The sequence below is a fragment of the Nomascus leucogenys genome, chromosome 15, assembly GCF_006542625.1.
Source record: "Nomascus leucogenys isolate Asia chromosome 15, Asia_NLE_v1, whole genome shotgun sequence".
In the NCBI taxonomy this organism is placed as follows: domain Eukaryota; kingdom Metazoa; phylum Chordata; class Mammalia; order Primates; family Hylobatidae; genus Nomascus; species Nomascus leucogenys.
In genome coordinates, this window is record NC_044395.1 from 22,749,894 (window position 1) to 22,993,309 (window position 243,416).

At 42.5% G+C, this 243,416-nt stretch overlaps 9 protein-coding genes, 1 non-coding gene and 2 pseudogenes across 22 annotated transcripts; 6 read left to right on the forward strand and 6 right to left on the reverse strand.

Annotated features, from left to right (window-relative positions):
- Positions 1-35,439: 35,439 nt before the first annotated feature.
- On the reverse strand, positions 35,440-44,635 carry SDHD (succinate dehydrogenase complex subunit D). Of its 2 annotated transcripts, XM_012495860.1 has the most exons (4): positions 44,500-44,635; positions 43,476-43,592; positions 42,451-42,595; positions 35,440-36,408 (listed from the first exon to the last, which is right to left on the reverse strand). In XM_012495860.1, the coding sequence occupies exons 1-4, from the start codon at positions 44,549-44,551 to the stop codon at positions 36,243-36,245; spliced, it is 480 nt and encodes a 159-aa protein (XP_012351314.1). In that variant the 5' UTR covers positions 44,552-44,635; the 3' UTR covers positions 35,440-36,242. The 2 variants fall into 2 exon arrangements, with proteins under 2 accessions (XP_012351314.1, XP_012351317.1); XM_012495863.2 differs by lacking the exon at positions 42,451-42,595 and having other exon boundaries at positions 36,320-36,408; positions 44,500-44,586.
- Positions 44,636-44,671: 36 nt separating this feature from the next.
- TIMM8B (translocase of inner mitochondrial membrane 8 homolog B) lies at positions 44,672-48,756 on the forward strand. The gene is made up of 2 exons (XM_003253147.4): positions 44,672-44,820; positions 46,036-48,756. Exons 1-2 carry the CDS (start codon positions 44,692-44,694, stop codon positions 46,201-46,203), a joined length of 297 nt encoding a protein of 98 aa, XP_003253195.1. The 5' UTR covers positions 44,672-44,691; the 3' UTR covers positions 46,204-48,756.
- On the reverse strand, positions 46,348-57,195 carry NKAPD1 (NKAP domain containing 1). 4 transcript variants are annotated; one of them, XM_012495854.2, is made up of 6 exons: positions 56,554-57,171; positions 55,833-55,909; positions 53,177-53,277; positions 50,934-51,083; positions 49,457-49,510; positions 46,348-49,023 (listed from the first exon to the last, which is right to left on the reverse strand). In XM_012495854.2, exons 2-6 carry the CDS (start codon positions 55,899-55,901, stop codon positions 48,516-48,518), a joined length of 882 nt encoding a protein of 293 aa, XP_012351308.1. In that variant the 5' UTR covers positions 55,902-55,909; positions 56,554-57,171; the 3' UTR covers positions 46,348-48,515. The 4 variants fall into 4 exon arrangements, with proteins under 4 accessions (XP_012351308.1, XP_012351309.1, XP_003253189.1 ...); XM_012495855.2 differs by having other exon boundaries at positions 46,625-49,020; positions 57,112-57,195; XM_003253141.3 differs by having other exon boundaries at positions 46,625-49,023; positions 57,112-57,195.
- Positions 57,196-57,298: 103 nt separating this feature from the next.
- PIH1D2 (PIH1 domain containing 2) lies at positions 57,299-63,649 on the forward strand. Its single transcript, XM_003253143.4, has 6 exons — positions 57,299-57,490; positions 58,328-58,535; positions 59,731-59,854; positions 60,210-60,455; positions 60,793-61,058; positions 63,446-63,649. Exons 2-6 carry the CDS (start codon positions 58,359-58,361, stop codon positions 63,578-63,580), a joined length of 948 nt encoding a protein of 315 aa, XP_003253191.1. The 5' UTR covers positions 57,299-57,490; positions 58,328-58,358; the 3' UTR covers positions 63,581-63,649.
- A 3,608-nt stretch (positions 63,650-67,257) lies between these two features.
- DLAT (dihydrolipoamide S-acetyltransferase) lies at positions 67,258-104,977 on the reverse strand. 3 transcript variants are annotated; one of them, XM_003253139.3, is made up of 14 exons: positions 104,038-104,977; positions 103,489-103,590; positions 102,799-102,923; positions 102,493-102,646; positions 97,910-98,036; positions 94,705-94,892; positions 92,779-92,932; positions 88,613-88,680; positions 86,889-86,981; positions 86,154-86,261; positions 80,456-80,571; positions 71,478-71,640; positions 70,332-70,468; positions 67,258-69,101 (listed from the first exon to the last, which is right to left on the reverse strand). In XM_003253139.3, the coding sequence occupies exons 1-14, from the start codon at positions 104,314-104,316 to the stop codon at positions 68,972-68,974; spliced, it is 1,944 nt and encodes a 647-aa protein (XP_003253187.1). In that variant the 5' UTR covers positions 104,317-104,977; the 3' UTR covers positions 67,258-68,971. The 3 variants fall into 3 exon arrangements, with proteins under 3 accessions (XP_003253187.1, XP_003253188.1, XP_030684636.1); XM_003253140.4 differs by having other exon boundaries at positions 104,165-104,275; XM_030828776.1 differs by having other exon boundaries at positions 103,489-103,505; positions 104,038-104,275.
- On the forward strand, positions 98,855-98,957 carry LOC115830504. Its single transcript, XR_004026058.1, has one exon. It is a non-coding gene; the product is annotated as a U6 spliceosomal RNA (small nuclear RNA).
- On the forward strand, positions 101,072-101,604 carry LOC100584409 (annotated as a pseudogene).
- A 2,240-nt stretch (positions 104,978-107,217) lies between the features above and the next one.
- Positions 107,218-203,696, reverse strand: DIXDC1 (DIX domain containing 1). 3 transcript variants are annotated; one of them, XM_003253137.4, is made up of 20 exons: positions 192,967-193,358; positions 165,507-165,636; positions 161,755-161,880; positions 156,157-156,388; positions 155,428-155,535; positions 149,550-149,662; positions 147,917-148,065; positions 145,076-145,165; positions 143,465-143,518; positions 141,308-141,358; positions 137,829-137,933; positions 137,342-137,395; positions 136,438-136,530; positions 136,286-136,357; positions 135,131-135,220; positions 134,676-134,837; positions 134,090-134,156; positions 113,300-113,405; positions 111,922-112,030; positions 107,218-110,849 (listed from the first exon to the last, which is right to left on the reverse strand). In XM_003253137.4, the coding sequence occupies exons 1-20, from the start codon at positions 193,024-193,026 to the stop codon at positions 110,769-110,771; spliced, it is 2,052 nt and encodes a 683-aa protein (XP_003253185.1). In that variant the 5' UTR covers positions 193,027-193,358; the 3' UTR covers positions 107,218-110,768. The 3 variants fall into 3 exon arrangements, with proteins under 3 accessions (XP_003253185.1, XP_003253186.1, XP_030650574.1); XM_003253138.4 differs by lacking the exons at positions 155,428-155,535; positions 156,157-156,388; positions 161,755-161,880; positions 165,507-165,636; positions 192,967-193,358 and adding an exon at positions 152,626-153,163; XM_030794714.1 differs by lacking the exons at positions 107,218-110,849; positions 111,922-112,030; positions 113,300-113,405; ... (11 more) ...; positions 149,550-149,662; positions 192,967-193,358 and adding exons at positions 200,926-201,018; positions 203,457-203,696 and having other exon boundaries at positions 154,415-155,535.
- A 271-nt stretch (positions 203,697-203,967) lies between these two features.
- Positions 203,968-212,164, reverse strand: C15H11orf52 (chromosome 15 C11orf52 homolog). The gene is made up of 4 exons (XM_012495865.2): positions 211,838-212,164; positions 206,483-206,520; positions 205,132-205,193; positions 203,968-204,886 (listed from the first exon to the last, which is right to left on the reverse strand). Exons 1-4 carry the CDS (start codon positions 211,867-211,869, stop codon positions 204,647-204,649), a joined length of 372 nt encoding a protein of 123 aa, XP_012351319.1. The 5' UTR covers positions 211,870-212,164; the 3' UTR covers positions 203,968-204,646.
- Positions 207,111-222,238, forward strand: CRYAB (crystallin alpha B). 5 transcript variants are annotated; one of them, XM_030794716.1, is made up of 4 exons: positions 207,111-207,143; positions 218,926-219,325; positions 220,400-220,522; positions 221,894-222,238. In XM_030794716.1, exons 2-4 carry the CDS (start codon positions 219,125-219,127, stop codon positions 222,095-222,097), a joined length of 528 nt encoding a protein of 175 aa, XP_030650576.1. In that variant the 5' UTR covers positions 207,111-207,143; positions 218,926-219,124; the 3' UTR covers positions 222,098-222,238. The 5 variants fall into 5 exon arrangements, with proteins under 5 accessions (XP_030650576.1, XP_003253181.1, XP_004090609.1 ...); XM_003253133.3 differs by lacking the exon at positions 207,111-207,143 and adding an exon at positions 217,403-217,739; XM_004090561.3 differs by lacking the exon at positions 207,111-207,143 and adding an exon at positions 217,403-217,705.
- HSPB2 (heat shock protein family B (small) member 2) lies at positions 216,754-218,953 on the reverse strand. The gene is made up of 2 exons (XM_003253134.4): positions 217,920-218,953; positions 216,754-217,406 (listed from the first exon to the last, which is right to left on the reverse strand). The coding sequence occupies exons 1-2, from the start codon at positions 218,011-218,013 to the stop codon at positions 216,952-216,954; spliced, it is 549 nt and encodes a 182-aa protein (XP_003253182.1). The 5' UTR covers positions 218,014-218,953; the 3' UTR covers positions 216,754-216,951.
- Positions 222,239-238,727: 16,489 nt separating the features above from the next.
- On the forward strand, positions 238,728-239,056 carry LOC115838549 (annotated as a pseudogene).
- The last annotated feature ends 4,360 nt before the right edge of the window (positions 239,057-243,416 follow it).

The window sequence follows — 243,416 nt, forward strand, 5'->3', positions numbered from 1 at the left end:
TAGTTTTCCCTTTTCCAGAATGTTTTACAAATGGAATCAAACACTATGAAACATTTTTGGACTGCCTTTTTCCATTCAACAAAATGCCTTTGTGATTCATTCAAATCGTTGTAGGTATTTATAGTTTAGTCCTTCTTATTGTTGAGTTCCCCCAAAAAACCCTGCTCCACTCATAGCTATTCCCATCTTAGTTGATGGAAACTCTATCCTTCTAGTTGTTCAAGACAAAAACTTCTTAAGTATTTTTTGAGTCCTCTTTTTCTCTCCACCCCACATCTAATCCATCAGGAAATCAGGTCAGCTCTACCTTTAAAATATACTGATTGTTCAATTGCGTCTCAGCGTCCTTGCCACTATCAGCCTCACCTGAGCCATGTCATCAGTTACTGCAGGAACCTCACCCCCATATGCTCCTCCCAGGTCCTTGGGCCCTGCCTTGGCTTCCCTACAATCTGTTCTCAATAGAGCAGCTGCAGTGGTCCTTTTAAAAACAGAAGTCAAATCATGAGACATCTCCGCTCAAAGTTCTGCAAAAGTTCCTCTTTCCATTGGAGTAAGTGCCAACGTCCTCATAATGGCTTACAAGGCCCAGCAACCTCTGGTCCCCATTGACTGCCTGGTCCCCAGTTCCCAGTTCCCGCTCTGATTTTGTCTCCTACTTCTCTAGTCTTCATTCAGCCTGCTTCAGCCACACCGGTCTTGCTGTTGCTCTGACACTCTAAGCCTACTTCCAGCTTGGGGCCTAGTTGTTTTCTTTGCCTGTAATTCTCTTCCCTCGGATGTCCATTTGACAAATTCCTCATCTCCTTCAGGATGCTGATGAAATCTCACTTATTCAGTGAAGCTTACCCTGGCTATTTAATACCATAACCTGCCCCGTCCCACCTCCACACATTCTAGTTCCCTTTACACCACATTATTTTTCATCTATAGGCCCATCACCTTATAATATATAATGTTTACATATAATTAATGTATACAGTATGCTCATCATTTATTGTCCCTCTCCCTTGGTAGAACGTTGGCTCCCAGAGGCAGAGACCTTTGTCTGTTTTATTCACTGATGTATCCCAATCACCTAAGCGCAGAACCTGGACCAGAGCAGGTGCTCAACGTATGAATATACACAAATGAATGAAGAAGGGAAGGTATAAATTCTGAGGCTTAATGCTTTCTGGCAGACAAAGCAAGTCAGTTGATGAAATGCACAAACTTCCAAGCTCTCTGAAGTTCTGAGGACTCCAGTCAACAGCCTCAGCTCTCTGAGCTGAGAGCCAGAGGGCAACATCTGTGGCTTAGGATTTTGCCTGTCACTTAGCAGTGGCTGGTAGCCTGGGCATCTTACATGGTTAAATATGTACTGTGAAGAAAGAACTCCAACAGCTGCTGCACCCAGGCCCTGAGGAGGGCTGTGTGGATGGAGCACAATGTTCAGAACCACACAGTGGCCCTCCCTCTCAGCATGCCTTTCCCACCTGGATAAAACCTCACACCCTTGCTTCCCAGCATCCAAAAAGGCTCCACCCTTCTCTCCTGGCACCCTGACAGAGATGGTTACACCCAAGCAAGGAGTCATGAAGCCCCTCCATATGAAATGCCTTTTATACGACATTATTTCCTTTAACTATACAGATATCCATAAATCAAGTTCCTAATGCAAAGGCCCTAAAGGCTAGAGAGTCTATGGGAGTGCCCATAAATTGCTTAAGGAAGGAATAACAATTTGAAGTGTCAGGGACAAAGCAGAATCTCCTCATTCATCTAAGTAGTGATTCACCCTGGGCTGCCTGCCAAAGTCACAGGCTTCAGCAGCCGGTGGTTCCATGAAAATATGAGCCTGGTTTCCTGATGTCTTCCCATCTCTACCATCTGACAATCCACCTTGGGTCTGCCACCTTATCTTCTCACTCCACCACTCTCCAGCTAGCCCATTGGAGTTGGAAGCCATGCATTGAATCTTGAAGCTCACGTGTTATTTTCACCCTTAGGTAGAAGAAGACAAACCAATTTTTTTTTTTTTTTTTTTTTAGACCGAGTGTCTCATGGTGTGGCCCAGGCTGGAGTGCAGTGGTACAATCTGAGCTCACTGCAACCTCCACCTCTGGGGTTCAAGCGATTCTCCTGCCTCAGCCTCCGGGGTAGCTGGGACTACAGGCACATGCCACCAAACCCCTCTAATTTTTTGTATTTTTAGTAGAGATGGGGTTTTGCCATGTTTGCCAGGCTGGTCTCAAACTCCTGAGCTCAAAGTGATCCACCCACCTCGGCCTCCCAAAGCACTGGGATTATAGGTATGAGCCATCACACCTGACCCCAATTTAACAAGAAGTATTAAAATGCCTTTCATGCATCTGACAAATATTTATTGAGCACCTACTATGAGCTAAGCTCTTTTCAAGGCACTAAGTATTGAGCAAATAACAGAGAAAGATCCCGGTTCCCCAGGAACTTACATTCTAGTAGGGAGAAAATGACATCTAGACAGATTTTTTTAAAGATCCAAAAATCAGATAACACAAAATGCTATCTGAAAAATTAAGAACCTCAATGAAGGCTGGGCGTGGTGGCTCATGCCTGTAATCCCAGCACTTTGGGAGGCTGAGGCGGGCAGATCACGTGGTCAGGAATTCAGACCCGCCTGGCCAACATAGTGAAACTTGTCTCTACTAAAAATACAAAAATTAGCCAGGCATAGTGGCAGGCACCTGTAATCCCAACTACTCAGGAGGCTGAGGCAGAAGAATTGCTTGAACCCAGGAGGCAGACATTGCAGTGAGCCGAGATCGCACCACTGCACTCCAGCCTGGTGACAGAGTGAGACTCCATCACAAAAACAAAAACAAAAAAGAACCTCTTTGAAGAGGTGATGGTTAAACTAAGATGTGAAAGCCAAGACAAGATCTCCCATGCCAAGACTATGAGGACGAGCATTCTCGGCACAGAGAATAGCTGGTGCAAACATCCTGAGGCTGGAACAAGCTTGGAGTGTAGAAGGCAGAGAAAATGGCTCCTGTGGCCAGGGGAGAGGTGGCAGAAGGGAGAGTGGCCATAAATGAGGTGGGAGAGGTAGTTGTGGTTTGGTCAGAGTCTTTGTGGACTCAAGAACGGGGTATGGATTTTATCTAAATGCCAATACAGGGCTTTAAGTTGGGGGAATGATGCAATCTGATTTATGTTTCTGAAAGATTATTCTGGCCACTGGGAAGAGAACGGATTTGAGTTGGGCAAAGGTGGAAGCAGAGAGACCAGTTAGGAGGCAGTGTGCTAGCCTAGATGAGGGATAACAACACCGGACCGGATGTAGCAGTGCAGGAGGAGAGAGCTCTCTGATTCCAATACTTTTTGGAGAGTCAGCGGGAATTGCCAATAGACTGGATGTGAGGGTAAGCGCAGGGAGGAACGCAGGATGACTCCTGGTTTAGGTCTGACATCACCTGGCCTATCCGACCTTACTTGCCAAGCGAGCTGAATTCCTGAAGGGCAGAGTCCATTTACCATCTGCTTTCTCCACAAAACCATGACCCTCATTGGCAATGGAGTTTTCCATATTCAGACTCGCAGAGGGACAGGCATCTTTAAGAAGGTCTCCGCTGGGCACAGTGGCTCACACCTCTAATCCCAGCTCCTTAGGAGGCTGAGGCAGGCAGATCACTTGAGGTCAGGAGTTCGAGACAAGCCTGGCCAACATGGTGAAACCCCATCTCTACTAAAAATACAAAAATTAGCTGGGCGTGGTGGTGCATGCCTGTAGTCCCAGCTACTTGGGAGGTTGAGGCATGAGAATCACTTGAACCCGGGAGGTGGAGGTTACAGTGAGCTGAGATCGCACCACTGCACTCCAGCCTGGGAGGCAGAATAAAACTGTGTCTCAAAAAAAAAAAAAAGTGTCCAGACAGGCCTGGTATTATCGAATCTCATATTTAAGACAATGAGTACAAAGGAAATGCACCTTCAGTCTCTAAAGCAACTAAAAGATAAATCTACTGGATGCATATTCGTAACATACACAACCCACACACACGCTTGCTGCCTTAAAAATTAGTTGAGATCAAAAATTAAATTGCAGCTCATATTTTCCTAAGTCCTTTCATGGCTTCCATAGAATTCAACATACAGAACAGGTCTTATTTACAATCACAATGCTTCAATTAAAAAAAAAAGATAGAGGCTATTATCCTTGTTATACAGAAGGGTACACTGAGGTGCAGGGGTAAAAATAAACAGAGGTTCAGGAAGTGAAATGTTTTGCCCAAAGGTCACCCAGCTAGTCCCTGGTAGTGCCAGATCTCCTAGCCCCTTAGTCTTTCCACCACGACATATAATTTTCCAATAAACCACTATACTCTTGGGTATCTGTGGGCCCCAAGGAGAGAAGAAAGATAATTTCAAAATAAGGAGACTAATTGAGACCTTAGCAGAAGCATGAAGCCAGTATCCATTGGCGTGCCAAGGAGACAGCAAGCAGGATCCCTGCCCTCAAGACATTTAGAATCAGAGACCAGGTGCAGCGACTCAGCATTGTGGAAGGCCAAGGGAGGATCCCTTGAGTTTAGGAGTTGGAGATCACCTGGGCAACATAGCAGGCTCTCATTTCCACTAAAAATTTAAATTAAAAAAATTAACTGGGTGTGGTGGCGCGTGCCTTTAGCTACTCAGGAGAATTACTTGAACCTGGGATATCAAGGCTGCAGTCAGCTATGATTGTGCCACTGCACTCCAGCCTGGGAAACAGCGTGAAACTCTGTCTCAAAAAAAGAAATTTAAAGTCAGAGAGCTGGTCATTTGGAAGGTATTATTAAGCACCTACTGTGCGCCAGGCACTGGCATTGTGCCAGGTGCTGGGCATACAAAAATGACCAAGACATAATACCTGCTTTTAAGGAACTTGAGTATCTATAAGACAGAGAAAAATATCTGTATTTTTTAAATGTTAAAAACAAACAAAAAAGACACTATAGACCACGTCTATAATATGCCAAAATCATCCATCAAGTTAGTAAATTAACCTGTTGTATCTTGCAACTTTACTGAACTCATTTCTCAGTTCTGTTTTTTGGTGGAATCTTTAAGGTTTTCTATATGCGTTCTGGGGATCTAATGTACACATACTAACTACAGTTAATAATATTGTCCTGTTTACTTGAAATTTGATAAGAGAACAGATTTTGAGTGTCCTTACCGCCCTCTACCCCGACACACACACAAATGGTAACTATGGTGTGGTGACGGATGTGTTAATTAATTTGATTATAGTAATCATCAAACAATGTATATCAAATTATCACATTGTATACCTTGAAAATATAATTATTTGTCAATTAATTTTTAATGGATTTTTTTTTTTAACTTGTCACACTGGTTTTCTGACATCCTGCAATTGAAGAAAAGCAATTGCTTGCAGGGTAGACTTCAGATGGAGGAAATAAAAAATTTAAAAAAGAAAATAATTTTAAAAAGAAAGGAAATTTCTTAATTATTTTTACCTATACCAGTAATCCTAATAATTATTGCAATTACTCATGGCTTTACAGACATAATTATTTATGCAAACAATACCTGTCAGACACAGCAACAGCACATTAAAGACAAAAAATGTTTATTAATAATGATAGTAAACAGAGGAGCTAAGCCAGCTTGAGTTAATCAGTGAATTCTTCCTAGAATAGATAATTTTAAGTCACACTTAAGGTAAGAAACTTGTTTAGGTAGAGAAAAAGAAAATAATTACTACCTATTGTCGACTTCTCAAAAGTGTCTTCACACGCCTCCCGGGTTCAAGCGATTCTCCTGCCTCAGCCTCCTGAGTAGCTGGGACTACAGGCGCCCGCTACCACGCCCAGCTAATTTTTGTATTTTTAGTAGAGACGGGATTTTTCACCATGTTGGCCAGGCTGGTCTGGATCTCTTGACCTCGTGATCCACCCGCCTCAGCCTCCCAAAGTGCTGGGATTACAGGCTTGAGCCACCACGCCCAGCCCACACATGTTACTAATTTTTTTTTACAGTAACAATAATACTTAGCTGGGCATGGTGGTGTACACCTGTCATCCCAGCTACTCAAGAGACTAAGGCAGGAGGATCACCTGAGCCCAGCAGTTTGAGGCTGCAATGAGCTATGATCAGGCTGCGCGCGGTGGCTCACGCTTGTAATCCCAGCACTTTGGGAGGCCGAGGCGGGTGGATCACGAGGTCAGGAGATCGAGACCACGGTGAAACCCCGTCTCTACTAAAAATACAAAAAATTAGCCGGGCATGGTGACGGGCGCCTGTAGTCCCAGCTACTTGGAGAGGCTGAGGCAGGAGAATGGCGTGAACCCGGGAGGCGGAGCTTGCAGTGAGCCGAGATTGCGCCACTGCACTCCAGCCTGGGCGACAGAGCCAGACTCCGTCTCAAAAAAAAAAAAAAAAAAATGAGCTATGATCATGCCCCCACACTCCAGCCCAGGCAACAGAGTAAGACTCTGTCTCTAAAAAGAAAGAAAGAAGATTGTAGGAGAAATTTTATGCTTTAGTGGAAAATTATATTATGCATGGTCTTGAGGAGGCCCCTCTAGTTATCTGATTCCAATTCTGCTGAAGCTATTTTACTATTCTTTAAGTTGTATAGAATTGATAGCAGTCCAAAATAATTCTTGTCTATAGACATGCAATTCTCTCCTGTGTAGTGGAAGAGCCACTGACTTCCCTCCTTCCTTCTGAAAACCGGTTTTGCCTCCATCCCATTTATTTCAATATTTCTTCTCTATAAATGTGTCTGTTGTTCAGATTCTCTTCTGAACTGGTTGCAACAGCTTCCTGATTCCCTCATAGATTAAGTGAATAGAATAAAATCATTAACGTGTTCATTTTTATGTCTGTTTGAGAGTCGTGACTTTATCTTATTTTAAAAGTCGTCTTTTAATAGGATAAAAGAGAGACAGGCAATATAGGAAAATTGGATAAAATGAGGGGGAGAGGAAGAGATAAAAGGGAAAAAAGGCCGTTTTCTCGTAAAGTCTGAGAAAATAAATTAGAAAGTCAGGTCTTCTGAAGGATTCAAGTCAATATAAATTTTCGTTTTTTCACATATTATTGAGTTGTGGCATTAGCGTAATCGGGGAAATATACTTAAAAATAAAGTTTTCTCTCAACCCAGAAAATCTCTCCACAAAGGAAGAGAAAGAAAACACACTTATTATTGAACAAGCATTAAACCAGAAAGTGATGCACATCCCAAGCAATTCGCTAAAAGATTGCAAAGACAGAAAGAAATCTCACCCTTTCATACAGCCAGGCAGACACAATCCATTACACACGTGTTCTCAAGATAAACAATCATCAGTCCAAGGAAGAGGACTTGACAGCGCCATTCATAACACGTCGTTCATCCTAAATTCACCTGGTAACAGGGGTGACCACCTGTGTTAGTCACTTGATTTTATACAAAGGAAAAAGAAACTTCTGCTATCTTCTCGGCAGCAGGGAGTTTTGCCACTGGGTGCCAGGCACCTGCTGTAGCTAGGCTCCTACACTCTCACAGAAACTGCGACACAGGGAAATGGTTTTCCCTGGATGTTTACATTCAGAAGAGATGGCTCCTGGGTCCTTGAGAAACACATTCCTAGGTTGTAAAGCTGGCAAAATTCGTATTTAAATTTTACAAGGATTTTATGTATTCTGAAGAGAACTTACACCTTTTCTAAAGTAAATGCTCTAAGAAAAGGGACCAGGGCAGGTCTCATCCCTTATTTTATTTTATTTTATTTATTTATTTATTTATTTATTTTTTATTTTATTTTTTTTTTGAGATGGGGTCTCACTCTGTCGCCCATGTTGGAGGGCAGTGGCGCCATCTTGGCTCACTACAACCTCTGCCGCCCAGGTTTAAGCAATTCTCTGCCTCAGCCTCCCGAGTAGCTGGGATTACAGGCACCCACCACCACGTCCAGCTAATTTTTTTTTTTTTTTTTGTATTTTTAGTACAGACAGGGTTTCACCATCTTGGCCAGGCTGGTCTTGAACTCCTTGACTTCGTGATCCATCCCCCTCGGCTTCCCAAAGTGCTGGGATTACAGGCGTGAGCCACCGTGCCCAGCATCCTTTATTTTTAACAGGAAGAATTGAGCTTCTTATTTTTGCCTTACATGTGTAAATCATTACTGAGGTTATCATAATATCCCACTGCACACACCCTCACCTCCCAAACTTTAATGCTCAGCGCCCACACCCAAGTCCAGTTTCATCTCTGAAGGCATGCAGTTTCAGCCCCCTTAGGCTTGCAGGCTCCTATGTGAGTCTAAGTGTCAGAAGACGGGGAAAGAGAGGCTCAAGCTTATTTGGCATTTGAGGCCAAAAGAGGCCCCCATCACCACCAGACTGGTTGTTCCTGGAAGGGTCACTGTAGGAGCTAGGGTCACAGATGTCCTGAGAAGGTCTAAGGGGCTTTCCACTTGCTGCAACAGTCTAGACTAAAGAGTTCCTTGGAAAAAAAACAAGCTGATGTCTCACTGTTAGTTCAGTCAAGGGTTCTCAAGACAACAGCTCTGTGGACGTAGTTACTTTCTCAGGAGGTAAGTCTGCCCCAAGACAGCTGGGTAAGGCCAGTTTCCAGCACCAGCCATTTCACAGGCCAAAAGCTGTGCCCTTCTCCTGCTGCCTTCGCCAGTGCAGGGGCCATCGAGCTGGTTCCATCTCCAGCCATTGTGCTAATTTTATAGCAGGAAACTGGAACTCCTGTCGTTATGTGCCCCCAAGTCTAGAACTGGACCGTGCAGTTTCCTTCCAATGAAGGTGCCCTAACCTTGATGCTGAGAGTGGTAAGAGATTGGACTCTTTGAGCTTGTCCTTTCGAGAGGTTCTTGAGTCCTTTATATAAAATTTTGACCTCTTCTTTAAAGCTATGGATGTTGAAGAAATTGGAAGGAAGGGAGGTACAGTTATATTCTTTCCCTAGGGCAATATAGGAAAAAAGCCACAATTCCATAGCCTAAAAAGGCCAGTTGAGTAATTTCCTTGAGTAATTTTTACTGTAAGTGATTCGCTGCCTCTGCTTAAAAGTCAAGAAGTAGCATCTTCTTCAAGTTCTGCCTCACCAGGCTTCCAGCTACACTTACAATTAATTAGCTAAGAATGTAAGAAATCATCTTCCTGTGTTCTCAATGCCCAAAGTCAGCCTTGAAAGTAAAGTGTACTTCTCCTTTGCAATGACGAAAAGGAGGTATGTTTTAGAAATAGACTTTGACTAACTAGTCCTACTGACATTCAAAAGAAATCAAAATCACACTGCCCTTTGTTTGTTTGTTTGCTTTTTGAGAGGACTGCTTCATTCCAAAACACCCACAAATTAAAATTAATTTCAAAACATCTCCAAAATAGAATAGTTTTTGCTATAGTTCTGAGTCATTTTTTAACATCTTTCTTCTTAATTGGATATTTTAATATCCCTAATAATTCATATCTTTTTCTTTTCTTTTTTTTTTTTTTTGAGACAGACTCTCGCTCTGTCACCCAGGCTGGAGGGCAGTGGCACGATCTCGGTTCACTGCAAGCTCCGCCTCCCGGGTTCACGCCATTCTCCTGCCTCAGCCTCCCGAGTAGCTGGGACTACCGGCGCCCGCCACAACGCCTGGCTAATTTTTTTTTTTTGTATTTTTAGTAGAGACCGGGTTTCACCATGGTCTCGATCTCCTGACCTCGTGATCCGCCTGCCTCGGCCTCCCAAAGTGCTGGGATTAGAAGCACGAGCTACGGCGCCCGGCCAATTCATACCTTTTAAAGCATATAGAAGAGTTTGAAACAAGTGGATTAACTACCGTGATTTTTTAAGCTACAGCTATTACTACAGTACTGCCAGAGTACAATTGATTTAGCTCATCATTGCAACTGCCCAATTGAGCAATAGGAGTGGGTTTTTCCACCCAATTTTGTGGGAAATGACCTGAAGAGAAAGTTATATTGATGTTAAGCAGCTCCATTATCGCGTGACTAATCTTGGTTCATAAGTTTCATTGGGCTTATGACTCACTTCTCTATTTGAGATATTTATTGCCCAGGAAATAACATTGATACCATTAGAACCCGTTTCCACTTTGAATGATGCCGAAATTACAAGTCAGCACAGGAAAAACTCAGCTCCTATGTGTTAATTGCAACATCAGTGCAAGCAAAAAAGAGAAAAGTTTGAGCTTTTGCAATCCTTCATTTATCCAGCATTTGTGACAGATGGGATGTTCTATATGTTGAGAAGAAGGAGGACAGTAGACGGACCAGACCAGACTCCCCTGCTTGTCTGAGCCTTGGTGGGATCGCCAGGCGGGAATGCATATGGGGTTCGAGTTTAAGGGTCACAACCTTACATTTGTCCAGTTACCTGTATTAGAGATTAAGTACTAGCCACGCTCTTAAGACATAGGACATAAGCCAAAATATAAATATATTCATTTTTATGCACACACACACACACACACAATAAAACTGTCAAATGAACAAAATTCCAGGGTCCATTAGTCAATATACTTACTTCCCAGTTTTAAAAAAAAGTCTCTTTAGAAACCAAGCCATTATCAGAAGTTTGCTTTGAACACATTTTATTGGCTTGTGTGCCTCTGCATCAAGTCTGTGAGCTTCTGGTGTCTTTTTTTTTTTTTTTTGAGACGGAGTCTTGCTCTGTCGCCCAAGCACGATTTTGGCTCACTGCAACCTCCGCTCCCTGGGTTCAAGCGATTCTCCTGCCTCAGCCTCCCGAGTAGCTGGAACTACAGGCATGCATCACCACGCCCTGCTAGTTTTTGTATTTTTAGTAGAGACAGAGTTTCACCGTCAGCCTGTTGGCCAGGCTGGTCGCGAACTCCCGACCTCAAGTGATCCACTCACCTTGGCCTCCCAAAGTACTGGGCTTACAGCCGTGAGCCACCACGCCCAGCCTCCTGGTATCTTTTTCATCTCTGTATCCCCAGGACCCAGCACAGCGCCTGGTACATAGTAGATACTTAAATATTTTTTAATATATGAGTGAGTTAATAATAAGATGTATATGAATCCATTTGCAAATTTTAAGGTGGTGTCATTAAGCTATGACAGATGAATGTACCCATCTTCACAGCAGGAGCAGTGGACATACGAAAGCAAACACAGGAAACAGGGGAAGATGCACATGTATTAAGGCACAATTAACAGCTGGGGGCAGTGGCTCAGGCTTGTAATCCCAGCACTTTGGGAGGCTGAGGCAGATGGATCACTTAAGCCCAGGAGCTGGATAATGGCCTACACAGCATGGTGAAAGCCCATCTCTACAAAAAAAAAAAAAAAAATTAGACGGGCATGGTGGTGTACACCTGTAGTCTCAGTACTTGGGAAGCTGAGGTGGGAGGATGGCTTGAGCCCCAGAGGTCGAGGCTGCAGTGAGCTGTGATTGTGCCACTGCATTCCAGCCTGGGCAACAGAGCAAGACCCTGTCTCAAAAGAAAAAAAAATAAATTTTTTAAAATTACGTAAAAGCAAGATTAATGTTGTAATGCCAATTAATGTTTTTAGATGACATTGTGAGAGACATAAAGTACAAAAAATAAGGCTTTCAATGCATTTCAGACAATCGAAGTATACTGATGTGAAGAGGGAGAAGAAAGGAAACCTCAAAACTAAAACTTCCTACTTCTGCCACTGTGTCCACCAACTTAGAAACTTGCGCTTCTGTACCTCATGGAAAACGGCAATGTCTCCTCTCCATAGGAAGTTCTTTTAAGTTTTATTTGCATTCATATTACCTTTGAGGGTGGGAATGAGGAAAAACAAAAATATGGGTTAGTCTATGAGTGAAATTTTTCCAGAGAATATTGTCAGGATCATATTACCTTGGAAAAAGATACAATAGAGGCCTATACTGATCGTGTTTAGGTGAGATGCTGCTGAGTATGTTTCGGTTAAAATGTACACTGAGTTGAAGATACCCTATAGTGGTTAGACCCTGACCTGGCCAGAAAAATATTTTGATCTACTAAACTTATTAGATAAAACAAAGAAGCTAAATTAAAAAGTATTGAATTCTCCAAGCTTCTAAGTCACAGGAAGGAATAAACCCATGCCAAATAAGCCCCTAATTCTGCAGTAGTAGCTTTGAGGGAGAGAAACCAGCTTGGAAGGAGATGAAACCAGTTTGGGGGAAAGGGAGGAGGTGCCCTGGCCACAAATTTAGCAGGGCCACTGATATAGCTGAATCATGGCTCAGGAGGCACCTTTAATACTATGTCAACCATCAGTCACATCCATCTTTTTTTCTTCTTTTATTTTTTTTGAGATGGAGTCTCTCTCTGTTGCCCAGGCTGGAGTGCAGTGGTGTGATCTCAGCTCACTGCAATCTCTGCCTCCCAGGTTCAAGCAATTCTCCTGCCTCAGCTTCCCAAGTAACTGGGATTACAGGTGCCCACCACCACGCCCAGCTAAATTTTTTTTTGTACTTTTAGTAGAGACGAGGTTTCACCATGTTGGCCAGGCTGATTTCAAACTCCTGACCTCAAGTGATCCGCCCACTTTGGCCTCCCAAAGTGCTAAGATTACAGGCATGAGCCACTGCACCCGGCTCACATCCATCTTTTTAGGAAAGAATATTCAGATTAGAAACAGGAAAACTGGTGGACAACAGAAAGTGCCACTCCTTTATTCATGACACCTAAGATATGAATTGAACTTCCTTTTAAGTGTATGGTATTTAAAAATATTTGTGTTGGTAAAACATATTATATTTATATATATGTATATAAATATATATAAATAAAATAAAAGTAAAGGCCGGGTGTGGTGGCTCACACCTGTAATCCCAGCCCTTTGGGAGGCCAACGCAGGTGGATCACCTGAGGTCAAGAGATGGAGACCATCCTGGCCAACATGGTGAAACCCCTGTCTCTACTAAAAATACAAAAATTAGCTGGGCGTGGTGGCTCATGCCTGTAGTCCCAGCTACTTGGGAGGCTGAGGCAGGAGAATCACTTGAACCCAAGAGGCAGAGGTTGCAGTGAGCCGATATCGTGCCACTGCACTCCAGCCTGGCAACAGAGCAAGACTCCATCTCAAACAAACAAACAAACAAAAAACGGATGGTGAGATGGTTTGGTTCCGTGTCCCCACCCAAATCTCATCTTGTAGCTCCCATAATTCCTACGCATTGTGGGAAGGGCCCGGTGGCAGATGATTGAATTATGGGGGCGGGTCTTTCCCCTGCTGTTCTCATGATAGTGAATGGGTCTCGTGAGATCTGATGCTTTTAAAAACGGGAGTTGCCCTGCACAAGCTCTTTTTGCCTGCTGCCATCCATGTGAGATGTGACTTGCTCCTCCTTGCCTTCCACTGTGATTATGAGGCTTCCCCAGCTATGTGGAGCTGTAAGTCCAATAAGCCTCTTTCTTTTGTAAATTGTCCATTCTCAGGTATGTCTTTATCAGCAGCGTGAAAACGGACTAACACAGATGGCAATTCTGACATACACTACAATATGATGAACCTTGGGATATTATGCTAAGTGAAAAAAGCCAGTCCAAAAAAGACAAATACTGTATGATCCCACTTACATAAGGTACTTGGAATAGTCAAATTGATAAAAACATAAAGTAGAATGGTGGTTACCAGAGGCCGGAAGGAGGAGGAAATGGGGAGTTTAATGGGTACAGCATTTCAGTTTTGCAAGGTGAAAGAGTCCTGGAGCTGGATGGTGGTAATGGTCGTATGGCATTATGAATGCATTTAATACCATTGCACTGTATGCTTGAAAATGGCTAAGATGGTAAATTTTATGTTATTTATATTTTAACACAATAAGATTGGAAACACAACTTTTATTATAAAAAGTTTAAAACTTACACAAAATATTCATCATCCAGCTTCAACAATTATCGACATTTTGCTTATCTCATTTCTTCTATTTCTCCACTCCCCCCTTATTTCCCTTATAGATTTTTAGGTTTTCTTTTTTTTACTTGCATTGTCTAATTATGATCATGTCATCCAAAAATCCTGCTATATTATTTTTTCCCAATATTTGTTCCTCATTTCTTTAAAAATCCAATATTTCTATGGTTAGTATCTCTGTTAAACAGAAATGAGGGAGGACGGGAAACATTCTTGCTTTATCTTAGGTTTTTTTTTCCTTTTTTTGTTTTGAAACAGAGTCTCACTCTGTTGGTTAGGCTGGATTGCAGTGGCACAAATCTCGGCTCACTGCAACCTCCACCTCCTGGGTTCAAGCGATTCTCCTGCCTCAGCCTTATGAGTAGCTGGGACTACAGGTGTGCACCATCACGCCTTGATAGTTTTTGTATTTTTAGTAGAGACAGGGTTTCACTGTGTTGGCCAGGCTGGTCTCGAACTCCTGGCCTCAAGTGATCCACCTACCTCGGCCTCCCAAAGTGCTGAGATTACAGGTGTGAGCCACCATGCCTGGCCTATTTTATCTTAGTTTCGATGAGCTTATCTTTGCTATTTAACAAATGCTGGCTCTTTGTTCTATGCATGTGCTCCTTTTAAGTTCAGACAAACAGGAACCCTCTGCAAAGTTTTTCACTCAGTACTGGTGCGGGCATCAGGAGATACACATGTTGACACATATCTAATTCTATTGGCTTTCTAGAAATCAACTGCATGAAATAACCAGGGCTTTTTAAAGGCTCATGATGATTTACCTAGAAATTCCTATTCAAGACTCTATCTTAAGGAAATAATCAGAGATGCAGTCAAAGATTGATGTATATCATTTTTAATAGCAATGGAGTACTCATGTTATATTGTTGACCACCCAGAGGCCATCCCCAGCCCCTTTCTCCCTTGTTAATGCAGAGACTGAGAACGGCAGACACTCTTTTCCCTAAGCCTTTACAGCAAGAGGTGGCCAAATGTGCCAGCTCTGATCAATGAACTCTAAAAAGAAGTCTGCAGGGAATGATGAAAAAGATGTTCTGACGACCAAGGCTTTTACTGCCCTACCTGCAACCCTGCTTCCTGCCTTTGAATCAATCAAAGGAGAATGTGGTACTTGAAGCCATTCCAGCTGTACTGTGACCACAAATTGACAAGCCTAGAAGTGACAGGCCAACATGCTGAGGATGAGAACAGAGAGGCAGAAAGAACATTAGTCTGAGATGCATCCTTAACCACTGCATCAAAACTGGACCTGCCTACCCAGACATCTTTTTCTATGAGTGATTCTGTGGTAGTACTCTTTTAATGGGAGATAGTGGGTGTGTATTCTTCTGCTTGCAACCAAAAGGAAACCTACCTTGTATGTATGAATATTCCACAATTTATTTAATTGGTCCTCTAGTTACACATTTAGCTTGATTCAATTTTCTTTCCTGTCAGAAGTAACAATGTTGATGAATGTTTTTGAATATACATCTTTGTCTTTTGGTGAGCATTTTTTTTTGGTCTTTGTCTTTATTCTCTGCATCTGAGAAATTTATTTATTTATTATTTTTATTTATTTATTTATTTTGAGACAGAGTTTTGCTCTGTTGCCCAGGGTGGAGTGCAATGGTGCGATCTCCACTCACTGCAACCTCCACCTCCCAGGTTCAAGCGATTCTCCTGCCCCAGCCTCCCAAGTAGCTGGGATTACAGGTGCCCACTACCACGCCTAGCTAATTTTTTGTATTTTTATTAGAGACGGGGGTTTCACAATGTTGGCCAGGCTGGTCTTGAAATCCTGACCTCAGGTGATCTGCCTGCCTCGGCCTTCCAAAGTGCTAGAATTACAGGCATAAGCCACCATGCCTGGCCTGAGAAATTTATTTACATTTGTCTTCCTTTGCTAATTTTATTTTGACAGAATTAATTTTGCTTTTTTACTCCTTATCCTGTGTTTTTCATTTCCTTTCAACCCTTCCTTTTCTTTCTCCTCTTTCATCACACCTAGTTTATCTTCCATCTTAGCCTACCTTCATCTTCTTCTGTTACAGAGCTCATGACTCACTCACTTCCACTTAAGATACCCAACAATTTCCTAGAACTTTTTTCTGGCTCCCACAAAAAATCATTTGGACTTATGCAAAACTTCTGAACCTCTATTATACTTTTTTCTTTCACTTGTTTTATAGTTTTGTTTTGTTTTTTAATAGGTCCCATGTTGATTTTTTTTTCTCCGTGCTCAATTTTGAACAGAGTGATAGCTATTCAGATTCAGTGTTTGTTACCAAGCAGAGTGAGTGAGGATTTCCTTTGGTTCTGCTTTCTGTCTGATAGCCAGATGGTTGAATCCTCCTTTAAAATCTGTATCTGCAGCCTTGGCAACATAGTAAGATCTACTCTCTACAAAAAACACAGAAATTAGCCCAGCGTGGTGGTGTACATCTGTAGCCCTAGCTACTCGGGAGGCTGAGCCAGGAGGATCACGGGAGCCCAGGAGTTAAGGTTACAGTGAGCCATGATTGTGCCACTGCACTCCAGCCTGGGTGACAGGGCAAGACCCTGTGTCAATCAATCAGTCAAAACAAATAAAGTCTCTATCTGGAGGGCAGGGTCATGTGCACGTGTCGCAGCCTCATTCCCAGTTTGTAGCCATTTTTCACTTGGTGTACTTCGGCTCTGCTGAAGCTGCATCTCCCTTTTACTTCTATTTCCTGGTTTTCTGTTAGTCTCAGCTAATCTACTACATGAGGAATTGTGATTTTTTAAAAATGGAGCCCTAGTAAGGTTTTCCGTGTGTTCTCCCCTAACTCTAAATCACACCAGGGTTACATTTGAATTCTGGTAAGTTTCCCCAAACTTTCTGTCCAACAGTTTTTTGATTTTTAATTTTTTTTTTCTTTTCCTTTTTTTTTTACACACACAAGTGAGAATTAGATAGTTCTTCCAATAGTTTTTTGAAATTCATGTGATTGAAAGAAAGAAAGAAAAGAAAAGAAAAGAAAAGAAAAGAAAAGAAAAGAAAAGAAAAGAAAAGAAAAGAAAAAAAATCTCAGCTATGGAAGTGTGATTTTTCTTTTTTTGGAGTTGGGGGAAAGGGGTGCAACCTCCGGTGAAGGAGAGCATGGATGAGAAGCAGGAAATCTGCTCCCCCTAGTGGAAAGAAAGAGATACTTCAGGACTAGTTTATCAAAACCTTCCGTTGTGGTCTAGGTGTCTCTCTCTCTCTCTCTCTCTCTCTCTCTCTCTCTCTCTCTCTCTATATATATATATATATATATATATATATATACACTAAAGATTTATCAGCAAATAAGTAAATTCTGCAAAATTGCAAAATATTACATATATACATATATATAGAGAGAGTTTGGAGTTTGAGGTTATAGCGAGCTATGATCACACCACTAATATATAATATGTATTATATATGTAAACACATATATCATATATTTAATTATTTATTTTAAATATTTATTTATTTATTTTAATTTTTTTAGACAGAGTCTTGCCCAGGCTAGAGTGCAATGGCGCGATCTCGGCTCACTGCAACCTCCGCCTTCCAGGTTCAAGCGATTCTCCTGCCTCAGATTCCCAAGTAGCTGGATTACAGGCACCTGCCACCATGCCCAGCTAATTTTTGTATTTTTAGTAGAGATGGGGTTTCACCATGTTGGTCAGGATGGTCTTGATCTCTTGACCTCGTGATCTGCCTGCCTCAGCCTCCCAAAGTGCGGGGATTACAACCATCCTTTTTAAGGCAGAATAATGTCCCACTGTATGTATAGACCACATTTTGCTTATCCGTTTGTCTATCAATGGATGCTTGGGTTGCTTCTATGTTTTAGCTATTGTAAATAATGCTGCTATGAACATGGGTGTACAAATATCTCTTTGAGATTCTGTTATCTGTTATTTGGGGCATATACCCAGAAGTTAAATTACTGCATCATATGGTGATTTTATTGTTAACTTTTTGAGGAATCATCATACTATTTTCCACAGAGCTCGCACTATTTCACATTCCCACCAGCATTGCACAAGGGTTCCAGTTGCTTCATATCCTTACCAACACGTGTTGTTTTCTGTTTTTTATTTTTTTAATATATCCATCCTAATGGGTGTGAAGTGCTATTTTGTTTGTAGTCTTGATTTGTATTTACCTAATGATTAGTGATTCTGAATATCATTTCATGTGCTTATTGGCCATTTGTATATAACAAAAGTTTTGTTTTGTTTGACAAGTTCTCACTCTGTTGCCCAGGCTGAAGTGCAGTGGTGTGATCATAGCTCACTATAACCTCAAACTCCAGGCCTCAAGTAATCCTCCTGCTTTAGCCTATTGACTAGCTAGGACCACATGCCCAGCTAATTAAAAAAAAAAAAAAATTTGTAGAGATGGGGTCTCACTATCTTGTCCAGGCTGGTCTCAAGCTCCTAGGCTCAAGTAATCCTTGTGTTTCAGCCTTTTAAAGTGCTAGGATTACAAGCATGAGCTACCATACCTGGCTTGTATATAATAAAAGTTTTTGAAACTGAAGATTTATCAGCAAATAAGTAAATTCTGCAAAATTGCAAAATATTACATACATCCATAAAAAATAATTTCACTTCAATATATAAGTGATACAAGTTAGAAAGCATAATCTTTTAAATCCCATTTATAATAGATCATATTGGGAATAACCTAATTTAGTAATAAAAGAGTCACTCAGAAAAATGATAAAACTATTTAGAAAAAAAAAAAGAACCCTAAAACAGATAGAGAAATACTCTTGATCAAGAAGACTAAATGTAGGTCCGGCATGGTGGCTCAAACCTGTAATCCCAGCACTTTGGGAGGCTGAGGCGGGTGGATCACCTGAGGTCAGGAGTTTGAGACCAGCCTGGTCAACATGGTGAAACCCCGTCTCTACTAAAGGTACAAAAATTAAACAGGCATGATGGCACGCACCTGTAATCCCAGCTACTCAGGAGGCTGAGGCAGGAAAATCGCTTGAAACTGGGAGGTGGAGGTTGCAGTGAGCAGAGATCATGCCACTGCACTCCAGCCCAGGTGACAGAGCAAAACTGCGTCTCAAAAAAAAAAAAACAAACTAAATGTAGTAAAGATGGCAATACTTTCCAAAATTATATACAGATTTAGCCAGAGCAATTAGGCAAGAGAAAGTAATAAAGGAAGTTCAACTTGGAAAGGAGGAAGCCAAATTGTCTGTTTGCAGATGACATGATCTTATATATAGAAAAACCCAAGGACTCCACCAAAAAACTCATAGAACTGATAAATTCAGTTAATTTGTAGGATACATAATCAACACACAAAAATCAGTAGCATTTCTATACACAAGCAATGAGCTAGCTGAAAAAGAAATCAAGAAGGCAATCCCATCTACAATAGCTACCAAAAAAAGTAAAATAAAATACCTAGGAATAAATTTAACCAAAGAGGTGAAAAACTTCTACAAGGAAAACTACAAGACATTGATGAATAAAAAGGACACAAACAAATGGAAAGACCTCCCATGCTCATGGATCAGAAGAATTAATATTTTTAAGATGACCATACATCCCAAAGTAGTCTACAGATTCAATGAAATCCCTATCAAAATACCAATGCTATTCTTCACAGCAATAAAAAAAAATCGTAAAATTTGTATGGAACCACAAAAGAGCACAAATAGCTAAAGCAACTCTAAGCAAAAGGAACAAAGCTAAAGGCATCACACTACCAGACTTCAAAATACAGTACAAAGCTGTAGTAACCAAAAGAGTATGGTAGCGGCATAAAAACTGACACATAGACCAATAGAACAGAATAGAAAATCCAGAAATTAATCCACATCTCTATAACCAACTGATTTTTTACAAAGTCACCAAGAATACTCATTGGGGAAAGCACAGTCACTTCAATAAATGGTGCTGGGAAAACTGGACATCCATATGCAGAAAAATGAAACTAGACACTCCACCCCGCCTCTCACCCTATACAAAAGTCAACCCAAAATTGATCAAAGACCTAAATGTCGGACGCAAAACAACAAAACTACTAGAAGAAAACATAGGGAAAATACTTTAGAACATTGGTCTTGGAAAAGATATTAAGAATAAGACCTCAAAAGCATAGGCAACAAAAGCAAAAATAAACAAATGGGATTATTACAAACTAAAAAGCTTCTGCATAGCAAAAGAAACAATCAACAAAGTAAAAAGACAACCTACAGAATGAAAGAAAATATTTGCAAACTACCCGTATGACAAGAAGTTTATAACCAGAATATATAAAGGAGTTCAAACAACTCTAAAGAAAAAAAATCTAATAATCGATTTTAAAATGGGCAAAAAATTTGAATACACATTTCTCAAAAGAAGACATACAAACAGCAAACAGGCATATGAAAACGTGTTCAACAATACTGAGCATCAGAAAAAATGCAAATCAAGGCCGGGCGCGGTAGCTCACACCTGTAATTCCAGCACTTTGGGAGGCCGAGGTGGGTGGATCACTTGAGCTCAAGAGTTCGAGACCAGGCCAACATGGTGAAACACTGTCTCTACTCGAAATACAAAAATTAGCCAGATGTGGTGACAAGTGCCTGTAATCCCAGCTACTTGGGAGGCTGAGGCAGGAGCACTGCGCAACTTGTATCAGTCACAGTTTTGGAAAACCCACAGGCTAGCTCTAGCCAAAATGAGTGAAAAACAAATGTCAATGGAGAGCTTCTTTGAAAAGGGGAAAGACCCAATGAGGAGACAGCAGAAGACTCTAACACTGCCAACAAAAAGAAAACTGCATTTAAAAGAAAATACCAAGAGTCCTACTTAAATTATGGGTTCATTGCAACAGGTGATTAATATTCTCCAAGCCTGCTTTGTATAATATGTGTTGACCAACTATCCAAAAAAGCCATGAAACCTTCAAAACTGATTTGCCACACGGAGACCAAGCACCCTGCATTAAAAGACAAGCTTTGGAGTTTTTCAAAAGAAAACAAAACGTGAACACAAAGAACAGAAGCCACCACTACTGAAGGCCATTATTGAAGGCCACCACTTTGTCAAATGTGTCTGCAGTGAGAGCATCATTCTTAATGGCTAACCGCATTGTTAAAGCTAAGAAGCCCTTTACTGTTGGGGAAGAGTTGATCCTGCCTGCTGCCAAGGACATTTGTTAGGAACTTTTAGGAGAGGCTGCAGTTCAAAAGGCGCCACATGTTACTCTTCCAGTTAGTATCATAACTAGACCAACTGATGAAATAGCAGAGGATATCGAGGCACAATTGTTAGAGAGGATTAATGAGTCACGGTGGTACACAATCCAGATTGACAAGCCTACCATTGTTGACAACAAGGCAACAATGCTTGTTTTCGTGCAATATATTTTTCAGGAGGATGTGCACGAGGATGTTTTGTGTGCTTTTCTTGCCAGCGAACACCCCAGCTGCAGAACTATCCAAGTATTTGAATGATTACATATCAGGAAATCTGAATTGGTCATTTTGTGTCAGTATATCCACAGAGGGGGTGGCTGCCATGACTGGACAGCTTTCTGATTTCACTACTTGGGTCAAAGAGGTCGCTTCTAAATGTGAGTCTACACTCTGTGTCATCCATAGAGAAATTCTGGCTGGCCAAAAATTTCACCTGAATGTAATAACATTTTGCAGGATGTGATTAAAATTATCAACATCAAAGCACATGCCCTTAACTCACATCTGTTCACACAGCTCTGTGAGGAGACGGAAGCAGAACACACACCTCTTCTCTCATACACAGAAGTGAGATGGCTTTCTTTCTTTCTGTCTTTCTTTCTTTCTTTCTTTTGAGACGCATTCTTGCTCTCTCGCCAGGCTGGAGTGCAGTGGCACGATCTCGACTCACTGCAACCTCCACCTCCCAGGTTCAAGCAATTGTCCTGCCTCAGCCTCCCAAGTAGCTGGGACTACAGGTGCACACCAACATGCCCAGCTAATTTTTGTATTTTTAGTAGAGACGGGATTTCACCATGTTGGCCAGGATGGTCTCAATCTCTTGACCTTGTGACCCACCCACCTCGGCCTCCCAAAGTGCTGGGATTACAGGTGTGAGCCACCGTGCCCAGCCAGAAGTGAGATGGCTTTCTAAAGGTAGATCACTAGCCAGAGTTTTTTAGTTACGACAGCCGCTCCAGAGATTTCTTTTAGAAAAGGAAATCTGACAGCACATTTCAGTGACACAGAGTGGGTCAAAAACTTGCTTACTTGTGTGACATATTCAACCTGCTCAACAAACTCAATCTATCACTTCATTAGAGAACAACTGTGTTCAAGTTGGCAGATAAAGCGGCTGCATTCAAAGCCAAACTAAAATTATGGGGGTGATAAGTGAACACTGGGATTTTTTACATGTTTCAAACATTAGCGGAGATTTTGAGAGACTCAGTCAGGGCCTTCTTTCCCCCAACTGGTGCCTGATCACCTATCTCAGCTTTCAAGAGTTTGAGAGTTACTTCCCAACCGCTAAAGACCCCCCAAACTGAGAAGGAATGGGTCCATGACCCATTTGTGGATAAGCCAGGTGAATCGACTTTGTCTATGCTAGAAGAAGATCAACTGCTTGAGATTGCAAATGACGGTGGCCTTCAAAGTATGTTTGAGAAAACTCCAAATCTTCATATAGTCTGGATTAAAGTCAAGGCAGAATATCCCGAGATTGCACAAAAGCACTGAGAAGCCTGCTTGCATTTCCATGGGTAGCAGCTGTGGATAGGGAATGTCAATGAGGCTCCAGGGATGTGGAGATGCAGGGGCTGTTGGGCCCTAAGGCAGGATTCAGTCTGCTGGGCGTTGGCAGCTGCCACTGCTTAAGGACTTTGGAGTTTGTAGGACTCAGCATGAGCTCCCTCTGTGGAGCAATGCTGTTATGTGCTCTCCAGGCAGCTCCCTAAATTAGTCTCAGGGACCACAAAGGTCAAGGGACTCTCCTATAGCTAGGATTGCAGGGGACCATGGTGGGAATGTGGACGTTTGGGGGACTTTTACTTACCCTTTCTCCGCATTAGGGAGCCTCTATAGGTTCCCAGATGACCCCAGCTGAGCAGACTTCCTCGCTTCCTTCTCCTTCCTTGCTACTGGTGTTTTCTGTTAGTTCTCTGTTGGATTCCAGTGTTCTCTCTTAGATGACCCATTACTCGTTATTTTTGGTCTTCTTGGTAGAAGAAGAAAGTACTAGATACATCTTGCATCCTGAGCCCCTCCTCGAGTCATTCTGTGTGATACTCATCAGTATTTGTGGAGGCTTTTTTTTTTTGTAGTCTATATACGTGGTCAGGTATGTTTTTCAAAAGAACATATATTCTCTTATGGGTAGGTACAAAGTTCTACATATGTCCGCTAAATCAAGCTTGTTACTTTTATTGTTAAATATTTTATTGTTTAAATATGTCGTTAATTTTTTTAACTAATCTGTCCATCTTTGAAATACACCTGAAATTTTCCATGCTTTCTTCTGGAATTCTGTCATTTTATTTTAGAAATTTTGAGGCTATTATCAGGCACATAAAGGGCAAGACTGTTATAACATATTGGTGAATTTTTATTGTAATGTAATGACTTTTATTTTTTTGAGACAGGGTCTCACTCTGTCATCCAGACTGGAGTGCCATAGCTGATCATAACTCACTGCAACTTCAAACTCCTGGGCTCCTGCAATCCTCCTGCCTCAGCCTCCCAAGTAGCTGAGACTACAGGCATGTGCCACTGAACCAGGCAAAGTTTTTATTGTTTTCATTTTTTTTATAGAACTGGAGTCTCGTTTTGTTGCCCAGGCTGGTCTCAAACTTCTGGCCTCAAGAGATCCAACAATTTTGGCTTCCCAAATTGCCAGGATTACAGTCATGACTCGCCATGCCCAGCCTGACTCTATATTTAATAATGCTTTTTGCCCTAAAGTCTACTTTGAATGATATAAATACACATATACCAGCTTTCTTTTGGTTTGCATTGAAAGAAGATCCATTTTTATCCCTTTCGCCCTTTTTACATCCTTATATTTTAATCATATATCTTATATAGTATATAGCTGTATTTTATCTCACCTGATATCTATAATTTGACCAGTAGATTTAACCCATTTATTCTCTCAGAGATGAGTGCCGTATCTGGTTTTCATTTTTACCATCTTATTTGGGGCCATTTATCCTGTATTTCTTGTCTTTCCCCTCCTATTATTTAAGTTAATTAGTAAATCATCCTTAGACACCTGGACAATTTCTAGGTAAGCTAGAGAATACAAAGCATAGGTCACCAATCTAGTTTTATTATGCCTTTAACTGTATTTTTATATATATTGAGCATCAATTAACATGCTTAAGAGAAGGTCCCTATGTCTTTGGGTGATATTACTGTTTACTAAGGTACTCTGTGGGTCAGCTCTTAGTCACCTGCCTGATGGTTTTCTCTTGTCTGTGAGGAAACAAATTTATTGCTGTGGTTAATGATTTTAACTAATGTGTGTGATTAAGACTACACTAGATAGGCTGGGTGCGGTGGCTCACGCATGTAATCCCAGCACTTTGAGAGGCCGAGGTGGGCGGATCACCTGAGGTCAGGAGTTCAAAACCAGCCTGATCAACATGAAGAAACCCCGTCTCTACTAAACATACAAAATTAGCCAGGTGTGGTGGCACATGCCTGTAATCCCAGCTACTCGGGAGCCTGAGGCAGGAGAATTGCTTGAACCTGGGAGGTGGAGGTTGCGGTGAGCCAAGATTGCGCCATTGCACTCCAGTCTGGGCAACAAGAGCAAAACTCCATCTCAAAAAAAAAAAAAAAAAAAAAAAGATTACACTAGATATAGTTGTTGCTATATATATACATATATATACTTGAAAATGGATATGTTTTGTCTATCAAGAGAATTTTTAGTTTACTAAGGCAAAAAATTCAACAAGATACATGTGCTTGCTTACATACTATGCTGACAAGATTAACCGTATTTTAAAGCTAGTCAAGACTGGATGCACTGGCTCATGCCTGTAATCATGGCACTTAGGGAGGCCAAGGCAGGCAGATCACTTGAGGACAGGAGTTCAAGACCAGCCTGGCCAACATGGTGAAACTCCGTCTCTACTAAAAATACAAAAATTAGCCAGGCATGGTGGCTCTCACCTGTAGTCCCAGCTACTTGGGAGGCTGAGGTAGGAGAATTGCTTGAACCCAAGAGGTGGAGACTTCAGTGAGCAGAGACTGTGTCACTGCACTCCAGCCTGGGCGACAAAGCGAGACTCTGTCTCAAAAAAAAAAAACTAGTCAAAAGCTTTAAAATACCATCTATTTGTATATATATAACCATACACATATAATGAAATATTAAGATTACTAGCCAAAAAAAAGCTCATAAACCATTTTTAAAGAGAAAATCCGTAATACGGAATAAGTTCAATCTTTAAATAAAGTTTTTGTACCTTTGTCATCACACTCTTGAATCAATCTAACCAAAAGCTCCTCAGTTCTTAAAAAAAAAGCCTCCTATTGTGCATATTGTCACTTTAAAGCAAGATGTTTTCTTGTATTTTGGTATCTATGACTTATGCATCTCTCTCTCCATATATATATGTTTTTTTTTTTTTTTTTTTTTTGAGACGGACTCTCGCTATGTCGCTCAGGCTGGAGTGTAGTGGCATGATCTCAGCTCGCTGCAACCTCCACCTCCCTGGTTCAAGAGATTCATCTGTCTCAGCCTCCCAAGTAGCCGGGACTACAGGCACGCACCACCATGCCCAGCTAATTTTTGTATTTTTAATAGAGACGGGGTTTCATCATATTGGCCAGGCTGGTCTCAAACACCTGACCTCATGACCCGCCCGCTTCGGCCTTCCAAAGTGCTGGGATTACAGGGATGAGCCACCGTGCCCACCCTGACTTATGCATATATTTAAGCCAATTTTCTTTGACAATTTTCTTAATTTCCTAACTTAAGACCTAAATGAAGAATGACTGAATTATTAAGAGGCCTTTTACATCTAAACTTTCTTTGGAGTGACCCAGATGGCCATAATGTTTTATTATCTCATGAAAGGAGAGATACTAAATATAATTAGACATGTTTGGTGGTTTACATATTGAGATTAACTAAAACACTGTATGAGTTCACTTAATAACTCACAGCTCTGCCCATAGGATACAAATGTTCAACAGGCATTTTCTTTCTTAAATAATAACCTGTCAAAATCATCACGAACTTGGGCATTTCCTAACTGCTAAAGCCTTCTCATTGTTTGTACATGAAAGACTGGTTGTCAGCTGGGCGCAGTGGCTCATGCCTGTAATCCTAGCGTTTTGGGAGGCCAAGGTGGGTGAATCACCTGAGGTCAGGAGTTGGAGACCCGTCTGACCAACATGGTGAAACCCCGTCTCTACTAAAAATACAAAAATTAGCCAGGTGTGGTGGCGCACACCTGTAATCCCAGCTACTCGGGAGGCTGAGGCAGGAGAATTGCTTAAACCCAAAAGGCGGAGGTTGCAGTGAGCCAAAATCGCGCTATTGCACTCCAGCGTGGACAACAAGAGCAAAACTCCATCTCAAAAAAAAGAAAACGAAAAAAAAAAAGACAGACTGGTTGTTTTAGTGATGCTTATTCCAAACTAGGGACTCATTACAAGCTCATTACCTTCTATATTATTTGTCTGCTTCCTTTTTAGCTGTTAAATACTGCTCCAATCTAAATCTAGCTGCCCTATTTCCCCTTCCTGATGAAGAGGAATCTCAGTATTGTCCAATATTTAAAATCTAAGCATGCCCAGTCTTGATTTGACTGATGTTCTCCTGTACAACCCTGATATATTGCCTTTTGATTATGACTCATAACTAAAAATGAATCAAGGTATACTTTGCACCAAATATGCTATAACTTTGAAATATTCCATTTTGGAATACTTTATAAGCAACAGCTTAGACAGCTACACTGATAGCTCTATTAAGAACATGCCATCTTGCTAAAGGATTAAGAGTTAACATCCATATTGTCTACAGATGAGCTTTCAGGATTGCTTGTGATTCCGGCACATTGTGCAAACAAAGGGGTTTCCTAACTTCCTCAGACAACTGAATCAAAAATGGAAAAGAAACTAATGACTTATTAAAGATACTCCAACACCCAAAGCAAATTTCAGTCATTAAGAATAGAGTGCATGCTAAAGGTCATGCTTTAAAGCCTGCCACCTTGGCCGGGCGCGGTGGCTCACACCTATAATCCCAGCACTTTGGGAAGCTGAGGTGGGTGGATCACGAGGTCAGAAAATCGAAACCACCCTGGCCAACATAGTGAAACCCCGTCTCTACTAAAACACAAAAAATTAGCCGGGCATGGTGGTGGGTGCCTGTAATCTCAGCTACTCAAAAGGCTGAGGCAGGGGAATTGCTTGAACCCAGGAGGCAGAGATTGCAGTGAGCCGAGATCGTGCCACTGCACTCCAGCTTGGCGGCAAAGCAAGACTCCATCTCAAAAAAAAAAAAAGGCTGCCACCTTATACAAACAGCCGTTTCTAGCTTTACCAGCATTGGTATTATAACAATAGTTGTTCAATCTGATTTCTGTATATAAAAGGGATTAAAATACAACACTCTGCCCTCATTGGGGGTAGGAGGGTGGATAAGAGGAAAGACATTGGTTTTGTCAAGACTTTCATACTGCTTGGTTTCTCCCAAACTACCTCCAGATCAATAATTTTCGTGCTGCAAAAATAATAATAATAGCTCAATTGACAGGGACAAACTGGCTCAAACTTTATAAAGTACTAGTCAAAAAAGTCTTACCTAATAGGCTTACTCATTTTATTTATCATATCAATGCATTAATTTATTAATCATATCAATGTATTGCTCATTTTAATTATAATAATCCAGAACGAATATACAAAGAAACACCAACATTAAAGACCATTTGAGGCTGGGTGCAGTGGCTCACGCCTGTAATCGTTTGGGAGGCCAAGGCAGGCGGATCACTTGAGGCCAGGAGTTCAAGACCAGCCTGGCCAACATGGTGAAACACTGTCTCTAATAAAAATACAAAAATTAGCCAGGCGTGGTGGCTGGTGCCTGTAATCCCAGCTACTCGGGAGGCTGAGGCAGGAGAATCTCTTGAACCCAGAAACAGAGGTTCCAGTGAGCTGAGATTGTGCCACTGCACTCCAGCCTGGGTGACAGAGCAAGACTCCATCTCAAAAAAACAAAAAACAAACAAAAAAAAAAACTTTTTAATAGTAGTTTATAACATTTCTGGTAGACTAGAGCTTTCCCTTAGTTGTTTTTTTTTTTTGGTTTTGTTTTGTTTTGTTGTTGTTGTTTTTTGAGACCGAGTCTTGCTCTGTAGCCCAGGCTGGAGTGCAGTGGCACATCTTAGCTCACTGCAACCTCCACCTCCCATGTTCAAGCAATTCTCCTGTCTCAGTCTCTCAAGTAGCTGGGACTACAGGTGCATGCCACCATGCCTGGCTAATTTTTGTATTTTTAGTAGAGACAGGATTTCACCATATTGGCCAGGCTGGTCTCGAACTCCTGACCTCATAATACGCCCGCCTCAGCCTCCCAAAGTGCTGGGATTACAGGCATGAGCCACCGCGCCCGGCCTCCCTTAGTTTTACGTTTTTAAGTTTTATACCTAGGCCTGATGATACTGCAATTTACTTCTTAAAATCTTCATAAGCTTTCATATTAAACTATTATAGAAACACTATGAGGCTGGGCTTGACACATCCCGTAACAGATTTCATCCTTGGTATGTAGTAATCTTGTATTTTTTCAAAAATGAATCTCATATACATAGTCTTATGCCCAATTTACAAACTCTGTTTATCAAAGGAATATCAATGGATACATTGTGTCTCCCATCATCACCAGCATAATCTACAACTGAAAGACTAGTTTATTTATTTATATTTATATTATATTATTATTTATTGAGACTGAGTCTCACTCTGTTGCCCAGGCTGGAGTGCAGTGACATGATTTTGGCTCACTGCAACCTCCGCCTCCCGGGTTCAAGCAATTCTCCTGCTTCAGCCTCTTGAGTAGCTGGGACTACAGGCATGAGCCAGCATGGCTGGCTAATATTTGTTTTTTTTGTTTTTTTTTGAGACGGAGTCTCGCTCTGTCGCCCAGGCTGGAGTGCAGTGGCGCAATCTTGGCTCACTGCAAGCTCCGCCTCCCGAGTTCACGCCATTCTCCTGCCTCAGCCTCTCCGAGTAGCTGGGACTACAGGTGCCCGCCACCACGCCCGGCTAATTTTTTGTATTTTTAGTAGAGGCGGGGTTTCACCGTGGTCTCGATCTCCTGACCTCGTGATCCGCCCACCTCAGCCTCCCAAAGTGCTGGGATTACAAGCGTGAGCCACCGTGCCCGGCCATATTTGTATTTTTAGTAGAGATGGGGTTTCACCATGTTGGCCAGGCTGGTCTCAAACTCCTGACCTCAGGTGATCCACCTGCCTCGGCCTCCCAAAGTGCTGGGATTACAGGGGTGAGTCACTGCACCAGGCCCTATATTTATATGTTTGAGAGAGGGTCTCACTCCGTCACCCAAGCTGGAGTGCAGTGACGCGATCTCAGCTCACTGCAACCTCCGCTTCCTGGGTTCAAGCAATTCTCCAGGGTCAATCTCCCAAGTAGCTAGGACTATACAGGTGCATGCCACCACACCCGGCTAATTTTTTTTTTTTTTTTGAGACGGAGTCTCGCTGTCGCCCAGGCTGGAGTGCAGTGGCGCGATCTCGGCTCACTGCAGGCTCCGCCCCCCGGGGTTCACGTCATTCTCCTGCCTCAGCCTCCCGAGTAGCTGGGAATACAGGCGCCCGCCACCACGCCCGGCTTATTTTTTTGTATTTTTAGTAGAGACGGGGTTTCACTGTGTTAGCCAGGATGGTCTTGATCTCCTGACCTCGTGATCCGCCCGCCTCAGCCTCCCAAAGTGCTGGGATTACAGGCGTGAGCCACCGCGCCCGGCCTCCCGGCTAATTTTTGTATATTTTGGTAGAGACAGGGTTTCACTATGTTGGCCAGGCTGGTCTCGAATTCCTGACCTCAGGTGATCCGCCTGCCTTGGCCTCCCAAAGTTCTGGGATTACAGGCATAAGCCACTGCACCTGGCCTGGAAGACTAGTTTAGAAAGAGTCACTGATGAAAGTTAGACTTAGAACCACATTGGAAATGACCATTTGCAGTATTTTAATCTCATAGACACAGTTCTGAAGCTCTAGGCTCATAGCCATGGATACATGCTTCACAGTGATGCTTAGGTCTCAGAAACTGAACATTCAGCCCCACTGGGAATTGACCCTGACACTCATTATCAGGTGTCCAGAGGAGAAAACTCTCTACTTTTTAAGATTCTATGGATTGAGACGATAACATCAAGTGTATACCACTCTCTCCAAAAACTTTCTCATCCCTGAGCAGAAAACTGACTTATATTTAGACTTATATCTCATCTTATGTTTATAATGTGTATCTGAAAATTCCAAGGTCTGAATTCTTTGTGGGTATGGTTCTGTTTATTTGTGCTGACTCTTGTTCAGGACGTTCCAGTACTGTGATTTTTGCTGACAGTTCACGTTCACTGGAACTTTATGGGGATTTTTGAAGCTTGTGTTGGGGTAACCCTTCTCTCTCTGGTGAGGATTTGTGCTGACTGCCATGCCCTACAAACCTAGGTCAAAGTTAAATTTGCAGCATGTAACCTTTTTAGATATGCAGGTAACTTGAACTCAGACTCCAAACTGGCATGAGGACTGGCTCTTAGCCACGTATTCTCAGAACAGACTCTTTCCTCCAACCTGAGCCAAGGCAAGATACACACATTGCTCTGCTCTCTGCTTTTTCAGGTAAATATCATTTTTTCTTTTTTGGGGGGATGGAGTTTCACTCTTGTTGCCCAGGGTGGAGTGTAATGGTGTGATCTCAGCTCACCGCAACCTCTGCCTCCCGGGTTCAAGCAATTCTCCTGCCTCAGCCTCCCGAATAGCTGGGATTACAGGCACCCACCACCACGCCCGGACTTTTTTTTTTTTTTTTGTATTTTTAGTAGAGACAGGGTTTCTCTTTGTTGGTCAGGATGATCTCGAACTCCCGGACCTCAGGTGATCTGCCCGCCTCGGCCTCCCAAAGTGCTGGGATTACAGGTGTGAGCCACCGCGCCCGGCCAAATATCATTTTTTCTAATTCACCCTTTCTCTGAGGGCAAAACTCTTTATGGTTCCTGGTTTAGGGGAATCTTCATTCTAACTCCCTAGTTTGAGCCCAAAGCTTCGCTCCTGGCCTATGTGCCACCTTCTTACAACTAGAATCCGGCCAGGCACGGTGGCGCAAGCATATAATGCAAGCACTTTGGGAGGCAAAGGCAGGTGGATTACTTGAGCTCAGGAGTTTGAGACCAGCCTGGGCAACACAGTGAGACCTCATCTCTACTAAAAATCAAAAAAAATTAGCCAGGCATGGTGGCACAAGTCTGTAATCCCAGCTACCTTCGGGAGGCTGAGGTGGGCGGATCACTTGAGCACAGGAGATCAAGGCTGCAGTGAGTTTGATCACGCCACTGCACTCCAACCTGGACAACAAAGCGTGATTCTGACTCAAAAAAAAAAAATAATAATGGCTAGGCGCGGTGGCTCATGCCTGTAATCCCAGCACTTTGGGAGGCCGAGGCAGGCGGATCACGAGGTCAGGAGATCAAGACCATCCTGGCTGACATGGTGAAACCCCGTCTCTACTAAAAATATGAAAACAAAATTAGCCGGGCATGGTGGCAGGCGCCTGTAGTCCCAGCTACTCCAGAGGCTGAGGTGAGAGAATGGCGCGAACCTGGCAGGCGGAGCTTGCAGTGAGCCAAGATCACGCCACTGCACTCCAGCCCGGGCGACAGAGCAAGACTCTGTCTCAAAAAATATATATATAATAATAATAAGAAGAAGACTAGAATTCTGGGCCACCTGGGCTTAGTAGATGCTCTTAGGGGCAACTGATACCCTAAGCACTTGCTTACCTCCCTAGCTGCAGACTTACTTTGGTCTGGCTCCAGAGGATTTCTTTTTGCAAACTAAATAATATGTTTTGGCCAGGTGCGGTGGTCTGTAATCCCGGCACTTTGGGAGGCCGAGGCGGGCAGATCACCTGAGGTCAGGAGTTTGAGACCAGCCTGGCCAACATAGCTGAAACCCCATCGCTACTAAAAATACAAAAATTAGCCAGGTGTGGTTGTGGGCACCTGTAATCCCAGCTACTCAGGAGGTTGAGGCAGGAGAACCGCTTGAACCCAGGAGGCGGAGGTTGCAGTGAGCCGAGATCATGCCATTGCATTCCAGCCTGGGCAACAAGAGTGAAATTCCGTCCCAAATAAATAAATGAAATATTTTTAAAGGTGTTCTTGTTTAACATTCTAACAGGCTTCATATCAAAGTAAATACTTTCTAAAATTGAGTCTGCCATATTGCCAAAAAATAGAAGTCTACAAATTCTATCTCTTCCTAGCTATCTCACAAATCCAAAACTTCAGTAGTTACTGATTCCAGTACTGTATCTAATTTTCCTTCAATATTTTTCTTTAATGACATTACTTCCCATCCACCTATTTAGAACAAAAAATTGAGCAAAGACTCCTTCCTCCCTCAAGCTTTCACATCTTAGTATAACTCTCATTGATTCTAAGTTCTAAATATTTCTTAAATTTGTTCTCTCCTTCATTCTAGCTACAATTGCCTTCACAATTCATTATTTCTTTTCTGGCTCACTAAAATAATCTGTTTCCATGCTTACCTCCCGCAAATCCATTCTTTACATAGCTGTCAGCAAAACCCATTTAAAATAAAAATCGGATCATGACGTTTGCATAATTAAGTCTTCAGTAACTCCTTATTGCTGTCAAGATAAAGTCTCAGGCCAGGCTCACGCCTGAAATCCCAGCCCTTTGGGAGGCGGAGGTGGGTGAATCACTTGAGGCCAGGAGTTTGAGACCAGCCTGGGCAACAGAGCAAGACCCCATCTCTACAAAAAATACAAAAATTAGCCAGGGATGGTGCCATGTGCCTGTAGTCCCAGCTACTCAAGAGGCTGAGGTGGGAGGATGTCTTGAGCATGGGAGGCAGAGGTTGCAGTGAGCCAAGATCGCGCCAGTACATTCCAGCCTGGGCCACAGAGTCAGACCCTGTCTCAAAAAAAAAAAAAAAAGATAAAGTTTCAATTACTTAACACAGCATATAAGGTCCTCTACAATCAGCCCCTCCCTCTGCGGGGTCATACCAAACTACCTATCATCTTTTGCTTGATCTGCCATCCTCCAGTCAACCCTACAACTCACCCCAGCTTCCCCGGCCACTGTCAGCTCCTTATCTTTCAAAACCCAGGTTACAAATCTTCTCTTCCAGGAAACTTGCAGGCAAATCCTTACTGCACCCTTTGTTACATCACAGTGCATGATGTGCTTCACCATTACTACACTTACTACATCGTATTGCAGTCATTCTTCTGTTGCCCCAATTAGACTATGAATTCCCTTCAAAGGCAGGTAAAATTTTATCTTTATCCACAGTACCTGGCACAGTGCTGATTACATGAGGTACTTAGTATCTATCAAATGAATGAATTAATGTTTTTGACTTCTACAATACCTTTTGAGTTGGACTCCTACTTCCACTGCTACTCTCAAAGTTCAGGCCCTTTATTCTGTCTCTATCCCCTCACATGTCCTTCTGCCTCTAGCTTATTAACCCACCTAATAGTACCCAAATTATTTCTAAAGCACAGTTTCGATCATGTCCTGCTTACCATCAGAAACTGCTATTGCTGTTAGCCCTTGGATTTTTTTTTTTTTTAAAGAGACAAGGTCTCACTCTGTCACCTAAGCTGGAGTGCGGTGGTATGATCATAGCTCATTGTAACCTCAAACTCCTGGGCTCAAACAATTCTCCCACCTCGGCCTCCCAAGTAGCTAGAACTACAGGCACATGCCACTACTAGTGATGCCTGGCTAATCTTTTTGTTTTATTGTATTTTTGTAGAGACAGGGTCTTGCTATGTTGCCCAAGCTGGTTTTAAACTCCTGGCCTCAAGCAATCCTACTGCCTCAGCCTCCCAAAGTGCTGGGATTACAGACATGAGCCACAGCACCCTTCCGGAATCTTGCTTCATTTTTCCAGCAGCTCACAGCAACCTACTGATTTCCCAAAGACAGCTCAGCTCCATCCTAATGACCAAACCAGCTGGGACATGGGGCAGGCAGTGCCCAAGCAGCCTCCACTCCAACTTCATTCACCATCTAATGAAGCTTATTAGCACTAGACAGCCTTGTATATCTAGGATCTGATGGTATTAGATCTGATGGTATTGGAGATAGCTACAGATTCCCATATTATCCAGAGTCACTGCCATCCCCATTTTGACTTTATGGAAGACTCCATTTCATCACTCCACTCTACAGCAGCAGTATACTGAGAGCTAGGGGAGGGAAGGAATGACACTACAAGGTAGGGAGGGGATCCATTGTTTATAGAGAATTTTAAAACAATAAAATTGACTTTTAGTCCATTTGTTTTTTATCATCATCAAGCATCAGCAATTCTAAACAATGTCAGAATGCTGTTTATATATTCTCTCCCACCAGGGTGGACTGGTCCCACCACCACTATCTGTTGGTGTGCCACTGCTATTCAGGCATCACCCCCTTTTGAAACCTTTTACCCACCCCGAAACAGAATTAATCACCTCTTCCTAAACCCTAATGCACACTTGAGTCTCCTACAAGACCACAGGCACATTAAGGAGAGCACATCTTTAACCCCTAGTACACATTCATGAACACATACTCTTCCTTTGCCTCAGCTTCCCAGTAAGGTCCTTGGTGAGTAAAATATGCTTAGTCCCAGTTACTCTATATTGCTAGAAGACAGCATCATGCCTTACACTCAACTCTTAGACCAGACTAAATACACATAGAATATAATCTGAATTCCAAAGGCTGGTATTCACAGAACACCATAATCTGGACATAGTTCTTATTCCTACTTACATACTAAATCTTATACTCTATTTATACCAAATTACTTATACACTTGGCATATTTCTGCCTATTACATGTAAGTCCTTTTTGTTTTCCAGTACTTTATGTCTGATTTACCTAACTGCTAAGCCCCAGAAGGAAATTTAAACACTCAATTTTGGCTGGGCGCAGTGGCTTATGCCTGTAATCCCAGCACTCTGGGAGGCCGAGGTGGGCAGATCACGAGGTCAGGAAATCGAGACCATCCTGGCTAACACGGTGAAACCCCATCTCCACTGAAAATACAAAAAATTAGCTGGGCATGGTGGCAGGTGCCTGTAATCCCAGTTACTCGGGAGGCTGAGGCAGGAGAATGACATGAACCTGGGAGGCGGAGCTTGCAGTGCTCCAAGATCATGCCACTGCACTCCAACCTGGGTGACAGAGCGTGACTCCGTCTCAAACAAACAAACAAAAAAAACACTCAATTTTGTTTTCATGCTGTGGATGGATGCAACGGACACCTAATTCTAATGAATAAAACTACTGATAGCTAATATATAAAAGCGTAGAAGACACTTTTATTATATAACATTTTATTTTAAAAAATTACTTTCATAGAATACATTTTCACATTAGAGATTCCCATTGTGCGAAAATAACAATTTATTACTTATAGTTTTATATTTGTGGACAGATTGTTTTAGAACAAGTAGAACACATTTGAGAATTAAATCTCAGTTTACAATTGGTAATATTTTGATACGTCTACAAGGGGAAACTTGCCCTTAAATGGAACTTCTCTATATTCAGAAGCACTCTAAGCGTTTCTTCCTAGGATTTAGAAATTTATGAGATATCAGCATTTCCTAATTTTAAAATTTCCCTAGTATATGTAACCATCAGTAGGTGGTATCTACTGACTAGAGAGGGAAGTTTTCGAAAATTAAACACTGTCTAATTTTCTGCAAAGTTTTTATTCATGAATTAAGAGTATTTCCCTTTGTCCATTATTCCCAAGGCAAATATGGAAGTTTGATCATATACTAATCATAATAAAGCTGGATTCTCTTTAAGAGATTGATAAATTAAAAGGCAAAAGCTCATATATCATGTTTAGTTATACTGTGAGTCTTATAAGAAGCTGGGAGGCAACCCCATTAACTCACCAGAATACAGAACTCAGTCTCACAACTTAGATATAATTCCTCTCAAACCTTTTCCTCAAAGATTAAATTCTGAAAATAATCTTGTGATTAAGAGAAGAAGGCTGTCCACCAATGGACTTATCTGTTATTTCTTCCTTATTGTGAGCTTAATGGCATGACAAAGCAGAGGTAAAGAGGCATACATCAATTCTTCAAAGTATGAAGTCAAAAAGCTCAGAGCTTCCACAGCATGGCAACAGCTTTGCAGATGCCTACATCATGATAGTTGAAATAGCAAAGCCCAGCAAAGGTTAAAGCTGAAAGTGCCAAAAGCCCTGCCTTGGCAGCTTTCTGCGAGGCATCCCCATGAACATAGTCAGTAACAACTTGTCCAAGGCCCCTAAAGAAAAAGAAAAAATCATAACATCAATGAAAAACCACAGTGAAATTAGAAGACTATACAGATAACTTGGCTGCAAAAAAACAATCTGTCAGGTTCAAATGCAATGTCTCCATTTGCCACTCCACCGTTACTGTTTGCTTCTTTAGGGGATTCTGTATAGCCTTTTGTGTGTGTATGTCAGTAAGTCTATTTCTAGTGACTTTTTTTTAGAGACAAAGTCTTATTCTGTTGCCCATGCTGGAGTGCAGTGGCCTGATCATAGCTCACTACAGCCTCGAACTCCTGAGCTCAAGTGATCCTCCTGCCTCAGCCTCCCAAGTAGCTGGGACTACAGGAGCATGCCTCCATGCCCGGCTAATTGTTTTTTATTTCCTTTTATTTATTTATTTTGAGACAGAGTCTCGCTCTTTCGCCCAGGCTGGAGTGCAGTGGCACGATCTTGGCTCACTACAACCTCTGCCTCCCGGGTTCAAGCGATTCTCCTGCCTCAGCCTCCCAAGTAGCTGGGACTACAGGCACCCGCCACCACACCCAGCTAATTTTTGTATTTTTAGTAGAGACAGGGTTTCACCATATTGGCCAGGCTGGTCTCAAACTCCTGAACTTGTGATCTGCCTGCCTCAGCCTCCCAAAGTGTTGGGATTACAGGCATGAGCCACCGCGCCTGGCCTGTTTTTTATTTCTTTAAAGATGCGGTCTCACTATGATGCCCAGGCTGCTCTTGAACTCTTGGCTGCAAGTGATCCTTTCGCCTCAATAACTAAAAATAACTAAAACCCTACAGTATTTTTAATTAATTAAAAAAGAATTTATTAAGTAGATACCATGTGCCAGAATCTGTCATAAATGTTGGGAATATAGTAAGTGAGACAGCATCCCTGCCCTTATGGAATATACTAGTGAACGAGAAGGAAAAGTAAATATATATGTACTGAGAAGAAACACTTTAGAAAGGAAGACATGAATGAGAACATCCAAACCAAAGTGGCATCTCTAATGAATAGTAAGATTTGTGTGGCTGGAGCACATGGGTGAAGCAGAGATCACAGGAAGGCAGGGGTTGGTTGTATAGGGTCTTGAAGGTCATGATAAGGAATCTGAATTTTTTATGAAATATAACAGGAAACCACTGATACGTTTTAAGCAGGGAGTGCCTGAGGTTAGGAGCGACCTAATTTTACTATTTTTATAACAGTTTTATTGAAATGTAAGTCAAATGCCATAAAAAATTCACCCTTTTTAGTATATAATCCAGTGGTTTTTAATATATTGAGTTGTGCAATCATCATTATTTAATTCCAGAACATTCTCATTACCCCAAAAAGAAACCCTCTACCTATTAGCCCACTACCCAACTACAAATTTACTTTCTGTCTCTATGGATTTGCCTGTTTTGGACATTTCATATAAAAGAACCCACACACCACTGGGCGTGGTGGCTCACACCTGTAATCCCAGCACTTTGGGAGGGTGAGGTGGGCGGATCACCTGAGGTTGGGAGTTCGAGACCAGCCTGACCAACAAGGAGAAACTCTGTCTCTACAAAAAATACACAATTAGCCGGGTGTGGTGGCACATGCCTGTAATGCCAGCTACTCGGGAGGCTGAGGCAGGAGAATCGCTTGAACCCGAGAGGCGGAGGTTGCGGTAAGCCGAGATCGTGCCGAGCCAAGATCGCACCATTGCACTCCAGCCTGAGCGACAAGAGCAAAACTCTGTCTCAAAAAAAAAAAAAAAGCCATACAATATACGGTCTTTGTGTCAACTTAGCATAATATTTTCAATGTTCATCCATGTCATAGCATTTATCAATACATCATTCCTTTGTATGGCTGAATAATATTCTATTGTATGAATACACCATATTTTGTTTAGCTATTCATCTGCTGACAGACATTTGGATTGTTTCCACTCTTTGGCTATTATAAATAATGATGCTATGATCATTCCTGTACAAGTTTTTTGTGTGGACACGTTTTCAATTCTCTTGGGTATACACCTAAAAGTAGATCGCTGAGTCATATGGTAACTCTAAGGTTAACTTTTTGTTGTAACTGCCAGAATGTTTTCCAAAGTGATTGAAACGTTTTATATTCCCAGCAGAACCACGAGGGTTCCAATTTCTCCAAGTCCTCAGCAACACTTATAACTGTCCATCTTTTATTACAGCCATCCTAATGGGGTGTGAGGTGGTATCTCATTGTGGTGTTGATTTGCACTTCTCTAATGACAAATGATGCTGAGCAATTTCTCATGTGCTTATTGGCCATTTCTATATCTACTTTGGAGGAATATAATTTTATGTTTTAAAAAGGTCACTGTGGCTGTAGTGTGATGAATGAACAGAGTGGGTGGGGGACCAGAGCAACAACTGAATAGGAAACTAGTTAGAAGGCAACCGAAGTAGCCTAGGTGAGACTGTTGGCTTAACCTAGGCTGGTGACAGGGTGTAAAGTGACAATTCAGACTATTTTTTTTTTCTAATAATGTCCATTTTCCTTTTTTAAGTTCTGGGATACATGTGCTGAACATGCAGGTTTGTTACACAGGTATACATGTGCCATGGTGGTTTGCTGCACCTATCAACCCCTCATCTAGGTTTTAAGCTCCGCATGCATTAGGTATTTATCCTAATGCTCTCCCTCTCCTTCCCCCCCAACCCTGATTCAGAGTTTTGTTTTTTTGAGACAGAGTCTCACTCTGTCACCCAGGCTGGAGTGCAGTGGCACGATCTCAGCTCACTACGACCTCTGCCTCCTGGGTTCCAGCGATTCTTCTGCCTCAGTGTCTCCCAAGTAGCTGGTACTACAGGCGCGTGCCACCATGCCCAGCTTAATTTTTGTATTATTAGTAGAGACAAGGTTTCACCATATTGGCCAGGCTGGTCTCAAACTCCTGACCTCATGATCCGCCCACCTTGGCCTCCCAAAGTGCTAGGATTACAGGCGTGAGACCACGCCTGGCCAATTCAGACTATTTTTTAAAGAAAGAACAGAACTGATGGAATAAGTGGGGTCAGAACAAAAAGAAATATCTAGAATGACTCCTAAGAATTTTAGTTTGAGCATAGCTTTAACTGAGAAGGGGGTTTTAAAGGAGAAATCAAGGGAGATTCGGGGGGAAAAAAAGAGTGATTTGGCCAATGTTAGTTCTGGGATAACTATCAGACATCCAAGTGGATGTCAGTTAGACAATTAGATGAACAAGTCTGCAGCTCAGAAAAACAGGTCAGATCTGAGCTCACCTAAAAAAGGGTGCAGATGGAGAAATTAAGAAGGCCATGACTCAGCCCTGGAGATTTTGTCATCTCGAGGTCAGACAAGAGGAGAAGGATCTGGCAGAGGAGACTTCTATGCATCTGGAAAGCCAAAGAAAAGTGACTTACGGGGAGAATTGTTAATTGAGTTGAAGGCTGCTGAGACTTGAAGCAAGCGGAGGGCAGAGAATAGACAACCAGATTTGGAAAGATGAAGGCCTTCAGTGCCCTTGGTAAGAATAACCTACGTTATATAGTTGGGATAAGACCCCAATTAATACAGGCTAAAAGAGACTCAGTGTTGAGGAAGTGGAGCACATTATAGACAGCTCTTTCAAGAGGGATGACATGTTAAAGAAATATTACTTACTGTACTTGTGATCTAATATTTCATATGCAACTGGAATCTTTTATTTGGAAAGGTCTATGTAGTTAAAAAACAACATCAACAACAACAACTCATTCTCCTAACCAGTCCTACAAAACCAGATAATTAAAACCCCTTTAGGCTGGGCACGGTGGTTCACACCTATAATCCCAGCACTTTGGGAGGCCAAGGTGGGAGGATCACTTGAGGTCAGGAGTCCAAGACCAGCCTGGCCAACATGGTGAAACCCCGTCTCGATTTAAAATACAAAACTGAGCCAGGCGTGCTGGCGTGTGCCTGTAATCCCAGCTACTTGGGAGGCTGAGGCATAAGAATTGCTTGAACCCAGGAGGCAGAGGTTGCAGTGAACCAAGATTGCGCCACTGCACTCCAGCCTGAGCGAGAGTGAGACTCCGTCCCAAAAAAAAAAAGAAAAAAAAGCCGGGCACGGTGGCTCACGCTTGTAATCCCAGCACTTTGGGAGGCCGAGGCAGGTGGATCACGAGTTCAGGAGATCGAGACCACGGTGAAACCCCGTCTTTACTAAAAATACAAAAAAATTAGCTGGGCGTGGTGGCGGGCGCTTGTAGTCCCAGCTACTCAGAGAGGCTGAGGCGGGAGAATGGCGTGAACCCGGGAGGCGGAGCTTGCAGTGAGCCGAGATTGCACCACTGCACTCCAGCCTGGGCGACAGAGCGAGACTCCGTCTCAAAAAAAAAAAAAAAAAAAAAAAATCTTTAACACTAGCTAGAAAATGATTCTGACAAGTCACTTAACCTCCCTGGGTCTTAGTTTTCAAATATGTAAAATAAAAGAGTTGGTTAAGATACTCTCCAAAGTACTTTCAGTTTCAACAATCCGAAAGCGCCTCCCTACTCCCCACAATGACAACATATTGTCCCTGCAAAACTTAAAAAGAACAACTCAAGGAACCCAACCTGTCATTTACCCTCATTTTAGAAGGTTCATTAACATAGAAAATCATACCAACTATAACAGATAAAATAAACAAAAGCTGGGCCGGACATGGTGGCTCACGCCTGTAATCCCAGCACTTTAGGAGGCTGAAGCGGGCGGATCACCTGAGGTCAGGAGTTCCAGACCAGCCTGGCCAACATGGCAAAACCCCGTCTCTACTAAAAATACAAAAAAATTAGCCGGATGTGGTGGTGCGCACCTGTAATCCCAGCTACTTGGGAGGCTGAGGCAGGGAGAATCGCTTGAACCTGGGAGGCGGAGGTTGTGGTGAGCCGAGATCACACCATTGCACTCCAGCCTGGGCGACAGAGTGTGACTCTGTCTCAAAACATAAATAAATAAATAAATAAACAAACAAACAGACGCTGGATACTCATTCATTCAGCAAGTATTTACTGAGTGCTATATATCAGGTACTAGAGAGTAGCTCTAGGCTCTGGAGGCACAACAGCAAACAAATACAGTAAAAATAACAAAATAATCCACCCACATACATCTCTTTTTTTTTAAGAGGCAAGAATAAACTATACTATTTAGGGATATACATTTGGGTGATAAAATGCAAGGAAGCAATTACTATATAAAATAATAAACAAATGATGTAGTATATTAGAAGGCAGTAAGTGCTATTGAGAAAAATAAAACAAGCAAGAGAGATAAGGAATGGCAGGACAGAAACTGCAATTTTGAATAAGTGGTTAGGGAAGGCTTTGTTGAGAGAATGGCATTCAAGACCTGAAGGAGATGAAGGAACAAGCCAAGTGTATAGCTAGAAAAAGAGTTTCAGGCAGAAGCAGTAAGAGAAGCCCTGAGACCTGGAATGTCTCTGGCATGCTCAAGGAATCTCAAGGAAGCCAGTGTGAATGGGAGAGAGAGCAGCTAAAAATGAGGGAAGAAACAGGGCGGTTCAATCATGTAGAGTCTACAGACACTAAGAATTCTGACTTTGAGTAACATGAAGAGACAAAACAGGGTTTTGAGAAGGGGAATGTCTTATTCTAATCAACATTTTAACAGGATCGTCACTGGGTCTGCTGTGTTGGGAATGGACACAAATGGGGACCAGTTAGGAGACTACTGCTAGAGTCAAGGATAATGACCAAGTTTGGAGCTTACCAGGTTTAGATTTGAACAGAGAAAACTGGAAATGCCATTAATTCAGATGGGGCAAGAGTGCAGGAGGAACAGATTAGGGGAGATCAGAAACTCAGTTTGACAGGCTACATTCAAAATGCTATTGGATATGGAAATCGAATTGAAAGACACTGAAAAGGCAGGCGGATATATAAATCTAGGCATATACTTATTTTATACATATTTTAAAGTTTTCAACAAATTTAGGGCATTTTGACCAACTTCTCCCTCATATATAATACATAAGACAAGCTCACAGCAAACAAACTGAGCAGACAACTATATTTGGAATTGCTATACTTGCCAGTGACCATGAAGAGTGAGGGTTGCAGCCAGGGAATAGTCCATCGCAGAGCAAGGATTCAAATAAGCAGCCGGAAGCAGACCCAGGAGCAAAACACTGACAACCCTCTCGCTAGTCCAGTGGAGAGATGCAGCCTTGGTGCCAGCTACAAAAAGGACCAGATTCATAAAAGTCGATGTGAGAAACACACATCTTTCATGTTCAACATATGCCACACAGTAACCCAAACTGACAGGCAGTGTACATATAAGATATAACTCTGAGTACAAAGGAAGTAAAATATCAAAATAGTAGTTGAGAGTGAAGCTATCTGTTTTTTGAAGTCTTTATCTCTGTTTTTTGAAGTCTTTTAGCACAAGGGTACCTCAATGCCTACATATTGATTAGAAGACATATCCAAGAAGATGGATAAAATACAGAATTGCTGTATTGCTACAGAATTAAGCCAGTCTTGGTTCAGTGAAGTGAACAGATACCTTATGAATGTAAGTTAGGGGGCCGGGCGTGGTGGTTCACGCCTGCAATCCCAGCACTTTGGGAGGCTGAGGTGGGCAGATCACCTGAGGTCAGGAGTTTGAGGAGGTCAGGAGTTTGAGACCAGCCTGGCCAACACAGTGAAACCCGTCTCTACTAAAAGTACAAAACTTAGCTGGGCATGGTGGTGGGCACCTGTAATCCCAGCTACTCGGGAGGCGGCGGCAGGAGAATTGCTTGAACTCAGAAGGTGGAGGTTGCAGTGAGCCGAGATCGTGCCACTGCACTCCAGCCTGCACAACAGAGCGAGACTCTGTCTCAAAAAAAAAAAAAAAAGAAAACAAAAGAAAAAAATTTTTAAAGACTTAGGCTACAAGGTCTTCTATGATTATAAATGGCATTATTCAACCATAATGGCACTGTCTGCCCAAAGATGTAAACTTGGACACAAGAGTCTCTCCTACGGGTAGGAAGTCCTGCTAAAAGCATGACCATTAGTGAAGGTAAAGATGGCTAGAGCCCAGAAAGCAGCAGCGATGGAGAGAACATACATTGGTGGCTCGGTGACAAGTGTATGTGCTGCACTCCACACCATTCTGGGATAGGTTGGTCCTGAAGAAATGCTGAGACATGTGCAGGTCTGACCACTGGGGTTCGCAGCAACAGAGCTGAGGAAAGAGTCATTAGGATGATCATAAGAACCTCTCCTTTAACAGGACTGACAAACTTTCTAAATGACCACAGGTAAGCTACTTAACAATAAATAGGTGATAACATCTTATTTGTAAAATGAAGATAGCATCTATTTCACTGGGGTTACTGTGAAGTTAAGACTACTGTGAAGTTAAGACTACGCAGATGTTCCCTACTTCATTTAATGACACCTCAGGCATTTTTTAACCTAACTCAGTAATCTGGAAATCATGAGAGACTTTTCCCCTAAATTCAATCGCCAAATCCTATTGGCATATATCTCTTTAACAGTTCTTGAGACAATCTTCTTTTCTTTGTGCTACTTTCCTAGTTCAGGACCTCATCTTGCCCGGACTACTATGACTGTTTTCCTCATCAGAATGAAAGCTCTTTGAGGGCGGGAACTACGTTTTCTTCACATTTGTATCCTAGCATTACTACAGTGCCTGAGGTAACACAAATGTCCAGGTTAAATGATTTTCGAACTGATCCCCCCTCCACTCCCACACCCAAACACACCAACTCCAGAAGAAATGTGCAAGTTCCTAACCCTCTTTCCCGACTCAGGGTGGGAGCGAGTGTGGAGCATTCTAGGGACAGTGAACGGGGAAAAAACAGAACTGCTAAGTGAATTAGCCTCATCAGGACTGCAACTTCCAGAGGGAGCTCTCTTTCTGATTATTCCGGCAACTCGTCAGCTCACAACAAGTGAAATATACGTTTGGGTAAACATCTGGACCCCTAGACTACAGTGGTTATTGCTGTGATTTCGGTATTTTCTTCTCCTCAAGAGATCTCCCACCCCGCAGATGAGTCCTCACTTCCATCCCCTTCCCTGGCTGGAGGCTGCGCTAAGCACCTCAGGGTGCGAAGACCCCTCACCTCGGCCTCCTTGGGCACCGCAAACGGCACTCAGCCTCCAGAGAACCGCCATCTCGTTCCTGAGGGCTCAAGGTCATCCACCAACCCGGAAGCACTTAGGCGACAATTCCCACCCACGACGACGAAAGAAAACAGGGAGGAGGAAAATGCTGGGTGAACCGGAAGTCAAGAGGCGGTGGACACCCGTCGCGCATGCGCAAACACGGTTGTCGGAAGGTGGCGAGCCTGAGGCGAACAATGGCGGAGTTGGGTGAAGCCGATGAAGCGGAGTTGAAGCGTCTGGTGGCCGCCGAGCAGCAGAAGGCGCAGTTTACTGCACAGGTGCGGGGACGGGGAGGGTGAAGGGAAAGGAAGTTTCACCTTCCTTGGTGGTCCTGGGCACGCTCGGAGGTCTGTACACTGGCGGCTCACTGGTGCTCAATCCTGGCTGCATCCCATTCCCCTCACGAAAGACAAGTCATGACTCTCCTGTCCCTGGTGTGCGATAGTGCTCAGGTGCCGGCTATGTAAGCGTAGCGTGGAGAAAAGAAAAGGTGTAAAGCAGGGAAGATTTGGGCGACGCAAGGGTACGGGAGCCTAGTTAGCCAGCGACATGACTGGGCTGGCATTCGAAAGATCTGGGTTCTCATCCTCCCTCTGCTCCTTGCAGGCCACGTGCCCGTAGAAAAGATACTCATCCACTGTGGGTTTTGGTTTCGCCGTCACCCCACTGCCTCACTGGATTGTGAGGATCATATGCGACAATGTATTTGAAAACGACTAGAACATTAATGCGACAATGTATTTGAAAACGACTAGAACATTATCGGAGGAAGGTGGCCTCTGAAGTAGTCGCTGTAGACTATGGATTTAGAACAAGGGTTTGGAGCCCTTCGGACATGGTTCTAACGCGGCCTGACTTCTTGCTGGCTACATGACCTTGGACTACGTAATCACGCCTCTTAAATGGGAGGTGATGACAGCTATCCCTGAGGACCTTAGAGAGAACTGATTTCTTAGTACCCAGCCTCACAAATAGTAAGCTCTTGGTAAAATAGTTATTTTTTTCCTTTTGGGTGGGAGGAAGAGGGTGCTCGGATGACCAGCAAGAACCCTGGCTAGAAATCTTTGGGCCCTGAACGTTCTAATGAAAGTGCACATAATTTCTGTGCCTGTATGTGCATTTTTCTGGGGAGTGGATCCATAACCCCCAAAAGGTTAATGGAAGAATTACCTTGTCTAGGGAATAGGTTTGGAATAAAATGAGTGCAATAGTTTGGGGAAATTAATTGGTTCCCTAGTTTGTTCACACTGGTGCTAGCTACTTTGGGGAATATAAAAGGTTATTAGTCCTACCTGAGAATGTACAATCTGTAGGGACGAGGATCTGGATCAATATTGGTGAGTAATTAGGAAATGAAGAAAGAGAAGAGCCCAAAGTGACTCCGTGGTTGATTTAAAGAATGGTTTTGTCAGGTGTCAAAAAGTGAGAAGTTAATAAACAAGAGTTAGGCCTATCTGCAGACCCCAATGGTTACTATTTTTCTTTCCTTTTAGGTGCATCACTTCATGGAGTTATGTTGGGATAAATGTGTGGAGAAGCCAGGGAATCGCCTAGACTCTCGCACTGAAAATTGTCTCTCCAGCTGTGTAGACCGCTTCATTGACACCACTCTTGCCATCACCAGTCGGTTTGCCCAGATTGTACAGAAAGGAGGGCAGTAGGCCATCCCCCAGGAGAATGACAGAAGCAAAGGACTTGTTATTAAGCAGACTTAAGGGCCAGTGGGGGAAGGCTGTCAACCCATTGTCAGATCAGCATCAGGCTGTTATCAAGTCTGTTGGTGCTAAAAAGTAAAAGATGAAATGTTCAAAGAGTGAAATTTATTTATTTGGAATTCAGAAATTCCAGGTTGTATGATATCAGTTACTCAATAAGTGTGAATTCTCTAACTCTTCTTTTAGTCCCATTTTAGAATTTAATATAGAGATCTCTGATTGGCAGGAACACTAGAAATAAATGTTCCATGGCCAGTAGTGCAAATGGGGGATTGTAGGTTTTGAAAAACCACCCTAAGCCATATTAAGGGGGTTGGAAGAACCATCAAAGCCTAAGGCATAGAAGAAAATTTGGGGTTAAGAAAGATGAAGAACAAAAAACAGCTTTATTGCTTATACATGACCAAGAAAAGGTAAACATGGCAAAAAAAAAAAAAAAAAAAAAAGACAAGATGTGTATTCCTTGCAAAAGAACAAGCCTGTAACTTGGGAGGAAGGGAAGGTCAGGACCCAAACAGAGCCAATTTCCTGGAGATGGCCTGTTCTACTGGCACCTTTTCCTGAGTCTATGCTTAAAACCTTTCAGGTACTTTCAGGGCACAGAAACAATGCATGCTAAAAAATACATGGCCAAACTCCTTCCAACAAAGATTTAACTTGCTCCAGGAACAAAATAATTGCTTTAGGTTAAGAGGTAGTAATTAGAGACTATTCCTCTCCCTTTAGGCCCCCACTAATCCCAAAAATAAAAATACACACCATGGAACATTGACAATTGAGTACCAAAGTATTAAAATTTCAAATAAATATCCCAAAAGGTAGCACCTGCTCATAGTTAAGGGATAGGGCACCTCTGTCCAACTATGTATTTTAAGACCAAGCACTTTATTAGAAATCTGTCCCGTAAAGAGAACAAATTTAGCAGTTAGAACTAAAATTACCAACTCATGGAATGTCATCATAGTTGTATCTACTGCTGGTGTCTTATACTGTCATGCTACTGTGAAGTAATTCCATATTACACATCAGGAAAGTAAGGCCAGGAAGGTGAACTTACCTGCTCTGGGCCTCCTCATAACCAATGAGTGGCAGAACCAAGACCAAAAGTCTGAGTTTTCAAGCTTTTTACTCAGCCCATTAAGTGACAACCAGGAAAAAATATGTCACTTGATCTTTCTTCCCATAGTGAAAAAATGCACTTGTGTTCTGCCAGCCTTCTTTCAGTGATATTTTGGTTTCTTAAGAATTAACATACTAAGGATCACAGTATAGCAAAGGGAAATAATGTGGTCTCTGCTTGGTGCTTTAATCCAAAGGCAGACTGGGAAGTAGTGGATATGTCCCTGAGAAGCCTGTTTCATTTTGGAAATAATTCAACTTAGTTTCAGGGAAAACCTAAACTTCATTAACAGATTTAGAAATGAACAAGACGACATTTAAATGGCAGTTACTGCCCTGAATCCAGAGTACCATTAGACAACATGATTATTTCCTAATTCTTCCCCATTTGGTGCAGGATTATCTATGACAACTGAAGAAATAATTTGAACACAAGCCCATTTAGGCAAACATACAGCAATGGAACTAGAAAACCATTTACTATCCAATTACCATGTTTAGGCGTTACACTAAGTATAGCTATAGGCCCCGTCCAGCAGGGAAATTTGCAAAAACTCTAGTCCCTTCTAATAAGTTGTCTATGGATGTTATCATGAAGGGAAAAGTTTGTTCTTAGGCCCATGTCCTGATTAAGTAAACCGGACCACACCTGTGGGGTCAAAATATAGAAGGATCAAAGCACCAAGGCTAAAGACTTGTCAGTTGTGACACCTGCTATATAAACAGAGAGCAATATAGTGTTGCCTTGTCATACCATCCTACATGGCATTAGTTCCAATCCACCTCTTGATCCCAGCCCTTGATTTCTCCAAATTCAATATTCCGACTGGTGTACCCAGGTCACTATTGGATCCAGCTTTCTGGGTCCTTTAATTTGCCGTATATGCACTCTACACTAAACATAATTAATTGCAAAAAAATAATCTCTTCAAGAAACCTTCATACCAAATTCCCTTTTAACAAGAAAAGGGGATCAAGCTTAACGCCAAAAGAGAAGACAAGAAGTCTGTCAGAACATACAGATGGCACAAGACAGCTCTGACCTCAGACCCCGTGCTGAACAAGAGTCACTGGCAAAACCACAAGGAGTAAGAACTGTAAATATCCACAGTCATGTGGAAAACAAAAGTGTTTCCCATTTAGTCATCCTCGGAGCTCTCAGCAGACCTTTCATCTGTAGCTACTTTCCAATTGGTGCGTTTGTTTGTCCTCTCCTGTATTTCATTGTTGGCTACAGAGGTATGGACTTTTTTCTCTCTCTTTTTCCTTTTGGTTTTCTTAGTGTCTCTTTCCTCACTTTCCTCAGAACTGCTGGATGCTGAATCATCTGAATGTGAAGTGTTACTTTCTGCCTCTAAGAATAAAGCAGGTTTTTTGAGAGACTTTTTCCTGGATTTTTTCTTGCGTTTATGTGGTTGTTTCCTTTTCCTTGTACCAGAAGCCCCAGTTTCTTCTGAGAACTCACTCGAGGAATCTGCTGTTATATCTGTGGCTTCCTTTTTGCTTTTCTTCTGTTTTTTGTGTGACCTTTTTTTCTGCTTTTTTTTGTGGGATTTCTTTGACTTCTTGTGTTTGCGGGACTCATGGGTAGATGACTTTACCTGGGGAGATGTTTTCTTCCCGTTGGTAATATCTTGCTGATCACTACTAATAAAAAAGTAAAAAATAGAAGCTTTTATGTAAAAAAAAAAAAAAAGCATATTATTTTAATATTTTGAATTCTAGATAAAAAAATTGAGGTTAACATCTGAATTTTAAATAAGCACTTTAACGTATACTTTAACACTTTACTATTCTCATTGAGTTTTTGTTTCCTTGTCTTCAAAATGAAGATAAAAATTCTAAGCTGCCATACTGAGTTACTGTATGGAATACTATATATAAAAACCAAAATGCTTACAGACATGCCAAACATCAACCAGAGAATGGGAAAAAAGGGATCACCTCCTAACTAAATCACCTATTGTTTCTCTAGCTACATTTTTGATGGCAAGTATATTCTTTGTAAAAGTTAGGAAATCAATTTATAATACAGATTTTATACCATCTTAGTTTCTTTCAGTAAGCCTATTTTCCTTACCTGTCTGTTTCAAATTCTTCAGGGTATAGCTCTTTATAACCACTGTGACCCCATCTGTAATATGACACATCACATGTATTGTTAAAGCAATGCATACATTTTTGGAAATTAAAGCAACATTAGAAAGACTTTGGAGTACATGCATACACAAACATAAACACAAAATAGAGATATGGTAGAACCAAGCCCACATTATAGCTCAGTAACAGCTACATTTCCTGTACTGTACACTATCACTTCAGACATACAAGATTCTTTTGTCCATTTGTAAGAGAATTTGCCACTGCTTTCCTTAAGAAACACTAACAAACTCTTACACTCTGCTCTTTAGCTGTGAAGCACTTTTCCCAAAACACTTAATAATATCATGCTGTCTACATGGGGACAATTTTTTTTTTCTTTTTTTTTTTTTTGAGATGGAGTCTCACTCCGTTGCCCAGGCTGGAGTGCAGTGGCGTGATCTCAGCTCACTGCAACCTCCGCCTCCCGATTTCAAGTGATTCTCCTGCCTCAGCCTCCCGAGTAGCTGTGACTACAGGCACATGCCACCATGCCTGGCTAATTTTTGTATTTTTAGTAGAGATGGGGTTTCATTATGTTGGCCAGGCTGGCCTCAAACTCCTGACCTCACAATCTGCCCACTTCGGCCTCCTAAAGTGCTGGGATTACAAGCATGAGCCACCGCGTCCAGCCTTATTATTATTTTCTTTTTTTCTTGAGACAGAGTCTCACTCCGTTGCCAGGCTGGAGTGCAGTGGTGCAATCTCAGCTCAACTGCAACCTCCACCTCCTGGTTTCAAGCGATTCTCCTGCCTCAGCCTCCCGAGTAGCTGGGACTACAGGAATATGCCAATTTTTTGTATTTTTAGTAGAGATGGGGTTTTACCATGTTGGCTAGGATGGTCTCAATCCCTTGACCTCATGATCCTCCCGCCTCGGCCTCCCAATATACTGGGATTACAGGCATAAGCCACTGCATCTGGCCTATTTTTTTTAAATAACAACTTTATTGAAGTATAATTCACATATCATGGAATTCAAAGTGTAGTGCCTCCAGCCCAGGGCAATCACTAATCTACCTTCTGTCTCTATGGAATTGCCTACCACATAAATGGAATCATACAGTTATGTATGGACATAGTACATAAATAGAATCATAACAATATGTGGTCTTTTGTGACTTGGCTTCTTTCTTCTCACTTAGCATAATGTTTTCAAGGTTTATCCACATTGTAACATGTATCTGTACTTCATTTCTTTTACTGCCAAATAATATTCCATTGTATGGATATATCACATTTTGTTTACCCATTCATCAGTTGACAGACATTTGGATTACTTGGCCATTATTTTTTAGGGCCATTATTAATAATGCTGGTATGAACTTTTGTACACAAGTTTTTTGTGGGGACAATTAATTTTGATAAGTACACATTCTCAGGCCAAATATTAATGCTCACAGGAATTAATCACAAACCTGTCTGGCATGTTTGCTTCATAATCATAGAACTTTTTGTTCCAGGATTTAGCCTTAAGAAAATCATCTTCCAGTGTCCCAGAAATTTCATTCTTTGGCCTCCAATAGTCTCTTTGACTTTCTTCATCAAAACCATCACTGCGCATCCGGCTAAAAGAGAAAGCAGAAGAACTTTTAGATGTAAAAGCAATCTGTGAGTTTACTTTATGGAACATCATGCACAAAACTCATGGAACAAGCTGAGGGGGAAGGAAACAACATGATACTGTTTAAAAAAAAAAAAGAAAAGAAAAGGTAAAGACATTATCCGCTCCTCTCTATACATTTCTAAAGTCCAATGGAAGAAATCTGACCAGGCCTAGTGTAATGGCTCATGCCTGTAATCCCAGCACTTTGATTATCTGTTCCTCTCTGTACATTTGTAAAGTCCAGTGGAAAAAAATCTGACCAGGCCAGGTGCAGTGGCTCATGCCTGTAATCCTAGCACTTTGGGAGGCCAGGGCGAGTGGATCACTTGAGGTCAGAAGTACAAGACCAGCCTGGGGGACATGGTGAAACCCTGTCTCTGCTAAAAATACAAAAAAAGTAGTCAGGTGTGGTGGCGCACGCCTATAGTCCCAGCTACTTGGGAGGCTGAGGCAGGAAAACTGCCTGAACTCGGGGAGGCAGAGGTTGCAGTGAGCCCAGATCATGCCATTGTACTCTAGCCTGGGCAACAGAGTGAGACTCCATCTCAGGAAAAAAAAAAAAAAGAAAATCTGACCATTAGTACCCATCCTATTGCAGAGCATAGAGAGATGAAATCAACTCTGGACTGTGTCATGTGATAGTTCACTTACTGATTCTCAACTAGGAGGGCATGCAAAGAGGGAAGCAGGACATAATCATAGCTAGGGACACTTCAAACTACCCTAGAGATTCTGAAATATACTTCCCTCTGTGCAAACCAGCAACTGACTATAGAGAGGTCCCAATAACAGTGGGAACAAGGTCTAACCCATAGGAATAATGGAGTAGGAAAAAAGTTGAGAACCACTGATCCAGCTTCTGTTTACCATTTCTACTAACTAGCCAGTAAAATGTTAATCAGTTATCAAAAATCTTTAAGGGGCCAAGCCCAGTGGCTCACGCCTGTAATCCCAGCACTTTGGGAGGCCAAGGTGGGTGGACCACTTTGATCTCAGGAGTTCAAGACCAGCCTGGCCAACATGGTGAAACCCTGTCTCTACTAAAAATACAAAAATTAGCGGGTGTGGTGGCAGGTGCCTGTAATCCCAGCTGATTGGGAGGCTGAGGCAGAAGAATTGCCTGAATCCAGGAGGCAGAGGTTGCAGTGAGCCAAGACCACACCATTGCACTCCAGCCTGGGTAACAAAAGCAAAACTCCGTATCAAAAAAAAAAAAAAAAATTGTAAGGGCCTCCTATGTACCAGGCACTGGTCTAGCTGGCAGGAATATAGCAGCAAATGAGAAAATCACAAGCCCTGCTCCTAAAGAGTTTAAGCATTTCTTATATATGTAGCTCTTACACTTACAAGCATATAAGGATGTTCCCAATTATTCAAGCATTCCTAGGCCTCTCCACAAGGAAAAGACAACTAAGCCTGCATAATCCTTCATATTTACACTCAAGCTATTAAGGTAATGTGAAAAGGCTGTTGATCTGGTGAAGCGGGTGAATAGACAGGGTGAAGAAAAGTCTGGGGCCAGGCAAGTGGCTCATGCTTATAATCCCAACACTGGGAGGTTGAGGTGGGAGGACTGCATGAGCCCAGGATTCTATACCAGCCCGGGCAACACAGCAAGACACCACCTCTACAAAAAAAAAAAATAACTAGGCATAGTGGCATGCACCTGCACTTCCAGCTACAAAAAGAACGGCCTGAAAGAATGAAAGATTAATAGAGAAAGGAATGACTGATCAGCTTAGTGACCACAAGATTCCAGTAGAAAATCTTCAGTTAAAAGCTATCAGGTAAGGTTAGAATCCACAGAACCCTTCACATTCATAATTGTTCAGGTAGAATTTTTTAACTCTCCATTGTAAATAAGTACAAAGAGCGGGGCCATATGCATCACAGCCATTATCTTTATGTCTAGGTCTAGATTTACGAAAGAGGGAAGGCTTAAGGACTCACAGAACTGAATTAATCTATCCTTAATATACCAAAGTATTTTTAAACAAAAGTTGATGATTCTGAAAAAGATGAGAATTATTTTAGTTCTCAGAGCTGCAACTTCACCTTGAACTGCTGGGTAGCATTTTCCTTTTGGTCCCCCGGTAAGCATCTTCCATCTGTTTTTCCAGTTCTCTTATTTTCCACATATCTGATTCCTCCTGAATCTAGAATTTTTAAAAAGGAAATAAAAATAAGTTACTAAAAATAACTTTACATTACAGAAAAGTAACTAACTGGCCAGGTGCGGTGGCTCACACCTGCAATCCCAGCACTTTGGGAGGCCAAAGCAGGCAGATCATGAGGTCAAGAGTTTGACACCAGCCTGACCAACATGGTGAAACCCCGTCTCTAATAAAAATACAAAAACTAGCCGGGCGTGGTAGCATGCACCTGTAATCCCAGCTACTCAGGAGGCTGAGGCAGAAGAATCGCTTGAACCCCGGAGGCGGATGTTGCAGTGAGCCGAGATTGTGCCACTGCACTCCAGCCTGGGCAATGGGGTGAGACTCCGTATTAAAAAAAAAAAAAAAGTAACTAACTGAAAATACAATCTGACTAATTATTGGGCTACAGACTGGGCTATGATCAGGAACCTGGAAAACAAATTGGTTTCTCTAGGAAGTGGCTGAACAGGCCAATCCAGTAAATCTCAAATATGTGGAATTCTTCCCCAATAGAATTTTTAAACCCCTGCATAGACAAACATCACCTTTATCAATTTTACAATTATGCTGCGATTAGCAAATGATGATGCCACATTTCCAAAATGCAATGTGATTTTAATTATATCATCTCAATTGAACCTTAAGCAATCTCATGAGGAAAATAAAGCAGCCACCATTATTACATTTTACTGTAAAGAAACAAAAGCTCAGAGATTTTAACAAAGTCAAAAAACTAGTAAGGACAGGTCTTTCAACTTCCTACTAAGCTAAATCTCTTCTGGTAACATTATAATTTTTGTCAAAAATAAAATAAAATAATCAGTATGGCTGTTAGAGAATTTCTTGAAAAGCAGAATGTGATTACCCAAAGAACAAGAACACATTTTATTTCTAAGTCTTCCTGCATAATTTCATTAGATCTGTGCTAGATTTATCTTTTTCTAGCTACCATTTTAAATCTAAGCTTACTATATAACTAGGGGCAGGTTAACATAATTGCATAGGCAGCTTGGGTAACAGTTTTACCCTTGCCCATAATTTTAAAAATCAGGTGATATGATCATAATAATATGATCAAACCAAAAGTAGTACAGTTTACTGAAGAAAACTAAACCAGGGGCCTTGGCCCTCTTTTCATTATATGTGCTCTCCTAGGTGACCTCATCTACTCTCATGACCTCTTATCATCAAACTATACATCAATAATCCTGAAACCTTTATGTCCAGCCCCAACTTTTCTCCTCTACTCCAAGTCTGAATTTTCAACTGTTTGGACATCCTATAAGCACCTCACCATCAACATGGTGAAAACCAAACTAATTACCTTTCCTATCATAACTGTCCCCTTTTTTGTTCTTTACCTCAGTTAACAGAATCGTCATCATTTACCCAGTCTCATAGGTGGTTACACAGTCGACCTTGAACAACAGGAATCTCAACTGTGCAGATCCACTTATGCTCAGATTTTCTTCCACCTCTGCCACCCGTAAGATAGCAAAACAAGCCCCTCTTCTTCCTCCTCAGCCTACTCAATGTGATTTTCTTAATAAAATGTTCTTTTCTCTAGCTACTTTACTATAAGAATACAGTATATAATACATGTAACATAAAAAATATGTGTTAATCCACTGTTTATGTTATCACCATGGCTTTCAGTCAGTAGTAGGCTATTGGCACTTAAATTTTGAGGGAGTAAAAAGTTATATATGGATTTTCAACTATGCAGGGGGTTGATGCCCCTAGCCCCTGCATTGTTCAAGGGTCAACTGAATTAGATTCCATTCTTATCATTATAATCTAATTAGCCACCAACTTCTTTGGATTCTATCTCCTAAATTCCTCTTCTTCATCCCTGCTGCCACTAATTTCATGCCAACTCTCATCATCTCTCACCTGTAATACTGCAATTGCCTCCTAATTACTCTCCCTACTGTTTCTCCCCATCTGATTCATTCCCTACCCAGCCGACAAACCATCTTTCTAAAATATAACTATGATCATGCCACACCCTGTTTAGAAACATCTGATGGCTTCTTTATTGCCTAGAGGAAAGTCTCAGCTCCAAACATCACAATCTAACTCTAATTACCACTGAGGCCTCATCTTCTGCCACTATCCCCTACTTTCTGGATAAATTTCTTGCCATGCCCCAAGTTATTAATGCTCTTTCTCGTTGCCATATTAATGCATGATGCTCTCTATCCAGACTGATCTTTCATACCTGGTAAACGTATACCTATTCAAGAACCAGTTCAAAGATCAGCAGCTCAAATACCACTAATTCTGTAAAATCTTTTCTAATTCCCCAGGGTAGATTTTATTATTTCCTCCTTAGTGCTCCAAAGCACTTTGCAAATATCTCTGTTATACAGTACTTATCAAACTGTATTATAATTATCTATTTTACTCATCATTTTATTTCCTACTTTGTATGGAAGCTTCCAAAAACTAGATGACAAGAATATTCTTTCTATCTCCCAGTTGTGCCAAAATAATGCTTGGCACACTGCTTGCCTTCAGTAAGCGTTGAGGAGTAACTAGGTTGTACCTCCCACCTTATTGTGAGCATCTGTGTGCCGGATGACATTCCTCAGGAGGACTTTCCCCAGTGGAATCCGGGACATTCTTCAATCTGAAATGAATCAACAAATATCGTTTAGTAATAATTTCTGCTATTACTTTATCTTTTCTTAAATTTTATAAAGAAGCATGAGGTACAGGAAAGATCACTGAACTAGAAGTCAGAGATCCTAAAGAATAGTTTTCCCTTTACCATTAAAAGAGGGAAATGCCTAAACACACTAATGTGAGATGAAAGGAGATAATGTACATTAAATTTCTCTGAAAATGCACAAGACTACATAAAATTAAGTGCTTTCGTGAGCACCATTTTAATCCTAATAACTATTTTTTATATGAGGCAAGTATCTCCATCCCTATTTTGTAGATGAAGTTCCCTTAAAGCTGTAACGCCCCAAGCCACATAGTCCCAGGCAAGTGATGTATGTCACTGTCTAGATTAAAAATCAAACCTCCAGTCCCAATAGTAGTTTGCACTGAAGCAAATACGTAGATTTGAGAGTGTCAGGAACCACAGGTGTCAACAGTAACAGAAACTGATGACTCAAAACATCAAATGCGAAGATGTCCTAAATTTCTCCATTTGGGGGCATTTTATTTCCTACTTGGTACGGAAGCTTCCAAAAACTAGATGACAAGAATATTTTCGTGTGTAGCTAGCAGGAGCTTTGTGCAACCACCCCAACGCTCACTCACCCCTTGATCCTGAGGAAATCAGGCATCTTGTTAGTGAGACGAAGAACCACTCCATTACAAGATCTCCTCCGACCCAGGAAGCCAAGGAGTCAGGGCTCAAAGGCAGCTCTGCAGCTTCACCCGAGTCCTTCGTGAAAACGCAGCCTTCCCACTGGTTATTCTGCCCTCACCTGTGGCCCAGGCCACTGCCGCCTTTCCCCCAGCCCAGATCGACAGGCAGATCTCTCTCCCGGACTGAGGCCGGAGGCTGAGCAGGCGCGGAATTCGGACAGCCCGGTTGACCCGGGCATTCCCCGCTCACGCTCCTCTGGGACGAACCCCGGGGGTAAGTTTCACTCCCCAGAAAGGACGGGAACGCTTTGGATGGCTACGGCCTTCGGTTGGGCCCCAGAAAGTATCTAGGGGGCCTGAAGCGGGGGTTGAGGTTTCCAAGTGGAAGACAGAGGAAATATCCCCATCTTTGTCACCGGGATCCCTGTTCCCCAGCGGCCTCGGAGCTCCCAGTAACCTTCCCTCCAAACGCCCTCCCCACACAAATACACACAAACACACCCATACCGTGCGCCGCAGCCTCGCGTGGCAGGGGGTAGGGGGGAAGAAGCGGTTTGGGAGAAAAAGGAGGAGACTTCCTTTTCAGGCCGGAAGTCGTGCTCCTGAGAAATCGTCCCACCAACAGGCAGCCCAGAGAGTCCCACAAGGGAGGGTTTTCAGGACACTCCAGAGGTTGACGGGTGCAGAAGGGAGGCGGGCGCTTTCCTGGAAGAGAAGTGGGTCAGGCCCAACTGAAAAGCAAGCCTGGCACCAGAAGGGGGACATTCCGGAACTAGATATGAAGAGACTTTTCTGCCTGAAGCTCCCCGGACCCAATTAGATGTTGTACCCAGGCTGGTTACCCTGGTAACAGGCGTCGCGATTTGTCAAGGAACTGAGAGAAGAGGTGGGTTTGCCAACCTATAGAATGATTACTTGTTAGAAATGAGAGAAGAAGTGGGTTTGCAGACCTATGGAATGATTACCCGTTAGTTAAGTTTCCCATTTAGCGTAACCCTTAACAGTAGTTGAAGAATCTAAACCTCCTCTTTTCCTCATTCTAAAGATGCTGTGGGACACGTCTCCAATGGGAGAAGAGGCTAAGGAGAGTTATCTGAAGACGTAGAGAAGTGTCCCAGCCTCTCTATTAGCTTACTTAATCTCGCAAGAACCCTATGATAGAGGTATTATCGTCTTCATTTTGAACAGAACAAATAAGAGGAATATACACACACACACACACACACACACACACACACACACACACATATACATTAATTGCTCAAGGTCATACTGCTAGTGAGAGACAGAACTAAGACCGGAATCTAGGCATTCTGGTTCGCAAGTCCATGCTTTGAATTACTAAACTATACTGAGGATTAAAGAAGTCTCATGTGGCCCTCACCCCACACACACCTCTGGCAATTTCAGAACTGGGGAGCCACCAGTCAGGTGTTGGAACAAGAAGATCAGGAAACCCAGACTTAAAATGATTACTCTGACTTGTCAGGGTCCAAGTAGAAGTAAGGCCTTATCTTATAGGACAATGTGAGAATTTAGGAAGAGGTACTAGATAATTAAAGAATAAGGAAAACATAAAATGGTGCTGATCCACAACCTTTTAGACACAAATGCTAAGTCCTAACTTCACCAAAACAATTCCTGGCCCATTCCACCTCCCCAAAACAGAAATGAATCAATAATTACACAGACAGTTTTCTTCTGAAGTTATGTCTTTCCACAGGCTTAAGAAAATTATTTACCACTCATCAGTCATGGAGACATCCTCAAAGGGTCTGCTTACCCAAGTTACTCAATTTTGGAACCTCCTAGATGATCTAGCTGAAAGTGACCCTGAGGGCTATGAGAAGTTTATTCAGCAGCAGCTGAAAGAAGGGAAACAGCTGTGTGCTGCCCCAGAACCACAGCTTTGTCTACAGACCAGGATTTTGGTATGTCGAGTTGGTGCCAGGGATGGGGAGGTCTTGAATGAAATGATCCCAGAATAACCAGAGAATACTTTACACTTAGGTATTGCTATTTTTTTTTTTTTTTTGAGACAGTCTTGCTCTGTTACCCAGGCTGAAGTGCAATGGCGTGGTCTTGGCTTACTGCAACCTCTGCCTCCCAGATTTAAGCGATTCTCCTGCCTCAGCCTCCCAAGTAGCTGGGATTACAGGTGTGTACTATCATGCCCAGCTAATTTTTGTATTATTAGTAGAGACGGGGTTTCACCATGTTGGCCAGGCTGGTCTTGAACTCCTTACCTCAGGTGATCCACCCAACTCAGCCTCCCAAAGTGCTGGGATTACAGGCATGAGCCACCGCACCTGGCAAACTTTTTTTTTTTTTTTTTTTGAGATAGGGTCTTGCTGGCTCTGTCGCTCAAGCTGCAGTGCAGTGGCACAATCGCAGCTCACAATCACAGCTCATTGCAGCCCCAGCGATCCTCCCACCTCAGCCTCCCAAGTAGCTGGGATCACAGGTGGGCACCACCACACCCGGCTAATTTTTAAATTATTTTTGTAGAGACAGGGTCTCCCTGTGTTTCCCAGGCTAATCTCGAACTCCTAGGCCTCAAGCGACCCTCCTACCTTGGCCTCTCAAAGTACTAGGGTAACATACGTGAGCCATCACCCCAGTCTGGATTCCTGATTAAAAGCCAGCAGCCTTGGGGAAATCAAGTAACAACAGTATAATCAAAGGCAGTTTTAATACATGAAATGACTTACTTGGAGCCTAAAATTCTTTCATTCCTGTGGTGAGTGGCTTTTAGGATATTATTTTTAAAATGTTTTTGTTTTTGTTTTTTTGAGATGGAGTTTCACTCTCGTCACTCAGGCTGGAGTGCAATGGCACAATCTTGGCTCACTGCAACCTCCGCCTCCTGGGTTCAAGCGATTCTCCTGCCTCAGCCTCCCGAGTAGCTGGGATTACAGGTATCCACCACCACACCTGGCTAATTTTTGTATTTTTCGTAGAAACAGGGTTTCACCATGTTGGCCAGGCTGGTCTCAAATTCCTGACCTCAGGTGATCCGGCCGCCTCGGCCCCCCAAAGTGCTGGGATTACAGGCGTGAGCCACCATGCCCAGCCTAAATGGTTTTAAACTAGGTTTTGAGATATGCAAAATTATTTGCTTTCCAGAAACCAAAAGAAAAAATACTTTTTATCAACCTGTGTCGGTGGACAAGGATCCCAGCTCCCCAGTCAACCACTCATCCAGTACCTCTAACTGTTGGCAAACCAGAAGATACAACTGAGACATCAGGTACAAATAATTAAGGGAGAGAAAGCACATTGTAAAAATTTTATTAGGAATGGACAAGATTTTACTTGGTTGAGAACATTTCAAGTAAAATTCTTTATTTGGTGATAATATAATTACAATTAGTGTACCTTTATGCAAATTTAATACTGTTTGACTTTTGTAATAAGATGAGCTGTTTTAACCCATGTAAAAGTGCCAAGAAATGTCATAATTGCTGTAGCACTACTGTGATTACCTCTGAAAAATACAGGAATATTCTCTAGCTTTATCAGGAATATGGTTTAATATATTGCCTGACAGTATCATTAGTGCAACAATTTGTCTTCATTTCATACCCTTTCAATTACACACACAGATGCTTACACAGTCATTGATGTTGCCTACAATCCTGATGTTCTTCAGGCAGCAGAAAAGGACCAAGTGAAAAAAAATCAGTTAATTCAGATGGCCATGAAATGCATTGAGGAGAAATTCCAGTTCACCCTCTCACAATCTTACCATATTACCAAATTTAGAATAAAAGGAAGCATTCAAAGAATGAAACAAAATCTGATGGGAATCCAAACTGATTCCATAGATTTAAGAGAAAAAATGAGAAGGGGTAAGTTGATGATTGTAAATGGAAAATTAAACTGCTTTAGGATGTTTTTGGATCCTGTATACATTTTGCAAACTAGAAATCTCTATTTTAAAAGGTGAGAAATTTAAGATAGAAAAATGCAAATATTAAATATTAGAAATATCATATCCTTGATTTTTAAATCCTGAAAATTTTTCAATCAAATTCTTTGTTTAAGATTCTTTTGGCTTAAGATTCCCAAACTAATTTAACTGCAGCCTTATCTGCCATCTCTACTAACACCACATATATTACAGCTCATAGTATTTTATGTTGTAGATTTATTGTTTATCTCCCCTCCACCCTTTTTTTCATAAAGAACTAACTCTTGGACAGATACGAAGCAGTACTATGAGCAATCCAGATCACTTTCCTCGACTGTTACTGCCAAAAGACCAAGTTTCAGGCAAAGCAGTGTGTCTGATAGAAGAGATTTCCAGTACTGAAATCCAGGTGGAGATGAAGATGCCAGCCTATGAACTAAAAATTGTGCATGATCACAATGAGAAACCTCTGAAAATTGAGTTGAAAGTTGAATTACCTGGTATTAATTCTGTCTCTCTCTGTGACCTTAGTGTTTCTGAGGTAAGTTGAATAGATAACACTGTAAATTTCTATTGGCCAGCATTCACTATATTATGCCATAGTAACAAACTACATAATTTCAGGGGCTTACAATGATTTGCTCAGGTTACCCGGTGAAGGAGCAATTCCCTTCTGAGATGTGCCATTCACATCTCAGCAAAGGGAAAATAGAAATGATCAAACCATGCAATGGATCGTAATACTTCTACTCAGACATGACACTTCATGATATCACTTCTACTCACACTCCATTGGCCAAAGTAAGTCACAAGGCCAATTCTACGTCAGTAGGACTGAGAAGTGTATTCTCACAAGTCACAGGAAGTCATATGGCAGGGATGTACTATCCTCTTACAGAAGAGCAAATAGTTAGAGTCAATCCTACAGTCTACCAGTCTACACTCTTGGTTGCAAATGTTTGCTTCTCTCTAGAAGGAAAACACCTCCAATCCCAGTATCAGAGTCCAAAGGACAGAATTTTGCTTTCTCTTCCTCTTGAACCATGGACTAAGATGTGTAAAAAAAGTTATGTACTCCCTCAGTCCCATCCGTCATGCAGTGTGGAATGGGGAGAAGATAACCATAATTAACCATCTCAATTCAGAAATGGGAAAAATAAGAGGCACACCACAGCTACTGGTGCACAGCAATTCTGAAATCCTAGTAAGCAGACATTGTGAGGGCTCCTTTTCTGGAAGTAGAGGATGTTCTTACTTAGGTTCCTTGAGAAAGTTCTGTAATTACCTAGCTCCCCAGTTCCATTGTTTTCCACGACCTTTAGCTTCAGTCTTCAGGAGGATGTTTTCTTTTTTTTCCCTTTCCCACTATCCACCTTGGCCACATCTGAAGAGTATTGGAGAATGTGCCATTTTTATATGCTAGGTAGCCTTTTTGGCCTGGTTCCTGCTCATGGAATCTTGGGGCTCAAAGGATTGTTTTAAATTTTGAAGTTTCTTTTAGTCCAGGCTGGTAGCATTTTGATTCCAGTCAGTGATACCCATAATTCCTTTTTAGACATTGCCCATATTTCATGACTTACCTGTCTCTTTAGACTTAATTGCTGTCATTTTAGCCAAATGTAAGGATTTACTGAAGTCCACCTTAATACATTCAGAGGTTTTGGCCAGGTACGGTGACTCACGCCTGTAATTCTAGGACTTTGGGAGGCCGAGGTGGGGTGGATTGCCTGAGCTCAGGGGTTCGAGACCAGCCTGGGCAACATGGTGAAACCCTATCTCTACTAAAATACAAAAAAAAAAACATTAGCCGGGCGTGGTGGTGGGCGCCTGTAGTCCCAGCTATTCAGGAGGCTGAGGCAGGAGAACCGGGAGGTGGAAGTTGCAGTGAGCTGAGATCCCGCCACTGCACTCCAGCCCGGGCAACAGAGTGAGACTCCGTCTCCAAAAAAAAAAATTCAGAGGTTTTAACAAAGAGCATAAAGATTTAATCTTTGCCTCTATATTGCCTTAATCAGCTTGGTTGATAAAAGTAATTTCTCAATTTTATCCCTTACTTGCTGAAAATAAAAATTAGTTCCACTTTTCAGTCATTGAGTCTTGGAATCTTGGGGGTCTATAAAGTTCCTTTTAGGTTTTGTTTTGTTTTGTTTTTGAGACAGAGTCTCACTCTATTGCCCAGGCTGGAGTGCAGTGGCACCATCTCGCTTACTGCAACCTCTGCCTCCCATGTTAAAGCGATTCTCCTGCCTCAGCCTCCTGAGTAGCTGGGATTACAGGCATGTGCCACCAAGCCTGGCTAATTTTTGTATTTTTAGTAGAGACGGGGTTTTGCCTTGTTGCCCAGGTTGGTCTCGAACTCCTGGCCTCAAGTGATCCACCCGCCCTCGGCCTCCCAAAGTGCTGGGATTGCAGGTGTGAGCCACCACACTCAGCCAATTCCCTTTTGACTTGCAAAATGGTCCATTCTAAGCTCATCTTTCTTGTAATACCCTGTTAAATGTAGTGAACAGAACCAATACATTACCAACCATCTATTTTCCTACTTCTTCACCTAAAGCCACAAATCAACTAGGCACAGAGTATTTGTCATCCAAATTACTGTGATAGTTTCACTAAAGGCTTCATCATTATGAAACATGGATCACTACCTTTCCAGGCTCCAATAAGTTTCCTTGCTGTTTGCTGGTCAGCCACATAATTTAGGATGGCAACACTCTACTGTGGTACTGTATCAGTTAACATGTGATGTAGTGAGCAGCAGTAACCACCTTAAAATCTAAGGGATTTACAACAGTAATTTTTGGCTCATTCCAAGTCACATGGCAACAAATGGGATCTTTTTATGGGAAATGAGTGAATAACTGGGAACAATAAGTTAGTATCGCAAATTTTAAGCAGGAAATAAATCTCTTGGTTTATTATTCTTAGGATGATTTATTGATTGAAGTATCTGAGAAGTACAGATTACATCTGAATCTTCCAAAACTTATTGATACTGAAATGACCACAGCAAAATTTATCAAAGAAAAATCCACGCTAATCATCACAATGCCTTTGGTGTAAAAGAAGAGCATCATATGTTTTGGGTTTTCAGTGCTAAAGTCATGTGAATTAAAGGACCTTCATTTTGGCTAAAGAGGTAGTAGTTTATCTTAAACACCAATTCCATTATTTTCTAAGTTCATTTTGACTGAGATTTTCTCTTCACCTGTTATGTGTGTATATATGTGTGTGTATATATATATATATATATATATATATATATTTTTTTTTTTTTTTTTTTTTTTTTTGAGACTGAGTTTCGCTCTTGTTGCCCAGGCTGGAGTGCAATGGCACGATCTCAGCTCACTGCAACCTCCGCCTCACAGGCTCAAGTGATTCTCCTGCCTCAGCCTCCCGAGTAGCTGGGATTACAGGCATGCACCACCACGCCTGGCTATTTTTTTATATTTTAGTAGAGACGGGGTTTTGCCATGTTGACTAGGCTGGTCTCAAACTCCTGACCTCAGGTGATCCACCTGCCTCGGCCTCCCAAAGTGCTGGGATTACAGGCATGAGACACCACGCCTGGTCACGTCTTATATTTTTTAACTCACTTCTTCTCAAATAAACATCAACCAGAATTAAAAACTATTGCTATGACACACTTGTTTTAAACATATCTTAAGTAACTTATAATTTGGGAAAATTTTAATTGTTTCCAAGTAACAAGTGAGAACTCTTGGTTTACTGCTTGAAAAAGTCTCTAGTAAATTTTTCTATCCGGAAGAAATTCCAGACTATGCAAGAGGTTTTTTATTACCAGGGTAGGCTATATCAGTGAGTCTCCTCCAACAATAAAAATACAGGGCCAAATATAATATTCAAGCCTATTTAACCTCTGTACTTCATTGAGACTGAGTCTCGCTGCATTGCCCAGGCTGGAGTGCAGTGACACAATCTCAGCTCACTGCAACCTTCGCCTCCCAGGTTCAAGCCATCCTCCTGTCTCAGCCTCCTTAGTAGCTGGGACCACAGGCATGTGCCACCACGCCTGGCTAGTTTTGCATTTTTAGTCGAGAAAGGGTTTCACCATGTTGGCCAGGCTGGTCTCGAACTCCTGACCTCAAGTGATCCATCTGCCTCAGCCTCGCAAAGTGCTGGGATTACAGACGTGAGCCACGGCGCTCAGCCCCTAACCTCTGTACTTCAGTTAAACAACTCTGCCAGGGCACCCAGCTGCCCGGCCAGACATTTTAGTATCAGATATAGACTTGCCGATAGATTGGATACAATGACATAGTAACAGCAAACAAAATATATCTTTTTTTTTTTTTTTTTTTTTGAGACAGAATCTTGCTCTGTTGCCCAAGCTGGAATGCAGTGGTGCAATCTTAGCTCACTGAAACCTCCACCTCCTGGGTTCAAGCGTTTCTCCCGCCTCAGCCTCCCAAGTAGCTGGGATTACAGGCACCCGCAACCGCCCCTAGCTAATTTTTGTATACTTAGTAGAGAGGGTTTGTCCATGTTGGCCAGGCTGGTTTCGAACTGACCTCAGGTGATCCGCCTGCCTTGGCCTCCCAAAGTGCTGAGATTACAGGCATAAGCCACCACGCCCGGCCTACAAGATATATCTCATATTTGAACAAAAAAAGTAGTTGACATTGGGACAAGTGCTTTTCCCCTAAAGAAATGATCAGAAGTACAAAAGTGATATACTTTCAACTATCATCCATCCCTTCTAAGCTCTGAAATACAAAGTTACCAACTATCCAATTTATACATCAAGTAAGCTATATGCAGACTTTAAACATCTGTTAATTATCTTTTCTAGATACAAGTTTCCTTTAATTATCCTTGTAATAAAGTTTCTAGTTCAACATACAGGCCAAAGTTCTTACTAATTTTAAAACTTTTTAACTATAGAAACTAATGTTGTATAACAGAAATAACTGATACATGACATTTAAAAGCAAATATAATTTTTTTTTTTTTGACGGAGTCTCGCTCTGTCACCCAGGCTGGAGTGCAGTGGCGCAATCTTGGCTCAATGCAACCTCTGCCCCCTACCCCTGCCCCATCTCAGGTTCAAGTGATTCTCCTGCCTCAGCCTCCCCAGTAGCTGGGATTACAGGCGCCTGCCACCACACCTGGCTAAATTTTGCATTTTTAGTAGATACTGGGTCTCATCATGTTGGCCAGGCTGGTCTTAAACTCCTGAACTCAAGTGATCTGCCCGCCTTGGCCTCCCAAAAGTGTTGGGATTACAGGCGTGAGCCACTGGGCCTGGCCTAAAAGCAAATATAATTTTCTTAAGCCTGGTCCGGATTTTTGTTTTTTTTCCTTGCCTCAAATCTCCTTTTTGAAGGCCTGGCCTGGATTTAAATTCTACTAGCAACAGGATAATTTATCTCTTGAAAAATTTCTGGAACTGCATCATGTCCTAAAATTAACAAACCTATTCTCACCCCTCAAAAAAACTGAGTGCCTTCACCTTAACTTTACTCCTACAAAATCACTACCAAAATGTATTTCCTAAAAACTCCTAACCACATAGGATTAAATCTCTACCCTTGCACTCAGCACCTAGATGCTATTTACATCAGTATCTGTTTGTATACTCATTAAAATGCACATCAAGACCTAATAAAGTGGTAAAATTTACATTCTAGTTATTTTCCAAAATATTCTCACTCATTTTACATTAATAAAAACGGCTCTACCTTCTCCTCCCTACAAAAAACAAAATGGGGCCCAGTAAGGGCATTAACTGATAATGAACTATGGACTGGTTTAAACTGGAATCTTACTAAGATTCCTTTTTCTCAAAATTAGAAATTTGGAGGCTAGGCACGGTGGCTGAGCTGTAATCCCAGCCCTTTGGGAGGCCGAAGTGGGCAGATCACAAGGTCAGGAGATAGAGACCATCCTGGCTAACACGGTGAAACCCTGTCTCTAATAAAAATACAAAAAATTAGCTGGGCGTGGTAGCGGGCACCTGTAATCTCAGCTACTCGGGAGACTGAAGCAGGAGAATCACTTGTACCCAGGGGACAGATGTTGCAGTGGGCTGATATTGCGCCACTGGACTCCAGCCTGGGCGACACAGTGAGACTCCGTCTCAAAAAATAAATAAATAAATAAATAAATAAATAAATAAATAAATAAATTTGGAGACCAGATTTTTCTACAGACTTCATTTTAGATCACTTACCAGTAGTGATGATGATTTCCCCATGTATTCCAGGACTTGTGCATTACACATGATGAACATTCCTCCTATCTCTCTAACGTGCTGGTTTACTCCTTTCTAGACTATGCCTTGGGATACCCTAACTTCACAATCACAAGCTTCAGAATTGGGAATAAATCACCTAACAGAACCAGACCACACTTTCCATCTTGGTAATAAGTGCCACACCCCAACACGGGGTGCTTCAGGAACTCTTTGAGCTTAAATATGTTAGATTATATTCTCCTAAATGCAGTCCATATTTTACCAATTATATAAACTCAAAATTTATCTGTATTGAGAGCTTATACATACATGGCTGTCCCTAGATCTAAATAATTTAAATGTGAAAATAATTAGCAACAGATCAAAAATTAAACCAGACATATTGAAGATTTATACTTTAATTTTTAAATAATCACATATGAACCAAAAGCACTACTTCTAACTTTTTTCTTTCAGTTCTGGTAAGAGACTGAATCCAGATTTAGATTATAGCTCAGATTAATTTTTAACTCAACAATGTTTATTAGAAGGCAACTGTTTTTATTTTTTTTTCAAGGGGAACAACAGAACCACAAGCATTAGTGAAAGATGAATTATCTTTGAAGTTTTGAATGTTTGAACCAGATTTGGATCATATTGATGATGGTCCCTTGTGATAAGCTTGTTTCTTTTGGATAATCTTCAACCTAAAATTACTAATTACTGAAAAATCAGATTAATGTATGATTTTCTTAATAATACAGAAAGGTGAAAGTCTGTGTGGAATATATGGAGTGTCACTTGTGCACCACGTAATAATGAATATTTAGAAACAGATTCAACACTGAAACACTTAAAGCAAATTTCAGGGGCTAACTCCAATATTACATATACAAGGAAGCACTGGTCAGATTCATTTTAAGTAGTCATAAATAATTTCAAACGTTTATTAAAACACATAAATAGAAAGTCTGGAATTGTGACAATGTTCCCAATTCATTTTTATAATCCAGAATATCGCCTCCTTCCTTCCTTCCAAAAGAAAGGCAAAATCTAACAAAATGGAAAAAAGTATTTAGGCTAATAAGGTAGCAACCTAGTTAATTTTTTCTCTCCAACAGTATTTTAGGGCTTTCTTATTTTACATGAGACGATGCTGGAGTAGAAGGACACAGAACACTTTTTTACACACATTTAACTTTTTTACTTTATCAAAGTAGAAATTACCATTTTGTTTTTGGCATTTTTAAGCACTCCAAAATGTTTACCAACGTACCCCTCCTTTTCAGACAGGACTTGGGATAAATGGACTTTGGCACATATTTAACTCTAGTAACAATATTTTACATATGTACACTTATTCCATGTATATTCCTTAGTTATTTGATAGCATTTTCCACAGTGGAGTAATAAATTCTGTTCATTAGGTTCATTTACAATGAACTACCAGTTAATCTTGGAAAATTTTAGTTTCAGAACTTCTGTTAAATTATATTAAGAATGTTTCTTTTTTGGAGGTAACTGTTGAATTCTGTACTCAAAATTACACATTTGTTTAAATAAATATCCACACAAATTCTCATTTACATCAAGTAGCTGGCTTATATTTAGATTATCTCAAGGGGGGGAACAACCATGTGTAGGGATTCATAGAAAAATAAACAATCAGCTGAAGAAGTCTAAGAAAATGCTGACTTTTAAAATTTCACTTATTTTCCTTGAAGTTTTCTACCCTTCCCGTCAACGATAAACCAAGATCATGTAATGGAAAATTTCAAACCAGGGTTAAATTCTAAAGTAAAGCTTCAATTCAAGCCCTTCCCCCAAGATAATTAATTTTCCTGATTTATCTTTCTCTCACATCTAAGGAGAACATTTTAGGCAGTTAAATTTCAGAACTTCAAGGTTTCATCCAGGTTACCTTTATGTACTTGTCTTTAGGGAACCACAATTCTACCTATTGTACATTTCCTAGAGGAAGTACTTATCACCAAAGGGCTAGGCAAGGCCACATACATGTCCCTTAATTAGAGTACAGGGCTAAAAATCTGCTGTCTGATTATTAAATGTGCACGATATTTGGGTGTAATCGGCATTTTAAAAATTCAGTAATGCCCATTATAAATAACTTATCTGGACAGACTCAATAATAAAAATAACTGGTTAAAATAAAAAGAACCACCTGTTTAATAACATATAAATATCTTGATAAGAATGAATCGGTGTGACCTGGGAGAGTTTAGAAATTCTTGAGTTAGTTACAACAACATAGTGATAGGTTTTTCAAGGTACTTTCTAAACTCAGCAAGCCACTGGGCTCCAACTGCTCCATCCACCACCCGGTGATCACAACTGAGTGTAACAGACATCATGCTAGCCACATCAAACCTAGAAAAAGATAAAGACATTTTAGATATTCTGAAAGAAAAGACTGCATTTCAGCCAGTAACCACCCAAATGCTCACTCCTACCCTATAATCCCAACCAGGTAATATTTCCTATCTACTCTTCCAGTCTCCTATACTTTTAGCTCAAATTAATAGCTTGAAGAAACAGACCAGATACCTGAACTATGGGTGGGCAATGGGCCAAATCCTGCCCTCTGCCTGTTTTTATTAAGTAAAGATTTGCTGCAATTCATTTGTCTTGTTTATGCCTCCCTTCATATTACAATGGCAGAGTATTTACAACAGCAGCCATATGTCCCAGAAAGCCTAAAATACTTACTATATGACTAAAAAAAAGCATGCTGACTCCTCACCTAGAATAAATAAGGCTTTCCACCTCAAATAGGATGAACTGCATTTAGTAAAGAAAAGTTCTGCCTTGAAGAATTTCATATTTTTTATATATATATAATTTTATTTGAAGATACAATATAGCATGCCAATAACTATATATAAAACTGAGACTCTGGCCAGGCACAGTGGCTCATTCCTGTAATCCCAGCACTTTGGAAGACTGAGGTGAGCATATCATTTGAGGTCAGGATCAAGACCAGCCTGGCCTACATGGTGAAACAACATGTCTACTAAAAATACAAAAATTAGCCAAGTGTAGTAGTACACGCCTGTAATCCCAGCTACAGCTACTCGGGAGGCTGAGGCAGGAGAATCGTTTGAACCTGGGAGGCAGAGATTGCAGTGAGCCGAGATGGCACCACTGCACTTCCGCCTGGGTGACAGAGACTCCATCTCAAACAAACAAAAAAAAAACACTGATACTCAAAGACAGGTATGTATGGTTGACCCTCCATATATCCATGGGTTCCGAATCCATAGATTCAACCAACCATGGATCAAAATATCCAGAAAGTAAACAATTCCATAAATTTCCAGTAAGCACAACTTGAATTTGCTGCACACTGGGCACTACACTGGATCCATGTGAATGAAGTGCTGTTTAGGTTTTGTATTATTATAAGGTCAAGAATAAAGTATACAGAAGAATGTGTGTAGACTATATGCAAATACCACATCATATCATATCAGGGACTTGAGCACTGTGGATTATGATATTTGAGGGGGTTCCGGGAGCCAATCCCCTGAGGATACCACAGGACAAGTGTATAATGTAATAAAAATTAGCTTACGACTTCCCCTCCATTTTGGCACTTACCCTTTTTCATTATCTGCAGGGACCAGTTTATCCTCTGAAGCACCAATTGCCAAAATACATGCTTGAGGTGGGTTAATAATAGCAGAGAAATTCTTAATTCCAAACATTCCTAAATTGGAGATTGTAAAAGTGCCACCCTAGAGGAAAAAAATATTAAAAATAAATTTATTGTTTGTCAACATAAATCAGAAAACCTGAAGAATGTTCTGTGAAAAGACCTTAAGCTAAAAAGGTGCAAGGTCTTAAGAAAGGCCTGAACGGAATACACATTACTGAAGATATACAACCATTACAATATGAACAAAAATGTCAGCTGGAAAATGTCTTATTTTCAGACAATGTCTTCTTTTGGATATATGATTGAATTTTACTTTATTTTCAGAACCGTATGTCAATAAGAGTTACGTGGCAGGCCAGGCACAGTGGCTCACACCTGTAATCCCAGCACTTTGAGAGGGTGAGGCGGGTGGATCATTTGAGGTCAGGAGTTTGAAACCAGCATGGCCAACATGGTGAAACCCCGACTCTACTAAACACACACACACACACACACACACACACACACACACACACACACACACAAATTAGCCAGGTGCATGCCTGTAATACCAGCTACTCAGGAGGCAGAGGCAGGAGAATTGCTTGAACCTGGGAGGCAGAGGTTGCAGTGAGCCAAGATTGCGCCATTGCACTCCAGCCTGGGTGACAAGAGTGAGACTGTTTCAAAAAAAAAAGAATTACGCTGGGCGCGGTGGCTCACGCCTGTAATCCTAGCACTTTGGGAGGCCGAGGCAGGCGGATCACGAGGTCAGGAGATCGAGACCATGCTGGCCAACATGGTGAAAACCTGTCTCTACTAAAAATACAAAAAATTAGCCGGGCGTGGTGGCGGGCGCCTGTAGTCCCAGCTACTCGGGAGGCTGAGGCAAGAGAATGGCGTGAACCCGGGAGGCAGAGCTTGCAGTGAGCCGAGATCATGCCACTGCACTCCAGCCTGGGTGACAGAGCAAGACGCCGTCTCAAAAAAAAAAAAAAAAAAAAAAAAAAAAAAAATTACGTGGCAGCATCAAAAGGTGAAAAACGCAATAAATGCATTATGCAAACCTTAAAAATAACATAATTAGAAAGCAATAATTAATACCCTACCTGGAATTCATGTGGCTGTAGTTTACCCTCTCTTGCTTTGGTTGCTAAAGAAACAACATCATTAGCAATGGTTTCCAGTCCTTTTATATGTGCATTAAACACAATAGGTGTGATGAGTCCTGCGGGAGTACTGACCGCAACACTGACATCAACGACATGATTTCTGTTTAAAAAGAAAAATAAATATAATAAAAAATAGTGTTTATTAAGAGCCTATGTGCCAGATTAAGCAAGAATACTTATATTTACTTCAAAAATTTTTTGAACCAATGTGTGTTATTGTTCAGCCAAAGATGATGTCTATCCTAATTTTTACATTTTGCTGTGCCCTCTCCTTGACTTGTAGTTATTAAAAATCAAAGAGAGGGCTGGGAACAGTGGCTTATGCCTGTAATCCCAGCACTTTGGGAGGCTGAGGTGGACGGATCACTTGAAGTCAGATTCGCCAACATGGCGAATCTCTGTCTCTACTAAAAATACAAAAGTTAGCTGGGCATGGTGGTGCACAACTGTAGTCCCAGCTACTCAGGAGGCTGAGGCAGGAGAACCACTTGAACCTAGGAGGCAGAGGTTGCAGTGAGCTGAGATCACACCACTGCACTCCAGCCTGGGCAGCAGAGCAAGACTCCGTCCCCCAACGCTGCCCCTGCCCCTGCCCCTGCCCCCACCGCCCACCAAGAAAACAAAAAAAAAGAATGAGAAATGTGTCAGCAGCAGTAGGGTGGTTTCACACATATCGTCTAACATCCCCTGCCATCTGCCTTGACCCACATGAATGTAGCTGAAAAAAAACCCCCACCAGTCAGAACTCCTTGGATTTTGAGTGGAAGTACATTGGCTGGAGCTGAGTCTCTGCAGGTAGTTTGAGCAGATGAAAGAAGAGTGAAGGGAAAGAACTGCATTGTAGCAAGAAATAGGAGTGCTCAGGATACATGGGTGGTGGTACCTCAGAAGAACGTAAAAGTAAGGGTTCCCAATGTTTTTTTTTTTTTTTTTTTTTTTTTTTTTTACACAATATCAGATCTTCTATTGTCATCAAGTAAGGAGTCCCAATCTTTTCTACAGAAGGTGCCCCTATGCATCTGGATCTTATCTCAGAATACCTTTTTAACACTGAAAATACTCAAATTACTACAAAAAAGAGAGAAACTATACTGAAATTCAGTTATCAAACAGTTCAAAAAGCAAAATTATGACAAATGTGCTTCTGTATTCACTCAATAATAAGATCTTGTTGCAGGTCTAATAATGGCTATCATTTTGAAGCAGCGATGAACAAAATAACATTTTGAGATATATACAACCACAATGTGTTATGAAAATAACTGATTTTTACTGGTCACCAGACACAAGTACTGTTAACATTTGATCTGTTCTCTACATTTATAAAAGGAAGAAATGCTAAATATTAGTAGAGGTTAGTAAAAAAAAAAAAAGTGATATCCCCGCCCTCCCCGCCCTGCCCCAACTGAAGTTCACAAGCTCATGGATTCATGGATTTTATCCATGGTCTCCTTGGGGTCTGCGTAAGGGCCCCTGCTCGTGTTCTGCAATCAAGAAAAAGTTAAGGCTTCACACAAAGGCACAGCTCTGCCTCCAAAGAACTCCAGCTCATTCTAGGCACAAGCTCCAAAAAGATCAATGGGTACCAAATCCCCCAATTTGCCTAAGTTGGCTAGAGCAGGATTTTGTCACTTGCAAACAAACACAGGGAACTGCTCTAATAAAAACACCATCTATGACTCATTAATTACCACAGGACTCTAGCCAAGGTATCACACAGCAAATACTGCTTTCTTGATTAAATTATTATAATATTGCTTGTTCAATCATCTTCCCTTTGAGACAGTAAGGATAGTATTCCCTATATTGTTCACCACTGAATCCAGTAAACAGTACATGTTAAATAAATGTTGAATGGGTGTATGAACAAGTAAATGAATGGTGTTTGGTTAGAATTAACAGACAACCTCAATCCCTTCATCTAAGTATAGAAATATCTTGATATTGCAGGTTCAGTTCTAGACCACCAAAATAATATTGCAATAAAGCAAGTCACACAAATTTTCTGATTTCCTAGTACACACAAAAGTTATGCTTAACACTACACTGTTGTCTACTAAGAGTGCAACAGCATTACGACTAACAAAAAAACAACGTATATACCTTAATTTTAAAATACTTTATTGCTAAAATATGCTAAAAATCACCTGAACTTTTAGTGAATTGTAATTTTTTTGCTGGTAGATCTTGCCTTGATGTTGATGGCTGCCAACTGATGAGGGATATCAATTATCTTAGCTATATCTTCTGAATAATTTGCTGCTTCACCCTGTACTTTTATGTTATTATGGCCTCCTTTCCTTCAACCTCATGAACCAACCTCTGCTAGCCTCAAACTTCTGTTACGCAGCTTCCTCACCTCTATCAGCCTTCAAAGAATTGAAGAGAGTTAGGGCCTTGCTCTGAATTAAGCTTTGGCTTAAGGGAATGCTGTACCTGGTTTAATCTTTTATCTAGACCACTCAAAACTTTCTCCGTATCAGCAACAAGGCTGTTGCACTTTCTTATCATTCATGTGTTCACCAGGATAGTACTTTTCATTTCCTTCAAGAACTTTTTCTCTGTATTCACAAGTTGGCTGTTTGGCACAAGAGGCCTAGCTTTCAACCTATCTTGGCTTTTGACATGCCTTACTCATTGAGCTTAATCATTTCTAGCTTTTGATTTAAAGTAAGAGACATGAAAGTCTTCCTTTCAAACACTCAGAGGCCATTGTACAGTTACTAATTGGCCTGATTTCAGTTTTATTGTGTCTCAGGGAATAGGGAGGCCCAAGGAGAGGGAGAGAGACAGAGGAATGGCTAGTTGATAATTCTATCAATTCTATCAACCAGTCAGAACACATGCAAAATTTATCAATGAAGTTTGCCATCTTATATGGGCATGGTTCATGGGGCATTGAAACAATTACAATGGTAACATCAAAGATCCTTGATCACAGGTCACCATAACAGATATAATAATAAAATTTGAAATACTCTAGGAATTGCCAAAATGTGACACAGAGACAGGAAGTGAGCACATGCTGTTGGAAAAATGTTGCCATCAACTTGCTTGACAGAGGGTTGCCACAAGCCTTCAATTTATAGAAAAGCACAATAAATCAAAGTGCAATAAAGCGAGATATTCTCACAAGTAGATGGCTCTCACTTCACATCCACACAGTAACAAATATTGATGAGGACATAGAGAAACTGGAACATTTATCCACTATTGGTGGGAAGGTAAAATGGTGCAACCACTTTGAAAAATAATGTAGAAGTTTCTCTAAAAATTAAACATAATTTTACCCTATGACTCCATTCCTAGGAATCTACTGAAGAGAAATAAAAATATATGTCCACGCAAATAATTGTATGTAACTACTCATAGTAGCATCATTCATAATAGCAAAAAACTGGAAAACAAATGCTAATCAACTGGTGAGTGATAAAGAGGTATACTGATATGATTAAACACCATTCAGCAATAAAAAAGAATAAACTACAGATACATGCTACAACATAGATGAGTCTCAAAAACATTTCGTTAAGTGAAAGAAAGCAGATGCACAAGACCACATATTTTATAATTCCATTTCTATAAAAGGTCTAGAAAATACAAATCTACAGACTCAAGCACTAGAACAGATTGCCCAAGGGCTGAAGGTGAAAATAAGAATTTACTGTAAATGAGCATGAGTGATCTTTTGGGGGGGTGATGGAAATTTCTAAAATTAGATTGTGGTAAAACTGCGTAATTCTGTACCTTTAACAAAAATCAAGAAATTATACACTTAGAGCAGGTACATTTTATGATATGTAAAATGGCATATTAAAGCGTTAAAAAGTGTCTACATGCGGCCAGGCATGGTGGCTCATGCTGTAATCCCAGCACTTTGGGAGGCCGAGGCAGGCAGATCACGAGGTCAAGAGATTGAGACCAGCCTGGCCAACATGGTGAAACTCCATCTCTACCAAAAATACAAAAATAAGCTGGGTGTGGTGGCGTGTGCCTGTAGTCCCAGCTACTCGGGAGGCTAAGGCGGGAGAATCACTTGAACCCACTCAGGAGGCGGAGGTTGCAATGAGCCGAGATAGCACCACTGCACTCCAGCCCGGCAACAGAACGAGACTCCACCTCAAAAAAAAAAAAAAAAAAAGGTATCTATATGCTGGCACAGAGGGGAATTAAAGGAATATTAAAAAAAAATTCCTGCCTCTAGATTTTAAGTACCCTGTATTTATATTTAAGGAATACAAATTCCTTGAATGTTTGCTGCTGTGACGATCATCATGGTGGTCACAGCACGGAAAAGGAATGCATCTAAAAGCAAGGAACGGGAAAGCCCAAACAGCATCCTAGAAGGAGAGAACTGAAAGGTATGTTCAGTAACAGTGGCTAACTCAGAATGGCACAAGAAGAGGGGTTTAGAGAGGAGCAATAGTTGAATACAGGCCTTGGCCGGGCGCGGTGGCTCACGCCTGTAATCCCAGCACTTTGGGAGACCAAGGCAGGCGGATCACGAGGTCAGGAAATCAAGACCATCCTGGCTAACATGGTGAAACCCCATCTCTACTAAAAATACAAAAAAATTAGACGGGCGTGGTGGTGCGCACCTGTAGTCCCAGCTACTCAGGAGGCTGAGGCAGGAGAATGGCATGAACCCAGGAGGCGGAGGTTGCAGTGAGCCAAGATTGCGCCACTGCACTCCAGCCTGGGCGACAGAGCGAGACTCTGTCTCCAAAAAAAAAATAGGCCTTGACTGAATTAACGGAAGACTGTCAATGCCTTAAGCAAGCCATTTCTGCCAGGCTCCAGAAAACTCTCCATGAGTCAGTAATATGAATAATGCTGAAAACAGGAAGACTAAAGTCTGTTTGGTGGAATGAATGGTGGCCCTCCAAAAGATAAATCTTTGTCCTAAACCCTGGAACCTATCAATGTGACCTTATTTGGAAAAAGGTCTCTGAAGGTATAATTAGGATCCTGAGATAAGATCATCCTGTATTATCTGAGTGGCCCTAAATCCAATACCAACTGTCCTCTTTTTTTTTTTTTTTTTTGAGACGGAGTCTTGCTCTGTCGCCCAGGCTGGAGTGCAGTGGCGCGATCTCGGCTCACTGCATGCTCCGCTTCCTGGGTTCATGCCATTGTCCTGCCTCAGCCTCTCCAAGTAGCTGGGACTACAGGCGCCCGCCACCACACCTGGCTAATTTTTTTTGTATTTTTAGTAGAGATGGGGTTTCACCGTGGTCTCGATCTCCTGACCTCGTGATCCGCCCGCCTCGGCCTCCCAAGGTGCTGGGATTACAAGCGTGAGCCACCACGCCCGGCCCCAACTGTCCTCTTAAGAGAAGAGAAAATACAGACACAGAGGAGAAGGCCATGTAAAGATGGAAGAAGAGACTGGAGTTATGCAATCACAAACCACTAAATGCCTAGAGCCACCAGAACTGGAAAAGGCAAGGAAGGATTCTTCTCTATAGTCTTTGGAGGGAACTCATTGTCCCTGCTGAAACCCTGATTTCAGACTTGTTTCCCGAACTGTGAGAGAATAAATTTGTTTTAATCCATCAACTCTGTGGTCATTAATAATGGCAGCCCTAGAAAACTATACAGTTTATAAAGAATATTAGATGCCCAGATGTTCCCCAAGAGAAGAACGACCAAAGAAAAGTTAGAACCAAGAGTTTACCCAATAGGTTTGATGAGACTGAGAAATGGTTAAATGGTTTCTGAATCTCCTCTCCTCACTTGTGGAGTTTCAGAAAGAATTCACATATACATAGAAAACTAGCCTTCCCTAAAGTAATTATTAAAATCAATTAGGTTAGCATCATGGTATCATACATGTCTTAGTCATACACAATCATTTTCACAGGCATACAAATATTAACAACGGACACACACACTCTAAAAAAATTAACCAAATATAGATTTATATTTATTTATTATTTTTTGAAACGCAGACTCGCTCTGTTGCTCAGGCTGGAGTGCAGTGGCGCACGCCATACCAGCTCACTGCACCCTCCGCCTCCCAGGTTCAAACAATTCTCCTGCCTCAGCCTCCTGATTAGCTCAGACCGCAGGCACGCACCACCATACCTGGCTAATTTTTTTTTTTTTTTGTATTTTTAGCAGAGACAGGGTTTCACCATGTTGGCCAGGCTGATCTCAAACTCCTAACCTCAGGCAATCCACCTGCCTTGGCCTCCCAAAGTGCTGGGATTACAGGTGGGAGCCACCATGCACAGCCCCAAATATAGATTTAATCCAAATCTGTGGTATAATAAATTTGGGAGGATAGTGTTATGTGTGTGTATGTAGGAAGAGCATAACAAACCTACCTTTTTTTTTCTCTCTAGTCCCAAGACTGGAGCTAAAGCTAAATATTAATGTTCTTTAACGGGGAGTCAGTCAAGTAAAATAAACGAAAAACTCATAAAAGGCAACAGAAAAATGTTATTTGGAAATCTGCAGGTAAATAAAATACCAGAAGAAACAATAGTTTAAAAGTTGTGTTTAAGGGCCGGGCGTGGTAGCTCACGCCTGTGATCCCAGCACTTTGGGAGGCCAAAGTGGGCGGATCACAAGGTCAGGAGTTCAAGACCAGTCTGGCCAATATGGTGAAACCCCTTATCTACTAAAACTACAAAAAAACTACCTGGGAGTGGTGGCCCATGCCTGTAATCCCAGCTACTCAGGAGGCTGAGGTAGGAGAATTGCTTGAACCCGGGAGGCAGAGGTTGCAGTGAGCCAAGATCACGCCACTGCACTCTAGCCTAGGCGATAGAGAGAGACTCTGTCTCAAAAACAAAAAACAAAAAAAACCAAACAGTTGTGTTTGCCTCCTGGGGAACTGACCTCAGATTAAGGGTTAAAATAAGTCACTCTAAGCCATGGAGCAGTATTCCAACCTAAATTTAATATTTATTAGAAAAAAAATTTTTTTGGGATGGAGTTTTGCTCTCATCACCCAGACTGGACTGCAATGGCACAATCTCGGCTCACTGCAACCTCCGCCTCCTGGGTTCAAGCAATTCTTCCTGCCTCAGCTTCCCAAGTAGCTGAGATTACAGGCGTGCACCACCACGCCCAGCTAACTTTTGTATTTTTAGTAGAGATGGGGTTTCACCATGTTGGCCAGGCTGGTCTCGAACTCCTGACCTCAAGTGATCCACCTGCCTCGGCCTCTCAAAGTGCTGAGATAACAGGTGTGAGCCTGGCCCTAAAATATTAATAAATATTAGTAAGTGTGGTATAATATATACTTGGTCTTTGTCCCCATGTTGCCAGTTCCTGTCATAGAGCCCCTAAAACCAGAATTTCCTGAGTGATACGAGTATCTTTTGTTATTTATAATGAGCCCCTTATATAATAAGCTCCATGATGGATACTTAGGGTGGGATCCCTAAGTAACCTCGGGATGGGGCCAGTCACTAGAAGGGTCAACATGACTAGAGAATTAGAGAGTCGGAACTTTTAGCTCTACCCACTGACCTAACGGAAAGGGGAGGGAGATGTAGGCTGGAGATCCTGAAGATCAAGCTCTACAAAGACTTTTTTTTTCCTTTCCTTTTTCTCCCCAGCCCCCTCTATCAAGACTCTTCAACAAGATTTAATAAGCTTCCAGTTGCTGAACTGTGGAAGTGCTGGAAGGGTGGTATGCCCAGAGAGGACATGGAAGCTCTGCACCACCCCACCTCATACCTCGCCCTAGCCATCTCTTCATCTGGTGTTCATCCGTATCCTTTGTAATATCCTTTATAATAAACATAAAGTGATTCCCCAAGTTCTGTGAATCGTCCTAGCAAGTTAATCAAACCCAAGGAAGAGGTTACAGCAACCAGTTTGTAGCCAGTCAGCTACAAGTATGAGTGGCCTACACTTTTGACTGGCATCTGAAGTGAGGGCAGTCTTGTAGGACTGAGCCCTCAATCTTTGGGATCTGACACTATCTACAGATAGACAGCACCAGAAGTGAATTGAATTGAATTGAATTAGAGGAATTCACTGCAGAATTAATTGCTTGGTTGGTGTGTGCGGAAACCCTCCCCACCCCTGCCTCTACACATCTGGTCACAGAAGTGGTGCTGTAACTGTGTGACAGCAGAGTACAAAGGAAAAAAGTTTGTTTTTTTCCTTTCAGAGTAAGAGTAACATAAAAGCATCTACACAGTAGAAAACGAATAGGCTTACAAGTCAGAAGCTTGGTTCTAATCACAGTCCCAACACTAACTTACTAACTCAGGGCAAGTTACTTAACTCACTGAGTCTCAGTTTCTCCATCTAGAAATGGAAGTGAAAGCACTTAAATCATAAGGTGGTCATGAGAATTAAATGAGATAAAAGAGACACACTGAGTACCATACTACTCTATACCATCGTATTATTAACAATTACTAGTTTTAATTTTGCCCCTAAAGTTCAGGAGAACTCATGGGTGAATGAAAATCATCTGTTTAACCCTGCTTTGTGACAGTCATTATCAACTTAATTACACATATTTGTTCACTAATCTCCCTTTGCTGAACTCATACAAAGAATCTATACCCTTTACGAGCTAAATCCAGCAATATTGCAGGCTGGGCACAGCGGCTCACACCTGAAATCCCAGAACTTTGGGAGGCCGAGGCTGTAGAATTGCTTGAGCCCAAGAGTTCAAGACCAGCCTGGACAACAGAGCAAGACCCTATCTCTTTTAAAAAATAAATAAACAACAACAACAAAAAACAAGGTTGAAAATTGCAGCAAGAAAAAAAAGTAAAAAGCAGTAACTCATAAACATTTTTGTGTTGTTTTCAAGTTGTTTGACCTATGTAGTCATCTGCCTCTCTGTATTCCATTTCTCCTTATCCCCTCAACTCCTACTTACACATTAAATAATGCAAGAAAACTACCGATGGATATATATATTCCCCAGTTATACTTACTGTCTTATAACTGTGTCCATCCAAGAAGAATTTGCTTCAGGAACTTTTAAACATGCCAAAGCTGAAGCTTTTATGATGAAGTCATTGACAGAAATTTTGCTTCTCCCTTCTAAAATCTGGAAAGACAAGAACAACTGTAGTTTCTTTTTTTTAAATTTTAATTTTAATTTTAAGTTTCAGGGTACATGTGCAGAATGTACAGGTTTATTATATAGGTAAACATGTGCCATGGTGGTTTGTTGCACCTGTCAACTCATCACCTAGGTATTAGGCCTCACATGCATTAGCTATTTTTCCTAATGCTCTCCCTCCCTGGACAACTGTAGTTTCTAAATTCTCTCACCAAAGAGTAAAACTGTATAATCTTGAGAAAAGGAGGAGGAGAAAGAGAATACACAAATACCCTGAGGTGGAAAAAAAGAAATGAAACCAAACATTGATTCTTTCATCTTTTTAAATGCAGACTCTTACAGCTGTTTTCTGCTAAGCACTGCTTTAGCATATCCCATAAGTTCCAGTACATTATGTCATCATTTTCATTCATCTCGACAATAACAAAATTTGGTTCTTTGAAAAGATCAACCAAATGACAACCACAAGATAAATGTTTAGTTAGACTGACCAAGAAGAGGAGAGAAGACCAGAATTTCTAAAATTAGGAGTGAAATAGGGGACATTACTATCTACCTTACAGAAGTAAAAAGAATTATAGGGAATACTATGAACAACCATACAGACACAAGCTACCAAAAATGAACCAAGGAGAAACGAAAACTCTGAATAGACCTATAACTCACAAAGAGATTGAACTGGTAATTTAAAAACTATCCATGTAGAAAAGCTTAGACCCAAATGGCTTCATCAGTATGCTACCAAACATTAAAGAAGAATTAATATCAATTCCTTGCAAATTCTTTCAAGGAAAAATCAAAGAAGAGCAAGAAACACTTCCCCACACATTCTATAAGACCGGTATTAGCCTGATACCAAAACCAAAGACGACATTAGAAGAAAAAAAAAAAAAACAAAACTACACACTAATCTGTTATGAATATAGATGTAAAAATCTTCAACAAAACGCTAGCAAATAAAATCCAGCAATATATAAAAAGGACCATTCACCACGATCAAATGTGATTTATCCCAAGAATGCAAATTTCCATTAACATCTGAAAATCAATTAATGTAATAATGTCCTAATAGAATACAGGACAAAAAGCACATAACCATCTCAACAGACACAGAAAGAGCATTTGATAAAATTCAATACCCCTTTTCATGATCAAAACACTCTTACTAACTAGGAACAAGAGGGAACTTGCTCAACCTGATCTAGGGAAACCTCACAACTATTTAATGATCAAAGACTTATTCTCCCAAAGATCAAGAATAAGACAAGATGTTCACTTCTGCTACATCTATTCAACATTGCCTAGAGGTGCCAGCCAAAGCAATTAGGCAAGAAAGGAAATAAAAGGCATACAGGTCAAAATGGAAAAACTAAAATTATCTCTATTTGCAAATAACATTATCTTGTTTACAGAAAATCCTAAGAAATACACTAAAAAACTGTAAGAACTAATAAATGACTTCAGCAAGTTTGCAGGATACAAGGTCAATATAGATTCCATTTCAGCAGGTATACAAAAAAAAGATCAATATAGAAAAATCAATTGTTATCTCAACTGATTGCTCAGAGTCTGCTATAAATCTAACTCCTTTTCTACTCTTTCCCCCCTTCTCACTAGTATACCTGACTAGTCTTAAAAAAAAAAAAAAAAATCATACCTTTATATAGTAGCAATCAACAATCTGAAAATGAAATTTAGAAAACAATTCCACTTAGAGTAGTATCAAAAAGAATAAAATACCTAGGAATAAGTTTAACAAATGCAAATTTAGAGTGCAAAACTTACACTCTGAAAAACTATAAAAAAATTGTTGAAAGAGACTGAAGAACACCTAACTAAATACAAGGGTATCTACATGTTCATGGATGAAAAGACTATATTCTTCGGATGGCAACACTTGCCAAACTGAGCAGCAGATACATCCAATCAATCCTTATCAAAATGTCAACTGGCTTCAATGCAGAAATTTACAAGCTAATCCTAAAATTCACTTAGAATTGCAAGGGACTCAGACAAAACAATCTTGACTCTGGCTAACACAGTGAAACCCCGTCTCTATTAAAAATACAAAAAATTAGCCGGGCGTGGTGGTGGGCACCTGGAGTCCCAGCTACTTGGGAGTCTGAGGCAGGAGAATGGCGTGAACCTGGGAGGCGGAGCTGGCAGTGAGCCAAGATCACGCCACTGCACTCTAGCCTGGGCAACAGAGCAAGACTCTGTCTATAAAAAAAATAAAAAATAAAAATATTGAGGAAAAAAACAAAGACAACTCACATTTCCTGATTTTAAACTTATTACAAAGCTAAAGTAATCAAGACTGTGGTACTGTCATTAAGGGTATACAGAGATTAATGGAATGGAATTAAGAACCTCGAAATAGGCCAGGTATGGGGGCTCATGGCTGTAATCCCAGCACTTTGGGAGGCCGAGGTGGGTGGATCATTTGAGGTCAGGAGTTCGAGACCAGCCTGGCCAACATGGTGAAATCCTGTCCCTACTAAAAATACAAAAATTAGCCAGGCATGGTGGCTTATCCCTGTAATCCCAGCTACTTGGGAGGCCAAGGGACAAGAATTGCTTGAACCTGGAAGGCGGAGGTTGCAGTGAGCCAAGATCACGCCACCATACCCTAGTCTGGGCAACAGAGTGAGACTCAGTCTCAAAAACTGGCACACAACAAGGATGCTCTCTCTCACCACTCCTATTCAACACAGTATTGGAAGTTCTGGCCAGGGCAATCAGGCAAGAGAAAGAAATGAAGAGTATTCAAATAGAAAAAGAGGAATTCAAATTGTCTGTTTGTAGATGACACGACTGTATAGTTAGAAAACCCCATCATCTCAGTCCAAAATCTCCTTAAGCCAATAAGCAACTTCAGCAAAGTCTCAGGATACAAAATCAGTGTGCAAAAATCACAAGCATTCCTAAACGCCAATAACAGACAAACAGAGAGCCAAATTGTGAGTGAACTCCCATTCACAATTGCTACAAAGAGAACAGAATACCTAGGAATACAACTTACAAGGGATGTGAAGGACCTCTTCAAGGAGAACTACAAACCACTGCTCAAGGAAATGAGAGAGGACACAAAAACAAATGGAAAAACATTCCATGCTCATGCATAGGAAGAATCAATATCGTGAAAATGGACATACTGCCCAAAATAATTTATAAATTCATGCTATCCTCATCAAGCAACCATTGACTTTCTTCACAGGATTAGAAAAAAACTACTTTAAATTTCACATGGAACCAAAAAAGGGCCCATATAGCCAAGACAATCCTAAGGAAAAGGAACAAAGCTGGAGGCACCATGCTACTTGACTTCAAACTATACTATAAGGCTACAGTAACCAAAACAGCATGGTACTGGTACCAAAAGAGATATACAGACCAATGGAACAGAACAGAGGCCTCAGACATAATGCCACACATTTACAACCATCTGATTTTTGACAAACCTGACAACAACAAGCAATGGGGAAAGGATTCCCTAAACAGTGTTGGGAAAACTGGCCAGCCATATGTAGAAAACTGAAACTGGACCCCTTCCTCACACCTTATACAAAAAATAACTGAAGATGGATTTTTTTTTTTTTTTTTTTTTTTTTTTGAGACAGAGTCTCGCTGTTGCCCAGGCTGGAGTGCAGTGGCGCGATCTCGGCTCACTGCAGGCTCCGCCCCCCAGGGGTTCACACCATTCTCCTGCCTCAGCCTCCTGAGTAGCTGGGACTACAGGCGCCCGCCACCTCGCCCGGCTAATTTTTTGTATTTTTAGTAGAGACGGGGTTTCACTGTGTTAGCCAGGATGGTCTCGATCTCCTGACCTCATGATCCACCCGCCTCGGCCTCCCAAAGTGCTGGGATTACAGGCGTGAGCCACCGCGCCTGGCTGCTGAAGATGGATTAAAGACTTAAACGTAAGACCTCAAACCATAAAAACCCTAGAAGAAAATCTAGGCAATACTATTCAAGACATAGGCATGGGCAAAGACTTCATGACTAAAACACTAAAAGCAATGGCAACAAAAGCCAAAATAGACAAATGGGATTGAATTAAACTAAAGAGCTTCTGCACAGCAAAAGAAACTATCATCAGAGTGAACAGGCAACCTACAGAATGGGAGAAAATTTTTGAAATCTATCCATCTAACAAAGGGCTAATATCCAGAATCTACAAGGAACTTAAACAAATTTACAAGAAAAAAACAAATGACCCCATCAAAAAGTGGGCAAAGGATATGAACAGACACTTCTCAAAAGAAGACACTTATGTGGCCAACAAACATGAAAAAAAGCTCATCATCACTGGTCATTAAAGAAATGCAAATCAAAACCACAATGAGTTACCATCTCACACCAGTTAGAATGGTAGAAAGGCAATCATTAAAAAGTCAGGAAACAACAGATGCTGGAATGTGGAGAAACAGGAACGCTTTTAAACTCTTGGTAGGAGTGTAAATTAGTTCAACCCATTGTGGAAGACAGTATGGTGATTCCTCAAGGATCTAGAACCAGAAATACCATTTGACCCAGAAATCCCATTACTGGGTATAGACCCAAAGGATTATACACCATTCTATTATAAAGACACACGCACACGTATGTTTACTGCGGCACTGTTCCCAATAGCAAAGACTTGGAACCAACCCAAATGCCCATCAATGATAGACTGGATAAAGAAAATGTGGCACATACACACCATGGAGTACTATGCAGCCATAAAAAACGATGAGTTTATGTCCTTTGCAGGGACATGGATGAAGCTGGAAACCATCATTCTCAGCAAACTAACACAGGAACAGAAAACCAAACACCACACATTCTCACTCATAAGTAGGAGTTGAGCAATGAGAACACATGGACACAGGGAGGGAAACATCACACACCAGGACCTGTAGGGGGGTGGGGGGCTAGGGGAGGGATAGCATTAGGAGAAATACGTAATGTAGATGATGGGTTGATGGGTGCAGCAAACCACCATGGCACGTGTATACCTATGTAACAAACCTGCACGTTCTGCACATGCATCCCAGAACTTAAAGTATAATAAAACAAAACAAAACAAAAAATAACAAGATCTACAAAAAAAAAAAAAAAAAAAAAAATCTGGAAATAAAATTCTCACATATATGATTAATTTTGACAAGGATACCAAGACAATTTGATGGGGAAAGATGGTGCTGGGATGAAAGAATAAATGTCCACATGCAAAACAATGGTTGGATTCCTATCTCACACTATCTACAAAAAATTAACTCAAAATAGAGCGAAGATCTAAATATAAGAACTAGAAGTATAAAACTGTTACAAGGAAACATAAGTATAAATCTTCATGACCTTAGACTAGGTAATAGTTTCTTAGATATAATACCAAAAGCACAGAAGAAAAAAATTGATAAAGTGGACATAACCAATATTTAAAATCTTGTGCTTCAAAGGACAAGATCAAGAAAGTAACCACCAACTGACATATTGTAACAAAATATATGACAAAAATATAAATGTTTGGTGGAGAAAGACAAAATTTTTATAACTTAGAAAGTTGGAATTTTCAGACCTTTTACCTTATTAAGTTCTTTCCGTATCAACAAAACTTCTCCCATATTTACATCAATAGAAAGGTAATAATGAGGTATGGTTTGCTTTGACTGCATTAATCGCTGTGCAATAACCTGAAACCAAAGAGATTTAAAAAATCAATTATCTTGAGTTAAGACCTTAACTAATTCAGGGCTCTATTTGTCTCTTCACCTTACTCTCTGCTAATACTTACCTCAAGCATTATTATAATCGAAAGATGGAGGACTCCGCCATAATATAACATCTCCTAGATTTATTTTTTTTTGAGATGGAGTCTCGCTATGTTGCCCAGGCTGGAGTGTGGTGGCGCGATCTCGACTCACCACAACCTCCGCTTCCCGAGTTCAAGCAATTCTCCTGCCTCAGCCTCCTGAGTAGCTGGGACTACAGGCGAGCACCACCATGCCCAGCTAGTTTTTGTATTTTTAGTAGAGATGGGGTTTCACTATGGTGGCCAGGCTGGTCTCGAAGTCTGGATCTTGTGATCTGCCCGCTTTGGCCTCCCAAAGTGCTGGGATTACAGGCGTGAGCCATTACACCTGGCCCTTCTAACAGGAACAAAGTGATTCAAGTATTCAGTTGGCCAAAACTTCCCTTAATCATCTAATATTCACAACTTAAAAAGCCTCTGTTAATGTGTTAAAAACTATGGAAGCAACTAAACAACTACAGTAAAGATGCCCCTAATAGCTGATTCCAGATGATGGTAATTCTCTTACCCGACGAATGTTGCTGATTGGGATATCTGTGAAGACACCCGTAGGAACTGGTGCCATTCCAGGACCTGTGGGAGGCACAACAGCTGCTGGAACCTATGGGAGGAAAGAAAAAGCTCTTAGTAACTGTGACTCAATCTTAGCATAAGTACCTGGGAAAGATTGCCAGTGACTATGCAGTTTTGTTTTTGTTTTTTTTTTTTGAGACAGGGTCTTGCTCTGTCACCCAGGCTAGAATGCAGTGGCTCAATCATGGTTCACTGCAGCCTCAACCTCCTGGGCTCAAGCAATCCTCCCATCTCAGCCCCTAGAGTAGCTGGGACTACAGGTGCACGCCATCATGCCCAGTTAATTTTTTTGTATTTTTAGTAGAGACAGAAATTAGCCACGTTGCCCTGGCTGGTCTCAAACGCCTGGGTTCAAGTCATCCACCCACCTTGGCTTCCCAAAGTGCTGGGGTTACAAGCATGAGCCACCATGTCCAGTCTAAAAACTAAGCTTTATAGAATACCTATTTCTGCCCCCAGTGAGCAAAAGAGACTTCTGCTTGTTTTAAGAGTTTTAATTTTTTTAGGTAGAATTCTGAAATCATGTTTTAAATGTCATTTTTCTTTGTATCAGAGTACGTTCAATGACCAGTTTATGTCAAAATAATTTTGTTTTTACAAAATTATGTTCAAGAAAAGCAATGGAAGCATTCTTAAGCTGCAAGGAATAATAAATAAATATAAACAAGCTAATCCATTATCCTAAACAATGTTAAAACAAAGGGGGTTGCGAGGCTGGGCACGATGGCTCACTTGAGGCCAGGAGTTCGTGACCAGGCTGGCCACCATGGCAAAACCCTGTCTCTACTAAACATACGAAAATTAGCCAGGTGTGGTGGCATGCACCTGTAGTCCCAGCCACCTGGGAGGCTGAGGCACAAGAATCACCTGAATCTAGGAGGCGGAGGTTGCAATGAGCCAAGATCGTGCCACTGAACTCCAGCCTGGGCGACAGAGTGAGACTGTCTCAAAAACAAACAAAAAAACCAAACACCAAAAACAACTCATTCAACTGTACTTTAAAATAGTTTGAAAAAGAAAAAAAGAACAAACCTTTTATTTCAAAGCAAAAACCGATTAACTAGCTTAAAACATAATGTGGGATACATGTCAATGTAGTATATCATCTTTGATCTTGTATATAAATGATAGCACATACATATCTAAATACACGTGGCCCTCCATATCCATAAGTTCTGCATCACTGGATGGCCCTCCATATCCGTAAATTCTGCATCACTGGATTCAACCAAAGGCAAATCAAAAATACTCCAGAAAAAAACAAATGGTTGCATCTGTACTGCACAAGTACAGACTTTTTGTCCTTATTATTATTTCCTAAGCAATAAAATATAACAACTATTTACACAGCATTTACCTTGTATTTAATATTATAAGTAATCTAGAGATGATTTAAAGTATTTTAGAGGATGTGGGTAAGTTATATACAAACACTACACTATTTTATATAAGAGACTTAAGCATTTGTGAATTTTGGTATACAAGGGGGCTCCTGGAACCAACCTCTCATGGGTACTGAGGGATGACTGTATTATTAAACCACTGAAATTAGAAGAAAACAGTCTTGGTTGAGCTATTTCATTCATAAATAATGTATGAAATGGTCTAACAGGCTGTAGAGACAAACTGCAAAAAAAGTAAGAGCTACACATAACTCACAGGAGCAGCTTTACTAGGCACAAAAGAGTCGATATCCTTCTTGGTGATTCTACCATCTGGTCCTGTCCCTGTAAGAGACATAAATATCACATACATGACGACATACCATTGGTTCCCCAAGGAGATCAACACTGTGATCCTAAACTGCAAGCTCCTAAGGGTTTACTGCCAAAAACATTCTGAAAGGATCATAGCCTTAACCCTACCCCTTAAGGTTCTCCCTACGAATACCAGCTTTTGTCAACTATTAATTTTAATCCACACAGAGTACCAGTGTGTGATCTGGAGTGGGTCTTTTCTTTTTAACTACTGCAAATATTCCTTTATGTATTTCTCTTTTAGAGTTTTATCCAAGTTGTACTTAATTTTTTTCATCTTCCTTACTTTTAAATTGGGAAATGCTGGCATAAGGATAATGCTGAGCACAGTTTATATCTCCAAAAGGGAAACTAGCTGCCTCCTCCTGGTTAGCTCCAAAAAACCATTCCTCTGCCGTGACATAGATCTCATTTGGGTTCTGGATTTATGTGACCACAAAGAATTCCTTTTATACAGAATTTACAGGTCTAACAATAATTGTTTTGACAAATCAAGTCAATTTTTTCACCCCAAAATAGCATTAATAACTCTTTACTGCAATTATCTCATCTTTAGAATCATTCATTCCTTATGTGGTCTCTTATGATTCATAGCTTTTTCACAGTAGCCAAGGCTCTAAACTGGCCCATGTTAAAGGAAATAAAGGAAAAAGGTGCAATGTCACACATTAGGAAGGATCTTCAAAGTTCTCTCAGTAGGTTTAATTTTACTTATATTCAATTTCCTCCCTCCTCCCACCTACAGCCTCTTAGGTTTAATTTTGGACCCAAGTAGATAATCTTGACCTTTAATTCTACGGAGATTCAGAATTTAGTTATTATTATAGAATACCTTTCACAATGGCCCACTTCTAGGAAAAATTTGGTCAAATTGATTCATCTTCCCCCAAGGCAGACTTTAAAAAGGACTCTTGTTGTATATAGTTCTTCCCAATTCCTTTCCTTCATTACAAAAACTGAGTTGGCTAGGATTGTATTTCTCCTCACTAGGAGCTCTAGAACAGAGGTGGTAGTACCCGTTAGATTTCTCTCCTTTATAAAAGACAGAAACCATAACCTCCCCTTACAACCAGCTATTCCAACTATTCCAACCAAGGCTGATCTAGACACCACAGCCCCTCAAGAGGAGGAAATCCGTAGTACCACCTGCCTTATGCTAAGCTTCAGCCACCCACAAGAATTTCCTGACTTAGGAGTTAGTTGAAACCTTTTAAACCCTTTTCCCTATCTCTCTCAGGCAGCACAACAGGCCATAATAAAGTAATATGGTATAAAGGGAAGAACACCGTACTATGGGTAAAAAAAAAGTAGGGATCTTGTCAAACATAAACTAGATAAATATTTCATCCATTTCCATAGAGCAACCAAAATGATCTTTTAAAAACATAATCATTTTATTTCACTTCCTTGCTTAAATTTCTCAATGGCTTCCTCAAGTACTTTAAATAAAATTCAAACTCTTTACCATAATCTATAAGGTCATTTATGTTCTCATTCCTGTTTTTTTCCAATCTCATCTCCTACTAGACCCTTTGCTCATTATGCTTCATTAACACTGGTCTCTTTTTTTTTTCTTTGAGACAGAGTCTTGCTCTGTCGCCCAGGCTGGAGTGCAGTGGCGCTATCTTGGCTCACTGCAAGCTTGGCCTCCCAGGTTCACACCATTCTCCTGCCTCAGCCTCCCGAGTAGCTGGGACCACAGGCGCCCGCCACCATGCCCGGCTAATATTTTGTATTTTTAGTAGAGACAAGGTTTCACCGTGTTAGCCAGGATGGTCTTGATCTCCTGACCTTGTGATCCACCCACCTCGGCCTCCCAAAGTGCTGGGATTACAGGCATGAGCCATTGCGCCCTGCCAACACCGGCCTCTTTTATGTTCCTCAGACATGCTAAACTCTTTCCCATTTCGGACTGTGTACAGCTAGTCTCTCTATCCAAAATGATCTTTCCCCAGTTCTTCACATGGTTGGCTCAAGCTGCCTCCTTCTTATCTTTCAAAACAAATCAAATGTCACCTCATCAAAAAGATCTCCCAACCACCCTGTCTAAAAGTAGTCATGACTGCACGTATATCCATCCACCCTTTCACTCACTAGTATATCACTGAGTTTCTTTCTTTCTCAGCACTTAAATCATCTTATTTAATAACAAAAATATTATTATCATTATAGCTAATACCTAGATATGCTTTCTCTGTACAGGCACTGGTTAACTTATTTAAACCTCATAACCATTAAACCCATTGTTTTTATATACAAAGAAACTGTGACACAAAAGGTCACACAGCTAGTATAAGGAGCTGAGGTTCATACCCAAGCATTCTAGCTACAGAGCTCCCACTCTTAACTACTAATGCTATACTCTCTTTCTGTTCATTTAATTCTTTATTGTTGGTCATATAAGCAACTGAAACTGAAATCTTATCCACCTGATGAACAAGTGTCTGATGTGTAGATAGTATTCGATGATATTTATCACCTAACTCTGCCTGCATAGTAAGAATAGTGGGATTTTTTCTTTTTTTTTCTTAACACTCCTCTCAGCTCATACCTAAAGGATTTTCCAGTTATATCTTTAGTAAGGTAACCAGTATTGCTGAATATCTAATAAGTGGTCCTCCTTTGCTTGTCTAAATTCTTTAGATATAATTATTAACCCAGTCCTTTCTCCCTTTAAAAGTTATTCCAACTTACACTGCTGTCCCTGATTTTAATCATGCATACATAAAGAATAGCAATATACTACTGAAATGGCATTAAGATGGAAAATAAAGAGTCTTCCAATATTACAAGAATCTCTGAGGTCCAAAAAATTTACAACATTCTCCTCCTGTGTCTTGGGATTGGCTTGCCTTCTAACTACAAGACAGCAAACTGCAGATAGGGGATAACCACACTGAGTACCCATAACTAGACAACTGGGGAAATAAGCGTATTTTTCTTTAGTAATTATGGATGGCAGAGCATCAAAACAGAAGGCAGGATAGGGTAGTGTGAAGAAACAGGCTTTAGAGTTAAACAAATCTAGAGTTAACACTGCAACTTTACTATTTAACAGGAAGGAAGAACCCTGAAGAGTCTGAGAGTCTGTTTTCTTATCCAGAAAATAAGAAATGATAATTCTTACTTCAAGAAGTGTTGTGTACATTAAGTATGGTAAGTTAAATGACTGGCACATAGTACTAGCCATCAAACCAAGTTCCAAGAATAGTAACTTCCCCCCTTTTCCAAATAAGTACCTTAGTTATCCTACACTAAATTTTAGCTTAAGTTTAATTCAAAAAAACTTATCTAAGCGTCAGGCAGTAATATCAATATGAATGACAACTAACATGTAGTGAGTACTTATATGCTAGATACAGTTCTAAGCACTTCACCTGTTATAGCTCATTTAACTCTCACAATTTATATGATGTACAGTACCTCAGTTTTACAGATAGAAAAGTAATTGACATAAGGACATGCAATTTAAGTAATTCACTGGAAAACATATTACATAGAAAATTGTAAAGCCAGGATTAAATGCTAGGTCGTCTGATTCCAGGCCCCATGCTCTTATCACAAGCCTATATTTCTTCTTTGGGGACAGACAGACAAGTAAGGTGTTTTCCCTTGCCTTCAGGGAGCTCTAGTTCTGTTTTATATGAATTTTATTAAGTCATTCCAAATCACCCCAATTTCAAATTTTATTTTGCTTTGCTTATTGCTACAGTCAACCTAGCACTAACAGAGGTTTCTTATTACACAATCAAGTCCCATAACCAAATTCTGCTGAACAAGTACATATACTTTCACCAAACAAGCAGTTTCCATGAACAGAAGAGGAAAAAAAAGGTATCTAAACTGTATGGGTAGATTCTAGGCAGAGTAAATTAAGCTCAGTAAAAGTTTCCCTACTCTCTGTGGTGGCAACAAAAGAACTATTTCTCCCTTCTGATGGAATTATTAACGATTGTCCCTACTATCCCAATTATAAGTACAGCTATACATAGTTGTACTTGCAAGTCTTAAGGAGGAAATTCAACTAAATTTTAACTTTATAACTCCATTCCATAGAAACAGATTTACCTTTTACTTGTGTAAGATCAATCCCTTTCTCTACTGCCAACTTCTTTGCAAGGGGGCTAACAAACACCCTTCCCTTTGGTCCAGCAGGAGTAGCTGGGCAGGGTGCTGAAGGTGTAGGAGCTAAAGGCTGGGGAGTTGGAGGAACAGCAGCCACCTTTTGAAAAAAATTACAAATTGTTTTAATTCACCACTTCAAAGACTGGTCTGAAAGATTAAAAGTTTACATCTTATTAATAAATTAAAAACTATTTTAAATATTAATAACTCATTTTTCCAAAGATCATAATGTACTTTTCTCCAGCTTAACCAACATAATGTAGTAATATGAACAGAAAGAACAATATACTTCTATATCAAAGACAGAACAAAGTTACCTTATTCCATAACAACATGAAGAAGCACAGAACTGAATACTGCCAATCAGCGTATAGTATCCTACAACTTTTCTTCATTTTAATCTCTTACCACTTCTTTATTCGCATTCTTTTACATCACCAACATGATTTTTATTTTTAATTATCCTAACTTCTTTTTTTTTTTTTCTTTTTTTTTGAGACAGAGTCTTGCTCTGTCACCCAGGCTGGAGTGCAGTGATGCAATCTCAGCTCACTGCAACCTCCGCCTCCTGGGTTCAAGCAATTCTCCTGCCTCAGCCTCCCAAGTAGCTGAGATTAGAGGCACGCCCCACCACGCCCAGCTAATTTTTTGTATTTTCAGTAGAGATGGGGTTTCACCATGTTGGCCAGCCTGGTCTTGAACTCCTGACCTCAAGCGATCCACCCGCCTCAGCCTCCCAAAGTGCTGGGATTACTGGCATGAGCCACCACACCCAGCCAGCTAATTTCAAAATATAAAATTGTGCTGTAAGGCCCCATGTTGAAAAGTATCTTAAGAAATACGGCCAGGTGCAGTGGCTCACACCTCTAATCCCAGTACTTTGGGAGGTCGAGGTGGGTGGATCACCTGAGGTCAGGAGTTCGTGAACAGTGTGGCCAACATGGTGAAACCCCTTCTCTACTAAAAATAAGAAAATTAGCCAAGCATGGTGGCTTGCACCTGTAATCCCAGCTACTCGGGAGGTCAAGGCAGGAGAATTGCTTGAACCCGGGAGGCATAGGCTGCAGTTAGCCAAGATCACGCCACTACACGCCGCCTGGGCAACGGAGCAAGACTCCATCTCAACAACAACAAAAGAAATACAACAATAGGGCTACTTGCCAGCTTCCCATGAATGTATGGTAGTCAGAAATCAACTTTTCTCTTATAGAAATGTTTACCTAGTTTAAACTCACATGATTCTAGCACCTGCGGAAGCTTCACTGTCAGTGTTATCTCTGGTTGGAGTTAATACAAGTTCAGGTTATAGTTATATAGTGTATAAAGTATCTGGTGATATAATAAATTCTAGGCAAAACAAGTCATGTCGAGGTTCCATTGTATTACAAATATATGCTTGACCTACTATGTCAATAACAAGAGGATTTCAAGTGACAGAGATTATTCAGTACATTTAATAAAAAATGGGCAATGAAGTGAGCTATGATTGCACCACTGCACTCCAGCCTCAGCAACACGGTTAGCCCTTGTCTCTTTAAAAAAAAAAAAAAAGGGTCGGACAATGAAGCCTTACTTTCCACAAGCATGATATCTATATCTAAAGCAGAAAGAGAACATGTCACTCAGCTTTGTTCTCAGCAGGACTCTAGACAGCAGGAAGAAAAAAGCTACAAGACCCAAACTATCAACCCTTAGGTGAACAATGCAGTACAACAAACACTATAGGTCTCCACAAATGTTAATAAACTATCTCCCTCCTCGGTCATAGAATCTTGGAGGTGGAAGGAACCTAGGATATCATCTAATCAAAACTCCTTAATTTAGAGATGAACAAGGTAAGTGTTTCCTGAATTCTAGAAGCATACCTACCGGGGCTGGGGTAGGTGGTGGTGCTTGTGGTTTTAAATCTGTTACTTCGGTTGGCCTATAGTCAGCAAATGCTGATATATCTGCCTCTTTTTCTACAATGATACAGAGTGGGGTTCCTAGAGGGACATCTCTTGTGCCTTCAGGGACCAGGATTTTTGCCAGATAACCTTCTTCCTGTACTTCAAAACCTTAAATAGAAAGAAAAAACATTATGGGACTTAAGAGATTCCACTATCCCTCCAAACTCACAGCACAGTTTTAAGTAAAATGATTTTTCTCATTCAAGCTAGCTATAACCTCTTTTGCAACCTATTTAACCTTCTGTGTCTTGGTTTCTTTACCTACAATATGAGGATAATAATAGTACCAGTCTCACTGGATTGGTATTGGGATGTTATACATTTAAACAGATTAATATTTTTCAAGTTCTTAGAAATAATATGACCTGGTACAAAGTAAATGCCAAATAAAAATCTGTTCAATAAAACTATGAAAGATTACAGACAGTGGTTAGTTCTAAAAGTTATTTAAAAATCTCCAAGGACAGTCCCCATGCACTCACAGGACTCTAAGATGGTGTCAGCTATGCTGCTAAAGATAAGAACCACATACATGCCTAATTAAGGGAGCTACCAACCTAGATACTAATGTTGGATTTCAGCCCTAAAAGCATCTTTGGAACTTTTCAAAGAGGTTATACTTGATATTATACCAAATATTTCAATGTGAAGAATTACAGCTTTACTAGGATTTCTATGGTGTTGACAACTAATATTTTATTCAACTACTGCCTTCCTTGCAAAGAACTCAAACATTTAGGATTGCAAAAATAAAACTAAAAGAAGCCATTGGCTTTCTGTACTGTTGTGCATCTCCTTGATGAACACATCTTTGATAAATCCTTCCATTTCCCAACTGAGAATACCCAATAAAAAATATGTTTAGGCCGGGGGCGGTGGCTCACGCCTGTAATCCCAGCACTTTGGGAGGCTGAGGCAGGTGGATTACCTGAGGTCAGGAGTTTAAGACCAGCCTGGCCAACATGGTGAAACTCCATCTCTACTAAAAATACAAAAAATTAGCCAGGCATGGTGGCAGGCACCTGTAATCCCAGCTACTTGGGCAGCTGAGGCAGGAGAATTGCTTGAATCCGGGAGGCGGAGATTGCAGTGAGCCAAGATCATGCCATTGCACTCCAGCCGGGGCGACACAGCAAGACTCTGTCTCAAAAAAAAAAAAAAAAAAAAGGCTGGGTGCGGTGGTGGCTCACGCCTGTAATCCCAGCACTTTGGGAGGCCGAGGCAGGCAGATCACGAGGTCAGGAGTTCAAGACCAGCCTGGCCAACATAGTGAAACCACATTTCTACTAAAAATACAAAAATTAGCCGGGTGTGGTGGCATGCACCTATAGTCCCAGCTACTCGGGAGGCTCAGGCAGGAGAATCACTTGAAGCCGGGAGGCAGAGGCTGAGGCAGGAGAATGGCATGAACCTGGGAGGCGGATGCTGCAGTGAGCCAAGATCGTGCCACCGCACTCCAGCATGGACAACAGAGCAAGACTCTGTCTCAAAAAAAAAAGAAGGTTTTAAAATGAAAAGGCAACTGGGCCACAATAGACTTCAAAGTTCAACCAAGGTAACACTTCTCTAGTGACTAGTCTCTATAGTGACACTGGTATTCAAGTTAAATGGTGAAGCAAAACTACTGTTTCCAAAGTTTCTGTGTTTTTAAGAAACAGAATCCTTTCTTCAAATAAAATTTATGGGGAAGCACAAAATACAAAAAGATAGAAAAGAACTGCTCTGCTGGAAGTAAGGGATGGAGACACGGCACTGTAAGGTCCTGCTCTTTAATTCCCCCTTTGCCTCAAGGTGCCTTAAAGGAATGATGGGATTTGAAGAACACAATCAGAAAACCACCAAGGCAGAGGATGCCCAGTACCTCCCATTACATCTTTGGGAAAGGCTTCCCTTTAGTGGAGATTATGAAGCAGAGAGGCCGGGTGCGGCGGCTTATGCCTGTAATCCCAGCACTTTGGGAGGCCGAGGCAGGTGGATCACGAGGTCAGGCGATTGAGGCCATCCTGGCTAACATAGTGAAACCCCGTCTCTACTAAAAATACAAAAGTGAGCCAGGCATGGCAGCGGGCACCTGTAGTCCCAGCTACTTGGGAGGCTGAGGCAGGAGAATGGCATGAACCCGGGAGGTGGAGCTTGCAGTGAGCCAAGACTGCGCCACTGCACTCCAGCCTGGGTGACACAGCGAGACTCCATCTCAAAAAAAAAATAAATAATAAATAATAATAATAAATACGATTGTCTATATTTTTTTTAGCCTAAAAATGAATTAAGAAGGAGATATGTGGACATATGATGTATCTGAACATATATATATTACACACATACATTCTATCAGTCATTCTCAAACTATGAAAACAATCTCAACCCTGGTTTCAGTTTTCCCTCAAAGTCATCTTAAATTCTTTGCTATTATCCTGCCATGGAAGTGATTTTCTCCTGTTTCTTCTTGCCTTCCTTTGCCTAGTTTAGACAGCAGCAATTCTGATATAGCTTCTCAGTAACATAATAAGGCCAAGCAGCAAACTTGGGCCTAAAAATAATCTGTGAATTGACAGACTGATTGCCTTTGATTCAATAAGTGCAGGATGGAACTGACAAATCTGACTACGCATTATTTTTGTTATAAATTATGCTGGGCCAGGAACAGGGGCTCACGCTTGGAGTCCCAGCACTTTGGGAGGCCAAGGCAGGAGGATCACTTGAGCCAGGAGTTCAAAACCAGCCTGGGCAACAAGGTGAGACCCCAACTCTACAAAAAAATTTAAAAAATCAGCTAGGTGTGGTGGTTCAGGCCTGTAGTCCTACCTACTTGTGAGGCTAAAGCAGGAGGATTGTTTGGGCACAAGCCCAGGAGTTCGAGGCTATAACGAGCTATGATCTTGCCACCACACTCCAGCCTGGGCAACAGATTAAGACCCTGTCTCAAAAATAAGCAAATAAACAAATAAATAAAAACTTAAGAATAAATATAACTAAATAAAACTAAAATATTCTGTCCCAGAAAATGAATCCTAAGAATTATAAAGTTTTCATATTATCACTCACTCATTATAGGAAAGAATGGCAATCCTCTTCCTCATTGGGAAACTCAGTGCCTCAACCATTAAGAGCTGAAGAAATCTCACCTATAGTGGCTTTGTCAGTCTCTATCTCTGCCAGTAAGTCTCCTTCACTTAGCTTCTCACCCACTTTTTTTTCCCATCTCTGAACTGTGCCCATGGTCATGGTGGGAGAGAGGGCAGGAAGAAGTACCTGTAGAAACAAACACATATTATTGCTTAATACCAGGAAGACTTCTACATATTAACAGTCTGGCAGACTTACATAGTTTCATAGAATGATGGTGACTATGATAATCCAAATACTCACCACAGCAAAAGCTTCGCACCTCAGTAGCTTCCCACCAGGTAAATTATCCTTCAAATCTCATACTCTGACCCATACTCTTATACTCTCACCCACACTCTGACACACACTCCGACACACACTCCAAGTTAAATGCAACAAGCAGATGGGAAAGATTTCTTTCAGACAGTCAAAAATAATTCCTCAATATCTAAGTATGGAGCATCTTTTCATTTATTTTTATTTTTATTTTTATTTTGAGACAGAGTCTTGCTCTGTCGCCCAGGCTGGAGAGCAATGGTGCAATCTCAGCTCACTGCAACCTCCACCTCCTGATTTCAAGTGATTCTCCTGCCTCAGCCTCCCGAGTAGCTGGATTATAGGCAAGTGCCACTATGCCCACTGATTTTTGTATTTTTGTAGAGATGGGGTTTTATCATGTTGGCCAGGCTGGTCTTGGAACACCTGTCCTCAAGTAATCCGCCCGCCCTGGCCTCCCAAAGAGCTGGGATTACAGGCGTGTGCCACCGTGCTCGGACTTCATTTTTTTTTTAACCAAGAAGTTTTTCATTTTCACAACATGACCTTGGTCCAAACCATTCTGTTAAAATTTTACTGCGCTCTGTACTTAGCATCTACCTATTTTTTACCCACAGGAAACTGCATTTGTCCCAACCTTCCCAGATATCTTTCCAAGATAAAAACATAATATTAAGAACTGTTCTGTGCTCACTTCAGCAACACATATACTAAAATTGGAACGATATACAGAAGATTAGCATGGCCCCTGCACAAGGACAACAAATTTGTGAAGCATTCCATATTAAAAGAAAAAAAAACAACCGTTCTTTGGTGACAATAGTTAATAACAATGTATTGTATTCTTGTAAATTCCTGAGAGTAGATTTTTAAGTGGCCTAAAAGATAAGTCTATAAAGTAATGCATATATAAATTAGCTCAATTTAGCCATTCCACAATATATACATATTTCAAAACAATTTGTTGTATATAATATATATACATAGAATTCTTACATAGAATTTTATTTGATAATTTTTTTTTTTTTTTGTGAGATGGAGCCTTACTCTGTTGCCAGCCTGGAGTGCAGTGGCATGATGATGATTCAAAAAAATAAAACAGGAGGCCAGGCACAGCTGTTCACATCTGTAATCCCAGCACTTTGGGAGGCCAAGGATCACTTGGGAGGGGTGGATGACTTGAGGCCAGGAGTTCAAGACCAGCCTGGCCAACATGGCGAAACCCCCCCCTCTACTAAAAATACCAAAATTAGCTGGGCATGGTGACACCCACCTGTAGTCCCAGCTACTCAGGAGGCTGAGGTATGAGAATTGCAGAGGTTGCAGTGAGCCAAGATCATGCCACTACACTCCAGCCATGGTAACAGAGCAAGACTGTCTCAAAAAAAAACAGGAAAGACCAGGCATGGTGGCTCATGCCTATAATCTCAGCATTTTGGTAGGCTGATGCAGGAGGATCACTTGAGCCCAGGAGTTCACGACCAGCCTGAGCAACATGATGTAACCTCGTCTCTAAAAAAAAAAAAAAAAAAAAAAATTAGCTAGGCATGGTGGCATGCGCCTGTGGTCACAGCTTCTTGGGAGATTGAGGATGACTTGAGCCAGGGGGGTCAAGGCTGCAGTGAGCTAAGATTGCACCACTGCACTCCAGCCTGGGTGAAGAGTGAGACCCTATCTCAAAAAATAAAATAGCCGGGTGTGGTGGTGTGTGCCTGTATTCCCAGCTACTCGGGAGGCTGAGGCAGGAGAATCACTTGAACCCAGGAGGCAGAGGTTGCAGTGAGCCGAAATCGTGCCACTGCACTCCAGCCTAGGTGATGGACTGAGACCCTGTTTCAAAAAATAAATAAATAAAAATAAAAAACCAGGGGGAAAAAAGCCCTGTTTTTATAATAGCCATTTCCACCCCAATAAAATCCAAACATCAGAATGCCTACCTAAATTTAAAATTGTTTTACTATTTATATGGCTTGTGTGTCCACTGAATTTGGTTTCATTTGCTATCCTCTTTGTCTTCTGTATCTGATTAGCAACAGGATTATGCAGAGAGGAAAATAATTTCAATTGAAGATGTTTCCAGAGAGGGGAAAGTAAGACAAGCCTTAGAAAAAAAATTGTAAGTGCTTTTTTTGTGCAGAATTTGCCATCTTCATCTGCTTCTTAAGAAACAGTGAAGCCAATAATTTCTACAGAGTATCTTAAAGAATAATATCAGAGATTCAGAATCCAATTCAGTATCTTAAAGGATAATTAAGGTAAAACCCTAACACAAGCACACAAAGCTACAGACACAAAGTAAAGGAAAATTAAGTGAGTCTTACATCATGAGATAGAATTTGCCGAACAGCATGTAATACATGTGTGAAGCGAACACCAGGCAAAAATCCTAAATGACTGTTACTAACAAACCACAGAGCAGAACATTATTTCCAAAGAAGAAAACGATTCCTATACAAAAATTTCTACAAATAAACTAGATTAAGGAGAAATGCTAGTCAGAATTATTTAAAAAAGGACGGCTGGATTTTTATCCACTTTTAACATCTAAAGCACACAGATATACAGAAGATAACCCTAATACCTAATAAACTGACTTAGTTCCTTAGAAACTGATTTAATTAGCACAGTCAACAGTGATTACATTCAGTGCCTTCAAATTTGTTGCAACGCTATTACATATGTGTATCTTACACTTAATTTTTGTCAGTTTTCTCATTTATTAATACTCTTGGACTACTTCACCCACTCTTGGAAAATAGATCACCACATGTCAAAAGAACACCAACTGGGGACTTCCATTCAACAGACAGCACTTGACACCTATGATACAGCTTGGATGTTTGTCCCCTCCAAATCTCACGCTGAAATATTATCCCCCTGACTTCTGCTTCCAGGTTGGAGCCATGGTGGTGGCAACTTCAAGCCCTGCTAACCCCAGGGTGTTCTTTGATGTCAGCAATGGCAGTCAGGAAGCTGGCCGCACAAAGATCAAGCTCTTTGCAGATGTAGTGCCTAAGACGGCCAAGAACTTTGGGTAGTTCTGCGCTACAGAATTCAGAAAAGATGGGGTTCCAACAGGATACAAAGGAAGCACTTCCCACAGGGTCATAAAGGATTTCATGATTTAGGGTGGACATTTTGTTAATGGAGATGGTACTGGAGTCGCCAGTATTTACCAGGAGCCATTTGCAGGCGAAAATTTTAAACTTAGACACTCAGCTCCAGGCCTGCTTTCCACGGCAAACAGCGGTCCCAGTACAAATGGCTGTCAGTTCTTTATCACCTGCTCTAAGTGCGACTGGCTGGATGGGAGGCATGCAATGTTTGGAAAAATCATTGATGGACTTCTAGTGATGAGAAAGATTGAGAATGTTCCCACAGGCCCCAACAATAAGCCCAATCTACTGTGGTGATCTCAAAGTGCAGGGAGATGTAGTCCAGACCAAGATTGAATTAGGCCTTCCCTTCTTCTTGGTGGTGTTCTTGAGTAAGATAATCTGGCCTGGCCCCTGTGTTTGCTTCCCTGCCTGCTGCTGCCCCATTTGATCAAAAGACCCTGGAAGTACTGGAGATTCAGAATCCAAGATTGTGTAAACAAAGTTTTTTTGTATGTGGAAAAAAAGAAAGAAATATGATCCCCAATGTTAGAGATGAGGTCTGGTGGGAGGTGTCTGGGTATTTGGAGGAGGATCCCTCATGAATGGCTTGCTGCATGCTCCATGGTAATGAGTTAAGGGGAAATCTGATTGCTATAAAGAGCCTGGTGCCCACTCCCCTCTGTCTCTTGTTCCCTCTCTCATTATGTGACACACCACCCTTCCCCTTTCCCTTCCACCATGATTGTAAGCTTCCTGAGGCCACAAGAGAAACAGATGCTGGCGCCCTGCTTCTTATACAGCCTGCAGAAGCTTGAGCCAAATAAACCTTTTTTCTTTATAAATTACCCACCCCTAGGTATTTCTTTATGCCAAAGTAAAACAGACTAACACAGCCTACTATAAACTCTGATTATACAGGGAACAGATGTTAGTAAAAATCATCCTCAAAATCTGTAATGTAATGTTCTCGAATGAAAAGTGCCACGCATTACCCTGTGTACTACACTGAGGCTGAGAAAGGTTACAGGAACTGTTCAAGTTCTTATAACTGGAAATAACAACCAGGAAGAAAAGTTGTTAATCTTCATGTTTAAACTTCTATATACTCCCAAATGACAAGACCTAACCACATTTAATGTCAGTTTCCAAGATGTAGTAGCCATCTATGAAAAAAAGTGAGTAAGTAATAAATCACCTAGAGCAAAAACTCAGAGGCTGAGCCTCACCTGCATGTGAGGGGGATATGAGCTACCAGGAGCCTGAGCAGAAGGTGTAGGTGGCAAAGCAGTGGCAGCAGGCGTTGGTGCTGGGGCCGCTTGTGGGGTAGGTGCTGCCGAGGAATCCAATGTATAATTTTTAAAGGCCTCAATATCCTCAGGCCTAAGGAAGAGAAAGAATGCATAAATATAATGGGCAGATTCAGCTTTCACAAAAGTAGTCTTAAAAAACAGTCTTTAACTCCTAATTCTCAATTCTGGGTAAAATACTCCATCAAGCAATGAAGTTCCACAAATTATGAGTGCACTACTCACTTGCCAACTGTGATACAGATGATCGCTCCGATGGGAACATCCCTGGTACCTTCAGCAACAAGTATCTTTGCCATGTAACACTCCTCCATGCTCTCAAATCCAACAGTGGCTTTATCAGTTTCAACCTTTTAACACAAAAAGCAGCAGCTCAGGTTTGCACTGTCGGTATGTAGTTTATTAGCTTGTGTCTAGAATTTTTTTTTTTTTTTTTTTTTTTTTTTGAGACAGAGAGTCTCACTCTGTCACCAAGGCTGGAGTGCAGTGGTGCAATCTCGGCTCATTGCAACCTCCTCCTCCCAGGTTCAAGCGATTATCCTGCCTCAGCCTCCCGAGTAGCTGGGATTACAGGCACAGGCCACCATGCCCGGCTGATTTTTGTATTTTTAGCAGAGACGGGGTTTCACCATGTTGGCCAGCCTGGCCTTTGTGTGTCCAATTATACAGTTCATGTGAAGATAAGGCCACTACGACAAATTTCAAAGAAGAAATTACTTTAGAATCGCCTTGGCTAAACATTAGTTTGGCCAGCTGCTGACAACTTATCCAACCAATCTTTTCTAACAGCAAGTTGTGAAAAACACTTCAGTTTCTTAAACAAAGGGGAAGTTACACATCCAGAGAGTCAATGTTCAGTCAATTCGGCAAAGCCAGTCTCTTCGAACTCATCTCCGTTATTTTAAAACAACTTACCTCTGCAATTAGGTCACCTTCATTGATTTTGTCCCCCTCTTTTTTTTCCCAACGGGCTATGGTGCCTGCCTGCATTGTGGGGGAAAGAGAAGGCAATGGAACCTGGAAGAGAAAAAGAAGAAACATTAAATTTTTTAAGGGCTACCTAACTCTCAGTCTGGCTTAAGATTTCATTCAATTCAATTTCATACAAAGTGTATACAGTTCCATTACACACTGGGAACTAGGGATACCAAGGGAGTTCCTGTCCACCAGAAGTTAGTAATTTCCAGTGACAGGCTTTCTCCTCCACAGTCCTACGGGTCTGACAAAGCATGAACCTTGGCAGATATTTTGCATACAGCCCCAGTCTTGAAGCTCTCCTTTCAATGAAATAGATCATAAGAGGGACGCTAAGTAGCTACAGCAAAGCCGACTATCGGACAAAGGGCGAAAGCAGATACTGGGAATGGTTGGAGGATCAGTGAAGCCTCTCAAGGAGGATCCTGCAGGCATCCAGTCAGCTCTGAAGGACAACGGGGCCCCGAGAAGGGCGGGTCTAGGGCTCACCTTCTGATGCGGGGGAAGACTGTAACAGCGGCGGCCGGGCGACCCCAAGAGCTGCAGCAGTAAGCGGTTCCGCGGCGTGGCCCCAGAACTGGGGGTCCAGCCGCACAATGCCCGGACCCCGCCATACCCTGTAGTCACGCTGTTGCGATGAGCCGGAGCCGGGCCAGATCGCGAGGTCACTCGTGGAGTTCCGGGTACCTCCTGCAAGGCCGTCCACCGAGCCTCGAGTCCCGCCCATGGGGCTACATTCTGGGCCCGTCGCGCACAGACGCGCCACATAGTGCCACCAACCCCCCACACCCCAAAACCAACGCCGTCTCCGGAGTGACCTCTCCAAGAGCAGCGCGGCGTTGCCGTCAGCCACGCCGCACAGCCGCACGTTGTCGTAAAATGGTTCCAGCAGGTTTACTCCACCCGCTCCCCAGGCCAGAAATGCGCGGCACTGACGCTCTTCCTCTCCGGAGTGGGGACGAGGGGCACTCACGGGGCAGGGGCATTCCAGAGGGGCCTGTGCGGGCGCAAGTTTGGGAGAAATAACAGACGGAAAGGGGTGGAAAGTGGTGGGGTTCTAGGGGAGGCATCCGAAAGGGTGAGACGGGGCCTAAGAGACGGCAAGGGCACGACCGAGGGGGAGGGGCCTAAAAAGGCGCAGAGACGGGGGTTAATTGCGGCAGAGTGGCCTGAGAGTCTGGGCCGAGGGGCGTGGCCAAGCTTTCTGGAAAAGCTGGAAGTGAGCCCGGGAACTGGCTAGGGATTGGGAGCCTCAGGCCAAAGGGCGGGGGTCTTGGAGCGCTGGGGTGGTGAAGGAGCCAGGAACCGCCCGCGAGGGAATCGAGGGGTCGGGCGTGGTGACCTCTGCTTCTGCGCATCCGAAGGGGGATGGACTGGGCCCCGCCCCGCGCAGGCTGTACTGGTTGCGAAGATTTCATTTCAGGTTTGTAGCCCAAGCGGAAAGTGGAGTGAACAGGTGTTCCACCCAGCCAAGTGGTACGAAAGGCAGCCCGGAGGAAGATACATTCCCGCATTCATGTATACTGTAGCAAGATTAAGCATATTCCCTGTATGAACATATAGGTTTACAAAACAGGTTTGTGTTGCCCCCTAATACCATAGAATTCTTTTAAGTAACCAAAAGCTTCGTTATGTTTCAAATGTTTGAAAAACTTAACTGTAAGCCGTTGAGGGCAGGAAGAGTGTGTGCGTGGTTCTTCCATGTAGCCCCAGAGCTTAGTATCCAGTAAATGGCGGGGGCTGAGTGTATGTCTTTTGAATCAATGAACAAAAAGTCATCTACACATTTTGTTAGGTACGCTTCTCTTGCAAAGTTGTCTTTTAATTAGAAAACATAGTTTCTGAACTGAAGGTGACATTAGATAAGGAGGAAGCATGTGCTGTGTATCACCACCTCCCCAGTGTACAGATGGTTAAAGAACACCAAGAACACAAGAGGAAGTTGGAGGGAAAAAACTTAAAATAAGATTTTAGCCAGGAGCGGTGGTGCGTGCCTGTAGTCCCAGCAATGCTTGAGAGGCTGAGGTGGGGGAATCACTTGAGCCCAAGAGTTTGAGACCAGCTTGGGCAACATAATGAGACTCCCATCTGTTAAAAAAAAAAAAAAAAAAAAAAAAGGGGGGGGCTAATCTTGCTAACAATTAATTTGGAAAAGTAAAACAGATTGGATGTACTATTTCATGCCTACTTAAATTGGAATGTTTAAGCAGGTACAGCTGCCTATCAGAATAATATGTAAGCAATATAATTGAGAAATACAAAATTTCTAGATTGAATGAAAAGGCATATTTTAAATCATATGAAGAGAGCAATTATATTGTTACAATTATGTACAACTTATGAATTAACAATTGGAAGAAGCAATGGAAGAATAATTGTAATTACTTAAAGGACTTATAAATTATTACTATTATTTGGGGATGGAGTCTCACTCTGTCGCCCAGGCTGGAGTGCAGTGGCATGATCCCGGCTCACTGCAACCTCCGCCTGCCAGGTTCAAGCGATTCTCCTGCCTCAGCCTCCCGAGTGCTGGGATTACAGGTACGTGCCCCCATGCCCAGCTAATTTTGTGTTTTTAGTAGATGCAGGGTTTCACCATGTTAGTCATGCTGGTCTCAAACTCCCAACTTCAGGTGATCACCTGCCTCGGCCTCCCAAGGTGCTGAGATTACAGGTGTGAGCCACCATTGCCCGCCCAGGACTTATAAATTATTATAAAAATGTTTTTGAGTTGGCTAAAATATCTTGCTGCTTTTGCTGCATTTGAACTTAATAACTGGATCTAAATTAGCCTTTGGTATAATGTATGAGGTGATCTTCAGGATCTGCTGTGCACTTAGGTATGCTTGCTTAAACCCTGTTTCGCATTTTTCAAAGAATAGCGAGTTTGTGTCTTGAATATACCTTTGACTTAAGTGTAGCTAATTTACAGGAATGCATAGCTCAACAGTCCAGAGATGGCAAGCTTACCCCAGAGGTGGGCTAGGAATGCTTAGGTTTGTCAAATTAGTCCTGAGAGGACAAGCTTGAATTCCATTAAACAGATTGGATAAAGGAAATTATGGAAAAGGAGACTCAAGACTCAAAGGTTTGAAGTAGACTTAGAGAATGATGATATCACTGATAGTGAGAGAAAGAGAAATTAGTTGGTAGTGAAAGATTTTGAGTTACGTACATATTTAATTTTAACATAATGGGATAGCCAATTAATAGGTGAAAATACGTAATTGGAAGTCAAATGAAGGCACTCAGGGATAAAGAATTTAATATAGCAAACATTTAAGATGAATTGATAAGAGGCATTTAAGAGGCAGCTTTCAAATGATTTGCGAATTCTGGTATTTTAAATACACATTTCTGAAAGAGTTCTTAATGCCTGCATACATGACTTTTGTCATAGAGTTTATACTCTTGGGTTCTTATTTGTTTGCATGCTTACATATTTCAAAATAAGTACTAAATGAATTGTCCTTGATAATAGCCTATGTGCTTACATAGAAATACTAATTGTAAAATATCTGTAGCAATAAAGTAATTCTTATCTCCACTCCACATAGTGAGTAAACATGCTACCAGGGAGATCACTTGAGGAAATTTGCTTTCACTAAATGTAAATGGCTTTAATTGATTAAGCTCATCAATAAACACAAGTGAAAATCATTAATGATATTTAGTTTGCAAACTCCATTTTATTCATAGTTTGTGGTTTTTTAAATTAGTTCACAAATCTGGTACATACCGGCAGTTAAAACTGGTTATCGCTTTGATAATCAGAAGCCTCTGGTATAACATAGTCTTCATGAAAACATATTGTAAAACAGGGAGAATACACAGTAATAATCTCTTTGAAAGCAATGGCTGCAAACATCCATGTTTCTAAGAAAATATAACTTTACATATATATGTATTTTAAGCAAGCTATACCTCTTACATAAATTCAGACAGTAGAAGGAGTGTGCAATCATAATGCTTATTTTATGGAAACAGTGAAAATAATTTTAATTATGACCTAAATGCTTTTAAGTAATTAAAGTCCTCTTGAATTGGATGTAGAGTATAAAGATATTTTCCCTAATTTGCAACCATCCTGGTCAAAAAGAGCTGAAAAGTTGGTCAGTAAGTAGAACTGCCATTACCAAGTAAGTTTAAAACAAATTCTTCAAATTTAAAAATGTAAAAATTGTAAAGTATCCCAATCCCCCCAGCTAATTTAGGGAACTGAGCAAGAAGAGAACATTCTTCAGTTTTTAAATGACTTTATTTTTTTTTTCTGGAGATGGGGTCCTGCTCCGTAGCCTAGGCTAGAGTGCAGTGGCATGATCAGCGCACTGCAACCTCAAACTCCTGGGCTCAAGCAATCTTCCCATCTCAACCTCCTGAGTAGCTGCGACTACAAGTGTGTGCCACCATCCCCAGCTACTTTTATAATAAAATTTCTTTATAGAGACGGAGTCTTCCTATGTTGCCCAGGCTGGTCTTGAACTCCTGGGCTCAAGCAGTCTTCCTGCCTCGGCCTCCCAAAGTGCTGGAATTACAGGCATGAGCCACCACACTCAGCCTTAAATGAAGATTTTGTAAGGAATTGAGCATTTAACTAAACACGTTTTTGTGAGATGGTCATTTTGTTTTAACCTAATATGGTTTAGAGATTATTTTATGAACTCTAAGCATTCTGGTTCCTCAGTTTTCTCAAAGAAAGAGAACTTTAGCAAGTAGCAGGACAAGCTACCCCACACCAATGCCACCAGGGGACAATACTATGAATATAGTCAGGAGGCCTCCTAGAATGCAGCCAAATAGGAAACTGTTCCAAACAGAATCAGTCGTGCATACTTCTGCTCAGAAGGCTCCTCTCGCTTTGGAAACTGGAATGAGGATCACCAACAGGATCCTCATTTTACACAGGAGTTATGAGAGGTACATCCTCTAGCAGAGATGCTTGGTCATTACCTGTGGTACATGAGATTACCGAGCTAAAGGGGAAAAAAAATGATCTTAATGTTCTCCCATGAACTCAACTTTAGCTTTTTATGGAGGCACTGAGGCCATGCAGCTCCTTTTCCAAAAGACAGAGATAAAAGCCAAATAAGGTAGAGGACTTTGGAAATTTTCTCTGAAAAGTTAAATTCCACATAATAGTAAGACTGTTTGCTGAGAGAAAACTGACAAGTAAAAACTGGTTTAAGAGACAGACATTCAAGACAAACTGTATTGGAAATACAATAATGAATTTTGGCCTGATAGCCCTCATGCTGTCTTATAGCAAAACACTAAAATTCATGCAACAGAGAAATTGGTGACATGAGGACTTTTTCTCCAGACTTCCTGGGGAAAAACTGTGAGAATATACTGTTTTCTTCTGTTTGCTTTCGAAATGCACTCTTTTTTTTGGCTGACTTTCCCAAACTTTCCCAGTCATTTCTGATGAAAAATTCTTCAATAGGAAAAGACTAGGTAAACTTACATGAAAGACATCAAGTGTCTTTTGAGCTCCTTGTCTCTGCCAGAGGAGCAATCAACTGGATTACACAAAACTACCTTCACAACTAAAACAGGTAGAATTGGAACAGGAATTAGTTGTCATTAGTATACTCGTAATAAAATAAAGCTTGTTCTGAAACCACAAGGGGTGGTAAGAAGAGACTGTATAAAAGCTACTGGGTTCTCTAGAAAATGGATACAGTATACAGAATGTGAGAAGATACAGAACTCACACTCCAGTTATAAAAATAGACATGGTTCTCAGACAAAAAGCAAATGAGTACAAAAGAATTCTCCAAACGTGAACTATTTTTAAAAGATACATCTATATAAAACAACAAGATGTCATCTCAGAGCTCCAAAGAGTAGTTTGTTGAAATGGCTGAAAAGGGGAGATGAATTGGAGACAGACAGGTCAAGAACCCAGAACAGATGTGTCCTACTCTTGTGTTTGGCAGTGTACACTGGAGGTCACAGGCAGACAGACTGCTTTTGGTAATACATATATAAATAATAATGGCTGATTGGCTGATGGTGCTTGATGGATGAATGAGAAAACCCAGGTTATCAAATAATCTCGGTAGTTGAACTGTTAGCTTCTTCACTTGACAGTGTTGCACATGAGAAATGATTCTAGGTTTTTTTTACCCAGAATGATCCCTGCCATTCACAACTCATGCTCCACGCCCCATGGTTTCTATTGTGCCCTAAAGGATCAGCCTAGACTAATACATAAATAGAAAATAACTCTGGCCTTGAAATGAGGAGAGGCAGACAAGTACTTCATGCTCAGTACTTATAAATCACAAAGAAATGCTGAAATTAATGGTCTGTCTCCTTTTACTACAAAGGAGATGCCATGAGTTAAAGTCATGAAACAAAAAAAGTCAAAAAGATATGGGTAGCAGCACCTTTCCATACCCGCCTGGATTTTCAAGGAGCCTTTTCACTCCTTATGCCTTTCAAACACAAAGTTCATCAGTTTGAAGAAAAAGAAATGGCTCTAAAGTTAAAGAGTCCCCAGAGAAAACTAACAGTACATGAAATAGGCCCTATGTGGGCAAAAGGACAAGCTGCAGAACCAGTTAAGACAGAAGAGGCAGCCCAAGGTCTTACTAAATTACAGTTTTAGCATAGTGTAGCACAATATGGGCAGCCCTTTTTCCATCCAAGCAACAATTCAGCACCATCCACGTCTGGTTCAAAAGATTACTGAAGACTGGGCTTTCATCTTTGGTACCACCTCATGAGTTATTCTTGGTTTGCAGTAGGTTCAAAGAAACAAAAGCTGGTACCTTTGCCTTGTCTGTGAGTACAAACGCTGGAACTCTGATTGCTGCAACCATTGAGGCCAATTAAACTAATACTGTAACACACAGGAATGATGCATCCAATTCCTAGTTTCCAGATAATAGCAGCCATGCCCCTACAGAGGCGGGATCATCCATCCCCATCGTTTAAGGCCTTCGGTTTGTTGTCCTCAGAGTAGAATAGAACACTGTGTTCCCACGGACAAGGAACTCCAGATGAACCCATGGTCTACATTTGGACAGAATTTTAAGTACCAGATATGCCAGGCACAGAAATAGGACTGACCTGTGGCCATCATGCTTGGAGAAGCTTCTGTTTTGGCATACAAACTAGAAACTTCTTAGTGTATTCTGGTTTTAGTTCCCTTTCCTGAGTGAAGCAGCCAGGGAGTGACCAGGTTCCATAAGCCCTCAATCTGATACTTGGCATTAATTCTCTCCATGGTCTTCTTCCACCCAAGCTACAATTTTCCCTTCCCATCCAGGGATGGCATCATCATCATGGAAAATCTAGAGAAAAAAAAAAAAAAAGCCACAGTGAAAAAACAGGGAATCTCACTCACTAAACAATTGCTGCTAATAAAAATAAGACCTCAACCATGTAGAAGAAAGCCTTGAGTTAAGAGTGTATGTCCTTTTGGTCTTGTCCCTAGAACTGCAACTGATATTTTATTTTTTTCTTAGATCCACATCTATGAAATGGTTCTAAAAATTCCCTGATACTACTTGGCTCATAGAGATTTGTAAGAATTAATAAATTACCAATCACAAAGTACTTTGGGCTTCTTAGAGGAAAGATGTAGTGTAAGTATTTTAAAAATGAGAAAGTGGAAAATTTAGGTACCAGGCAATGTAAAGAAAAGGTGGGAAAAAAGACTCATTTTAACATATTTCTCAGATGCAGTTATTTTCATTAATTCATTCAACTCATTTCCTAAGCCACTAATAAAACAGGGTTACTAAAACATTTCACTGAGGAAATGTTTACAAAATAAAATTTTGCTTTCTCTATAATAACTTTTTTCATTCTGTAACTGCAGTGAATCCACTTGTAATACTATATAACCCAGAACTGTATTCCTCCAAGAAAGTCTATCTTTGACAAATGGATTATAAAGAGACACGTAGGCTAAGAAAATACTTACTCAAGGAGTTGGGCATAAGCATACATAACTCCCTAGAAGTTCCTTGATTTCATTATGAGAAATACACAGTTCCATATATCCATGCCTGTTTATTTTGCTCTACATAGGAAGCAAGAAGTTTTCTAATATTTGGCTACAGATGGAAAATTACTTATTGTCTTAGGTTCTTTATTTTCCCTAACAAAATAATTTAAAATAAAAATTATATCCAAGTTCTCAGTCAAATGATGAAGTCCTACAACTAAAGAACCTATCAGCATCTTGGACTATTCTATGACCACTTGTCTAGAGTAATCAGACAATGGTCTGAGGCTCTGGCAAATTCCTCTGACCTACTCAGGGAACTCATGTACTTCCGGACACTACTGCTTGAACAGGAGGCTTCAGGGTTCAGAAAGGACCAATAATACCATACAGACTCCCCACAGATTCTTTACCTCCTCTTTGACAGTGCCAAACTCAGGATCCAGTGCTTTGAAGTGATACCGGTGATTCCCTTCCCGATCAATAGCTGCTTTAAAATCCTTTAACGTCACCTCCTCCAACCTGCAACACAAGGAGAGAGCACTAAAATAGACTGTTGATCAATAGCTGGAAAGATAAGATGTTAACTTTAAACCCAGCCCCCTGCCAAAGTCAATAAGCAGAAATAGCCCCTCGTTAGGTCACTGCCCCGATAACCCAGATGACTAAAACAGCAGAAGCTGGAAAACCAGTCACCACTAGGGAATGAAAACAGTATTAAATATGGGGTGATGTGAGAGTTTAAAATTGACTTATTGCTTCAGAAGCCAAATCACTTTTCTCTGGAAATAAGATATAAAGTCCCTGAAATAAAATTTGTTGATAACCATAAATATATCAAAGTTCTCTTGATTTTTTTTTTTTTTTTGAGATGGAGTCTTGCTCTGTCACCCAGGCTGGAGTGCAGTGGCGCAATCTCGGCTCACTGCAAGCTCCGCCTCCCGGGTTCACGCCATTCTCCTGCCTCAGCCTCTCCTAGTAGCTGGGACTACAGGCGCCCGCCATCACGCCCGGCTAATTTTTTGTATTTTTAGTAGAGACGGGGTTTCACCGTGGTCTCGATCTCCTGACCTCGTGATCCGCCCGCCTCGGCCTCCCAAAGTGCTGGGATTACAAGCGTGAGCCACTGCGCCCGGCAGATTTTCTTATTTGCTACAATATCCCAATTCTCTAGGATGGTAGAATCAAATCAAGTATCATCATCTTTATCCCTCTATCTTTAGGAAGCTGGCTTCTATCTAGACTAAATAAGCAGACTGTCTAGGTAAGGAAAATCTTACAACCTCTCTAAATAGTTGGTTGCAGAGTTTAAATATTTTTATTTCAAAACCGTTTCCCTTAAAAGGAAGCACATTAACTTTTTGGAAGGTTTTTGACATAATTTCTCAATAGAGATTAGTTGCAGTCATTGAATAGTAACAAAGATCAATTAGTCATAGTCCTGGAGTGAGTGCCAGGCTGCAATCCATTGTATCAGCAGGAGCTATTTTGAACACCTTAAAAAAAAAAAAAGATTTTCCCAAATGCAGAGCAATATTTGCATAGTTATCAGGATTGGAAGTACTATTATTGTACCTGTATCTAGTAGTAGATCATGACTTGTCCTTTATAATACCACTGAATAGTGGCAAAGCTGAAACTAGAATGTGTCTCTCTGGCTCATCTCACTATAGTGAGATCTCACTATACTGCTTCTCAAACACCTTTCAGCTGTTCACATGGGCAGTTACTAATGAGGTTCTGCCTTCCTTTCCTTCTTTACAGTGAAATATAATGATCCCAGAATCTCACCTCTTTGGTATATTGACCATGAAGGGCGTAAGTGACCGGTCAGTGAAATAGAGCACTTTAGTACAGGTGCTGCTGACGGTTGGAGAGCTCTGTGAGTGAGGCAACTCTACAATCAGAAAGAGACTGTGGTTAGAACATTCATTTGCTCCAAACCACCCATCTGCAGTTATTCAAAGTGTCCCGGGAGAACAAAGCTGCCTGAGGTCACAGTCCACAGCTCTCACACCCTTGCCAAACACCATGTCCATATGCTATGATTGCCTAGGACCACGAGGACAAGACTTGCTTCAGACATGGACACGATCGCGAGGACTCATCATTCCTCACTCATAGTAGGGGAACAGCAACTGATATGACAGGTATCGTTGTTAAAGATCAAAAAAGGACAGAGAAGCATGGGAAGATTTCAGCCAGGCAGGGTAGACACACAGCAGAAGCTGTAGACCCTGCCAATACTTAGGTTTTGGAGGTCCGTAGTAGAGAATACTCATGTGACTCATAGAAAGAAAAATCGATAGGAACAAGAACCACAGAAGCAAAGCAACCTTAGAAACTCAGATCCCAAGGGGCTTATGCTTCCAGTCTAAAAGGTACAGAACCTTAGCAACTTAAGATCTATAGTGTTGATGCCATGGTCTTTAACACAGGTTTGTTGATAAACTTTTTTTTTTTTAAAGACAGGGTCTCGCTGGGCGCGGTGGCTCACGCCTGTATTTCCCAACACTTTGGGAGGCCGAGGCGGGTGGATCATGAGGTCAGGAGTTCAAGAACAGCCCGGCCAACATGGTGAAACCCCATCTCTACTACAAATACAAAAATTAGCTGGGCGTGGTGGCACATGCCTGTAATCCGAGTTACTTGGGAGGCTGAGGCAGAGAACTGCTTGAACCCGGGAGGTGCAGGTTGCAGTGAGCCGAGGTCGTGACACTGCACTCCAGCCTGGGTGACAGAGCGAGACTCCGTCCCAGCCGCAAAAAAAAAAAAAAAAAAAAGGGTCTCGCTCTGTCGCTCAGGCTGGAGTGCAGTGGTGCAATCTCAGCTCACTGCAACCTCCACCTCCCGGGTTTAAGTCATTCTTGTGCCTCAGCCTCCCGAGTAGCTGGGATAACAGGTGTGTGCCACCACGCCCAGCTAATTTTTGTATTTTTAGTAGAGACAAGGTTTTGCCACGTTGGCCAGGCTGGTCTTGAACTCCCTGCCTCAAGTAATCCACCCACCTTGGCCTCCCAAACTGTTGGGATTACAGTCGTGGGCCACTGCACCTGGACTGTCTCTACCTTTTAAAAAGGTACTTTTGGAAAAGTGTAAGTCCTTGTAATTATAACTTTCATAGGAGAAATGACCAATCAGAACCTTTTATCAAAAACTAATAATTAAACTGTTACTAAACTATCTCCTGCTATTCCACCTATACTGATCTTCCTCTTAAATTATTCTAGGCAGTCAGATTGGCAGCCACAGAACAGTAGTTCTGGGAGGGGGTTTAAAATAAGGAGTATGAAAGATGAATTAATAGAGGGGAAAAAGACAAAGGAACTTCCCCTCTTTGTACAGAAATGGCATTCAGTCTGTTTTCAGAGTTTTTCTTCAAAGAATGCCAATTGGCCAGGTGCGGTGGCTCACGCCTGTAATCCTAGCACTTTGGGAGGCCAAGGTGGGCGGATTGCCTGAGCCCAGGAGTTCGAGACCAGCCTGGGCAACACGGTGAAACCCCGTTTCTACTAAAATACAGAAAATTAGCCAGGCGTGGTGGCATGTGCCTGTAGTCCCAGCTACTCGGGAGGCTGAGGCAGGAGAATCACTTGAACCCGGGAGGCAGAGGTTGCAGTGAGCCAAGATCGAGCCACTGCACTCTAGCCTTGGTGACAAAGTGAAATTTTGTCTCCAAAAAAAAAAAAAAGAATGCCAATTATTGTAACCTACATGCCATAATTCTCCTTTGCCCCAGCATCTAGTACAGTGCCCAGCACACAGTGGTTGTTGAATAAATAAAATATTCACTTTTAACATTAAAGCTATATATTTAATTTATTCATTCATTCAACAAACATTTATTGAGTACCTACTGTGTGTTCGATTTGAGAATATAAAAATAAACTATATGTGGTCTCCAACCTCCAAGAGTTTATCATTTAGTATGGATGATAGATACAAATAATTACAATACACTAAAATCAGATTTGTACAAGCTGTATTGGAAGACTGAAGATGGCGAGGTTATTCCACCTGGAACAGGTCAGGAAGGGCCCATGGTTGGAGAGTCCTTTTTAAAAGCACCTTTTAAAAATCACAAGATACAAAAGTTGAAGAGTATTCCAAGAAGAGGGAAGGACAGGTGCAGAAGCATGAAATGGGATCATATATTTACAAAACTGTAGGTGAATTAGTAAGGCTGGAGCATAATGAACACATTGGGAAGTTGTGAGGTAATTAAGTAGGCAGCAGCCAGATCACAAAAGACTCTGACAGGGTAAGAGTTCAAGATGTTAGTCTTAAGCTATGGAAAGTTACTAAAAGGTAGTGATATGATTAGACTGGCATTTTAGAAAAGTTGATCTCACAGCAAACTATAGATTGGATGGGACAAACTGGAAGCCAGAAATCCTGTGCAGTAGTTTGGGTGTTTGTCCCCCAACACCTCATGTTGAAAGTTGATCCCCAATCTTGGAGATGGGGCCTAATGGGAAGTGTTCGGGTCATGGAGGCAGATTCCTCAAGACTAGATTAATGCCCTCCCTGGGGAGGAGGAGTGAGTACTCACCCATTAATTCCCGCAAAACTGCTCGTTAAAAAGAGCCTGGCACCTCCCTCCACTCTCTTGCTTCCTCTCTCCATGTAATCTCAGCACATGCCAACTCCCATTTGCCTTCTGCCATGAGTGGAAGAGGAATGAGGCTTTCACCAGATGCCCAACCTTCCAGCCAGCAGAATTGTCAGCCAAACAAACCTCTTTTCCTCCTAAGTTATCTAGCCTCAGGTATTTCTTTATGGCAACACTCAACTGACTAAGACATCCTGTTAAGAGGCAGTAAAAACAATCTGACACACTGATGATAGGAAAGATGTAGCCCTGGAGCCAGAGAAGGGATGAATTTGAAAGACCTTTAGAAAGTCAAAGTCTTAATACTAGGGATATAGTTGAACATAGGGTATATAAAAGGGAAAAGTAAACAATGACTGAGATTTACAACCTGGGAAGACAGATAGACGGTAATACCATTACCTAAGACAGGGGAACACAAGTTGAATTACGTCATCTCATTATTCATTTTAAATGTTTATTGGGTGCCTTATTATGTATCAAGTATTAGAGATACACAAATGAATTAGATGTAATCCCCACCCTTAAGGAGCTCAAAAGTCTAGTGTAGTGAAATAGCAAAACAGTTACAATACAATAAAATAAATATGAAAATAATATTGCTATGGACTGAATTTGTCCCCCCCACCCCAACTTCATACGTTGAAGCCCTTATCTGCTATTTGACTGTTTTGGAGATAGGGCCTTTAAGGAGGTAATTAAGATTAAATGAGGTCATATGGGTGGAGCCCTGATCCAATAGAACTAGTCCTTATAAGAGATACTGGCCGGGCGCGGTGGCTCACGCCTGTAATCCTAGCACTTTGGGGGCGGATCACGAGGTCAGGAGATCGAGACCATCCTGGCTAACATGGTGAAACCCCGTCTCTACTAAAAATATAAAAAATTAGCCAGGCGTGGTGGCAGGTGCCTGTAGTCCCAGCTACTCGGGAGGCTGAGGCAGGAGAATGGCGTGAACCCGGGAGGCGGAGCTTGCAGTGAGCCGAGATTGCGCCACTGCACTCCAGCCTGGGCAACAGAGCAAGACTCCGTCTCAAAAAAAAAAAAAAGATACCAGAGCTTTCTCTCCTCCATGTGAGGACACAGAAGGCGGCCTTCTACAAGCCAGGCAAGGAGCCCTCACCAAAACCTGGCCATGCTGGCAACCTGATCTTGTACTTCTAGCCTCCAGAACTGTGAGAAAATTAATTTACGTTGTTTAAGAGAGTTGAAGGTATTTTGCAATGGCAGCCCAAGCTGACTAATACAAATGTTATGTACACATTTGGGGAGAATGTCAAAGAAAGAGTAATCATGATGTCAAATGCTACACAGGGGTCTAATAGGCAAAGACTGCTTTGGTAAAAATATCATTGATGATACTAGTGAAAAGTCGATTCAGATGACTAATGAAGAATGAGTTGGATTGCATAGACTTTTCAAGTAAAAAAGCAAAATAAGAGTAATGAGGGAGAACTTGTCTCACCCAACATAAAGCCGTATGACAAAATGATAGTTATTACAGTGTTATGGCATTACTATAAAAAACATGTACAAAAAAACTCATGCAGGATAAATGGCTCAAAAACATATCTTTGTGTATATCTACAAATTTAATACATGATTTTGAAAAGTACCACAAAACAGGTGATTAATAGTTATAGCTTATAAGTTTAGGCTTATTATCCATTTGGAGTTGATTTTTGCATATGGTATGAAGTATAAGTCAAACTCACTTAAAAAAATAGATCTTTAACTTTTCTAGCACCATTTTTGAAAAGCCTATCTCTTTACCATTGAATTGTCTTTGCACTATTGTAGAAAATCAACTGCTAAAATGTGTGTCTGTTTTTAACTCTATGCTGTTCCACTCATCTATGTATCTACCAATTCACCAATACTACACTCTTGATTACCCTAACTTTACAGTTAATTTTGATATCACACAGTATGGTCCACCAACTGCATTGTTCATCTTTTTCACCATTTGGGTTGGGAAGGCAGTTAATTCTAGTCCCCTTATTCTTTCCTATAAATTTTAGAATTGGCTTGTTTATATCTACAAAAGCCTGGTAGGATTTTCACTGGACCTGCAGTGAAGCTATAGATCATTTGTGGAAGAATAGGCCATCTTAACAATGTTGAGTATTCCAATCCATAAACATAGTATATCTCTCCGTTTATTTAAATCTTTATTTCATTCTTGCTTTATAGTTCTCATGAGTCATTGCACATATTTTATGAAGTTTATACCTAAGATTTTCATGAGGGTTTTTCTTTTTTTCTTTTTTATTATACTTTAAGTTCTAGGGTGCATGTGCACAACGTGCAGGTTTGTTACATAGGTATACATGTGCCATGTTGGTTTGCTGCACCCATCAACTCGTCATTTACATTAGGTATTTCTCCTAATGCTATCCCTCCCCCAGTCCTCCACCCCACGACAGGCTCCAGTGTGTGATGTTCCCCGTCCTGTGTCCATGTGTTCTCATTGTTCAATTCACACCTATGAGTGAGGACATGCAATGTTTGGTTTTCGGTCCTTGTGATAGTTTGCTGAGAATGATGGCTTCCAGTTTCATCCATGTCCCTGCAAAGGACATGAACTCATCCTTTTTTATGGCTGCATAATATTCCATGGTGTATATGTGCCACATTTTCTTAATCCAGTCTATCATTGATGGACATTTGGGTTGGTTCCAAGTCTTTGCAATTGTGAATAGTGCTGCAATAAACATGTGTGTGCATGTGTCTTTATAGTAGCATGATTTATAATCCTTTGGGTATATATCCAGTAATAGGATCGCTGGGTCAAATGGTATTTCTAGTCTAGATCCTTGAGGAATCGCCACACTGTCTTCCACAATGGTTGAACTAATATACAGTTCCACCAACAGTGTAAAAGCATTCCTATTTCTCCACATCCTCTCCAGCATCTGTGGTTTCCTGACTTTTTAATGATCGCCATTCTAACTGGTGTGAGATGGTATCTCATTGTGGTTTTGATTTGCATTTCTCTGATGACCAGTGATGATGAGCATTTTTTCATGTGTCTGTTGGCTGCAGAAATGTCTTCTTTTGAGAAGTGTCTATTCATATCCTTTGCCCACTTTTTGATGGGGTTATTTTCTTCTTGTAAATTTGTTTCTTTGTAGACTCTAGATATTAGCCCTTTGTCAGATGGGCAGATTGCAAAAATGTTCTCCCATTCTGTAGGTTGCCTGTTCACTCTGATGATAGTTTCTTTTGCCGTGCAGAAGCTCTTTAGTTTAATTAGATCCCATTTGTCTATTTTGGCTTTTGTTGCCATTGCTTTTGGTGTTTTAGTCATGAAGTCCTTGCCCATGCCTATGTCCTGAATGGTATTGCCTAGGTTTTCTTCTAGGGTTTTTATGGTTTTAGGTCTAACATTTAAGTCTTTAATCTATCTTGAATTAATTTTTGTATAAGGTGTAAGGAAGGGATCCAGTTTCAACTTTCTACATATGGCTAGCCAGTTTTCCCAGCACCATTTATTAAATAGGGAATCCTTTCCCCATTTCTTGTTTTTGTCAGGTTTGTCAAAGATCAGATGGTTGTAGATGTGTGGTGTTATTTCTGAGGCCTCTGTTCTGATTCATTGGTCTATATATCTGTTTTAGTACCAGTACCATGCTGTTTTGGTTACTGTAGCCTTGTAGTATAGTTTGAAGTCAGGTAGCATGATGCCTCCAGCTTTGTTCCTTTGCTTAGGATTGCCTTGGCAATGCGGGCTCTTTTTTGGTTCCATATGAACTTTAAAGTAGTTTTTTTTCCAATTCTGTGAAGAAAGACATTGGTAGCTTGATGGAAATGGCATTGAATCTATAAATTACCTTGGGCAGTGTGGCCATTTTCATGATATTTATTCTTCCTATCCATGAGCATGGAATGTTCTTCCATTTGTTTGTGTCCTCTTTTATTTCCTTGAGCAGTGGTTTGTAGTTCTCCATGAAGAGGTCCTTCACATCCCTTGTAAGTTGGATTCCTAGGTATTTTATTCTCTTTGTAGCAATTGTGATTGGGAGTTCACTCATGATTTGGCTGTTTGTCTGTTATTGGTGTATAGGAATGCTTGTGATTTTTGCAATTGACTTTGTATCCTGAGACTTTGCTGAAGTTGCTAATCAGCTTAAGGAGATTTTGGGCTGAGACGATGGGGTTTTCTAAATATACAATCATGTCATCTGCAAACATAAACAATTTCACTTCCTCTTTTCCAAATTGAATACCCTTTATTTCTTTCTCTTGCCTGATTGCCTTGGCCAGAACTTCCAACACTACATTGAATAGGAGTGGTGAGAGAGGGCATCCCTGTCTTGTACCAGTTTTCCAAAGAAATGCTTCCAGTTTTTGCCCATTCAATATGATATTGGCTTTGGGTTTGTTGTAAATAGTTCTTATTATTTTGACATACGTTCCATCAATACCTAGTTTATTGAGAGATTTTAGCATGAAGGGCTGTTGAATTTTGTTGAAGGCCTTTTCTGCATCTATTGAGATAATCATGTGGTTTTTCTCTTTGGTTCTGTTTATGTGATGGATTACATTTATTGATTTGAGTATGTTGAACCAGCCTTGCATCCCAGGGATGAAGCTGACTTGATCGTGGTGGATAAACTTTTTGATGTGCTGCTGGATTCAGTTTGCCAGTATTTTATTGAAGATTTTCGCATCGATGTTCATCAGGGATATTGGTCTAAAAGTCTCTTTTTTTTGTTATGTCTCTGTCAGGTTTTGGTATCAGGATGATGTTGGCCTCATAAAATGAGTTAGGGAGGAGTCACTCCTTTTCTGTTGATTGGAATAGTTTCAGAAGGAATGGTACTAGCTCCTATTTGTACCTTTGGTAGAATTTGGCTGTAAATCCATCTGGTCCTGGACTTTTTTTGGTTGGTAGGCTATTAATTATTGCCTCAATTTCAGAACCTGTTATTGGTCTATTCAGAGATTCAACTTCCTCCTGGTTTCGTCTTGGGAGGGTGTATGTGTCCAGGAATTTATGCATTTCTTCTAGATTTTCTAGTTTATTTGCGTAGAGGTGTTTATAGTATTCTCTAATGGTAGTTTGTATTTCTGTGGGATCGGTGGTGATATCCCCTTTATCATTTTTTATTGTGTCTATTTGATTCTTCTCTCTTCTTTGTTAGTCTTACTAGCGGTCTATCAATTTTGTTGATCTTTCCAAAAAACCAGCTCCTGGATTCACTGATTTTTTGAAGGGTTTTTTGTGTCTCTATCTCCTTCAGTTCTGCTCTGATCTTAGTTATTTCTTGCCTTCTGCTAGCTTTTGAATGTGTTTGCTCTTGCTTCTCTAGTTTTTTTAATTTTGATGTTAGGGTGTCAATTTTAGATCTTTCCTGCTTTCTCTTGTGGGCATTTCGTGCTATAAATTTCCCTCTACACACTGCTTTAAATGTGTCCCAGAAATTCTGGTATGTGGTGTCTTTGTTCTCATTGGTTTCAAAGAACATCTTTATGTCTGCCTTCATTTTGTTACTTACCCAGTGGTCATTCAGGAGCAGGTTGTTCAGTTTCCACGTAGTTGAGTGGTTTTGAGTGAGTTTCTTAATCCTGAGTTCTAGTTTGATTGCACTGTGATCTGAGAGACACTTTGTTATAAATTCTGTTCTTTTACATTTGCTGAGGAGTGCTTTACTTCCAACTATGTGGTCAATTTTGGAATAAGTGTGATGTGGTGCTGAGAAGAATGTATATTCTGTTGATTTGGGGTGGAGAGTTCTGTAGATGTCTATTAGGTCTGCTTGGTGCAGAGCTGAGTTCAATTCCTGGATATCCTTGTTAACTTTCTGTCTTGTTGATCTGTCTAATGTTGACAGTGGGGTGTAAAAGTCTCCCATTATTATTGTGTGGGAATCTAAGTCTCTTTGTAGTTCTCTAAGGACTTGCTTTATGAATCTGGGTGCTCCTGTATTGGGTCCATATATATTTAGGATAGTTAGCTCTTCTTGTTGAATTGATCCCTTTACCATTATATAATGGCCTTCTTTGTCTCTTTTGATCTTTGTTGGTTTAAAGTCTGTTTTATCAGAGACTAGGATTGCAACTCCTGCCTTTTTTTGTTTTTCATTTGCTTGGTAGATCTTCCTCCATCCCTTTATTTTGAGGCTATGTGTGTCTCTGCACATGAGATGGGTCTCCTGAATACAGCACACTGATGGGTCTTGACTTTTTATCCAATTTGCCAATCTGTCACTTTTCATTGGGGCATTTAGCCCACTTACATTTAAGGTTAATATTGTTATGTGTGAATTTGATCCTGTCATTATGATGTTAGCTGGTTATTTTGCCCGTTAATTGATGCAGTTTCTTCATAGCATTGATGGTCTTGACAATTTGGCATGGTTTTGCAGTGGCTGGTACCAGTTGTTCCTTTCCATGTTTAGTGCTTCCTTCAAGAGCTCTTGTAAGGCAGTCCTGGTGGTGACAGAATCTCTTAGCATTTGCTTGTCTGTAAAGGATTTTATTTCTCCTTCACTTATGAAGCTTAGTTTGGCTGGATATGAAATTTTGGGTTGAAAATTCTTTTCTTTAAGAATGTTGAATATCGGCCCCCACTCTTTTCTGGCTTGTAGAGTTTCTGTCAAGAGATCCACTGTTAGTCTGATGGGCTTCCCTTTGTGGGTAACCTGACCTTTCTCTCTGGCTGCCCTTAACATTTTTTCCTTCATTTCCACCTTGGTGAATCTGATAATTATGTGTCTTGGGGTTGCTCTTCTTGAGTATCTTTGTGGTGTTCTCTGTATTTCCTGAATTTGAATGTTGGCCTGCCTTGCTAGGTTGGGGAAGTATTCCTGGATAATATCCTGAAGAGTGTTTTCCAACTTGGTTCCATTCTCCCTGTCACTTTCAGGTACACCAATCAAACGTAGATTTGGTCTTTTCACATAGTCCCATGTTTCTTGGAGACTTTGTTCATTTCTTTTTACTCTTTTTTCTCTAAACTTCTCTTTTCACTTTATTTCATTAATTTGATCTTCAATCACTGATACCGTTTCTTCCACTTGATCGCATTGGCTATTGAAGCTTGTGCATGCATTACAAAGTTCTCATGCCATGGTTTTCACATCCATCAGGTCGTTTAAGGTCTTCTCTACACTGTTTATTCTAGTTAGCCATTCATCTAATCTTTTTTCAAGGTTTTTAGCTTCCTTGCGATGGGTTTGAACATCCTCCTTTAGCTCAGAGAAGTTTGTTATTACCGACCTTCTGAAGCCTACTTCTGTCAACTCGTCAAAGTCATTCTCCGTCCAACTTTGTTTCCTTGCTGGCAAGGAGCTGCGATCCTTTGGAGGAGAAGAGGTGCTCTCGTTTTTAGAATTTTCAGCTTTTCTGCTCTGGTTTCTCCCCGTCTGTGTGGTTTTATCTACCTTTGGTCTTTGATGTTGGTGACCTAGAGATGAGGTTTTGGTGTGGATGCCCTTTTTGTGGATGTTGATGCTATTCCTTTCTGTTCGTTAGTTTTCCTTCCAACAGTCAGGTCCCTCAGCTGCAGGTATGTTGGAGTTTGCTGGAGGTCCACTCCAGACCCTGTTTACCTGGGTATCACCAGTGGAGGCTGCAGAACAGCAAATATTGCAGAACAGCAAATATTGCTGCCTGATCCTTCCTCTGTAAGCTTTGTCCCAGAGGGGCACTTGCCTGTATGAGGTGTAAGTCACCCCCTACTGGGAGGTGTCTCCCAGTTAGGCTACACGGGGGTCAGGGACCCACTTGAGGAGGCAGTCTGTCCGTTCTCAGAGCTCAAATGCCATGCTGGTAGAACCACTGCTTTCTTCAGAGCTGTCAGATGGGGACGTTTAAGTCTGCAGAAGTTTCTGCTGCCTTTTGTTCTGCTATGCCCTGCCCCCAGAGGTGGGGCCTACAGAGGCAGCAGGCCTAGCTGAGCTGTGGTGGACTCCGCCAGTTTGAGCTTCCAGGAAGCTTTGTTTACCTACTCAAGCCTCAGCAATGGCGGGTGCCCCTCCCCCTGCCAGGCAGTTGCCTCGCAGTTCAATCTCAGACTGCTGCGCTAGCAGTGAGCAAGGCTCTGTGGGTATGGGACCCACTGAGCCAGGCACTGGATAGTATCTCCTGGTCTGCGTTTGCTAAGACCGTTGGAAACGCACAGTATTTGGGGGAGGAGTGTCCCGTTTTTTCCAGGTACAGTCTGTCAGGGCTTCCTTTGGCTAGGAAAGGGAAATCTCCCAACGCCTTGTGCTTCCTGGGTGAGGCAACGCCACATCCTGCTTTGGTTCACCCTCCGTGGGCTACACCCACTATCCTCCTGACCTCAAGTAATCTGCCCGCCTTGGCCTCCCAAAGTGCTGGGATTACAGTCATGAGCCACTGCGCCCAGCCCAGGTTTTCTATATTCTTATTGACATTCTGTACACTACTTCTACTGATTACTGCAAAAGAAGTATTAAAGCCTCCAATTGTAACTAGATTTATCTATTTCTCCCTTCAGTTTTTGTTTCATGTATTTTTTGAGGGGGGATGGGAGAGGACAGTGTCTCACTCTATCTGTCACCCAGTTGCCCAAGCTGGAGTGCAGCAGCGTGATCATAGTTCACTGCAGCCTCCAATTCCCAGACTCAAGTGATCCTCCTGCCTCAGCCTCCCAAGTAGCTAGGACTTCAGGCATATGCCATCCCACCTGGCTAATTTTTTAAATTTTTTTGTAGAGTCAGGGTCTCACCATGTTGCCCAGGCTTGTCTCAAACTTCTGGGCACAAGTGATCCTCCTGTCCCAGCCTCCCAAAATGCTGGGATTACAGGCATGAGCCACAGTGCCTCGGCTGCTTCATGTATTTCAAAGCTGTTATTGGATATACACACATTTAGGATTATTATGTCTTCTTGGTGAATTGACCTTTTTATTATTATGTATCATCTTTATACCTGGAATGATTCCTTGTTCTCAAGTATACGTTATCAGATACTAATATAACCACACTTCCTTTTGATTAGTGTTTCCATGGTATATCTTTATCCATCTTTTTACTTTTAAATCCATTTATATCATTATATTTATAGTGGGTTTCCTATAAACAGTAGATAGTTGAGTCTCCCTCACTTGTACGTGCATGTTATCAACATTTCAGCCTTTAACATATGAATCACAGTTACTTTAAATTCCTTGTCTGATGGTTTCGACATCCTTGTCATCTATGAGTTTGATTCTATTGACTGCTTTCGCTCTTCACAGTGGCTTCGTTTTTCTCTTGCTCTTGTGGGTGCCTCATAATTTCTTATTGAATGCCAGACATATGTTAAGACAGGAGAGACAGAAGTGAAAGTATCTGTTTAGAAATGGGCACACTGTTTGTTCTTCCAGGCCATTAGTGGGGACAGTTGAGTTAATTTGTTCAGAAGCTGAGCTGGGATTGAGATTTTTGTTAAGGTTACCTTCAGTGCACCACCATTTTCCAAGTCTTCTAGAGTTAGGTTTAGGGACAGTTGGTTGTTGGAAGGTTGTTCCTTCCCCTCCCTCAGCTGTAGGCATTCCTCACGTGCCTATGCCTCAGTCAGTCTCTGTATGCTGTTTCCTGCCTCAGAAGCAGTCCACTGCTCCTGATTAAACAGTGCTTGCTCCCCTGGTGGTGGGGGATGAGCAGTGCTTCTCTGTTGTCCTGATGCAGCCCCAGATTTTAAGTGGGGTTTTCTCAGTGATCCTGTCCCTCCCCCCGTAGTAGGCGACCTCTTATAATCTGAGTCCAAGATAGTTTCCTGCTCCTCTGCCAAGGTAGTATTCCCTTTCCTTTCCATCCCCACTAGCTGTAATGGGTCTTCACCTTTGCCTAGAACAGGGATGGAGGGGTCAACAGGATTTACTTCCCTTCCACAGTGGCTTAAGGCTTTGCTCCGTAAGCAAGAATGGTCCAGATGTGGCTTCATGCCTTTCCTGCAGTAGCAGCTGCTCCCTTGCTCCACAAAGGAGGGAGGGAGGGTTTCTTTAGACTCTATCCCCACGACCAACCTTTTTTTAACCAAAAGCATATTTTATTAATTTTTAAATTGATACATATTAGTTGTATGTATTTTTAGGTTACATGTGATTATATATATATATATTTTTTTTATTTTTTTTAAGATGGGGTTTCGTTATGTTGCCCAGGCTGGTCTCAAATCCCTGGACACAAGTAATACTCCCACATCAGCCTCCCAAGTAGCTGAGATTACAGGCATAAGCCCACCATGCCTGGCTCGTGTTATTTTGATACGTGCATACAATGTGTAATGATCAAGTCAGAGTAACTGGGATATCCATCACCTCAAACATTTATCTTTTCCCCCTTTTTTTTTTTGAGACAGAGTTTCACACTTGTTGCCCAGGCTGGAGTGCAATGGCACGATCTCGGCTCACCACAACCTCCACCTCCCGGGTTCAAGCGATTCTCCTGCCTCAGCCTCCCGAGTAGCTGGATTACAGGCATGCGCCACCACGCCTGGCTAATTTTTGTATTTTTAGTAGGGATGGGGTTTCTCCATGTTGGTCAGGCTGGTCTCGAACTCCTAACCTCAGGTGATCCACCTGCCTCGGCCTCCCAACATGCTGGGATTTCAGATATGAGCCACCACGCCTGGCCTACATTTATCTTTTCTTTACCTTAAAACATCCCAATTCTTCTAGGTGTTTTATTTTTTTGTTTTTCCTTTTTGAGACAGTCTCACTCTGTCTCCCAGGCTGGAGTGCAATGGTGCGATCTCAGCTCACTGCAACCTCTGCCTCCTGGGTTCAAGCGATTCTTGTGCCTCAAGTGGCTGGGATTACAGGTACTTGCCACCACGCCCGCTAATTTTTGTATTTTTAGTAGAGACAAGGTTTCGCCCGCCTCAGCCTCCCAAAGTGCTGGGATTACAGGCATGAGCCACCATGCCCAGCCTAGCTATTTCAAACTATACAATAAATTATAGCTATAGTCACCCTACTGTCTTATCAAACACTAGATCTTACTCCTTTTATCTAACTGTATTTTTGTATCCATTAACCAACCTCTCTGTCACCCTCCCCAAGCCTTCCCAGACTCTGGTTACCACCAATCAACTCTCTATCTCCATGAGATAACATTTTTTTTTAGCTCCCACATACTGGTAGATAACATGTGGTATTTGTCTTTCTGTGCCTGGCTTATTTCACTTCACATAATAATATCCAGCTCCATCTATGTTGCTGCAAAAGAAAGGATTTTATGCTTCATTATAGCTGAATAATAATATTCCTTTGCATATATATTTTTTTCTTTATCCAGTCATCTATTGATGGACACTTCGATGAATTCCATATCTTAACTATTGTGTTTTTGTTTATTTGGTATTTTGTTTTGTTTTTGAGACAGGATCTCACTCTGGAATACAGTAGCACAATCATAGCTCACCACAGCCTTTATCTCTCAGGCTAAAGCTGTCCTTCCACCGCAGCCCCCTGAATAGCTGGGACTACAAGCATGTGCCACCATGCCCAGCTAATTTTATTTTTAGTAGAGACAAGGTCTTGCTATGTTGCCTAGGCTGATCTCGAACTCCTGAGCTCAAGTGATCTTCCTGCCTCAGCCTCCCAAAGTGCTGGGATTACAGGCACGAGCCACTGTGACCGGCCTTGGCTATTGGAAATAGTGCTGCAATAAATGTGAGAATGCAGATACCTCTTTGATATACTGATTTCCTTTCTTTTGGATATATACCCAGCAGTGGAATTGCTGGACCACATGGTAGCTCTATTTGTATTTTTTTGAGGAATGTCCACATTGTTTTCTATTTAACTATACTCATTTACATGCCCACCAATGGTGTATATAAGCATTCCCCTTTCTCTGCATCCTTGCTAGCATCCTTTTTTTTTTTTTCACATGCCCGCTGTGTCAAATGTCTTTCTGATAAAAGACATTTTAACTGGGGTAAGATGATATCTCACTGTCACAACCAACATTTTCATAAGCACCTGGTAGTCATGAAAAAGTGTCTGCAAGTGGGTGCAAATTCCTCTTGTGTCTGTGTCTCCCAAGGTTCCTATACTGTCTTCTCAGCATGTAGCAAATAATTAAAAATCTCAGGCCAGGCGCAGTGGCTTACCCCTGTAATCCCAACACTTTGGGAGGCCGAGGCGGGCAGATGACCTAAGATCAGGAGTTCGAGACCAGTCTGGCCAACATGGTGAAAACCCATCTCTACCAAAAATACAAAAATTAGCCAGGTGTGGTGGTGGGCATGTATAATCCCAGCTACTTGGGTGGCTGAGGCAGGAGAATCGCTTGAACCCAGGAGGCAGAGGCTGCAGTGAGCTGAGATCGTGTCATTGTACTCCAGCCTAGGCAACAAGAGCGAGACTCCGTCTCAAAAAAAGAAAAAAAAAAAAATCTCAGCTGAATTCTTATCTGTTGTATAGTGGCCCCATCTTCCTCCCAGGCTCTACCACAAGTGAGCCAGTAGTTGTATCCTATCTCTCCTTGTAGGTGCCTGTTTCTTTTTCAGGCTAGTTGATTGCACTATGATTTCATCTCTCTGATGGGTTCAAGAAAGTGATGATTTTTTAGATTATCCAACTTTTTCTTGTTGTTTGGGTAGAAGCAAGGCTCTTTCTGGCTTTCTACATCCTAGGCAGAAGGCAGAACTGCTATTTTTTACAAAATCTCACTTTTTAAAAATTGTAGTAAAATTCACCGTTTTAACCATTTTAAGGTGTGCAATTCAATGGCATTTAGTACATTTAAAATGATGTGCAAACAACCACCATTATCCAGTTCCAGAACACTGTCCTCATCCCAAAAGAAAACCTGTATGCACTGAGTAGTTATTCCCTGTTCCTCCCTCGCTCCTGACCCTGGCATCTGGCTAACCCACTCTACTTTCTTGTCTCTATGGATTTGCCTATTCTGGACATTTTATATACATTGACTTACACAATATGTGCCCTTTTGTGTCTGGCATCTTCCACTTAGCATAATGTTTTCCAGGTTCATCCACGTTGTAGCATGAATCAGTGCTTCATTCCTCTTTATAGGTGAATAATATTCCACTGTATGCATATACGAGAATTTGTCTAACCATTCATCAGTTGATGGACATCTGGGGTGTTTCTACCTTTCGAATATTGTGAATATGGCTGCTAGGAACATAGACGTACAAGTTTTTTTGAACTCCTGCTTTCAGTTATTTTGGGTCATATGGTAACTCCATGTTTAACTTTTTGAGGAAGTGCCAAACTGTCTTCCACAGCAGCTGCACCATTTACATCCCCAGAGCAATGTTCCACCTTCTCCACATTCTCACCAATACTTATTATTCTCCATTTTTGACACCATTTAGTAGGTGTAAAGTGGTGTCTCACTGTGGTTTTGATTTGCATTCCCCTAATGACTAACGATTTTGGGCATCTTTTCATGGGTCTATTGGCCTTTTTTTTTTTTTTTAGACAGAATCTTGCTCTGGTGCCAGGCTGGAGTGCAATGGCACAATCTCAGCTCACTGCAACCTCTGCCTCCCGGGTTCAAGTGATTCTTCTACCTCAGCCCCCCGAGTAGCTGGGACTACAGGTGCGTACCACCACGCCCAGCTAATTTTTGTATTTTTAGTAGAGACAGGGTTTCACCACGTTGGCCAGGGTGGTCTCGATCTCCTGACCTCATGATCTGCACACCTCGGCCTCCCGGAGTGCTAAGATTACAAGTGTGAGCCATGGCACCTGGCCGGCCATTTCTTTATCTTCTTTGGAGAAATGTCTATTCAAGTATTTTGCCCATTTTCTCTTGGGTTGTTTGTCCTTTTGCTGTTGAGTTGTAAGAGTTCTTTATATATTCTGGATCCTAGACCCTTATCAGACAATATGATTTGCAAATATTTTCTCCTATTCTGTAGGTTGTCTGCTTACTTTCTCGATAGTGTTCTTTTATACACAAAAGTTTTTAATTTTGATGAAGTCCAATTTTATCTTTTATCTATTTATTTATTATTATTATTTTTGAGACGAAGTCTCCCTCTGTAGCCCAGGCTGGAGTGCAGTGGCGCAATCTCAGCTAGCTGCAACCTCCACCTCCCGGGTTCAAGTGATTCTCGTGCCTCAGCCCCCCTGAGTAGCTGGGATTACAGACTCCTGCCACCACCCCCAGCTAATTTTTGTATTTTTAGTAGAGACAGGGTTTCGCCATGTTGGCCAGGCTGGTTTCGAACTCCTGACCTCAGGTGATCCGCCTGCCTCAGCCTCCCAAAGTGCTGGGATTACAGGCGTGAACCTGGCCTATGTATTTTTTATTTATTTATTTTTTTTGAGACAGAGTCTCGCTCTGTGGCCCAGGCTGGAGTGCAGTGGCGCAATCTCGACTCACTGCAAGCTCCGCCTCCCGGGTTCAAGCAATTCTCCTGCCTCAGCCTCTCCAAGTAGCTGGGACTACAGGCGCCCGCCACCACGCCCGGCTAATTTTTTTGTATTTTTACTAGACACGGGGTTTCACCGTGGTCTCGATCTCCTGACCTCATGATCCGCCAGCCTCGGCCTCCCAAAGTGCTGGGATTACAGGCATAAGGCACTGCACCCAGCCCAATTTTATCTTTTTTCTTTTGTTGCTCATGCTTTTGATGTCCTAAGAATCCACTGCCAAATCCAAGGTCATGAATATTTTTCTCTATGTTTTCTTCTAAGAACTTTATAGCTTTAAGCTCTTATATTTAAGTCATTGATCTGTAGTCTGAGTTAACTTTTGTATATGGTGTGAAGTAGGGGGTCCCATTTCATGGACATATCCAGTTGTCCCAAGCACCATTGGTTGAAAAGAATATTCTCTGGTTATAGGGGTTTTTATCTGAACTCTCAATTTGATTTCACTAATCTACTGTTTTATTTTAAATCTGAAATAATTATTGTTTTCCCTTAAAAGTAAACGGCAAGAAAGGAAGTGGGTTCAGAAAGTACATTACTCTTTCAGGAAATTTAATTATGTTGAAAAGGAAAGAGAAAGGGCACAGCCAGAGGGGAATGAGAAACATTTGCCTTGCATCTCTCTTATGCTCCACAGTACACTAGATGATTTCTATATATTTCATTTAATGCTCAAATTCTTCAATATTACTTTGGTTCCATAAAAAAGGAAACTAAGATTCAGTGACATTAACATTCTTGCCCATGGTCACACACTGTGCTGAATGGCAGAGCCAAAATTGTACCCTAGATCTGTTTGATAGTATATTCTGTATTTTTCCCTCTCTATTGTTTTGTGTCCAGTTTTGGACATGACTTTACAGTGCCTTGGGACTTACAGAGAGAGATATCTAGTTTACATTTAAAAATATAGTACTAGGCGCGCGGTGGCTCACGCCTGTAATCCCAGCACTTTGGGAGGCCGGGGCGGATAGATTGCCTGAGCTCAGGAGTTCAAGACCAGCCTGGGCAACACAGTGAAACCCCATCTCTACTAAAATACAAAAAATTAGCTGGGCGTGGTGGCGGATGCTTGTAATCAGGAGGCTGAGGCAGGAGAATTGCTTGAACCCAGGAGGCAGAGCTTGCAGTGAGTCGAGCTCACGCTATTGCACTCCAGCCTGGGCAATAGAGCAAGACTCTGTCTCAAAATAAATAAATGAAAATAAAAAATAGTACTGAGGCTCAGAAAAGAACTGAGACTTGAGATAAAGCACAAAAATTATCAGCACACAAGTGCAGTTAAAGCCAGGGGAGTGGAAGAGGTCACCTGATGCCGAAGACAATATGAAAAGGCTTAGGTTTAGGCTTCAATTGGATGGAATCGCAGGACATATCAACATTCAAGAATTAGAGCAGAATAAAAGGAGATTCAGGAGGGACTAGAAGGAAAACTCGGGTATTTACTTCACTACCTGCAAGTGCCAAGTCTAACTTGTTCATCTCTATATCTCCAGCATCTAACATTGATGATGAATAATGGATGCTTAGTAAATATGTTAAATGGATATCTGAATGACACTGAAACTGAAGAATAAGAAAGTTTCCAGGAGACTTTTAGAGAATAGTAAATGCTTTTGAAAAGACAATGAAAGATAAGGTTTAAAAAGTAACCACTTGATTAGGTGACAAGAAAGTCAACAGTGACCCAACAAGAACACTAAGCAGAGTGACAGATAAAAGACTGTAGTGGGTTGAGTAGTGAATAGGAAGTGAAGAAGAAAAGAGAGCAAGTATAGACTATTCTTTTAAGAATTTTGATGTAGAGGAATAAGAGAAATAAGTCAGTAGCTAGAGAGCTGGCAGAAGTTACACAAATTTTTGTATTTTCAGATAAGAGACATTTCAGCTTATTTGTGAATACAGGTATCACTGGAAGCATTAGATTAACATCTTAGTTTTCAAGCAGCTATAGATTTATTTGTAGCATGTTAAATAAATACTATATATGCACAAAGTAATTTTTTTGGGAGGGAATTTATTATACTTAAAAAAGAAATTTCTAAGTATTTACACCTATGTATATTGGCAGTTTACGCTAATCTGAAGAAATCAATGAATAAAATAATAATAAAAATCCTCTACAAACAATAGAAATGACTATTTTGAAACACTGCTAGAAAAGGAAACTAAAACTAATTCTGGTAATAAAATAATTCATTGCCAACATGGCGAAACCCCATCTCTACTAAAAATACAAAAATTAGCCAGGCGTGGTAGTGCACGTCTGTAATCCCAGCTACTGGGGAGCCTGAGGCAGAAGAATTGCTTGAACCCGGGAGGCAGAGGTTGCAGTGAACAGAGATCGCGCCATTGCACTCCAGCCTGGGCAACAAAAACTCTGCCCCCCGCCGCTAAAAAAAAAATTTTGTTTCATTCCCAGCATAGATAACCTCATCTAAGAGGAAAAGATACCTGGGATCAGAGGTTTGAAATGCTATTTTATTTACTCTACAAAAAAATTTTACATTTCATATTTTTGCAAGTATTTTCAGTATTTTACTTTAGGTTTCTTAATGTGCTTCTAAAAATTTATATGTAACATACAAAACTGTTTCTAGTCAGCTTTTTACTACTGGTTTTTATAAATTATTAGATACCTTTTGATTAGGACTGATTAAAAGATAAGAAAACGTGAACAGTACTAAGCCACAAAAGGCAAAATACAAAGTAAAATAGAAATTACCAGGCAGGGTAGCTTTCCAACAAGTTTGAACAAATGGGAAAAAACAGAGTGGGCACGGAGCAGGTTAAAATACACTTCCTAGCCATGGCCACTAGATGGTGCAAACATTTTGCAGGACTTAAACTAAATGCCTTAAGCACTCAAAGTTTTTATTTTATTTTATTTTGAAATGGAGTCTTACTCTGTCGCCCAGGCTGGAGTGCAATGGCGCAATCTGGGCTCACCACAACCTCCACCTCCTGGGTTCAAGTGATTCTCTTGCCTCAGCCTCCCGAGTAGCTGGGATTACAGGCGTGCACCACCACACCTGGCTAATTTTTGTATTTTTAATAGAGATGGGGTTTTACCATGTTGGCCAGGCTGGTCTTGAACTCCTGACCTCAGGTGATCCACCCACCTCAGCATCCCAAAGTGCTGGGATTACAGGCGTGAGCCACTGCGCCCGGCCTGAGCACTCAAAGTTTTAAGAATATCTCCAAAGAAATTAAACGCCTTGCTTCAAGGAAGAAGTGGAAATTTTTTTTGTGCTGTTTGGGAGTGTAGGAAAATTTATGTATGTATGTGTTTTTGTTGTTTTATATTTTGCTTTTTCAGCATAAATGTTTTGAGCTTCTATGTTCTTCAAAGATATTTTAGCCTCTCTGAGTCAACAACATCCTGCCTGCATGTGGCTAAATGGCACTGGGGGTGGTGATGGCATATGTCTTCATAGTGTTAGAACTAACTCAATTCCAGTATTGCTACAGAAACAAAATAGTATAAAAGTGAAGTACTACAAGAAAAATTACATCCCCAAAATATGGGTAGTGTGAAAAATACTAAATTTCTGGTCTAATATGCTAGGAGTCCCTACTGAGCAAAATGGGTACTTACTTGAATTAGGGGGCCAGGACTCCCGGTATTCACTACCTACTTGAGTTCTGGGTGACTTGACCCGAACCTGGGGAGCCACACAAAAATCACAAGAGTTATAATCAATGGGAGAACTTAACCAAGAAATTTAAATCATAAAATTGTGCTTAAAATACTACATACTTTTCTACCATCTCTTCCACAACATATAAAATCTAATATATTTATCCTAACAGTAATAATATATATGAAAGGCTTTCTATTTTCCAATGCATTTTCCGTCTATTTTCTCATCCAATGCCATGCTCATTCAGGGGTAGGTGGGAGGGGAAGAAGCAGTAAAGGGAGACCCTGTGGGGTCAAGAGCCACAATCCTTACACAGTTACAGTTGCTGGGAGCAAGTGTGACCATGAACTCCTTCTCTGGATTGTCATACCATGATGAATAATAGTCATTTCCACTGAGCGAAAAACCAATAGAGAAAAACAACTCTAACCTTTAACAGGGTCTTGTATCTCTTCACACTGCCTTCATCTCAATTAAAATTCTTAAAACCCAGCTTTCTCAGGAGCTTGCCTAAGAGAGATACCACAGCAAGAGGGTTACCTTTCTTTCTTGTTTCTTCTGCGTCTCCATAACATGCAGGCGCTCCATGAGGCTAGAAATGCCCTGCTCCAAGCTGTCAATAGTGTGGTGCTGAGGATCATGGCCACTGAAGCTGTTGCGCAGGCTTCGGAGAGCATCTCGAACAAGCTGCAGGTCGCTGGTCTGTGGGCAAAAGTAAGGTGCTGCTGGCATGGCACGGTGCCACATCCCAACCACTGGGCTTAAAAGGACATAGGAGAGAAGTTTCCAGAAAATTTTTCCCCACGGAAGCAGGCCTGTGGTTTGCCCACTAATTCTTAATTTTGGATAGCAAGTGCCTCACATCTTTACACACTCCACAGATCCAGGAATTAGAGAACTGGAATATAAAAGGCCTCATCCACTGGCCATGTCTTTGGCACTCTTCTGGTTTCAGTGAGAAGTGGCAGGACTCCATCAAAACTCCAGGTACCTACCCCTCTGTTGCTGATTGAAGCAGCTCCTTTTCCTGCCGTTGGAAGGAGAAAACCATTGCTTTGAGAGCTGTGACTGTTGTAGTTGGTCGCCTATAGCAGCATGAAGAAATGTTGCTTGTTAAAGGGAGAAGGGTAAACCAGATGTGCTATCTTATTTTTCTTCTTTACATGTATCACTTCCTGACGAAGTATTTAATTGTCTGTTTAATGGCTCTCTTTATTAAAATGTATCTTTCTTAAGTATAGATTTCTTTTCCCCTTTTGGTCACTGCTGTATGCCCAGCACTTGACACTTAGTACGCATTGTTGGATGTGAATGAAGGAAATGCTAACCTCCACCTGGAGGCCCCAACCTAGCCTCTGCCACAGCACTGGAGAGCCTCAGAATGCTGCTCCAGCACTGCCTGGCTTTGCTTCAGTAATTTAAAAATAATGGTGAATATATATATATACATGTATGTTTGTATATATGTATGTGTATATATATGTATGTATGAATGTTTTGTTTTGTTTTGTGTTTTCATCTGTCACCCAGGCTGGAGTACAGTGGCATGATCTCAGCTCATGGCAACCTCTACCCACCGGGTTCAAGTGATTCTCCTGCCTCGGCCTCCTGAGTAGCTGGGACTACAGATGTCCACCACCACACCTGGCTAATTTTTGTAATTTTTAGTAGAGACAGGGTTTCACCATGTTGGCCAGGCTGGTCTCAAACTCCTGACCTCAAGTTAGCCACCTGCCTTGGCCTCCCAAAGTGCTAGGATTACAGATGTGAGCCACTGTGCCAGGCCACAGTGAATATTTTTTGAGCCTGACTCTATGCCAAGTGGATCCGACAGAACTGTGTTTAGTTACTTATGTGGATTATCTCATATATTCTTCATAATGACAGACTGAATCACTATTATTTCCATTTTCCAAATAAGCCCTATTTCTAAGGCTCAGAAGATAAGCAACTGAAGGCCACACAATGTAGGAGTGATAAAGGTGGAACGTGAAACCAGATTTTCTTATTCTAGAATCTGCACTTTTAACTAGCTCATCATAGAGCCTCCTAACAAACGAGCCTGTGGCCTTGGTTCAGCTCTGAGTCAGAAACACAATCTCCCCGTTTGCTTCATAAATGTGGGAGGGAGAACATGGGGTCTAGGTTACCTCATCTGCCTCTCTTTTCATACAGTGAGCCAAGAGGACATCTTTGTGTTCTAGCTCTCGCTCTAAATCCACCTGCAAAACAGACACTAAATCAGAAAAGGATTTCTTTGGGCCAAAGGGGCAGGAAAGTCAGTGGCTGAATATGTTCTGACCTGGTGGTAACTGGCATCAGAGAGTTTCCGGAGTGCTTCTTCTAACTTGGCCTGGTGCTGCTGAAGGAGGCGATCCTTCTGCCCCAGCTCTTTCTGCAGTAAAGATAGAGCTTTCAGATGAGTGGCAAAACCAGGGACACTGAAAAGTTCACCCTCTGCAATGTAACTTCCATTCAAGTAAAGTAGAGCCTCAGGAAAAAAAGTCCCTTCCTCAAAACATACCAGGAAGACTTTACACACCAGAATAATCTTACATAGTGCAAAGGATTCTTCAAGAGTAATGAAGAAGGGAACTGGCATTTGTAGGAGGACCACTATGAGCCATTCATACTAGTCAGAGATAAAGGTAAGACCAGAACTGAAATTTCTAGACCCCTAGTCCTGTACTCCCTCTCCTAGCTGTGCCATCTAATCTTCAGAGCTAGTGCATCAGGGGACACAGAAAAATGCTTCCTTCTTTTTTTTTTTTTTTTTTTTTTTTTTTTTTTTTTGAGACAGAGTCTCGCTGTCACCCAGGCTGGAGTGCAGTGGCGCAATCTCGGCTCACTGCAGGCTCCGTCCCCCGGGGTTCACGCCATTCTCCTGCCTCAGCCTCCCGAGTAGCTGGGACTACAGGCGCCCGCCACCACGCCCGGCTAATTTTTTGTATTTTTAGTAGAGACGGGGTTTCACCGTGGTCTTGATCTCCTGACCTCGTGATCCGCCCGCCTCGGCCTCCCAAAGTGCTGGGATTACAGGCATGAGCCACCGTGCCCGGCCGGCGAAAAATGCTTCCTTCTAAAAAGCAAGGATAACAAAATCAAAAAGGATGAGAATAGAATACTTAAGTGCTTTTTGAGCAACAATAACGGGCTGTTCATGCAAGGTCAGTGGAGGTCATTTCCAAACTGATATTCATTCTTACTTTATATTCTCCCAAGAGCCGGTTCCTCTCATCTAGCTTCCTCTGCAGATCCACCTGCAAGAATAAGAAAGAATTCATGGCACGCAGGTACTGCCTGCTAACCCTCAAGGAAACCAGCTACTTAGTAACCATAGTTAATGTTGGCAGTCACAGTATGCAGCACAGAGGGGGTATGATGGTAAAAATACACAGCTGCTCTCCACATTTTTAGTGAAGTAATTAGACTGTAGAACCACAATTTTGCCTCTGTATCTCAGTGTCCTCAAAGTTGAAGAGGAGATCAAGGACGTTCCTGCCCAGTATGATGTGGGCTTTCACCTAGGAATAGAGATGAGTCTAATGGGGAATAAAAATAACTGCAGACACTTAAGGCAGGTATCCCAGAAGCAAGATAAGAGATTAGGATGGCCAATCTAATAGCTCTTCGTTCAGTAGCCTGTTCTGCTAATGGGGCTCACTGAGGTCAAGGCTCATTCATTTAACTCACATTCTGGTTGTGCAGCTCATCTTTGTCCATATTTGCCCTCAGTAGCTCTTGTTTGAGCTGAAGAACAGATGTGTCCTGCTGAGTCAATCTCTGCTGCAAGGCATCCTAGGGGAAAAAGCATACTAATTATTGTTGTCTCAGTTCATTAATCAGCCAGTTGTTATTACAAATTACTAAAGCCTTTAATGTGTTTCCAGCATTCGTTATGGCAGACTGGAAGACAAATGGAGTAAAGGGTCTTGCCATGAGTTGCTGAGGAGGGGTTTTTCTGTCCCTCTCTAGGAAACTAGCATCCAGAGCAAAATCCTATCCACTGTTCTATGAAACTTACTGAAGCCTGATTTTTTTTCTCTGCTTACTATTTGTCCCCACCCTCAATCCTGACAGCATGGAGTATTCAAGAGAGAATGACTGGACTTTGGGATCAGATAGACATAGATTCAAATTATAAACCTACCACTTACCACTTTTGTGATGTTAGCCTTGGACAATGCACTCTACTTTCTCCCACCTGGGCTTTCTCATCTATATCTTGGGCATATAAATACTCAATCTAGATTAGCTCATTTTCCTTCTACCTCTCTGTCCAGTCCCCATTTCCTGGAGAGATGGGCCCTATTCATGCCCGCCACTCTATTGTTAAAGAATCTCTGAAATCACTCCCACGCTGGCTTCCAGAGCCTTGCTGCTATCCTGCTCCCAATGGCTTCCAATGCCTAGTCTGGACCAGGATTAGAATTATATTTCCACTAAGCATAACTGTTCTTTGATTCATGATTCCTCTTCCCAGTTTCCTAGGATCTTAATAGCATTAGGCTTGCTTTCCCTCAGCTTGAACCCTCTTGGTTCCTATCATGCCTAACAAAAGGTGAGCTAGATATCCTTGCTTATAAGGACAGTTATGACATATTCCATCAACCATGGTAACTTGAAATGGAACTAATGGACTAGGGCTGCATTCTAACATATTTGTCCTGATTTTTCTCTACAGACTGCAAAGAAATGGTACAGACTCTGAAGAATGTGGGAGCCCATTCTTAATTATACTCTCTGCCATGACAGTACATGGTAAAGGAAGTCTAAGATATCCTTGGCATCCGTAGTTCAAAGGAATATTTCCCAAAATGTGCTCCATGGGACATTAATGTGCCACATGACGTTACATGGGAGAAAAGACACTTCTGTGGTTATTAATTCTAAATCATTTTTAGGCCAACCTCTTTATGACAGACCTTTTCAGATCCTTTACATGTTATTATTCACAGTGAGTCTTCAAGACTGCAGAGCATTTCTCAAACTTATCTGACCACGGAACACATTTGTCTTTTAAAGTGTTTCAAAAGTACTAAGTCTACAGAATACACTTTGGAAAATGTTGCTGAGTGATAACTCTAGTCTAGCCCATGAATGGAGGTGCAAGGAAGAGGGGAAAAGCAGCAACTTAAAAATATCCTCTTCTACTTCTAGGTATTATTCCACAGATATACTCCCATTTGGGTGAAATAACATATATTCAGGCTGGGCATGGTGGCTCACACCTGTAATCCCAGCACTTTGGGAGGCCAAAGCAGGCGGATCACGAGGTCAGGAGTTTGAGACCAGCCTGGCCAACATGGTGAAACCCCGTCTCTCCTAAAAACACAAAAATTAGCTGGGCGTGGTGGTGCATGCCTGTAATCCTAGCTACTCGGGAGGCTGAGGCAGGAGAATTGCTTGAACTCGGGAGGTGGAGGTTGCAGTGAGCCAAGATCACACCATTGCACTCCAGCTCTGGGTGACAGAGCAAGACTCCATCTCAGAAAAAACAAAATAAAAAAAAAAACATATATTCAAGGCTGTTAGATCATTGTTTATATTAGCAAAAGACTAGAAATTATCATATATAATAAATTATTTAGCATATATATGCATGTATACAGTAGAATACAATGGAATACTTTGCAGCCATAAAAAAGACCTAGGAAAGTCTTTATGTACTACTGACATAGAATGAGCTCCAAGATATACTACATGAAAAAAAGCAAGGTGTCAAGTTGTATTTCTAGTATACTATCATTTGGGTAAAACTGTGGAGGAAAACGATATAGACACAAATGTGCTGATAACTGTTAAGATGCCTCTAGGAGGTCGGGCGTGGTGGCTCACACCTGTAATCCCAGCACTTTGAGAGGCCAAGGCGGGTGGGTCACCTGAGGTCAGAAGTTCAAGACCAGCCTGGCCAGTATGCTAAAACCCAGTCTCTACTCAAAATACAAAAATTAGCTGGGTGTGATGGTGCGCACCTGTAATCCCAGGTACTCGGGAGGCTGAGGCAGGAGAATCGCTTGAACCCGGAAGGCAGAGATTGCAGTGAGCCAAGATCGCGCCACTGCACTCCAGCCTGGGTGACAGAGTGAGACTCCATGTCAAGATTGAAAAAAAAAAAGGCTGGGCGCGGGGGCTCATGCCTGTAATCCCAGCACTTTGGGAGGCCAAGGTGGGTGGATCACGAGGTCAGGAGATCAAGACCATCCTGGCTAACAGGGTGAAACCCCTTCTCTACTAAAAAAATACAAAAAATTAGCCAGGCATGGTAGCGGGAACCTGTAGAGCCAGCTACTCGGGAGGCTGAGGCAGGAGAATGGCATGAACCCGGGAGGCGGAGCTTGCAGTGAGCCGAGATTGTGCTCCAGCCTGGGTGACAGAGCGAGACTCTATCTCCAAAAAAAAAAAAAAAGATGCCTCTAGGAAAGAGAACCAGGTGACTGATGGGACAGGGCTGGCAGGCAGACTCTTCATGGTTTATCTTTTTATACCTTTAAAGTGATTTGAATATTAGTTAACTATTCAAAAACAAAGTAAATAACAATTTTTTTAAAGGACATTCCTTTTTTTTTTTTTCTCTTTTTTTCGAGATGGAGTCTTGCCCTGTCACCTAGGCTGGAGTGCAATGGCGTGATCTCAGCTCACTGCAAACTCCACCTCCTGGGTTCAAGTGATTCTCCTGCCTCAGCCTCCCAAGTAGCTGGGATTACCTTCCAAGTAGCTCGGATTACAGGTGCCTGCCACCACACCCGACTAATTTTTTGTATTTTTAGTAGAAATGGGGTTTCACATTTTGGCCAGGCTGGTCTCGAACTCCTGACCTCGTGATCCACCCCCCTCGGCCTCCCAAAGTGCTGGGATTACAGGCGTGAGCCACCACGCCCGGTCCTAGAGACCATTCTTTCACACTGAAGAGGATTCTTTTACATATAGAGACAATCAAGGTGGCACAGATGGAAATGATAGCAACATGAATCATAACTACTAGAAATAAGCCTCAGCAAAACAAAGGTATATTCCTCGACATGTCTCACTTCCCTCCCACAAAGCCCTTTCTTTACCAATGGCACAGAGCTGTTAAAGGTCCACAGAAAATTCCAACTCTCATCACTCACCAACAGACTACTTTACATTGCAGAGACTTTATTTAAAGAATTAAATGTCTTCTTTTTTACCTTTATCCCCTGTAAGTTTCTGGCTTCTTGTTTACATTTCAGCAGTTCCTTCTGCAAACCAAATATAGTTAGATCAGATGGTGACATCTGGGTTGCTTCAGAATGCATTACCTCATTCTGTCGGCAAGAGGACAAAACCCAGTTGATCATTCCATGAAAAATTAACCCTCTACTAAGGCAGAAAACAGCTCTGGTTCAGTGAGCAGTACAGGCTGATCCACGGAAACAAGAAGAGAACCATTCCGTTCTTCCCTGTTGGCACCCAGGCTTAACTGCTCAGGTAGAGAAGAGTTGCCAAGAAAGAAGATACCCCATAATTCCCATAGGCTCTCATTTCTATATTTAGCAATCTTCACCAACAGGAAAACCTAATTATAATAATCTAAATCCTTCTCACTGAATATATATGATCATATCTAAATATGCCTACCCCTAATGTTATTAAATAATTATCCCTATTTTTAATGTTCAGCAAAGGGTTGGAGTGTTTCTGATCCAAGAGGGTATTGTTCTTTGTGAGCCAAACAAAAACACATTTAGCCTAATAATGAAACACTGAGTAATTAACATTCCCTTACAATAGATAAAATATATGTATATGATTGTCACTAGGAAATAGATTTTAGAAGGGGAACAACCATAACCCTGACCCCAATCTCTTCTCTTCCTATTGTATCACATCAAGATTTTGCAATTAACATATCTAAAATGGGGATCTGTAACTTGGACTCCACAGATGGGCTCAAAAGTTGCTCTGTTAGGCTGGGCACAGTGGTTCATGCCGATAATCCCAGCACTTTGCGGGGCCAAGATGGGAGAATCACTTGGGTCCAGGAGTTCAAGACCAGCCTAGGCAACAAGGCGAGAGCAATCTATACAAAAAACACAAAAATTAGCCAGGCATGGTGGTGCATTCCTGAAGCCCCAGCTACTAGGGAGGCTGAGGTGGGAGGATCGCTTGAGGCTAGGAGGTCGAAGCTGCAGTTAGCCATGATCATGCCATGGCACTCAGCCTGGGTGACAGAGTGAGACTCTGTCTCAAAAAACAAACAAACAAAACAAAACAAATAAATAAAAGTTGCTCTATTAAAAATTCATGTCGGCCAGGCACAGTGGCTCACGCCTGTAATCCCAGCACTTTGGGAGGCCAAGGGAGGCAGACCACGGTCAGCAGTTCGAGAGAAGCCTGGCCAACATAGTGAAACCCCATCTCTACTAAAAATACAAAAATTAGCCAGGTATGGTGGTGGGCGCCTGTAGTCCCAGCTACTTGGGAGGCTGACGCAGGAGAATCGCTTGAACCCAGGAGGCAGAGGTTGCAGTGAGCTGAGACTGCACCACTGCACTCCAGCCTGGGTGACAGAGCCAGACTGTCTCAAAAAAAAAAAAAAAAAAAAAAAAAATTCATGTCTATGAGTATGAGTGCAAACATACATGCATACTTCTAGGGAGAGGGTTAATGGCTTTAGTCATAGACTTATGACTGAAAGAAAAGCTAGGAATCTCTGACCTAAAAGAATTCTGAGAAGTATTTATAAAAAAAGACTGTACTGGTATTAGATACATTTTTTCTTTTAATTAAAGAAAAAAAACATGAAATATTTCAAACATATAGAATGGTACAACCAATGACACCAAAATTCTATTACCTACCACGAGGATTAAAAAGCTATTACCTTCCTGACATATTTGGGATGTATCTCTCTTTCAAGTAAAGACATAATACAGATACAGGAAAGATTCCAATTCTGAAATCCCTTCCCCTCTTGAAGTTGTGTAACATTCCCATAATGGTTTCTTGTTTGTTTGTTTGTTTGTTTGTTTGTTTGTTTGAGATGGAGTCTCACTTTGTTGCCCAGGCTGGGGTGCAGTGGCACGATCTCTGCTCACTGCAACCTCCTCTTCCCAGGTTCAAGCAATTCTCCTGCCTCAGCCTCCCGAGTAGCTGGGACTACAGATGTGTGCCAGCACGTCCGGCTAATTTTTTGTATTATTGGCAGAGATGGGGTTTCACCATGTTAGCCAGGATGGTCTCGATCTCCTGACCTTGTGATCTGCCCGCCTCGGCCTCTCAAAGTGCTGGGATTACAGGCGTGAGCCACCGTGCCTGGCCCCCATAATGTTTTTAAGGGGTAAAGTGTACATGTGTTGACATACCTTTAAGTCCTGATTCTCCTCCATACTCTGATCCAGACGACTTTGGATTATAATCTGAATATAAGACAAAAAGAGACGGCTAAGCATCTATGCTGTGAAGTACAGAGGCCACTCATTCAACAAATATTTATTGAGCACTACTAGATGCCAGCTCTGTACTGTGGATACAAAGAACAGGAAACAGTTCCTGCTCTCTGATGTAAGTATATGCATCAAGTGGCAAGTAGATCTATATGGATAAAGCTAAGAATAAGTATGGGTGGGCCAGGCGTGGTGGCTCACATCTGTAATCCCAGCACTTTGGGAGGCCGAGGCAGGCAGATCACTTGAGGTCAGGTGTTAGAGACCAGCCTGGCCAACATGGTGAAACCCATCTCTACTAAAAACACAAAAATTAGCCAGGTGTGGTGGTGCACACCTGTAATCCCAGCTACTTGGGAGGCTGAGGCAGAAGAATCACTTGAACCCGGGAGGCAGAGGTTGTAGTGAGCAGAGATCGTGCCACTGCACCCCAGCCTGGGCAACAGAGCAAGACTCTGTCTCAAAAAAAAAAAAAAAAAAAAGAAGAAGAAGTATGGGGTGGGGGTTGGGTGCAGGGGAGGGGGTGGGGTAAAGGGAAGAAGAAATGTCAAGAGGTGAATTTGGAGAGAAATATCAGGGCCAGATCATGAAAGGCCAGTGAGGGCAATGGGGAATCAATGGAAAGTTTTATACAGAAGGGTGATAAAATGAAGTTTGTCTTTAAGGCAAATTATTCTTGCTGTTTTACAAAAAATTAGTTAGAGTAAGACAGGAGAGGAATCAGGAAAACCAGTTAGAAGGCTGTTAGAATACTGGATGGAGGCTTGATTTTCAAGTGGCTGTGAGAATGGAGAAAACTGGATAAAGAAATTAGAAATGTAAACTGGTAAAACTTGGTGACTGATTGGATGTAGAGGGAAGTATGTAGAGGGAAAAGATTCAAGGATAATATCCAGATTCCTGTTTGGCGCATTTTGGTATCCAAAACAGATACCCAAAAGGACAAGTAGCTTTGGTGGTTGGGCAGAGGACAGAAACACTTTAATTTAGGACTCACTGAAATTAAGATGCTTATGGGACTTACAAGTGGAGATAATAAGTAGGCAGTTGCATATTGCATACACAAATCTAGAATTCCATAGCGAGAGCTGAGCTGGAAATAAATACATGAGAAGCAAGAGGGAAGTGAGTGAAGAACTGGAGGCAGATACTACTGCCCAGGTGAATGTTTAAGACACATGAGGGCCTAGACTGGAATGCTGAGGAACACCAACATTAAAGGCACAAGCAGAAAAAGAGAAGCTTCAAAGAGAACTTGAATGTAAACTCCATAAGGGTCGGGTCTTAGGTCTGTTTTGTTACTACCATATCTCCAGCATGTTGAAATAGGGTCTGGCATATAGTCAGCACTCAATAAATATTTGTTTATTAAATGAATGAAGAAGGAAACAATGGTCAAAAGTGTAGGAGGAAAACCAGAACTGGTCAAGGAAGACAGCATTTCAAGAAGGCATGAACAGCAGTGTCAAATGCTAAATACAAGTAAAATACATACAGATTTAGTGTCCAATCACAAAAGATGGAGCTCACCAGTTGTTCCTCGGGATTGACACCTGGTTCACAGAGGGCCAAGGGCCTCTCCTGTTCATCTTCAGGTAAGGATCCGTTGAGCAGTAAGGCCTGAATAACCACAAAGGCAGAAAGAAACTTAACTCTCCTTCAGATGACTTAGTCCAGAGTTGAACCTGGTAAGCTCACCTCAAGTTAAAATCACAACTCAGCTTCCTCAAGAAATTTCGTTGGTAATTTTTGCTCCTTAGATACTTCCCATTGCTCACCCTGGGACTAGTTCCTTTCGTCAGGTCCATGCTCTGGCTCTTTCAGCTCTCTGGACACCTGACTGCTCTGCTTCAAGGTGCCTTGGCCCCAGAAGAAAATCTAAAAACAAACCTTTCTTTCAAAAGAGACACAACACATTTCAAACTGGAGCTGCTCAAACTCAATTTTACCAGGGAGAAAATGATCTAAAAGCAGTGTAGAATCATCACGGCTTAGAAATGAGTATTATAATGAATTATTTGGAACACATTTGGAGCACTCACTTGGGTTTGTTTGATTTTTGTTTGTTTTACTGATTCTGCATTTTTACTCCCTAAAGCAACCTCTATAGAACAATAAGCAAAACACATTTGCAGAGAGATGTCCTCATTCATTTCAGCTCCTGACCCAGGTGGTTTTCATTAGAATATAAGTAGGTGGAATGGGGAGGCAGATTTACCATGAAGCTAAGAAAGCTCTAGCTGTAGGCCCCCCGCATGCATTGCCTCTCCCAAGGTCCTATACCTAATTATTATTGTTATTATTATAATATTTGGAGACAGAGTCTCACTTTGTCACCCAGGTTGGAGTGCAGTGGCCCGATTTTGGCTCACTTCAATCTAGGGTTCAAGCAATTCTCATGTCTCAGCCTCCCAAGTAGCTGGGATTAGAGGCATGCGCCACCATACCCAGCTAATTTTTGTATTTTTAGTAAAGACAAGGGTTTTGCCATATTGCCCAGGCTGATCTCAAACCCGTGAGTTCAAGCAAACCGCCCGCCTCAGCCTCCCAAAGCGCTGGGGTTACAGGCATGACCCACCATGCCTGGCCTATACCTAATTATTATATTCATAATTTTGTAATCTTATTCTTTAAGAAGCCCCCCTGCACACACACAAATTATATATTTGAGGACTCACAAAACTTGGATCTGTCCCTGCAGGTGAGTATCTATCAGGTCAGTGAAAGACTGAAAAATGTGACCCCATTTTATAATAAAATTTGAGTAAGTCAAATGAATTTGGCTATCTCATGAGTCATGGCAACAGGTACAGACACATATAAGAAGCCACAGGGCCGCAGGGAGCTAAGGGCATTCAACATTATGGAAATATCAACTATAACGGCAAACCGTTCAAAGGGTTCTAACTAAGGAATACTAATAAGTCAGAAATCTTGGATGTGGCTTAGCATGCAACTTGTTAATCACTGAAAAGAGTTAAGAAGCCCAGTGGATGCTGTAAGCCCTTTTGTATTCTACAATGGAATCGAATTCTCATTGTGATCATGTGGCTGTGAATTAAACTCTTCTGTTTGCAGGGAATATTAAGATGCTGACTTTCTGCCTGTCAGTTCTCTTCTTTTTCTGTCTAATCTGCCATCGAATTTCTCCCAGACTAAGAAATGCAAACAAACTTTGAGCCAAACTGATGAATATCTATGTTCATATCATGCAAATTATCCTGGGAACAACCTGGTTGGGTATAATCTCAAAGTTCTCCATGACATACTTCCTATGCAAGTAAAACACACACAAAAACATTCCATTAAGATATTCGTTAATGGAGTGGCAGAAAAGAGATCTAAAAGGCCTCATAAGCCAGCCATTTTAAAAGTACAGAGCAAATGAAGGAAAACCAACAACTTTCTTTGGGAATGTTTACGCAGGAAACATTCCTCCCACACTTCTCAGTTCCTGGGGCATACATTATGCAAACTGCTTTACCGCAGCACCAATCTCCTTTTTTCTTTAGGAACCTTTTGTGTCCCCACCCTGTTGCAGGCTAGCTGGGAGCACACCCTCCACCGCCTGCCGGCTGCCAGAGCCACACACATAATGTGGGCTTTGTTTACGTGTCCATAAATATTTGACAATTCAGAAGCACTGCAGTTCCCAGCACGAACAGAAAGGAATATTCCTAGGCAATTTCAGGGTCATCAGCACACTATAAGGGCTCCCCCAAACAGAGACAGACACGCAAAGACAGGAATGAGGGGGTCACTCAGGGTGGGAACTATGTCAAGTGGGTCAGTCAGTCTCTGGGGTAGATTTGCCAAGCTGGCACTACAGGTATAGGAAAAACTGAAGGGCTTTGTTGCTCAAAGTAAACTTCTTCTACCTGACCATTATGCCTTGGCATCCATTTGCACATGTATTAGGAGTGAGCTAAATCCCTTAGCTAAATTCAAATGGAAACCTGGCAGCGTTACTGGCTCTTACACTCTTCCTGCTGGAGAATTCCTAGAAGAAAATCCCAGACTATTCACAGTGCCATTCTTTGGTGAAAGCTGCAATTGTAGGTCTGCAGCCACATACAGGGTAGAAGCCCACCTATGTAGCAGAGAGTCAACAATAAGGACTTGATAAGGGTCAGTAATGGCTCCTGGGCTTGCTGAAATCTTAAGTACTGTGCTATGAACGGTAGCCCACAAAGTCCATTTAAAGTGCTCAAATATAAGGAATTTTCTGCTCTTTCTGTACTATTCCCTATATCTAAACTCCTCATTTAGTTCTGACCTCCTACAAAACTAAAATCAGTTTATTTTCCATTGATAATAGTGACTTAATAATCAATTGGTACAACAAGGGCAAACTACAAGGGAAAGAGCTACCTGTAGTCCTGATATCATTTTCTTTGCTTCCTCCATTTCCTTTTCTAAATATTCTTGTTGTTCCAACAGCTGTTCTTCCCATGAGGTCTCCAGATAGGTTCCAGGGCTCCCTGGCCTCCAGTCTTGAGATAATGGAGAATCTGTCCCCTCTACAAAATGAAAAGAGGGAGTACAGTTCATGTTGAAGAAAACTGATTTCCAGCAGACAGCGTTCACAGGGTAGCGTTCACAGGTTCAGGTCACCTGCGTTCTGAACCTGTTCTCGTAGCACAGACTGGACTCTCCACCAGGTGGGGTTGTGAGGCCTAAAGAATTGGCTGTGAGCTCAGGCCTCAGGCTCACTTGGTGCTAGAACAATCTATCCTCTTTTAAAACTTAGGAAGTAGTAAGATTTCCTCCATGGGAGCCTTGGTATGTGCCACACAGACTTCACCCCTAATTCTTAGAACTGGCATTCCAAGAGCCTGACTTTGCCAGGTACAAAAAGAGGAGCTGTCAGATGCAATGACAACAAAATCTTACTGGTTACTCTGAAACTTTAGAGGGGAGACCTCAATTCAATATTCCTTTGAGCACTCAGTCATAACTGAACCACTTTCATATAGAATACTGTGTGAGTCACACAGCAAACAAACCAATAAAAACATACCTGCACAAACTGTTTAATATCACTTTTATTTTCCTAGCTTTAAGGTCTCTTTGCTCTGGTTTCCTTGTCTATTTTATACTATCTAATTGTATGTACAGCCATTTAAAATGAATTCTAGAATTCAGAAAGGCATAAACTCTTTCAGTGAGTTTCTTCATTCATGAGACGAATATAATAACCCCTCTGGGTTGCTGCGAAGATTAAATGAGGTAACTTATGTGCAGGGCCTGCCGGTGCCTGGCCCAAAGCGGCACTCAGTAAATGCTCTCCCTCTCTCTCTAAGGCCTCAGGAGTTTTGACTCAGTAACATGACTGACTCTTTGGTACTAATGCCAGGGTTAGATGGGGAGCAGAATACAGAAGAATTCAATTCCAGTTTTTCTTCTGAGGGCCTCTGTTTCATTACAACTCTTGTGGGTAAATAAAATTCTAAGTCTTGCACTTTGCTTCTTACATGTTTCTCTCTCTATGTAAGAAAAAATAGAGAGCAACTGAGACAGATGGAAGTCTAAACAAAGGGAACTCTTTGTGGTCCTTTCTGGAGCTTCATACCAAGGCTGATATAGACCTGCTCTCTATTCTCTGTGTCCTCACAGACACCTCAGCTCATACAATACATTTCTGGTCCCAATTTAAGTTATGTAAGTCCTGCAATTATTTGTATAAGATAGGAATAATAAAAGTGTTTACTTGAGTAAGGCTTTTGACTGTCCCAAAGTCATTTTCTAATTCATAGGCAGCCAGCTGAGAAAGGGCCTGTCTATGCTGCTGCAAGATTTTTGACAGCTAGGACATCAGAAATGACATTCTGCAAGAGGATAACCACACTAATTGGATCAAAATCATTAGAGCCCTCTAGTGCTGACCCTGCACGCACAGACCATGGAGATGGGGAAGGCCAGGGAGCTTATTGGTGGTCGAAACCTCTAAATTCTTCAAGCTGACTGTTCCTTGAACCAGCCCAGGCAGGCGTAGAGACAGTACCTGTTCTGTTCTCTATTCCTTCAGAGGGAATAATCGCAAAATCTGCCTTCTCTTCTGACTGGGTTATAATGGACTCGCTCTTTGCACTGTGGATTGGACTGGGTGAAGTCAGGCTGTGATTGAAGAAAAAGGAAGAAAAACAATTATTATGAAGAGTTGTTCAGAAAGCAGCTTTCATAATTTATTCCTGAGAACAGGAACAGGTTCTTATTCATCTAACTCCTCCATGGATAACACAGTACTTGGCCCACAGAAAATAAAATATTTATTTAATGATTAACTTTTTGAATGAATGAAATTAATATTGAATAAAGGAATGACCCAGTCCTGTAAAGTCTTTCCCACAACGAGGATGTCTTTAAGCCTAATTCATTGAGAAGAGATTTACCAAAATGATGGGTAATCTAGCATTCAAAGAACTCCAAGTTTTGTTTTGTTTTACCTCCCACCACCTCCTCCATCACCATCCCTGGGCCCACGTTCAAAGATTGATGCCAGTCTGTGTCTAGTAGCTTTTGGAGCTAGAAGGAAATTTTATTTCCAAAACACTGATCTCTCACAGATACAGGCAATACCAGCCAAGTTATCATGGCAGATCAGCTCTGAGCTGATCACAAAAGAGAGTACCGGGTGGGGGTGGTTCAAGGGGAAAAGTTGCTGGAGGGCGTACATTGCCAGGCTGGGCAGAGGAGCAGTTATGTATCAGTGATTGAGCTAGAGCATGACAAGGGGAAGATAATATGTCAAAAGGGGAAAGACTTGCTAGGAATAGTGGAGTAATGGTTTACTTGATTTATTCCTATCAAAGAGTTATTTATATTTCTGACACAATACTTTCAAATTGTCCTCAGAATCTTCTCAACAATTCTTAAGGTTTTGTTTTGTTTTATTTTTTTGAGACAGGATCTCACTCTGTTGCTCAGGTTGGAGTGCAGTGGCTCCATCATAACTCATGGCAGCCTCAAGCTCATGGGCTTGAGCAAATCTCCTGCCTCAGCCTCCCGAGCAGCTAGGACTACAGGTGCATATGATGCCGGGCTAATTTTTTAATTATTTTGCAGAGCAAGGTCTCCCCGTGTTACCCAGGCTGGTCTCAAACTCCTGGGCTCAAGTGATCCTCGCTCCTCAGCCTCTGTACTGGGATTACAGGCGTGGGCCACCGTACCTGGCCCTTAAGTTCTGATATAACTACTACCCTTGGAAGGAACTAGGCAGATTTTTCAGGGAAGTGGAATTTTAAATCTCCAAAAAAACAGCAAATCTACAAGACAAGATGGGAATGTGAGGCTGGTGCTTCCAAGTGACAAGGAAAAGGAGTCTCGAGCCATCTCTCTTTGCACTGCACCTTGAGAACATCAGCACTGAAAGAATCTCAGGGGCTGAGGGGTCTCCTGGCCCAGCCCCCTCTCAGGAATTCTTTCCAAATCTATCACCCAGACAACAGTGAAAGTGGCTAGGATTCACTGACCCACTTAATGTGCCCCTGAAGTCTCCCAGGCGAATCCTCACAACCACGATCAGGAGTTAACATTTTGTCTTCCTAGAATCCAGTAAAAAACAAGAGCCAGGCATGGTGGAGGTAGCCAGGCACTTCAAAAGCAGTGAGGCAGCTTGAGGACTAGTGTCTCATCCTCCTCACTGTCCGTATTTTAGGTGCTTTGCTGGGAATGACCTCAACTAGAAATACATTCTCTTCCTTCTTAGAACCACAGAAAACATTTTAAAGCTTTTAAATTGAAATATCAAATTAAAGAAAGTTGCTTAACCATATCTGTAGATCTATATCTATAGATCTATAACCCAAACAGGCAGGAGGGGTAGGGAGTGGCAAGAAGTGATATTCTGAAATAGCAATTGCTTTCTAGAACTTTCTTATTCATCTTTCACCACTTAGGCAATCTTGACTTCCAGGCCAACATGAATTAGCTGCTTGAAAAGCTCTCATCCAAGTGTACTATGTCATTCACAAGGAGAGGTTTTGATTTGTGCCTGCTCAGGCCTCAGCATTTACCTTCTTAGAGAAATGGGAATCCAAGCGTAGAAAGCGGCCTGCAAGAGCTGCTCATCTTTGAGAAACAAGAAAACAACACTTTCTCATCTGACAAGGTGCTATGGATGACATGTTCCATCCTCTGACTTTGCTGGACCACAGTTGTTACGTGTGAGACAAAGTCAGGGAGGAGGCTGCAGTGTGAACCTAGGATGCTAGAAAACTGCTTTCCTAAAAGCACAGACGCATGCTCAGCTGCTTCTCCTTCCTAAGAGTTATCTCCCATATAAGGGCAGAAGGAGGCGGATGTCTGGATATCCAACCCCGCTGGGGGAGTGGCAGAGCAGCCAAAGGAAAACAACATTTCTCTTTCTTGAATTGAAGCTGCCAATGTGAGGCCACCGAGAGGTGAGACCATGAAACTCGATGGCCAAGTGGAGAGATAAACGACCTCAGGCAGGAAACTCCCGAGGCACATGTCAGAGCAGGCACCCTGCTGCCTCCCTAAAGAAGTACCTCATGGACAAGGAATATGCATTATATCCTCTGCCCCAGGTCAGAGAAAAATATTTTGATGCTAATTAATTATGTATATGCAGGCTCCTCCCTGATTAGCTTAAAAGTCCTATTTTATAAACAATCCCCTACTTAGCATCATAATCCTCTCTGAGGTCAGAGAATGACTGATCAGGTCTGGCTGATACATTTCTTAATTCCCACAGGTCTAATAGCTCTTCTATCTTAATTTATCAGACAAGCAATCCTGCAGCAAAGATACTTCCAAATCCCACTCAAATTAATTTTTTTAAACGGGTAATAGGCAATAAGGAAGAGTCCCATATCCTCATGAAGTGCCCTCCCCCACCAAAGACCCTGGCAGACGCCAAGGGCTACTCCACCTCCCCCCATGCTGGCTCCACTTCCAAAGCCCACCGTATTTTATAGTGATAACCCCTGGTCAGCAGTCAGTCCTCCCAACATAGTGCTCCCACCACCCCGCCTGTCTCTGGCCAACAGCATCCTCCAGCCCTGCCCCTGCTCCCACCCAGGCCCCCCACTTCCAAAGCCAGAGTGGCTTCAGCTCACCATTTGACTTGCGTCCCTCCCATGGTCCCCCTCCTGTCTCGGGCTTCAGCAAGCCTGCGTCCCCGGGTGAAGTGGGAGGCTGAGAGTCACATTGCTCCCAAATTCAGGCATGTCTCCCCGCGCTGGGGCTGGAAAACGCCTCCACGGGAAGGCCAGCTAGCGGAGCTACTGGCCCGGCTCGCTGGAGAAAGTGGGAACGGCGGCGGCGGCGTCTCGGCCCCAGCGACTGGGATGCTCCAGGCTCTGAAGCGCGCAGTCCCGGCCGCTCAGACTGTGCCGCAGCCCGGCCCCGGCGGAAGCTGCCTCCCCTCGCAGGCTGCCGGCCCCTGGCCGCTGCATCTTGGCCTCCGCGGACGCACGGTGCTGGGCATCCCCCCTGGCGGGGGCATCTCAACCCATCTCCCACTGGGAGGGAGGCTCCCGCCTCGAGTCCCCAGCGGCGATCCCACTCCGTGCCACCTTCCGGATCCCTCCCCGCCCCTCCCTCTGCTCCCTCCCTGGGCTGTCACACGCGGCGAGGCAGCCGGGCTCCGACCCAAGCCAGCTCCGCTGGCCAACCGATCGCTCTGGGCGGAGGTTGAGGGTGCAGGCCAGGGGCGGGGCTGGGCGGGGTGGGGTGGGGGTGGGGGCGTCGACGAGGGGTTGGGGGATGCGAGGAGAGGAGATTGGGAGCCTCAGGATAGGCAGGGGAAGAGCCGCGTATCGGCAGAATCACGAGGAGGGCTCTGGCGGTCTGAGTGCTGGGGAGCCCCGCACCAAAAACCTTGCCTTCTCCACTCCGAGCCCTCCCTTTGTGGACGACGGGTGGGTCGGACAGGTCAGGCCCGCATGGGGCTCTGGCCGCTCCTCGGGGTGAAGACTGACGCTCCCCAGGAAAATTCGCCGAGCACCTATCCCCTCCCACCTTCCCCTCTGGCGTTTCGTGTGTTCTTTTTAACCAACTAAGGATCATTTTGCTTGGCTACAATGAGGCTGGTATGCGGTTTTCGGAGCAACAGGCTGGCAGGGATTCCCCAGGGCGTCTCCGGAGGAGCAGTGGCAGGGAACGAGACACCCAGGGGCTATCCTTCCTTCTGAGTCACTCCCGTCCTGAGCAAGCCACATCTGGGGGCTCCTGCGCTCTTCATGGGTCACAGAGCCACTAAGTGGGCTCCCTGGGGGCGAGGGCTAAGAATGTGCGGGAACCTGTTGGGTTCCAGATAGCGACAAGAAGCCCTCTCCTTCCCCAGGGGCTCACTGAGGAAAAGGCAGCTACTAACCCAGCATGCCAAAGAGCTGGATGAGGGGTCAGCATTAGAAGAAAATGTCAAAATCGAGTAGTGAAAAACAGGGTAAAGCAAACAATTCTCCCCTGGCCCCTCTCCTAGAAAACTGTCACCATTAGCTCACTGCAGCCTGATAGCCGGTGGGCCCCTCATTCACACATTCACAGTCTCACAGCCCTCCCCTCAGTCCTCCTGCCTTGGAGGAGAAAGCAGGTGCCCTCAGGAAGAAATCCACTCTTCCTCCTACCCCCAACTCTAGCAGGCACTGTCAGGCTCAGAAGAGTGAAAGGCCTGCAGAAGTGCAGGAAGCAATAGATATCATCACACAACAAAAACATCCTTCGATTCTGCCCCAGGTGATAACCTAAGCAGTAAGCAAGGAAGAAATGATTTAGATTCTCATTAAAAGCACACCTGCTGCTTCATGGGCACAGGGCTTCCTTTTGGGGTGATGAAGATGTCTTCTGAGTGGATAGAGGTGATGGTCGCACCACATTATGAAAGTACTAAATGCCACTGAATTGTACACTTTATAATGTTTAATGATTAATTTTATGTTATGTGAATTTTATAAGGAAGAGCACACCTATTAAATGTAAAAGGTAAAAAGTTAGCAAGGTTACCAGTATATTAAAATACTAGAAAGAGTTCCATATGACCTCAATAAATTAGGAAATGGTGCATCAAAATAGGATGGAATTTTATGAGAAAAAAAAATAGGAGGAAGAAAACAAGGACACATAACATACATACAAGACAAGGAACAATTAGCCCTAAATAGAGCAGATTACACAGGGTTGGGATAGGAAAGAAAAGGTCATTAGAGCATAAATTATGATTCAGCAACAAAATGAAGTTAGTAAAAACATGATCTGGGGAGTGTTTACAGAAGCACAATTTACATGAGCCAGTAAAGTAATCTTTTTCTGCCATTGATAAGGTTTTTATTAGGGCACTGTATCCTGTTTTGGTCTCTGTACTTGGCTCTAAAGGATACAGACAACTTTTAGCTAGAGTCCCAAACATCATTAGTTTGCTCAAACGCATACTAATCAGCCACAGTTCCTGTAGAGGAAAGTTGGAAACATTCTAATGCTCTAAGACAACTCTGCTCAGTTTCTTCTCTTCTATGAGCTTTACACAGACTTTTCAGGCCTTAACTTAAGAGTTACAGTTAGGCTCAAGGACAGTACAATGGAACTGGCTATCATAAACACTGGCACCTGATATGCAAATGTCAGAACCACTGGACTGGGCCCTGACAGGTTCCAGCCATGCCCCCATGTGGTCACACTTAAGCACTGGCACTGGGACTGCACAGATTCCATTTGTGGGAAATAAACCAGCACCCCACCCTACCTTCCTACCCTTCTACTAGCACAAACCCACAAAGCACTGCTAAGGGGTATCCCTTTAAAGCCAAACATAAACTGACGGGAGAAAAAGGGCTTAGGTGCCTTTTTGCTTGTTGTATTGTTACTTGAAGCCGAGAACTCCGAAAATCCCCCAGAATTCAGGTTTCAGAGACCACAGTTACCTGCAGCAGCTGGATTCAGACGGGGACCTTTGTTGCCCTTCATACTGCTGCACTAGGGCCCGCACGCTCCAGTATGGATTCTCAATTTCTTCATCCATGCTGCTGTTCCTAAAGTCAAAGGACACCAGCAAAGGGAGGGTGTCAGTCCTTCAGATCAGATCAACTCAACAAATACAGATAGACTGCCACTCTGCGAGTAGTATACATAGATGAGTAAGACAAAACCCCTGCCTCAAAGACACTTGGTACCTAGCAGGGAAGGCAGACAAAAAACAAGTAATTCACCAATCTCTGCAACACCTCAGGGTCCTGCTCTCTCTTAGCAGATACACAACCCACAAAGCATTTCCTGCCATGACTCCCAGGACAACCTGACCTTTGGGTACATTCCAGAGTAGAGCTTCCCCTAGATGAACCGAACACTGCTCCCACAGACCTCCCAGTGAAGAAAACACACTGTGCCAAAGGCGTATATTTAAATTTTGGGCACCAGCGCAAAAACTTACATGTAAGATTCCTTTACTTCCTGCTGAATGCAAAATAAAAATAAACATCTCAGAAGAAAAGGCTTTTCTCTTTTGAGAGTGCCCTCCCCTACCTCCCCACTCCATGTTCTTTTCTGCAATCTGGGGCTGTTTGGGTGACGTTTCTATCTACGGCACTGTATCATCTAACAGAAGAAGTATCAGAGAGAGGGATCAGTTTCCATCCCCCGATTTCTACCCTTACCTCTGTCTGTATCGAAAGACATCCCGTCCTGATCGGGACATGTCATGACACACATCGGCCAGAGCAGCAGCTGCTCCCTGGGCAACAGCAGTGGCACAGTGTGGTCGGTGACTTTGCAGAGGGGCTCTGGAGTCCCGTCCTTGGTTCACCGTCCTGCTAGAGCCAGGTTTGAAATGAGCCGCCAAGGCAAGGACCAGCCTCATGATAGACTTCAGGTTGCCGTCCACAATATCTGAAGGATAAAACGGACCAAGAATAAAACAGACCAAGAGGTCCTAAGAGGGAGGCAAAAGCTGAGGACTTCTGCATTTAATACATTTTGCTAGTGATACAGGTAAGCAAGGCAGTCAGGGTCTCAGTCCTCACAAAGCTCTGGGCAACAAGGGAGACCAAATATATAACAGCAATGACAATAAAGTAAGATCATGTGTTTTGATAAGAGAAGTACAGGATTCTTTGGGAGGTCAGAGTAGAGACATCTTATCTAGATGGCTCAGAGAAAGATTCCTAGAAGAAGTGGGTTCTAAACTGAGACTTGATTGACAAAGAGTAGCACATTAGTTAGACAAGAGAAAGACAAAGAGTATTCCAGGAAGAGGGAACAGCAGGTGTGAAAGTCTTGAAGTGGGAAAGAGCATGCAATATTAGAGCTACGCCATCTAATATGGGAACCATTAGCCACCTGTAGCTATCAAGCACTTAAAAAGTCACTAGTCTGAAATGAAATGTGCTCTAAGTGTAGTATGTACTTAGCATACACACATGCCCCCAAAATGCAAAATATCTCGATAATTTTTTATATTGATTTCATGAAATGGTATTTTGGATATATAGAGTTAAATGAAATATTATTAAAATTAATCTCACCTTTTTTTTTTTTTTTGAGATGGAGTTTCGCTCTTGTTGTCTAGGCTGGAGTGTAATGGCGTGATCTTGGCTCACTGCAACCTCTACCTCCCAGGTTCAAGCAATTCTCCTGCCTCAGCCTCCTGAGTAGCTGAGATTACAGGTGCCCGCCACCATGCCCAGCTAATTTTTTATATTTTTAGTAGAGATGGGGTTTCACCATGTTGGCCAGCCTGGTCTTGTGACCTCAGGTGATCTACCTGCCTCAGCCTCCCAAAGGCTGGGATTACAGGCATGAGCCACTGCGCCCGGCCCACCTGTTTCTTTTTTTACGATGTGGCTATTAGAAACTCCTTTTTTTTTTTTTTTTTTTTTTGAGACGGAGCTCACTGTATCACCCAGGCTGGAATGCAATGGCACGATCTTGGCTCACTGCAACCTCTGCCTCCTGGGTTCAAGCGATTCTCCTCCCTCAGCCTCCTGAGTAGCTGGGATTACAGGTGCCCACCACCACGCCCAGCTAATGTTTGTATTTTTAGTAGAGATGGGGTTTCACCATGTTGGCCACACTGGTCTTGAACTCCTGACCTCAAGTGACCAGGAGTGTGATCAGGGAAGCCTAGCCTCCCAAAGTACTGGGATTACAGGTGTGAGCCACTGCACCCGGCCTGCTATTAGAAACTCTTAAGTTACCTATGTGACTTGCATTCTATTTCTGTGACACAGCACTGTGGTGGAGGAAGTGAAAGAAGTTCAGCATAGCCAGAGCCCAGAATGCAGGGGGAGACAGGGAAAGGTGAGGCAGCAGGGGGGTGAATCACAGGGTGGATCACACAGGACATGGGAGGCCACAGGAAGGACTGTGGATTTTATCCTAAGGGTCCTCAGATATGGAGGAGTGGCATGAGTATATGTACTCTTAGAAAGATCATTCTGACTGCAGTGTGGAGAGCAGATGAGAAGGGGACAAAAATCAATGCCGCGGGACTAACTCAGACTGTTACACTTCTCCAGGTAAATGACAATGATGTCCTAAATGGCAGTGTTCCCTCAAAATAGCTGACTTTAATGGGCCAGATCCCCAAGCCCACTCCACATGGGAACCAGATCAGAGGTATCGTGGAACTCTAAATTTTGCCCTAGAAATAAAAGAGGAATGTAGGCAGAAAACAGTGTGGTAAGTCTGGGGAAAGTCAATGTAAGGAAATGGGTAAAATTTTATTTTTTAGCTTTGTAGCCTTTAAATATACGAGTCTTGGAAAAGGATTATTTGTATTTGTTTTTTTCTTTTTCACCTTTTGTTTTAGAAGCAGGTGGTACACATGTAGGTTTGTTACAAAGGTATATTGTGTGACGCTGAGGTCTAGGGTACAACTGAACTCATCATCCAGATAGTGAGCACAGTACCCAACAGGTAGTTTGCAGCCCTTCCCCCCTCCCTCTCTCCCTCCTCTAGTAGTCCCTGGTTTCTATCATTCCCATCTTTATGTCCCAATGTGCACCCAATGTTTAGTTCCCAATTATAAGCAAGAGCATAATGGTGTTTGGTTTGCTGGTTCTGCATTAGTTTGCTTAGGATAATGGCCTCCAGCTGCATCCATGTGGCAACAAAGGACGTGTGTTTTTTTTTTTTTTATGGCTGCATAGTATCCTATGATATATATATATATATATATATATATATATACCACATTTTCTTTATTCACTGCACTGTTGATGGGCACCTAGGTTGATTCCATGTTTTTGCTATTGTGAATGGCGCTGTGATGAACCTACGGGTGCATGTGTCCTTTTGGTAGAATGATTTATTTTCCTTTGGGTATATACCCAGTAATGGGATTGCTGTAGTTCTTGGAGAAATCTCCAAACTACTTTCCACAGTGGCTGGACAAAGTTACATTCCCACCAACAATATATGTGTCCCCTTTTCTCCACAGCCTCGCCAACATCTGTTATTTTTTGACTTTTTAACAAAAGCCATCCTGACTGGGTGAGATAGTATCTCACTGTGGTTTTGATTTGCATTTATCTGATTAGTGTTGATGAGCTTTTCTTCATATGTTTGTTGGCCACTTGTATGTCTTCTTTTGAGAAGTACTGTACATGTCCTCTGCCCACTGTTTAAGAGGGTTATTTGTTTTTGCTTGTTGATTTAAGTTCCCTACGGATTCTAGATATTAGACCTTTGTCAGATTCATAGTTTGTGAATATTTCCTCCCATTCTATAGGCTGTTTACTCCCTTGATAGTTTCTCTTGCTATGCAGAGGCTCTTTAGTTTAATTAGATTCCAATTATCAATTTTTGTTTATGTTGCAATTGCTTTGAGGATTTACTAATAAATTCTTTGCCAATGCCAATATCAAGAAGGGTTATTTCCTAGGTTTTCTTCTAAGATTTTTATAGTTTAAGGTCTTATATTTAAGTCTTTATTCCATCTTGAGTTAATTTTTGTATATGGTGATAGACAGGGATCTAGTTTCATTCTTCTGCATATGGCTGGCCAGTTATCCCAGCACCATTTATTGAATAGGGATTCTTTTCCTCATTGCTTATTTTTGTTGAGTTTGTTAAAGATCACATGGTTGTAGGTGTGGAACTTTATTTCTGGGTTCTCTAGTCTGTTCCATTGGTCTATGTGTCTGTTTTTATACCAGTATCATGTTGTTTTGGTTACTGTAGTCTTGTAGTATAGTTTGAAGTCAGGTAATGTGACACCCCAGCTTTGTAGCTTTGTTCTTTTTTTTTTTGAGATAGAGTTTCGCTCTGTCGCCCAGGCTGGAGTGCAGTGGCGCAATCTCGGCTCACTGGAACCTTGGCCTCCTGGTCTCAAGCTATTCTCCTGTCTCAGCCTCCTGAGTAGCTGGGACTACAGGCACGCACCACCACGCCTGGCTAATTTTTGTATTTTGAATTTCTTTTACCTCTTTGGTTAGATGTATTCCTAGATATTTCTTTTTTGTGTGTGGTCATTGTAAGTGGGATTCTGTTCATAATTTGTCTCTCAGCTAGAATGTTATTGGTGTATAGAAATGCAACTGATTTGGCCAGGCGTGGTGGCTTATGCCTATAATCCCAGCACTTTGGGAGGCTGAGGCAGGTGGATCACTTGAGGTCAGGAGTTAAAGACCACGCTGGCCAACATGATGAAATCCCGTCTCTACAAAAATAAGCCAGGCATGGTGGCGCATGCCTGTAGCTCCAGCTACTCAGGAGGCTGAAGCAGGAGAATCACCTGAATCCAGGAGGCGGAGGTTGCAGTGAGGTGAGATCACAACACTGAACTCCAGTCTGGGTGACAAAGCAAAACTCCATCTCAAAAAAGTAAAATAAATGCTACTGATTTTTGCACACTGATTTTATATCCTGAAACTTTACTCAAGTCATTTATCGGTTCTAGGAGCCTTTTGGCAGAGCCTTTTGGGGTTTTCTAGGTATAGAATCACATCATCAGTGAAGAGAGATAGTTTGACTTTTTCTTCTCCTATTTGGATACCTTTTATTTCTTTCTCTTGACTGATTGCTCTGGCTAGGACTGCCAGTACTATGTTGAGAAGAAGTGGTGAAGGATTCTTTGATACCTTCTACAAGATGCTCTCAATGATCAGTATTGGCCCCTTCTAAATGATCTAAACACAGAGAACACTAATATAATAATCCAACATGAGCTGTTCTGCCCCTATTGTCATGAGACCGAAAGGCAATCAGACCCAGGAACTGATGCTGAAACAAAACCAGATCTATAGTCAGTTCTCGAGAAACAGCAAGAGAACTAGGGAGCCTATGCTCTCTAAGAACACCTACATTGTTCCTCCCTTGAAGCCTGGGCTCAAAATAGCCCGGCAAACCCATCTGGGCCAAGCCACTACAGAAGAGGGCAGATGCGGTCACAGAGCTGCTTTCATCTTGCCTAGAATGTTCTATGATATTCAAAAACAGGGCTATAAAATATTTCCCTTCTAAAAAACTAGATGGAAAAAAATGTAGGTTATGAGTATCTTAAATAATATTTTGTCATGAAACCCAAGGAACTTAAAATACATAATCTCTTCATTTTTGATAACTTAAATGAGAAATTCTAAAATTAATATTCCAATATTGTAATTTCTCTCTTTTTTAAAAAATAGAGACAGAGCATCACTATGTTGCCCAGGATGGTCTCAAACTCCTGGGCTCAAGTGATCCTCCCGCCTTGGCCTCCCAGTGCTGGGATTAGAGGTATGAGCCACCATGCCCGACCATAATTTCTTCTCTAACCACTAATTTTCCTACATACACTCAAGCAAATCTGTATTCAATTAAAATGAATGCCTGGGCACAATGGCTCACGCCTGTAATCCCAGCAGTTTGGGGGGCCAAGGCGAGGCAGGTGGATCACTTGAGGTCAGGATTTCAAGACCAGCTTGACCAACACAGTGAGACCCCATATCTACTAAAAATACAAAATTAGCCAGGCATGGTGGCACATGCCTGTAATCCCAGCTACTTGGGAAGCTGAGGCAGGAGAATCACTTGAAACAGGGAGGCAGAGGTTGCAGTGAACCAAGATTGTGCCATTGCACTCCAGCCTGGGCAAGAAGAGTGAAACTCCATCACAAAAAATAATAATCATGAAATATAAAATAAAAAATAAAATAAAATGAATGGAGACTTTCTATCTCCCCACAGGTTACAACCAAGGATTTTCCTGAGGCTAGCACTCACTGGTTAACATTGAGTATACTCATGCACCAAGGATGTGATGAGGCACTGACCTTTAGCTGAAGTCTGGTGCATACGAATCTTTTTAGAGGCCACAAACTGTAGCACTTTCTCCACATTATTCTTCATCTCCTGTTGGTTACTGGGACTCAGCTGTACCCCAATCAGCTTTTCTCCTGCTGTTAGGAGACAGAAAAATATAGGAAGTTATAGGGAGGAATATTATCAAAGTTTCATAGCAGCTAGACACAGAGGAAGGGAAGATTTGATGTGAACACCAACATTATACATAAATATATAAATGAGTTAAGTCCTGGTGTTTGTCATTTAGATGGAAGGCTTTCAAATTTATACTTAGGGGTCTGTGAATTTACTGTGTGTACATTTATTCAGTCAGCAAATATTCACTCAGCATCTACTGAGTGGCAAGTACTCACTATTCTGGGCACCAGAGAAACAGGAAAGAAAAAGAACAATAAAGTCCCTCCCTTCATAGAATTTATATCTGCAGGAGTGGCAGACAACAATCAAGTTAACAAGTAAGTGTTTAATGTAATTTCACAGTAGCGATAAGTACTTGAGGAAAAATAAAGTACAGTGATCATGGTCTCTCTGATAATACATTTGGCAGCACCTTGAATAAAGTAAAGCATGTTTAAGATTTGAGGAGGAAGCATTCCAGACTGAGGAACCACAGGGACAAACCCCAAGCTCCGCTTACCTGAAGAACAGCAACAGCAGTGTGGCTGGGGGAGTGAGCAAGGAGTCAAGTCCTAGGAAAGGCTAGACAGGCAAGCAAGGCCAGGGCATGCGGGGCTTTCTGGACCAGAGCAAAGGGCCTGAATTTTATCCTAAGTGTAATGAGCAGCCAATGGAGAGTCTGAGACAAGGGAGTGACATAATCTGGTTTATGTTTTTAAAAGTTGACTGGCAGGGTGCCATGGCTTACGCCCGCGCCTGTAATCCTAGCACTTTGGGAAGCCAAGGCAGGAGAACTGCTTGAGCCCAAGAGTTCAAGACTAGCCTAGGCAAACTGGCGAAAAACCCGTCTCTACAAAAATAATAAAATAAATAAAATGTACTCTGCATGGAAATAGACTATGGAGAGAGGAAACAGGGAGATCAGTCTGAAGGATGATGAAAATAGTCAAGACAGCACATGATGGTTTGGGCTAGAGTGGAACAGGCTGACTGATGAGAAGTTAGATATCAGGTATATTGTGAATACAAAGCAGATGGCACATATGAAAGATTCGATATATGAGAAAAAGGACAATTAGGGACACCTTCTAAGTGTTCTGCTGTAACACCTAGGCAAATGATAATGCAGTATGTTACTCAGATGAAGAAACTTGGAGAATAACGGGATTGGTAGGGGGAAGGATGTCCAAATTTCTGACTAGGATGTGTGAAATTTGAGTTGCATGTTAGACATCCAAGTAGAGATGTTGGATATTCATGTCTATAACTTAAGGAAAAATTCAAGCTTAAAGATACAAATTTGGGAAGAAATCACTTAGGAGTAGATAATATATAAGAGGGCTGAACCTGCAGCACTCCAGCATTAGAGGTCAGGAAGGAAATGAAAAGCCAGCAAAACAAATGAAAGAAGCCCGTGAGGAGGGAAGAAAACTAGAAGTTAACAGGATTCTGGAAGCCAAGTAAAGAAAGTCTTTGAAGAGAAGGACGTTATCAACTATGTCAAGTACTGCTATGTTGAAAAAAATGAGGTCTGAGGCCTAGACGCTGGATTTGATAAGGTGGAGGCTTGGCCACTGGATTTGATATGACCTTGAGGAAGGCGGTTTCAGTGGAGTGGGATCAAAAGCCTCATAACGGCAGATTAAAGAAAGCATAGGAAATAAGGAAGTGGATCCAGTGAGTATAGGCAAAATCTTGTGAGGAGCTTTTCTATCTAGCAAAGTCACAATAGAAAGTTGTGTTTAAGAACCTGGGTTTTGGCTGGGCGCGGTGGCTCAGGCCTGTAATCCAGCACTGTGGGAGGCCAAGGCAGGCAGATCACGAGGTCAAGAGATCGAGACCATCCTGGCCAACATGGTGAAACCCCGTCTCTACTAAAAAATACGAAAATTAGCTTGGCGTGGTGGCGCATGCCTGTAGTCCCAGTTACTTGGGAGGCTGAGGCAGGAGAATTGCTTGAACCCAGGAGGTGGAGGCTGCAGTGAGCCAAAATTATGCCACTGCACTCCAGCCTGGCAACAGAGCAAGACTCCATCTCAAAAAAAAAAAAAAAAAAAAAAAAAGGAAAAAAAAAATAATAACCCTGGGTTTTGCAGGGGAGGGAATGGGAAAAAAAGGGCCTAGGATTTGGAAAAATAAGAATACATATTCATATTACTTGTATAGACATAGAATGGGAAGTTTCTCTGGGAAGAAATGCAAGAAACTGCTAACACTAGTTGCCTCTAGAAGGAAAAATGGGTAGCTGGTGGGGGGACATAAGTGGAAAAAGGAGGTTTGATCTTACATCCTTTTGTACATCTGGATTTCCTACTAGTCCATGTATAACCTATTCAAATAAGTGAAACATTAAATGTTTAAAACAGGCTTTGGAATTAAAGTAGATCTAGGTTTGTACCTCTACTTTGGCACTTACAGTTATGTGACTTTGTAAAGTTGCTTATCCTTCCTAAGCCTCATAAAATGAATACAATAGTAGTAGTCATATTATACACCTATCATAAATAAATCAAAATAGCATGTTTAGCTATTTTGTTTGACTCATACTATTTATTTTTATAAATCTTCTCTTTTAAGCTTGTTTCCTAAAAGTGGGGATAATATTATGTTTCCCAAAGATGTGATGATTAAATGAAATTAAACAAGATAGAAAGTGTTCAATCCTAGCAGTTGCTATTACCGTTGCCATTCTTACTATCATTACAGATGAATACTCTGATGAATTCATAAACTGTCCCAATGAGGTATTCATGGATGGGCTGCTTGTTGCAAACCTGGCTTCTTTCGTACCACTTGTAGGTCCTATATCCCTCAAGAACTCAAAGCAAAGTCAGCTAACTAATGTAACAATAAATGTTTGAGAACCTATTATGTGCATTTGGCTAGAGCTTGCATAAACAGAAAAACATTATACTATGCCTGCTCTTAAAGAGCTCAGATCACACAGGATAGGTAATCAAATGATTACCACATAATTACCATTCGATGAGAGAAATAATAATAGAAATATGGAAAAATGCTATGGAAATAAGGTTATGGTACCATCTAGTAAGAATGACTGGCAACAACCCCAGGGTTCAAGAGGAAAAAACCTTTTATGAAGCATTACGGCAGAAGGGTCCTTTTGCCAGTAACATCCCTCTTTTTGCCTGACTACTACTTCCTTCTCTGGCCTTGGTTTAGATACCAGTTCTTTTGGTAGGCCTCAGTTGAGACATCAGTTCTGGTAAGCCAATCCCCCAGCCCCTAAGACTGGGCTGGGTGTCCCTCCTATGTGCTCCCATCTGTGCTTACCCCACTGGAGTACTAAGCACATTAATGGAATTGACTTCACTTTCCAGCCTTTCGAACTAGTGTGGTAGACTCTTGACAGCATAGACTATTCTCATCCTCATATTCCCAAAGCATAATACAGTGCCTGGGACACAATGTTTATTGAATAATAAATAAATGAATTAATCTTGGGCAAGTATTTTAAGTCTTCTCTACCTCCACTGCCATATATTCTAAAGAAAAAATAACCTGCTCTAAAAGGCATATGGAGGATAAAGAAGGCCAGGTTCTGATCTATGTACTCTAGTATCAGAGTCCAGGGCCAACTGACCAACAATCTCGATGAGATATGCCAGGACCACGCCATCCCGGAGATCCTGTCGCAGGTCCTGCACAGGCTTCACTGCTGGCCTCTTCTTCAGCTGTGCATTCACCCAGGCCACATAGGCCTGCAGCTGTTGCTGGAAAATAAAAGATATAAGTAAGGGAAAGTTGGCATATTAATCTCAGCCCTTATCTCATACCCTCTGAGGAAGCGTTTGTGACTGGGGTATGATAAACAACCTATATCCAGAAGCAGGAGAAATTTTTGAGGAAAGAAAGAAGAAAGATTATATCATGGTCAGACATAGAACATGTTCACAAATTCTCTAGTTTTATGCTGATCTCCAGTGATAAGCTAACCTCGGACTTGGGTGGCACTGTAGACACACATAAGCAGATGAGTCTTTCAATGACTATGACTCTTGCTTTCCTCAAGTTTTGCTCTGTTGACCAGGGATGAGGGCTTGGCCCAGAACCACAGCCAGTTTTCAGGTCTATTCACGACTGCCAGCAACCCACCACACTTCTCAGAAACAGTCACTCGTGCCATATGCATAACGGACTGTGATACTCATACGAATTGCTCTTGGGCAACCAGGAATAAACAATAAACCATGCTCAGAGCTGCCTCTCCCATAGCTGCTTTCTTCAAAATGAGACTTAAGTGAAATCATCTCACAGTCAACCCAAGATTTATTCTCCTGAGCCAATAATCCTAGGATTGCTACAGAGTTAGTTTTAATCCATGCTTTATATTGTCAAAGAGGATCTGGTTACCGAAAACCTACACAAAGAAGGAAAAAGAAAGGCTATAGTGAGCAATGTTACTGAAAACTAACAGGCATTTTCATTTACTTTTAGACAAAGCTAGGGCCCAGTATCATCAGAAACTGGTCAGGCATCTAGGTAGGGACATACAACTCATTCCAATCCTTGGACAACCTTACATATTACATTTTGTCCATTAAACAGAACTTGTATTCAGATGTTTATGCTGATTATTTGGTCAAAAGATGGGCACTAATATCAAAATATCACACAAGCAATGTCACAGTCCAAGTAGCAGCTCTGACTGGTTTCTTTGCAGCCCAGGATCCTGAGCCTAAAATTTAAGTTCAAGGGCTAATTGTATTAAATTATAATTTGGTTAAAATACAGTTGATTCCTAAGCCCCAAGTACTTCCTTAATGAAACAATGTTGGAAATTACTCACTGGCTGCTTCCTGAACATAAATTAAATCGTCATTATTTTCTCTCCGTGTCAATTTGTGAGAATAAATAACATCGTTTGGAAGACAGAGCTAAGACAACAATCCATCAGTCACTGACAAACTGTAGAAGTGCAATGATCAGGAGGACATGGGAGGAGGAATCTAATACTTATTGAGTAGCTATCATGAACTAAACACAATTTTTGGTGTTTGACCCATGTTTTAATTAATGAATGTACCTGGGCCAGGGCCTGACATAAAATTGACGCTTACTAAATGTACTAAATGACATTATTTTTGTCATCGTCATCCAATTCAATTCTCAGAAAAACAACTACACTAGAGTTAGCATTATCTCCATTTTATGGACGAGGTTCAGAGATGTTATGTAACTTCTCTAATGTCCCCATAGCTAGGACATAGCACACATGGTATTAAAACCCAGTAACGTTGTCTCTGCATTTACCAAGGGCCTCTTGCTATCCAACTTACTCTACAGAACAGAAATGGCTGCACCTGCTGCCTCACGTGGGCCAGACACCCATTGCCAGGGACCAGATGAGATCTGTGATGCTCCAAGGTCTGCTCCCACTGTGCAGTCAGAAGCAGACCAGGCAAAGGGCACTTCTAGAGTGAACCACTCTGGTCTGAGGGAAAGCAGTTAAGCCCAGAAAAGACACTAAGGGGACAGGTGGAATCTGATTACCTGGCTTTTATATAAAACTCCTAACCAATTTCCCTGTATCTATTATCATCCTCAACCCACCCTCCACACATTCCTGCTTAAAATCTGTTACTGGTCTCTAATTATCCTCAAAGATAAAATCCAATTGCCATTTAAGCTCGTCACGTGCTAGCCTTCACCTGTTCTCCAGCTTCACCCCAATTCCCCAAATACCCACCATGCTTCTGAATTATGTACAGTTCCCCAAATGCACCATGCTTTCCAGCCGCTCCACCTCCTTCTAACTCCTGCCTTTTTTTTTTTTTTTTTTTTTTTGAGACAGAGTCTTGCTTTGTCACCCAGGCTGGAGTGCAGTGGCATGATCTCGGCTCACTGCAACCTCCGCCTTCCGGGTTCAAGCAGTTCTCTTGTCTCAGCCTCCCTAGTAGCTGGGACTACAGGCGCCTGCTACCACGCCCAGCTAATTTTTGTATTTTTAATAGAGATGGGGTTTCACCATATTGGTCAGGCTGGTCTTGAACTCCTGACCTCAGGTGATCCACCCACCTCGGCCTCCCAAAGTGCTGGGAATACAGACGTAAGCCACCGCACCCGGCCAACCTGCCTCTTCTTAAGTCTCAGCTCAAGCATCACTTTTTTCAGAAAGCCTTCCCTGACCTCTCAGATACTTCAGACTCCGATCTCCTTGAGGGCATCCTATGTCACACAATCAGTTCAACAATAATTTGAGGCGCTGTACCCAGTTATGAGGCTACAACAAGCCCCAGCTTGCAGGCTGGTAGAAACAAAGCTATGACGGGGTACATAGGGTGCTAATAGAGTATTAGCCCAACCTGAACCCCAAGCTTCAGAGGGTCTCCGGAAGGAGGAAAAGAAGCAAAGACAACAGTGAGCTCAAAGGAGCTAAGGCCTGAAATATGCTTTATGTGGAGAGTCACAATAGTTCAGAATTATTTGACTCTTAGAGTAGCAGATGCTCAACAAATATTTGTTTGAATCAGTTAATCATTTGTCACATTTTATCAGGCCAATAACTAAGATGACTGCAAAAGTTAATTGCGTGGGGGACAAACAAGAACAAGTATTTTTCTTGAGGTCAAGATAATTTCTACTTAAGTAGCCTTAGCTTTTTCTTGCCCATAGAAGTCGTCTCTGATGCAAAACTGATTAGTACTGTTAAGTATTTTTCATGCACATTACTCACAGTCTGGTCTTCCAACAAAAGAGGATTCCACAGCATAAACAGTAAAATAGTCACTTTTCTGAACACCTACTTTGTATCAAGAGCTATGCTAGGTTCTTTAAACACATATTCTCTAATGCTAATCTGGCAGGGAGATGTCTTTGTATTTATTTTCCTCATTGAAAACAGAGACACAAAATGGTGAAATAACTTGTTCACGGTTACCCAAACAGTAAATCATGAATATGGAATCCAGATATGACTTCCAAGTCAATGCTCTTTCCACTCTACCATGCTGCTACCTAAATAAATGCACTGCTGAGGCTTAAATGACTTCCCTAGAACTTTCAGGATGTACCTGAGTCTAAACCACTCCCTCCACCACATCCAATGCTTGAATCCCTTGTGTAATAAACTATACTAAGCGGCTGTCTACTAAAGTGTGCTTCCCAGATCAGTAGCATCGGCAACACCTGGGAGCCTGTTAGAAATGCGGACTCCTGAGCTCCTCCCCAGCCTACTGAATCACAGCCTATATCTTAACAAGCTCTCCTGGTGATTCATATGCACATGAAAGTATGAGAAGCAGTGACCCAGCCCGCTGTGGCCATACCTGGCTGCACATCAAGGTCACAAGGGAAGATTTTCATAAGCAGACGTCATCCTAAATCTACCAGTTGTCTCCAGAGGGTAGGAACTCAGAAAGCTTTATCTTCCCAAGCTTTCCTATATGATTCTTATAAAGCTGACTTGAGTCTTTTCCCAGTGAAACATTCCAGTTCCCTTAACCTAGGGGCTCCCAGCCCCCTTGGTTAACAATCAGAATCACCTGGAAAGGTTTTTAAAAAATACTAATGTCTAGGCCCACCATAGAGCAGTCAGAATTTCTGAGTGGGACCAAGGTATATCAGTATTCCTCAAGAGCTCCTAGTAACATGCAGAGATGTGAGCCAAGGTTAAATAGTCCTTACATAAAATAGTTAAAAGTATTACTGTTTTTCTTTTTCTTTTCTTTTTTTTTTTTTTTTTTAAGACAGAGTTTCACTCGTCTCCCAGGCTGGAGTGCATTGGCACAATCTCGGCTCACTGCAACCTCCGCCTCCCGGGTTCAAGCAATTCTCCTGCCTCAGCCTCCCGAGAAGCTGGGATTACAGGCACCAGCCACCACGCCCAGCTAATTTCTGTATTTTTAGTAGAGACAGGGTTTCACCATGTTAGCCAGGCTGGTCTCAAACTCCTGACTTTGTGATCCACCCACCTCGGCCTCCCAAAGTGCTGGGATTACAGGCGTGAGCCACTGCGCCCGGCCAAAAGTGTTACTGCTTTTCTAAATCTCTCTGAAACCATGACACCTAGAACCTAATACTCCCTAGACGTAATGAAGACATACAGCTTCTTCATTCAACGTGCTGTATTTCGCCGGGCATAGTGGCTCATGCCTGTAATCCCAGTACTTTGGGAGGCCAAGGTGGGCAGATCACTTGAGGTCAGGAGTTCAATACTAGCCTGGCCAACATGGTGAAACCCTGTCTCTACTAAAAATACAAAAATTAGCTGGGTGTGGTGGTGTACACTTGTAATCCCAGCTTCTTGGGAGGCTGAGGCAGGAGAATCACTTGAGCCTGGGAGGTGGAGGTTGCAGTGGGTCGAGATTGCGCCACTGCACTCCAGCCTGGGCGACACAGAATGAGACTCCGTCTCAAAAACAAACACAAAAACAAAATGCTGTATTTCTCTTTCTCCTCTTTCCTTCCTTCTTTGGCCAATAGATCCACTGCTGACTTGCATTAAGAGGTCATTCAAAACCACTAAGTATTATTTTTCATTCTGAAACAATTTTAAACTTAGCAAAAAGGTAGCAAAAATGGTAGAGTTCACCATTACCCAGGTAGCCCAAATTTTTACATCTTACATAAGCACAGTACAATGATCAAAACAGGAAGCTAATGTTATGGGATCCTTGGGTGTCACTTTGCTAGCTGGAAACCTCTGTGGCCAATGGCACCCTTGCCTGAGTTTTGCTTGGGCCCGCTGGGCCCACTCAGTCTGGCAGGCTTGTGCTGCCAGCTTGGATCCCGTGCCTGCCAAGGACAAGTGGAGTGGCAAGGGGTGTGTGATCAAGTGAACATGGGGTCTAGCCACTGCGCACAGCCAGACACACTGACTGTGGTGGGGTGGGCAGCTCCAGGCACTGGCACAGGTGCAGGCTCCCTGCGAGGCTGCAGCTGGACCAGGCATACTGCAAGCAGTTTCCACAGCTGGCACCAGGGAATGTGGTGGTGCCTGGAAGCTTGGAGACTCCAAGAACCACAGAGCCCAAAAGAGGGTGTCACAGACCTGGCTTGGGGAGCTCCTAGGTCTGGGCTCCCCAAAGGGAGCTCTTCTCTCTGCAGCTCTTCTCTCCTTCTCTGTTCTCTCCTTGTTGTTGCCTGCAACATGGTGAGCAAGTGGCATGTTTCAGACCTGTTGGTGTTACAGCTCTTTCAGCGCCACCATTTGGCAGGTCCCAACTTCCTGCCCTGCATCCAGGAAGAATGAGGTATGCAGATAAGTGGAGGGTAAGGCAAAGAGGAGCTTTATTGAGCAATAGAACAGCTCAGAGGAGACGTGCAGTGGGTAGCTCATCTCCACAGCCAGGGTGTCCCGATGAGCGTTCAGCTCTCAGCAGAGAGGAGACCCTGGAGTGGGTAGCTCTTCTCCTCAGCTGGTTTTCACATCATCTGCTTACCTCTCAGCAGGGAGGAGACCCTGGAGTGGGTAGCTCCTCTCCATAGGCAGGTCGTCCCATCATTTCCCAAGTCTGGTTGAGTCTGGGGTTTTGATGGGCTTCAAAGGGGAGGAAGTGTGTACTGATTGGTTCATGGGTGGCCATGGGTAGGCCTGGAAAAAACACCATAAATTCTCACTCCAGTCTTCGGGGCTGGCAGCCCGGCCCCCCAGGCTTCAGGCCTCCCTGGTTTGAAGGTGGGTCTTCACCAGGAACCTGCCCCCTTTCCACACAGGAGCCTGTCTGCCTCCTGCCATGTGCCAAGGGGCATGTGTAGGCCAGCGCTGAGCTACCCACAGCACCCCCTCAGTCTCCCTCCGGTGCTTTTCAGCACCCAAAGTCCAGAGGGAGCTGAGGCAGCAGAGGGCTGGCATGTCAGTGCTGCCCCAACCCTGTGCACACCCAGCCAGGTTGTGGCAGTGCCCGGGCTTGGCCTCAACTTTGCTCCAAGATCAGAGCAGGTACAGGGAGTTAGAAGAGGCCAGGCAGCAGGAGCAAGCACTTCCAAGCCTAGCCCCTGAGAGTGCAGCGATGCCTGGGTCCACAGCTGTGGCTTGGGTGGCTGCAGCTGCAGCTGTACCTCAGGGGTTGGGGCTCCTGCCTGATCCTGGCCCCCAAGAGCACAGGGATGCCTGGTCCACAGCCATGGCTTGGGTAGCTGCAGCTGTGCCCGGGAGGCCGGGACTCCTACCTGCTCCTGGCCCACAAGAGCACAGGGATGCCTGGGTCCACAGCTAGGGCTCTGGTGACTGCAGCTGCGCCCAAGAGGTTGGGGCTCCTGCCTGCTCCTGGACCCCAAGAGCACAGGGATGCCCAGGTCTGCAGCTGCAGCTGTCCAGCTGCAGCTGCACCCAGAGAGCATGAAGCTCCCACCCTGCCAACTCAGAGGGGGCAGGCTTCTGCCTGTCCCTGGCTCCCACCAGCTCTGTGGAACGTGCCACCCCGGCCACACCTGCCCCACTGCAGCCGGCATCATGGCAACAGCTGCTCCAGATGGACTGCCGCTGCCATCACTAACAGTGACAAAATACCATTACCTAATCTAGACTTGGTTCAAATTTCACTAACTGTCCCACTAATGTCCTTTATCTGGTCCAGGATCCCTTCCAAGATCTCACAGTGCACTAGGCTGCGACGTCTCTTCCATCTCCTCCAATCTGGAACAGCTGCTCAGTCTTTCTTTGTCTTTCATGACCTTGACAATTTTGAAGAGTGCTGGCCAGTTGTGTTGTACAATGTCCCACAATTTGGGTTTATCTGAAGTTTTCTCATAATCAAATTCAGGTTATGGAATTTTGGCAAGAAAACCACAGAAGTCACATTGTGCTCTTCTCAGCGAACCATACCAAAAGGCACATGATGCCAATACATCTCGTTATTGAAGTTAACTTCGGTCAGTTGGTTAAGGTAGTATCTGCCACATTTCTCTACTGTAAAGTTGCTCTTTTTCCCTTTGTAATGAATTAGTATTTGTGGGAAGATGCTTTGAGACTATGAAAATATCTTCTTTCTCATCATTGCTTTTCCCATCCATTTCAAATTTAACATTTATTGATTTTTCTTTCCTGCTACAATTATTATTATGGTGGTTCCCAAATGACGATTTTCTAATTCTGTCATTCCTCCTACATTTATTAATTGTAATTCCAACTGTAAGGAAGAGCTCTCTCCTCCCCCATTTATTTATTTACATATTTATTTATTTATTGAGACAGGGTCTCACTCTGTTGCCCAGGCTGGAGTGCAGTGGCACAAACACGGCTCAGTGTGCTTTGACTTCCTGGGCTCAAGCAATCCTCTTGCCTCAGCCTCCTTAGTAGCTGGGACTACAGGCATGTACCACCATGCTAAGCTAATTATTATTATTTTTTTTTATAGAGACAGAGTCTCACTATGTTGCTCAGGCTGCTCTCAAACTTCCAGGCTCAAGTGATCCTCCCACCTCAGTCTCCCAAAGTGCTGGGATTACAGGCATGAACTCCCATGCCTGGTCCTCTCCCCCATTTATTTATTTATATCAGTATATCATGGACATTTACTTTATTTTTTATTTCTGCTATTAATCAGTTACTGTAATTATTTATTTTAGGCCAGGCAAGGTGGCTCAAGCCTGTAACCCCAGAACTTTGGAAGGCCAAGGCAGGAGGATCACTTGAGGTCAGGAGTTCGAGATCAGCCTGGCCAACGTGGTGAAACCTTGTCTCTACTAAAAATACAAAAATTAGCTGGGCATGGTGGTGGGCACCTGTAATCCCAACTACTTGGGAGGCTGAGGCAGGAGAATTGCTTGAACCTGAGAGGCGGAGGTTGTAGTGGGCCAAAACTGTGCCATTGCACTCCAGCCTGGGCAACAAGAGCGAAACTCCACCTCAAAAAAAAATTATTATTATTACTATTTATTTTGCTGCTCAAGTTGTTCCAGATTTGGCCATTAGGATACCTTCATTCATATTGGTTCCTGTATTATTATCATATGCCTAGGTCATTTTTTTAAAATTGTGATTAAAGAAACAAAAATTTTACCATATTAACCAGTTCTAAGTGTAAATTCAGTAGTGTTAAGTATATTCACATTGTTGTGAAACAAATCTATAGACCTTTTTCATACTGCAAAATTGAAACTGTACCAATTAAGCAACTCTGAATTTCCCCCTCCACTCAGCCCTTGGCAACCACCATTCTACTTTCGGTCTTTATGAATTGACTACTTTAGATACTTCATGTAAGTGGAATCATACAGTATTTGTCTTACGGTGATTGGCTTATTTCAGTTAGCATAATGTCCTCAAGGTTCATCCATGTTGTAGCATGTGACAAGATTTCCTTCCTTTTCAAGGCTGAATATAGTCCACTGTGTGTGTGTGTGTGTGTGTGTGTGTGTGTGTGTGTATACACCACATTTTCTTTATCCATTCATTAGTTGATGGACATTTGCATTGCTTCCACCTCCTGGATATTGTGAATAATGCAGCTATACAAGTGTATAAATATCTCTTCAAGATCTTTTTTTTTTTTTTTTTTTTTTTTGAGCTAGAGTCTCACTCTGTCACCCAGGCTGGAATGCAGTGGTGCAATCTTGGCTCACTGCAACCTCTACCTCCAGGTTCGAGCAATTCTCCTGCCTCAGCCTCTTGAGTAGCTGGGGTTACAGGCATGCACCACCACGCCTGGCTAATTTTTGTATTTTTAGTAGAGACGGGGTTTCACCGTGTTGGCCAGGCTGACCTCAAACTCCTGACCTTAAGTGATCTGCCCGCCTTGGCTTCCCAAAGCGCTGAGATTACAGGCATGAGCCACCGCACCCGGCCAAGATCTTGATTTCAATTATTTTCAACATATACCCAGAAGTGGAACTGCTGAATCATATGGCCTGTTCATCTTTTGAGTACTTACTTTCTGACACTGTAAGATTTTCCAGACTCCTCATCTAGTACTCTCCCTGCTTCAGCTCTGTATCAGCTATTCCTCTTTCTCTTCCTCCCTCCATCCCTCCTTTCCTTCCTTTTTTTTTTTTTGACAGGGTCTCGCTCTGTTGCCCAGGCTGGAGTGCAGTGGCACAATCACAGCTCACTACAGCCTCAGCCTCAACCTCCTGGGCTCAAGCCATCCTCCCAACTCAGCCGCCCGAGTAGCGGAAACTACAGGTGGACACCACCATTCCTGGATAATTTTTGTATTTTTTGTAGAGATGGGGTTTTGCCATGTTGCCCAGGCTGAACTATTTCTTAAAAGAACTCTGGTTCCTTTTATTGGAGAATAGTTTTTAGGAAGCAAGATTTAGGGGACAGGTGTGCTCACTGCTGCTGAGGTAATATTCTAGGTCCTCTCAGTAGATAAAGTAGGAAATTTATATATGCATACTTACATACCTATATGTACTTATCTTGACATATATATATGAATGTATGGAATGTATATATATATGGGGGTGTGTTGTGTGTGTGTATATATATGTTTACATACATAATTTATACCATAAATTATATTGACATCTCCTCCAACCCAACACCACAGAGTTCATCCTTTCCTTTCACTTTTCCTTATTTGTGTAACTCCTTTCTCCTGAGAAAACTGACTCTCACTATCCATAATATATATTTATTTGCTCAGTCCCTGAATACACATAAAATCATTTCAGAATTGCTAACTCATACCTGGTGAAAAATAAATTTACTAACTGCAATAGAGTATTTGTATAAGGTTGTCCCTCAGTATCCATAGAGGACTGGTTCCAGGAACTCCTTTGGATATCAAAATCCACAGATGCTCAACTCTCTGATATAAAATGGCATAGTATTTGCATATAACCTAAGCACCCTTTTAAATCATCTCTAGATTACTTGTAATAGCTAATATAATGTAATGTTATGCAAATAGTTGTTAAGCTGTAATAGTTTAGGACAGACATCTGGTCCGTGGCCTGTTAGGAACCGGGCCGCAGAGTGAAGCTTCATCTGTATTTACAGCTGCTCCCCAATGCTCGCATTACCACCTGACCTCCGCTTCCCGTCAGATCAGCGGTGGGATTAGATTCTCATAGGAGTGGGAACCCTATTGTGAACTGTGCATGTGAGGGATCTAGGTTGCACCCTCCTTATGAGGATCTAATGACTGATGATCTGTCACTGTCTCCCATTACCCCAAGACAGGACCATCTGGTTGCAGGAAAACAAGCTCAGGGCTCCCACTGATTCTACATTATGGTAAGTTGTATAATTATTTCATTATATATTACAATGTAATAATAAAAAAATAAAGTACACAATAAATGTAATGTGTCTGAATCACCTCAAAACCATCCCCCATCTGGTCCATGGAAAAACTGTCTTCCATGAAACCGGTCCCTGGTGCCAGAAAGGTTGGGGACCTCTGGTTTAGGGAATAATGACAAAAAAAAAAAAAGTCTGTACCTACTCAGTACAGATGCAATTCTTTTGTCAAATATCTTTGATCTGCAGTTTGTTGAATCCACAGATGCTGAAGCCATGGATACAGAACCCATGGATAGGGACAGCTTACTGTACGATACTTTTTGTCTTTAGCCTTACAGTACACAGCCAAAATACTGCTTCCAAAGTTACCTGGGTTAGTTCTTTCCTTTTCCGCTCCTTCCACTGTGGTTATATTATTCATTTATAATACAGTTAGGTTCATTTGTTACTCTTTGTAGTTCATTTTTGGTTAGCCCCACATTCTGGTTGATTTTACTGATTGATTGATTGATTGATATGGAGTATTGCTCTGTCTCCAAGCTGGAGTGCAATGGCGTGATCTCGGCTCACTACGACCTCCACCTCCCGGGTTCAAGCAATTCTCCTGCCTCAGCCTCCTGAGTAGCTGGGATTACAGGCACATGCCACCATGCCTGGCTAATTTTTTATATTTTTAGTAGAGACAGGGTTTCACCATGTTGGCCAGGCTGGTCTCAAACTCCTGACCTCAGATGACCCGCCTGCCTCGGCCTCCCAAAGTGCTGGGATTACAGGAGTGAGCCACTGTGCCTGGCCTGGTTGATTTTAATTATTATTTTTTTGGATAGATGAAAAATTAATATGGTCCTGAAAGAGCTATTCAAAAACATAAAAAGTGTCACTCCCACATCATTCTTTCCACCGCATTCCCATGTACCTCTCCGCACCCTACCGCACATAACCAAGCTCATTAGTTTCCAGTTTATATGGAAAATAACAGATACGTGTATGTCCCTTTATTTCCCTTTCTTTCTTTTGTGAAAAACATGATAGTATTGATACTAATTTGTACTTTCCTTTCTAACTTCACTTCATTTGATTCACTTGATTTAATTCTGAAAATCACTCCAAAGTGGTTTATAGAAATCTGCCCCATTTGTTTTTTCTTTGTTTGGTTTTTGGAGACAGGGACTTGCTCTGTTGCCCAGGCTGGAGTTCAGTGGCATGATCACAGCTCACTGCAGCCTCAACCTCCCAAGTTCAATCCATCCTCTAGCCCCATCCTCCACAGTCACAGGCCACCACAGTCACACGCCACCACAACTGGCTAATTTTTGGATTTTTTTTTGAGACACAGTCTCACGCTGTCACCCAGGCTGGAGTGTAGTGGTGCGATCTCAGCTCACTGCAACCACCGCCTCCTGGGTTCAAGTGATTCTCCTGCCTCAGCCTCCCAAGTAGCTGGGATTACAGGCACGTACCACCACACCTGGCTAATTTTGTATTTTTAGTAGAAATGGGGTTTCACCATGTTGGTCAGGCTGGTCTCGAACTCCTGACCTCATGATCTGCCTGACTTGGTCTCCCAAAGTGCTGGGATTACAGGTGTGAGCCACCGTGCCTGGCCAATTTTTGGATTTTTTTGTAGAGACAGGGTCTCACTTTGTTGCTCAGGCTAGAACTTCTGGCCTCACCATCTTCCCACCTTGGCCTCCCAAAGTCTGGGATTAGAAGTAAACCACTACCTGTAAACCACTGCCTTAGTGTTTTCTTGATTGTTCTTGTGTATTTATTTCACCATATGAACTTTAGTGTCAATTTGTCTAACTTCCTAAAAAGGCTTCTTGGAATTTTTACTGGGATTGTATTAAACTTATAAATTAATTTAGAGAGAACTGACATATTTATGATGCTGAATCATCCTATCCAAGAACATTGTATTAGTCTGTGTTCACACGGCTGACAAAGACATACCCAAGACTAGGAAGAAAAAGAGATTTTAAGACGGGCATGGTGGCTCATGCCTATAATCCCAGCACTTTGGGAGGCTGAGGCAGGCAGATCACTTGAGGTCAGGAGTTCAAGACCAGCCTGCCCAACATGGTGAAACCCCATCTGTACTAAAAATACAAAAATTAGCCAGATGTGGTGGCATGCACTTGTAATCCCATCTTCTCGGGAGGCTGAAGCAGGAGAACCACTTGAACCCAGGAGGTGGAAATCGCAGTGAGCCAAGATTGTGCTACTGTACTCCAACCTGGGTGACAGAGTGAGACTCCATCTCAAAAAAAAAAAAAAAAAAAAGATTTAATGGACTTATAGTTCTACACGGCTAAGGAAGCCTCACAATCATGGCAGAAGGTGAGGAGCAAGTCATATCTTACATGGATGGCAGCAGACAAAATAGAGACAGAGTTTGTGTAGGGAAGCTCTGCCTCATAAGCCATCAGATCTCGTGAGGTTTGTTCATTATCATGAGAACAGCATGGGAAAGAACTGCCCCCATGATTCAATTACCTCCCATTGGGTCCCACAACACGTGGGACTTCAAGAAGAGATTTGGTGGGGACATAGCCAAACTATATCATTTTGGGGCCCCGGCCACTCCCAAATCTCATGGATATTCATAAATAATATTAGTCTGTAGTTTTTTTTTTTGCACCATCTCTATAATGTTTAGATATAAATATTACATTTTGTAAATACTTTTAGGAAATTCTCATTTTCTTTTTTTAATTTTTAATTTTTGTAGATATAGAGTAGGTATACATATTATGGGTTTTCCTTCATTTTCAGTGCTCTGAAATAATTTACACAACATTGTGTCCATCTGATATTTGAAGGTTTAGTAGAATTACCCATGGGATAATCTGGGCCTGTACTTTTTTGAGGAATAATTCCTTAATAGGTTTCTCTAATTCTTCTATAGAAATTGGTTTGTTTAAACTTCCATTTTCTATCAATTTTGGTAATCAGTATTTACCTAGGAAATTACCCATTTCATCAAAGTTTTTTAATGTATTTGCACACAGGACTGCAAAGTCTGTTGTAATTACTTTTTCTGTTTCAGTGGCTATTTTTCTATTGTCATTTCTTATTTGGTGTATTTGTATTTTCTCCCTTTTTTTCTTATTTATGTTAGCTAGTGGTTTGTCTATTTTGGTAATTTATTTTAAAAAACCTTAAAAGCAAAATGGTTTGAAGAATTACTGCTATTCCACAAAAGGGTGACTAAAGTCAGCAATAATGTTGTACATTTTAAAGTAACTAAAAGTATAATTAGGTTATTTGTAACACAAAGAAAGGATAAATGTTTGTGGTGATGGATACCCCGTTTACACTGATATGATTATTATATATTATAAGCCTATATCACAATACCTCATGTACCCCATAAATATATATGCCTACTGGCTGGGCACAGTGGCTCACGCCTATGATCCCAGCACTTTGGGAGGCTGAGGCGGGTGGATAAGCTGAGGTCAGGAGTTCAAGACCAGTCTGGCCAACATAGTGAAACCCTATCTCTACTAAAAATACAAAAATTAGCTGGGCATGGTGGCACACGCCTGTAATCCCAGCTACTCGGGAGGCTGAGGCAGGAGAATCGCTTGAACCCAAGAGGCAGAGGTTGCAGTGAGCCAAGATCATGCCATTGCACTCCAGCCTGGGTGACAAGAGTGAAACTCTGTCTCAAAAAAAAAAAAAAATATATATATATATATATATATACTTTGTACCCACAAAATAAAATAATTAAAATAAGAAATATTGCTATTCAATCTAAGTCTCTCTAAAACTGTAATACCTAGAACCAAACACAATACTCTAGGTATAAAACCAGATACTCAGCTTCTTCATTCAAGATACTTCATATTCTTTTCTTTTTTTCTTTTTTTTTTGTCACATTGTTGACTCACACTAAACTGTCAACCAAAACCCCTAAATAATTTTTAACACATTTTGCTGTTAAACCATATCCCTTCCATCTTTGAGCTTGTAAAATTGGTTTTCTTGATCCACACTTGCCTTTAATAAATTTTACCTTGTTAGATTCTGTCTCAAGAGATCCTGTCATTCCATGCATTCATTTATTCAAGTCAACATCTTCTTGAGTCCCTACTATCTGCCAGGCATTGTGCCAAGGTCAGTGCTTATAGGCACATAAATAACGGATACAAAGTGATTGCTGCTACAAGGGAGAAACGTTTAAAAAAAAAAAGCTATTTATGCAGAGAAGGAGCAATAGAATGGAAGACCGGGGGAATTAGGAAAAGGTCAACAGGGAAGGAGACATTTGGCTGGTTCTTTACGGATGTCTGCCAATTGCAGAGGGGACAAGGGCAGAGGTGATGGAAGGAGGAAGGGTCAGAAGACATATAGTATCTTAGAGGAACAGCCAGTTGAGGGGGTAGCGTGTGGGCGCAGCTGTCAGTGGCAGGTGATAATGTTGGAGAAACAGGTCTGCCTGAGACCACCAGCACTTAGACTAAGGCTTAATGACCTTCAGCAGGAAAGTGTGAAGTTGTGAAACAGGAGAGTGAAACTGTGTGACCAGCATCCTGGAATACAAAGAACAGCATGCAGATTGAAGAAGCCAACGAGGACCCCAGGCAATAATCCAAGCAAGAGAAGATAAGCACCTAAACTGAAGTAGCACCAGTGAGCAAAGGACAAACTCCAGAAACAAGTCAGAGATGACTGATAGGATGTAGGCAGCAACAAAAAGAGAGGGTCCAAAAAGTCAGGCCTGAATGACTGGCTGGCTGGTGATGCTTTAACTGGGATGGAGAAGACATGAAGAACAAGCACTGGGGAAAAGTCAATGGCTCGGTTTTGAGAGAGTCTGAGATATTTGTAGAACACCAGAGTATAGATGTTCCACAGCCAGTTGGCAAAACACAGGTCTAGAGCCCAAGAGCTGGGGGCGGGGTGGGAGATCCACATTTGAGAGTATCTAGATATAAGTTTGCCAGTGAGATAACTGCCATCTACCAAGCACTTACTACATGCCAGGTATTGTGCTAAGCACTTTGCTACATCCCTTATACACATATTTTGCCTTCACATTAACCCTGCAAGGGAATATTTTTCCCATTTTACAGATGTGGAAACCAAGGTTCAGAGGAATATGCCCACAGTCGCAGGGCTGCTCAGTGACAGAACAAGGGTTTGAATTCAGTGCTGATGCTAAATCCTGGGCTCTACAGCATCCTAAAAGGTAAGATGAGCTCTAAGAGTTATTTGGCAGGGAAGGAAATGGGAGAGACCATGATGCATCAAGGTTTCAGAGAAGAGGAAGAGAGCTGCGTCCTCTGATCAGGAGTGTGGGGAAGTGTGGAGGTGGGAAGAGGGAAGCTGAAGGAGTTCAAATGCAGCTGTCCCTCAAGTCATTCCTTCCTATGAAGTAGCCCAGTTTATCTGCTGAGGGTGAAAGGGACGGGGAGAATGAAGGAGGCTTCAGAAAAGGGTCCGAGACTTGCCGCAGACCCTGTGAGAAGCTGGAAAGAACACTGACTGCTAAAGATTCCTAGCAGCACCAAGCACTCAGCTAGGACTGGACATCATCATTTTGTAATTGAATCAATCAGCAAGGTTGTATGATTTGCTCCAGACCTGCTCAGCAGGCCTGGGCCATGAGCAGGGGAAACCAAGAATGGGCTAATCTAGGACTGAAAATAATCAGAGGAGAGGCAGTGACCACCGGGGCAAAGGAAGTGAGCGTGGTGTTGAAAGTGCTTGAAGTGACAGTAAAGTCTGGGCCAGGGAGAAGAAATTAAGAGACAGTGGATGAGCCTTAAGAAGGTGGAGGACAGGAAGGAAAGGAGAACTTGATGGAATGAAAAAAATAAGTTTAATGGGAACATAGGACTGTGAAAACTGGGGTTTTGAGCAGAGTAGTTTCAGAGTTCAAGATTTCAGGGGTGGGGAAATTCTGTAGAGTTAAGTTCCAGAATGGCCTCTGCATGTGGCCTTGTAGAAGTGGCATGGAGGGGGACAATCATTACAGTGGGGACAGTCCAGGAACTGGGAGGCTAGACTGTGGATCCTAAAGTCCTGTCTAGAGAATGTTAGAGACTAAGGTGCTGAGGCTATTTGGCATTCTGTCCAGATCCAAGTTACTTTATTCTTTTCTCTTTTTGTAAATTTTTATTTTTTGTAGAGATGGAGTCCTTGCTATGTCGCCCAGGCTAGTCTCGAACTTCTGACCTCAAGCCATCCTCCTGCCTTGGCCTCCCAAAACACTGAAATTATAGGTGTGAGCCACCACACCCAGCATTCATGTAACTTTAAAAACTAGTATGTCTTCAATTAAATCATTGATGAAAAAATTTTAGTTGAAGATAAGCCTTTGGCATGTCATCACTGTGTTTGCATGCTGACATGAATCTGTTCAATGGCATCTAACAGCGATCAGAGCTTCACAAGTGAACAGGGCTAGTCTTATCCACAGGTGAAGGGTTATACTACCCTTCTTTAGGCTGCTGCCTCTCCCTTTATGTCTAAGTTAGGGAGTCAAGAACTAAACTGAGTGTCTGTCTCTCTTTGACCTGAGGATATCTGTACTTCTCATCCAAGGGGCAGGCAAGACCCTGTTCTTCCTATAAATGCCCACTGCCAGCTCTGAAGAAACTGACTTAAGGACAAAGTAGACACTTGTGAAGGCCAGCCATGCCATCCACTTCTCCCACAAAGCAGTTTGTCTTCAAAGAGGGCTGTGGGGCAAGCCTGGGCCCTGAGTGGCTCTGCTGCTTGATTTGAACAATATATTAGGGCTTCTCTTTCTGTAGCAGGTGAAATACCATGCCTTTTACAGGAGGCTGTTACTCTCTGAAAGGTGGACTAGTAGTTTCATTTCTTCATTTTTTTTGGCCTCATTATTTTTTAAAATTATAACTTGTGTAAGAAGCAGATATGTAAAATAGGGGAAAGCAGTGCTTCTCTGATTAGGCCAGGGTCGGGAGTCCAAAACCCAGCTCACTTTTCCTGTGTTTCTCCACCCTCAAGCCCCCACCTCTACTCTCCAGCCATCTAAAGTAATTTAAGGGCTTCACACAGCAGCTGAAAACACGAACCAAAACAGATATAAACACCAAAAGAAAAAAAAACCGCGTTTTGTTTCCTTCTAACACTATCATTTTACAAGTCTATTATTCAATGACAAAAAGATACAACAGGCTCAGCAAAATGAAAATATCTGGAATATTGAGAAATAGATCTTGCTTATTCTGGGGACAGTGTCCACAGGCACTCAGAATGGTCCAGCATTTGACATACCATTGTAGGCTTTTCTACAATATAGCCTCTAACAAAATTAGGCCACCCCAAATCCCCGTTCATAGAACTGTTTACCTTCATACCAAGAAGGTTGGGAAAACACCAAAATCTGCATGTGGTGTGTACCCAGGCCGACTTCAATGAGTTCCTGCTATGACACCTAAAGTTCTTAAGAGGTTCTCCAAAATAAACAAAGGAAAAAAAACACGTTGGCTGGGTGCAGTGGCTCATGCCTGTTAATTCTAGCACTTTGGGAGGCTGAGGTAGGCAGATCACTTGAGGCCAGGAGTTAAGAGACTAGCTTGGCCAGCAAGGCAAAACTCCATCTCTACTAAAAATACAAAAAAACTGACCAGGTGCAGTGGCTCACACCTGTAATCCCAGCACTTTGGGAGGCCAAGGTGGGCAGATAGCTTGAGGTCAGGAGTTCGAGACCAGCCTGGCCAACATTGCGAAGCCCCATTTCTAATAAAAATGCAAAAATTAGCCTGTAATCCCAGCACTTTGGGAGACTGAGGCGGGCGGATCACGAGGTCAGGAGATCGAGACCATCCTGGCTAACCCGGTGAAACGCCATCTCTACTAAAAATACAAAAAATTAGCTGGGCACAGTGGCGGGCGCCTGTGGTCCCAGCTACTCTGGAGGCTGAGGCAGGAGAATGGCGGGAACCCAGGAGGCGGAGCTTGCAGTGAGCCAAGATGGTGCCACTGCAGTCCGGCCTGGGCAAAAGAGCGAGGCTCCATCTCAAAAAAAAAAAAAATACAATAATTAGCTGGGCGTGGTGGCAGGCACCTATAATCTCAGCTACTTGGGAGGCTAAGGCAGGAGAATCACTTGAACCCAGGAGGCGGAGGTTGCAGTGACCTAAGATCGTGCCACTGCACTTCAGCCTGAGCGACAGAACGAGACTCCATCTCAAAAAAAAAAAAAAAAAATAACTGGGCTGGTGGTGTATGCCTGTAATTCCAGCTACTTGGCAGGCTGAGGCACAAGAATCCTTTGACCCCAGGATGCAGAGGTTGCAGGGAGCTGAGATCGTGCCACTGCACTCCAGCCTGGGCAACAGAGCAAGACTCTGTCTCAAAAAAAAACCATGTCAGCAAGGCCTATGGTTGTTCTGTGTGTACTAAATGTGTCTGTGACAGAACCAAGTGTGCCTTCCTTATTGAGGAAAAGAAAAAGTATTGAACACACCAGCACAAAGTCAGAAAACTAAACAAATAAATGAAGCTGTTTTGCATAACAATAATTTTTAAAAAAGGAAAAAGAACTATATCTTGATTATGACCCTGGATCTTGGTCAAGAGAGGCAAAGTAGGAATGATCAGATTCTAACTAGGCTTACAGTGATAGTCTAGCTAACAGCTCCTGGGGTATCTGCCCAGCCCACAATGATTCCCTCTTCTTTAAGAACCCTCCACTGTGCACGCAGTGGTGGGTCCTATGTCCAGGTTGGCATTGTATCACCCCCTCCACTGGCCACACTTGATTGGTCTAGCAAAGTTGATTGGTGAAACCCAGCCAATCCCTGGAACTTTCTGAACTGGCATTTAGGAATAGAATCAGTCTCCCTCCTCCTCCCTTATCTCTCTCAAAGTTGTAAGATATAAAACTTAGACCTTGCCGTAGGCCATGCTGCCCACCTGAGAAGGAAAAACCAGCTCTAGTAAGTGGGAATAAAGCCAGCATAGAAAGAAGCAGATAAGAGGCAGAGAACAGAGGAAGAGATCCTGCCAGTGTCAGAGTTCTTGATTTCATTGTTTCTGCTGCATCCCTGCCCTTCCCATGGTTTAGTTTTTCTACCTTTCCTTGGATTCCATGAGTCAATAACGTCCACTTCCTATCCCTGCTAGTTCAAGTTGGGTTTTTGGCACTTGTAACCAAACTAATTTAAAAAAAAAGACCAAGGCAGTTGGTACATACTACGTGTTTGACAGTGTTGAACTAATCTCAATCTGGAGTTTCATGACTAACTTGTTCTAAGGAAGCTAAAAGGATGCCAGTGTAATAAATGTCTAGAACAACTGAAGGTTTTCATGGTAACCACCCTCTGAGTCAGGCCTCAGAAGAAGTCAGTCAGTAGACACAAGAGTTAAAACTGTCTGAGAAGGATTTTGGCTTGATGAGACTGGAGCCCTCTAAAGTTGTGAGAGCAGTGATAGTACCAAGAAGTGGCCGGTGGAAGGAGGCTTTAGCAATCCCATAATCTCCATCAGCTTCCTCCAAGACACTCCAAATAACCCTATGATTTTAGGTAAAAGTCTTCTAGTATAGACAATTCTATCCAAAATCTTCATTTGTGCAAGAAATCTTGACCTTGAAAGCTTTCTTGCTACCAAAAGTAACTTTCTTCCTGTTTTTCTTTGGGATCTGCCCTTCCTTCCAAACAAGTTTGTAAACCGAGCCTCAGTTCTCTATCTCCTCCAAGACTCAAGCTCACAGAATTCCTGCAGGGGACTTATTTGTTAGAGTTGTGAAAGCACCAAGGGGGCTTCACCAGGGAAGTGGGTGGTATCTACTGTTCTTAGAGTAGAAACAGCCAAGGAGGTGGCTCTATGTTTTCCTGCTGGCAACAAGAAAAGCAGAGAGCTTTTGTGGTATGCTAGAGAGACAGTTCAGGAGGAGACATGAATGGCTCAGGAAGGAAATTAGTTTTACGGTGAAACCAGATACCTGTTGAGAACTCCGAGACCCTCCAGCAGCAGGAGATGAGGAGATGAGGGTGGGGAAGTTGCTGAGAAACTAAGAGGAAGGCTAGAGATTTAGAAATCTTATGTTATTACTGGCCTAAATTCTGCCAGTAAACACCCTATTGTATTTCTTTTCTATTAACTCTTTTAGCCCTTTACTGAACCTGGAAAAGCTATTTGTTCATTGAATTTGATGGCTAATTGGGTACAAATAAAGTTCACAAGTAAAAATATCCTTAAATTTATTCTTCCTTTCATGGACAGGTTCTTTGTACAGAAGTCTCCCTTACCCATAGTTTTTCTTTCCACAGTTTCAACCACCCAGGGTCAACCACCATCTGAATATATTAAATGGAAAATTCCAGAAATAGGCCAGGCGCAGTGGCTCATGCCTGTAATCCCAGCACTTTGGGAGGCTGAGGCAGGCGGATCACCTGAGGTTAGGAGCTCGAGACCAGCCTGGCTAACATGGTAAAACCCTGTCTCTACTAAAACTCTAAAAATTAGCCGGGCATGGTAGCACATGCCTGTAGTCCCAGCTACTGGGGAGACTGAGGCAGGAGAATCACTTGAGCCCAACAGGTGCAAGGCGGAGGTTGCAGTGAGCTGAGATCACATCACTGCACTCCAGCCTGGGTAACAGAGTGAGACACTGTCTCAAAAAATAAATTAATTAAAATCAAAATTTAAAAAATAATAATAAATCGTCCAACACTCTGAGTAGTGTGATGAAATCTTGTGCCATCCCACTCTGTTTCACCCAAGACGTGACTCATACCTTCGTCCAGCATATTCAAGCTGTCTATGCTACCTGTCATCTTCTTATTGGAATGACTGCCAAGGTATCGCAGTGCTTGTGTTCAAGTTGCCCTTGTTTTACTCTACAATGGCCTCAAAGTATAAGAATAGTGATGCTAGAAATTCAGATATGCCAAAAGATGCTGTAAAGTGCTTCCTTTAAGTGAAAACGTGAAAGTTCTTGACTTAATAAGGAAAGAAAATAAAATCATATGCTGAGGTTGCTAAGATTTATGGTAAGAATGAATCTTTCATCCATGAAATTGTAAAGATGGAAAAAGGAATGCATGCTAGTTTTGCTGCCATACTTCAGACTGCAAAATTTTTGGCCACAGTGTGTGATGAGTGCTTAGTTAAGATGGAAAAGACATCAAATTTGTGGGTAGAAAACATGAACAGAAACAGGCTCCGACTGATGGCAGTCAGGTTCAGTACCATCCATGGTTTCAGGCATCCACTGGGGGTCTTGAGATGGATCTCCCTTGGATAAAGGAAGATTAATGTATTAGTATTCAGCCCAGTGGTCAAAAGATAATATATCAGAAAGTAAAGAGCTAAAGATTTTCTGAAAGATATCATCTCCTAAACTTATTTTCTAATTTCCATCAGTTATGAGTCCCCAAACACTCTCTGCTCCTTCACAAGTACATGTTACAAGGTAAGTGCTCAATAAATGCATGTGAATGAATGGATGAATGAAGTATCACTCTATAGTCTAGGGGTGTCCCTCATCCTAGAAATAGGAGATAAGAGCCCACCCTCAGGGCCTGTGGAATTGGTTCTCTATTCCCTTACCACATCTAGCTAATATCCATGACCACTTTAATGGAGCTTGGTTTGGGGGATAGCAAACAAGAAAATGCATTCAGGAAAGTGTCAGTTTTAGCCTTTGGTCCTTACAGCCTAGATAACAAGGCCAAGAATGGCAGATGAAGCCTTTCTAGTGTTCCCTAGATCCTCTGAACCGCCTCGGGGAGTGGCACCTGGCTAACAGTGCCCTATCTCTGCTCCATATGCCTGGCCAACCCATCACTCACCACGAGGAACATAAAGCTGCCTGATAGCCTGCTGCCAGGGTGCATCTGTTTAGCTGGCATTGCCTCCTGTGGGAATGAAGCCAATGAGCCTGGGTGGGGAGAGGAGAAATCAGGCAGGATAGAAAAAAGAAGGTTGGGGAATCTGGTGCTGAGTTGCTCTGTAGACTTAACAAGGCTTTAATTTCTATAGCAAAGCACAGAGGAGTTCATTGTGAAAATGTCTGGAAGCCTCTAATTGGCCCAGTGTTGACGCCACCGCTACTCTATGGAGGGCACAAGGCCCTTAGGAGCGATGTTTCACTTTCCAATCTTCTTCCTCACTCACTCTATGTCCCCCTTATGGAGATGAGACCAGACCAAAACTCTTCGTGTGTGTGTGTGTGTGTGTGTGTGTGTGTGTGTGTGTGTGTGTGTGTGTATTTTGTTTCGTTTTGTTTTGAGACAGAATCTCACCCTGTTGCCCAGGCTGGAGGACAGTAGCAGGAACATGGCTCATTGCACCCTCAACCTCCTGGGCTCAAGTGATCTACCCACTTCAGCCTCCCAAGTAGCTGGGATCCCAGGCATGCATGCCACCATGCCCAGCTTATTTTTTTTTTAATTGTAGAGACAGGGTCTCACCATGTTGCCCAGGCTGGTCTTGAACTCCTGGGCTCAAGCCATCCTCCTGCCTCAGCCTCTCAAGGTGCTGGCATTATAGGTGTGAGCCACTGTGCCTGGCCTCTTCCTATATTTCTAAGGGACTGCCAAGCAGATGAATCTTAATGTAAAATTTCAATTTCTACTTTTCTACTTGGAGGAAAACTGGTAGGGAAAGTCTGCCAGAACTTATGTTCAAAAGGTTAAGGTTCAGACAACTGATTTCCTGTCAACCATCATTTTCATAAACCATTCCCCCAACTTTCAGCCTCCCAGGCCGTGCACACCACAGCTGGGCCTACGTTCACTCTTCCCCACAAGTAAGATTTCTGTATCACCTCAATTTTCCCAAGTTTGACACTCTGAGCATCTACTGTGGCACGATCTTAGCTCACTGCAATCTCCACCTCCCAGGTTCAAGCGATTCTCCTGCCTCAGCCCCCCGAGTAGCTGAGATTACAGGTGTGCACCACCACGCCTGGCTAATTTTTGTATTTTTAGTAGAGACAGCGTTTCACCATGTTAGCCAGGCTGGTCTCGAACTCCTGACCTCAGGTGACCCACCTGCCTTAGCCTCCCAAAGTGCTGGGATTACAGGCATGAGCCACAGCACCTGGCCTATCTCTATTTTTTTTTTTTTTTGAGACAGAGTCTCGCTCTGTCGCCCAGGCTGGAGTGCAGTGGCGCAATCTCGGCTTACTGCAAGCTCCGCCTCCCGGGTTCACGCCATTCTCCTGCCTCAGCCTCTCCGAGCAGCTGGGACTACAGGCGCCCGCCACCACGGCCGGCTAATTTTTTGTATTTTTAGTAGAGACGGGGTTTCACCGTGGTCTCGATCTCCTGACCTCGTGATCCGCCCACCTCAGCCTCCCAAAGTGCTGGGATTACAAGCGTGAGCCACCGCGCCTGGCCCTATCTCTTTTTTTAAGAGATGGGTCTCTCTCTGTCATCTAAGCCAGAGTGCAGTCACCAGTCACGTGCGGTCACAGCACACTGCAGCCTCTAACCCTTCGGCTCCAGTGGTCCTCTTGCCTCAGCCTCTCGGGTAGCTGAAACTACAGGCATGCACCACTGTGCCTGGCTACTTCCTCTTCATTGGTCTGTGAGCTCCAGTAGGGCACAGACTCTATGTTATTGGACTTCTGTGTATTTCCAGAGCCTGGCACAGTGACTGGCAAACACAGTAATTCAGAGAATGTCCAGTGAATGACTGCTTGCATGCATGTACCAGACCAGCAGGGAAAAAATCTGGCCTCAATGAGCAGATGGGTTGGTAAAAATGTTCAGTCCTTTTCATATCAGTACACTCTATCTCTCCCTATAAGCTCCTTGGAAGCAGGAACTGAGTGTTTTTCAATTCTTTTATCCATCCCCTTTCAATAAATTACTGATTTATGAGTAACTAATGAACAACTGAATAAATGAATGCATATTGGCCAAACCATATTAGAATCTCAAGTCTGTCAAAACCTCCCAACACAAGCACCAAAGCTGTTTTTAAAGAAAGTTCAGCCCCCCAAAAAACACTTGCAGAAATCCATGTTGGCACATTTACAACATTCATAGGACAACACCAATACCAAGTGGCAGAGAAAACAAATAGCTTTGAGGCAGATGCAGATTGGGGAAATTGTGGTCTATAGGAAGCCTGGCCAAGCCATAGGAAATGGGGGATGACAGCCAGGGTGGCAGTAGCCAAAACTTGTGGATAATTCACTGTCCAAATTAACCATGCCATTCAAAGGCACTGCATTGAAAGCACTGACAAGGATCAATTCCATGAGTTATTTGCCAGACATGTTGAGGCCAGGGCTCTGTGTAGAAAATGCGGTAAGAGAAAACTCTGTCATGCAAGGCTATACATAGTGGCAAAAGATTGAGAACAGAAGCCAACAGTGGGTAGAGGGAAGCCAGGATTCAGAGGGCAGGGTTTCTCTCTGCTGCAGGGTTCCCTTATAATTAACCAATTAAGGCCAAAGCTCCATTCCCTGTGGCAGTTTTCTCTGCCATGGAGAATGAGGTCACAGCCCTAACTACACAGACCTATAAGGCATCTGGATGATGAAGAATAGCTTTAGATGTACTTGGATCATTCCCAGGAGGTGACTGGATACATGTGTGGTATTCGTAAACTCAGTAGGAATTCTCAGAAGAATTAAAGCGTATTCTGACACTCGCTTTTAAATTCCTGTTTACATCCTTATCTCAAGGACTCTAAAAAAATAAATTGAATATTACTGGATCAATTAAGCAATCATTACTGGAGGCTGGAATAGGTCAAATCGGGCCCCATGGATTCTAAAATAACCAATTACACTATTATTCAGTAGCACTAAATGTAATATTGTATGTAAAATGAATTATTTAATATAGAATGTGAAAGAATTATTTAAACTGTAAGGAACCATTCAAATTTAACATTTTACTGTTATTGTTATTTAGATGATGTCAATTTTTCAGAGAAACCAAAAGTACTCATTGGCTATCAGAGTTTAAATCTTAACAGAGAGGAACAGACATACATTAGCTTGTGGAGGGGGTGGAGGGAAGTTTACAGAATGGGTAGAAAAATCAAATATCAGAGAAGGAAAAGAGGCACTACTGCATTATTCTAGGGATCAATTAATTAAAAAGTTATGCATCTGTTGTTTTTATGAAGATTCCATTACCACCACAAAAAGACCACTCTCCCATTCCCCTTTTCCCTTATGCCCTTATGTTTTTCAAGAAGTGGAGGTCAGGGGATATTTATGGAAGCACCAACGCATGAAACAGACGGACAAGCCTCTTAGTTTATGTGGCTCTTCGGTCGAAAGGTTTCGAAGTGAAAATGAGCAGAAAACAAAGATTAGGACCAGCTCTGTGCTGGTTTCCTCCTCCTAAACAGACAGTGGGACCATCAAAAGCTGAGTTTTGTTGCTGTTGTTAAGTTGGGGCAGGAGGTATAATACAACTAAAAGAGCTTCTGCCACAGTTGGTGAATGAGTCAGACTTACGCAGCTAAAGACCAGGAGCAGCCCAAAAGCAGAGAGTGAGAAAAGAGGAACCAGAATATTGGAATCACTCAGAGGTAGGCTTCCTGTTTCTTCTGTATTTCAACTCTTAGACTATAGCTCTTTGTTAACAATCCCCTTACATGTGTTCAGACAGGAATGATGCAAAGATGAGGTGCCCTGCAGTGCAGACAGGATGCAAGCTCTGCCCTTCAGTGAAGGTTGTGACACCACTTGGCCAAAGGAAAATTCCAACTCGGTTAGGTTGGGACAGCATTCCTGCAGTTTTCCTCTGTTAGGAACAATGCTAGGGCACGGGGGCCAGAACGGGGGAGGAATCTGTGGCAGGTCAGGCTGCAGAGCTTCTTAATTAGAAACAGGAATTAGGGAAGGAGTCTGCAGTGCAGCTGGAGAAATAAAATCTTATACACGAATTCATGAGAATGGTTATTTCTGGGGAAAAGGCTGGAATGGGTGGGGGGAACCAAAGGCACTTCAGTCTTGCCTATAATGCTCATATTTAAGAAGACAATGTATTCATATGTTGAGTAAAAACTGATTTTAAAAATCTTAAATTTCAGAGAGTCACAGAGAGAAGAGAGAGATGGAAGGAAAAGGAGGGAGACAGAAATGAAGAAAGGCACAACTAACAGCCTAGGTTTCCCTGGATGCTGGGCTAAGACAACCCACAGGAGTAGAGCTTAGCTGCAGTGGAAGACGTATGGAGCAAATCTTGAGGGGAAAGCATCCCAAACCAGAATTTCCTGGGTCACAAGAAAAGCAAATGCAATAAATAGAATTGTAAGAGAAACAAGTGAGGACCCCTTGCCGGCCCTAGCCCATCTTGCCTGTCAGATTGAGGCCCCGTTCTTCTGCTCTCACGTGGACGGGTGCACGCGCTGGCTCCCTGGGATTGGGCCCAGGACCCAGGTCCCCTCTCGCTCAGTAGCTCCTCTCAGACAACCATGTCCTTGATTGCAGAGAAATCTACTGCCCCGGACTCAGAAAGAGATTCAGACATGAAGAGGGCACTTCACATGGACCATCTACAGTCCCCTGCCCTCTCAAACTTTCTACCAATGCAGTACCACTCCACCCTCCCTTGGCTCCGCTGGTTAGCTCCTGATATAGATGAGCACTTTTGCCAAATATCCAGGGATTCCCTGAGGATTTCCTTGGCGAGAGAAGCTCTAGGGAGGATGGAGACCCCTCTTCTGGAAGGAGGTGATTTCTGAATTTGTGGTCCTGTCCTCTTGGGCTCAGGTAAGCTACCAGGGAAGGTCATGGCCCAGCTTAGCTGTGGGCAGGCGGCCCTTCTGATTTCTCCTGGTTCACCCATCTGCACCGTAAGTACCACCTTAGCCCCTTTGGGGTTCTGGGGGCGATTTGCTCTGGGGTCCCCAGAGGATGGGGGAGGAGGAGGACCCCTTCCGGAGACTGGGCGGGAGACGCTGGGGAAGGGGAGCTAAGGAGTGGGAGGAGCAGGACAGTTACCTCATTGAAGCCCTCCTGCAGGACGTCCAGTAAGTTCCCTCGGGTCAGGCAGGCTAGCATTGTTCTTGCTGGGGGCTCCCCGGGCGGGGTCTGTAGCCCGGCGGCCGCCGCCGCCTCCTCCTCCTCCCTCTGCACACAAAGGCTCTCGGCTCAGCTCATTGGGATCCCTCCGGAGTCCCGCATGCCACTTACTGGAAACCTAGACTGGAGCCAAACTAGCGGCTTGCACTGGGCATGCTCGCACCGGGGCCTCCGCTGGAGGGGCCAGGCGCGGTCGCGGTTCCTATGGAAACAACTGGGCGCGCACTAGGTGGAGAGGCGCTGCTGGGCTGCCCCCAGCCCCGCTTTCCTGAGGGAAAGCCCCACCGGCAGGCGGGCTGGCGAGGGCGCGCGCTGCACGCCTGCACGCCCGCGCACACCACCCCCCCCCACCGGCCCCGGGCCGCAGCACGGGCGTGTGTGCGTGCACTACACACACACACACACACACACACACACACACACACACACACACACGGCTTTTAGGCAAACGTGCTGCTCTATGTGCGCGCTGCGTGCATACACACACACACACACACACACACACACACACACACACGTTGACAAACAGGCGGCCCGGCTGGCGTATGCATGCGCTTGCAGCTGCGCGCGCGCGCACACACACCAGGCTTGCAGGCGGGTGTGCCCGCGGGGAGGGTGCGCAACACACGCACACACGCACTGCTAACTTAAGGCCACAAACGGCCCACCAGAAGGTGGGTGGGAAAGGGAGTGAGTCATAGGATTTTCCCCCAGACTAACCGAAAACAGCAACCTTTTTCCACATGGGCCCTGGACAGTGAGGTCAAGCTAAAGAAGAGGAAGCAAAAGGGAAAGAAATAAGAAAGAGAAGGAGTAGAGGAAGAAAGGGGGGAAAGAGGATAAAAAGAACTTTAGTTATTGATGGTATCAGAACACATTCAATAGAACAGTGCTAAACATCACACAGGATCACAACAGAAACATCAGGCATGACCAAGGCTTTTCCAAAATTTTCCTATTTCATTCTTTATAAAATAACTGCTAAAATATATAACCCATATTTTAATGTGTTTTAAAATAAATGGGTTTTAATTAAAATAAAGACTGCAAAAATGTCCTGGTGCATTTGAAAGAGTTAGGTAAAAAGCTTCCTCAAGTGAAACAGAAAGCTATTCTAGGCTGTTTCTAGCTATTCAAGTCATAGCCTTGATTATTTATTTTTAGGAATACTAGTCATTTGCAACTCAGTGCAAACTCTTGTTTCTATAGGAAAACTCGAAGCTGAAAAAACATTCATTTTACATTCCACCTCGTGATCCCAGATGGAGAGGAAGGGTTTACAGAGCATTAGGGCTCAGAGAAGGTCAGGGCCTTGTCCAAGGACGCAGCCAGTCAGTGACAGGCAGCTCAAGGATCTAGGAGTCTACACTTATGATTTTCTGGAAGGCCCAGATTCCTCCTCAAATCTTGATTAGTACCTTAGCAAGAAAAGTCAGTAATGGCTCTTATTCAACCTAATGACCTCTTCAGGTCCTTAGAGAAGAAGAAAATCCTTACCAAGAGCAGCCAGGCTAGCAATATCTTGTCTGAATGTCTAAAGCTGCTAAACACAAAGATGTTTCTGAAAAAGAACACATCTCCCTGACCACAACAGGCAGGGGGCAGAGGACCAGCACAGGCGTTGAGCGGCAGCTGCTGGTTGAATGTAGTGGGTTCAATTCTGGCTAATGCTGGGGAAAAGCTAAGACACCAAATCATTCTAAACCTGAGCAGCCCACAAGTCCGAAGACCACTGTCCTTCATAATCTAGCTGAGGAATTTAACTGCCAAGAACTCCCTTTGGCACTACCGCACTTCATGGTGTAACACCCCCTGAGAGTCACTAACCCATGTCAATTCAACAAGTTCCTTTATAAAGAGAAGCATGAAATTTCCAACAGCACAGACTTGCATGCAACACATCTACATGCATAATGATGCAAAACAAAAGTACCTAGTTGGTGGATCCCTGGGTAGAGGATCCTGATTGGTTGAGAGCCCCTCATGCTTTGTACACAGAGCAGAAAATATTGAGACATCACAGGGAGATCCTGCTGACAGTTATCTATGCCAGAGGTCAGCATTTCTCAAACAAGTCTTTGATCAAAGTAGGATCTGTGAGCTCAGTGTTTCTGGAAAAAGACTTATGAAATCACTGAATTTTAAAGCTCCAAAACATTTTGGCCCAACTTCCTTACTTGGCCCAACTCCCTTATATCATAGAAAAAGCAACCAAGGCTAGGAGAGGTGCTCACAGTCACTCAGCAAGTCAGTATGGAAACTAAGATCTGAACCAGAGGGCTCTGAGGTCTGGCCATCACAGCATGCTGGAGGAATTAAGAGAGAATTGTAGTGAACTGATTTTTAAAAATGTATTATAACGCATATGGTCCAATATTGCACTATTCCCTAAAAGTCTGTAACTATACGAACCACATATTCTAGAACAATGGTGTTCACTAGGACTCTCTGTGAAGATGGAAATGTTCTATATCTATGCTGTACAACATAGTTGGCCACACATGTGGCTACTGAGCACTTGAACTACAGCTAATGCAACTGTGGAACTAAAATTTTAATGGCATCTAATTTTGATTTAAATAGTACAATTTCAAAATATTTGTTCTATTGTCCCCATATGACTATTAAGATGCATTCCAAAAATTATACTATTTTACATACAGTCTGCCTCTCACATTTGGAAAAAGCACGAAATTCCTGTCGGACCATATAATGTCCATTTTTTTTTGCTCAGAAGAGATGTTCACCACAGTTATCTTAGTTGGCCTTACAAAGTGGCTCAGGTGAAGAACTGAGCTTTAGCTCCAAACAACACTAACATTTAGTATTCCTTCCATCCTCCCGATCCCACCATGTTGTAATATCAGCATAAGAGCTGGGAGAGTATGAGGGCTAGCTACAAGAACTAGGAATAACTGGGACAATGATCAGGCATCCCATAGTGTTTGTATGTGGGAAAACTGCAAGCCATCTGGGTAGCTGGAACCACTTCCGCTGCTGCAGGGCTGTCATTCACTCTGCCTGGAAGCAGAGGCAAAGAAACCCAGCAAACTGCTTTCTGCATATCTCTGCCATGCCGCCTGATTTCTGAACTTATACCTGGCTTCCTCAGTCCTGCATTATTTTGGCAATAATGGCAGACACTTCCCCCACAAACTAAAAGCTACCCAAATATCTATATATAACAGTAATAATAGCAAAATTGAGCTTATACTATGTGCCAAACCCTGTACTCAGCACTTAGTATTAGCTCATTTGACTGTCACAATTACCATAAACGGTAGGATTTTTACATATAAAGAAAGAGAGGTTTGGAGAAGTAATTTGTCACAGACTCAATAGCTACTAAATAGTAAAGCCAAAGTCCAGGTTCTTAACCATTATGCAATACTTTCATATGAAGAATGCAACATTACATTACATAAGAATACAAGATTACATTACAAAAATATAAATCTATTTTTACTTGAAGGAATGAATGAGCCAGTGGAGGAAACATTAATCACTTCTGTTAATAAATAGAGTAAGATGTTAGCCTAAGTAAGACTTTGAGCCTTAAAACAAAACCATCATTTGGTGAAAATATTGCCTGTGACTTCTCTCTGTGTAAAAATAAGAAGTGTGAAATTCAAATCTATATAAAATTTAACACAACTATTATGGGCAATAATTCATGACTATAAAGAAACAGAAAGGCAGTTTGAATAAACAAATAATTACAATTGTCAATAAAAATACTTTAAATGACCCTCGGAATAATGTCTTTTTTTTTTTTTTTTTTTTTTTTTTTTTAGAGAGAGAGAGAGACGAGACAAGATCTCACTCTGCTGCCCAAGCTAGAATGCAGTGGCACAAAAAAATTACAAAATTAATGCAAAAAATACAAAAATTAGCCACTCATGGTGGTATGTGCCCATGGTCCCAGCTACTCAGGAGGCTGAGGTGGGAGGATCACTTGAGCCCGGGAAGTTGAGGCTGCAGTAAGCCGTGACTGCACCACTCCACTTCAGCCTGGGCAAGAGTGAGACACTGCCTCAAAAAAAAAAAAAAAAAAAAAAAATAGTCCGGGAGCGGTGGCTCACGCCTGTAATCCCAGTACTTTGGAAGGCCAAGGCGGAAGGTGGGCGGATCACCTGAGGTCAGGAGTCTGAGACCAGCCTGAGCAACACGGAGAAACCGCTTCTCTACTAAAAATACAAAATTAGCCGAGCGTGGTGGCGCATGTCTGTAATCCCAGCTACTCTGGAGGCTGAGGCAGAAGAATCGCTTGAACCTGGGAGGTGGAGGTTGCGGTGAGCCGAGATCATACCATTGCACGCCAGCCTGGGCAACAAGAGCGAAACTCCGTCTCAAAAAAAAAAAAAAAAAACCAAAAAAAAAAAGCACTAAACGGTCTAGCATGTTCTATACTGTGTCATTTAGCACTTACTTATAGGTAATTTAGGAATGTGAATCTTTTACTGTATTCTCAAGCCAAATATAAATAATTTTTAGTATCCTGTATTTTCCTCTCATTCATTCATACATTGTTTCATTAAACATCCACTAAATAGATGCTGAGCACCTCTTATAAGTCATTATATGCCAGGTCTTATTCTTTTAGCAAAAACTTGAATAACTGACAGTTACACATAAATATACACATAACACACGGGGCAAGAAACAAGACTGGAGGAAAGAATAGTAAAAGGAAGACTAGTAAAACTGAGAATCCAATAGCTAGTATGTGAGGAAAGAGTAGGCCAGGCGCAGTGGCTCACGCCTGTAATCCCAGCACTTTGGGAGGCCGAGACGGGCGGATCACGAGGTCAGGAGATCGAGACCATCCTGGCTAACACGGTGAAACCCCGTCTCTACTAAAAATACAAAAAATTAGCCGGGCGCGGTGGCGGGCGCCTGTAGTCCCAGCTACTCGGGAGACTGAGGCAGGAGAATGGCGTGAACCCGGGAGGCGGAGCTTGCAGTAAGCCGAGGTCGCGCCACTGCACTCCAGCCTGGGCGACAGCGAGACTCCGCCTCAAAAAAAAAAAAAAAAAAAAAAAAGAGTATACATGGTGAATGTGACAGACTGAGTGGGCAGAAGAAGGGAAAAAGACAGAATGGTGAAAGACTAGAGTAGGATGTCGCCAAAGTAATCACCAGATGCTAGTACTTAATATAAACCACACCAAAGCAGATATGTGAAAATATTCTACATGATTTTTTTTTTTTTTTTTTTTTTTGAGACAGAGTCTCGCTTCTGTCGCCCAAGCTGGAGTGCAGTGGCGCGATCTCGGCTCACCGCAAGCTCCGCCTCCTGGGTTCACGCCATTCTCCTGCCTCAGCCTCCCAAGTAGCTGGGACTACAGGCGCCCGCCACCACGCCCGGCTAATTTTCTACATGATTTTTTTAACCTATTCCTGGGTCATGGATTTTTTTTCTTTCTTCACATGAAGTTTTAAAATTCACATTTCAAAAGTTATCTGCCAGTGGCCAGGCGTGGTGGCTCACGCCTGTAATCCCAACACTTTGAGAGGCCGAGGCAGGAGGATCACTTGAAGTCAGGAGTTAGAGACCAGCCTGGCCAACAAGGTGAAACCCCATCTCTACCAAAATAAAAAATAAAAAAAATTAGCCAGGCGTGGTGTCCCATGGTTGTAGTCCCAGCTGCTCTGGAGGCTGAGGTGGGAAAATCACTCAAACCCGGGAGGCAGAGGTTGCAGTGAGCTCAGATCGTGCCACTGCACTCCAGCTTGGGAACAGAGTGAGACTCTGTCTAAAAAAAAAAAAAAAAATTATCTGCCAGCTAGCCTGTGGGTATTATATTAAGACTAGCGACATCTGGTGGATATTTTGGAAGTGACACTTGAGTTTCTCTATGACTGCACTGAAAATGCATCCCTATGCCTCTGGGCTATCAGCTGATCAGGTGTCAGAGCTCCACATCAGTAATTACACTAACATCAAATCCATCTTTCTGCAAGATTCAAGGTCTCATTGCAACAGGTAGCCTGATTTCTATCAAGGACCTAACTCCTAACTGATGTCCAGCTGCCTTCTGAAAGATATATACAAAATCTGATGCCACAATTCTTTTACGAGGTAATTTATTATTTTAAATGTTGACAGTCTTTGACGTAGTCTTTTTTAAATTATTTATTTATTTATTTATTTTGAGACGGAGTCTCACTCTGTCACCCAGGCTGGAGTGCATTGGCACGATCTCAGCTCACTGCAACTTCTGCCTCCCGGGTTCAACTGATTCTCCTGCCTCAGCCTCCCGAGCAGCTGGGATTACAGGTGCCCACCACCACATCCAGCTAATTTTTGTTTTTTTAGTAAAGATGGGGTTTCACTATGTTGGCCAGGCTGGTCTCAGACCTCAGGTGATCCACCCCCCTCAGCCTCCTGAAGTGCTGGGATTACAGGTGTGAGCCACCGCACCTGGCCTGACATAAGTCTTTAAAAAAAGAGACAGTGTCTCACTCTATTGCCCAGGCTAGAGTGCAGAGGCACAATCACAGCTCACTGCAGCCTCGACCTCCCAGGCTCAAGCAATCCTCCCACCTCATTCAGCCTCCCGAGTAGTTGGGACTACAGGTACATGCCACCACACCCAGCAAATTTTTGAATTTTTTGTAGAAAGGGGGGTCTCAGCCAGGCACGATGGCTCATGCCTGTAATCCCAGCATTTTGGGAGGCCGAGGCAGGTAGATCATTTGAGGTCAGGAGTTCGAGACCAGCCTGATCAACACGGTGAAACCCCGTCTCTACTAAAAATACAGGAATTAGCTGGGTGTGGTGGTGGGCACCTGTAATCCCAGCTGCTTGGAAGGCTGAGGCAGAAAAATCGCTTGAACCCGGGTGGCAGAGGTTGCAGTGGGCCAAGATGGTGCCACTGAACTCCAGCCTGGGCAAAAAGAATGAAACTCCATCTCAAAAAAAAAAAAAAAGAAAAGAGAAAAAAGAAAGAAAAGAGGGTCTCACTATGTTGCTCAGGCTGGTCTTGAACTCCTGGCCTCAAGCAATCCTGGCATCAGCCTCCCAAAGTCCTGGGATTACAGGCATGAGCCACTACCTCACCTGGCCTGACATAGTCCTAAATAAGGAAATTAATTATTTACAATGTGGGGGGCAGGGGTGAGGGAACCTAAAAGTCCAACAACAGAGAAGTGGTTAAGAAAATTACAGCCATTATAATGTTTACCAAACGTGCCCACATTAAAACAAACATTTTAACAATTTTATGTTAACGTTAAGTGAAACAAAGCAAGTTAAAAAGTTTGTGCAGCATATGATCTCATGTTAAAAATATACTAACACAGTGAAACCCCATCTCTACTAAAAATACAAAAAATTAGCTGGGTGTGATAACATGTGCCTGTAGTCCCAGCTACTCAAAGGCTGAGGCAGGAGAATTGCTTGAACCCGGGAGGCGGAGGTTGCAGTGAGCTGAGATCGCTCACTATATATATATGTATATATAGAAAAAAAGACTGCAAGAATATTTTCTAGAATATTAACAGTGTGCTTCTGGGTGGGAGAATTATGGTTTGCATTTTTTAAAATCATAGTTTGCAATATTTTTCCAATGCTCTGTGATTAACATACATTATTGCTATAATAAACTTTAAATCTTTTTAAAATGCATATATTCTGATTAATTGCTAGAATTTCTCAACCCCTGCCTCCTTTTATTAATTCCAGAAAAAGATGAATCGAGGTCCAAGAGAGCTATTAATAGAATTTCCACAAGAAGGAAAAGCAAAAAAAAAGACAAATATATTAAAATTCTGTTCCAGGATCTGAGTCCTGATGGAGAAATCCCCAGAAGTAGAACTGTATTGAAATTCCAGTAACATCATCACGCTTTTCATAACAGTACACCAAAAACTTACAGAAGGCTCTGTTGGCAGCAAGGAGTTACTGAATCTCATAACCACTTGGGTCCACATCTTCAAGAGTCCCTAGAAGACAGGAGTCAGGGCCACCTAAAACAGGAAGAATAAGAAATGTACAAAATAACAGTCCAGGAAAAAAAAATTTAAAGCTAAACTACCCGAGTTGGGGCCAGACCCCTCCCCAAAACCTACCAACTTAAGTCATCTTGAAGTATCAGAAATAGGACCTTAGTTAGCAGGAAGTCCAGCTGAAGATATTACAAGCACAACAGGGCTATCCCAGTGGCATTTTAAAATTTACTTTTTTTTTTTTAGAGATAAGGTCTCGCTCTGGCACTCAGGCTGGAGTGCACTGGCGCTGTCATAACTCACTGCAGCCTTTAACTCCTGGGTTCAAGCGATCCTCCCACCTCAGCCTCCCAAGTATCTAGGACCACAGGTGTGCAGCACCACACCCAGCTAACCCAGTGGCATTTTTAAACCTAGTTGCTTAGGTATTAATACTAATAAAGTGAAGAGTAATACTCCCCTATCGTTAGTCAAGCAACAATACATTTTCCTTTCTTCCTATATCAGTCAAGGACCACAGGAAGTATTCTGAAGATAATCAGGAGAAATACTGGAAGCTCTGCTACTGGCATTTACTTCCCTCTATCCTCAGAAACTGAGTTTTAACCCAGAGAGACAATATGTGTAATTCTTTTTTTTTTTTTTTTTTTGAGACAGAGTCTTGCTCTGTCGCCCAGGCTGGAGTGCAGTGGCACGAGCTCGGCTCACTGCAACCTCCGCCTCCCAGGTTCAAGCGATTCTCCTGCCTCAGCCTCCCGAGTAGCTGGAACTACAGACACGTGCCACCACGGCCTGGCTAATTTTTGGTATTTTTTTAGTAGAGATGGGGTTTCACCATGTTGGCCAGGCTGGTCTCCAACTCCTGACCTCGGGTGGCCTCCTAAAGTGCTAGGATTACAGGCGTGAGCCACCGCGCCTGGCCTGGCATGTTTAATTCTAAGGCAGAAATTTGTACATAGCACTTTAAGCTTATGAAGTACTATCATCTACATCATCTTATTTGACCTTTGCAGTAAATAATCTTTGAAAACAGGGTTAATGTTTTTACCCTCTTTTTTTTTTTTTTTTTTTTTTTTTCCTTTTTTGAGATGCAGTCTCGCTTTCCTGCCCAGGCTGGAGTGCAGTGACTCAATCTCAGCTCACTGCAGCCTCCGCCTCTCGGGTTCAAGCCATTCTCCTGCCTCAGCCTCCAGAGTAGCTGGGATTACAGGTGCCAGCCACCACGCCTGGCTAATTTTTTGTATTTTTAGTAGATACGGGGTTTTGCCATGTTAGGCATGCTGGTCTCGAGCTCCTGACCTCAGATGATCCACCCACCTCGGCCTCCCAAAGTGTCAGGATTATAGGCATGAGCCACCACACCCGGCCAGTACTATCCCAGCCCGACCCTGCTTAGCTTCCAAGATCAAATGAGATCGGGCGTGTTCAGGGTGGTATGGCCATTAATTTTTGTATTTTTAGTAGAGACAGGGTTTCGCATTTTTGGCCAGGGTGGTCTCGAACTCCTGACCTCAGGTGATCCACCCGCCTCAGCCTCCCAAAGTGCTGGGATTACAGGCGTGAGCCACCGCGCCTGGCCGCCTTCATTTAATATATAGAAAATAGGATACAGAGTTTCTCTACCAATTAGTGGTGGGGTCAGTCCTCCAACCCACCTTTTCTGAATCTGCCTGCATTGAGTCTTTCCCAAACAACGGGCTGGGAAAAAGCGATAATGGTAATGTTATAATGGCAGCCAACATTTGACTACAAACTATGTAATTGTCGCAAGTGCTTTAAATTCTCACACTTTATGGGGCTAATACTTTTTTTTTTTTTTTTTTTTTTTTTTTGAGATGGAGTCTTGCTCTGTCCCCCAGGCTGGAGTGCAGTGGCGAGATCTCGGCTTACTGCAACCTCCGCCTCGGGTTCAAGCGATTCTCTTGCCTCAGTCTCCTGAGTAGCTGGGATTACAGGCCCGTGCCACCATGCCTGGCTAATTTTTGTATTTTTAGTAGAGACGGGGTTTCACCATGTTGGCCACGCTGGTCTCGAATTCAGGACCTCAGGTGATCCGCCCGCCTCAGCCTCCCAAAGTGCTGGGATTACAGGTGTGAGCCACCACGCCCAGCTGATACTATTATTGCCAACTTTTGTGTGTGCGTGTGCTACAATTTCATTTTCAGTACTCTACTAGTCTTCAATCATCCCTCTTAGGGACCAGCAGAGAAGCAGCGGTATATGGGGAGAACGGAGAACAGACTGAGAAAGGGGAGTGCGTTACCCCTCCTCTCCAAGCTCTGAAAGTCTGAAGCAGGAAACTGCACGCTAAGAATGTACAAGGCTGAGAGCGGGTTTGGTCTTTGAAATTTAGCCTCCTCCTACCCACTTCATCCTCTCCACCTCCGCCTGTCCCCAGTTTCGATGTGGATGATCAACTTGGGTAATATTTTTGTTACCCGCCACCTTTCAGCACCTACCTCTTAAATGATGGGTCCGTCTGGTTCAGCATCTCTGTCCCCAGCCCTCCTGGACTCGGCTTGCCAGTGCTCTGGCTTTGCCGCGGCATTCCCGCTGCCATGGTGATGCGAAGGCCGGCCCCAGGCCCCGCCCGCCTCCAGCCAGCCCGAGCCAGCCCCTGCCGGCCTTGGTCCCGCCTCCGGCCCGCCGGATCCCGCCTCCCGCAGGCCCTGACCGCGCCCGCTGGACCCAGATCCCCCGACTGCCGTTCCGGATCCGCCTCCCAGGAGCCCCGACAACAACCAATCCCGGCACGGACCCCCGCCCCGAGAACTGCGCCCTCTGCCAATGGTAGCCCGCTCCCCTTCTCCTAAACCCCACCCCCCTCCAGCTCCGCCTCCAGCCGCGGCCTGGGGGTGGGGCCGGAAGTCCTGTCCACTGGCTGGACTTTCGAACCGCCCTTAAAACTGGGCGGGATCCGCTGTCCTCGCAAGGATCTTCGGGGCCCTGCCCCAGAAAACGCGCCAGGCATGTTTCTCAGGCCGTTTATTGATCCTAGCGGCCCCGCACCTGCGAGAGCCGGCAGTCCCTCCGAGGGAAGTTTCCGGGCCTCGCTGTGCTGTCAGTTATCAGTGACTTGAGGTCCTGTAGCCCATGGTTGGAAAGCGCTTCCTCCACGCCTTAGCCCCCTTCCCCCATTTGTCTGTTAAGGTCTGGAACCTGACTCAGTCACTGAGGAAACAGCCCAAGCCAGCCCTAGTGTCTAAATGTAAAAGCTCAGAATGCTTTTCCAGAGCACCTCCCCTTCAGCTTTGGAGTTTAAGGTGTGTGAAAAAGGATACCATTAATTAAAGTCCAACAAGATCAGCCCACGTGCTTATAGGCTAACTTTTTACCTGCTCTTTCTGCACTTTTCAAGAGCAACAGTGGTGGGGTCGAAGACCTACCTCCCTGCACACTCCGCCTAACCTCATGTGGATAGCTAAGTTTAGCTATCCACCCATAGCTAAACCAACTGTAACTCCAACCTAACAGTGGCAAGTAAGAGGCCAGGGGAGAAAATGGGACGCCCACAATTCCAGGGGCTTTGGAGTTCTTTAAGCTTAAAACGTGGCCAATATCCCTGGGTTGCCACTCAATTCCCCAAAGCACTAGGTTCTCCCCCATTGGAGTAGTGGTTAACGATGGACTGGGCCTTCCTCCCCAAGGCTCACACCAGGGTCCCGTTCTTGCTGTCATAGCGAGGTGTGGCCTGGGGGAAGCGAAGGGTCGCATACTCTGTAGCGTTTTCTAAATGCACGTGTTTCACTTCCCGGGCATGGGGACGGCTGCAGACTTGAATGTCAGCATAATGTAAGTTGCTGTCTTCCGACATGAGGCCTGGACTCCTCTCTTGAGACCCTTGCTGCTGTAACACCCGCTCATACGTATGTCCTGTTGTTTCATAGCCCTGCGAGGAATGGATAGCATTAAGGGAGATTCATAGCTTGGTTTTGCCCCTCACCTCCAATGCAGGGGCAGGTCAACTGATGTCCCTTTGCTTTGCTCCTTTGAGCAAAGGACAGGCAGAGGAGGACAGACAGAGCCAGCAAATTCTACAGGTGACTGAAATGTGTCTGTTGCAGTGCAAAAGAGCTGACTACTGGGATCCCATGTCCGAGCAGCCCCAGAGAGGTGACAGAGGCCTGTCATTACCTTTGGGCGATTCTGCTGCAGCTGTTGTGGCTGCGGCTTCAGTGTCCGTCTTGCTTGGCTTCCTGAGGGGAAGAAATCCAACTTAAATTCATTCTCTCTTCCCTGTCTCTATTGAGATTGCCTTCTTCAAATCACTGTTAAACTATTACAGCAGGCTTCCGTCTGATCTCCCTGCCTCCATTTTCACTTCTTTCATGTCTACTAGTCCTAAATCCAAACTCCTTAGCAGGGTTTACAATCTGGCCCTTTCGCAATCTGGCCATAATATCTTCCATCCTCATTTTTCACTAGCCCCTAACACAGTTCAACAAGAGAACCCATTATGTGCCAGGCTCTGTGCCATATTCTGGGGGTAGAAGGATGAGTAAGCTGTTTCCTCTACCTCAGGGGGCTTACAGCCTGCTAGGGGAGACAAATAAATGAAAATAAATAAACAGACTTACAATGCAAGATGGCAAGTGCTCAGCTATACCAATCAGCCACTTTGAATCAGGTCAGTCTCTTTTTTTTTTTCATGAGCTGATTTATATGCCTAAAACACCTTCTCCCTCCTCTGCTGACTTGTGAATTTTGCTTTTATTTATTTATTTAGAGACAGTGTCTCGCTCTGTTGCCTAAGCTGGAGTGCAGTGACGCGATCTCGACTCACTGCAACCTCCACCTTCTGGGTTCCAGCAATTCTCGTGCCTCGGCCTCCCAAGTAGCTGGTACTACAGGCACATACAACCATGCCTAGCTAATTTTTCTCTTTTTAGTACAGATGGGGTTTCACTGTGTTGACCAGGCTGGTCGCAAACTCCTGACCTCAAGTGATCCGCCCCCACTTGGCCTCCCAAAGTGCTGGGATTACAGACATGAGCCACTACGCCCGGCCCTTTGCTATTATTTCTTTGACATTTTTGACATCAGTGTCTTCTCTCATTCTCCCACAGCATGAGTGCACATCTATTATAGCACCAGTAGATGATATTACAACTGTTTGTTTATATGAATTTATCTCTTAAATTTGATTTTCAGCTCTTCCAGGGCTGAGATCATGTGTCTTTCCCCTTGTGCCTCTCTGCCTCCTTGGGACCCACACAGGTCCTCACATAGAATATAAGTGCTGAGTAAATATTTGCTAGATGAATGAAAAAATGAGCAACCAACCCTGCCACTCTGAAATAATGGAAAGGATAAGATCCAGAGGTTCAGAGCTAGTCTTGAATGCAGCAACCTAGATTCTCTTTGGTGTGCTGTCTCCCTTTATCCTTTCATTCCTTTTCTACCCTTCTGCCCTTTCCAAAGATTGCAGTTCTATTGTCTTCTCTAATTTGCCTCCCCCAGATTCTCCCCCCAGCCCCAAAGTTACCTGTTTTCTTTTTCTTCTGGAAAGTTGATGGGCAGCTCCTGTGATAGGAAAAACAGATCACCCATGTGCAAGAGCCCTGGCCTCTGCCTTCCCTCCATCATCATTGGCTCTGTGGTCTCCTTAACATTCTGATGAGCTTCCCCTACCTCCCTCTAACAAAGATTCACCCTGAGCCAGGTTCAGTCCCAAAGCATTAGTTAAGGGTACCCCACCTCTCCCACATGGATGGTTCTGGAAGGTGGAGTAGTACAACTGACATAACCAGACCCAAAATACAGCCTCAGGCAACCAGGCACTACATGCCAGGGATGTATCTGGCTTGAGAGCTATTCTGGGATTGTCTAACAGGCTAATCCCAGCAGAGAGTGAGGGAGATCTGCCAAATGATGGAATATTCTTGGATCCAGAGACCCTCTTGCCTCTTCTTCAGTGCTTTTATTTTTCCTGGGGTCTTTGCCAATCTGGGACTTTTATTCTGGGAGTTGTGGAAGTTGCCACAACCAGGACTAACTAATTACAGCCCCTCAAGGCCCTTTCTTAACAAGTGACCTCCCTCCCTGCTTCCTTGTCCTTGTTTTTAATTAACAGAGAAAGTGAGAGATGTTTAACCTTTAACATCCTTTAGAGAAGTTTGTCTACAGAACAGGGAGCACTGAATTTGGTGAGTGACTCAGCTATCCTGCCCTCACTGTAGGGCAGACCTCTTATATTTATTTCTGAGCCCCTGGGGTCCCCAATGGCGCCCGTGTGTCTAAGTGATTGTTAACTGTTTGATGCCAGAGAGACAACACTGACTGAGGAAATAGGCTAAATAGTTTGGGGCTTACTCCGGATTCTTTTTCTTGCTTTCTTGCTAGTACATTTCCAACTCTTGCCAGAGCCAACACTGTTTGTCTGCCTGATCTCTCATCTCCTGGGAGGTTTCCTTCTTTGCTAATTGGAGAGGGCGAGAGAGAGAAGACTGACTTCTAAATCATGAGGACTACTGTGGGAAAAAAGTCAGGATTTTTCCACACACATTTGACAGAGGTTTCTGTTTTGATGTGATTTTTGGTTTTGCTACAGCTTGCTCAGTTGACAGCAGTTGAATCTGCAGCCAAACTCTACAGGTGGTTCAGAAGAAAAACTACTGTGTTTTTCTACTTCTTCTGCCACTTCAGCTCTTGCTTTATGTTACTGCTGCTCAGTCAGCCTTATGCTAAGAACGAGATAATCTTCTAATTCTTTGCCACTTGTTACTACTCTTTACCTACTTATTTTTATTTAAATGGATAGAGAAAAAATTAATCCTAAAATACATAGACTAGGGCTATCCAGTGTTAGTGAACAGAGCCTGTTCTCAAGTTAGATATTGTGCAATGCCTGGACACAACCCAAATGGAGTGAGTATTCATTTAGATACACAAGTGATGGGATTTTATTTTTAGATTTAAGGAAACTAAGTGGGCATTCTTCTACAGTGGTAATAGAAATAAAAATTTGTGCAATCCTCCTAGAATGCAATTGGCAATAAGTATAAAAAGCCTTAAACATAAATGTGTATACCCTCTGATGTAGCAATTCCATATCCTAAGAAATAATTATATATGTACAAATATGGATATTCATTATAACATTATTTAATTTGCAAAAAATAGGAAATACTCTGAAGGTCCATGATTTGGTAACTGACTAAATAAATGGCATATCCAATTAATGGAAAATATGTAGCCACTTCATAAAGAATGTTGGAAGAACACCGAACATCATGGAAAAATTTTACTTTTTATTAAGTTAGTAAAAAGATATGTTTTGGAATAAAAGCTGTGCACATTTAAAAAACACATGGAAATACACTAAAATGTTCCCATCATCTCTGGGTGCTTATATTTATGGTTGCTTTTTATTTTCTGCTCGTTGTAGAAGTTAAATTTTCTGCAATGAATGATTATTACCTTTGTAATCAGAAACAATAACAACAAAGAATATTTTAAAATAAAAATATCTTCAATTGCCATAATATCTTTAAGCCTCTGGAGGTTTATTGAGATAACAAAAAATAGAGAACAAAGTTTTATTCAATCCTACTAGTATTTGAAGAGGAAAAAAAAGATTTTGGTTAGACTATTTGGTATAGTGTCTCTAGAATGGGCTCTGGAGTCAGACTGATGAGGTCAGAATAGCTATGAGAACTTCAGCAAATTTTTAACCTCTCTGGGCTTCTGTTTTCTTATTAATAAAATGAGTATGATAGGCCAGGTGCAGTGGCTCACGCTTGTAATGCCAACACTTTGGGAAGCCAAGGTGAGTGGATCATTTGAGGTCAGGAGTTCAAGACCAGCCTGGCCAACAGGTGAAACCCCGTCTCTACTAAAAATACAAAAATTAGCTGGGCATGGTGGTGTACGCCTGTAATCCCAGCTACTAGGGAGACTGAAGCACAAGAATCGCTTAAACCTGGGAGGCTAAGGTTGCAGTGAGCCAAGATTGTGCCACTGCACTCCAGACTGGGAGATAAAGCGAGACTGTTTCAAAAAAAAAAATGAGTATGATAATATAATTCAGACCTCATGGGATTATTGTAAGGATAAAATAAAACAGGAAATGTAAAATACTTAGCATGGTTCCTAGCACATAATAAGCATCAGTAAAAGTTGACCACTAATGACTATCACCATCAGAGAACTAATCAGTAATGAAAAAAGAATACCAACACTTGGGAAGAAAGAGAATAAAAGAAGCTGTTACATCCCCTTCTCTAGAAGCTTTTCTGTGCTTCTGGATGTCGTATGTCTATAGGGCATCTCAGAGTTTAAAGGGTGCTTTATTTTTTCAATCCTGACATTCCAGGAAACACATATTTTGCTCCCATTTTACAGATGGGTCAACAAAGGCCCTTTTTCACTAACTTAATAAAGAGCAAAATGTTCCATGATGTTAGGTGTTCTTCCAACATTCTTTATGAAGTGGCTACATATTTTCCATTAATTGGATATGCCATGTATTTAGACAGTTACCAAATGTTGGACCTTCAGGGTATTTTTTACTCAACAACGCAGGGACCAAATGTCCTTTTATTACTATGTCTTCTATGTCTATTACTGTGCCTGTAGTACATGTTCAATAAACATTGTTTAATAAATGAATGGATAAATGAATGAGTAGTAGGGCAGGACTTGAATCCAATGTACTACTCCAAAACCTATGTGTTTTCCAATGCACTTCACTTGTCTATCTAAATATAATGATGCTTTATTTATAACATGACATCTTCCAGATCTGCCCCAGGCATGGAAGGCAGTAGACAGGATAAAACCAGGACCAGGAATTTATGGCATGGCAGTGATGAAAATTGTGGGAAAGAACAGTAACAATGCCACAGATAATTTATTATGAGGTTTTCACATACACTATATCCTTTGCTCTTCAAAATAAGCCTGTGATCTACACAATGTAGGATGTATTATCTATATTTTACATGTGAGGATGGATACAGAGAAATTAAGGGACTTATTACCTATGGTCACATAGTAAATAAGTGTGAAAGTCATATTCAGATATTCCATGGATATTCTTCTTTTTCCTACTTCTGCCCTTTTATTTTTATTTTCATTTTTGAGACAGGGTCTCACTCTGTCACCCAGACTGGAGGCAGTGGTGTGATCATGGTTCACTGCAGCCTTGACTCCCAGGGCTCAGCCTCCCTTGATCCTCCTGCCTCAGCCTCCCAAGTACCTGGGATTACAAGCGCGCACCACCAGGCCTAGCTAATTTTTAATTTTTCTGTAGCGATGGGGCCACCCTATGTTGCCCAGGCTGGTCTCAAACTCCTTTTTTTTTTCTTTTTTCGAGGCATGGTCTCGCTCTGTTGCCCAGTCTAGACTGAAGTGGCGCAATCTCAGCTCACTGCAACCTCTGTCTCCCAAGCTTAAGGGATTCTCGTGCCTTAGCTTCTCGAGTAGTTCAGATTACAGGCATGTGCAACCATCCCTGGCTAATTTTTTTGTATTTTTAGTAGGGATGGTGTTTTGCCATGTTGGCCAGGCTGGTCTTGAACTCCTGGCCTCAAGTCATCCACCTGCCTCAGCCTCCCAAAGTGCTAGGATTACAGGTGTGAGTCACCGCATTTGACCACTTCTGCCCTTTAATTTATTTTATTTTATTTTGTTCTATTTTATTTTATTTTATTTTTGAGACAGAGTCTTGCTCTGTCACCCAGGGTGGAGTGCAGTGGCGCAATCTCGGCTCACTGCAAGCTCCACCTCCTGGGTTCAAGGGATTCTCCTGACTCAGCCTCCCGAGTAGCTGGGACTACAGGTGCCCACCACCATGCCCGGCTAATTTTTTGTATTTTCAGTAGAGATGGGGTTTCACTGTGTTAGCCAGGATGGTCTCGATCTCCTGACCTCATGATCCACCCGCCTCGGCCTCCCAAAGTGCTGGGATTACAGGCGTGAGCCACCACACCCGGCACTTCTGCCCTTTTAAATAAATATTGCTTCAAAGTTGACTTGCTTGATCTGATAGGCAATATTATGCAGTGGTTCAAAAGGTGGCCTCTGAAGTCAGGTGGGCCTCAGTTGGAATCTTGGTTTACTTGCTTACCAGCCATGTGACCTTAGGCAAGTTAGTTAATTTCTCTGAGCCTCAGTTTCTCACCTGACTGTAAAATAGGAGGAGGGGCAAAACCGTTTACCTCATAAAGTATTGGAAAAATTAAATTAGACTGTAAAATGCCTGGCACATAGAAAGCTCTCAAATGCTACAATTATTACTCTCATCCAGGAAGAAAGGGAAAGAAGGGGAAAGGGAGGAAGAGGGCACAGAAAAACAATGCTGGTTCAATATTCCTGCCCTGCTCTGGCCATTCCGCAGACAGCTAGCTGGGCTCTGTTTTCTGTTGTTGTTGTTGAGACAGTCTTGCTCTGTTGCCAGGCTGGAGTGCGGTGGCGCGATCTTGGCTCATTGAAACCTCAGCCTTCTGGATTCAAGCAATTCTCCTGCCTCAGCCTCCCCAGTAGCTGGTACTACAGGCGCGCACCACCACACCCAGGTAATTTTTGTATTTTCAGTAGAGATGGGGTTTCACCATGTTGGCTAGGATGGTCTCGATCTCCTGACCTCGTGATCCGCCCGCCTCGGCCTCCCAAAGTGCTGGGATTAGAGGCGTGAGCCACCACGCCCGGCCACTTGGCTCTGTCTTCTAAGGTCTCCTGAAAGGAGGTGCTGCTCTAGTGTTGGAACAAGGAGGTACCAGGCAGAGGAAGGTGGCAGTGGGAGGCTGGCAGACAACTATCTCCAAGTGCTCTGATTTTCGGGGCCTCTACATCCACCAACAGAGATAGATGTTCCCCTCTGCCCTTCCACCCTACTCACCAGCTTCCTCCGCAGCAGACCCGGTTTCCCATGGCGCTCTGTCTCCAAGGGAGCCCAGCTGTTTTTATGCATCAAGAGGCTTGTGCATTTCCGGGTTCCTGGTTGAGCTTTCCGCGGCAGCTCCCGGAGTCTGTGTCAGTGTCAGATTTCAACCTAGCAGGTTGGACTTTTGAAGCCACCTGCTGGAATGGTTCCCAGGTGACTGTGTTCCCAGCCAAAGGGTAGAACAACACACGGGCTCCAGGTGAGAGCTATCTCAACTTCAGGATTTGAAGCGTCTTTTGATGAAGCCATGAACTTGAGCTTCAAGCTTCAATAAAAAGAAACCTGAGATAGAAAAGGGCTCTCGGTTTCCTTAAGAAATGCTTCTCCATTACATCACTCTGTCTTTGAAATATATCCTCTATAATAGATGAGTGCCTAATGTAGTAGTTTGCTCAGCACCACTCAAGTTTAACTGAGTTTCACTTTCAAGGCAGTTGATACCAGTTTCTTAATATTTTTGTACAGAATCTGGGTTGGGATACTGGAGTCTCTTGGAAACTTAAGGTTGGGGAAATGGGTTCCTCATATATTCTCCCTTGCTATTTGAAATCGATGTGGGCAAATCATTTAAACTTTATAGGGCCTAAGTTTCTAGGGCTGTGAAATGAAAAAACTGAATCTAATCCCCTTTCTGGTATAAAATCAGATGATTCTATGATCAGGATAGCCTCAGCACTTCTTAACCACTCACTTCCTTATCCATAGTTTAGAACTACTGATTCTCCACTTACCCCTCAACTCTGCGTCTCCTTCTAGTAACCCAAAGTTAGACTCACCCCACACTCACGAGTAGAAAATATGGGCTCTGGGAGAATCTGTGAAACCCATCATTCTTGTGTTCAGTTCTGTCACCCCATTTTTAGTGTTTTCCTTGGAGGCCTGGTTATTGTCCTTTAAGTGGATGTTCAGGGCCCACCACTCAGCTCTGCACTCCACAGAGAATACCTTGGACTTTGAACTCCTCCTCTTACGAAACATGGGTAAGAGTGACAATCTTACAGGATTGTGGTGAAAAATAAAGCTCTAGTGCTGGGCCTGGCACATGGGACACACTCAGTAAGAGTTAGGTACTGTTGCTGTTATTATTACAAAGCATCTTATTTTCTTTCTTTCTTTTTTTTATTTTTAAAGACAGGGTCTCAATCTGTCACCAGGCTGGGGTTGAGTGGCTAGCTCACTGCAACCTCAAACTCCTAGGCTCAAGAGATTTTCCCCGCTCAGCCTCTCGAGTAGCTGGGACTACAAGCTCATACCACTGTGCCTAGCTAATTAAAAAAAAAAAAAATCTTTTTAGAGACAGGGTCTTTTTTTTTTTTTTAATTAATGTGAGATAGGGGTCTTGTTATGTGGACCAGGCTGGTCTCGAACTCCTGGCCTCAAGCAATCCTCCCATCTCAGCCTCCCAAAGTGCTGGGATTACAGGTGTGAGACACCACACCTGGCCAAGATACGGTCTTGCTATGTTGCCCCTGCTGGACTTGCACTTCTGGCCTCAAGTGACCCTCCCACCACACCTGGTTCCCACATCTTACTTTCTTTTCTTGTGCCCTAACCATTGCGCTATTTCATGGCCATGCTTCTTCCATGCAATCCATTCTGTACTCTACCATTAACTGTATCCTTTTCATCCTGTTCCCCACTCCTTCTCCTCCCAGTTCAAAAGGCATTAATGATTTCCTATCACCTACAGGATACAGTTCAAACTGCTTAGCCTGGCACTCAAAGCCCTCCATAATCTGGTTCCTTTTTAGCCACCCCTTCTGTAATGTTTTAAAAAGCACCTAAGCAACTGGGTTTACACAGTGGCTTGGCTCATGCCTGTAATCCCACTGCTTTGGGAGACTGAGGCAAGAGGATCGCTTGAGCCCAAGAGTTCAAGATCAGCCTGGTCAATATAGCAACAACTCATCATCTCTGCCAAGTATAAAAACTGAAAAATTAGCCAGGTGTGGTGATGTGTGCCTGTAGTCCCAGCTACTCAGAAGGCTGAGGTAGGAGGATTGAGCAAGAAAGTTTGAGGGTGCAGTGAGCTGTGATCACACCACTACACTCCAGCCTGAGTGACAGAGTGAGACTCTGTCTCTTAAAAAAAAAAAAAGAAAAGAAAAGAAAAGGAAAGGAAATCACCTAAGGGATTTTTAGATGACCAGAAACTCGAAAGAAATCAATAGAGAGCAATAGACCATTGTGGTAGCCAGAAAACCTGATATACCTAAAGCAGCATTAATAGAAGCCTGAAGTGATAAACAAGGATATTGATTATTCCACTGAAGTCTGTACCAGTAAATCCATGACTGGAATAATAATTTTAGGTCTAGATGTTGAATTTCAAGTTACGTTGTCAAAAGGCAGTATGTTCAAAATAAAGTTATCTGGGTAATATGTGATGTGGAAAGTGCTATATGATATGGTTGAAAGAACAAGGTATGGCCGGGTGTGGTGGCTCACGCCTGTAACCCCAACATGTTGGGAGGCCGAGTTGGGCAGATTGCTTGAGGCCAGAAGTTCAAGACTAGCCTGGACAACATGGCGAAACCCAGTCTCTACAAAAAATAGAAAAAATTAGCCAGGTGTTGTGGCGCATGCCTGTAGCCTCAGCTACTCAGGAGGTTGAGGTGGGAGGATTGCTTGAGACTGGGAGGAGGAGGTTGTAGTGAGGGGAGATGACACCACTGTACACTCAGCCTAGGTGACAGAGAGAGACCTTGTGTTAAAAAGAAAAAAAAAAAAACTAGGCATGTTTAGCTGGGAAAGGGAAGCCTCGGGAAGACAGGATGGTTATCTTTAAATATCGGAAGGATTTTCAAGTGAAAAAACCATTGTATTTGTTTTCCAGAGAAGTTACTGAAATGCAGATTTTGATTCAACAAAAGGAGGAATTTATAACGGTTTTGCCAGTTAAGACCAAAAAGAAAATGGAAGGCCAGGTACAGAAGCTCACACCTGTAATCCCAGTACTGTGGCAGGCCAAGGATAGAGGATTGCTTGAGTCCAGGAGTTCAAGACCAGCCTGGACAACAAGGCGAGCTCTCATCTCTAGAAAAAATAAAAAAATTAGCCAGGTGTGGTGGCACACATCTGTAATCCCAGCTACTCAGGAGGCTGAGGCAGGAGGATTACTTGAGCAAGGGAGGTTGAGGCTGCAGTGAGCGGTGATCATGCCACTGCACTCCAGCCTGAGCAACAGAATGAGACCCTGTCTAAAAAAGAAAAGAAAGAACATGGAACCGACTACCATGGGAAGTTCTAAGTTGTCTGTTATTCAGAATGTCCCAGAATAAGTTGATTAATAACTTTAAAAGAATTTGAATGGAGTGGGGATTTGGGCTAAATCAGAAGTTTTCAAATTTCTTATAGCTAAGAAACCCTTTCCCTTAAATAAAGCTCAGTTACAAAACATATCAATGTGAAGCTATTCTGGTTGAAGTATAAGTAGAATCCTTTTCTTATTATTTTTCTTCTCAACTAGATTCCGGAAAGTTGACAATAAAAGCTAATAGATTTATAATTTATATTTACAATGTATATCCCCCATGGTGTATTATGTGAAGTTTGATAAATATTTATTGAATAAATGAATGAACAATTAAATATGTCAAATGTTATTTCTCTGGGGCATGCTCTCATTTTTAATAGACAGCAATCTTTTAACCAAAAGTTGAATTCCTCAAGTGAGTTCTGTTATCCTGGAGGTCCACAGATACCTAAGGGGGGGTATATGAATGGGTCTGAAGAGTTGTGGGAACCTATTCAAATTGTATTGCCAAATTTGGGAGCATATGTATTTTTCTGGTAAGAGCAGCTATAGCTTTTGTCAGATTTTCAGAAGGGTCTACAACTCCCAAAAGTTAAGAAACAGCCACTTAATTTAATTCAATTTAATTTAATTTTTTTGAGGCAGGATCTCACTCTGTCACCCAGGCTGGAGTGCAGTGGCGCAATCTCAGCTCACTGCAGCTTCAACCTCCCTAGCTCATCCGCCCACCTCAGCCTCCCAAGTAGCTGGGACTACAGGCATGCACCACCATGCCTGGCTAATTTTTATTTTTTTGTAGAGACAAGGTTTCACTCTATTGCCCAGGCTGATCTCTTACTCTTGAGCTCAAGTGATCCTCCTGCCTCGGCCTCCCAAAGTACTGGGATTACAGGTGTGAGCTGCTGCACCCAGCCAAGAAACAACTACTTTAATGGAAGAGTTGTAGGTATCTACCACAGCCTAATAAAATATGTATTTAGAGGCAGGAAGGTCTTTTGGACACCTCCCCCAAATCATGTAGCTGGATGTTCTCTTGATTGCAGAGAATAACTGAGGGGACAGACCTCAGGCTTTCCTGAATACACCGTACCCCCAGAGGATGGGAAGGTAATGGGGTTCCGTGATAATTGGAGAGGCTTTATGTCTGTGCCCCTGTGTATGCATACTCAGGCTCTCAAAATCAGTGACCATTTCAGTGGGCAGAACTTAGTACATGAAAACAAAGTATTCACTCCAGGGCTTTAGGCAACTCTCACCAGCCAAAAACCATTTTCCCAGCCCCTACCCAAAAAGGGCCAGACAGTCTGGAGACCCTTGTTTTTGTGTCTCTAATCACCAGCTCAGACAGTGCCCTCTGGGCTGTTTGGATGGCATATCCCTTTTCCCTCCCAGGATCACTCTCTCTTTTGTTGCATTGTGAGAAAATTATGGCTAGGAATTTGATCTGGAGCCAGAGTCAGCTTCCGGGTGTGATCTCAGCATCCAAGTGCGAGCTCAGGGTCCTATGACGTTGGGCATATCAAACTGAGGAGCTTTTTGTCTAGCTGGCTGTGACCTCCTCCCTCCCTCCCCATCCCAGCTTCCCGGCCACAGAATAGGGAGCAGCACAAACAAGGCCCTGAGATTTGGGTTTATTCAGCTCCACCCAAAACTAAACCAAGGCTATAACACGTCCCATGGGACCAAACCATACATTGTGGACCATGCACCTGTCCCTTCCCCCAAAGATGCTGCTACCTCTGGAGTGGTGGGCAGCTGCCCATATCACCTTGGGAGGTAGAGAGGGATTTGCTGGGTGCTGGGTCTGTGGAAATCAGGGCTCAACTATGGCTGCCTCCTCCTCTTCCTCTGGATCAGGAGGCGCAGGGAGCAGGGAGATGTAGACCTCATTGACCTCTGTGTCCAAATGTCGGCCACCCCGAGGCGCTTCCAGGTTTAAGATGCCATCATGGGAGAGAGCAGCTCGGACTCGCCAGGGGTCGACATCAGCAGGCAGGACATAGGTGCGGCAGAACTCTCGGGACACGAAGCCATGGCGGTCCAGGCGCTGGGGATGCCGGGCAGACACCTCCAGCAGGTTATCCACAGTCCTCACAGTCACCTCATCTGGGGTAAAGTGGCTCACATCCAGAAATGCCTGGAACTTGCCCTCACTGAGCCTAAGCTCCGAGGCCCCTGCCCTGCTGCCCTCCCCAGCTGGGGCGGCCCGAGGCCGGACATAGTAGCCATGGTAGAGTGTGGGGGTCAGGATCTCTTCTGGCAGGAGGCCTAAGGGGCAGAGAGAAGGCAAGAGGCAGGATGAGGGAGGATGAGGTTGGCACAGGGGCGAAATGGGAAATCCGGAGAGGAGGGATTGGGAAGAGCAAGGGGGGAGTCAGGAGGAGTAGGGAACAGGAGGGAGGCCACACTGTAGCTAGGAGGAGAAGGCAGCTGGGAAGAGGGGAAAGAGAACGGAAAGGAAAGGGAGGAGGAGGAGGTGAAGGAGGAGGGTGAGGAGGAGGAGGCACCAAAAGGCCTGGGTGGATAGAAGGGGGACAAGGAGGCACACCCAGGCCGGCAAAGGGCAGGTATCAGCACCGCAAGCACCAAGTGTGTCTTGAGGTCAGCAGGAATGGGAAAGAGCTCTGCTTGGAGGGGATGAGGGGGAGTCTGAGGTGGGGGTGGCTGGTCCCAGGATATCAGTTAAGCCCAGAGTGGGGTGGAGGCCAGTAACGTTGGGAGGTCAGCCCAGAATTTCAGGGGGTGGGGGTGGGAGGCAAGGGGGTGGCGTCTGTGCCATACCTTCTCCGAAACGCTGCTCACCCAGGCGGCTCGGGTTGGCAAATTCGTACTCGGAGGTGGCCGGGTGGGCATGTGGCACTGAGCGGCCCGACATGGCTGCAGATGCAGTGGAAGCCCTGGTCCGAGGTGCAGCCCCAACAGGCGCAGCGCGACCCCTCCAGCTGCCCGGAGAGCCAGGGCTCGATAGGAGGTGGGGGCGGGGTCGACAGCACCCAAAATAGTGCGGAGCCTCGGGGGGTGAGGGGCGGGGAATGGATGCCCTGAGTGAGAGCAACGAGGGTGTGACCAGCGCCGCCCGGACCCCTAGTCCCCTCCCCCGCACACTCTTCAGCTGTCGCAGGGGGCCTGAGAGGACAGCTGAGGGTCCTGGCTGGGAACGAGCTGGGGAGGGGGAGCTGGTGGTGCCTGGGGCATGAAGAGGCCTCGCTGAGACCCCCACAAACGGTTTGCACGTTTCCACACCTCATTTTCTCCTCCTCGGTGGCAGGCACTGCGCACCCAATTCCTAAAGCACTCCTGGATTTAATGTTCTGAGAGCCACACAGGATGAAAGATGCAAGAAATCTTTTTGCTCTTTTTTCAGGGGGTGGGGTCTTTCTGCCCAGATGTCGGGGTCCTCTCCTAAACCCAGGTCAACCCAGGGCATGAGGCAGATGGCTGGTACTGACATGTTGACCATCACTGCTCTCTTCCAAGGACTCACAAAGAGTTAATGTCCCTGGGGCTCAGCCTAGGAAGATTCCAGTCCCTGCCCAGGCCCAAGATAGTTGCTGGCCTGATTCCCCTGGCATTCAGGACTGGAAAGGAGGAGGAGGGGCGCACTCCCCCCTGCCCCGCTCCCGTCCTCCCCCCGCCCCGCGTGCCTGCTTGGGATTCCTGACTCTGTACCAGCTTCAGAGAACAGGGGTGGGGGTGGGTGCCACTGGGTGTGGACAGAAAGCTAGTGAAACAAGACCATGACAAGTCACTGGCCAGCTCAGACGTGTTTGTGTTTCTCTTTTCTTAGCTCAGTGAGTACTGGGTATGTGTCACATTGCCAAATCCCGGGATCACAAGTCTCCATGAACCGGCGGTGAGCTAGGATAATAAAACCCCTGACATCACCATTCCAGAAGCTTCACAAGACTGCATATATAAGGGGCTGGCTGTAGCTGCAGCTGAAGGAGCTGACTAGCCAGCTGACCCCCCACACTCACCTAGCCACCATGGACATCGCCATCCACCACCCCTGGATCCGCCGCCCCTTCTTTCCTTTCCACTCCCCCAGCCGCCTCTTTGACCAGTTCTTCGGAGAGCACCTGTTGGAGTCTGATCTTTTCCCGACGTCTACTTCCCTGAGCCCCTTCTACCTTCGGCCACCCTCCTTTCTGCGGGCACCCAGCTGGTTTGACACTGGACTCTCAGAGGTGAGTCTCCCCACTACTAGGACGGGAGAGTCCTTACTGGAACCTCCTGGAAACTTCTCCATCCATTTTCCTTTCCTTCCCTGCCTAAACCATTTTAGGCACATGTGTGTCCAAATGTGAAGAAAAATGAGGAGATTGCTAGTGCCTTCCTCCCCCATCACCTGTTTCTATTTGATAGTCCTCTGTATCCCATTTATTACATGTTTTCATGCACTGTCAAGTTTATCCTCCGTCCCCTAACTTCTCTGCAGGATACCCCTTTCTGGTTTGGTTCATGACAATCTGCAGGGAAATAGCTGCCTTCAAACTCCTTTGCTTGTCTCTTCTAACACCTTGGACTCTTGACCAATTTTACCATCTCAGGTTTCAGAGCCAGGAGAGAGCCCTGCCTCATCCTGAGCTATTCATCCCCATGGGTATTTTCTGCCTTTCTATTCCCTCTTCTATGATTTTCTGGGTTTCTCAGGGCTGTGACAGGGCACTGGCCTGGGTCCAACCAAGCCTTATGAGAAAACAATATAGGGACCCCCATTTGTCCTAAGAGGGTGGGAGAACAGGGTGAACAAACAAGGTTGACAGAGCTGTCACAGATAACACTCTGGTTTAAAAATATTCAAGTGTGAGTAAACAGGAGCTGAGTGGGCAAGGGCTTTGGAAGGACATGCAGGACCAGCAGAACATTCCAGATTGGGTGGGTGGAAAACTGGCAAAGAGACCTGAGCCAGAAGAAGAGGCCTTTGTCTCACAGACAAACCACAAAGCCAGGCATTGGAGTCAGAGAGGCAGCAGATGCCAGGCCTGCACCCATCCTTGCGACTGGTCCCCTGGGTGATCTGTCTTCTTCTCTGTCCCTGTAAATAAAGTTTGGGTCTGATCACTGTGAGCCTTAGGTATTACTGTGGTGGCTCCCTGAAGCAGAGAGCCATGTTTATTTAGAAAGGAGATTTTTTAAGCAGAAAAGAGAAGGATGAATTACCTGGACAGAAAGCAACTCTGCAGAATAAGACGGCCCCTGTGTAATCAGTATTTTCGCCATCTTTCTCCCGTCCCATTCCCCTACCTTGCTATTTCTAGATGCGCCTGGAGAAGGACAGGTTCTCTGTCAACCTGGATGTGAAGCACTTCTCCCCAGAGGAACTCAAAGTTAAGGTGTTGGGAGATGTGATTGAGGTGCATGGAAAACATGAAGAGCGCCAGGTATGTAGCTTGTTTTTTTGTTTTTGTTTTCCGTTCATTCATTCAGTGCATACTGTAATAGTCCAGATAATGCTGTCAGCTTTGGAGGCTGGCTACATTCCAGTCCCAAGCCATAACAGTCGGGATCAGGGGTTACAAATCAATGTCTAGAAGACTAAGTTAGGATAGACCTATTGCTGGTGTTACTGTTATGGCCAGAGATGTGGTCTTTGATTTGATCACCTTAGATGGGATGATGGGATGCTGATGCCCCATTTAAGCCAGTGGTTGTGAATCTGGGCCACATTAGAATCACCAGAGGAACTTTCAAAAAACCTAATGCTCAGGCATACTCCAGACCAATTAGTATATGTGCTGCCGAAGCGAGCACTACTCCAGACCAATTAAATCAGCATTTTTAGGGGTGGGACCCAGGCATCAGCAATTTTTAAGGTAATTCTAATCTACAGTCAAGGTTGAGGACCACTGATTAGGTATAGGGCTGTCAGACACACCTAGTTGCTTTGCATAATTACATTAACTACAGTTACCTTAAAGGCACTTGAGTTGTGACTTCTCTTTTAGCTGTGCAAGAATCCGTGTCTCTTCTTTAGCCCATCTTAATGCTGAACTACTTGGTTTGTCTAAATTTTAGAGCTGTGCTCAGTCTTTAATCCCCTATAGCCCATGTGGAAATCAGTTAATGAGAGCCTGTTTGGCTACATGCTTGAGAGTCAGCAGGCATACGGGTTAAGGTCATCTACTCTTTGGGGGAATTCTGACAAATGGAACAGCTTGTTATGACTTTGTAAGAGGGCTTTAAAATTGCTTCTCACCATTTAACAATAGCTCAGAACCTGTGCATCAACCAGTACAGTTTGTCGTCAGTAATGTCCTCAGGCTGTTTCAATTTTGCTTATATGATTTAAGTTTGGGTCATAGTCTCCTTGGATGGAGTCATTTTTTTTTTTTTTTTAATTTCAGCAGCAGCAGTCCTATTGTTCTGGAACCTTCTGGGACATTCCTGAAGAGTCAGGACAATTTCAGGGCTTCCTCAGGGACTCAGATTCTAAATGAGATTCCAAATTCTGTAGGCCCAGGCAACACTGATTGAAACCTTTGGGAAATACCCCTAAACATATCTATGCCTGAGGGTTTGAAAAACAATGAAGTGTTGGACTGTTTCAGACTTCTCAGATTCTCACTGGTAGGAGTGACTACCTAGGCAACTTCATCTTAGCCGCAACCCTGAAACGAAGCACTGTTTATTTTTCCTATGTTGTCATGGCATTTGGTCTCACCTAAGGGGAAATCAGGATGCCTGAGTTCTGGGCAGGTGATAATAGTTCCTGTTCTTATCTCTCTGCCTCCTTCCTCATTCTTTTGGGTTAGGATGAACATGGTTTCATCTCCAGGGAGTTCCACAGGAAATACCGGGTCCCAGCTGATGTGGACCCTCTCACCATTACTTCATCCCTGTCATCTGATGGGGTCCTCACTGTGAATGGACCAAGGAAACAGGTCTCTGGCCCTGAGCGCACCATTCCCATCACCCGTGAAGAGAAGCCTGCTGTCACCGCAGCCCCCAAGAAATAGATGCCCTTTCTTGAATTGCATTTTTTAAAACAAGAAAGTTTCCCCACCAGTGAATGAAAGTCTTGTGACTAGTGCTGAAGCTTATTAATGCTAAGGGCAGGCCCAAATTATCAAGCTAATAAAATATCATTCAGCAACAGATAACTGTCTTGTGTTTGAATATTCCACACACTTTTAAATAAATGTACAGATACCACAGATCTATTTATGATTGCATTATGATTTAGAGTACTTTAAGGATTTTAGAGTCAGAATGACTGGCTTCACCATTTACTAATGGTATAAATGTAGGCAAGTTGCTTAACATTTCTGGTCTTCAGATTTTCCACTTATAACATGGGTTACTGAGTTGTACAGAGCTATTATGGGAAGTAAATTAAGGAGAAGAAGCAGGAAAAGCCGCTGGCAGAGTTCAAGGAACATTAGTTACTCTCTCTCTCTGCCCTCTTTTATTTTAGCTCTCAGTTTAAAGGACTGGAACACATCTGAATGAACTCTGGATAACGCTACATAAAAGGCCTTACTGCATCTCTAAAATTAATTACATCACCAGGGAAGACATGGTGACCCTAATATTGTTTGACATTTTCCTATTGATAAGCATTCCCTTAAGCTGATTTACAAGGGCAATAAACAGGACTTGGGTGATTATCACCTAACAAGCTCTGAGGTATAGACTAAATCAGTGGCCCCCAACCTTTTTGGCACCAGGGACTGGTTTTGTGGAAGACAATTTTTCCATGGCCCCGGGGGAGCAGGAGATGGTTTCAGGATGATTCAAGCATTAGATTCTCATAAGGAGCACACAACCTAGATCTCTCACATGTGCAGTTCACAATAGGATTCATGTTCATATGAGAATCTAATGCCACCACTGATCTGACATGAGGAGGAGTTCAGCTTCACTCACCTCCTACTGTGCAGCCTGGTTCCTAATAGGCCACTGGCCAGTACCAGTCCATGGCCTGGGGGTTGGGGACCCCGGTCTGAATTATCTAGCAAACACCTGCTAACCTAAGGCCAGGGAATATCCTATTCAACGACCTACCACATAATAGTTAAGTTTTAGAACTACAACTAATAGCCAATCAATAAGTGGTTCTATTATTTAGCTTAAAGACATACCACTGTGCAGAAAAATCCCCCCCAAAACAAAAAACAACCCTCCATTTCATTTCTGTGGGTCTGGACAAAACTTCTGATTCACCTAATAAACAGTACTGCTGTAGGTGATCTGGTATAAATGTTTATTGACAACTCTTATTTTTTCTTTAGCAACTTCTAGCTAATTTCTGATTTCATGCAAAATCAGAAATCAGTCAGTTTGGGGACTGACCAGGGTTTTGAAATATTCTACATGAAACAATTGCCTAAATTTTTCTATGACATAGAGAAAAACAACACACCCTGGAGCCTATCGGAGGATGGAAGGTGAGAGAAAGGTGAGAATCAGGAAAAATACCTAATGGTTACTAGGCTTAATACCTGAGTTATGAAATAGTCTGTATAACAAACCCCCATGACATGCGTTGACCTATGTAACAAAATAAAGGAAAAAAAAAGATCACAATGAGATATCACTGAGCCCCTATTAGAATGACTAAAATGAAAAACTGACTATACCAACTAAAACAAAAAATATAAATAAATAAATATAAAACTTAATAAAAAATTCATGATGCAGGGGTGTGGAGCTAGGACAATATAAATTGCAAATCTATACAGGTTCAAAAATGCTTTCTCTTACAAAACAACTTCCTAATAGCCTGAAATACTGTGATCTAGCCAGAAGTTTACAGCCAATTTTTGTGGCTGTGTAGCAGACACTGTTGGCTGCCTAACCAACAGCTATTTACCACCTTCAGCCTTGCCAACAATATCCCAGATTGGTTTAGGTATACATCATATTCTTCGTAGCCATGTGCTTCAGAGAAGCGAACTCAAGCTCCAGCCATAGGAGGTCTATCTTGATTAGTCCAAATCAAGCAGGGAAATTCTCTTCTTGATTTTCAAGATTATTCTTGAAAGGGCTATGACTCAATTATGGCAAATGAGACAGGAGGGAGGTCTGTTGGAGATGCTTCTAGAAAAAGTTTCTAAACTAAGAAAAGGTTTCAAAAAGATTCAGAGACAGAGAAAGAGAGAGAGAAATTTTTTTTCCCTTGCTCTGGATGTTGGAGCATGAGAATGTGATGCCTGGATTACTGTAGCCATTTTGAAAAAGTGAAGCAGGCATCCATGATATGCTGAGCACAAAGACAGTCATCTCAGGCCCTTAATGGGTCAATGAACTGCTGAATTAGCCAACTCTAGAGTTTTCCTACTTCAGGCTGTCTGATTACGTCTTGTTTTTGTTAATAATCTGTTTTGACGTGGGTTTTCTGTTACTAGTAGGCAAAAATACCTGACATTATCAAGGCTGAATTAGATAGTGTAAAATAACTGAATGCCTGGAAGCCATGTGTCAATTTTAATCATTTTAGTCAATTACCAGTGTATTTCCCAAGCAATTATGGACTTGGTTTTAAATAAATCACAACTTTGACTATTATATAATGATATTTGTTTCAAAAATGTGCAGGGTCACTTTTTTTGTTTATTGTTACCATAGGTGCCTAAGTTAGACTGGTTCTTTATTGTTATTCTTTTCTAGATCACACCCTTTGCTGTGGCTATTCACAGCCACGATATTAGTATAGGACTATTCCAGTACTGTATATCTCAGAGGCTTTTCTTTTAGCTTTTTAGCTAACTCATCCACAATTCTACTTTATTCCCTATATCTGAATTATACCGGAAGTTTACTGAGACAATTCTAATTAGTATTTGTTTTGTCTTTTAATATTAGCTAACATTTATTGAGCACTGTATTAGTCCATTCTCACATTGCTATAAAGAACTGGCTGAGACTGGGTAATTTATAAAGAAAAGAGGTTTCATCATTTCACAGTTCCACAGGAAGCACGGCTGGGGGGGCCTCAGGAAACTTACAATCATGGTGGGAAGGCAAAGGGGAAGCAGGCACATCTTACATGGCTGGAGCAGGAAGAAGAGAGAGCGAAGGGGGAAGTCCTACACACTTTTAAACAACCGGGTCTCATGAGAACTCGACTCACTATCATGAGAAAAGCTATGAAGTCCACTCCCATGATCCAGTCACCTCCCACCAGGTCCCTCTGCCAACATTGAGGATTACAATTTGGCATGAGACTTAGGTGGGGACACAGAGCCAAGGCATATCAAGCACTTACTATGTGGTAACCACTGTGCTAAGTGCTTTAACCTTTTTAAAACAATCTTTTTTAAAGAATAATTCTGGGGAACATGTGTATAATACATATATGTTATTTAAGTAAGATGTAATACTTAGAAAATGAGATGGTTATCTTTGCCTAATGCTTTTGGAATGATACATATTTTTATGCTTTGAAAAATTCTATGCTACTTTTTACTTCACATTTTTATTTTGAAGATTGCACTGGGTCCGATTATTGTTCTGAAGATTTATAATCGTTGTTCATTCAATGATTATTTGAGTGCCTTCTATGTGCTAGCTACAAAAATAAGACATGTTTTCTGCCCTTAAGGAATTAAGAATTGAGTGGAAGAGCAGGCAAGTAAAAAGATAATTCCGAGATACCTTTTTAAGATCCTAAGATGTCCATTCAAAATGTCTGCTATGGGGACCCGGAAGGGAAACACCTATTCTGGACACAGAAGGAATCCTGGAGACAGTTACCCTGGATGAATTTTGGTTAGTTGGTTTCTGTGTTGTTGTTGTTGTCGTTGTTTGCAGTGGCATGATGTATTAGTCCGCTTTTATGCTACTGATAAAGACATACCTGAGGCTGGGTGATTTATAAACAAAAAGAGGTTTAATGGACTCACAGTTCCACGTGTTTGGGGAGGCCTCACAATCATGGCAGAGGGCGAAAGGCACATCTTACATGGTGGCAGAGAAGAGAGAAATGAGACCAAGCAAAAGGGGTTTCCCCATATAAAACCATCAAATCTTGTGAGACTTACCCACTACCACAAGAACCATATGGGGGAAACTGCCCCCATGATTCAATTATCTCCCCCCAGGTCCCTCCCACAACACGTGGGAATTATGGGAGCTACAATTCAAGATGAGATTTGGGTGGGGACACAGCCAAACAATATCATATGATTACAGCTCATGGCAGCTTCAACCTCCTGGGCTCAAGCCACCTTCCTGCCTCAGCTTCCCAAGTAGCTGGGACTACAGGCCTGAGCCACCATGCTGGGCTGTTTTTTTTTTTTTTTTATAGACAAGGTCTCACTATGTTGCCCAGGCTGTTCTTGAACTCCTGGGCTCAAGGGAGCCTCCTGCGTTGGCCTCCCAAAGTGCTGGATTTACAGGCGTGAGCCACCACATCTGACCTCCTGACTGAATTTTTGTTAATTAAATTTTTTTTTTTGAGACAAAGTCTGACTTTGTCGCCCAGGCTGAAATGCAGTGACACGATCACAACTCACTGCAGCCTTGACCTTCCAGGCTTAAGTGCTTCTCCCACCTCAGCCTTCTGAGTAGCTGAGACTACAGATGCATACCACCACACCCAGCTAATTTTTATATTTTTTGTACAGATGGGGCTTCGCCATGTTGCCCAGACTGGTCTTGAATTCCTGAGCTCAAGTGATATCCCTGCCTTGGCCCTTCAAAGTGCTGAGATTACAGGTATGAGCAACCACACTTGGCCTGCTGACTGAATTTTTAAAACAGCTTCTTTGAGACATCATTCACGTAATATACAATTCACCCAAACTACAATTTGATGGCTTTAGAATATTACAAAGCTGTACATCCATCACAATCAATTTTGGAACATTTCATTAGCCCAAGAAGATGCCTTACACTCCTTTGCCACTACCCTCCCATGCTTGCCCCTCTGCCCTAGGCAACCACTTCTCTATTTTCCTTCTTTATTGATTTGCTTATTTTGGACATTTCCTATAAATAGAATCATATAATATCTGACCCTTTGTGACTAGCTTCTTTTGCTTAGCAGAATCAAGAGTCATCCATGTCATTGCATGTATCAGTACTTCATTCTTTTTGTTGCCAAATAATATTTCATTGCAGAGGCATACCACATTTTATTTATTCATTCATCAGTTGATGGACATTTGAGTTTCCACATTTTGGCTATTATGAATATTGCTGCTAAGAACATGTATGCACAGGTTTTTATTTTATTTATTTATTTATTTTTTGAGATAGAGTCCCGCTCTGTCACCCAGGCTGAAGTGCAGTGGCGCGATCTCAGCTCACTGCAACCTCTGCCTCCCAGGTTCAAGCAATTCTCCTGCCTCAGCCTCCTGAGTAGCTGGGATTACAGGTGCGCACCACCATGCCCAGCTAATTTTTGTATTTTTAGTAGAGACTGGGTTTCACCATGTTGGTCAGGGTGGTCTCGAACTCCTGACCTCAGATGATCTGCCCGCCTTGCCCTTCCAAAGTGTTGGGATTACAGGCATGAGCCACTGCACCCAGCCCCGGTTTTTATTTTTAAATACCGGTTTCCAGTTCTTTTGGGTATATGCCTAGGGGTATAATTGCTGGGTCACATAATAATTCTATGTTTAACTTTTTGAGGAATGGCAACTATTTTCCACAGTGGCTGCACCATTTTACATTCCCAGTAGCAGTGTATGAATATTCCAATTTTCCATATTTTCACCAACACTTGTTATTATCTTTTTTATTTTAGCCATCCTTGTGGGTGTCTGACTGAATTCGTAATGGTATACAGTACTTAGCAAGATACAGAAAGAAGGAAAATAAAAATAGGAAGAGAGAACAGCATGGAGTGCCTGGATATTTAGGTTTAGTTGGAGCACTGGATGTATCAGAAAGTGTGTGAGAAATGAGGCAAGAGGGTTGGAAAGTGGCTCTGCTAAGGAGTTTGGAATGCATTTTGAAGACCATAGAAGCCAATAAAGGAATTTAGCCAAGAGAGTGGCATGATCAACTTTGCATTTTAAACTCACTCTAGGAGAAACATAGCAATTGATAAGTAGGAAGCAAAATGCGGAACAGAGACATCAACCAAAAAGGTGTTGCAGCAGACTAGGTGAGAAATAATGGAACACTGGAATATGACAAAGGCAATAAAGATGTGGAAAAGGAGGGCGTATCAAGAGATAATACAGAAACAGAATTTATAGGGCTTGTATCTATTTGGATAAGGAGGATGAGAATGAGGACACCAAAATAATTCTCTGGTTTCTGGTTTTGACAATTGTGTGAACTTATTATACAATATATAGTTTTAAAAATAAGAATGCTTAAAAAGAGCTATGAAATTCACCAAGATACAGAATATACCAGGGGAAAATTTTTTTGAAATGAAAGATTATGAATGCAAACATACTTACCAATCAAAATTTAAATTCATTCTATTCCTTTGAATATCCTCAGCAAGACAAGGATGCCCATTGTCACTCCTGATATTTTACATAGTAGTAAAGGTTCTGACCAATGCCATAACTGAAGAAAAACAAAGAAGAGGTGTAAGAATTGGAAGGGTAGAGATGAAACTGTTATTATTTATAAATGATATAATAATCTGCTAAAACAACCCCAAAAGAATCAACAGTCAGGCCAGGCATGGTGGCTCATGCCTGCAATCCCAGGACTTTGGGATGCTGAGGTGGGAGGATCACTTTAGCCCAGCAGTTTGAGATCAGCTGGACAACATGATGAAACTCCTTCTCTACTTAAAAAAAAAAAAAAAAAAAATTAGTCAGGCGTGGTGGTGCACACCTGTAGTTCCAGGTACTTGGGAGGCTGAGGTGGGAGAATCACCTGAGCCTGGGAGTTGGAGATTCAAGGCTGCAGTGAGCCAAGATCACATCACCACACTCCAGCCTGGGGAAACGGGAGTGAGACCCTGTCCTCCCCCACCCCCCAAAAAATCAGAATCAACAAACTATTAGAACTAACAAGAGAGTTCAGCAAACTTGCAGCACACAATGTCAGATTATGGAATACTGTGCTGGTTATCTACTTCTGCATATCAAACTACCTGAAAATTTAGTGGCTTAAAACAACAATCATTTTACTAAACCTTACCAGGTGGTATTCAGCTGGTAGATGGTCTCATCTATAGGTTTTAAGGTGACTTAACTCTCATTCCTGATGCCTTGGCACGGATGGTTGGAAAGATGGGCTCAGCTAGGCCTCTCTCCCTGTCTACATAGTGTCAGGATCTCTCTACAAGATTTCCCCAGCAGATAGTCAGATTTCTTATATGGTGGTTCAGGTCTCTAAGAAGGAGTGTTCCAAAAGACAGAAAGTGGGAGCTGCAAGTTTAAGTCTTGGGCTGGAAATTTACACAGCGTTTCTTTTGCATTAACTTTTTGACCAAAGCAGTTGCAAAGCCTTTCTACATTCCAAGGGAAGGGCACAGACCCCCTACCTCTTGGTGGAGGGAGAGTAAAAGAGTTTCCAGCCAACCTTAATCCTCCACAGAGCTTACAGAGAGGAAGAACGTATATGAAATCTCTAAAATTCACAAGGAATAACAGCATTAATAGCAATAATATACAAGGAATTCCTAAGAATCAGCAAGAAAAGGACAGCTACTCCAATTTGCTTTAAAAAGGACAAAGACTATGCATAGGACATTTATACAAGTGGAAATCAAGAAGCCAACATGCATACAAAGGAATGCTGAAAATAACTAGTAGTCAATGGAATGCAAACCAAAGTAACAATAAGCTATCTCTTTACAACAGTGTTTCTCAATATTAGCATTACCAATATTTTGGGCCAGACAAGTCTTTGTTGTGGGGGCTTGTCTGTGCCTTGTAGGACGTTTGGCAGCATCCCTGGCCTGTACCCACTAGCTGCCAATAGACATACACCTTGCGAAAATAAAAAATGTCTCTAGAAGTTGCCGGTTATCTCCTGGGGGATAAAATTATTCCAGGATGAGAACCATTGCTTTATACCCATCAGCATGGCAAAAAACAGAGAGCTGGTTAATGTTTTGTTTTGTTTTGTTTTTTTCTTGAGATGGAGTCTTGCTCTGTCCCCCAGGCTGGAGTGCAATGGCGCCATCTTGGCTCACTGCAACCATGGCTTCCCGTGTTCAAGCGATTCTCCTGCCTCAGCCTTCCAAGTAGCTGGTACTTCAGGCGCGTGCCACCACGCCCAGCTAATTTTTGTATTTTTAGTACAGATGGGGTTTCACCATGTTAGCCAGGCTGGTCTCTAACTCCTGACCTCAGGTGATCCACCCGCCTTGGCTTCCCGAAGTATTGGGATTACAGGCGTGAGGCACCACATTAATGTTAAGTGTTAGCAGAGATATGGCAACATAGGAAGCCTCAGGCCTTATTGATGGGTGTGTGAGTGGCACAGCCATTCTTGAGAGCAATAGTCAAATTAAATAAAGACATACCTCGGGACTCACTAATTCAGCATATTGGTAATCTACACAGGTCCATAAGGGAACATATATGAGGATATTCTCTGCAGCTTTGTCTGATAATGGGGAGTTAGAGGCAAATTAGAATGTTGTGGCAGAATATCCTGTCCAATAATAGCAGACATATTTTTCTCAGTGCACATGAAACCTTCTACAGGACAGACCACAAGTTAGGCCACAAAACAAGTTTTAACACATTTTAAAAGACTGAAATCATATAAAATATCTTTTCTGACCACAATGAAATAAAATTAGAAATCAATAACAGAAGGAAAAATGGAAAATTCACAAATTAAACAATACATTCTTAAACAACTACTGGATTAAAGAAGAAATCACTGCCAGGTGTGGTGGCTCACACCTGTAATCCCAACACTTTGGGAGGCCAAGGTGGGTGGATCATGAGGTCAGGAGATCGAGACCACCCTGGCTAACATGGTGAAAGCCCATCTCTACTAAAAATACAAACAAATTAGCCGGGCATGGTGGCGGGTGCCTGTAGTCCCAGCTACTCGTGAGGCTGAGGCAGGAGAATGGCGTGAACCCAGGAGGCGGAGCCTGCAGTGAGCCGAGATCGTGCCACTGCACTCCAGCCTGGGCGACAGTGCAAGATCCGTCTCAAAAAAAAAAGAAGAAGAAGAAGAAGAAGAAATCACAAGGGAAATTAGAAAATACCTTGAGACAAATGAAAAAGAGAACACAGCTGTGCCGTGGCTCACACCTGTAATCCCAACACTTTGGGAGGCCAAGACAGGTGGATCACTTGAGCTCAGGAGTCCTAGACCAGCCTAGGCAAAATGGTGAAACCTCGTCTCTACAAAAAATACAAAAAAATAGCCATGCATGGTGGTGCATACCTGAAGTCCCAGCTATTTAGAGAGCTAAGGTGAAAGGACCCCTTGCATCCAGGAGGCCAAGACAGCAGTGAGCCATGTTTGCACCTGTCTCCAAAAAAAAAAAAAAAAGGAGAGAGAGAGAGAGAGACAGAGACCCTGTCTCAAAAAAAAGAAAAGAAAGAGAGGCTGGGTGCGATGACTTACGCCTGTAACCCCAGCACTTTGAGAGGCCGAGTCGGGTGGATTACTTGAGGTCAGGAGTCCAGGACCAGACTGGTCAACATGGTGAAACCCTATCTCTACTAAAAATACAAAAATTAGCTGGGCACGGTGGCGGGCGCCTGTAATCCCAACTACTCGGGAGACTGAGATGGGAGAATGACCTGGATCCTGGAGACAGAGGTTGTAGTGAGCCAAGATGACACCACTGCACTCCGGCCTGGGCAACAGAGTGAGACTCTGTCTCAAAAATAAATAAATAAATAATAAAGAAAGGAAAAAGAGGACACAACATACCAAAACTTACAGGGTGCAGTAAAAGCAATACTAAACAGAAATTTATATCTGTAAACACATACAATAAGTCCTTACTTAACACTGTTGATAGGTTCTTGGAAACTGTGACTTTAATAACAATTTTACCATAGGCTGATGTGAACAAAACTATATTTCTGGTCATGAAAACATCGCTAAACAAAAACATACTTCTGGTCACGAAAACATCATCAAACTTCTCAATAGAAACCAAAAACACGTCTAATTTTTTTTTTAATTTTTGTGGGTACATAGTAAGTATATATATATTTATTGGGTACGTGAGTTGTTTTGATACAGGCATACAATGCATAATAATCACATAATGGATAATTGGGTATCCATCTCCTCAAACATTTATCCTTTGTATTACAAACAATCCAATTATTCTCTTTTTGTCATTTTAAAATGTACAGTTGGGCCAGGGTGGTGGCTCATGCCTGTAATCCCAGCAGTTTGGGAGGCCGAGGCTGGCAGATCACTTGAGGTCAGGAGTTTGTGACCAGCCTGGCCAACATGGCGAAACCACACCTCTACTAAAAAGACAAGAATTAGCCAGGCGTGGTGGTGTGCGGCTGTAGTCCCAGCTACTCGGGAGACTGAGGCAGAAGAATCACTTGAACCTGGGAGGCAGAGGCTGCGGTGAGCCAAGATTGTGCCACTGCACTCCAGCTTGGATGACAGAGTGAGACCCTGTCACACACACACACACACACACACACACACACACACAAAAGTACAGTTAAATTATTATTGACTATAGTCACCCTGTTGTGCTATCATATCGTTTTATTCATTCTTTGTTTTTTTTTTTTTTTTTTTGAGCCCCTTAACCATCCCTACCTTCCCCCAACCCACACTACCCTTCTCAGCCTCTGGTAACCATCCTTCTACTCTATTGCTATGAGTACAATTGTTTCAATTTTCAGATTCCACAAATAAGTAGGAACATGTGATGTTTCTCTTTCTGTGCCTGGTTTATTTCACTTAACATAATGACTTTCAGAGTTCCATCCATGTTGTTGCAAATGACAGTATCTCAATCTTTCTATGGCTGACTAGTACTCCATTGTGTGTAAGTACCATATTGTCTTTATCCATTCATCTGTTGACAGACATTTAGGTTGCTTCCAAATCTTGGCTATTGTGAACAGAGCTAACACAAACATGGGAGTGCAGATATCTCTTTGATATACTGATTTCCTTTCTTTGGGATATACACCCAGCAGTGGGATTGGCTGGGTGTATATTTTTATATATATACACCTATAAATATTTTTATATTTATAGTTTTTTAGTTTTTTATATTTATTAGTTTTTTAGTTTTTTGAGGAACTATTTTTTAGTTTTTTGAGGAACCTCCAAACTCTATTTTTAGTTTTTTGAGGAACCTCCAAACTGTTATCTATAGTGGTTGTACTAATTTATATTCCCACCAACAGTGTACAAGGGTTCCCTTTTACCCACATCTTGCCAGCGTTTGTTACTGCCTGTGTTTTGGACAAAAGCCATTTTAACTGGGGTGAGATATCTCATTGCAGTTTTGATCTGCACTTCTCTGATGATCGATGATGTTGAGCACCTTTTCATATGCTTGTTTTCCATTTGTGTCTTTTGAGAAATGACTATTCAGTTTTTGCCCATTTTAAATCAGATTATTAGATTTTTCTTATAGAGTTGTTTGAGCTCCTTATATATTCTGGTTATTAATCTCTTGTCAGATGAGTGGTTTCTAAATATTTTCTCCCATTCTGGGGATTGTCTCTTCACTTTGATTGTTTCCTTTGCTGTGCAAAGCCTTTTTTTTTTTTTTTAACCTTGAGATGGAGTTTCACTCTTGTTGCCCAGGCTGCTGGAGTGCAATGGCACGATCTTGGTCACTGCAATCTCCACCTCCCGGGTTCAAGTGATTCTCCTGCCTCAGCCTCCTGAGTAGCTGGGATTACAGGCATGTGCCACCACACCCAGCTCATTTTGTATTTTTTCAGTAGAGACGGGGTTACTCCATGTTGGTCAGGCTGGTCTCAAACTCCTGACCTCAGGTGATCCACCCACCTTGGCCTCTCAAAGTGCTGGGATTACAGATGTGAGCCACCACGCCCAGCCTGTGCAGAAGATTTTTAACTTGTGATCCCATTTGTCCATTTTTGCTTTGGTTGCCTGTGTTTGTAGGGTACAACTCAAGAAACTTTTACCCAGGCCAACGTCTAAGAGTTTCCCCAATGGTTTCTTGTAGTAGTTTCATAGTTTGAGGTCTTAGCTTTAAGATTAAAATCGATTTTCATTTAATTTTTGTATATGGCAAGAGATAGGAATCTAGTTTCATTCTTATGCATATGGATATCCTGATTTCCTAGCACCATTTATTAAAGAGATTGTCTTTCCCCCAGTTTATGTTCTTGGCACCTTTGTCAAAAATGAGTTCACTGTAGGTGTGTGGATTTGTTTCTGGGTTCCTTACTCTGTTCCATTGGTCTATGTGTCTGTTTCTATGCCAGTATCATGTTGTTTTGGTTACTATAGCTCTTTAGTATAATTTGAAGTCAGGTAATGTGATTCCTCCATACTTCTAATATTAAACATCAAGATAAATGTGAAGTATACATACATTTAAGAAAGATTACTGGCTAGGCACGGTGGCTCACACCTGTAATCCCAGCACTTTGGGAGGCCAAGGCAGGCGGATCACGAGGTCAGGAGTTTGAGACCAGTCTGGCCAACATGGTGAAACCCCATCTCTACTAAAAATACAAAAATTAGCCAGGCGTGGTGGCAGGCGCCTGTAATCCCAGCTACTCGGGAGGCTGAGGCAGGAGAATCCCTCAAAACCAGAAGGTGGAGTTTGCAGTGAGCTGAGATTGCGTCACTGCACTCCAGACTGGGCAAGAAAAGCGAAACTCCATCTCAAAAAAAAAAAAAAAAAAGAAAAGAAATTATTAAAAACAAGGTAATTATTTACCCAATTTTTGGTAAATCAGTGAGTGACAGCATTTGTAGCAGTGGTGAGTTAAATCAAGGAATAAATGTTTGCAAAATGAAAATGATAAGGAGCGTCTCCTACCACCATGCAGTTCAAAGGCAAACAGTCACAAATCTGGAGGCTTCGCTGAATGCTTTCTATTATAGCATTGCTTATGTTGTGCATCAGTATGATTATTATAGACTTTATGAATTTTTATTTTATAAACTTTGTATTCATTCATTCATTCATTCATTTATTCATTCATTTTTCCAACTGGCTTATTCCAGTTCAGGGTCATAGGTTGCTGGAGCCTATCCTGGAAGCTTAGGGCACAAAAAGGGAACTGACCCTGGATGGGATGCCATCCCATCACGGGGTGTACTCACATGCACACCCCCACTCATTCAGACTGTGGGACCATTTAGAAATGCCAGTTCACCTAATGTGCACATCTTTGGGATGTAGGAGGAACCTGGAGTACCCAAAGAAAACTCACTTGGGGAGACTTGGGGAGAACATGCAAACTCCACACAGACACTGTCCCAGCAGGGAAGTAATTTGTTTTTCTCATCAACCTAATAATGATACAATGCTAAATAAAACAACATTATTTGAAGACCTACTGTACATTGAAAAAAAAAGAAAAATTGCAATTCAAAAAACTGATTTTACATCATAGGGAACTAGAAAAAGAAAAGCAAATCCAAACCAAAGCTAGAAGAAGAAAGAAAATAATAAAGGTTAGAGCATAGATAAATAAAAGAGAGAACAGAAAAATGAAGTCAATGAAACCAAAAGTTATTCCTTTGAAAAGATCAACAAAATTGACCAGCCTTACCTAGATTGACTAAGAAAAAAAGAGAGAAAAATCAAATTACTAAAATCAGAAAAAAGTGGGGACATTATTGCAGATGCAAACAGAAATAAAAAAGATTATATGAGAATACTGTGAACAATTATCTGCTAGCAAATTGGAAACATAGGTCAAACAGATAAATTCCTAGAAACACATGTTTTACCAAAACTGACTCATGAAGAAATAGAAACTCTGAGTAGGTCTATAATTTGGAGTAAGGCGATTGAATTAGTAATCAAAATACCCCAAAATGAAAAGCCCTGGACCAGATGGCTTCACTGATGAGTTCTACCAAATATTTATATAAGAATTAACATCAGTCCTCCTCAAACTTTAAAAAAAAAAAAAAAAAACAAAGAGGAGGAATACTTCCTAACTTATTCTGGGAGACCAGCATTACCCTGATACTGAAGCTAGACAAAGACATTACAAGAAAAGAAAACTACAGACCAATATACCACACAAATCTTCAACAAAATACTAGCAAACCAAATTCAGCAGGATATTAAAAGGATTATAAATATATTCCTGAAATGCAAGTTTGAGTCAACGTATTAAAATCAATCAATACAATACACCACATTGACAAAATAGAGGGAAAAAGTCCCACAGGATCATCTCAGTTAATGCAGAAAAAGCATTTGACAGAATTCAAAACCGTTATGCGATAAAAATACTCAACAAACTAGGAGTAGAAGGAAACTACCTCAACATAATAAAGACCATATATGAAAAACCCACAGCAAACACCAAACTCAATGATAAAAATTTAAAGTTTCGGCCAGGTGTGGGGGCTCACACCTGTAATCTCAGCACTTTGGGAGGCCGAGGCTGGAGGATCACTTGAGCCCAGGAGTTTGAGACCAGCCTGGGCAGTATGGCAAAACCTCATCTCTACAAAAACTACAAAAATTAGCAGGGCCTGGTGGCCTGCACCTGTAGTCCTACCTACTCAGGAGGCTGAGATGAGAGTATAGCTTGAGTCTGGGAAGCAGAGTTTGCAGTGAGCCAAGATCGTGCCACTACACTCCAGCACTTGACCCTGTCTCAATAAATAAAAAACAAAACAAAAAACAAAAATCCCCCCAAAACTAAAAGTTTCAGTCTATTGCCGGTCCTTGGAAAAAAAATAAAAGGTTTTCCTTTAAGATCAGGATCAAGACAAGGATACCTACTTTTGCCACTTCTACTCAGTATATTATTAGATGTTCTGCTCAGAGCAATTAGGTAAGAAAAAGAAATAAAAGTATCCACACTGGAAAGGAAGAAGTAAAATTATCTGTTTGCAGATGACATGATCTTACATGCAGAAAACCCTAAAGATTACACACACACACACACACACACACACATACACCATTAGAACTAATATACAAATTCAGCAAAGTGGCAGGACACAAAACCAACAAACAAAAATAAATTCCATTTCTATACATTAACAATTAGTAACCTAAAATAAAGATTAAGACAACAATATTATTTACAATAACATCAAAAAGACTAAAATACTTAGGAATAAACTTAGAAGGTAAGACTTATACACTGAAAACTATAACGTATTGCTGAAAGAAATTAAGAAGACATAAATAAATGGAAAGACATCTGTGTTCATGAATTGGAAGACTTAATATCGTTAAGATATCAATATTAGCCATACTGATTACAGATTCAATGCAATCCCTATCAAAATTCCAATGACTTTGCAGAAAAAAAAAATCTATCTTAAAATTCATGTGGAATCTCAAGGGACCCTGAAGAGCCGAAACAATCTTGAAAATGAACAAAGTGGGAAGACTTAGACTTTCTGATTTCAAAACTTATTACAAAACTACAGTAATCAAAATGATGTGATATTGGCAAAAAGGCAGAATGTAGATCAATGTAATAGAATACAGAGTCCAGAAATAAACCTTAGTGTATATGGGCATATGATTTCCAACAAGGGTGACATGACCATTTAATGGGGAAAGGGCAGTCTTTTCAACAAATGGTGCTGGGAAAGCTGAATATTCACTTGCAAAAGAATGAAGTTGGACCCATACCTTATATATACCTTAAACTATAGAGAAAAATTAATTCCAAAAGTATCAAAGACCTATTTTATTTATTTTTAATTAATTAATATTATTATTATTTTTTGAGACAGAGTTTTGCTCTTGTTGCCAAGGCTGGAGTGCATGGCGTGATCTCAGCTCACTGCAACCTCCACCTCCGAGGTTCAAGCAATTCTCCTGCCTCAGCCTCCCAAGTAGCTGGGATTAAAGGCATGCACCACCATGCCCAGCTAATTTTGAATTTTTAGTAGAGATGGTTTTCACCACGTTGGCCAGGCTGGTCTTGAAATCCTGACCTCAGGTGATCCACCTGCCTCGACCTCCCAAAGTGCTGGGATTACAGGCATGAGTCACCGCGCCCAGCCAAAGACCTATTTTGCAAGAACTAAAACTATAAAACTCTTAGAAGAAAATAGGGGGAAAGCTTTCTAACACTGTATTTGGCAATGGTTTCTTGGATATAACACCAGAAGCACAGGCACCACCAACAAAAAATAGATAAATTGGACTTATCAACATTAAAAACTCTTATGCATCAAGGGACAGTATCTAGAGAGTGAAACAACATCTTCCTCTCTGGGCTTCGACCTAGTTTGCGGTAACCTGGCCAAATGCACCAAGAAAGCTGGAATAAGACTGGATGCGGTGGCTCATGTCTGTAATCCCAGCACTTTGGGAGGCCGAGGTGGCTGGATCACTTGAGGTCAGGAGCTCGAGACCAGCCTGGCCAATATAGCAAAACCCCATCTCTAATCAAAACACAAAAATTAGCCGGGCATGGTGGCACAGGCCTGTAGTCCCAGCTACTGGGGAGGAGAGGCAGGAGAATAGCTTGAACCTAGGAGGCAGAGGCTGCAGGGAGCCGAGATTGTGCCACTGCACTCCAGCCTGGGTGACAGAGTAAGACTCAGTCTCAGAAAAAAAAAAAAAAAAAAAAAAAGAAAGTCGGAATAGTTGGTAAATATAGGACTCACTATGGGGCCTCCCTCTGGAAAATGGTGAAGGAAATTGAAATCAGCCAGCACACCAAGTACACTTGCTCTTTCTGTGGCAAAACCAAGATGAAGAGACGAGCTGTGAAAATCAGGCACTGTGATTCCTGCATGAAAACAGTGGCTGGCAGTGCCTAGACCTACAATACCACTTCGGCTGTCATGGTAAAGTCTGCCATCAGAAGACTGAAGGAATTGAAAGACCAGTAGATGCTCCTCTACTCTTTGAGACATCACTGGCCTATAATAAATGGGTTAATTTATGTTAAAAAAAAATAAAGAGAGAGAGAGAGAGACAGAGAGAGTGAATCTACACAATCAGAGAAAATATTTGCAAATCTTGTATCTATTAGAAATTAGTATCTGGAACATGTAAGGATGTATAAAGAACTCCTACAACTCAACAACAAATAAAATCAACAACCCAATTCACAAATGGGCAAAGAACTTGAAAAAACATTTCTCCAGAGAAGATACACAAATAGCCAAAAAGCACACAGAAAGATGCTCAAGGCCAAGCCTGTAATCCCAGCTCTTTCGGAGGCCTGGGCGGTTGGATCACCTGAGGTCAGGAGTTCAAGACCAGCCTACAAAAATTAGCGGGGCGCAGTGGCACGCGCCTGTAGTCCCAGCTACTTGGGAAGCTGAGGCAGGAGAATCACTTGAACCCAGGAGGCAAGAGGTTGCAGTGAGCCGAGATAGTGCCACTGTACTGCAGCCTGAGCGACAGAGGGCAATAGAGAGAGATTCCAGTTCAAAAAAAAAAAAAAAAAAAAAAAAGGAAAAAGAGGCGTTTAATCATTAGCCATTAGGGAAAATATGAATCAAAACCATCATGGAATACCACTTTATATCTACTAATATGGCTATTATAAGACATAAACAAAAACAAAACAAGCGTTGATGAGAATATGGAGAAATTGAAACCCTTGTGTATTGCTGGTAGGAATATAAAATGGTACAGCCATTATGGAAAAGTTTGGCATTTTCAAACTGTTAAATCAGAATTATTGGCTAGGCGTGGTGGCTCACGCTTGTAATCCCAGCACTACAGGAGGCTGAGGCGGGCCGATCAGTTGAAGTCATGAGTCTGAGATCAGCTGGCCAACATGGCGAAACTTTGTCTCTACTAAAAGTACAAAATTCGGTGAGGCGTGGTGGTGTGTGCCTGTAGTCCCAGCTACTTGGGTGGCTGAGGCAGAAGAATCGCTTGAACCCATGAAACAGAGGTTGCAGTGAGCCAAGATCACACCACTGCACTCCAGCCTGGGTGACAGAGAAAGACTGTCTCAAAAAAAAAAAAAAAAAAAAAAAACAAAACGAAAACATATAGAATTATGGTATCATCCAGTAATTCCACTTCTGAATGTATACCTCAAAGAACTGAAAGCAGGGGCACAAACAGATACTTGTATACCAATGTTCATAACAGCATAATTCACAATAGCTAAAAGGTGAAAACAACCCGAGTGTCCATCAACAGATAATGGAGAAGCAAACTGTGGTATATATATGCATGGAATATTATTCAGTTTTTTTTTTTTTTTGAGATGGAGTATCACTCTGTCACCAGGCTGGAGTGCAGTGGTGCAGTCTCGGCTCACTGCAACCACCTCCTCCCCGGTTCAAGCGATTCTCCTGCCTCAGCCTCCTGAGTACCTGGGATTACAGGTGCACACCACCATGCCCAGCTAATTTTTGTATTTTTTTAAGAGACGGAGTTTCATCATGTTGGCCAGGATGGTCTCAATCTCTTGACCTCACAATCCACCCACCTTGGCCTTCCAAAGTGTTGGGATTACAGGTGTGAGCCACTGTGCCCAGCCTATTCAATCTTAAAGAAGAGGAGGCTGAGGTGGGAGGATCGCTTGAACCCAGGAATTTGACACCATCCTGGGAAACAAAATGAGACCCTGTCTCCACATAAATTTGTTTTAAAAAATTAGCTGAGCATGGTGGAATGCATCTGTAGTCCCAGATACTTGGGAGGCTGAGGTGCGAGGATCCCTGGAGCCTAGAAGTTTGAGGCTGCAGTGAGCTATGATCACACCACTGCATTCCAACCTGGGTGACAGAGACTGTCTCAAAACAAGAAGGAAGATACATGGTATAAGATAAATGAGCCTTGAAAATATTATGCTAAGTAAAATAAGCCAGACACAGAAGGACAAATATTACATATTCCACTTAAATGAGGTACCTAGAATAGACAAATTCATAGAGACAGAAAGTAGAATACAGGTTACCAAGAGCTGACGGAGTGGGGGTCGGGGAATGAGACATTATTGTTTTATAGGTACAGAGTTTTAGTTCGGGATGATGAGAAAGTTCTGGAAACCGATAGTGGTGATGGTTGCACAACATTGTGAATATTGCACAACACTGTGAAAATACTTAATGCCACTAAATTATACTTAAAAATAGCTATAATGGGCCATACATGGTGGCTCATGCCTGCAATCCCACCACTTTGGGAGACTGAGGCAGGTGGACTGCTTGAGGTCAGGAGTTTGAGTGCAGCCTGGGCAATATGGTGAAATCCTGTCTCTGAACAACAACAACAAAAAAGCTAAATGGCAAATTTTATGTTATGTGTATATATATATATAAAATTTTTTTTTTTTTTTGAGACAGTCTCACTCTGTCGCCCAGGCTGGAGTGCAATAGCGCGATATTGACTCACTGCAACCTCTGCCTCCTGGGTTCAAGAGATTCTCCTGCCTCAGCCTCCGGAGTAGCTGGGATTACACGTGCCCGCCACCATGCCCAGCTAATTTTTGTATTTTTAGTAGAGACAAAGTTTCACCACGTTGGCCAGGCTGCTCTCAAACTCGTGACCTCAAGTGATCCGCCAGCCTCGGCCTCCCAAAGTGTTGGGATTACAGGCGTGAGCCACTGCGCCCGCCCATGTTATGTATATTTTACCTCGATTTAAAAAATGTGCTAGATACATAGGAAATAGAATAAGACATACAATATGTAAACTTAAAATATTGCCTATAAAACAATATTTGTATTGTAAGAACATACAAATAAATTATTAGAATTAATGAGAACTCAAATTCTAAAACTGACCTAATAATGCAATACTGTTTCAATCAATATCCTAACAGTGTCATTTTATGGAGCAAGCTGATTCTAAATTTTCTATGGAAATGCAAAAGTTCAAACATAGCTAATATTCTTGAAGAAAACAAGACGAAAGCATTTGATCTATTAGGTATTAAGATATAAAATAATAATAATGTAACAAAATTATCATAATTAAGATGGTGCAATTAAGGCATCATAACTAAGATAATACAAGGAATGACAATTAAACTAATAGAATATAGTAGCCCAGAAACAGACCTACATGTACATAGTTTATTTACAATAAAAATGGCATTGAATAGCAGTGAAAAAATTATGGTCTTTTCAATAACTAATGGTGGGACAACTTGACAGCCATTTAGAAAAAAAAAAAACTTCCTCACTACTGAGTAACAACATAAATTCCGGATCTATATCTGGAACCTAAAGTAACAAAGGTTTGAGAGGTAATATATGGGAGATAAAAAAATATCTCCTTGCTTACAAGGACAACATATGGGCAGTATCTCTCAATAATGCCCATATATTATAGTGTCTTCTTACACAGTAGATAAAAAAATAGGAAATACTAATCAGTTTAACCATATTAAAATTAAGACTGTTGCTTTCTTAAGTTTACCAAACCTAAGCTATTCACAACTCTTTCTCAGTCTCTACTAGTTCCCTACTTTGACTCATTTTAAACCAGTTGGATGCTTATCTCAAATCTTTATAAATACCTTACTCTAACATCCCCCTTTGAATCATTACCAAGACTCTGTGTCAAGTTGATGGTCTCCTTTGCTATACTACAATAGGTTTAATGAGCTTTGTTTAGTCAACAGGTTTCCTTAGTGACCTTTGTTGGGGGGGAGTAGACAATTGACAGTCCTTATCTTTTTGAGAAATATACTGAAACCTTTAAAAATTATTTTTTTGGTAGAGATGGGGTCTTGCTATGTTGCCCAGGCTGGTTTTGAACTCCCAGCCTCAAGCTATCCTCCTGCCTCAGCCTTCCAAAGTGCTGGGATTAGGTGTGAGCCACTGTGCCCAGCCAGTATACCAAGATTTTTTTTCTTTTTCTTTTCTTTTTTTTTTTTTGAGACGGAGTTTCGCTCGTTGCCCAGGCTGGAGAGCAATGGCACCGTCTCAGCTCACTGCAACCTCTGCCTCCTGGATTCAAGCGATTCTCCTGCCTCAGCCTCCCAAGTAGCTGGGATTACAGGCGCCCGCCACCAAGACCGGCTAATTTTTGTATTTTTAGAAGAGATGGAGTTTCACCACGTTGGCTGGTCTTGAACTCCTGACCTCAGGTGATCCACCCACCTCAGCCTCCCAAAGTGCTGGGATTACAGGTGTGAGCCACCACACCCAGCCCACTATGATTTTGATAGATTAAATTCTATTTCTAAGATCTGCTCCAAAATTAATTCAATAAGACAAAATAGAAGTAGGTAAGATTAGTCATAAATAGTTGATGCTGGGTAATGATACATGGGAGTTCATTAGACTAGCCTGTCTACTTTTGTTTTACACTTTAAATTCTCTATGATA

Bases quoted from the DNA above. Each gene is read 5' to 3' on its own strand.
- DLAT (XM_003253139.3), bottom strand. From the start codon at position 104,316: ATGTGGCGCGTCTGTGCGCGACGGGCCCAGAATGTAGCCCCATGGGCG. The intron at 86,982-88,612 runs GTGAGTTATGTG...TTCCTCCCATAG, and splicing joins TGCCTAGTAAAGCTGCTCCT to GTTCCAGCAGCTGTTGTGCC. The intron at 86,262-86,888 runs GTAAGAGAATTA...CTTTGGTTTCAG, and splicing joins CAATCAGCAACATTCGTCGG to GTTATTGCACAGCGATTAAT.
- C15H11orf52 (XM_012495865.2), bottom strand. From the start codon at position 211,869: ATGGGAAACCGGGTCTGCTGCGGAGGAAGCTG. The intron at 206,521-211,837 runs GTGAGTAGGGTG...TTCCTATCACAG, and splicing joins GTCTGCTGCGGAGGAAGCTG to GAGCTGCCCATCAACTTTCC. The intron at 205,194-206,482 runs GTAACTTTGGGG...TCTTCCCCTCAG, and splicing joins CCAGAAGAAAAAGAAAACAG to GAAGCCAAGCAAGACGGACA.
- PIH1D2 (XM_003253143.4), top strand. From the start codon at position 58,359: ATGGAGACATCCTCAAAGGGTCTGCTTACCCAAGTTACTCAATTTTGG. The intron at 59,855-60,209 runs GTACAAATAATT...TTACACACACAG, and splicing joins AGATACAACTGAGACATCAG to ATGCTTACACAGTCATTGAT. The intron at 61,059-63,445 runs GTAAGTTGAATA...TATTATTCTTAG, and splicing joins GTGACCTTAGTGTTTCTGAG to GATGATTTATTGATTGAAGT.
- TIMM8B (XM_003253147.4), top strand. From the start codon at position 44,692: ATGCGCAAACACGGTTGTCGGAAGGTGGCGAGCCTGAGGCGAACAATG. The intron at 44,821-46,035 runs GTGCGGGGACGG...CTTTCCTTTTAG, and splicing joins AGGCGCAGTTTACTGCACAG to GTGCATCACTTCATGGAGTT.
- HSPB2 (XM_003253134.4), bottom strand. From the start codon at position 218,013: ATGTCGGGCCGCTCAGTGCCACATGCCCACCCGGCCACCTCCGAGTAC. The intron at 217,407-217,919 runs GTATGGCACAGA...TCTGCCCCTTAG, and splicing joins TGAGCAGCGTTTCGGAGAAG to GCCTCCTGCCAGAAGAGATC.
- NKAPD1 (XM_012495854.2), bottom strand. From the start codon at position 55,901: ATGTCCCGGATTCCACTGGGGAAAGTCCTCCTGAGGAATGTCATCCGG. The intron at 53,278-55,832 runs GTGGGAGGTACA...TAAAAATTCTAG, and splicing joins ACACAGATGCTCACAATAAG to ATTCAGGAGGAATCAGATAT. The intron at 51,084-53,176 runs GTGAAGTTGCAG...TTTCTCTTTTAG, and splicing joins ATGCTACCCAGCAGTTCAAG to CCGGATGCGCAGTGATGGTT.
- SDHD (XM_012495860.1), bottom strand. From the start codon at position 44,551: ATGGCGGTTCTCTGGAGGCTGAGTGCCGTTTGCGGTGCCCAAGGAGGC. The intron at 42,596-43,475 runs GTATGTTCTCTC...TCCTTTTTGTAG, and splicing joins CTTGTCACCGAGCCACCAAT to CTGGCACCAAGGCTGCATCT. The intron at 36,409-42,450 runs GCAAGTATAGCA...CTTTTTCTTTAG, and splicing joins CTCACTCTTCATGGTCACTG to GGGCCTTGGACAAGTTGTTA.
- DIXDC1 (XM_003253137.4), bottom strand. From the start codon at position 193,026: ATGCTAGCCTGCCTGACCCGAGGGAACTTACTGGACGTCCTGCAGGAG. The intron at 165,637-192,966 runs GTAACTGTCCTG...TTTATTTTCCAG, and splicing joins TGCAGGAGGGCTTCAATGAG to CAACAGCTGCAGGCCTATGT. The intron at 145,166-147,916 runs GTAGCTCTTTCC...GTGGTTATTCAG, and splicing joins AAATGATATCAGGACTACAG to GCCTTACTGCTCAACGGATC.
- CRYAB (XM_030794716.1), top strand. From the start codon at position 219,125: ATGGACATCGCCATCCACCACCCCTGGATCCGCCGCCCCTTCTTTCCT. The intron at 219,326-220,399 runs GTGAGTCTCCCC...TGCTATTTCTAG, and splicing joins TTGACACTGGACTCTCAGAG to ATGCGCCTGGAGAAGGACAG. The intron at 220,523-221,893 runs GTATGTAGCTTG...CTTTTGGGTTAG, and splicing joins GAAAACATGAAGAGCGCCAG to GATGAACATGGTTTCATCTC.